A 288,358-nucleotide genomic window follows, 5' to 3' on the forward strand; every position below is an offset into this window, starting at 1 on the left:
TTTTCCCTTCTGAACTGTGCAGTTTCTTAAGTACTGCAACCAGTCGTGTTATGGCAGGACTTCAGTATGTCTCAGATAACAGATTTGTGTTCCATTCTCAGGTGAGACGCTGGATGTGATGTGATGTGGTTAGGCTCAAAGGGACTAACGCATACGCAGAATAAGAGATGAGTTAATTGTAGAGTTGAGAGGAATTTGAGATGGAATGTAGTTGGGCTGCTGATGACTATTGTGCAAATTTCTGTTGGGTGGATGAAGCAAAATTATGGCAGGGAGAGGCTTGCCTCTTGGAGCTTGGCATCAGGTGGAAAACATTTTTTCTTTCAATTTAACCTGTGAGAAAGTGATTGGGAAAGCCTATTGGCTTGTGAACAGGAGATTATAAATTGTGTCCTCAGAGGACTCAGTTTCTACAAAGTCATATTACAAGGGAACACGGAAGCCCTGAGGACTGTGCAGAAACTTCGAGGCATAATTTGTTACTCTCCCCTTCTTAATAAGTTCAGCCCAGGCATTTTTCTCTGTCCATCACACAGGAAGTAGACTATAAATGCTGTCAAGTTATAATTTCCTCTTCTCATAATTATACATTCATGTGGATCACACATACACAGAATAAAACTTTCTGTTCCAATTGTTGAGTTTAATAGTAAGTTTAAACTAACCTACTGGCAGCCAATAAGCAGTTTTCCTGTATAATATATTAAACAAGCCACAGCTGCTGGAAATCACTGCTAACCTGGAAAAAGAATGTTGCAGGATAAGACAGAGGTGATTGATGTGGGAAAGACAGAGTCCTTGGGCATGAGAATTTGCTAAGGGAGCATATTAGATTCATGTAAGTGAACGAAAGGAATCTCCTGAATATGTACTATGGGAGAAGGCTAGTGATTTCTGGGTCCATGAGTGTTTTTGATTCTCTTAATGCAAGAAAGTGTACTTGGGGAAGTCCGAGTAGGAGTTTTATTTTTTGTTTTTTCCTTTTGGAAAATAGAACTTTCAAGTATCTTCTCTGACATTTGTTCATTCATGTTAAAAAAAAAAAAAAGGCAATGCATAAGAATATTCACTCCAGGATGATATAAAACATAATATATACATATTATAGATTTTTACAATAGTTGAATGAATAGATAATATCTCAGATCATATAAACCACCACTGTGTGGCAGTTAAATGAAAAGACCTAAACATGCAAACATGGAAACATCCTTAAGACCTACTATTATGAGAATGTATTTTTTTCGGAAATATTTATATAATACTTATGCCATTTTATATTAATACAAAATTACATATTCTATAGTTCTAACTTTATCCATTTATGTATGTATTTATATAAATACAAAAAACTTTACAAGTTTACAGAGTGTGTTGCTTTCATTCTCTCTGGACAATGAAATGTCCAGAGGGACATGTCCAATGGTGGCAATAGTAAGGAATTTGTACTTTTACCCAATACACTGTCTGAATTTGTTATACATAAATATGTTACTGTATTACCAGTAGGTATGCAAATACGAAAAGCTTATTTAACTTAAATAGGTGAAGAAATTAATAGAAGAACATTTAACATTTTAAATATTTAAAATATTTAATATTTAAATGAGATGTCAGAGTGTTACCTCCTCTGAAAGATGCTTTCCCTCCCACAAAAGAAAGCAGAAAGAAAACGAGAAGAAAAATACTGAAGACCTAAGACATGTTCAAGGGTTTCTTTATAAGGATTTGCTTCTCAAAGAACTAGAACCAAGAATTATCTCTCTAGGATTATTTAGGTTAGGTTTGACTAAATAACTCTCATAGTGTTTCCGTGTTTTCAACTTGAGTCGAAAAGATTAGAGTTTTCATTAAGAACTCTGCTCAGTATATCCATGGTATGAATTTTCCCTAGAAAGTGTCATGATGACCATAGCTAATAAATTGCAACATAATGGTTATGTTGGAGTTTTCTTTCAAAGACTTTTAAGCATTTCAGGTTGACAAAGTCTTGCCTACATAGGTAAGATGGATTAGGCAATTATCCGATAAATCAGAGTGAAAACCTTATTAAGGAGAAAAGATAGGGGCAAGGGCTGTTTCTGTTTCTAGGATTAATGACTTAAATTAGTTAAACTTATTATCTTCCTAATTTTGCTCGCACAGGGATGACCAAACAAACACTTTCCCTAATGGGCCAATGACTCGAATATATAATGCCATCGATGACTATGGTAAAAAAAAAAAAAAAAAATTGGATTTGAATGTAGATGTTCTTTCAAAACACTTTGTATCCATCTCTAAACTCTATTCTTTTGCTGCATTGTCCAGAATATGTAAAGTTGAATGAAAGAGAATTTAAGAAACAACTAAGTAGAGAAATGCATAAAAATGTGAACAGGTAGCTTAATAGAGTAGAAAATCAATAGCTAAGACATCTATGAAAAAATGTTATGTATCTTGAGAAATAAAGGGAATGGAGGTAAAGAAAAATCACAATTAGTTGTTATTTCACACCAACAAAGTGGAAAAAATTTTAAAATCTGATTGTACAAGTGTTTACATATTGAACTCAGTGGGTCCACTCATGATCTCTGGAGATTAATTTGGCTTTACCTTGTAGAGATAAACATGCACATTACCTATAAATGCCAAAGTTTCACTCTTCAGATTATAATATAAATAAATTCTTACCTATATGCATTGGTTTGTGTACAATAATTTTCATATACATATTTTCACAAAAACAAAACCTGGAAGCAACTTGGCATCTTTTATGACTAGAATGAACAAATGAGAATCATACATTTAAATGTGTATGCATCTCAAAAATGCAATGCTGTGCAATAAAAGAAAATCAGTTGCGTACAATTATAGGTATATACATATACACATACGTGGGATGATTCAATATCAAAAGTGTCAAAATCAGGTACACTAATAATTACTGAGGAATATTCATATTTTTATACAATCTATTTAAATTCAACATAATATAATATGGAAGTTATTGATAATAAACAGTGGTAGCTACAAATGGGTATTTGTCATTATCATTCTTCATATATTAATGCACTTTTGGCATATATTTTAAAATAACTGAAAAAATATGACAAAAAATTTAGGAAACTAAAACGTAAATTCCTCTGTGCAAGTACAGGCATAGAGTTGGGAAGTTCCGCTTTCTCTGTCTGGAAGTGTCATCTCATCTATATTTAAGATATTAAATATGGACTCATGCTGTTTTGGTTAAATTACTGAAAAATTATTTTCAACAAGATTCCATCCTCCTTTGATTGCTCATTATTAAAAAATAAATCAGTTTTATGTCTTATTTCAACTTTCATAAACCAGCTTAGTCCAAAAAACAATGAATTACCATAGCATTTATACTTGGCTTCCTCTTTAAGAACTATTTTCTAATGAAAAAGACATCCCTAATCCAACATGGAGTCCTGGACACAGGAGGGGTGGGTGCAGGGGAGTTATTGGATATGAGAAGATCCAGGTGTCCTGTGTGGGGAAGTTTGTTGAGCCTTTCTCCTCTGGTTGCTCTTTGCAGAGGTGAGGAAGACCGCCAGGGGACGCCCCAGGAAACAGAGCAGAATGGCCAACAGACTGCTAGTTAGGTGGACACTATCCAGTATAAACTGCGCTATTGACACAGGCACATCAATGGACAGGCTGTTAGACTGCTTTGTGTTTCAGTTATTCCAGACCAAGGGAAAAGGACATTCTCCTTGAAAAATACACATGATATCTACATTGAGATTTCTGAAGATAAGTCCTTCTCAATGGTGAGAATTAATGGTTAGGCAAAGTCTGTGCTCCAAAGTCTGGGTCACTAAGCAAGAGCAAGTTTATGTTTGGATCATTACTTTTTCACTGTGACACCTCCGGCTGGCAATCACTGACTTGGCAGAGTAGTAAGTCACACGTTGAGCTATGAGTGAAATACGCTAATCATATTTATACCATTTTGTAAAGAGTTTCATGGCAGAAAAAGCTAATATCATTGATTGGGAGGAAGTATGATAGAGGAGACACATATGTTGTGAACTTACTAATTTTGACAGCTCTTTTTTTACAGCAGGCAGACGGGATTATTTCTGAGACAGCTTCAAGGAACTGTTTATCATTTGAAGAAAGTATGAAAACATCCAAAAGCAGTCAGACCAATGCTTGGGAGAACCAAGGAATTATCAGAGTAAAAAAAGAAAAAAACTGGTAAAAATTCTTTGCTATTTTATTTGAGAAGCTTGGTATAAAATGCTTTCTCTGAGATAATGGGTGAGAGCAGTTTGAGGCAGTCAGAAATGGTACTAAGTGCTCATTACTTTTAACTGTGCAATTTAAATACTCAAGTGTATCAATGGAAAGAAGATTTAAATAGCAAGCTTCATTGCTATTTGCTCCTAAAAGAAAACGATCCCTACAGATTATCACATTTCGTTAAAGTCAACATGGGGATGAATAGCAATTTTGCAGTTTGAGAAGAAGAAGGGCATGTGGGAAAACTGAAATGTGAACCAAACAACAGTTGGGCTTTCTTGCATTGTTTATTGGTGCTTTGGGAATTCGCTGCCGCTTTGTCTTTCATGGTTGCTTAATAAATAAAAATACAGTACATAGCCTACATGTTAGGGATGTGATTCACAGAATGGTACTAATTCACCTATGGGCCTTGCCTGGCTTAGTTCAAGAAGCACATCTAAGCATCTGCAACCGCACTGGCAATTTTCCCCAGAGTCAAAGTCTTTAGTTATTTCTCCAATCATTTACATAGATCGGCATAAATTATGCAGCCATCTGTATTCTTATGTACCTAGATTGAATAAAATAAATTTACAGTCTCCAAAGCATTCATCCTTGAGATCCCCTTCATGTTGATTTTTATTCTTTTCAAACAGCTATAGAATCTGGGAAGCAGTGAAACTGTTCACTCAGAACACCTATCCATGCTCATTTGCCTTGCTGCCCGCCACTTGGCTCTCTCCTCCCAGCACATCCCAAACTACCCTGGGCTGTTTGCAGTATTGTTAGAAGCAGGCTCTGGAGTCAGGCTGCATGGATTGATATCTCCACTCCACTGTTTTCTTCTTTGTAACACTGGGCAAATGCCTTAGTTTCTTTGTGCTTTAGTTCCTAACTTCTAAAATTTCTCAGGGTAATAATATTCTCATTAGGTCAAAACAAGCTTAGCACACTGCTTGGTATGCAGTAAGTACTCAATAAATGTGAGGTAAAATTGCCAATGTCCCATGTCGTTCTTGCTACTCTGTTTCATCCTAGATGAGGTCTCTCTCCTCTGTAGGGTCTGACTCCTTCAACTGTGATGTGTGTTGGTGATAAGTGACATGAGGAACTAACCCTGAAAGACCACAGCGTTTCTGAGAGAGCAGAGTTAATCCATGGGAGCGTTTCAAAATATGGAAACTCTTAAGACGGCAGTCATAGTATTGCAACCGTGGTAATGTCATATGAATGGCAGGTGATATTTTACTGAAACTGGAATGGGAGAAAAGCAAAGTGAGAAATTAAAGACAGATGACTTTGAAGTGTGCATTACCACAAAGGGTGATGTCAAGGAGAAGTTTCATTGCAGTTTTGGATGCCTGGGGTTTTGGGTAACAAGGGGCAGGTGAGAACATTTCACAGGGTAGAAAAACTTCTGGGTTTGACAGAAGGCAAGTCGGTATGATATGAAGAAAGACAGTCTGACCCCTGGGTTATCTTAGGTCATAAGGAAAAATGACTCAATGAAAGCATACATTGCCAATGAAATGTTTAAAAATTTCAAAGGTGTTCATGTGTGCACATACATTAATGGAATGGCTGAGGAGCGACAACTGGATTGCTTGATGATGTTCTGGTTTATTTGATTCCTGAAAAATCAAATTTATTTATAGAAGAGATTTAAGATCTATATGTCATTCTGTATTTAATTTAAAATACCTGAATGGTGTTTTGCATGCTTATAGTTATTTTAAATAAAAGAAAGAATCTTCAACAATGCTGCAGGAAGAGTTTTATAATCTATCTTGTTGTCTATCATTGTCATGATCCTCCTCCAAGTGTGTATATTTTTGTGCAAGTAAGAGTCCTAAAACAGGAGAGAAATCTCAAGGGAAGCAGGCCTTTCCTTCCATTTTGATGGAGTTAGAAGTGGCTTACATAATGTGATGTGGGAGAAAACCTGCTCCTCAATATGTGCATCTAGCCCCAAAGTATCCTGACAGAAAGTTATCTGATAGACTTAAGTCTTGCACTTCTATATATTTTGGTAGCTTCTTTAAAAATGCAATTCACTCAGTAGGTGTTATGGTTTAGATACAAGGAATCCCCCAAACGCTTGTGCAACAATGCAAGAACGTTAAGAGGTAAAATGATTAGATTGTGTGAATTATGACCCAATCAGTAAATTATTTCACGAATGTAACTATAGGCAGGTAGGGTGTTGCTGGAGGAAGTATGTCACTGGGGATGTGCCTTTGGGATTTATATTTTGTCTCTGGTGAGCAGAGCTCTCTCTCTCTTTCTCTCTCTCTCTCTCTCTCTCTCTCTCTCTCTCTCTCTCTCTCTCTCTCTCTCCTTCCTGGATGTAATGTCCTGAGTTACTTACCTTCTACCATGATGTTCTGCCTCACCTTGGGCCCAGAACTATGAATCAGCCAACAATGGACTGAATCTCTGAAACTGTGAGCCAAAATAAACTTTTCCTCCTCTAAGTTGTTCTTGTCAGGTCTTTTCATCACAGCAATGCAAGAGTTGACTAAAAAGTGGGCAATGAAAGTTGGCCAGCATATTCAGAAACCAGTATCATAGTGAAAATAGATTTATGAGAGCACTCCTTCTGATAAGAGGGGCTGGAGTCACATTGAAAATGAGAAGCTGACCCCCTGGGAGGAAAAAAGAAGAGCATTGGTGTTTTTGAACATGGGCCCTGAATTAGGAATACCTATGATGAATTACTGACTTTGACATTGTAGCCAGGTAAATCGCCCTGGACAAGTGAACTGAACAAGTGAAGCACCATGTTTCGTCATCTTAAAAATGAGGATAGAAACTGTGGTATATATATACAATGGAATATTACTCAGCCATAAAGAATGATAAAATTATGGCATTTGCAGGCAAATGGATGAAATTGGAGAATATCATGCTAAGTGAGATAAGCCAATCTCAAAAAGCCAAAGGAAGAATGATATCGCTAATAAGTGGAGGATGACACATAATGGGGGGAGGGAAGGGTTAGTGTTAGGGTTAGAGTTAGGGTTAGGGAGGGGGGAAAGTATGGAGGAAGGAACTACTGTATAGAGGGTAAAGAGGGGTGGGAGGGGTGGGGGGAAGGGAAAAAATAACAGAATGAATCAAACAACATTACTCTATGTAAATTTATGATTACACAAATGGTATGCCTTTACGCCATGTACAAACAGAGAAACAACATGTATCCCATTTGTTTACAATAAAAAAAAATGAGGATAATAGTTTTTGTTGTGATTATTACAAAATGCATATTAGCAATTATTATCACTGAATAATTAATTGATAAAACTGTTCATTACAAGGCTGACTTTGGATGAGTAAACACTATAATGGGTTAATAGTAAGTAGAGCATAAATAAATTGATAATGTGAAGACAGAGATTTTATAACTGCAGTCAAATGAGATCTGCCATCACCAGAAACATAGACCACCACCCAGGCTGTAGTTTTTCTTGACTTACTCTGTGTTGCTCAGTGGCCTTGATTGGCTGGCTATTGGCCCTGGTTGACCCATGCTCAGCTAGGGCTTTATTGTGGCTTCACAAGACTCAGAGGCCATCAATGTCTGACTAATTTGGTTTTTCTCTTAGTTGTTTCTGAATTGATAATTTGGTGTTAGATAATTAAAAATCAATTGGATTTCTGTTCCAGGCAAGATATATGCAGTTCTTTATTCATGTATTTGTTTCTGATAAGTTCATGAATGAGCACATTTTGAAAAACTTCTTTTAAAATTATCAATAACAAAGCAAAAAGAAAATTAAAGAAACTCAAGGACTCAAACTACTTTAGGTTTCTTCTATTCCTTTTCTTGAACTTCAGTAGTACTCTTCCACTATTTTCTCTCTCTTCCTTTCTTTACTTTTTTGGACAAATTATTTATCATCTCTTTCTGAATATTTTGAAACATTTTAAATGAACAAACATATTCTCTGAATAGGACTACTTAGTTATCTAAGTGTTTAAATTTCACATTATCCATTGCTTTGGATTTAATTATACTGGACAATTCTATCCCACTGAATTAAATATCACACTTCAATATCAACACTGCACTGAAAGCTCTGATATTGAATTGGTGTAATTTTAACCTTCTAAGAGAAATCGTTGGTGTGGAGTTTCTACTCAGCCAGCACATGCTTTGATTTTAAGAACCATTCTTTGAAGAGTGTCTGATTACTTTCAGGGGTGAGGTCTGTCCTTTTGTACTGACTAAGCTCACTTTTCCATTCTGCCTGCCAATTTTTTTTTTTTTGCCATTGTAGGATTTTACACACTTTTGCTTGGAAGTCAAATTAAAGATCTTAAGCAATTTCCCTTAAAAATGCCATGAAATGGACCAAATGGAGGTTGAGATTCAATTCTGCCAGTGAGCAAGTTAAGTCAGGTCTATACAGCCATGGGTGAATATGGATAAAACCAAAACATTTGGCTTTTTACTTTATTACTTTCCCAGACAGACTGCCAAGGAAACAACAAAGACAGAAAAAGGCAGAATCTACCTTCCTATTGCTGGAGGAAAAATTATTGTACAGTTTATTTTTTCAAACAGATTCACCAACCCTCAAAGCTTTCAGGAAATCAATAAATGCTTAATTAATTTATTCATCTAAAATGTAAACCACGTTATTTCCTTGTTTACATGCTGAGCAGAAGCAACTCTTCATGGAGTCAATCTAACCTTCTTTTATGCTTCCCGTTCCTCCAACATCTCATCTCAGCAGGTCTTTTCACAATTCTTCTCTCCCTGCCCAAGGTCTGACTTGGCAGATGAACAGAGCAAGGTAGGAAAGAGTGGATCCTGGTGTGGGCGGCTTAATTACTTTCCTCCTGCTCTGTCCCTACCACCCACAGTCCTACGTCGCTACTCATGAAGAAACTTGCTGGAGCTTTACTGTGAATTCTGACAATCTATACAAGTGTCCAGAACAGAGAAGAACTACAAGTGAGAAATTCCTACTGATGAATGGAGGGTGAGGGAAGGAAGATGAGAGGAGGGTTTTAGGAAATCTGCTAAGGTGTACATTCAAACCATTGCCAGACTCAAGAAAATGAAACCCGTTGACCATTGATTGTACCTCCTACATAGATGTTCCCAATCTCTCTTTCTACCCTTGATCCCTCTTGACCCAATCCTGTCAGGGTAGAAGTAGCTGTTATTGAAAAAGAACGAAATAAAGGAAGAAAAAATCTGGTGGTTCAGATTCATTTTATTTTCCCTGGTTATATGACTTAGGATAACTATATTTTAGTAAAGATCAAAGTGTTAATTAGTTCACAGAGCTAAGCATTCTTTTAAGAGTATATATTTAGTATTTTAAAAGTCACCATAGGACTTTGTACTACTTAAGAAAGCTCTGAAAATAGTGATTCTAGTCTGACTTTTTTTAAATCCAGAAATAGAATAAGTCCCAGGGAAACTTAAAGTGAGAATTCAAACAAGAGTACTTTTGATAAGTATCTCACAAACCAGGTTGATTCACTGTAGAATATCATGGAACTAGCCATGTCCAGAATCCTAAAAATCAAAGCTTTCTATGAAACTCTGAAAAAAATTCTAAAATCCTAAAATCCAAACTACCTGGAATAGTTTGCATTTAGGGGTAAATATTTGATTCCTTATAACACCTTTGTCAACAAAGAGCAGCAGATGAGGAAAGCTTGCAAAGATCTTGAAAAAGCACATTATAAATTATAGCTTCACTAGTTTTTGGTGCACATCAAATGCTCTCAAGTTTCATTTTTCATCATGAGCATTTGCAAATATTGGAGATATAAAAGGACTTTGTGGAATCTTACTATTGACCCTTGAGTATGACAGAACTTCCTGATGTTAGATTTAGCCAAACAATCATAATACTTAATGTACAAGGTTTTAGACTTCATTTCAGTTCTTGAATTTTTAAAAAAAAATTAGAATGCAAATTGTACAGAGAGAAAAATGTAAATATCTTTGTGCCATTTGGGGGAACTGAGTTGTGATAAATGCAACCACCTCCGTTACCACTACCTCCATCAAGACGTAGGATTATCTTGATATGAGACTAGTTTTGTCTAGCTCTAATTTTTATTATTTCCTTCCTTCTCCTAAACTTGAGTTTAGTTTGTTTTTGTTCTAGTCATTTCAGATATAACATTAGGCTGTTTCTTTGATATCTTTCTTCTTTTTTTGGTGTAGGTATGTGTTCATTGCTAAAGATTTCCCTCTTAGAACTGCTTTTGAAGTATCCCCTAAGTTTTGGTATGGAGTGTGTTCATATTTGTCTTTCAAGACATTTTTATTTTTTATTTTTAGATGGTGATATTTTATTTCTCTTTTTAGACTATAACTTCTTTTTTTAAAATTTATTTATTTATTTTTTATTTTTACAGACTGCATTTTGATTCGATGTATACAAATGGGGTACAACTTTTCATTTCTATGGTTGTACACGATGTGGGTTCACACCATTCGTGTAATCGTACATGTATATAGGTAATGATGTCTGTCTCAGCCCACCATCTTTCATACCCTGCCCCCTCATTTCCCTTTACATAATCTAAAGTTCCTCCATTTCTCAAGACATTTTTAATTTCTTCTATGACCCACTGGTGGTTCAGAACCATGTTGTTAATATCTTTTTTAAATTTTGTAAGACTTAATTTGTGGTCTAACATATAATCTATCCTGGAGAATGTTCTGTGTGCTTTTGAGATGAATGTGTATTCCCTGGTGTTGAATAGACAGTCCTGTATCTGTCTGTCAGATATGCTTGACTATAGTGTTGTTCAAGTCCACCGTCTCCAGCCTGGAGCTTGCTCTACAGATTCTTACCTTGTGGCAGGGGATCCTGGAAGAGGCTGTGTGCTAGACTGTAGGCAAAGTCAGGTGCTCACTTCATCTCCTTCTTCATGTGGAGGACATATCTTTTCATACTATGCTGCTGGGCTTGGAGGACACATTTGTGAGTATAATATGAAACTGTCCTTCCTACCCTTTTATTAAAGGCATATTTTCTTATTTCTTATATCTCTTTTCTCTACTCAGGCTCAGGTGCCATAATGTCTCACCTGGGTTCCTTGGCTCTTGTGAAGGCATTTTCCTTTGTGGATAGCTGTTCTAGTTGAGGTTTCTAAAAAGGGGTAAGTGTTGGAAACTTCTTTTCTGCTATCTTCCTGAAGTCATTCTCAAGTTTGTTTTCATTTGTGTGTGTGTGTGTGTTCTTGTTTGCTGAGGCCACATCTAAACTATCCTTAAAACAGGAAGCAGTGATGCATGGGTGAATACTTTCACACCTTAAAGCATCACAAGTTTGCCATTCTGTGAATTCTTTCACAAGAAAAGTCAAATACCAGCAGATTTAGAGAACAAGGTGGTCATTACCATGCAGAGAATAAGGAAAGTTAATAATTATTTAAGGCATGTGTCACTGAGAACATGGGTGGCAATGATCCTAGCAGAAAGTGAAGATGAAAAATTAAAGTGGAATTTGAGTTCAGTTTTAGGTAAAAATAATATTATCTTTTAATTGTAATGTTGCATAGCCAGTTGGAGATAGTTGGTATTTGGAGGAGACAAAAGTGTTTGAGATTAACTTTTAAAAGTAGTCAACATAAACCTGATTTAAACTCAAGCTAGGAAAGAAATGGTGACTTTGACAGTAACTACCAGATGCTATTTCCAAAGATGAAGTTACAAGAGAAGGCTGCAAAGCCTCAAAGTTAGGAGAAAGAAAATGCTCTTTATTTTAGTGTCCCAAAATCTTTAGTCAAAAAGAAAAAAAATGTCCTTGTGAAAATTTGTAATTGTTAAACAACTTGATTGTTGTTAGTAAAAACATTGGTGTTTATACAGTTTTTAACTCAAAATAGTACAAGTATTTGAAAATAGAGGTAGAAGGATTTATTTGACTAAAATAATGTTTATAAATATACTTAAATTATTCAGAGAACATCAAATGCCTTTGTAAAATGCAATTATGTACTGACTGCATAACAATATTTCAATCAATGACAGATCACATATCAGATGGTGGCCCCAAAAGATTGTATTGCCTAGTGACACCTTGGTTTGTGTGAGTACACTCTGGTGCTCAGACAACTATGAAATAGCCTCACAATGTAATTCTCAGAATGTATTCCTGTTGTTAAGTGATGCATGACTATATTACAAAGTTAAAACCAGAAAATAGTTCTATTAACTTACTGTATTCCCTAGAGTAAAGTAGTTACCTTCATAGTTCCAACCTCTTTTCAAAGTAAATTTTACCAAAAAGTGTGAAAATAATTTTAACTATTTCACTGCAAAAATCTGTGTGTTTTGTTCATGAGAAACTTTTCATGGTAGACTTGCCTAGTTATAATTAAACTTATATTTAACTTTATAAAAATGTTAAAAATAATAACAAAACTCCAAAAACTGTTCTCCCTCCTTCTCTCTGTAAATATGCATATATTCATGTTCACTGTCCTGTTCTAGGTACTTTGACTGATGACAGTAAGACAGAGTCTAGAGGTAATACAAAACATGTACAGAAATAATTATAATACAAGTGAGAATGTTTTCTAGTTCATTAAGTATGAATTATTGAATGGCAGTTATAAATGCTAAATGAACAAATTCTCATTCATTCCAGATTGATTATAGTTAGGCAGTACAAGGCAAATTTGGATGGAATGATGGCTAACTCCAAAAATCACAATGCTATAATTTTTTAAAAGTAAATAGGTTTATTATGAAGCAGATAAGCTTATTGTGCAGTTTTGAGATCATATTGATTTAGTTCCCTGAAAAATATTCATAGCAATATAATTAATTTTGAATTTCAAATACTGTTTTACTGTCAAGCCATGCAGACTTAACTCATAGCAAGTTCTTAGAAGGAAGAAATAGCTGAAAGTCAAGCTGTTGACTATTACTTTCAGTAAGTGTATTTAGGCAATTTTTAATAAATGCACTTTACATAACTCAGATTTTCAAAATTGATCATAAATGTTTCTAGAGCATTTCTATGTCAACTAAAATTTAAATATAGGCAGAAAAATTTGTAGGCTTATATGTCAGTAAAGTCTGAAAATTAGGAAAAAATAATCATTCATTGAAATTTTAAAAGTTAAAACATTGCTCATTCTACACTAGTCATAGGTGAAAGGAAATTTCTACAAATTTTGAACTCAGAAGAGTATATATACTTTAATTACATAATTACTTAAATTAACCACTCTAATCCAGTTTTTCCATTCTGCATTTTATAAAAGTAACAAAGATATTATGGTTCTACAAAGAGGAAAAATATAATCTGGCACCATGTTTACTGGTTTCATTTAGTCTTGTCCATCTTGCTCCTCAGACAGGCATAAAGTAGAGGGGCTGGAGAAATCTCCACAAAAGTGTGGTTGCTCCTCTACATGCTGTAGCAGTGTTCTTAAAAGACAAAATATCATCAAATCAACTTCACTAGAATGGAAGGAGTGCTGGTTTTTTCCTTCCTGGAAACTGGCAGTGATATGCTGATCATGAAGCTACGCTTAAGAAGAATAAGTTGAAATGGGCTAATTTGGATAAGGCGAAAAATGATGTGTAGTGATGGAAGAAGGAGAGGATTATTAGAATAAGGCATGTCAGAGTGATGACAAGTAACACATTAACATGAGCTAAAACACAGGCACACAGTGCAATATACAAACAAGGTGGGCAGCAGAGAAATTTGAATATCTGCTTGTGAAGACCTGCTCTAAAAGAGCACAGCTTTGCTTCTAGAAAGATCTTCAACTGAACTACAACTTGGTGTATCATCCCTTCATGTTTAGAAAGGATTAGATTGTTTGTGATCATCAAACAAAGGAAGCTGTTAGAATGTGGAGTACTTAAAGCTTTGGTAGCATAGTACTTCATAGATAATAGTACAAGATCTCAAGTGTCCCAAGGGGTTCACTCCAGTCTAAAATTTACCAGGTGGGATAATTGGTCAGTTTGATGCTGGATTACTGATTGGTATACCACTCAGAAGATTTCTATTACATTTGTGAACACAACTAGAGATGCCCCTCTTGTTTAGAGTTCTCTACGTAAGACACCAACTTAGAAAAGATGCAGCCCTGACACTACCAGGGCAGGCAGGGCTCAACCTGTCCCCTAAGTGAGAGGTGAGGTTCCTTCACAAGAAGAAATAAATGTGGAAGTGGGGTCATTTCCTGGGCAGAACTGTGAGCAAAGCTTTGGGATGTCACGTGCATGGGTAATGGCATTTTACAAACCTTACAGATGCATAGGCAAAATATTGGAGCTACTCCAATCACTTGATTAAATAGTACACTGTAGTATGTGTCAAATTTTATTCTAGTAAGCAATATCATACTTTTAAACTACTCCTTGATTATAGATGTAGATTACAAAATCTGAAGAGAGTTGTCCTTTTGGAGCATAAAAATATGATGTTTATGTTAGTCAATTATGTTTTTTATCTAAATAAAGATGGTTTTCAGACTCACACGTAAATTAATTTTTAAAAAATTTTTATACATTTGTCACAAAGATAAACAAGAGTCCAATATTATTGCACCGTCTTTTAGATGGCTGTGGCTGCCCCTCTATAAAATCCTTGGAATAAGACAGGAATAAAATGAAAATATTTCCTTTTGATACTTCCTCAATTTATACTTGGATACTACTTTTCTAAAAGTCACATGATAGTCATCAATCAATATTATACTAAGAAAATTCTCAATGAGAACATCTGTCCTGAAATGCGTTGATCACTATTAGTTTAATTGAATTTGAGTTGTTCTTATAGGAATCAATTTACATTTGCTAACACATAAGAAGTCATCCTACATATCTCTTAGGAGGTAATTCTCTATGCGTCTCTTGCATTTTCACATATCTTGTGCATAGAGGCACTGACTGCTGTTGTTCTGTATCATTTTCTAGTGACTTTTATAAAATTTGCCTCGGAAGATAGAGATAATGTCTCTCCAGGGCAAGTGGCAGGTTTGCTTAAATAATAGTAATAAGATAATATCTTCCCCTAAAACAAGTGGGCAGGCAGGCAGGCTTACTGCCCCTTATAAAATATTTGGTTCCCTACATTTATGATTCTTCTCCTATAATATAGGAATATTATTATTGCAGATACAAATGTCACCTGACTCTCTTTGAGTTGTTTTTTGGGAATTAGGCCTGTGGAACTGGGGCAAGAAAATGCCAGTATGCTGGCTACTGTTCTTTCTTTTTTCTATTTTTGGTACCGGGGATTGAACTCAGGGGCACTCGACCACTAAGCCCCATCCCCATCCCTATTTTGTATTTTATTTAGAGACAGGGTCTCACTGAGTTGCTTAGCAACTTGCCATTGCTGAAGCTAGCTTTGGACTTTCCATCCTCCTGTCTCAGCCTCTCAAGCTGCTGGGATTACAGGCATGCGCCACCGTGCCTGGCTACTGTTATTTCTTAATAGTTCTTTGCCTCCAACCCGTGAGCCTCCTGATTTTGACAGAATCCATAAAACTGTGGCAGGCTCTAGCTTTGAAGTAAGATAAAAGTTCAAACTCTTCTTGACAACACCATGGTTAAAAGAGTCAAGAAACAAGGGAACCACTTTAAGAGGTGGATGAGATGGTGACAAGATTTTGCCTCCATGTACACTAATTTCTGCCTGTGACTTAAATGTGTAGACACTTATTAAACTAAATTGACATTAACATGATTTCTTTAGTTTTGTCATACTCCTAGTGTATGTTTGAATTTATAAGAGAATAGACTTCTGACAGTTGTTGCAAAGATTGAGGAGTTTAGATTTTAGAAACAGCTGGTTGATTTTTACTCTGCCAAAAATTAATGAAAAAATTACACTAGGTGGAAAAATAGATATCATTTTTAACATCATGTCTATTTAATACTGAGGGATATTAAAATAAGATTTGATAGACTTCTGAACTGATTTATAAAGTGAACTAGGTGTAGTCTTTGCCTTTATATGTTATATTTTAATGACTCAGGTTAGGCTTTCTCAAATTCTCTTTGTCTACAGCAGGTTTGTGAGTGGAATATAGGCAGTGTGACTTCTGAAAAACATGGATTATTCCCAAACACATGGTGGTCTTTCAGGAATGCTGGGAGAAAGACTTCCTAAAATAACTTTTCCATTTGCCCTCAGATGCCTGGAATTCTTTATCACCAAAACAAAATCCTTTCATGCAATGTTTGTAGTAAAAGGATTAAAATGCACATGCACAGGGAAAGGTGACTCCTTGCTTAAACTGACATGATGGAATACGTGGAGATGAATTTTCCAGAGAACTGGCCTTTAAGCTTAAACTGGTGGTGGTGGAACTTCATGTAAGATAGAGAAAATGAGTCAGAATGGTTTTGTTACTTAAGACAATTCTCATTACCTCAAGCCAGCACTGCCAAGCAGATTTTATCCTGCATGCAAACTCTGCCTGACTGCCAGCGGTTTCCTAGAGGGTTGCTTAGGAAGAATTCTAGAGCATATTCAGGTTCACTGAAATAGCTCTATTATCAGTTCACCGTGGCTGTCAAGAGCATTGAGGGAAAGTTGTGGCACATTTTGCTAGATATTTGGTGTCTGTTCTACAAAATTTGCTGCAAATAACTTACTAAAAGTAAATGTGCCATATAATGGCCAGGAACTGATTAAAAAAAAAAAAAAAAAAAGAATATTTTCCATTTCTCTCCTTTGAAGTTTCCTCTCCTGCAGTGCATGCACGGTTATTTTTTTTTTTTCACTTCTGAGTTGACTATCCAGTTCTGGTAGACTTAATCAGATGGTATCAGATGAAATCGATAAAGTTTGGTATATCAAATAAGCCAGCAAGTATCTATGATTGTTTGGTTTAACTGGCTAACTCTACTACTGTTAGAAATATTTTGTGTTTGATAGATATCCAAATTTAACCAACCTGAACCAAAAAAGGAAATTAAATGGCTCATGTTACCAAATGACATGAAGGGTCAGAGTGTAGTCTCAGAGACTGCTAGAACTATGGTTTTGAATCTGAATCTCTTGGTTTTTACTCTGCTAGTGTTTTGCTTCTCTGTTTAATTTTTAAATTTCTGAGACAAACATTCTTTGTGATTCTAGTGTCAAAGTTTCTAGTAGCTTTTGGGTTAACTCACATGTCTTGTCCTATTGATAAACAGAAAGGGACTTCTTGTCTTAGTTCCAATTAGAGAGAAAAAAAATGATGATGAGAGGCCAAAAGCTTTGAACACTGTCATGGTAAACTATGGTTGGCCTTCCTTAGATCACTGTGGCCAGGAAAGTGTACTCATAAGTCTATATCAGCTTCCCTGGGATCCACAGTATTAAAAAGATCATTTTCCAAAAAAATGAGAAAGTTCTTCATATCAAGCAAAACAGAAACATAAAACAATGTTGGGCTGCCAAACCAGTAAGTGTCCCATTAATTAGATATTCCTAGATTTTCTAGATAACTTTTGGTCAGAAATATACATCTTATCTGAAGGAACTGAATTTTATTTATAAAATACAGGAATGATTTTGCCAATTTTCTTTTTAAAGAACTTAAAAGCTTTCTGCCAGATTCCAAAGATGGCAGAGTAAAGGGAGGGAGCAAGCATCACCTAGCTGCTCCTCAGCGTCAGACTTACCAAGTAGGAAGATGACTTCTTGCTGAGCTGGATAACCAAAGGAACACACTGAAACTTAATACTAAACTGTGGAAAAAAAAAAAAAAATCTTTAAACACAGAAAGTCAGATACCTGAACTAAGAAGTAACACACTGGAGAAGTGCCAGCTTGGGCGCCAACATGACCTCTAGTTGTGATCTCCAGGGGAAGGGGCAGTGCAGACAAAGGAAAGGTCAACACTGACAGATAAAGAAATGTTTAAAAATGAAGAAAAATTGACTTGGAGAAACCTGTGGATTAGAGAGGAAGACTGATTTGAATGGACTCTGAGTCGGTGGGGGAAGTAGCTTGGCTGAAAGAATTCCAAGATTGGCCCCTTCCTCCATTGAAAAATGTTCCCATGCAAGGAAATTGGCTGCTGGGGCTCCCCAGGAAAGCAGGTGTGAGGGCCGTCCTCCTCTCTCCTGAAGGAAAGTTGCTTCCACCTCAGGGCTCTGTGACCTAGGTAGCCCCCCATCACCTTAACTCCCCATTGGAAAGAGCAGTTAGAACACTTGGAGTGTCCCCTGACCCCAAGGCCCCATTCTTGGAGTGGAAAACAGTTGCTGCAGCTCTCTGAGGCAATGGGAGAACAGGATCCCCTTCAGCTGACTAAAAAAAAAAGAAAAAAAATTCCCAAAAAGGGTTTGGGAAATGGAATGGTCACAAAGAAAATTTTACTTGGGCCATTCATACTCTGGTTCCCAAGGCGGAAAGCCCACATTATTGCTGGTGCTACAGGAACCACACAAGAGCATCTATAACTCAGAGCAAATACTCTATACTTCATACTCTTAAAGGTGAAGCAAACCTGTGGACATTTTTTCCCTATGCCCCAAAAGTGAATTTTACCAGAGGCCCTAGAGATCCAGACATCTGGTAGAGACTGGCATCTCCCCAGCAATACAGGGTGAGGATTAATTCTCACTCACCCACAAAATTCCATACTTGGATGAAGTCTAAACCCTAATTACTGGAATCTCCAATTTAAAACTCTACATCACCCCTTGCCACAGAGATACACAATTTATCAGTGCCCACATTATGATAGCCCATTTTTTAATGGGGAGACTCAGACCCCAGGAACCAGATTCAGGATTCCAACAGGTGAAAGAAGATGAAAGATGCAGTTGGGAGAGTAGATATTCTTTATTCAGAGGTGGAAGCAGCCCCCTAACCTCCAGCTCCAGCCTCATTTTGCCCCTGGCCAGTTCCATTTAGCCTTCTGAGCCATTTTCACAGGTTTTTTGTTTTGTTTTGTTTTGTTGTTTTGCAGGCCAGACAAAGAAAGCACATTGCCAATAGGTTACAAAAGTGGGTGCATGCTCACAAGTAAATGTCTACGATCTTGAGTTCATATACTGATCTAGAGTGTTCATGACCTTGGCTACACACTAAAAACACAGCCTACTGGAAGCCTTTGTGAGGGAGGCTAACTATGGCCATTAATACCTACCATATATTGGATAACTGGAAACTGAAATCTACTACAACTAGCTATGCCACCTAGCCACAAAGGCTGGCAGCCAAAAGCAAATACAAAGAATGAAAAGTCGTCCCCGCCAAGAGTTTTGATCTCTGCAACAGAAATAAGCTTTTTTATTTCTCAGCAAGATTTTTTGTTTTTGTTTTTCTTTCTTTTCTTCTTTTGTTCCATTTTAAAACAAATTTTAATCAATATTTTATTCATTTTCCTTTAAATTTCAACTTTTTAAAGAGTTTCAAACATCATTTCATTGTGTTGTACTATTTTTTCCTTTTTTCCAGTATGCGTGATTTTGTACATATATGTGGGTGTACATGTGTAGGTGTGTGTGTATTCACTATGCAGATAGTTAAAAAACATATGTACACTCTTAAAATTTTACTTTCACATTAATTGCTTCCCTCTTCACTTTTTATTTATTTAGCCTTAAATTGTATTAAGTATGGTTCAATTACAGTTGGTAATTTTGATCTCACATTTATGAGTTGATTCATATTTTCATTCTTATTCCTCTTATTTACCCCTTTTCACTCTCTTTCCACCCAAAGTTTCTATCTTTCACTCTGCAAAAAAGTCAAATGAAAATAGATCAAAGACTTAGGAATTAGATCAGAAATTATGAAACTGTTAGAAGAAAGCACAGGGTCAATCTCCATCATATAGGTGTACAGGTACTGACTTCCTAAATCTCAAGAAACAAAACCAAGAATCAATAAGTGGGCTAAGATTTCATCTCACTCTAGTCAGAATGGCAATTATCTAGAACAAGAACAGTAGCAAATGCTGGTGAGGGTATGGGGAAAAAAGTGCAGTTGTACTTTGCTGGTGGGACTTCAGATTGGTACAACTTACTATGAAAAACAGTGTAGAGACTCTTCAAAAACTGAGGAATGGAACCACCAGATGACCCAGCTATGCCACTCTTTGGTTTTTATCCAAAAGAACTAAAATCAGCATACTACAGCAATACAACCACTTCAATATTTATAGCAGCACAATTCACAATAGCCAAATTAAGGAACCAACCAAGATACCCATCAACAGATGAATGTACCAAGAAAATATGATATGCATACACAATACAGTTTTACTCAGCCATAGAGAAGAATGAAATAATGGCATTTGCTGGTAAATGAATGGAAATGGAGAAAATCATGCAATGTGAAACAAACTAGACTCAGAAAATCAAGAGCTGAATGTTTTCTTTCATATGTGGAAGCCAGATCAAGTGAGAAAAATAAGGTGACAGGAGAAGATAGAATATCATAAAGATATAAGGTAGATTAGTGGAGGAGGAGAATGAGAAGGAGGAAGAAAGAAATGAAAGGGGTTGAGATGTGGAATGATTTTAACAATAGTTTGTTATATGCACATTTTAATGTACCAAAAAGAATTTCGCTGGATGCATATGTAGAAAATACCAATCATAAATAAATACATAGTCGGTGTGGTGATGCATATCCATAATCCCAGGGACTTGAGTGACTGAGACAGGAGAATTGCAAGTTTGAGGCCATCCTCAACAACTTCGTGAGCCCCTATGTCAAAAAAGACAAAAAAGAAAAAGTCTGCAGACTTGGTATAATGGTAATGTGCCCCTGTGTTCAATCCTCTGGTGCTAAAAGTAAATACTTACCTAAATACATAAATAAAGGAGTGAAAGGAATATCAATAGAGAAGAGGAGAAGAGAGAGAGTGGGGAGAGAAAGGAGGGAAAGGAAAGGAGAGATTGGGATTGAAATCAAATTCCTTGCATGTATTATTTTGTCAAAATGAACCCAAATACTATGCATGATCACAATGCTCTAAAAAAAGAAAAGCTTTCTGCCATCTATAAGGACGTGTAATTCCTTAGTGTGGCCCAAAGGGTTTTTCCAGGTCTTATTTTCTTCCTGTTTAGTAGTTTCCCAGGGTCCTCTACCATGCTAACTGCTGCTCTTCCCACAATCATTATCTTTGCCACTTAGTCATTCAGCCAGTAAGCTCCAGTAGTTCCTGTGTTCTTGCATTGGCCCTGTCTAGCATGACTTTTTGTGTTCTCAACGTAGAGGACTTCGACTTTAGATCCAGCATAGAAGTTTCCTTTTCCAGGTGAATTCAGTCTGTTCTCTCCTTAACCCCTCCACACAAGGAGTTACTCATTCTACTCTCCATCCTTTCGGAGCACTTTATTTTTTATTGTTATTTTTATATTATATCATCTTCAATTTTAATAGCTTCACTGATAATGTAATCTATATGCCATAAAGTTTACCTATTTAAATGTCAGATTCAATCATTTCAGGATATTCACAATGTTATTCAACTGTGTTATCTAGTTTTAGGATGATATCATTCTGAAGCCATTGTATCCAGTGATGGTTCCCAACTCCTCTCCTTGTCTCTAATAACTCCTCTGTCCTTAGCATGGGTAGGAAGACTGAGCTTTGCTATAACTGATCTATGCTCTTTAAGTAGATTTGCCTGTTCTTGGCATTTCATAGAAATAGATAAATATACTATGTGAACTATCGTGACTGGCTTCTTTTACTTAGAAGATTATTGAGGTTAACCATGTGGTCGCACATATCCATGCTTCGTTCCTTTCCTTGCTGAACAGTATCGTCATTTCAGTCTTATTTCTTAGCATTCACTTTCTTTCCACCCTTCAACATTCTTTTCACTGCTCAATCATTCAGCAACAAGCTAAGGTCTCCTAGTATGACTAGAAGGTATTTTGTCTATCCATTGATCAGTGGATGGATATTTGGGTTATTTTAGTCTTTGGTTATTTTGAATAAAGCTCTTGTGAATGTGCCTGTGCAAATTTTCACTTCTCTCAGGGAAACAGCTGGGAGTTCAATTGCTGAATAAAATGAAAATTCTGTGTTTAACATTTTAAGGAACTGCCGAGTGCTTTTCCAAAATGGCTGAACTGCTGGTTGTACATAAAGTAGAGTCATACCATTCCTGTGATCATACAAGTGCCTAGGGTAATGATGTCAATCACATTCCACCATCTTTCCCACTCCTCAGTCCCCTTCCCTTCCCCACTCCCCTCTGCCCAATCCAGAGTTCCTCCATTCTTCCCTTTCCCCCTGCCCCCTTTATGGATCAGCATCCATATATCAGAGAAAACATTTGGCTTTTGGTTTTTTGGATTGGCTTATTTTGCTTAGCATGATATTCTCCAATTCCATTCATTTACTTGCAAATGCCATAATTTTATTCTCCTTTAAAGCTGAGTAATATCTTGAAGGACATAAATTATATAAAGAAGAATTATATAAATTATAGAAAGAATTATATGGCTAAAATTTTTAATTATAGAAAAAGAAAACATAATTATAAAAACAAAAGTGATTCAAGGTTAGCATATCTACATTTCTATATATACATATATTATATATACCTTCTACAGTAAGACAAATTCTGATTCTGAAATTTTCTTATTATATCTTTATGTAATTTTCATTTTTTAAGCATAAATATTAGAATGAATTACATTTATTATTATCACTGGGGTTTAATCTGAAATAAAAATTTTCCCAAATAACAAAACCTCAGACGGAAAGGCACATAAGTTAAAAATTATATTTTTTATATACCTTTCCTACTAATGCAATATAGAATACATACAGAAGGTTTCATTCTATTCTAAATATAGTGAGAGTGCCTATTAGGAGATTATAACTGAATTTTTTTTTAGCTTTCAACTACTGCTTAAATTTCTGCTTTAAGGTAGACTTGACACAATATAGAGAAAAAGTATTTTGTGAAATTATTATTGAGGCATGATTTGATCAAAATTCTTTCAGTCATTTCCTTTGAGCATTCTGTTTTTGAACTATACAATAAATTTCACATTTTGAGAGCAGAAACATTAGTCATAAACAGTATTTTAAGGGCCATCCAACTCATATTTTTATTTTATGGAGAATAAAATACCATTTTTCTTCAGATGTTTCTAAAAATGAGAGTTCAAAATAAAATAATGCAACAGTTCTTAATACAGTTAGAACATATATTGAAATAAAGAATTCGTATTGCTTTGCATTTTATTATTTAATTGATTCTTGAAAGGTGACCTCTGTGGGATCTGGATTATGAATTTATTGCTACAATCTACTTTGATTAATTTATGTGCTATATTTCATGGGATTACAATGTTGATGTAATCAGTGTGTCTCAATCTGCAAAGTTCATAAAAAATACAACTTGATTTTAACTCAGTCATTTAGGAATTAAACTCTAGGCCAGTTATTATTTAAAGAAGTATGGGTTTTTCTTATTTCACTTCACTGTATACTTTCCATTTACTGTTGTTACTTAAGTAGTATTTTTTTTTTTTGCATATTCTCTACATCTATCTAAGATGACTATTAAACATAGAGCTTCAAGGAGATTGATAAACTGAGGTTGGAAAATTCAAGTGCTCAATAAGCATTGTCTGGTAAACTACAAGTACTTCCATTTGAAATTAGTCTTGAGCTTGATTTGTAATTGGTAATTCTTTTACTTTTATGCAATCCTTTTTTTCACAGTGGGAAAATGAGCATATCATTTATTCATTCATTCACTGATCTGATATTCATGAGAGACTACTGTATGTCAAGCATTATTCTAGGCATGAAAATACTAGGTGATTCAGGGATGCAAGCTCTCAGCTCTCATGCAGTTTACAAGCTAATGGGAGAGATAGTCAATTAACAGGAGAACAATAAATAAAGATCAAAGTGCTATAAAAATTAACCAAGGTAATATGGATAACAGAGTTTGGTGCACTTCATCCTGTAGGATAGTTAAGAATGGCTATTTTGGGTAGGTGCCATTTGCGCTGCAACTTCAATAATGAGAAATGAGAACTATAAAAAGATCTTGGAAAATTACCTTCCAAACACAGGAAATAGCCAGGTTAAGATTCTGTACCTGTGATTCAAGACCATTTGCATTTGCCACTTTGCTAGGAGTCCTTTACATGAACACTTCCCCAAGATAATAGGGTGTAATTTTGTCTATTCTAATCAATTCTACTCAGAGGGTTGTGTAATTTGTAGGAAAGATCAGTTGATGACCTTTCTCTATACTTATCGGTAGGAAACATGCACTGTTTTATTGGTGCTAAAAGGAGTTAGGGTTGAATGTTCCTGTATATACACAACTAGATCCCCTGTTGTGAATAGCGGAGCAGAGTCATTATGTAGTGAGCAAAAGAGGAAAATACTGGTTTTGTGGACAAGAAGAAGAAGGATACCTGCCTCTGTTCTAAAACAACAAAGCCTGTCATATATTTATTTGTGTTTGCTAAGGAAAATCAATGTGTTTTAAAATTTTTTTCTCATATGCCTAATTGTCATTTTCATTGCAGTCCTTAGAAGCTTTCAAATTCTTAGAGATTCCTGATTATTGTTCCAAGGATTCTCAAATTAACCTCCATGCTTGGAAAAAGTGTAATGAACAATGTATTCACTTTAAAGCATTGTTCATTGACTTATGAGGCTTATATAGTTGTATAAGCTTTATTATATTATATAAATATATATAAATTAGCTATCTATAGATTAGCTATATATATTTTATACACACATATGCTCACATAGATATGGACATGCATATGTTCTTTTGCAATTTTATCAGAATTACTGAAATCAGTACCACCACATCAAACAGCATAAAATTAGGGTGATAATTCCATCCCCCCAAATTGAGGTTGTTATTACCTATCTGATTAGCTCTATCCAGATGCTTGTACACACACACACACACACACATACACACACTCAACCAGCCTGCCTACTGGAGAGAGACCAGTTTGATCAAAAGACTTTACTGCGGTTGCACAGAATGGCAGTGGTAGGTCTGAGAAAAGAACCAAATCTCAGAGATTTAATTCAGTTCAGGTCTCCCTCCTAGGGAAAATGATAGACCTGCTAGATGATACCTACATCCACAATAAATAGCTTTATTCTTTCTTTGCCATCATAACTTAATTATTTCTCTTGCCACAGAAACTAAATTGGATATTTTAGCAGGCACTTAAAAAAAAAAAAAGGAGTGCCAGTTAAAAGTGAAATGGTCTGTGGGTGGTTCTGTTGCAGGACCGATGAGAAATAAGTTATTGACAAGTTTAATAGCAGAGAGGACATAGCTTAGTGAGTACCCAATGTTGCTGATAACTCTGATGTTCTTGTTGCTCTGTTGGAAAAAAAAGTATAGGGCCGAATTGCTCTTTAGTTATTTTTAAGGAGAAAAAGGGACAGTGTGTGAAGTATTGAACTTTTTATTTTTAAAATTTCTTATTGCTCCAGTACTCTGAAACATAGCTGTGGAAATTATTCCACAACTTCAGACTTTCCTGAATGTTTTCCTATCTTGAAAATAACAGTAAATAACAACAGAAATTTTTCCAGTTATTTTTCACTCTAACCAATGATACTTAATCTGAAGTCCCAATTGTTAATGCTTACTGCTTTTAGGTGGTTTTTAGTCTTAAACCAGCCATCTTATTCCACAACTGAAATTGTATGGATTATTTTCAAATAGTTATTGAAACACTGCTTGCAATTCAAATGAGGTCAGCCCCAGCACTGTCCCATCCAGTCTTCCAGATTCTGAGATGGCCTCGTCAGTCTCCTGAATGCTAATGTGACTAGTCACTGGCAAATATTAAGAAGGAAAGAAACGTGTATGTTTCATGTGAAGGACCTAGAGGGACTATATGAGCATTTTCAAATTAAGTATCCTTGCAGGGTTTTATTGTCACAAAACTCCTTACTGTAGGTGATCATTTGTGGTTTCAGACAGTGAAAACTCAACTATAAACTGCCAATCTTGGAGAAAGAAGCTAGAGTTTATTCATTTCTCTCTGCTCAGTGTTGGCTCAAGTGCTGATTCTCAATAAATGTTTGTTTGATTTTTAATCACATATGTTCTCTCTTCTAATGGAAAAACTACAGTCAAGTGAAATGAATGTCTTTGTAAATGAAGGATTTCAAAAGCTCATTTATCTGATATATACTTTTTGTGCTTAATCCTCTTTTAGTAGCTGAATCGTTGCAAATAACAAACACTAAGTTTACTAAACTGACATTAGGTAAAGATTTTCATGTTGTTGCAGTTACATAATTTCCAATGTATGCGGCTTTATTTATGATACTATCAATAGGTTTTAAAATCATTGGTTAAAGATCACAAATATGCCTCCCATTGCTCTGAATTATCTTCCAGAACTCACCTTGTCAGTGACTTCTCAATCCCTGGTACCCCTCTGCCTTACTTCACAGAGCCTTTTCAGTTCACCTGGACTAATTTTGCAAAGAAAATACCCAGAATCAATTGGCAAGTGATTACAGGTCATTAGCTTCTTGCTGGGCTAATTAGAAGTCATTAACTTTAAGCATTAGGACATACAGAATATCCTTGCCCTGAGTTTCTGACCACAGTTAAAAGCTGTACATGAAAGAGAACATCTAAATACCCTTAACCAAATATTTTAGAAAGTAATAAGAGTTTAAATCTAGAAAAACCCCAGTGGTGTTATGACATAAAGAAGTAAATATACAAGATTTGTGAAATGTGACCACCTCTTAAGGTGGATTCTGGCCAAAAAGCACTTTGGATAAATTTTGGTATCCAGTGTAATATTCTGAGGGGCAACCAAGTATAAAAGTCCCAATTGTCTTGTCCTTAGAAATGTCTTGGCTACGGAGCACTGGAACAGGAGCATGGCCATCCTGCAGAATATATACAGTCACACCACCCCACCACATGCACATACTCATGATCCCTCACACACGCAAACATACAAATATCTCATGTCTGTCACGTGGTATCATGAACAAAAGAGGCAGAGCAGAGCTGAAAGTGGAAATCTAAGCTTTAGAAAGAAGCTGCTTGATTGTAAATATTTAAGCCTGTGTTTAATGTTTGATAACTTGTACACTCATGCTGAGCATAGTAAAACCAACTTTGTTAGGGATTCCCTGAGCGTTTAAATCATTATATTTAATAGTTCTTTTAATATTGATGTTTGCATGCCAAGGAATTTACTCATTCAAAGAGAAAGTCTACATGAAAATGATAAATAGTTTAGAAAATGAAGTGATTTTAAACATTGAAACCATGTTATGGAAATTTCAAATTTTGGTTTGGAACTTTACCCACATTTAGAATTTTGAATCTCACTTTCAATCAATCTACATATCTCAAAAAATGTGTGTAATGAATACATGCTACATTCTCTTTGATTGAAAATAGAGACACTTTTGGTTTTTTTTTTTTTTTTTTTTTTTTTTTTTTTTTGCAGTGCTGGGGATCAAACCCAGGGTTTTGTGCTTGCAAAGCAAGCACTCTACCAACTGAGCTGTCTCCCCAGCCCTTGGGTTTTGATTCAAATAATAGGCTGGGGAATTTGACGAGTCTGCTTTTAAAGCATCTCTCCACCACTTACAGCTCTGTTATATTCAGAAGCTTAGTTCATTTTTCTAAATTCCAATTTTTCTTGTGTAAAAAACAAAAATAATAACTCATGAATGATAGTAAAAATTAATTAATGTGTAAAACACCTGTAACAGTGCCTTAATAAACATCGATAAATATTAGTACCAATATTTGTCCAAAGATTCTTTTTAAAACTACACTACTTTGTCTTCATAGAAATAGTTTTATAGCTGGCCATAGTTACATTTTTTATAACAGGCTTAATTTAACATTAATATATATGAAACTAGGGAATACAGATATTTCCTGTGACTATAATCTATACAGAGATATAAGATTTGCATTCTAATCTAACCTTATTAATAATGTTTTATGTTTTTTTCTTTATCCCTCATTTATTCTGTCACATTCTTTGTGACCACTGATTATTTATATACTTGATTGAATGCTACACAATTAGAATCTATTCTTGCTATTGTTTTTAAACTACTGTTTGAATGTAAATGAGTAACTTAACTAATCCTTATTTAGTATTGATGATAAAACCAACCTCACCTGCCACAAAATAAGTAGATTTGTATCTGATGAAAATGTGTATGCAAGAGTACTTCAAAATATAAATATTTTTAAAAACTGTGATAAAATTTCAACTACCTAAGAATAAATTATATAATAGATAAAAAGTCTCTACAGTCTCTACACTGAAAATTATATAACATTGCAAAGACTTAAAGATGATTCTAAACAAAATGTTGCTCAATTGAAAGTGATAAGAATGATAATTTTGCTCAATTGACTCTATCTTGAATGTAAATCCAATCAAAATTATGGAAGGATTCACAGAAACTGAAAAAATGATTTTAAAATTTGTATGGAAATTCCAAGTACTATTTATAACCAAGATAATTTATTTCTTTTTCATTTCTTTTTTTTTTCCCCCAGTACTGGGGATGGAACCTGGGGGCACTTTACCACTGAACTACATCATCCCCAGTCCTTTTTTTGTTTTTTATTTTGAAATAGGGTCTCACTAAGTTGCTTAGGACCTTGCTAAATTGCTGAGACTGAACTTGATCTTATAATCCTCCTGCCTCGGGCTCCAAAGCTGCTGGGATTATAGGTGTGTGTTACCTCACTGGGGTAAATATGAAATTTTAGGCATAAAATTCTGAAATCCTAAGTGTACAGTGTGATGGGTTTTTACACCTATATAAGCACACCATGTTTAGAATATAGGATATTTTCAGAATTCAAAATGGTTCTCTCATGCAGTTCCGACCCAGTCAAAACTTCCCTCTTCCCTGTGTCAGCACTAACACAAAGATAAACTGTTCTTCAAATGTCTAGTAACACAGCACAGCTTTGTTTTTTTCTTGCATCTCATGCAAAGGAAGTCATATAGAATATACTCTTTCATGTCTGGATACTTTTACTCAACATGGTGTCTGAGGGATTGACACTTGACTCTTCCAATCTCTCCTTTCTGTTTGATTCAATTATGTCTTCCTTATGTAGTAAAATTGTGGAGTTCTTTATACTTTTAATGAGATTATTCCCAAGATCTTTACTGCTTTTAATCATTGCCAATGATAGTATATTCATTGATTTTTCTAATTGTCAATTGCTAGGGTCCATAAATGTAATTTAATTGTATGTATTGGTTATGTATCTACTAACTTTATTGTATTCACAATAGTTCTAACACATTACAGATCCTTTTGGATCCACAATCCTACCATAGTTGAATATTCCTCCTTTTCAAATTTTATAAAGACTCTCCTTCATGTACAACCAGAGAAACAAGTTGTACCCCTTTTGTTTACAATCAATCAAAATAAATTATTTTAAAAAAGTGAAAAAAAATTTTCATGACATCATTTTTTTTTTTTGCTTAAGTAAACTGAAAGCCATCCCTGGTAAAATATTGACTGGCAGTGGCATCAAGGAACATCTTTTTCTTATTCCCAAATTCATGGAGAAAGTTTCAGATTTTGTCCAATAAATATGATGGTGTTTTTGTTTGTTTTTTTTTCAGATGCCCCTTTTCAGACTGAGGAAAGAGTCAAAAAAATCAGAATAGAATATAGCACAACATTCAGCATGCGTATAAAGCTTTTTTTTTCATTTTCTTAATCTATCTGAACAATCACGTGTGTGTGCACATACACACCCACAAGCAACACTCACACAGAAATTGTTGACTTCATGAAAATTTTGCAAGTCACTGCCTTAGAAACACTCAAGTGTGGAGATCAGCCAACCACAGCACAAAGGTTCATTGCCTGGTGCTGTAAGTAGGTATGCTTATTCACTGTAGTATTGTCTGTGGCTTCTTTTGAGCTATAATGGCAGGTTGAGTAATGCTTACAGAGACTCTAATAACCCACACAAGCAAAAATATTTACAATCTGGACCTTTAGAGAAGCAGTTAGCTTCTGATTTAATACATGTGTCCATGGTAAGATAAACAAGATTATTTGTTACAGCATTTCCAATTTTCACTATAATAGTTAAAAAAAAAAAAAGTAATTTGAAACTCCCATTAATACAGGAGTAGATAACTAGATCATGGAATATTCATTCTTACAGGGAAGTTCTGTATAGCAGTAACCTAAGTGATCAGCAGCTAATTTCTCAATATTAACAAATTTATAAAGCATTTTGTTGACTAAGTAAAAAATCCATAGGGATGAACTAATTATTACAAAATGTTTTAAGTAAAATTTTAAGCACACAAAAAAATGCAGTTTGGATTTTGGTGAGACGTATCTCTTCCACTGCTTTTAGTCTCTGCACAATGTCTTTTAAGCACTCACATTTATTATTATAGCTACCATACCCCCACTAAGTGAGCTATGCTTCCGTGGAAGGCCCATTCACACCTAAAATGCTCACCTCCTATCTTGCCCACATAGAGAGGCAGTGTGGTGTAGTGGTTAAGTGGATATATGCTAGAAATCAGCATATATATTGACTCTGCTACTTTGCAGCTCTGTGTGATCTTAGGCAAGTGACTCTCTGGGTCTCAATTTTTGAGTTTGGAATAGAAGTCATGATAAAATCTATCTCATGAGTTTACTTACTACATGTAAAACACACAGAAGAGTGCCTGATGTGTAGACACTGACTGTTTATGAGCTATTGCTATTGATGCTAATACAGAGGCCTCAGATAGCAATCCAACCCCCACCATCACCATCCCAAAACAGTTAACAACAAGCATTGTGGAAAACTTCCCTAAATATAGTTCAACCTCCAGGTGATTAAACATTGAAAAGTTTGGGAGAGGATGCTGTGAATTTTTAGAGGCATAGAGATTTTTCCTGGGAATCTAAAGATTCCTTGAAAGAACCTCAGAGGACCTTCTATGTGTAAATCAGGAGCCATAAAGAAGGGCTGTTTTTGTATAAGTAGTGTTTCAACTTACCATCAAGAAGAGAAGCAACAACATAAACCACTTTACATATTTGATTGCATATAAATTTATTTGAATACTTTAATAAAATACTTTAATAAATACTTTAATAAATCCCTTTGTAACCCAGCTGTGGTTTCTCTCTCTTTACATTTGCCATTGTGCCAATGGCCTGTATTCTATCAAACTACAATAAGCTTCTTCTTGTACCAAAGTATAGAATGTATGCTTAAAAGTGCAAAAAAACCATAAGGAAAGGCTGGAAGAATTTTCACTTTAAACATTCCCAGGAAACCATCATCCAGGTCAACACTAGATCTTCAAAAATCTCCTTTGTGCTCCTTCCTAAATTGATCCTCCCCCAAAACAATTACTACTCTGATTTCTAACATCATTGGTTATGGTGCCTGTTTTGGTCTTTATCTATATATATAAATGATTTGTATCATATACATATATGTATATTTATAATATATATACACACACATATGTATATATACATATATATAATACAAATAATTTATTTATATCTGTAAACATCTGCCCAGTGTTATGTTTATGAGATGCATCGTTTTCATTGTGGTGCTGTGTCCTTTGTGTGACCACATGTCATTTATCTGTTGCACAGTTGATATCCATTTGGGTTGTTGATGTGGTTGGCTCTTGTAAATCATACTACTGAATACATTCTTGTATATGTCTTTTAGTAATCTAGGTATAAATTTCTTTTACTATTATATTAGAAGTGGAGTTACCAAGTTTAAGATGTTTTGCTGCAAACTTCAACAGATCCCAGCACATTGTTTCTCAAAGAGTGGTGTTAACAGTACCCTACTGAAAAAAAAAAAAAAAAAAAAAAAAAGCACGAGGGTTTCTGTTATTGTATCATCTTGCCAACACTTGCTATTGTGATTTCTTTCAATTTTTTGCCATTCAATGTTATGCCATCCATAACTGGGATGACTCCACCCACGTAGAACTTCTACTCTGAAGCTTTCCTTTTTACTCTCTTATTCGTAGGCTGAACAGAGGCTTGTAATTTTAATTTTAACTTGTAAACAACTTATTTTTAGTGCTTTTAGTCTTCTATTTTAGAAGATTTTACCTGGATTAAGATCACTAAGTCATTCTTCTAGCTTAATTTCTAGATTTTTAATTCATAATTTTCATTGAGATCCATAATATATCTGAAATCAATTTTTTGCCCATGTCCTGTGAGACAGGCATAGAGATAATTTTCCAAAATACATATTTCTAATAGCTTCTGCATCCATTTTTAATTATCATTTTTTTCCCCTGAAATTTAGTGCCACCTATGTGTGCCTGTTTTTGTTTTGGTTAGCTTTTTCATCACTGTGACCAAAAGACCTGACAAGAGCAACTTAGAGGAAAAATTTATTTAAGCTCATGCTTTCAGAGATTCTGTCTAGGGATTGCCCACTTCATAGCTCTGGATTCAAGGTGAGGAAGAACATCATGGTGGAAGAATGTGGCAGAGGAAAATATCTCAGAACATGGCAACTAGGAACCAGAAAGTGCTCTGTTCATTAAAGACAAAATATGAACCCCAAAGTCATACCCCAAGTGACCTGCTTCCTCCAGCCATGCCCTACCTGCCTACAGTTACCACCCAGTTAATCTGCATTAATGGATTAACCCAACCTTCACTCTATGTACGTGTGTGTGTGTGTGTGTGTGTGTGTGTGTGTGTGTACTAACAATTCTGAATATCATGGAGAACAAACAATGCTAGAAAATATTTAAGAGAAAGAATTCACAGAAGTACCTTGACTTGTTCCCTCAGATTTTTCAGTTCCTCCATGGAAAAACAGTCCAAGCAGACAAGTTTCACTGTGCTGTGAAGGCAAAGGTATGTGCCCCAAATTGTTGAAATCTGAGAGGCAAAGACAGAGGAAACCACAGACATAAACCCCCAAATCCACATACAAATTTTTCTCACTATTTTAAATTTACTCACATACTTACAATCTCAGGTATTTGTCATTATTTTCAATATTTTGTTTGATATAATTTCCCTTCATTTTGAAGAATTCCTTTAATATTTCTCAGGGAAGAACCATTGGCAATGGATTCACTTAAGTTGTGTTTTTCTGAAATTATCATTTTATTCACTTTTTGAACACTTATTTTGCTTTTTAATTTTTTCTTAGAAAAGAATAATACAATTCTAGCAGATAAAAATTCTGACTGATAGATTTTTTTCTTCCTTAAAACACTTTAAAGATGCCATTCCATTGTTTTCTGGACAATGTTCAGATGATTGTTCTTGATTAAACAATTGATCTCACTTGGACTATGATCTACAAACAAAAAATCTTAGCTTCTAAGATATTTTGTTTATCTTTGATAGTCATTAGTATATTATGATGTGATTAGATGTTGCTATTTTTGCATTTATTTTGCTCTGGGTTTGCTGAAATTCTTATATCTGAGTGGATGATGTGAATTATTATTTTTTTAAAGTATTTTTTAAACCCTTATCTATGGCACAACAAATATATGTATATTAAAGTAATGCTGTTGCACAAGTGATTGAGTTTTTTAATTGTTTTTAAAATATCCTACCCTCTGTTCTTCAGATTGGATAATTTCTAACACTTGGATTTCATTGTCCTTTCATTTAGTCTCCAATCTATTATAAGGTCTATCTGATGAATTTTTATGTGATATCACATATTTTAAAGTTTAAGAAATTTTTATTTTTTTATACTAGATGTAATTGCTATACTGATGTTCCTCATCTGTTTACTTATTATGTCACCTTTTCCTTTAAATCTTTGGACATACTTATAACTGGTTAAAAATCAATGTCTGCTAACTACAGTATCTGGGTTATTTGGGAATATGTTCCCATTAACTAGTTCTTTTACTGAATTATGGGCATATTTTTCTATTTTTTAAACTAATTTTGCATTGTTAAGAAATTTTTGGATGGTATAAGAGTCTAGCTAATGTTATCTTCTTTAAAGAGTATCAAATTTTCTTTCTTCTAGTAGATCCTACTGATACTCTTTAGTGTAATTCTTTGTTAGAGTTGGTCTTTTTTGTCCTAAGTCATAGCACGTGGGCATTCTGACTTGTGTTGTTTTCCTAAATTGTGACATCTTTCTGAGTTTCAATTGAATGGCCAACAGTCTCATCCAGTCCTCCCCACTCTAAATGCACTGGAGCTCTGAAGTCTCACAGTACTGCTACATCTTCTTTCAACTCTTTCAACTCTTTCCACACAGCTTCTCTCTGGTAGAACTCACAGAGCTTTACCTGTGATCCAGACCCTGGTAGTCAGACAAGAACCTACATAGAATCCCCATTAGACATCCAAGGCTCTCCTGTGGCAAACTGTTTCCTCTCTGGAGTCTTCTGATGAATTCCATTTGTCCCTGTCTCTATGAACTACATTTTTACTTCCTCAGCTTAGCAGGATAACTATGCTGTTTGTCCATCATGCACTATCATTTAGAGACTGTGATCTGGGGATATGGCTCAGTGGTAGAGTGCTTGGCTAGTATGCATGAGGGTCTTGGTTTAATTCCTAATACCATCACAAAAATAAATTAACATAAATAAATAAATAAATAAAAAGTGCATTTACAGGTAGCTTGGGAAAGCACTGAATTAACTTTATGAATCTCCCTTTACTCAAGGATGAATCCTACATTGCTTGTGGTCCAATGCTTGAAAGAGCCCCTTTATATTTTTTACAGGTTTACAATTATTTATAATAAATAGACAAATACAGTACCATTTACTGAGTCATGATTAGAATTGGAAATTCTCATGGTTTGATAATAAGTTTTAGTAGCATGAGTAGAATTGACATGAACTTCTTTCCAGTTTTCTAACACAATTTTCAAATGTAAAAACCTTTTATTAGTTAAATATTAATACAAATCTTTCTCTAAAATGGTCTAGACCTGATAATTGCTAAGCAGATTTTGTTTACTTGATTAAGTTATGATATGTCATGGTTATTGGTCTCAACTAAGATTTCCATTTTCTCACAGGTCATTTTTGATAATTTACATTTTAAGAAAATTATTGATTTTTATCTAAGATAATTAATTTCTTGACATAGGATTTCATTATAAAAATAAAGCCATATTGCAAATCAATGAGAACTAAGTATATAAATGTCAAAGAATATGGGAAGATAAATAAATGACTATTAAATGTTCTGAAATTTTTATCTACATTCATGAAACAAAAGGGAGATGTTATTTTAAATTTATCAGATTGTTAAAATTAAACTTACATAAGCTACTAGTTAAGTAACATGTAGAACCAGGAGAGAAATGGCCTAAGAAGAGATACTGAGAGGAGAGAGGGAAAGTAACAGGTATAGACATGAATCTTGAAACATTTTATTCTGAAAGGTAGGTAGAGAAATGAGGTAGTAATTAGAGCAAGATTTGGCATAAAGAGAATTTTTAAGGGGGTGATACAGAGAAACCCAATGTTGAAGGGCTTATTTAATAGAATAGATAACCACCAAAAGGGAAAAACAGCTCTATCGTGTAAGTTTAATGGTTTCAGAGAGAGTTGCCCTGCCAATCTTAAAATGTGATGTGAAGGAAGGTGATTAATGCCACACAGTCCACAGAAGTAATTTTGCCCATAGAAATATTAGTGCTTTCCCTCTGAATAGTATTATACTGAGATTTCTTTCACAAATTATTGTCAAGCGCCTCAATTTTTGCTAATGAACTGAGCTGGACTGTTTAATCTTGGGAAATAGCCAAAGAAACAGTAAGTTCCAGGAGGATCATTAACAGTGAGGCTGGGTTTGAGCGGTGGAGAGGGTCATTCCATTCGGTCTAGTGCGGTGTATAGATGGCAGGGGAAGGCTGTCAACTTTGATCTTGGGAAGATCACAGGCTTCAGTAAATTTGGGGAAGATGGAAACCAAATTGCAGGGAAAAGTTGGTAGTGAGTCGGAAGAAACCATCTGTTCAAAGAAATGTCTTCACCACCATATACAGAAAAGAAAATACCATGGTGGAAGGGGGAAAAGGCGAAGCTGATCACTCATTATCACCAAAGAGTTCACATGAAAGTAAGCAGGTTAGACATTAAGAATCCTTGCTTCTCAATAAAAACATTAGTAAAGGCAATCATATCACTACATGCAAACAAAAGCAGGGTGATAGAATTATTTTCAAGAATTCTAAGTGCTTCCTCTTCATAAATAGTGATGATTTAGTCAGAAGGCAGACAAAGCAAAGAGTAATTTGGTGTTAACATAAATGGAGTTGAGGTGTGAGTCCAAGTTTTGAGTTTTGTTACAAAGAAATAATGACCACATAGGCTTGAGTTTTCTTATAAATAAAGCCAATGGATTAGACTGAACCTAATTTTTGCAGATCTAATTTAGATCTAAAATGCTGTGATTTTATATTACATTTCAAATTTTGAAGATGAGTCCCAAGATACAGGATAAATATGAAGCAGTCACCAGAAGCAAGCATGAAGATCCATGGTGAATATTATTCATCTTATTATTCATTTGTTATTGTCAAAAGGTATGTGGTATGTGGATGAATCAGAACAGGATCCCTTAATTCTTAATGTATGTTGGGTACAGGATCTATGAATGCAACTATATGCACTGATTTTTGTGTAATTCCTGTGGTTGCCTTTTGATTGGTAGCGTGTGTGGACTAGCATAAAGGGATTAATATTTTTTGAGAGCTAGGAGACATTATCTGATTATTTAATACTTCTTTGATTGATGCTGAAACCAGATAATGGTTAACCTGGTGTTTGCCACTATCCAAATCTCACTTCAAGTACTCAGCATAATCCTTATAATCTTAGCAAAGAGTTACAATAAAGATCAGGCTAACACCTGACAACTGTTCAACATTTCATTTGTTTTTTAAATACAAAGCAAACATTCAGATTGAATTATTGCCTTAATCCACGTGGATCACTTCAGTCATGGATAAACTAGATGAAAGTCAGCAATAGTCAATACTGTAGTGCTAAAATGAATGTGCCGTTCTAATATTTAAATGATACAACTTTGAGACTGCCTACAATTGTTCATGCATAAGCTTTGAAAAAGCAACTGCTTGCCTGTGAATCCTTTAGTTGCTCTGTAAAGGTAACCTGAAAGAAAGTGGCAGACAGAGAATAAGTGAATGTCCTGGAGTCTCTCATTAACTGAAAAGTGAAATTCCCAAGGAGTTATTTTGACTCCAAGATAGTTTGCTAGCAATTATCACAGAACCATCTGCTCTTAGCCCCAAGTAGGTCAATTAATTGTCATGACCCAGAAGGGAGTGTGGAAAGGGAAATATTAGAAAGCAAACCCTTTCATTTTCACATCCTAATCACAGCAGTCTGATTTCTAGAAAGATTTCTATAAAAGCGGTTTTGTGTTACTCTGGATCCTTTCAGGCAAATAACTCCAGGCCTCTGATTTCAGAACCCACATTTCTTAGACCATTGTGAACTGTACAGCACTTTCTCTAACAAGTCCAAGTTGAGTTGTGTTGTTTTTTATAACATTAACTTATTTTTGTAAAGCAGAATGTAAATCTTAGAACTACGGAATTTGCAGCACATCCTTCCATCTTTTCCCCACATAGTGGAGGTTTTTGGAGGTTCCTTCAGAGCAAAAAGTAACATTTCATTTAACTTTGTGGCACTGGCTGTGGAGTTGTAGTAATACGGGGGAAAGAAGTTAGAATTTGCTCTTTCTATACCCTCCTGTGGTTGACCTCATGGTTCGGGTGAATAGATCTTAAAGCACAGTAAAAAAAACTTAAGGAACAGAGACTCACGATATGTACAAACCACTTGTATGAAAATAGCATGTAGCAAAATGATTGTATCCAAAAGTGGGTGAAGTATTGTAGGAATTGAATCTCATTTCCAGAGTGAATTGCCTGCATTGATGTGTAAACCACATTTATGATTAAGTGTTATTAATGCATACATTTATGTATTAATAACCACATTATAAGCATTAATTTTATGTAAAAATTCTATACAATTATAATCCAGTTTAAACTTTTCAGAGAGACCTTTTTTTACAACTCTATTAATTCCTTTTCTTGTTGTTTTTGCTGGTACATTGCTCAATTTAGATTTCTCTCAAAACACAGATTTATAATGGTCAAATTTTAAGAAGCTTTAATTTTTTTATTACACAACTCATGATGAATTATTGATTAAGTTTATGGCAAAAAGAATCAGAGATTGATCATGCATATGTTGGTTCTCTTAATCAATTAAAAGTATAGTGTGCTATAAAGCAGAAATGACTCACATGTTTATGAAGTGGAAGGATTTAAAAATTCACCATCTCCCAGTAAATCCAGCCAGTCCTGAGCATATTATGTTTTCCTTTTAATTATCACTTAATAATAATCTGGGTTTTATTTTTAAAAAGCATTTGCAAGATAATTTGGCACAGAAATTGACATACTTTGTTTATTGGCAAGTTGCATTCAGTTTCTTTCCTGCATTGTTGTGTTTCCTTAAACAAATCTGTCAATATTCACAGAACTAGATATATTTGATCTGGAAAAGTCTTCCTGGATGATCAAGACTTTCCTCTGACTCTTGCCAAAATGACTGTCTACAGTTTTTTCCTTGTTGTTTAGCCACAACATTAAGAGGCATCACTTTTTTTCCCCCAATATTCATGTCTGTCCAGGATTCCCGAGGTAAGAATTGACTATTGTAAATGTTTTTGTGACTCATTACATATTTTTTAAAATTTGATTCTATTAAAATTACATCTAGTAACTTTGCTTGCTTTTGGCTTCTAGTTTCACACAGTCTACCATGGAGATCTGTGTATGGTGGTATTGTTGGGAAGCTCATTAAATTGCACAAAATCATTCTATTGCAGAGTATTAAGTTTCCCAAGTCCCTTTCTGGAGCAGAATGGCTTAGGGATGTATTGAGAGATGAAATCTGGTCACTTATGAGGTTGATCAAAGTTGTGGAATTCATCTCCCCAGTCTGTCATTCTCTGCTTCCTCATTGTCCTTCTCCAAATCTGATACTGATGCCACATTAAAATTTATGCTATTTTAAGACCCTGAATTCCTGTGTCAGGTTTCCATGGCTTTGCACCTTCTTTTCTCTCTTCCTGATGATCTTCCCATTATAGTCTTCAATTTCTTGTGTTAATTTACCCTTAGATATATTTTTCTTTTCTCTATTGAGCCCATATTTCTTCTGTTTTTATTCCTGTCCTATTATATGCATGGCACACATACATGTATATGGACATATTTAGGTGTGGATATATGTGGGTATATACATTAGTCATAGGTGGTTTCACTTTTTCCAGTTTCAGTTACCTGCAGTCAACTGTTGTCAAAAAAAAAAAAAAAAAGAAGAAAAAGAAAAAAAAGAAATAATTAAATGAAAAATTCCACAAATAAACAATTAAAAAATTGGAAACTGTATACCATTCAGAGTACTCTTTGGAATGTTTTCATTGTCCTACTTCATCCTGCCCAGGACATAAATCATTCCTTTGTCCAGCATATCCACATTGTATGTCCACCAACATGCTAGTCACTTCGTAGCCATGTCTTGGTTATCAGACTTACTGTCGTGGTATTCCAATTCTTGTGTTCAGGTAAACCTCACTTGGTGGCTCAATGCTACATCAAGATGCCTGAGTCATCTTCTCATCAAACAGGCCTTGCTATCATCTCACATCATCATAAGGGGAAGACTGAATTCAGCACAGTAAGATATTAAGAGAGACCACATTCAAGTAACTTTCATTATAGTGAGTTGTTAAACTATTTTATCATTAGTTATTGCTAATCTCTCTGTGTCTAGTTTATAAATTATCTTTATCATAGATATGTATGTATAAGTTTTGGTAGTATTTGTAGTTTCAGTGCTAGGGATCTTGGAATGTCCCTCCCATGGATAAGGAGGACTATCATACATACGTATAAACTACTTCATTTCTGAGGGAGCAGGGTATGAAAAATGGTAGAATGAGACAGACATCATTACCCTATGTACATGTGTGATTACATAAATGGTATGAATCTACATCATTCACAACTGTAGAAATGAAATGATGTACCCCATTTGTGTACAATGAATCAAAATGCAGTCTATAAAAATAAAAAAAAATTTAAAAGAAAGGATCATCTAAAATGGTGAATACCTTGTTAACATAAAAATCTATTGTTATTCCTTTTTATTTCTTTAAGATACATAAAACTGACCAAATAAACAATTTATATTATTGAAAGAAAAACTACTTCATTTTCTCTTTACAAGATAAATAAGTAATATTAAAATATACTAGCCATGATATTAAGTATTGGTGAACTGTTACCACCAAGTTGTTTATGGTCCCTTTGGAGAAAGTCTTATAAGATTCTTTCTATTAAAAATCATGCAAGACATGTTTAGAAGTGAAATATATTCAGGCCCAGAGGTAGCACAAAAGTAAGAGTAGTCATCTTTACACATGGACAGGGAGAAATGTGTCGTTGACACCTTACAGAAATGATGTTATTTGAATCTTCATTCTTCAGCAGTAAGAAAGCACATCAGAGGTAAATGAAACCTGTGTAACTTAGTTCTTTCTTAGAACACAATGGCAATAAGCTTGTTTTTCTTTTTGTTTTTATGTTGCAGAATGTTAGTTGTGTTTTACTCCCAGATTTATGTAGACCAATCTGACCAGAATAAAAGTAATTGCCATAAAAGTCAAGTATGAATACATGATTTGGGGCATATAGTCATTTCTCTGAAACAACACAGACTAAACAGGTTAAAGTAAATGATGAGGATTTGTTTGATGGAAAATACATGTAATAAATAATGTTATAAATACATGAATACATAGCGAAGAATAAAACTACCTCTGTATTTTCTCCTTTGTAATGAAGTATGGGGATTTAAGACTGATATTTCTATGTATGTTTATCAATCCTTTATCATATCAGTGGATCCATTTTTTCTCTTAGTATAATGGCAAACCAGCTATTATTCTAGGAGATTTTGAGTCAGTAAGTAAACTCTTAAAATGTAATATTCTCAACTTGTTGAACTGGAAAAAGAAAAAGAACTAGCCCTGTCTTTGGTTAATATATTGTAGTCTTCTTGTGGCATGGGTTTTTTCATTTTTCAGGTTATCATTAATTGTGCTTTACTCTCTCACTTCCTAGATTGGAAGCTTTCTGAGCAGGAGGGACTGCAGGATCTCTGATGTCAGTCACAGTGTGTAAATTTTGCAAGGATCAATAAACATAGAGCTGAATTAGAGGTAGGCCCCAGTGGAAAGCACACAGATTATGCTGTTTGTACTAGCTGAATGAAATAGAATTAAGGAAATTATACTAATTCTAGAATTAGAATGATCTCCTCTCACTTTAAAGAATAGCCAGGTCTTAAATCAAGAGTTGTTTTTGATGTTTTTAAAGAAACACTAGTTAGGCTTACTAGATAGTATTTTCTGTGGATTGGAATAATGTTTTCCATATTTTTTCTGTGCAAATATCTCTCAGTTGATTGGGCATAACTCAGCTAAAAACTGTTATTAAATGTCAGTCTATTGTTATTAACATTGTTAACCTTGCATTGTGTTATTTTTCTTGAGCATTTCAGGTAGTGTCAAGTGTGAGGTTACAACCAACATCATATTTCGAAAAAAAAGTATTTGTGATTGAATACATTATGTCCTTAAGAGCAGATTGTATAGTTAGCTGTCTTGGAACTACCCCATGGGCGCAGTGTTTCACAGAGGTGAGAATATTGTTACAAACCTGCAGGGAAGTACTGGTATTGATTGCCTTAGTTTCTGCTGATTTTTGATATCCTCATAGTGAAAAGGACAATTCACTTTCACCAAGTGTACTCTTTCTTTTTGACCCTATGGTAAAGCTACTGATTTTGTTGTTATAGGAACATATTTTTGCAATACCTTATTTGTTGTTTAGCCACCCATTCTATACACTGCATCCATCCTCTGGAAGGAGGCAAGAAAATGGACTTTGAGGAAGGGACGACATGATACGAGACATTCTTCTGAACTGAAAAAAAAAAAAAAAGTGTCCTTTATACTTTGGTGATGATGAGGAAGAAAAGAGAAAGGAATGAAAAAGAATAGAAAGAAAAAGAAAAGAAATATGGCAGACAAGTTTGAAGGGAAAACTAAGCTCAGCAGAGCTTATGTCCTTTTACAACTAAAATTCTGCGCAAAGTCTCACGGTCCCATAGTGACAAGGGAAATGCCACCACCATGATAAATTGCATATTGCACCAGGAACACGCTGGTCATGATAGAGTCTCAGCAGGACAACTGGGCTATTGGCTTCTCAGAAGTGATGTGGCGTAATCAGGCCTGAGAGAGAGCCTGAGTTATCATTCGCAAGAGACATAGAGAGGTCCCTGAGCTAAGGGCCAACAAGTCTGTCATAGAACCATTCTAGTGAGTGACCCAGCGCTGGGTGAATGGTCCTCAGGGTGCCATGCTGCTGACAAAGCTGAAGACTCAGGGGCATCTTCAGTTCAAACGCTCAGGAAAGGCCACAGTCCTTAATTGAGAAAATGAAAAGCAACAATGTCACCAGGTACTTTGGAGAACAGACAAGGGAAAATGGAAAAAAAAAAAAAAAAAAAAAAAAAGCTCATCAATTCTCCTTAATTAATAGGATATCAGATTTTCTCTATTTCCTCTTTATTTGCTTAAATACTATCTTATGGAGGGGTTGAGTGTTAAAGTTTGTGTGTGCATACAAGAAGGGTGCTATTTATGTGTCTGTGAGAAGGCGGGTGGCATGGGCTGCAATTCAAAAGACTGAGCCCTTATTTGGAAAGGGTGGAGTTAATGGACAACCACTGTTTAAATACTAGAAATGACCTACACTGTTAATGCATAGATTAGGCAGAGTTCTCCAGAGAAATAGAACCAAGAGGACATATAGAATATGTAAGATGGATTTATAATGAGAAGTGGCTCATATAATGATAGAGGCTGCAAAGTCCCATAATATGCTGTCTGCAAACTGGGGACCCAGAAAATCCAGTGGTGTAATTTGGTCGGAGTCCAGAGGCCTATAAACCCATGGTAGCACATGCTATCGCTGTCTCAGACTAAAGGCCTGAGAACCTGGAGAGTAGCTGGTGTAAGTTCTGGAGTTAGAAGGTTGAGATCCAAGAGTACTAATTTGCAAGGGTAGGAGGTGGATGTTCTCCAGAAGAGAGAAAATTCACCCTTCTTCCACCTTTGTGTCTATCTGAGCCCTTAGTGGTTTGTGTGCTGCCCACACTGAGGAGGGTAGATCTTCTTTATTGAATCTACCAATTCAAATGCCAATCTTTTTCATAAATACTCTCAAAGATACCCCCAGAAGTGATCTTTTAATGGCTTTTTTGGTATACCTTAACAGGGTTATTATTTAAAATTAACCATGATAATGAACCAACCAAAGTATTATTTTTGTCTCCTTTCAAGTTGTGTGCTGCTAGGATGAAGATTGGAACCCATTATAAAAAAATAAGAAACAACATTTTATTTGCAAGTATGCATAATTATGCTAAAGTTGGCACCTTGCTACTTTTAGGTTAAATATGCAATTTATTGTGGGAAAGAAGAGTAAAAATTATATTAAAATGTTAAAATGTGTCTTTTTAAAAAAGTAGAATCCATTATTATTGCCACTTTCATTCAATTTTCTGTCCCGGTATTCCATGTTCTCCCTGCATAAATAGTCATTAGTGTCTGCAAAGGAGAAGATGAAGGACGTTTCTCTGTGACAAAGTTTTGTTTTATGCTGGCTGTGCTTTCGTGGATCCAATTTATCTTACCAACTTTGGTTCTCCTTAAGGATCTATTGTCCTTTGAAGGAGGCAAGTTGAATAAGACAAGGTCCTTTTGTGAAGAATTTTATACCTTATTAAGGAAAATAAGACAGACACATGTAAGTCTATAAAATCAGGCAGTAAGGCAGTGTACGATAAATGCAAGTGAGGTATGTGACCCAGGCAAGGGAGACTGAGTCTTCTAGAATCTATTTTTACTTAAGTCACATCCCAAGTATTATACCTTGGGAGAAAAAAAATAATAATAGTAGGAGACAAAAATAAATAATAATGGGAGACTTCTAAGGTCAGATGACTTAACAGCTCCTTTAAAAGGAATTGATGAAACAGGTGTTTTGGTTTCACAGAGATAACTATAGAGAAACTAGGCTTCCCCAGTTTTTTAAACATTGAATCCTGTGTGTTGTAAAATGAATGGGTTTTCTTTTGACCTTTACTTTTATTTTATTCTCTGTTCTTTCTATTCCTACTGACCTTCTGAAATAATCCCTTAGTTCTAGCCACCATTTAGTGCCTCTGGGTCATCTCTGGACAAGACTAGTGTTTGCAGCAGCATCAAAGACATCAGCTTTATGAGAACAAGAGGGTATAATGTGGCATGTGACTGTATTCCCTGGTAGCTGTATTTTTGACCCAGGGATCCCCATAGTCAGATAATTCTTATTTTGGGTATACGACATGGCTATTTCAAGATTAGGCCCAATTCTTTCTAGGAGTTGTAAATACACAGCATTCTGTTTTACTCCTGAGAAAGTGAATTAAGCCCCTTGGGGTTGCTGCAGGGATAATAACTGCAGTGTTAAAACTAATCTACTTTAAAAGAATGATTCCAAAAAGATGCATTTTACAATTTTTAAAGCATATTATTGTCACAGTTGAAACGCTCAGGGCAAAGGGGCATTTTTAAGAGATTATGCAGTGTATTTTGTCAGAACATTTTTTCCCTGTGATTTCATAGCCTCTCCCTATAGAAAAGAAGAAAAAGATGTCTCTCTCTCTCTCTCTCTCTCTCTCTCTCTCTCTCTCTTTTCTTTTTTTCCTCTCTTCTCGCTTTTGTTGTGCTGAGAGTTCTGGAGAGGAGAAAGAGTTTAAAGATGATTCAAAAATTTCCTGATCAATTGTTAAATCTATTTTCCTCCATTTGAAATGTGTAGTATGTTTTAACTGAACCGACATCTTGGCTCAATGCCCAGTGGAAATTTCAGGAACAGGGGACAGTGTGTCTCGGTACATTGTTTCAAATAACTCTTGTTGACTTCTTTAGGGAGATCAAATAGGCATTCCCATTAGGCCAGAAGGTTATTAGATCTCCACAAGAGATTTCGTCCAGGTCCGGCTACATGCCATGAGTATTATTCTGTCAACACAAACGTCATTAGAATCTACTAAAATTGAATTACTCTTAGCAGCTTTACAGCTGTCTTACAACATTTGACATCTATAAGAAACGCTTCTTGGCACCAATGAGAATTCTTCACTTGGCCGATTTATATCTAAAAAGTGTGGGAAATGAGGTGGAATAACAGTATCACTGTTTCAATGTATAATGTTTACAAATAAGTGTTGAGGTTTTTCTCTCTAATGCTGGGATTGATTTTTCTATGCCACCCACACCCGCCCCCACTGCCTTTATAGCCCTGGCAACTATAAATAAGTTGCAGGAAAATTACTTCTCCACTGTTTCACAGTGCTTTTCTTATCTGACTGCCTCAGCTGTCACACATCCAAATGCTCTTATTTAGGATGTCTGCATCTGAAAATATTATTGCTTATGTTCTTCCGTGGCAGAGGAACATTATCATATTATTTTATGAGTTTAATTCATTTCTCCTTTTTGCATCAGTATGCTTTAAAGTCCAGTTATCTCTCAAATATTCTATAATAGATGACTGTTAGTCTCTTCTCCTGCTTACCATTAACATTTATCCAAAAGAAAAATTAAATTTAAGATTTTTAAGGGGTGGATTTGTGCTTCACAACTTACTCTATTTTAGTGTTCCTGATGTGAACATGCAAACTAATACTGATCCACTTCAATATTACTAATAAATGCTCCAAGGTCATTATTCAGGCTTCTAAAATATGAGACAGTAAATATTTCTGCTGGATCAACCTTATTGTTCTGTTTTCTTTAAAATTAGATGTTTCGCAATGAAGCTAATTTCATATGCACAATGAAATGTTACCCGGAACAAAACACAACGGTATCCATTTGAAAACTTACAGGAAAACTTTGCATGCGTTAAATTCTACATGCCTATATTTTCTTTAAAATTTACTATAATTTACTTTTTCCCTTGGTGAATACTATTTATCGCATCCAAGAGTGCTTGGTGTATAAAGTGTACATTTCGAGATGAATAAAACAGAGCAATCAAAATATTGGATAGGAGAGAGTACCTTAATATTTCACAATATATTTTCCAAGATCAAGAAGCACCTACACAAATTTCATTAGATGTTTTGGTCAAAAATATTTAATCACCTTTTTTTTTTTTTTTTAATGCAACTCTTGGTTACTCAGCATATTTGTTCTCAAGTAAACCAAAACCAATTTAAACATCTTGTCTTATAATTCAGTCTTAGTATTAGGTAAATTGTAATTCAGCCTTATCACAAGGATGAAGGAAGATTATTAGTGAGGGAATATTTAAGAAAGAAATGGCAGAATTTCATTTAGAGTGCCCCAATGTTTACCCTTCATTAAAAGTCTTTCAAAATTATTTGTCTGAGAAATATATCATCAAATAAATGGTAACGATCGGGGAAGAAGTAAATATTACTAGGCAAAAAAAAAAAAAAAAAAAAAACAACAACACTGAAAACCCCGGAGGAAAAAAACCCACAAATCTTCTAGTAGGTAAGTATGCTATGAAATTGTTTTCTACAATTCTCCAAAAAGTTGAAAAAAAATCCCTAGAATAAGGTAGAAAGAATTTTAAGCTCAGCAATTATTTTGAGGATTTGGTCAAACTGATGAAACTGGACAGTTTGGATAATTTTAGGGAAACTCCTCACTTTTCACTTTTTCCATAGCAGAGCCATTTAGCCCTTCTTTGGCTAAATTCCTTCCCCCCTATGGATTGTCAGAATAATTTTTTTCAGCTCAAGGCTTTTCCTTCTTCAGATCAACTGGATGATTTCAAATATCTAACATGTTCTGAATATCTTGGTATCACATTGTGATTGGTTTGGAATGATTTTTTCCTCTCTATTCCAAACAGATATGGAAAACAGCCTGAAAATATAGTCAAGCATCTTTCAAAAATATATAATTGCTGATATTACTATAGAAGCCTGTATTCAGATTGCAGGAAGACTTTGGGTTAGTACTGAAAGGTGAGGAAGGAGTCCAAGGAACGGCGCTGGAGATGGTGTCAGGATGAAATATTCCTTTCTTTACAGCAAGAGGTCTTTGCCTAAAAGTAGTGAGAGATTAGAGGTGTGGAATAAAAGGTTGGGAGAACTGAATTCAGCTAGATTTCATACTAAAGGTAACAAAACTACTGGAAGAAAAGCTGTGAAAAGGAAATTTGAAGAGACAGCTTTTTTTTTTTTTTTTCATGATAAATTATTATGAAAGACCAATGATAGAATGGACTGAAAGTACTGGAGCAATCCAAGCCCTGTCCAAATCCAGAGGCAGGGATGAATCTAAAAGACATTGAAAAACAAAAGCCATAATATGACATTATTCCTATCTTGGAGGAGCTCAATATGATGTGCCATACTATCAAGCCTATCAGAATATTAATAGTTATGTCTGAACAACTGGAGATCAATTGGGATAATCCAAGATGGCAGACTAGAGGGAGCCTGCATTTCTTGTCCCTTCATAACTCGGCTTTCAAGCAGAGGATATCTGTTTCTAGGTGAGGCAGTATTTGCTGCTTATCAATCCCCTGCTATTTACCCCATTTGTCCACTGCAATCACCTGCAGTCTGCCAGCATATTGTCTACTTTTAAAGTGCAGATTGCTCACAGACTGGAATTCCACTGTCACAGTACCTACAGGTTTGGTTACATGTGGCTGCCACCATTGTGAGACAACAGCCAGGACCTCTAGGACCCCCAGCTGGACTGACCAAGCCCTGTCTCCAGAACCCCCCAACCAGACTGATCACATCCTGCCTCAAGGACCACCAGCTGACCATGCCCACACTCCAAGCTGCAGCTCCCCATTTGCCAACACATTTGGAAGCCAGAGCAGCCATCTTGGATTGTCCTGGAAATGGTAACTCCCATCTTTTGGTGGGGCAGATTCCATCCTGAGATGCCTGCTGGAGACTGGCAACTCATTGTCAGGTACCTCTCATGCATCAGGCTACTGAAGGCTGGGAGGTTTGAATACTATGTGACTGTTATGGTGTAGATTTTTTTTTGTTTGTTTGTTTTTTCTCCTTTTTGAAAATTTATAAGTTTTTATTTCTTTACTTTTCTTGCTCTATTTTCCTTTTGTTTATCTGTTTCATCAGAGTCTCTTTTTTCCTTTTCTCATGCTAACAACCAAATGCTTTTTTTTGTTTTACAATTTCACTCTTTCTACAATTAAGAACTTCTATATACTCTTTCCTTATCCTATTAACAGTTACATCCTACACCCCTCCCCATTGTCTTTGTCCTCCATTAGAAATTGCAGAGCTTATTGCAAATCCGTTTGTTATATCGTAGATAATAATTGAACATATTCTCTCTGTTTATTATGACAATATTGTTAATGTCTTCATAGGGGTTATTTGGTTTAGTGCTACATATTGTCTATTCTGGGCACTGCTAATATTGATCTCTCCCTTAAAGAAGAGATTTGGAAATATATAGGTTCACTATAAGCCTATAGAGGGGAAACTGCAATACCCCAGATCTGCACTGCTAGAGGGGAGGATACATGAACAACATGAAAAAACAAGGCAAGAAAGTGTTACAAACAAACCAAGATTCCCTACTAATAGAATCCAATGACAGCATGGTAGAAGAAATGTCAGAAAAGGAGTTCAGAATATACATAATTAAAATGATTTGTGGAGCAAAGGATGAGATAAGAGAGCAAATGCAGGCAATGAATGATCACTCCAATAAACAGTTGAAAGAGCAACTGCAGGAAGCAGAAGATCACTTCAACAAAGAGATAGAGATTCTAAAAAACAAACAAACAAAAAAAAAAAAAAAAAAAAAAACCCAAACAGAAATCCTTGAAATGAAGGAAACAATAAACCAAATTAAAAACTCAATAGAAAGCATCACCAACAGACTAGGTCACTTGGAAGACATAACCTCAGATAATGAAGACAAAATATTTAATCTTGAAAATAAAGTTGACCAAACAGTGAAGATGGTAAGAACTTATGAACAAAACCTCCAAGAATGATGAGAAGTCATGAAAAGACCAAATTTAAGAATTATTGGAATTGAGGAAGGCACAGAAATACAAACCAAAGGAATGAACAACCTATTCAATGAAATAATATCAGAAAATTTCCCAAACCTGAGGAATGAAATGGAAAATCAAATATAAGAACAACTTGAGATTGTACTTTTCTGCTCATTCTTAAACATGAATGTCCTATGATTTTAAAAGGCAAGGGGAATCTTTATTTTAGGTGTTTTAACAGCAATAATTGTTTTTTTGAAGAAATGGGTTACAATAAAATAGAAAACAGATATAAGCATACAATAAAAATATCCACACTCTATATAATATTAACTTGAGTTAAAATACCAAAAAAAATTATGATTTTAAGAGATAAACTTTCCAGCCATTTTCATTGGAAAAGTCCAGAGGCAATAATGCTCTTGGTAGAAATCACTAGTCCTCAGACCCAGATTTTGTTTTTTATTATTATTTCCCACTTAAAGAACCAGGGTCTCTTAGGAAATGGCTGATTCTAGATGGAGAAGCAAGAAAATAGAGGTGGACGTGAGAACAGCTGAGTCTTATGGGAAATAGTCAAGGTCTCCTGGATAGTTATTAAAAAACTACAGAAACCAGTCTGAAGTATCTCCTTTAGACCAAATTGGGATAATTTAAGCATGAATAACAGTAATAACTAACTCTCATTACGATCCATTACAAAAATACATATTATTAAATCAATAATAAATATTAAGAGAAGACAAAACCAAACTCATTTAACATCATTGGAGATGAATAATAATAACATGTCCTTACTTTGGAAATTGATAACTATAAGAATTAATTATTTGATTTTTTTTAAATAACGACTGTAGTTTCAAAGTTAAAAATAGTGATCCTAATTTGTAAAGACAATTTTTATTTACAGAAGACAAATTAATAAGTAGACTATACTTTTGCTAATCACAATGAAACAACTAAGGAAAGAAACTGATAGAAGCTAACATATTTATATATATATATTTTTTTTTTTTTGGTAAAATGTTGTGAGACAGACTATTCACATAATGCTGATTCCTCCATCAATTACTTGGTATTTGCAAAGAAGGAAACATATATTTGAGGTAGAAAGTTCTTACTTACATAATGAATCCAGTAGTACCAGTTCAGTAGTGACCAAACCTAGTCTGTTAATACAAATGCAGTAAGGAATAGCAATTTTCATCATGAACTATTTTTGCCAAAATATTTAATCTATATCTAATAATTATCTTAGTCTTAACCTTCACTTTATAGAAAGTACAGGGATATAGAGACATATAGTTTTATGAAAATACAATCAGTCAAATGCAGAATATATGGCATTCTATACAACATCTGGTCTGAAGTATTTAAAAAACTTAGTATTTTAAGAAGAAAAAAAGAAGGTGGAAATTATACTTGACTTACGAGTCTTAAAAGATATAATATCAAAGTATATTGAATGTTTTTTAATTGAATCCTCATCCAGAAAAAAAGAGTTATAACATATATTTGGGAAAATCTGAATTTAGATGAGGTATCTGTTCATATGAGGAAATTACTGCCAAATTTGTTATGTAAGTAGGCTAATGCTATTGTTTAATCATATGGGAGTGCATTTCTTTTCATACTGAAGAATTTTGTATATAATAATAATATGATGATATCTGAATTATTTTAAATAATTTATTTAAAAATTTGTCATAGTGATATTGATATACATATAGGAAATAGACCTATATAACATAAAAAGCAAAATAGTAACAATTATTGAATGTGAATTGTGAATATATAGGACTTTTTTAGTATATTTTTTATTTATGCATTTTAAAAATACTATAACAAAATAGGTCTTTAAATAGAAATACATATTCATAAAACCCCAGAAAGCACTTGGGTGACAATAAGCAATACATTAGCTCCCTTCCCTCAAAATAGTCTTCTTCTGTGAATGAAGTACAAAGAAATAAAAACAACTTGGGAAAAATCAATGGTTCTAAGGAGAACTCCATCATTGTAAACAACAGAATAGATAGCTATAAAAAAATTGTGAATAATTGCTTCAACATGTGTCTTTAGGAGTTTAAACTGTTCAGACCCTGAAGGATACTTGACTCTGGAAATTCTCTGGGTGTGGTTTAAAAAATGACATCCCTCAAATTGGAACCGCAACCCTTTCCCTGAACCTTCCGGGGCCTGGTTCTGCTTGTCCAATCTCCTAGACCAGCATAGACTCAGGATCCTACTTCCTAACCTACGTATTCCTGGGCAAAAGTAAAAGCACAGACTGTCTTGGAACTTATTTCTGCTTCTGAGATAGCAGGGAAGAGCTTCTAAAGTTCTCTCGCGCCAGGTCACATCACAACTCCCTGGCAGGTCAGGCCATCGCAATAGGGACATGAGCTCAATAACACTTGGGTACTCTGTAAATGCCTCTCACTGGTCAAACATGCAATAAACAGTGCCTTGTCCATGAGTCCAAAGCTATAAGTTGTGCTTTCCACAGCCTTTGTTTAACCATTCCAGTCTCATGACCAAATCTTTGCTTCAACTCATTGAATATGAGAGTCAATTATTTCATAGGGAAAAATGATTTTTACTAAATAGGCCATTGTTTCCATCTTACTATAACTGGAACATAATAGTTGAGACATTTCCATTCTCTAAAGCATAAAAAATCTTGTACATGGACATTACCACTCCTAAATAAAAATGGCCTTTGTAGGTAGAATGTGATAATACTTAGGAAACTCATTAAGTCAGAAAGTACTCACTGAGCCCAGGCAGGCTGAAAAGTATAGTGTTGGTCACTTAAGGAAATAGTCAATATGATACTAATTCCATGTCCTTGGGGAGTTACAAATATTTATGAGAGAAAAGATAATAACCTAAGATAAGCAATTCTTGAATAAAGTCATAAAATATTTATTTTTTCTCATATAGATTTTATGTTTGCTTTCTTTAAACTCTAAATTCTGAAAGTTAAATCAATGAATATTATTTATAATAACAGTATATATTTGCTTTCTGAAATCTTATACTTCAAATATATGAATGAAATTTTATCAAGTATATTCAGTCTCTAAATTATGAATAAACTATTAGAGTTTCTAGCATGTGAATGCTAGCATTAAAAAGTAAATTGTGATTCTTCTAAACCAAAGAAGTTGAATTGAGGTTGTAGTTTCAGAAGTTAGATTGCCTAGAAAATATGTTATTTTGAAATTGCATTTGTCCCTTCTTATTCATGGGTTCTAAATCCATGGTGGATTCAACCAACACTGGATTGAAAATATTTGAAAGAATATTCCAGAAAGTTTCAAAAACAAACTGTAATTTCTCATTTGCTGAAAATGATGAGGAATCCATATATTGCTGTTTTCTCCTGCCACTGGGCAGATCTTCAGTCTTTCTCCAACTCCTTTTTGATTCTTGTCTGTGTATTATGTAGCTAGGCCTACAATGATTGCTTCTTTTTATGGTTTAGATATGAAGTATCCCTTGAAAGCTCATGAGTGAGATAATCCAAAAAAGTTTTAGAGGTTAAATGATTGGGTCATGAGAGCTTTAAGTTAATCTCTACATTAATCCAGGGATTAAATGGGTGGTAACTATAAATAGGTAAGTTGTGGCCAGAAGAGGTGGGTCACTAGGGATGTGAACTTTGAACTTTAAATTTTATTCCTGGAAAGTGTAGTTGTTGCTCCCACCCCACCCCCTTTCTCTCTCTCTGCTTCCTGGTGTGATGTTGTTTTATCTCCTCCACACCTTTCCACCATGATGTTCTGCCTCATCTAGGGCCCACAGCAATGGAGTCCGCCATCTTAAAAATCCCCATCTCAAATTAGCTAGGATAAGAAATGAGAGCAAGTGTGGATTGGGCTGTAGCAGAGTGGTAAAATGATGGGCTGTGTTAAAGAGCTTTATTTTGATCCTGCTTTCCAAACAAATCTATAAAAGCATTTTGAAAGAGGATAGACATAATCATGTGGTTTTATTTATAAGTTATTAACTAGTATAACAAAACACCACAGACCCAGTAGTTGCTTAAATCAACAAATTTATACCTTACAGTTGTGAATTCTGGGAAGTCCAAGATCAAGACACTTAACAGGTTCAGTGTCTGGGACCTACATCCTCATCGATAGCCTTTTTATCCACCTACTTAGTACCTACTCACTTTAGCACTCTACTGAGTTATACTTTCCTCATTTACTGATGGTCTGTTGTGTAGGTACTGCTTTCTCCTTATAGGCTTGTGGTCATCTTCCCAGGCCCTATGCACAATCAACTTGCAGTGATTTATAAAAGTTCATTTTGCACTTGAGGAAAGTAACATTAGGTCATTCCCAAGGACTTCAATCAGAGATAACTCTAGGGGAAAAGGGAAGCTCCTAGTGTCTATAACACACTTTCCTTCCTGAATCTGCTTCTGTTTTTTGTCAATTTCCATATTAATACATCTAGTTTCCATTTTTTCTCATAAAAGTTAAATTCATACAACTTATGCAATATACAACCTCTCAACTACTCAAGCTATTATAGTAAGCTCAGTAGCTTTGAGAGCTCAGCTGGAAATCCTCTAAAGAATTTTCTAAAAAAAGTTTTTTTCTAGTAGTTGGTACATGTTTTGTTACAAAACTTTTTGAGAAACTTTCCATTTCTAAAACATATGAAATATTTTTAATTCTTTTAGTGAAGACATTGTAAAAATTGTTTTATTTAAGAATTTTCCTCTCTCAATTTTAAATGAGAGTCCATGTAATGAACATAATTTTGCATACTAAAACTTTGTTTTGATATTATTTGTTTTGATGTTATTTGTTTTGTTAATTATTTACCTATGTGTGTATTGTCTATCTCCCAGAATTTTTTGTAAGAAATTTTAAAACTGATTTGTCACATGGTTGCTAAGCTCATTTTAGGTGCATCTTCAATTCAAATGTAAAAAGTGTTTTTTTTTTTCATGTTATAGGATAGAACATGAAATGTTATAGGATTAATGTTATGTTATAGGATTTTTTTCAAATGTAAAAAGTCTTTTTTTTTTCATGTTATAGGATATACATGAATCAGTAATGTTACTTTGGGAAATTTTCAAAGGAAACCTCATAATGTGGGGGGTTGGGAGCATAAAGTGAATACATTTTAAAGACATAATTCTGTTTTAGAAAAATTCATGCATTAGACGGGATGAGAACACTTTTAAGTCTCTATGGCAAGACAAAAGAACTTGTACCATCTGTAGCATCAGATTACTGCTACAGATGGTATTACTGGGATACTTCCCTGGATTCTTGAAGCAGCTATCATAGTAATTGTGGCCGCCGAGTGAGGGGTACTTTCTGCTTCTGGTGAAGGAATTAATATTGACCTTATGGATCAGGTTCTCTGGAGTTGTGCTGTTGTTCAAAGGTTTTTTTCGCCAACCCTCATCCTCCACCATGATAAAATGGGAAATTTCAAATTCAGTTTATGGATGCAATTAATGATAGGAATATCTACTCATTGTCTCAGTGAAGTATTTGATGAGAACCTAGTGAAAAACACAATTATAGTTGATTATACATATAATTAAAAGTATCTTCAGAGTAGCTAACAGGAAAAAGAATGAAAACTGGAAGAGAAGAAGAGGGAGAGAGAAGATTCCTTTTGATCCCTGAATGCTATGGAACTAATGATATGATTAAAATTTAACTTGAAAATCTACATGTGCTTTTTGTGAGATAAAAGGGAAATTTCAGTGCCCATTAGATAAACCTATCTAAAGAAAAGAATTTGATGAAAATATATGGGGTGAATGCTCTGGATTAATTGAGTTAAAATACACATGATATATGAATCCAAGCTATATATAAATATGTATTTATATATAATATATATGAATACACACATAAATATATATGTCTATATATGTCTATATATATATATGAATCTAAGCTCACAAGATTGAGTTAGTGATTAAAGAAGAAAAAAGGCCATGTGAAGGAATTACTGAATTAAATTTCATGTAATTATAGTAAAAAAGCACATACTGATTTGTTGACATTTATGCAGTAAATAATTTCTTTATTATATAAGAATGTTTGATTTTTATAGCACAAGATTTTATAAATTACAGTAATATTTCATATTTTGTGAATCCTTACAGGATTTTCTTATAATCTGATAACTTCAATCATTACAAAATCAACTAAAACCCCCAATTATATCAATGATTCCTAAATAATAGCAGAACCTATTTTTTCTTACTGTGCATTAACTGTTATTTTGTTCAAGGATTTGACTATTAATCTGAGTCCTTATTTGTTCTTTTCTAATTTGTTATTAAATCTTTGACTCTTCCTTTAGGGCACACAGTCATAAAAGAAAATTCCCCTTAAGTAAAAAAAAGGATTTCTAGAAGCTTTCCAATTGTCTATTGTGGGCTCTAATATATTTATTACACAACTCTAGACTATGGGAAAATCTAAACATTATCATGCTGATTGACATATCAGTATCTGCATATTAAAAAGTCTAGAAATGTCTGCTCATTTCCTTAGCCCATTGATTGACTGGGTTATTTCTAATCTTGGTATAAAGTGTTTTGAGTTCTTTATAAATTCTGGAGATTAGTGCTCTATCTGAAATGCATGTGGTGAAGATTTTCTTCAACTCTGTAGGCTCTCTCTTCACATTGTTGATTATTTCCTTTGCTGAGGAAAGGTTTTTTAGTTCGAATCTATCCCAATTATGGATTCCTGCTCTTATTTCTTGTACTTTTGGAGTCATGTTAAAGAAGTCTGGTCCTAAGCTGACATGATGAAGATTTGGATCTAATTTTTCTTCTATTAGGTGCAGGGTCTCTGGTCTAATTCCTAGGTCCTTGATCCATTTGGAATTGAGCAAACACTTCACAGAAGATCTGCAAGCAATCAACAGATATATGAAAAAATGTTCAACATCTCTAGTAATAAGAGAAATGCAAATCAAAACTACCCTAAGATTTCATCTCACCTCAATTAGAATGTCTATTATCAAAAATAGAAGCAACACTAGGTGTTGGCGAGGATGTGGGGGAGAAAGTTACACTCGTACATTGCTGGTGGGGTTGCAAATTCGTGTATCCACTCTGGAAAGCAGTATGGAGATTCCTCAGAAAACTTGGAATGGAACCACCATTTGACCGTTATCCCACTCCTTGGCCTATACCCAAAGGACTTAAAATCAGCATACTACAGTGACACAGCTACATCAATGTTTATAGCAGCTCAATTCACAATAGCTAGATTGTGGAACAAACCTAGATGCCCTTCAATACATGAATAGATAAAGAAAATGTGGTATATATGCACAATGGAATATTATTCAGCCATAAAGAAGAATAAAATTATAGCATTTGCAGGTGAATGGATGAAATTGAAGAACATCATGCTAAGTGAAATAAGCCAATCCCAAGAAACCAAAGGCTGAATGATTTCTCTGATAAGTGGATGATGATACATAATGGTAGGGGGGATGCAAGAATGGAGGAAGGATAGATTGTATAGAGAAAAATGAGGGGTTGGGGGAGGAAGGAAAGATAATAGAATGAGACAAGCATCATTATCCTATGTACACGTATGATTATACAAACAGTGTGACTCTACTTCGTGTACAACCAGAGAAATGAAAGTTGTACCCCATTTGTGTACAATGAATCAAAATTTACAAAAATTTACAAAAAGCCTAGAAGATTCTTTTGATGCAACAGATTCTGCTGTTATAGCAATATGCTAATCAAAAGTACCTTTTAAACATCATCAGCTATATTTGTTCTCATTTTCATATTCTTATGATTTATAGATATTCTAAGGAATAAAACTATTATTTTATAATATACATGCTACCACATATTTCTAAGTCACTATTTATTAAATGTGTGCCATATAGGTCTTATATTAACCATTTTGCATTAAATTCTATTTAAGTCATGCAAGAATCAGATAATTTGGGAATTTGCAGGTCCATATTACAAATATTAAAACAAAATTGAGAGGTATTTTAATTACCTGCATCTCCACACAACCCGAGTGATAACAGAACCAGAATTTAACCTGTTTCAATTTAACTTCAAAAATGGTATTCTTCAAAATAAAATAGTTAATAAAAATGGCACAAACAAGTGGCAAAGAAAAAGATACTTAAATAATTATCCCACTTATTTAGATAAAATAATTTACATAAAGTGCCCAGAACGGTATGTACTTAACATAATTATGTAATAGAAACAAAAAAATGGTCACGACTTTTGTTTAAACAGTTTGAAAAGCTAGGTTTTACAGCTTTATTAATCTGTATTGTACTGAACTGCTATAAAAACACACCCACAATCTCAATTATTTAACAAAATAAAACCTTCATTCTTGCACCCACCTTAGTCCAATAACAATCAGCAGAGTCAAGGTGAAAGACAGGCTCTGATGTCTTTGCAGTTACCTGTGAACTTAGGTTCCCTCCATGGGGTGAATGAAATCTCTGGAATTCTTCCCTGGCAGATTCCATCTTTTCCTGGCAGATTCCATCTTTTCCTAGCAGATAAAGAATCACAGGGGTCTGGCCTGGAAATAGTATATATCATTTCCACACACTTTACATTGGCCCAAATTCAGTCATGTGGCCTGACCCTGACTGTAAGCGAAGCTGGGAAAACATCTTGTGTGAACACATAGCTTTGTCTCTGTCCCAGCGAGCAAAGCACATCATCATCAGAGTGAGTGGGTCTGGAGTTTGGCAATGGACGTGAAACCCCAGAAAATGGGGACAATAGAAGAGGTCAGAAGAAAATTCCTCCTCTTGAGAAGAAACTTAGTTTTAGTTCCAAAATGATAAAAATCAGCTACTAAAGAGTCTCCATTTATTTTAATGTTCCAAATATGTCTTAATAGTTAGTCTTCCTTTGCAATGCCAGGGTAAGCGAAGTCTGAGTATTTTCATTACAATGGTGATTTTCTAGCAATTTTAATAAAACTGGAGTGTTTCATAAATTTCCAAATTATGACATAATTTGAAGGTGCTATTAATTTGTACCCTATTAAATCTGAGGATTATGAAATTAGAGCTCATTTTTAGGAATACAGAACTAATTTTCCTAAAATTGTAAATTGTGTCACTCTTGAAAGGAAGAAAAAGACTAATGATACTATCTAATGCCCAAATATAGTAGAAGCAACAGTTGAAAAATTGTCTTCCTCCAACTTTGCCAATGTATATGATTCCTGAGATATATTACCCTGCCCTATTAAGTGTCCTTGGCCTACCTTCAACTAGAGTCTGCCAGTTCCTTCTGAAATAGCCAGAAACCTGTGGCAACTTTACTACAAATGGTCTGCTTTTCTTTTCCCCCAGTGAAAATGTTTTATCCCCTGTATTTTTTTTTTTTTTTTCACTTTGGGAAGTATTTTGTTCCAAGATTGTGGCTAATTTGACAGTTCTACCATTGAACTCAACTACTAAGCTCTCAGTAAAGGACTATAGAGGGAACTTATAATTTTAGTACTGCTGACATTTTTTACTTAAATTCCAAATTTCATTCATCCATGTACTCTTTCACTTCAGATTATTTTTGGCTTATCTTCTCTGTGGTGGGCATGGGAAAATAACTTGAACAGATCTTGGCTTTCAATTAATTTTTTTGTGGGAGAAGACAAGTAATCAGATAAATAAAATAAAATCCAGAATGCAAAAAAAAGTGTTATAAACAACACAAATGGCATTTATAGGAGTTAATGTAGTGAAATTGGGTCTTTAGAGAAAAATCCAGAGAAGCTATTTTAACATACCTGCAGGTAGGGCTCCTCTGTAGAGATGACATTTAACTTAAGGCTCAAAGGATGAGAAAGATTCAGTTATAGGAAAAGACAAGAAAAGAGAAAATTTGAAGGCCCCAAAAATGTGAGTTTGGTGTGCGATTGGGACAATGAGCCAGCCACTGGGATATGGGTGACTAGAAGGAAAGCAAAGGCCATGAAAAGAGTAAAAGTAGAAATTGGGAAAGTAATGAGTGAATGGTTTCCATCAGGGTAGTGAGAATGGAGGTGGAAGAAAGGGAATATGAGATTTATATGACAGCATCAGAGAGAATCAGATGAGAGGATGTGAGGGATGATTTTGGGGAGGGCATCAAAGGTGAATGTTTCAGATACAGGATGTTCCCCAAAAGCTTGTGTGTGAGACTATGCAAGAATTTTAAGTGATGGAATGATTAGATTAGATTAAGAGAGCTATGCCTAATCAGTGATTAATCCACTGATATGGATTAACTGCAACATAATCTCAAGTACGTAGAGTGTGGCTGGAGAAGGTAAGTCATCTGTGGTTTATATTTTGTCCTTGGTGAGCAAAGCTCTATTTGCTTCCTGGTTGCCATTGTTCTTAGCTGCTTTCCTCCACCATAGCCTTCTACCATGATGTTCTGCCTCACCTCTGGCAGACCTACAGAGTCAGCTGACCATGGACTAAACTTCTGAAACTGTGCCTAAGATGAATTTTTCCACCTCTGCATTGTTCTTATTGAGTATTTTGGTCAGTGTTGAAAAGTTGACTAGAACAGAGGCATTCAGGTTCTTGTCTAGTAACTAAGCAGATAATGGTAGTATATGCTTGAAATATGGATGTTATTTCAGAAAAATGTTTGGGAGAGTTAAATTATGTCATTGGAGTCTATTGGGATGTCTTGAGCTATTTGAAATGCCTATAAAACATTCAATGTGGATTTCAAAGAGGCAATCAGCTATAAATCTGGATAGGAGGAAAGTTTGGGTTAAAGATAAAATTAAATTGATCAGATTATAGATGGTATCTACATTTAAAGGAACACATAAGATTCACTGCTAAACCATATATTTTAGTTACAAAAGAGTGTTCAGAACCTAGCTACGAAGAACTTCAGTATAAAAAGATGAGTGGAGGGGGATGTTCATGTATAATTTATAATCAAATAGGAATTAGAGATGACTGAAAAAAATCACATTAAAATTAGCCAAATTTTCTCTTTTCTGGAAATTGGCTTAATTGTGGATGCTTAAGAATACAGAGATATATTCATGTCTACCCACCAGATATTTGAATCAGGTTCTTCAATTAAAAAATCATATTTCTGATGCCATTTTAACATTGATAACAGACTTCCCACCTAATATATCTTATAATGTCCATATGTATTAAGATTTCCATAAAACCATTACCATTTTTATTTATTTTGTCTAGATGTAAAACAGACAGCATGTCACATTTCACATATTGCTAGAATTCCAACAGCCTAATGTATACAGATATGTGAATTTCAAACGATTTGAAGTTCATGAATATTTTGAGGTTGGTTTCGTTTTGTCTTGTTTAAACCATGGATATCATGTTTTTGCAATATAACATATTTCTGGAGAGGAAAGAAATGTTTAGATTTCTAGCTAGTTGTAAAATTGTCAGAGAGAATAGAAGTTAAAAATACAGAGAAACAAAGGTAACATGTCTTAGAAAATATTAGGAAAACCCTTAATAGTCTAGGCAAATGCACTACAAGTGCTTTATTTTTAATCAAAACTGTTAAGAAAGAAAGATTACCTTTGGGAATAATTAATGAATATTGTGTATTTAGACATAAAGTAATTGCTAATTGCTCCATTTTTTGAAAGTGTAGATCAAAAGTTTTTACATCAGTAATACAATAGTGATATGAATACAGATATTTTGATTCATTTGATGAATTTTATCTCCTATGTTCTTGTCATAATGACCTGATTTTTCACACCTTCTGCGTTGATGGTTCAGAAAGTCAACTTACCTTGAATGCCAAATACTATTTTCAAATCCTTGAGTTTCCCTAATAATTCAGTCCATTTTGTATGCTTATGAAATGCCTCTTAGAACACTGATTTGCTGAAATCCCTTTCTTAATGCATATTTATTAGAACATGTATTATTAGTTTGGCCTTCAAAGCCTTCTTAGTCTTGCTGAGTGAATTTGAAGTGTCTTGCTCCTGTGATACAACTTACATTTTTATGGGACCAGGGATTGTTTTGTCCTCAGTGGAAAAATAGATTGTATGGTCAATCTATTGATGAGAGTTTTTTTTCTTTCTGTATGCCGTGTGTATTAGTTGGATTCTCTGGAGAAATAGAACCAACAGTAATAATAATTATAATTATAAGGCATTTATTAGAATGGCTCACATGATTGTAGGGCTAAAAAGTTCCATGATGGCTTTCTCCAACTGGAGAGTCAAGAGAGCCAGTAGCTTCTCAGCCCAAGAAGTCAGAAGCCTCTGAATAAGAGGAACCAATGATGCAGGCTGTGTCCAATGTTTAAAGAGCTAAAACCCCTTGGAGAGCTGCTGGTACAAGTCTGTGTTTAAGGACTGAAGATCCTGGAGTCTGACTTCCAAAGAAAATATAGAGTCATGAAAGGAGACCAAAACCCAGAGAGTGAGTTTCCCATTTCTTCTACTTTTTCCTTGTACCTGGGCTCCAACCTGTTGGATGGTACCTCAACCCCATATTTAGAGAGATCTGTTTCACTGAATTTGTGGACCTCCACACCAGTCTCCTCTGGAAATACCCTCACAGACAGACTCAGGAATAAACTTCACCAATTTGCCAGGTATCCTCAATCCAACCAAATTGACACCTCAAATTAACCGTCATATCATGTATTTCCTATCTCAATATATTTCTTGTGTTTCTACCTCTGCATTGTGACCACCACATTGAGTCATATGTTCAGTGGCACATACCCTTTTGTATACAAGGGAAAGGAAAAATTGGGTCTATTGTGTCTTTTTCTTCTATATAATATCTAGACTAGGGGCATCTTATAAATAGTTATCAATAAATTATGGTAGGTAATCAATAAATGTTTCTTGGTTAATTAGATTATTAGCATACAGAAGATTTTTGAGAAGAAGGGTGAAGAAAATGATCACAGAAGTTTATGGAATTAGATTCAAACCTAGGTGAATGTATCTTCAAAGCTATGTCTTCTACACTATATGATGCTAACTCCAACAGAATAGTGTCAATAGTCACCTACCAGATTCCATTTATTTTTCTCAAATAATTTTCTGAGTAGAAACCTGGTTACTTGTCCCTAATGTTTTACAGAGTAATTTCTAATTTGTATAGTATGAGTAAAGAGAATATTTTTTGAGGATTTATGGAATTGGTAAGCATAAGGAGAAGATATTGTGTTCTCCATTTTTTTCATGTATTTTCATATATATATGAAAACATATTCATGAAAAAATATATATATACAACATAGATACAGTATTATAGTTTATGTGTTTTAGACTAGGTTAAAAGGGAATACACAAAACCTAGTGATGGAATGTGTAATGGATGCTGTGGTGTGCTACCAGGTTCCTGTGTAGGATTAGAGGAATCTCATTACCGCTGGTGCTGTTGGGACTGCTGGATGCTGACATCTCACAGCAGAGTCCTTATGTGGGAATTGCCTTTGGCATTGAGGGGTTTTGTATCCTCCCTGGGCAAGTCTTGCATCCACTGCTGTTCAGTGTGGAGGTACAAAGTCCTGACCTTGACTTAATTAGGGAAAACTCTAAGGAATCTCAGCTCCAGAGCACCCTGAAGATCAGTTGAGGTATGCATAGCAACCACATCGTGGTTTGATTTTGCTGTCCCATCATTCTTGCTTCTTGCACTCCTTCATACATGAAATTCTCAAGACCAATCACATCTACAGCTCTGGCACACAAACCTCCAATTTAGGAGACTGGCTCCAGGGAACTAACCTAGGACAGCACAAACTCATAACAAACATTAATAATAGCTTGTTCTCACGCTGGCTCCTACATAGTAGAGAGATTTCTATGTGAAATATTTGGAACTTTTCAGAGTTCAGTTTCTTTTTTGTACTAAAATAAATCATAGCATTTTATGTATGCATTTAGTATTTCTTTTAAAAGACATTTGTATTTCTTATTCCTTTGGAGATATAATATTTAAATCAGAAAATTTGGATCTTGAATTTGGACCTTATACTTTTTAGCCTTTTAATTTTTCAGTGTCTCAGTCTCTACACACTTAAAAGTCAGTTTAATGCATCTATCCTTTGGATAGATTAGACACACATTTAAATAAATTTTGAAAAATTGTATGTTTATACAATTAAAATAATCACTAGATTTTTCATAATCATATCCTCTCTCTGATTTTCTTCAATTTGAATTTTATAAATGATTTAAAATTACATACAGAGTCCCAGAAGACTTTAGACATTGTTTATTCTAATTTTCTTCTTCCCACAGGCCATGAAGGTATACTATTGAGGATTTTACCTAGCATTACATAATTAGTTAGAAAAAGACTCATGATGAGAATCCAAGGCTCTCGTTTCTCTAGTACTTGATGGTTATTTTTTAATTTATTGAGAATAATGTAATTTTGTCAAATTATTTTTGACTCGTAAACTGTATGTACTAATGTTCATTTTTTTAATAAAATAATTTACTTATTTCTACTTTGTATCTATAATTCAGCTTTTTTTTTCTTTTGTATTTCCTCTTTGATTTGTATCTAGCCTATCAAAATGAACTTACATAGAACTGTACTGAATATAAAAAGAGCATTCAAGACTCCCTTAATTTGAAATCTAGGTAGTACTAAATATAGACTTAATGCTGGAATCCGACAGCTCAGCTAAAGGTCTTTTTCCTTTTGTCAAAAATTAGTTAATGTGTGTGTGTGTGTGTGTGTGTGTGTGTGTGTGTGTGTGCACAGTTTAAATAATTGCATTTTCATATTACCATAAAAAACACTTCATATAAGAAAGTAATTCACATTTGGCATGTTGAGGAGAATACTGAAGGGCTGGTTATAACTGACTTCTGTCTCTGATTTCTCCAATCCCATTTTATGTTTGACATTTTGAAGAGAGTTTTACATTTTTGTAGAGCTATAATTAAGGACAGTAAGCTGGAAAGAAGTATACAGGATGGACAAAAGAGAAAAATAACACACACACACATCTATCTGTCTGTCTATCTATCTATCTATCTATCTATCTAATCATCTACCTATCTCTCTATCCATCTATCATCTATTTATCTATCTATATTCTTAGGTTGAAAGGGTAAGGGGGCACTAAATATTGAGTAAACCCAGTGCCAAGTAGAACTCAGAATACATAGAGTGACTGGAGAAAAATACAAGTGGGCCTCCAGATGGCTAATTCCAGGAGAGAAGAGTGCTTTTGGGGTGTTCTAGCAAGGCCTTTCCATTTATTTTCACTCAGGCATGTTTCAGGTGTGAGAATCTATCTCCTACCTACCTCCTCCTCCTTCCCCGTGTCCTGCCCCAAGGGTGAATTCATTGCGTGGGAAATCTTCAGGGAGTAAAATTCACATCATCATCTATTTCTATTTGAATAGCACCAATGCAGTTACAGACTGCACAGCTATAGGTGGACCCTGAGTAAGGTTATACAGAGATAATATTTATTTCAACTTTCATTCTTTTTATTTTCTATTTCTTGCTTAGTTTTGAGAAGCAGATATTTAAAATTTAGATTATTCTTTTCCATGACAATACAAAGCATATACAATTCATGCATGACTTATGAACTAGGAAAATGTAAATGCTACTGGGTCATGCCCAATACTTTTGCTTTTAAATATGGTTAATAAAATAACCATACATCAGCTTCTGTTTGGTTTAAAGAAAGCAGAGTCCTTCTGACCCCGAGCAGTGTAAAGATTTTGAGAATATTCAATGTTTTATTTCAAGAAGTGAGTGATTTTGGTATAAGTGGTTGTTTCTCCTTCAGAAATAACAACAAGCACAGATACAGCTAAAGAAAGGTAGGCTAGAGCCTTCATTTTCCTTGGGACCCAATCTCACCTAAAAACTATTTGCCAAGAGGCTGGATACTGGGTAAGGAGTCATGGCTCACATTCTAATCTAGTGGCCTGAAGAAGCATTGCTCTAGCTTAGTCTATTGGGGTTGCTGTAACAAAACAGACTAGCAGTTTATGAACAACAGATATCTATTATTCAGAGTTCTAGAAGGTGGAAGTCCAAAATGGAGGCACTGGCAGATTCTGTGGCCATAAAGACCCATTTTCTAGTTCATGGAAGGTGACTTCTCCCTGTGTCCTCACATAGTACTAGAGCCAAAGTAGCTATCTGGGTCCTCTTTTATTAGGACACTAATTCTGTTCTTTTTAATTTTTTTATTCTTTTATTTTATTTATTTATTTTATATGGTATTGAGAATCAAATCCAGTGCCTCACACATGCCAGGCAAGTGCTCTACCATTGAGCCACAAACCCAGCCCCAACTAATTCTATTCTTGAAGTCTCTGCTTTTATGACTTAATCCATTCCCAAAGGCCTTATCTCCCCATACTGTCATATTGCGATTTTTTTTTAAATTTTTACTTTTTAATTAATTATTTATTTTTGATTCATTGTACACAAATTGGGGTCAGGTTTTAAGGAATTTAGGGAAGGTGTGGGGCAGACAGAAATATTCAGACCATAGCAGCTACAGTGTAGCAGTCAGGAAAACTGAAGAAAAATCATTATCCGATATGGAGGGAGACCTTATTGGTAAATATGAGCATTGATTTCAGATTCTAGAGGTGATGAGATGGAAACAATTATAAAGATTATAGAAATCAAAGTGTAAATGCTTAGAAAAAAAAAGAGAAAGAAGAAGACTACTTTCCTGTTTCAGAGCTAGAATACTAAATCAGGAGCATCAGCCCATTGACATTTCTGTCCTGGTGTGAGGAAGAGGGCAGAGATTCAAGTTCGTGCTAAGCTCTCCAGTATATCTCCACTCCACTGGACTCTGAGATCAGATAATTATATTCCTTCTTTTCTTTCAAATTTATCTTTTATCACAAAGCTATATGACCTTTCCTGTCAGCGCAACCAACAAAGATTAGCTGGGTAGCAAGTGATCAGACATTGCAGACCTTCCCAAACCAAGGAAATTATATATTTCAAACACTCACACTGGTTTTTGGGTTTTTTTTTTTTTTTTTTTTTTTTTAATGCCAAGTTCTGCAGCTTGGCAGTCAGAGCAGTGAAGTGAAAATAAAATGAGAGACCAAATGCCTAAACCCTCAAGAAATGCCATAGACAAGAAAAAACAAGTACAAGGTTTTCCTTATTATTTTTTTTAATGTTTAAATATATGGATTTTGTTATCAGTGCACTGAAAATGGAATCCGTGACCCATCAGACCAAATGTTCATGTTCAAGAAATATGTTGAACTTTAAATAAACTCCGTATTCTTTTCTTGTGGATTAATTTACTTGTAGATGTGTGACATTGCTTGGGAATATATACCCTGCAAAAAAATACAGACAAGGGCAGGGCTGAACCTCATTTTCTGAGTATTCAGACTTTATTGAACAGATATCATAGCTTTCAAAAGAAACATGAACTTCTCTTTCTTATTCACTTCAGGGACAGAGAGATTGAATTGAAGGCAGAATTCAGAATTTCCTCCAGTGACCACAAAATAGCATTTTAAAACCTTGTAGTGTTTTGTTTTTGTTGTTGCATATTTCGATATTCTTTTTTTTTTTTTTTTTTTTTCTTTTCCTTTTCCTTGGCAGGCTTGTGAATTTCTAAGTAGTTTAGTCTTGCAGCTCCTTATTCTTGCAACATGAGCAGTAACAATTCATTAACTAGCTGAGCAGCTGTAGGGAATTCACATCACCTCTCTGGGCCGTACCTTTTTCTCTATAAACAGAGAGTTCTACTAAATAATTTCCTGTTGCAGCGTTTGGTCTATTTTCTAGGTCTATGTGGTTTAGTGGTTTAGTCCCCTTGTGGGGAGGTGGAATCTCTTAGTACAGCTCAGAATACTAGTGCATCATCTAGATAATGGGCTGTAGCCCAAGACAGCATTCACATCAGAGAAATACTGTGCCTGGTGACTGTGCTGACCCTCCTGAAGACATGATGCCTCTTTTCCTCTCTCCTACCCAATGGCTGTTTCCTATTTGTAGTTTAGTATTCTGTAGATTTAATTGCACTTTGTCTTATATACAAAAAAAAAAAAAAAAGGCAATTTTCATTATCATGGATGATGTTATGGTTTGGATCTTGGATGTCTCCTGAAGGCCAGGTGCTTATAGGCTTGGTCACCAGCCTGTGGCACTATTGGGAAGCCATGGACCTATAGTAGCTGGTGCCTAGTAGAAGAAAGTTAGGTTACTGGGAGTGCGTCCTTGAAGGAGATATTGAGACCTTGACACTACTTCCCTAACTCTTTGCTTTCTAGTTGCCATGAAGCGAGCTTCTTTCTCTACCACAGGCTCCCTGTCATAAGGCTGTGCTTCACCATGGGGCCAAAGACAACTGCATCAAGCGACCATGGACTGAAACCTCTGCAAACATGAGCCAAAGAAATTTTCTTCTTTTTTAATTTGCTTACCTCAGGTAGTTTTTCACAGTGATGGAACTCTCACAGATGGTTAGAAAGCAAAGCTTTAAAAGATTAAGTTTGTGCAAGCATATATACATTGTGAAATATTAGGGAAGATATTCATATTGGATGCTGATCTTATGTCAAATAGCCAAAAATATAATTATGGGAGGTTATTGTAGCAGTTATGTATTATCTCTTTCTTAGGGTTCAATATATTTTTAGAAATTGTTCACACTTTTTAAAATAATATTTTTAGTTTACAATAACAGTAATAATAATTTTTAAATTATTCTGGTGAAATACCTTTATTATTTATAAATGATCCTGTTTTAGTGCAATTACTTTCATTACAAAGAAAACTAAATGTTACTACCGTTTAAGCAGAATGAACTATAAGATTTAAGGGGAGGGTAGTTAGCAAATTACCACAAACCTGGTGGCCTAAAACAACAGAAAGTCCTTCTCTCACAGTTCTAGAGGTCAGAAGTCTGAATTCAAGGTGTCCAAAGGGCCATGCTACCTTCAGCAACTATAGAGGGTAATCCTGGCTTGATCTCTTCCAGTTCCTGGGGTGCCCAGCAATCCTGAAGTTCTTGCCATGTGTAAACATCATTCTACTCTTGCTTCTGTCTTCTGTGTCTCTTGTCTTTTCCTTTACAGTTAAAAATATTCATCATTGAATAACGGGCCTACCCTATTCCCTCATGAACTCATCTCCAGATCTTTGCTTTACTTATATCTGCAGAGAAACTGATCCAAATGGATCATCTTCTAAGTTTCCAAGTGGATATAATTTGGGAGAGGGGTTATTATGTAACGTACTACTCAGGTAAGGTCACGGAGCGCAAGAGAAGAAATAGTACTTAGTCCTCAGAAACCACCAGAATAGTAATTAGGAAGCTCTCAATCATTCTCCCTCTCCTTCTGGGCTGCATGGATCCTGATTTTGCCTCTCTTTGAATGTCAGGTCAGTCTCAAATCATTCTTCTCTATAGGTTGGATCACCATATAGCCAAAAAAAAAGCGACTACTCTTTCAGCCTTGAATGAATATATATATATATATATATTTTTCAGGTATGAGGGATTGAACCCAGGGACACTCTACTACTGAGCCACATCCCCAACCATTTTTATTTTTTGAGACAGGATCTTGTTCAGTTGCTGAGGCTAGTCTCAAACTTGGAATCCTCATGCCTCAGCCTTCCAAGTCACTGGAATTATAGGCATATGCCACTGCATCCAACTTTAATTCTAAATTCTTGAGGAAAGCAATTTCATTTACCAGTTCAGATGGGTGCATTCAACTATGCCTGGAGTTGTGATCAGTCAAATGAAGGTCTAGAAGGGAAAGGCATTCTCAGTTTTTTAATTACTTTAAATAGAGTACCAAAGAGCTGAAGGTTCATGATAGTTTTTTGTACTCTTTCCAATATTGTTGATTAAGCTACCAATTAATTTTTAAAAACCATTACCCAAATACCTCAGAGACATCTGAAATGGTTGCTGGGTTTAGACCGTCTGTACATCTATGATCTACATCATAATTTAACTATCAATTTTTATGTTCTAGTATCATAGTTAGGGCCTGTGAGAATAGTGAAAGTAGTTTGCAGTGACTTTTATTGAAAATCTTTAAGAAAACACTAAGTCACATTGCCTACAATTAGGATAACGCTCTCAGTTTAGTCTGAAGTTTACTTTTTGGTCTGTGAAATTTTCCGATCATCTGTTGGGGGGTGGTCTTTGGGCTCTGGGAGAAGTGATTTTTTTTTTTTTTTTTAAAGAGGTCACTGCATGGCATTAATTAAAAAATATCCTCAGGAAAAAAAACGGTCTATATGTGTTTGGAGATGACGTGGTAGTGGTGGAGGAGATGTTAATAGGCATGAGATGAAGAGAACTCTTCAGAAATCTTAATGCGAAGGGAGGGAAATTAGAAGTGATATATACTTGTTGGATACCTAAAAGTTCCAGGGAAAGAGAAAAAGGCAATGATCATAACTAAATGAAGTAAGCGCTCCTTTCCTTTGACAAACCAGACATCTTTCAGAAGGGTGTGAAGCTTGAGTTTTAGATGGAAAATATGTACACATATGGAATGTGAGGTGGCCAGCATCTATAGTACCACTTCCAGATCTCAGAAGGATGGAAGGGTGAACAACTGCAGGAATTTTAGTGTGAAATTCAGGCATTGGAAGAGCCCAAACAGCAAAATCACAACAGGTTCAAATCTTATAAAATAGCATTGTCATGTACAAGATAAGAAATTGATTGGCAAGGGAAAAGTAGGGTTGTTGAATTCATACATCAACAGGTGATAGAAAGCTATGTGCAAACAGAACTAACTTGAAGAAAAAATGTGATTAAAAATGCTCTTATGTTTTTGGAATAGGTGTAGAATTCAAAGAGAATGCCCAGTAAAGATAATAAAGTAGAATGACCTTATAATTGATTCTAATAATTTTATTAATTACCTGGATTAATTTACAGAAAAGTGAAATATTAATATTGTAAATTCTGTCGACTGAATTTTATTTCTCCAAAATTCATATGTTGAAGTGCTAAACTCCAGTGTGACTATTTGAGGATAGGGCTTTCAGCAGGTAATTAAGGTAAAATGTATTAATCTGATAGGACTGGAAGGCGTGTAAGAAGAGAGAGAGACACACACATCCCTCCCTCTCTTTATGCACGAATAGAGGAAAAAACACGTGAGGACACAGCAAGAGGGCATCCATCTATAAGCCAGGATGATAGCCCTCACTACAAATCCACCTGCTGGACATTGATCTGGAACTTGGAAGCTACCGAGAAAGTAAGTTCTGCTGTTTGAACAACCCAGTCATAAATACCATAGTATTCTTTATCTGGAAACCTGAGAAGGTTAATACATATAACCATTTCATGATTATGTACAGGTATAATATATGTATTATGTGTCATATAAATCATAATTTTTTAATATGAAAAAAATTATCCTATGTAGTGTTCATATTCAGAAGTGAGATACTACCTATCATAATTTTCTTTTTGGATGGATGTAGTATTTTGTGGGTAACTGAATTTTTTATCAGATATCATTGAGAATCAAACTGTCAATGAAAAGGAAGATTGGGGAAGAAAGGCTAAGGAGTAAAAGACAAGGATGCCATAAAAGTAGAGGTATTGAACGGGAATATCATGCTACAGATTTTGTTTTCCTCGTCAATGACAAGTAACCTTCTTGATCATTGATTTTGATCAAGAATCAAGGGAGACACTGATGTCTGCCCACAAATGTGTAAGTTTGTCTGTTTTTCCTGAATGACTGTGAAAAGGGTGTTAAGCAGTAAGATACTGAGATACACAGATCTAACAAGACCCCTTCTAATGCAAACCATTTCTACTCTACATCTTTGGCCATATAAATTGGGAAATTTATTTTATATTAGTTATTTGTATTTAGTACTTTGTTGATGCTGAATTCTAAGTTCATTTTAGGTAATACATTTTAATTTTATTTTTTGGCACAGGGGACCGAACCTAGGAGCATTTAAACACTGAACCACACCCCTAGTTCCACACTTTTTATGTTTTTATTTAGAGACAGGGTGTCATTAAGTAACCTAGGGCCTTGCTAAGTTGCTGAGGCTGGCTTTGAATTTGCCATCTGCCTGTCTCAGCCTTCAAAGAGGCTGGGATAACAGCCATTCACCACCACGTCTGGATAAACTTTTCAATTCTTTGGTCCATTCTGGATTCTGTGCCAGTTCAAGACCCATTTCTAATGTTCTTGATGTGGACAAACATGGTCTCATTTTAATATAGGTAAGACAGGCATTTTAATGAGGAAAATAAAATGTTTGTTTGGAATAATAAATTGGAGATATTAATTTCCACATCCCTCTTGTTAGTAAAGATCTAGGAAGAAAACTGGAACAGCACTGACAGATTAAAGAAGGGTCGGTAGGTACTGCAGACTTGGCACACGTGGGAAGGTGGAGAATGAGACACAAAAGAACAAGTTTGTAGAAGCAGTTTTAGAAATTTAGCAAGGAAGAAACTTACGACGGAATGTTTAAAACATTCAGACAACGGAAGCTGGGTAGAATGCAACTTGTTGAGTGATGCTGAAAAAGTTTATTTACAATTCATTGAATTTGCCTCTTCCATTTAAGATCTGTATAATGCACCTATTTGCCAGATTGTTTTATCTTTTGCAAAGATAGAGTGAATGTGTTCATCTTCCTATCAGGCATTTTGCTTGTCTTTAATTGAGAAATTATTTTTCTAGCAGCAATTCATGCTGTTGTGTCCAAGCTTTATTATTTGATCCAATAACAGTAACAGGCAAGGCTTCTTGAGTGTTTTTCCAAGCAAGTAATAATTCACTGAATCCTCAGAACCATTCTAGGAGAGAGTTAACAGTGTCGTTTCACAGCTGGGGAAACTGAGGCTTACAGAAGTTTAGGAGCTTGACCTATGTAGCACATACCTAGTCGAACAATAGAAATAGGATCTAAACCTGGGTATCCTGGTTGCAGGTTTCTTCCACTTAAGCATTTTATCAAACTGACTAGCACAGAACATTATTTTATTAGAAAATATTATCAGTATTCTGGATTGTAAGGCTTATATTCAGGATACCACGAGTTTTTCTTATAAAAATTTACATCTAATCCATTGCCAAAAATTTGTTTTTGTATCATAAGGTCAGTATAACATCTAGGTCTGAAGAATGATTGTGTTACCTTGAACCACCCAAATTTGGCCAGTGGGTTGAAGAGAAAGATGGCTGCTTTCTTTTCCTTTCTGACACTCTAGCACAATGCTTTAAGGTATAAGACAATGTTAGCATTGGCACATGTCCAACTCACAGATGTTTTACCTTTCTTGAATGCTCCCCAGGGCCTCAGCTTTGGCTAGACTGAATATAAGCAAAGCAATGCTGTGGGAAAACCATAAGGAGACAAGGGCTGAAAGCCCCAAAGGGGAGATGTTCACCAAGAGCAAGAAACCCAGAGTTGGAGTAGTCATCTGGGGCAGGAAGTTATTAGAACGGAAGTCTGCAGTACCTGCTATGTGCACTCCTGGTTTGCAAGCCAGCCATGCAGACCATCCTGGGCAGTACTAGCAAATCTTGGCACACTGATTTGGGAGTTTTCTTTCTTAGTCTAAATCTCATCTTCAGAGAACTGGAGGGAATCCCACTGAGAACTTCTATGATACTCATTAGAACCCTGAGTTCTCAGTAACAAAAACGAGATGTGATAATTCAGGGACCTGACTTTTGCCAGGCAATGAAATCTGTATCCACTAAGCTCATTCTTCTCTGATATGTTATAGTGAACTGTAGGTGGAACAGGGGTCTGAGTTTAGAGCAACTTCTTTTGGGCCTGAGCTTCAGATGACCTACCACTTCTGTTTTGAACCAAAAGTAACGTGTAGTATTCTAAGTGAAGTTGACATAGTGTGAAAAGAGGAATAGTGGAAATTTTGATGTGATACCATATAACGTGCCCTCACAGTTTTGTTTCCTAGTTGTTCATCTTCTCTAGGTTGCCACTGGAATGCCTGTGCAGGGGGGAAGAAAAAGGTGTTAAGGAAGAAGTGACAGAGGAAAGTTCTGACAAAAGTTTAAATTGACTGACAATCCAATAGGAGAAAAGATATTATCATTTGCATATATTAGCACATTATTAAAACACCCACTCAGGCTTTGAAATATCCATTTAAAATAACTTAATTAAAACCCAATTATAGAAACTTTCCATACTAACAATGAAACATCTATTTTATTATCCTTTTGTCTATCAGTGGTCTTCAATGTTTAAAGATGATCTACAATGCCTTTTAAAATGAGCACTAAAATACAAAATAATCATGACTGTTCCAAAGATATTTTTGCCTTAAATTGCGAACTGAATTCAAGTTTTGTCCTCTAATACAAGACTGACAGAAAGTGTAATAAATAGAGGATAACTATTAGAATTCATAGTTAATCTTCAGCACATTAAACAACCAAACTACACAACTTGAGCAGCGTAGGCATCTATATTAAAATGTTGATTAAAATATATATGCATACTATGCATGTCAATGCTTTTATGGTATACCATTTTTATAGCTTGTTTTAAGTATTCATTCAGAAAGACATTAATCTATTAAGCATTTTGTAAAACCTGAGAAAGGTGGTAATGTAAGCATAATACAAGTTTTCCAGAAAGTCACTTCTCATTTTGTATTTTTGGCTGGAATCCTTTTTTAGCAAACGGAGGGCTGAGCAGACCTCACAATGAGGTGATGATGTCTTGTTCCTGGATCACACAAGAATTTAGTGATTCATATCCCTTCATTTCTTATAGCACTGAACTCAGTCCAGCATTCCCATGCATGCTTTGCCAGGCATCTGCCACTCAGGAACCAGACCCTTGTCATGCCTTATGAACAGCGGCAAGTTTTCCTAAACTTCCTACTGGATTCCTTTAGATTGTACTCTGACAGATTTCATTATATCATGTGTCTCAGGACTTCAGAAATAAGGATGCCTTTGTTTGAGAAATGTCTCTTCAAATCCTTTGTTCGTTTTTCAGTTGGATTATTTGTTTTCCTACTAGTGAGTTGAGTACCTTATATAATTTGTACATTCATCCCTTATCAGATGCATGGTTTCAAAATATTTTCTCCCAGTCAGTAAACTGTCTTTCCACTCTGTTGACAGTTCCTTTGGTTCTGCGAAAGCTTTTTAATTTCATATAATCCTATTTGTCTATATTGACTTTTGTTGCTTGTGCTTTTAGGTTCATATCTAGAAAATCTTTGTCCAGATCATTGCCATTGAACTTTTTCCTGGTGCTTTCTTCCTATAGTTTTATGGCTTCAGATCTCACATTCAATAATTTAACCCATTTTGAGTTGACTTTTTGTACATGGTGTAAGATGAGGGTAAGACAGAGAGGGGAAACAGGTGTATGAAAAAATGCTCAAAATTAGGGAAATTCAAATTAAAACCACAGCGAGCTCTCCACTTTTACCTGTTAGAATGGCTTTTTTCAAAAAGATAAAAGATAAATATTGGAGAGGATGTGGGGAAAAAGGAAGCCGTCTACACTGTTGGTGGCAATATAAATTAGTATAGTTATTATAGAAAACAGCATGGAGGTTCCTCAGAAAATTAAAAATAGAACTACCATATGATCTAGCTGTCCTATTACTGGTACAAATCCAAAGAAAATGAAATAATTATGTGCAAGAGATATCTTTTCTCTAATGTTCATTGCCACATGATATTTTGATAACCAAGATAATAATATATAAATGGACTACTATTCAGATGAAAAAAAAAAATCATGTCATTTGTGACAACATGGATGAATCTTGAGGACATTGTGCTAAGGAAAATAAGTCCAGCACAGAGAGACAAATACCACATGATATCAGTTATGTCATTATATGTGGAATCTAAAAATGTTGAACTCACAGAAATTAACAATAGAATGTAGTTGCCAGAGGTTGAGGAGTTGTTGGTCAGAGAAAGGGAGAGGGAGAGAGAGAGAGAGAGAGAGAGAGAAATAAGGATATAATTTCAAATACAAAAGAAAGGAATACCTGTAAGCTCTGTTTACTTTGTCATTTTTGTTTTTATTGAGCCTATCATATGCATTGCTAGACTTAATAGAAAACTGGAATGATGATAAACAACTTTTAATTTTATTTCATGCCTGGGTCTCACTAAGTTACCCGGGTTGTCCTCAAACTTGTGAGCTTCCTACCTCAGTCTCCTCAGGAGCTTGGATTATAGGTGTGTGCCACTGTGTCTGGATTTAAAAGATTTTTAAAATATTGTATTTTCTTTCTGGAAATGAAAGAGAAAAATCTATAATAAAATGCTTATAGAACTTTAATATGCAAAATTTTAGGCAAATCTCATGCATATGAAAAAGATTTATCATTTCTTCTTACAATTTTGGAAGCTAAGTACATATAGATACATATATATATATAAATATATATTTATACAGACTTCTTTACCTAGATCTATTCAAACAGACACCACCTTTTATACTTTCATATATTTTTATCTTCAGTGAGAAACACCAAAGTGAAATAGGTCATTTCTTTCCATGGTGGAGCTGATGGCTGACTGCAAGCTGTTACCAAATGATCTCTCTCTGAGGCCAGATGAGAAATATGAACGCAGGCTTATTTTTCCGTATGTGTATTTTCAAGAGTCCATTAATAATTCTCCTTTCATTTTGATGAGAGTTAACTTTTAGAACCATTTATTTTTTACAAAAGGAAAAAAAGGGACTAAGAGAAGAACTCTTCATCTTTTCATGTTGACGTAACTTTTCCTGTGAAATTTCTAAAAATCTTAAAGTACAATTATTTGTTTAGAGAAAATGAGGGGACTCACTCAGAATCCTATATTGAAAACCGCTTATAAATTTATAAATTATAAATTTATAATTTACCTTTATAAATTCTATACTCTGAAGACAGGAAAATTTCAACTTTTAGAACTTTGTAAAAACTGGTTTATGTTTTTTGTTTGAAGCATTAATTTCTATTTTAGACCCAAATTCTTTTTTAATAGAGAGGAACATAAACAATTCAGACTTCCCTAAAAAAATTAAAAAGTGATAGGTAAGGTTCTTACACACAATTTCTAGCTATAATCAATGCCTTCTCACTGTGTAAAATTCTTTATGCATCAACTCATTTAATCTTCACTGCAATCATATGAGGTAAATACCATCATCACTGCCTTTTTCTGAGGAAAGGAATTAAATTTTAATTGCCAAATATCATAGTAATGGTAGATCCAAAACTTATACCAGTGCATTCTGATTACAAAGCTGGTGCCTTTAATGACATTTCTATTCTGCCTCTCAGACAAAACCAGTCTTATCTACTAGCTTGGTCTCTGCTGGAGATGAGAATCTCCCTTGAGCACATAGTTACTTAATGATAGCCCAGAACAAAGCCCCATGCTGTGTGCACAGGGACAGACTCTGCCCCTCAGAGAACATAAGATGCACCTGGTAGACCTCACCCCAACCCCCTCCCCAGCGCACAGTCCCAACCCTTACTTGTCTGTGGACTAGGTCTTCTTTTGGCGATGGATATGCCTGTCAAGAGTTAGCTGATTTTGGGAGTATTAATGTATAGATTAGGCTATTCATTTCTTCTTATCTTTAATTCCACAAAGGAAACCCAAGCAATTTTCCAAAATTTAACATTTTGCATCCCCAGTACCCTCAATCACTTAACAATAAATAGTGTGCTTCCTACAGTTGATGGAATGATGCGTTTGAAAATCTTTTATAAAAGGGAAATAAACAGAATCAAAATACTATCTAAATATTAGTTTTTTTATACATTCCATTAAATGTTGGCCCTGAAGACAAGAAGAAGACACAGACTATGAGAAATAGTTCTTAAAATGAGAAAATTTCATGGCTGCATGGTCTAGTCTTTGGCTTAAATATCCATTGTGGACAAACCCAATGTGTCCCTTGCTCCTGTGTAATACTTCCTTGGTTGATCTAAATGGGAATATTTTAGATAGAAAGTGATAATATACTGTCTAATAAAATTAATAGAAATTTTGGAGTTTGCCAATAGTGCCTGGAGTAGTATGTATGGATGGTGGAAGAGGTGATTTTGGGATAAAATACTGGAGAAAGGAGAGATTCAGCAGAATGCCTGGGCTTCTGGGAGACAGGGGCAATGACAGTTCCTTTAGCAGGAAATGGCCGATAAATTTCTATAAAGAGTAACCCTCTGCTCTTCTTTCTAAATATTCTCAGTAAAACTGTGATAAATGAACTCAGCTTGTGTTGCTGGTGCTTTGGGAATGCAGGAGGGAGACAGTGTGGAGGGATCTACAGCAAAGGAAGAAGAAGCCCAAGACAGAGCAGCCCAGAAAGGGAGGAAAAGCAGGCTGAAGATGAACTCACCAGCAGGGGCGAGAAGTCCATCTCCTTTAAGAGTGTTAGAGGAGCTGGGGTTGTGGCTCAGTGGTAGAGTTTCTGCCTACTATGTGTGAGGCCCTGGGTTTGCTCCTCAGCACCACAAAAAAAAATAAAATAAAGGTAGAAAAATAAATAGTGTGTTAGGAAAAGATGATCCACCAACGAGAGAAAAAAAAAAAAAATTCTGTTACTGTGGAGTTTGAAGCTCTAGTCACTTAATTTGGACATTAAAGGGAAGGAGTCATCTATCTCTAAGGGTATACATATGACTGCATATTTATTTCAATTTCTTTATCACATCTGCATGGCATTTTAGACCCCTCCATCTGAAAGGACACAAATTTAACCCTTTAGACACAGATACTCTATCAACTATGTCTCTATTACTGTTACTAGTGACCACTGCAAATCCACCCTGTAAAGTGTTATACTCCAATGTGCAAATATGGGTCATAGCTTCTGGTTCCCCTAAAAGTGACATCTTCCTCTTTCTTATGGTGGAATGGTCTGCTCTGAGCATCTTTGCTCTTCACTGTCACCAGGAGTGACTTTCGAAATAACCTCAGTTGACTGAGACTGAAAACCAAGATTTACAGGCTGAGTACAGCCCGAAAGCCGTTATTTATTTTTTTTAATTAAAAATCTTAAATTTACATAGGGCAATGTTGTTTGATTCATTCTGTTATTTTTTTTTCCTTTCCCCCTCCCACCCCTCTTTTCCCTCTATACAGTCCTTCCTTCCTCCATTCTTACCACCCTCCTTATCCCTAACCCTAAACCTAACCCTAACCCTAACGCTAACCCCTCCTACCCCCCATTTTATATGTCCTCATCCACTTATCAGCAAGATCATTCGTCCTTTAGTTTTTTGAGATTGGCTTATCTCACTTAGTATGATATCCTCCAATTTCATCCATCTGCCTTTTGCTGCCTGGGGTGGTACACTGCCAAGCCCTCCAATTGCCTCTTCACTGACCACACTCCTGGTTCACGCTGCTCATAGCAGCTAGCTAACTTGCTCAGGAGGAACCATGATCTTCTCCTCATTTCTCTGTATTTTTGTAGCTTTGATTGTTTGTCTTTCTGAAGTATTACCTTCTGTGGATTTGTCTTAATTCCGATATTTTTCCTACTACTTTTTATCTTAATTCCTGGTTTGCTTTATTTCTTTAGTAGTTATGACAAACCGTTAGTTCACTGTTTTAAAGTTTATCACCCATTAGAGGTTAGAGACTTTATTCTTCTTGTTTACTATTTTCCCTGGAAATTCAACAGTGCCCAGTACAAGGTAAATAACAAATACTTATTAAATTCATGAATGAACAAAACACAATGCAATGTCTCCTTTAACTTCCTTGGCTTTTCTGATTTGTGATTCTATTCCTAAAATATGTGAGCTGTGGTTAGGTTTCTAAACTTCTCAAAATGAGATGAATTATCAAAATGAAATATTATTGGCACAAGAATGAGTTACAAAATAAGGCAAGATAGATCATGCAATGAATAGATGAGGATTTCAAAATGAATGTTAAATCTAGTTCTGTCTTCTTATCTCTCTCTCTCTCTCTCTCTCTCTTTAAAGAATAGTTTGTTAACCAAAAAACAAAACCCCTGGAGTAGATAAAACTGGACTAGTAAATGTAGTTTTTCAAAACCTTGCAGTGTGACTTTGGAATTGATATTCTCAATAATTAATCAAAGGTTATTTAACAGGTCACTTCTTCCCAGTCCAGGAAGTTTTTTCTTATTTTCAGTTTTTTTTTTTTTTTTTTTTAATGTGTTTTGACTCCCAGTGATCACCAAGAATTCAGCTTGAATTTATACTGTAACAAAGATTCTATAGTTCCTCTTTCCTTCTTTTTTTTGGCCTTTCTTTTGACTAAATTAATTTGGCCTTTCTTTCTTCCTATGGATCCAATTACTCTATTGCAGAAAGATAAATGATTACATATAAAATGCATACTCTCTCTCACTCTTAAATGGTTCCTGAAACATAAAAAGTACAGACAAAAATGTGAAAATAATTTTGAAAGACTCAACGGATTTTCTTTTTTAGATTTAGCACATCAGTTTGCCTTGCTCCTTGGAATTTTGGTTTGTATAAAAACTGGGTAACCTCAAATATTAATGGCATAAATAAAGAGAATATATTTTTATAGTAAATCTCACATCTTTAAGCCATCATGAATCATTCATCATCATAGAAAGCCATGAATTTATATTCCACAGGTGAATTGTTGGAACATTCTATAACACTGAACACATAAGAGCAGATAGTAGAAAAGGCAGATTTCATACTTTGGGTACGATCTTATCTGCTGAAGGTCTCAGGAAGCATGGTCTTCCATTCTGTGATAACAAAGACCATGCCATTGGCAAGTCAACTCTTTTGCCTGACCCCAGACTTCAGAAGCTGCTCATATTTGTCAAATATCTTTAAAATAAGTCAGCAATATCTTAAAGTTAGAAATGTTTAATTCACTAAATTAATTAACAAATTACTCATTAAACATCACTAGTTTACTAAAATCAGTTCCTCAGAGATGTGAGAGATGCTTTGTGCTAAGAATAGTTTCTTAAAAATCAAAACACAATTTGTAATTCTGAAAAGGACAATAAAATTAAGCCTAGTATAAACAGTTTGTAAAAGACACATTATGAATGATTTGGACAATATAACATTTTTTTCCTGAAAAATAATTACCCTTTTGATATGCATATGAGTGGCCCTGTATAAATGCTCATTAGATGTATTAACACTTGGAATAATAAATGAGCAAAAGTAAATAAGATTAGTCTTAGAATAATTTCATTTCAATTGTTTAACATGTATACATTTTGATAAATCACAATAATATCCATAAACTTATTGATTTGAACTAAATGGTGATAATTTGAGAAATAAGAAAATTAAATTTTCCTGTTTTGTAAGGGTATTTAGAGCCCTTTTAACTACTTTTGTGAGCTGATGAGCCATGAGAGTCTTTCCTTAACCATTTTTAGAAGCATTAAATGAACGTAGGTGATGAGTTATTTTCAAGTAGTACAAAGAGTTCTAAGAGCTGAATGACTTTTTGATTATGTACTAATAAGACAGTAGAAATAAAATTAACATTCAGAGAGAATCATCTAGTCCTTGATTTTAAATATGTAATTGCTGTGTCCTGGTCAGGGTTACAACCCATCTAGGATTCTGTGATTTCCAATATGTTTAGGATTAGAGGATGATCAACTGTCCTGGATTTAGAACTGTAAATCCCGTGTTCAAGGAAGTCTTTAAATGCCAGAATAAGCTAGATGTTTGGTCATCCTAGCCTGGTTTTAAAGATATTTAGCTCCATGCCTCATCTGCTATAGTCTTAGCCAATTTATCTTACGGATGCCTTTCTGTCTCCTTTCTTCTTCTACCTCCTTGCTACCTTCTTTGTTCACCACCTCTCATATACTTCTGGTATTCTTTGATCAATAAAATCCCTCAGTTGGCATCCTACTTAAGATTCCTATTTCCAACAGTCCCATTAAAACTCCGCTCCTTTGCATAGGACCCAGATCTTTGTAACAGGACTACAAATTGACAAATTAAACCATGTTAATCAACAATAATGTATGGTAACCATTTGTATTTTTGGAAAAAATTGCTTAGCTCAAAGATATGCCAACACAACTTTATACTTGAATGTTGTAGAAAGCAAATGAAGTAAGTATGTATTAGGATTTGAAAACATAACATAAAAGGTCCAATATAGGAGCTATTTTGAATATAAGTAAAGATATACCCAGACATGTATTAATGATTTAGCACTTCTACAGAACTTGGAGATATTTACAAAGTGGAACATGAACACTTGATTGCATGATTATAGAGAAATTAAGGATTAATTTTATATCATGTTCACCAGCTAATTACCTGGGGTTAGGCTTTTTCATTATGATTTATATTTGGATCTTGAGAAGAATGTATTGTGCTGGTTATAAAATTTGAATTAATGGACCTGTTATGGTTTGAATCTGGAATGTCCCCCAAAAGATCATGTGTTGAAAGTACTGTCCCTAATGCAGCAAGGTTTAGAGGTAGGGTTTTTAGGCAATGAATAGGGCTCTGACTTCATTAGTAGATTAATCCAGCAAGTGGATTAATCCATCAATAGCTGACTAGACAACTGACAGGTGGGACCTAGTTGGAAGAATTAGGTTACTGGGGTTCTTCCCTGAAAGGGTTTATGTAGTCCGTGACCCCTTTCTCTTTCTCTCTCTCTCTCTCCTTCTCAGCTGGCTGCCATGAGCTAAGCAGTTTTCATCTGACATACTCTTCTACTGTGATGTTCTGCCTTGCCTTAGGCCCAGAGCAATGGTGTTGGCCAACCATGGACTGAGACCTCTGAAACTGCATGCCAAAATAAACTTTTCCTCCTTTAAGTTGTTCTCGTCAGGTATTTTGTTCACAGCCACACAAAGCTGACACAGTACCCACATCTTCCTTTCTTATTGTCATGGGTTAGGAAAAGTTTTGAGTATAAACTTTGTTCCCCAAAGGATTCATATGTGGTTTGCTCATATACAAAAGACTAAAAAAAAATGTTTATTGTAGTAGGGAGAGTTTCCGGTGTACAAGCCAGGTCCCAGAAGAGTAAGTCAATGTGAAAGAACTAACTTATGTGGTTTTCTTTCTCTGCTTTCTCCCTGCCTTACCCACATCAGAGAGTCAGCAACTAAATGTATGGAAAAACGATTTCATTAAAGCTCTGTGGGATTTGGGGATTCAAGACAGCTTTTACAAGTAACCAATATTGGGTTTATAATAAAATGTGGCCTAGAGATTGGGTCTAGTAAATTTATAACTTTGATCAAGGAAACCACAAAGCCAATATCTGAAATAGGAGACACATCAGTCACATCATAAACAAATTAGGAAAAATTATTATTTTTGCCACTATGCTACCTCTGAAGGAGATATCCTTGGCTATATTGTCCTCTTTCTCAGTTTTGCTACAGTCACCTGAGGTACAAGCACAGCTGAAAAATTTTGTTTTATAACTATGTATGTGAATATTTTTAATCTCCTTAGGCATCTGGTCTGTGAGAGCATAGGTGATATGTGTTTAAATAAACATAAATACATAAAATACATATACATGAATATTTATACACATACATTTAATCTGCCTGGTCTTCTAATGGGTTGTGGGGGGCTTTAACCTAGTTTATGGCATAGAAATTGTTGTTGACAACATAGTGCTGTCTAGAGAGTCTCAATAAAGCTGAGAAATAATGCTATGCTTAAAATATAAAAGTGCATCATGTAGGAAAAATAAGCAAACAAAAATCATCAAACACCAAAACTTCCAAGATATATTCTTTATACATTGTTTTGATAATTGTACTTTCATTGTTCAGTTTAATTAGGTTATGTAATACTTTTAAATTCTTAGATTATTGATATAGAAAAACTCTTCCAGAGAAATAGAATGAGTACAGAATTAAAATATAATCCTCAAATGAATCAACCTTCTAGCCCAATTTAGATTTCAGTAGATGTAGAGAAGATATCTCTATTTAAATCATATCAGAGAGAACCTAGAAATTCAGATATTCTGCATTAATATAAAAACTAGTACTAACATTTTACCTCTGACAACCCTTAAAAGAAAAAATTATATGGAGGATTATATTAGAGGTACATCATGTAATAACATGCAAATGCTATCAAATATAGTCTTTATCATATTCAAAACCACATTCGACTATCTTTCATCTGTTCCTTTGAACAAAGATTTCACTGAAATAGGGTGAGACAAGATTACAGCAATCTTTCAGGAACCAACTCTGCTCCACCGTCATAAAGCATTCTGCTTATTATCTAGTACTCGGTTCTCTTTGAAGTGTTTAACACACTGATTTTGTATTGACACCCTCCATACACACACTCCCAAGATTGCTTTTAGGTAGATAAGCTGAATTTGTGAGTCAGAAATTTCAAGGGTCACTCCTTCAGCCTACCCACCCACAAGCACAAAGGGCAGAACACAGGGAAGCATTGTGTTCATCTTGTGGATGACATTGTAAGTCCCATCAGATGCAAAGCTAATGGACTTTGAACTTTGCCATATTACCTTGCTTTGTTCTTTATCACCATCCACACATCCATCTTCCCTCATCCAACTTCTCCCAGCTCCCTCTCTTCTGAATGATAACAAGAGGAACAAATAAAGCAGAGGTATGTGAAGATACACCTGGAATAAATGCAGGGAGGGGAAGAGGAGGCTCTTGATGCTCATATAGCCCAGATTAAGATTTCTTGAGTTCCTTGACGCATCACCCTTCTATAGACGTTATGGTGAAACCAAAGATCTTACTGGTTTATTGTATTTTAGGCAAATGATCAATTTTATTCAATTGCTCCTGTTTTAAAGCACACTCTACCATATCAATGCTTTCCACTGCCGTGACAGAGAGAAGACAAAAATTGCAGAAATAATTTCTTATCACATACATCAGTCTGTATTGGTTTCCTTCTAGGCATGTTGTCTATAAAACTTCTATAAAATTAGTTTCTAATTATAAGTATGGTAAAAGATTATTTCTTTTTGAAGGGAATCATACAAGAGAGGTCATCTCATTCAATTTGATCTAACCTAGAGGTATCTCAGCTTTTAAAAGGTAGAAGTGATTTTTGCAAATCAGGAAAAATTGCGACGACATATGGCTCCAGATGCTTCACTATTTGAAAAACAAACACAATAAATGAGTTCAAATGTTAACTACTGAATTTAAATATAGGATAAGTATAGTAGTATGCTAGGTTTGAGCAACAAAATAACTAGCCAGAACTTCTAAACAGAGACAAACTTATAGTGTGGGAAAAGTCTGGGATTCCTGCAGAATTTATTTGCAACCATTTACCGGATTCTAACTCAAACTTTATGTTCAGAAATGTATTGAACATATCAGTTAAATATTTTCCTTGGTATGTGCATACAAGTCATCAGATGTTCCTTCCCTCTTTAAGAGTTTGTAACAGTTATTGCAAACAAGAGATCCTACATTGCCCTACAAACTTGGCATGTGTAACTTCTGGTTCCAGTTTTTTTAATCCTACACTCACGTCTTCCACCATCCCCCTGGATACATGCTCTTCTAGTACGTGCATGTTTGTGGCTCAGGAAGAAGACAGGAATGAGAGAGAAGGTGATGTTAGCTTTAAATCTAGCATTAATTCAACTCTATTAATTTCATCAAGTCTAAAGAAAATGAATTATTTCAAAGTTCCCGATAAACAAAAAAGATATACCACATCATTACCAAAATCATGACTGCATTGCTTAAATATTAAATCTAATTCAGAATAGAATTTGCAAAGAGATATGAATTTTAAATTAAATTTGTTTTAATTGATAGGTTAAAAACAAATTGTTCATATTCGAGGGGTAACATGGGATATTTCATCAGGTTAAACATATCTCCTTAAACATTTTTCATTTCTGTATGGTGCAAACTTTAAAAATCCTTTCTTCTCACTTTCTGGAGTGTACAGTACATTATTATTACCTAGAACCACACAACTGTATGATAGCACAGCAGGACTTCTTGCTCCTATCTGTGAGTACCCATTGGAAAATGCATACTAACCTTTCATTGATAATTAGCATTAGATAAACATTGATTGCTGTGGACATGGTTCTATGTGGGAGGCTGAACAATCAAGAGTGTGTGATAAAAAATTGGTAATTTCTCCCCTTTTCTGTCCTTCATTTCCTATCTCGTTACTCTCTTCCACCCACTCCTGTATCTCTGAGATTGTACTCCCTAACAAAATATAGCATATGCTACCACTGCCTTTACTTTATGGGAACCCAAATTAAGATAATAATAATAATGAGATTTATTTTGTATTTTGCTTGTTGGTCCACAGCCAGAGAAAATTAAAATAAGCACAGCAAAATTTTTCATAGCATGCTTGGTGTGATAATTAAACTCTTCCCATTCATATTGAAAAGTTTCCTATTTGGGTCATGTTAAAACTGAATATATCTTCCCACATAGAAGATATCCATTCATAGATGGATGTGTTTATGATATTTGCCTGGCACCATGCCATCCTTGATTGCAACAGGAAATAAAAACACCTTAGAGAAAAACAAAAGATGACACAAAAACATTTGAAAGAGAAAAAGACGCAGAATTGATTGAGAAATCATATTCTCATAAAAACTCAGTATCATTAAAAATATCAAATATTTTCATGAAACCTTTAAAACTATAAACTAATTTGCATATAAATCAACCATTTTGGATCAGAAGTGAGAAATTCTGGTGCAGATTAGTAACTCATAACTCCATAGTGCTACTCTGGTGTCTTGGAACACAGATATCCAAGAGATATTTCAGAAACACACATGCAGAAATATTTCAGAAATTTGCTAAATATGGAACACTGTATGTTCTTTGTCAACAGCCTCCTAGAAAGAAGAGACAGAAACAAGACAAGGAAAAGAATTCTAAGCTGGTTTCAGCCAGGCAGCCCACAAAAATCAGTTGCTTGGTTGACTTACAGTTTGTCTGTTGCAAGAGCCATCTATGAGTCCAGATTGGCTTTCTCAGCAATCAATGGCTAGAATTTAGAGACTTTAACTGCATCTTCATACAAGTAGATCCCTATGGTTTTTATATTGGGCAAAACAATATATATTTTTGTTGGCATCATGGCTACCTGATCAGAGTTAGAGAAGGTGACACCCCTGGTTTCTAAAACAGTTCTTGTGACCCATTGCTACTAGGAGTGCATTTAAAAGTGTTAAGAGTTTAGTAAGGTTTTGTTATTATGGTGATGTTCTGAATTTTCCAAATAAAAAAGAAAATGTTCAATGGTTCTGAGTTCTAGAAGTACAAGGTGAGCACAAATGAAAATTTTCAAATAGCTTCTTCCTTGATATGGTTAACAGAGGTACTGTGAGTGACAGTCTGTTAGGAAAGTGAAATAGAGGAGCCATCTGATGGGGTGATGAGACATGACGACCCCCTAAAGCAGTTGCCAACCTACGTTGGATATGGTGACTCCATGTGGTTCTGTTGCTTTCATGGTTAGATGTTGACTACCAGGAAATTTAAATGATGGTTGCTTTTTCTCTTCATATTTATGAAAAGAATAGACAGTTTCAATAGATGAGAGACAGAGAGATAGGGATGAATATGTTGAGACATGAAAAAAAATGGTTTGCTATCAAGGGTCAGGGTTAATAGAGAATGCTAAAAATTTAAGCAAAGTGTGAACTTCAGTGTCTTACAAACTGCCAAAGCCATTTTAGGTTTTTTTATCAGCATTACAAATATAAAAGACTATCTTCGCAAGTCAGATCAATATTGTGTCAAGAATTTATTTGGTAATGCTTAGCTGCCTTCAAAGAGTATTGAAAAAATAACTAAAATGATGGTTGTGAGTCAGTTTTATAAAAATATGAGTAGTATACTAATGTCAGTGATTGTTATTTGCTGTTACAATAGTTGTTCTGATTTTATGCTGATCTTAGGGGGGAATTTTAGAATGTGAATTGTAGTTATTCTTAGTAGTCTAACAACAACTTGGGTTAGTAGAATCCCTTTTCAATCATATTCTACTCAATCTTGCTATTAAATACTTGGTAAATTGAGTTGAGAGTATGCTAATTGGATTTGTGGACAATCCACAGCCAAGAATAAATGCTTTAGGAGAGGATTAAAATATAATAGGATTCTGATAAACTTTAGGAAATAGGCCAAGTGTCCACCAAATGAGATTTTCTAAAGGTTTCCACAAAGGCCCAAAGCATGAAATAAATGCCTAAATAAAAAATGCATTCATCTCTCAGCAGTATTATTGTATATAGATACATTAAATTTTTATTCTTTAACCTTTGCTTTTATACTAAATTCAAATTTTCTACTCTTCCACTACTCCTCTTTGTTTCCTGCATGTCTCTGGGTATTTCTCCTATATCATATTTTTGTTTCCATTGTTACTCTTTGAGTTAAAATTTGATTCTGCATAGATTGGATTATTTGCAGTGAAAGACTGAATTCACTATTTTCAGGAAAGCTTCTATGTATTTCTGGATTGAGGGACTTGAAAATATCTCATGAAAAACTTTATGAAACCTTTCTATGAATTGCATGGTCAGGAGAGGCCTGTACCATGTGACTTAGCACAGAGGGTCAGACAAAAAACATCTAGCCGTTTTCTTCATGAGCATCTTTAACATCGCTTACTAATGTCTATTGTGACTAATGTTCATGTGATTATTACTAATGTCACTTCTTGAATCATATCCAACTTTTTTCTAAGTTCAATATCACTATTTATGTTTAAATTGCTCACAATATAGAAATTTTTGAATCAGTATAAGATGCCACTACTGAATATTCCAGTCACAATCCTTGGTTGCCAATTCTTACAACATTGCGTTTGAGTTGTCTTTTATTTATTCATTCATTCGTTTATGTGTTTACTTTTGATCTTACAGTGTAAACACTTTCAGTTATGGCTTTTAATGGTGGTCTTTAAGGGGCTTTTGATAATGATATTTAACCCTTGCAATAGTGAGGCTATACCCTCAGAAATAATCACTAAGTCTGTGATCAATTTCTGTCTCCTTTTTCACTAAATCTTACAGGTGCCTCCTATAATTATCTAAAAGTAGTATTGACTGATGTTTTTGGACTTATTTTCCCTGAAGAGAAATTTCTTGTTGAAATAACCTAGAGAGTATGTAAGAGACATAACAATCCACCAAACATATTTCACTTTAAGAAAGGTCTTGGTTCCTCACCGACTGGGGTACTGATAGGAGATGTTCACCTCCTGGACATTTTTAGACATAAACCCCTTTGATTGAAGACAAACTGGGTTACTACGAGGAAAGATCCTGCAGCCCACCTAAAGCAATTGGTTACAATAGTGATTCTCTCAGTCATTATCCTTAAATACTTAAGGCCATTTATTCACTTCATACTCTAGAAAGGAGAATATTTAAACTAAAGAATGCTGGAATCAAGACTCAAATCAATGGTGATACTTAAAGACCTAAAGAGTCAGTATAGTTCCTTTGTTAGTGTAGGGCAATGTGATAGGTAGCTAGTAAACGAAGTTTTATCCAAGACCAGACTCACAATAGGTCTACGTGGTCAACGAATATGTCCAGGGGTAATTTTTCTGTTATTCCAATATATAAGTGGACTAGACATATTTGATATTTTGTATAGTTCATATATTGTACCTAACTTGCTTGGTAATAGATTTAGTTCTTTGTCTATAGATTATTAATAGCTGTTACAGAGGGAAGACTAGACAAATTCCCTGAAAGCAGTCCTCCATTCTGACAAAATAGTAAATTACATTTAGTATTGTACCACCCTTAATATGTAAAGGATGATTCACATCATAACTCCATTTAACTCAGTAGTCTGGCCCCTCCAGAAAATGGAAAGATCTCAAAGATCCAAAAGTAGCCTCATGTTTCATCTTGTATGTTTCTAGCACTGATTAATAAGATACATGGTATATAGCCTCAATTTTGGTGAAGGAATTTTTCCCTTTATTGGAAAAGAGTATCAGAAACACTTTCCATTCCCATGTAGCCTAGAGAAGTATACATTCACCATTTTTCCATAGGGCTGTTTACTAGACCTCCCTGAGCCAAGATAGAATCTGCAGCCATCTAACCTCTCTGGATACCTGTAGACTCACATTGAGGCTCTGTGTCACACTGGTCAAGCCAGATGTAGAAGATGTGAATAGTATGTTAGAGTCTTTGTTTGGGCATGTGAGCTCCAGAGGGTGAGGGACAAACCTCATGTATATTCAGAATTCTTTTGATATAATTAAAAAGATTAAGTGGTCAATGATTGAACCAAGATGGATATGCCAAGAAAAAATAAAAGGTGTATTATTGCACCTTGTACCTTTTACCACAAAGAAAATGTAATGCCAGATGAGCTACTTTGGGTTTTGGAAGCCACATAATCCGCACCTGGGGATACTGACCTGGCCCATGCATTAGTGACAAGAAGGACTGCCAAATAAGAGTGGGGCCCAGGGCAAGAATGAGCTCTGTATTATGTCCAGTTTCTGATATAAGCGGTCTTGCCACTTGGGTCATACAAACCAGCAAACTCAAAAACATTAGAGGCTTCTGTGGTAGAAAAGATGGTATATGTAATATAAAACAAGTTCCAGTGAAAAAATCATAATTCATGTTCCCAGAAGTCTGGAGTATAGCCAACCCACCTGCAATGGAGAACTACATACCTTTTGAAAAACAAACTTGTGGCTTATTACTGGGCCCTGGTACAAATAGAAAAGTTGATCATGGTCCATCAAATGCCCACATGTCTGAAACTGCATCAGATGAACCCAGAAAACAAATCTATCAAAGTATGGAAATGGTATATTCAAGATATAGTATGCACAGAAGCAGAGAACACAAGCAAACTGCACAACCAGGTAGCCCAAATTCCCAGATTATCCACCGTGATGCAGCAAAACTTCTCTTATGTCACACCTGTGATCCTATGGGTAATGATGGGGTCTTGTAAAATCTGATAAGAAGGGAAAGAAAATCTATGACTGATTCACAAATGGGTAGACTTGGAATGTGATTATAATCCAAAATTGGACAATAGCTATGTATCTTTAATTCAGAAGCAGACTTGGAGGACAACAGCACGGAAATATTCCCACAATTGGAAGAGCTTCCAGCAGGCAGATAAGTGAACTAAAGTTAGGATATATACAAAGGTGTGAGCTTTGAAAAATGGCTGGCCAAGTTGTTCACAAGTCTGGAATAAAGCTGAACTATCAGGGACAAGGCAGCCATAGGTAGAGACAAGAAGACAGTAATATAGGAGTGGACACAAAGTAAACATATCTTTGATGTACCTCGTGTCAGTACCTATAAGAGAATATCCACCATAAAAGAGATATTCTAACTTAGTATAAAAACTGGGATAGTTAACATAAGTCAGCTTCTGTTAATAATCACCACAGTCTTGTCACAAAATACAAGGTAGTCACAGAGGAAGAATGGAGGCTAGGTATTGGCTTCTACATACCAAGGCTGGTCAAGCTGTTTCACCAAATGTCTAACATGCCAGGAACAGAGATCAACACAAGGTCTCTACTACGGCACCATCTCTCAAGAAGACCAAATTGCACTTGAAAAAGAAAGTCCCTTTCAAACAATTTGTTTTCACAGATGTAAGCATATATTCCACATAAGTAATCAAACATTTATAAGTAAACATAATCCATATTCCATGAGATTTCATGGAGTGTCAGGTAAACAGATCCACTGCACAGCAAAGAAGACTTGAAAGCAGGATACCATAGGATCTACTGGTCATATTACATATTGTGCCACCCAGAAGCTACAGATATGACAGAGCGTTAGAAAGCCCACTAAAGGTACAGCCATGGCACAGTTTAGCAGTGACACATATGAGAATGTGTCACAGTCCTTTGGGATGCAGCATTCACCTTGCATTGAAGATTTTAATAGCATCATGTCTTAAATAGGAGAAATTCTTGGGGTGGAGGAGCAAGAGGTGGAATTACGGGTGGCCCTGCTTAACATCATTCTCAGTAACTTGCTGGGAGACTGGGCTTTACATACTGAACAATCTGTGCTTTACAGGTTAAGAGATCCTAGTCCTCACAGGGGAATACTTTTGAAGAAATAAGAGTCTTGTTCAACTATAAGCTATGACTGCTTCCTGGCCATGTTGGGTTCCTTGTCTCCAGGAAATAGCACGTGATAAGAAGAATCACAAACTTGGCAAAGGTAATTGATGTGATCAAGAGTAGGTGAGACTGCTGTTACATAACAGGTTAGGGGGCAACAAGTGTGAGAGACAGGTGATCCACTTGGGTTTTCTTTTATCCCTCAGAGATAAGAATACATTACACTTGGGTAAGACATTAAGACCAGCAGAGGTACCAACACAGATGAGTGGAATCTAGGATGTGCAATAGAGAAGGAAAGCAATGAGTATCAGCTGTAACAGCAGGGCACTGACCATTCCTTCTACAAGCAGTGAGGTCCACTTGCAACCTGGATGACCAGCATGATAAAGAAAGGGACCTGAGTGGCACTGGGGTTGACCATGATGGACAAGGAGTTCCACTGCAGACATATCCCTTCAAGATAGCACTTGTTGCCCCATATATTAATAGCCTTCAGAAGATAGTCTCCATTTGATGCTTCTTTCAGATGTTGACTCAGTTTCAAAGAGCCACCACGTTCAAGGTCACCTCCTTCCTAGTGTGAGCAATATCTAATGCATAATGAAGAAGAGAGTACAAATGACTGACCGCTGTGATCCAATATAAGACAATTCTGATGGATCGTTTTAGCTCTGAAGCTCAACTTCTTTCCCTCCCTTCCCTTTTCTTCCTTTCCATGGTATTGATATCAAGAATACTCACACATTAACAATCTGTGTCCTACACACCTACTTCAGAGTGTTCCTGAGACTTCTCAACCAGCAATTGAAGATTTGCAGCATAAGAGGTTCTTATTAGTCAATGAAAGATAGTAGAAATAAATATCACTAGTAGTCACTTAAGGGATTACAAAGTATATACGTTCTGATACCAAATGGCGAAGTCACTCCATGTATACCAGTTAGCTAAGTTTAGTGGCAGTAATGGTTCAGTAACAGCTGATTCTCTTATAAATGGAATCTGGTGGTCATAAATGGGTCTAGGTGTGAACAAAAGTGCATGAGTATGACTTAGACTAAGAATAAAACATTTAAGGGCAAATTCCTAAATCATACACTTTATTAATGATATGGCTATTTAATCAATCACAAACTATCCAGCCTAATGTAATATATCTTATTTTGGGGCTTCTACCTGATGTGGAAGATTGGTAATAATGTGGTGGAATCTCAGAACCCTAAGCCTGAATTCTGTGGCTGTATTTGAAGCCCTGAATGAACTTCTATGGAGTTTGGGTCATAAATGTCTTCCCAAAGCTCATATGTTCAAGACCTTGTCCCAGCTGATGGTACTATTGGGCGGTAATGGAGGCCTAGTCAGAGAAATTTAGGTCATTGGAGAATTGCCATTGAAGGGTGTATTGGGACCATGTCCTGTTCTCTCTCTGCTCAGCTCTCCTCTCTCCCAGCCATGATGAGGTGAGCAGTTTCCTCCACCTCATGCTTTCCATGATATAGTGCCTCACCACAGATCCAGAGGGATCAGGGACAAGTGACCAGGGCTGAAATCTCTGAAACCATGAGCAAAAAGTAAATCTTTCCCCCCTTTAAGTTTATTTTCTCAGGTATTTTTTACAAAGACAGAAAACTGACTAGACACCTCTTCTTTGAAACACTATAAACCTCTCTTTCGTGAAGTATTTGGAAAATGGGAGAACTTGTTTAATATAGAAGATGTTGTAAACCTCACAGGACTGGATAGGCAAAATGGCCTTAAGCAGGGATCTACAAGTTTCCTTAGTTTAGATGGGCAGTACTTTGGCAGCTGCCACATTATTACTGCCAAAATCTCTAGTGGACACAATGACCCAGATGTTAGAGAATTTCTCTGTATCTGATTTCAAACTTTAAGGCAACCTTGTAAATTTCATATGCAGCCCCTACATAGATCCTTAAGTGTGTGGATTGATAGGAAAAAATACAATGAACTTGGAGTTAGAGGTCATGGGTTTAAGTCTCAGTTTTGCCACTTAAGAGCTGGTGAAATTCAATATATTTCCTCATTGGCGAAATATTTCATTATCCAACCAAAGAATTTTAAACAAAAAGCTAACTTCTTAAAAAGTAAGTAAAACAATCTCTTGTAGTACTTGAGAGCACTTCCAGAGCTCAATTCCTACTAGTTTTGTAGGTGAATCTGGATTCTTTGCCTGAGAACTAACTTTCTCTCCCTCTCTCTTAGACACATGGAAAACATGCTAAAATTCTCTTTTAGTTCTCTTTAGTAAATAACCATGCAATTTTGTCTTGTTAACTGTGACCCCCTGATAATAAGGAGCTCTGCTCCTGTTGCTCTTTCCCTACCACTGGGCATTAGTGTTTAATACACTGTTTCTCTCTAGGTCATCTAACCATGTCTAATATTTGGAGGTACAAATATTTGTGGGTGGATTCACAATGTACACAGGTATCAAAACATCACATTAGTATGTTCAATTTTTATGTTTTATGTATTAGTTAAAAACGAATTTAATGATCCAAATAAAGGGTGAGTGGATTAGGAGAGTTGTGAAAATATTTGATGAACTTTTCTGTAATAAATATTTTGTTTCTTATTGTGTAGTAGTATAATCTGATTAAAAAATGAAAAATATACAGTAATATCCAAGAAGGCAAAAGAAAGATATCTGTAATTCTAGTCTCGAAAGGCATCATAGATAACCTATTAAGTGATTGGTGTGCATTTTTACATTTTTTGTACATTGAGGTATACATTTTAAACAGAAGCTGTATCATTTAACAAACATCTTTTCAATTTTTTTTCTGTATTTCTCAATACACCTTGATAAAGAAGACATTTATAAAGCACTCAGTTACCCTAGTTAAAAAGACTATGGTTAACAGAGAAAAGGAAAATACTGGAAAGAAATTGGGTAGTTCATAGAAGAAGTGAAGTGTGAAAACAGTTCAGAAAAGGAGCCAAGCTTAAGTTGGAACCAGCCTTAAGAGTCCTGCCCAAGACTTCCCCGACCTGAGATGGCATTGCTGCCCTTGGACTCTGATGACTTCGTCAGGACCCTTGACTGCACTTGGAAGCAGGAGTTAAGGAGTGGACAGTCAGTGCTTATTGCATTCTCTCACATAGTTAAAGGAATTATGTCCTGGATATTAGAGGTGAATTATCTTTTCAACTGTCTCTCAAGGCATTTAAGGACCTAGTACCTTGAGTGCTTCTCAGTTTGTGGCAGTCTGGGGGCAACATGACCTTCCTGCAAAATGACTCTAAGTATGTGTGACCCTTCCAGAATTACGGTTAGTTTTCCAGTTTTTTCAGTGAAGTTGATCATGTAATCTGTGTCCTATTTTTAGTCATCCCTGGGCCTCACCTTGGGGAGGTTCAAGGTAAGTGAAAGTGGCTCTTTACCAGAAGACAGCTCACCCTGATGAGCTAAGGAAGATACTACTCAGCAACTAAAAAGGAAGCCCTTGACTCCCAGAGTCAGATATTTTTCTCTCAGGACCCATTTGATTCTGTGCTGTGAAACCCTATATTCATTATCAAGTAGTTCTGATTAAATGTTCACATGTGCATAGTGCTGTTCTAGGAACCATACAAAAAGAATTATCCTGCCCTGTAGGACCTTAAAATCAAACTCAGAAATTTATTAACTGAAAGGTGTCATTTGGCACCCTGGATATGATAAGAAGTAAACACTCCAATCATTTAAGAAGGCTTTTGACTCCTAAGCACACTGTTTCAAGTTGTGGGACTCTTGTGAATTTTTCTTTTCAATGCTATTAAACCCCATAACTTGGGGTCAGCACTGAGTGTACAGAGAAAAAAAATTAAAAGTACACTATTGTTTTATTTTATTTTCATAGACTAAAATACAAAAGTATCTTTGTTTCACTGATTTTGAACCTGATTTTGTTTTCTTGAGCAAATCACAACAGGTAATTTTACACAGCATGAGTATAAAAGAATTTCCATAGGCCTTTTCCATTGTAACAATCATAGCAAAGTCTTACATAGTCTTCGACTCCCTGCTCTTTGTAAGCCATAAAGGGAGTATTCCAAAGTTATTCTCTAATAAAATGTTGTGCTATATACTATATCCATTGTGACTATGATACTCTGAATATTCTGACATGATCCTGGATTTTTTGAAGCACTTTCTTATGTCTTTGGCCCCCCAAATTATGATGTAAACATGGAAATCCCAATATTTTGATGCTCAAGCCTCATCATAAAAAAACTCATTTTTGTATTTTGGAATGGTGTAAAAATGTTTCATTAAATGATATGTCTTGATTTTGGTTTAAAAATATGGATTAAACTGTATCTTTACTATTATTAGTATTCCACCAATAGCCTTCGTCTATCCCCAAAGCACCACAATAAAACCCCAACCTTCAGAAAAATCAATGCAACCAAAGCACAAAAGAATAGATCTGACAGATTGTGGCTATCCAAGGAGATTTCAGGATGAGTCAGGTAAAAATAACATGATAAGATTTCAATAATTTTATTCCAGGAGTGGAGCACTCTGCTCTGTTTTTGACTGTCCTTCACGGGGAGATATTTTATTTCATTTTTGTCATTGTGAAAGCTCTTTTTATTATTCCTAGACTCAGGTGTCTGTGTCTCTGTCTTGTATAAGCAGTGACAAATAACCTGAGGGTTGAGATCAGAAGCACTTAGAATTATCTTTGGCTGTTATATCACCCTAGGAAAGGTGCCCCTGCCCTTTTATCTTTCCAGAGCAGAATTGCTTTAATGATCTTTGAGTCAGGCAAAACTGTCCTGAAGAGGAAGACCTATGCTATTTTATAAAGTGAACTTGCAGAAGTCATCTGGCATCTAGGGTGGCACATTTATTTTGTAGTGTCTGAGAAGACACTACTATAATTTAGGTTTCAGGTAGGACTTCCATATTCCTAGGTACAATTTCAGACTAAGAATTATAAAGCTCAACATAAGGACTGCATTGGTCAGCTTTGGGTTGCTGTGTTCAAAATATCTGACAAGAACAACTTAGAGAAGGAAACGTTTATTTTGGTTCATAGTTTCAGAAGTTCAGTCTAGGGCGGGCTGACTCCATTGCTCTGGGCCCACCATGAAGCAGAATAGCATGGCAAAAAGGCGTGGTGGAGTGCTGCTTTGTTCATGGAAACCAGGAAGCAGAGAGAGAAAAAGGAAGGGGTTGCTGGGCTTCCAGGGTATACCCCCAGTGATCACCAGCTCCCGCCATCCCCCACTTGCCTACATTTACCATCCAGTTAGTCCATTCAAACAAGGATGGATGGATTAGGTTATAGCTCTCCTGAACTGATCACTTGACCTCTGACCATTCCTGTATTAATACGGTAGCTTTGGTGGGACACCTCATATCCCAACACAACAAGGGCTATGGTTCCTCATGAGACTAGCTCAAAAATCTGTTTTCTAAGTTTTGATACTTCCACCCAAGTCATCCAATACTTTATGAATGGAACAACAATTTTATTTTATTTATTTATTGAATTTTTCATTGTAGATGAACACAATACCTTTATTTTATTTATTTAGCACAACAATTTTAATACTGTGACATCCTCAGCACCACTCTCTGATCTATACAATACCAAAATCATTTGTCATCGTTAAGAGAGAAATAAATATTTTTATTCAGTCTTGGGGTTAAAAAAGTAAATCATAAGAAATTCAGTGTTTGGGTGAACAGATGTAAAGATGACACAAATTATATACAGAAAACAGGGGTTATAAATAGAAGCTATAAATAAATTTAATAATCTAAAATCATAAACAATTTCAAAATGAAATCAAACTCCTACTAGTGAATATCAAACTAATTTTTATTAAAATTATCCATTCTATTATACTTCACTTTATTTCATGAGGATGTATTTCTTGTACTTAATCATCAGTTGTTAGGGGAACTAACTTGCTCCCTCACTTTTCATCAAATTCTCTTCTTCTCTTTGAACAGAATTTTAAGTGCATCTAGAATGCCAGTTATTTCTCAACACTATGAACTCTTTATTACCTGATTATTTACCTAAGCAAGCAAAGCTGCTTTTCTATTAAAATCTAATTCAGATTTAAAGTTTTCCAAAAATATGATTCTACTTTGACTTCTAGGACTATTTTAATCTATGATCTTATCCTAAAATTCAAAATGACAATCATGCGTCATATGTAAGAAGTAGTGAAGGTGGCTGGCAATATGTAATTCTATATTCTAAACTGCTTAAACACTCACGTATCTATTAATTGATTTATCAGTTTTGAGCACCTAATATGTGTCCACAATCAGAAGAGTAGAACAATGGAAAAACAGCTGTTATTGGAATAACTTCCCATAAAAATATTTTGAAAATATTTAAAGTAATTTAAAAGTATTTTAAGTTATTGAAGAGTGAATCATATTGGTTAGATAATGGAAGGAAACAATCTTTGAAATATAACAGTATTGAGTGGTGTTTGCATTCATGCATTTTTTGTTTTATTTTGTTTCTAAAAACACTACTTTGTGTATTTAGAATGGGACAATCAAAATTGAAGTAAATAGCCACAATTTACAAACTTGAAAAATCAGAGAGCAATTTTGAGATCTAGCCTTGAGGTTGAGGAGCCCCAAAGGTGAGATCCATCTGCATCTATATGAATTCCACCCATATTTCTGACTGATCTATAGGCTTTGTATATGAGCAGAAATTCCAGGAGATCCAGAGGAGGATGAAACAGCTGAGCAGAGATTTCTGTTGCAGTGTAGAACAGGGGAGCGAGTCTTGTCTGCCTACTTAACCATCTTCTGTAACAAAAATCAACATGTCAAAAAGATAAAAGGATACAGAATCACTAAATCTACTATTTGCAATGTTCAGTCCACAATCAAAATTAGTAACATTTGAACAAGAATATGAGAGCCACAATCAAGAGAAAAATCAACTATACAAACAGGCCTCAAGATATTGAAATTGGCGGCTAAAAATAGTACACCATCTACTAGATTTCTTAAAGGACTTGAAGGAAAACTGTGACTTGAAAATAAGCAGATAACTTAGTAGAAGAACATAAACTGTAATGAGATAGAAATTCTGGAACTGAAAAGTACAATATTTGGAGAGAATACCTACTGGTTTAATGTTTTCATGATTGCAGAAGAAAGATGCAATAAATTTGAAGATAGGTAAAAAATTACATTCAATTTGAAAGAGAGAGAAAAAAGAAAAAAAAAAATGAACCATCTTAGTGATCTTTAGAACAGTATCAAGTTTTCCTTTGCAATCTGTGTCCCAGAAGGAACAAAGAGAGAATAGAGAAATTAATGGGCAAAATTGTCCAAAATTTGGTGGAAAACAAATATGTGGATCCAAAAAGCTCAGCAAACTCCAAGCAAGATCAGAAAAACAAATGAATGAACAACACCAAAAAAAGAGACATCATGATCAAATTGCTCAAAACCAAGGATAAAGAATGTCCCTATATGTCAACACCACACATAACCCAAATATGTAAATGTCCTCAGTTTTGGTGGTACCTCTCACAGTAAAAGGAAACTATCAGCATCATACTTGAGAAATTCCTAAAACCAATTTACTTATTGACTTCCTTTTTTAAAGTTTAATAAATTAAACACACCATGTGCTGTAACAGTAAGAGATCTGTCATATAGGTTGCTATGCTTACATTTTAATTTATACCAGGTAATTTCAAGCAGGTTCTTAATGCTGCTCAGAAATTATACCAAATTTTCTTGGTAATTCCTTTTCATACTTAACTAGATGATTTTTTTGATGCTCTCCCTTCACTCATCAGACCTCACAGTAGCCTGCTCTCACCCTAACATTTATCCCATGACTTGGCTTCCTGTTCAGCTGATAATACTGAAAGTCATCAGGGAGACCTTCAAACTCTTTCCATTAAACATATCACTTCTAGCACCAGTTCTGCTACACTCTGCCCTTCCATCTATTTCCAAAATACTCAGGCTAATTTTTATGGCCAACACCTTCACTGGAGCACCAAAATATGACTAAATCAATTCTCCCCAAGGTCATCCTTTTCTCCTGGATCATTCCTATTAGCATGCAAACATGTTACTATTCCTTCCATCTAACAACAAAACCCCTCTCTTGATGCCACTTTCTTCTGTTGCTTCCCATTGGTCTGTCTTCCTAGCAACAATCCTTGAGAGGTGTCATCCTGTACTTTCCAACTTCCCGACTCCCTTTCCTTTTCAGCCTAATCCAGCCAGGCATTTATTCCTACGATTTCATAAAAACTGTTTCATCAAGCTCATCAATGACCACACCATTGATACATCTTAAGGTTTGCAGTCTCCATATTATCAGTAGCATTTGACAGTGCTATTTGACAGCATATTTTCCACCTTAAAAATATATATTTTTTCCTCCTTCAGCTTGCGGGACTCCACCTTCTTCCAAATCTTAATACCTCACTGGCCACTCTCTTCCTCAACTTCCTTTGCTGGTTCCTCTAAATTTATCAGGTCTTTTAGAATATCTCCAGTTTGAGTCCTTGAATTTCTTTATTATCCATTTTTCCCTTGTGAAAATTTTGTTGAGATTTATAGCTTTGAAGTCTTGTGCATACTAACTACTCCCAAATACATACCTTCCAACTTATCCTCTCCTAATACTCCAAATGTACTAATATGACTGTTTTTCTTGAGTATCCACTAACAGACCTCTCACATTCAACATGTCCACAACCGTGCTTTAATGTTATCCTAACCTCACTATTTCCTTTTTTTTCCAAGAAAAAATATACTGGTATAACCACAATTTTTCCCATCTCATTTGATAGCAATTCCATCCTTCTAGTTGTTTGGGGACAAAATTGTGGTGTTCTGGTCACACATTTAATCCATTAGCAAATTTCTTGTTCTGTTTCCAAAATACATCCAGAGTACGACCACTTCTCATCACCTTTACTGGTAGTACCATGACTTAAAGGCAATGGGATCTTTTATCTATGCTATTTTACTATGTTACTACTTCTACCCATCCTTGCTTTCCTCTGGTCTATTTCCAACACCAACAGCTGGAGCAATTGTTAAAACAACAGATTATATCTCTTCTCTGTTCAAAGCCCAACAGTGATTTCTCATCTTTCAGTAAAGTAGGACTATTGTCTAATTGCAGGTTAGGTTGCCTCTTGGGTGTCCTCCACTAATGCCAGTCCCAATTGTACCAGACCAATTCCTGGATCATGCAGGGAACATTCCTTGGTGCCTTGGCACTGTACTCTCTTAAATTCTTTTCAATATATTCGCATCCATAAGACTGGATATACCACCTTTATACTGGTATCAAAATCTCAACTTCTTAGGTCTTCCATGACCACAAAAATTAAAGTTCCCACTCCCTCCCAGCTTCATTTCCTTTATTACCCATAACATTTATTACAACACTAAATGATTTCCATATGACAATTATTTTATTGTTTGCTCTGCTTTTCCCTCAACCTCTTCCCTCCCTCTCAAAAAATAATATGAATAATTTTATGAGAGCAGAGGACTTTATTTTTATATTCCAGAGTCTAATTTAATGCCTGACTATGGTTGGTGCTTAGTAAATATTTATTGAATGTGGTATTATTTAACCAAATAATACACATAATTGACTAGTAGTATCATCATGAAGGCTTATTGCACATACAAATACAAATCGAAACAGAACAAAAACAATTTTCAGAAAACAGGTAATAAATATTAATTTCTAAATTTTTACATCTAAATTTAATAAAGTTGAAAAATATTCTCTATCATCTATCTTTCAACTCACATTTTCATATAAAAGTAGTTTTAGATACAATTATTTCAGCTTGTATGCAGACATTCCAATACTCATGCAATGAAATAAATTGTTGCTTAAGTGTTTATAATATTCCTATGAGAAAATTCTGTTTCATTAGATAACATACAGTTCTCATCTTTATAAGCATTTTAAAAAATGTTAACATTTATCTGAAATAAAGATAGGCAGTTAATTCTTATCTTCAATTTGTTGTCTTATTACAATATATCTTACATGATATTATAATGCATCTAAAAAAATCTATGAATTAAATATTCATTTTATCTCAGATGAGAATAAATCTTTATATGAACATTTTGTAACTTGAAAATGTACCCCAAAGTAATACCAAATTTGGCACAGAATCTAATGGAACAATAGAGGGAAAATTAGGAGATACTTATAATTAAAAGTATACATCATATTTGTATAATCAAGGAATTAAATTTCAAGGAATTAACACTTTCAGAATTGAATTTTAAGACATTCATTATTGCCAAAGATATTAGAAAATAAACTATAATTAATGGAAGATGATAATTTTACAGTATTTTTAAAAAAATCTCCTAAGTTTTTTTTAGGAGTCAAAGGTTAGTTCAATGTAATCAATACAATTTTATTTAACTAATGAACAGAAGATAATTTTTATTTCAATTTTTTCTTTTGTACCTTTACTTCTTTATTGCTAACATTTATTTGCCTATTCACTGAGTCATCTAAACATAATCCACTAAAGTAAATATAAATATTTCACAGTGGCTTTTTGAAAAAACTTTATTACTCTTAATTATTTCACAAGTATCTCATGAAAGCAGCAGTTGAAAGAAAGAAGAAAGTAAATTAATTAAGACAGAATCTCACTATTTCTTCTCTCTCTCTAAATAATGAAAAACAGTACACGTGTTTCTTAATAACAGCAGGTGACAATTCAGGATTTGTAATAAATTGTAATTCTTCCAAATTTGTTTTCCTGGAAATTTTGGGTGACGGAACTTTTTTGAGTACAAAAATATTTTTAGAGTTCAGTTAATATTAGTTGGGAAAAGAGGTTATTCCCATGGTTAAAAAAAATTAGCAGCAACATTTATTTACTTCACTTTATTTTTATCTTAAAGAAATTTATGTTAAACTTTTCTAGCAAAAAATATTATAAATATAATAATATGGGGCATAAACTGAAAGACATTTTGAAAAATATTGATCACATAAAAAAACTGAGATGCATTTGATTTTAGAGGACTCATTTTTTAAAAAAAATATGATACAATTTGATACATATTTATTTGAAAACTTATTGGTGCATGGCATTATATTCAGTGCAAAAGAGATGAAGTTGATGTTGTCTCTTCCCTCAACAGGAATGTAAAACTACTCCTTTTTATTATCACAAGTTTACTTCTTGAATTATGACATTAATCCCAATGAAAAAATTGTTACACAACATTTACTTGAGCCTCTGGATCATGAATGTTTGGAACAGTTTATCCTTGGCTCTGAACCATGGATGTCACTTTAAGACTAAATTCTTTGGTCAGAAAATTATATTTGAGCTGTGAGACATATTTAGCCTAAAGTATCAGAAATACCTTAATCTTCCCAACAAATCGAGTAAATATTTGGGTAAATCTTTTGCTCAAAAGTCTAAGAGTTTTCATTTACCAGGAAAATTTAGGTGAAGTTGCTTCCAAATTTCTTTGGTTAGAAATGCAGGAAATGGAAAAGATTTTATCATCAAGTGATAAAATAACTTACATGTTGAAAACTATTTTTCAAACATGGTATATTGGTGGTAAAGGAGTTTGGTAAACTTGTTTATTAGTAAGTTCCTTTTATTTTGCAAAATGATTAAATGTGAATTCAGAAAGAAAGAAACAATATAGAACTTGATTCCGATATGTTAGAGTAAGAAGTTTGAAATTAGTAAAGAAATTTTATTAAGTATGGACATAACAATAGTGAAATATGCATAAAGAACACACACAGAAGGTAACCAGATCTAAATGGGCTCATGTAATTGAGAAAATTTATATTCAGACACTCAAATATAAGGACTGTGGGTTTGAATCTGTTGATTGGATTGTCATTTAAGCAGTGACAACACCTCTCTGGATATCCAGTTCATGACTGGAGTACTAATTAGATCCTTCAAGTTCAAAATGTTATTTCTTTATTTAGTCTTTGATGATTTCTGAACAACATTTTCAGCCTCTCTAGAATCCCCCTCCACACACACATTGGGGATTTATATACTATTAAACATGTCTACCCCAAAGCCAATGACCTAAATTAAATTCCTGACTATGCCAACTGTATGAAGATGAACAGATAAAATCGACCCTTTGGGCACTACTTCTCCATCTGTAAAGTACGTGTTCTGGACAAATTCCTGGTAGTATTAACTCTGGACTTGTTTACACATGGTTTTGTGCGTATTGTCATGTCTAGAGTGGAGACTACTCTGTCAATACAGTTCCTCTGGTGATACTAATGGGAAAATTCATGAGTGATTTATATGACTTTTGAAATGGATAAAACCTAAATACAAATGGGAGAAAATTTTGGTTATACTGTATTCATTAATATTTTTCCGATTAACTATAGATAACTATAGATACATAATACATTAATTGCTAATCCTATGTAGATATTGTATATTATATGTAACTATACATTGAATAAGATATTATATAAATTTGATATTATTACCATAATAAATATGTACTATAATAAATATAGTGACTATGAACTTATATATCATGATATATAAGTCCATAGTCACTATATTATAATAAATATACATTTATGATAAAATATCAACAAATTATTCAATATATAAATATTCTTAAAACTCTTTGGAGAAACAGCAATTATTTTTCAGAAAAAAATCTCTTATTTGTTTTAAATTAGCTTAATTTTTTTCTTTCTGAACAAAAATTTTGCCATATGAGTGCTGCCAGTTTCCAGCAGTGATACTATATGAGTGGATAAAAATAGGCCACCCTTAGGATACAGAAATATACTTCATGGTTTTTCATGTGGAAATTTGCTTAATAACAATTTAATGAGGATTGACTACATGCCAGATACTGTGATGTATAATGACATAAAGATAAATAAGACAATATCCCTGTTCTTGAGCCACATATCACCTGGCCCTTCTAATAATTCTATCTTATAATAAAATCTCCAAGTACTTATAAACTTACAAAATCCATACGCTGTTATTGCTATCTGCTTATAATTCAAATTATAGCAACATACGAAATTTTGCCATTGTTCCTATAGTTAGCTTTGTTCCATTTAAGCCCAAATAATTTTCAGTTCATTGAAACAACACTAATTATTCAAGCAATGTTTTTGAATACTTATGGACTTTGTGAGACTGTGGAAATTATATTGGCTATGCTTATAAACCACCTCTTTGTAGCCCACAATCTCTGTATATGGTGTGTGTTAATTTTGTTGCATAAATACTGCCACTGAAGTTAATTTCAAGTTACTAGCAATTTTACAACCAGCTTGCACAATTCTTGAATAATTAATGATTGCGTCCCCAAAGCTGGTAATTAGCTAGCTTTAGCAGACCATTGGATAAAACATAAATGAGTTCTAGTCTTCTAGCTCTCATAGGAAGAAACAGGAAAATGTCCTAGGGGATCACTACCCTAGTAATGTTCTATGGCTACCCAAGAGGAAGGAATGGTAAATGGTCAGGTAGTATTAACTCTGGGCTTGTTTACACGTGGTTTTGTGTGTGTTGTCGTGTCTAGAGTGGAGACCACTCTGTCTATACAGTTCCTCTGGTGATACTAATGGGAAAATTCCTGAGTGATTTATATGACTTTTGAAATGAATAAAACCTAAATACAAATGGGAACTGCATGTTGAGGTTTGAGGACTTTCCCAGGTAACAAAATTCCTCTGGGTTGAGGTATTGTGGAGACACAGAGGATGGGATATCTTGAGAGAAAAAACAAGGCAATCCAGGGAAATGAAAATGTGTAAAAATGACATGACCACATTCTGGTGCAACCAGAGAAATGGCAGGGCCGCGAGGTAAGGGGAACATTGGTAGCAACTGGAAGGCGGGAGGGAGTCTGACAATAAGGACCCTGTTTGCTATTTGCAGAAGGTAAATTGGATTTGACGACTTCCTGGATTTCCACAGTGGAGTGATAGGACTGGCTTTCTGTGTCAGGAGGAACACTTGGAGGTAGTATAAAGTGTATTCTGAAGGTGATAATGAAAGTGACAAGACCTTAGTAAACACATAGGAGGTCCCCACCATATTCTAAGAGCAAAATAAGAAAAACATGGGGAGAACTGTTAAGGTTGAGGTACTTATGGAGGTCCTTTATTATTTACAGTAATTTTTTTAAGAAAGAAAGAAAAGTTGCTTTAGTACTCATAATAATTATTTTTCCGAACATAGGCATATTTTCTTCAATCTACTCTTCCTTTTTATTCTGGGACATTCTTGTTGGGAAAAAAAAAAACCCTTATTTTCTTCTCTCTATGAAATTAAGTTAGCAAATTGTGTGAATATTTCCTTTCTTCTTACCTTCTATATAATCTTGCTTCAGTCACCTAAAATTGTATTTGATTCTAGATGTAGTAACAAATCAAATGTGGGTGGATAATATGAACAAAGAGCATAACTGATTCAAGTGTAAGTTTTTGACTAGTTTAGCATTTACCAAGTTTGGCATTTATGGAAATTTAATAATCTTGCCAAACATATGTAAAGAAGGTGTTAATCCCACTTTAAAAGACATATTTTGTCTCAAGAACAATTATTCTTCAAAAACTGATTCAGGGTGAAAAAAAAATCTGTGCACTTTTCTTCTCATATATTTATCTTTCCATTCCAGTCTTTCCCCCCGCCCCCCTTGATTTTGAACTAACATTCATGTATTTCTAAAACACTCACAATTTTTATCCTCTATTTGGAGCCTACATAGTGTCCCAGGGTAATGACTATGTCAGCACACATATGAGGTTTTACACTTGGATACCTAGTATACTCTGTGGTGACTTCTAGATCTTTGTGGTGGTTGTAATAAAGGTTCCATGTAGAAATTTTAAACTTAAGGCATTTGATATTTTATTTCCTCATGGAGTCCTGCCAAACTCAAATGTAGCCACTGTTTCTTATGACATATTAACAAGGACATTAGTGGGGAAAGACTCTGAGCACCATTGATATGCATGCCTGCTTGTAAAGCTGCTTTTCTATTAAGGATAAAAACATTTATTTTGATTATAGAAAGCAGGTAAACATAGACTTTTATTTGATGAGCAAATCTTAAACCCATGTGGAAATTATTTCAAGGTCATGTCTATATTAGAGCAGCTAGACTAATGAAGTAATAGATTATAATTCCATCAAAAGCTGGTGACCTTCAGGGCAAATACTTTTTAGGTAAATACAAGATTTTTTAAAAAGTGGTACTGTTATTAGATAAAGTACGAGAAAGTTCAACTCCCTCCCAAGTGGACATTTTTGAGCTTCTCATGTTTTGTGGCTGAGCCCTGCAGGCCTTTGAGTTAGTCACCTTTTGGAAGAGGAACTCTTGGATTCTAATCTTGACTCTTTCAATTACTATCTGTGTAACTTCTCACAGACTCATTTCTTCATTTATCCTACGAGAATAATATTGTTCAAACTATGTAGGTTATCATAAAATGTCAGAATTACCAGTGGAAAATGTTCGTTATTTAGTGAGATGCAAAGTTGTGCAGTGGTACTGGTACTTTACTTAGCAAGTTTAATTGCTAATTAATTTTATGTTGCACTTGATGAATTTAGTTCATCTCTCTTTGTATTTTCAATTAGCTCACTTCTCCTTTGGTCTTGATCACAAATTCTGTTTTTTCTCCTTGGGTATCCCTAATTCTATTCTTTTATGAAGTTATATGAGTTCATTTAAACCTTAGAGATTCAGCCTCAGGGGGGAATAAGCTTGTGAATTTCCTATGCTTTGTGCTTGTTGTAGAACTATCTCCAACTCCATATGCAACAATTCAAAGACCCACCCTGACACAGCAGCATGTGTGATTTCATGAGATACTATAATCTCCAATATTTTCAAAGCACAGCTAAGAAAACAAAGTTAATGAATAGTAAAGCTTGCCAAAATAGCTAAACTTTAATCTAGAATATTTATGTATAGGTAACTGTTAGAAGCATGGGAAGCTGAGGCAAGAGAATGATGAGTTCAAAGCCAGCCTCAGCAACAGCGAGGTGCTAAGCAACTCGTTAAGACCCTGTCTCTAAATAAAATACAAAATAGGGCTGGTGGTCTAGTGCCCCTGAATTCAACCTCCGGTACCCGCCCAAAAATAGAAGCAATCCTGGGGACTAACGTAGAAGCTGATTGGTGTGTTTTGAAGAGCACACACACTAGTAAAAAAAAACAAACTCCTTTCACACTCACACATGGAAACTCCTCCTACTATCCCAGGTTGCCAACTTTCTCTTTTTTTTTTTTTTTTCAGAAGGAGTTCAGTTTCCACTTTCTTCCCCCAGGGCACATATTCCTTTCTAGACTAATTTCTCTCACTTTTCCACTTGGGTTGTTTTCCTGTCCTGTGTTATTTTTCCTTATGCTTTAGGGATTGCTTTCAGCACACCTTGGAAGGGCCAGGTAGTCCAAGGACAAAGCTCACTTTTGTTTCCCTAAACTTCATTCGCTATCCAAAGACTTAGTTTTAAAATGTGTCGAAGTTCAGGTTTGAGCGTGGCTGAAGCGTGGGGAGAAGAGAGAATTGGTCAGGGAGCTTTCAGAAGCACCCAGGGCTTGAAGGCAGGGAGAGAGGGGCAGGGCGCTGCTCCTCACCCCCCGGGGCACTCTCAACCCTAAGGGGCTCCTGTTTCTTCAGTTCTAATGACTTAGTACTTTGTTCAACTGCCCCACACTCTCCACATTCTTTTCTTTGTTTGTCCTAACTTTTTAACCTTGTCTTTGGGCCGCGAAGGCTGCACCACACAAAACATACTTGCAAAGAAAACAAACGAAACGCGAAAGAGTTCTGTTTCGTTAAGCAATGTTGGAGAAGCAAGGAAAGTCAAGTGGGCAACTCACCTCCCCTCCACCTTAGCTTCTGTCCCACTTATCTCTCTCAGGCATGGTGTCTCCTTCGTTTGGACGTGGAATTTTATTTATTTATTTTTTTGCTATTTGTTCCCAGTCCCATAGCTTTTCATGTTTCTCTACTGAGAATCACACAAGACAAGATTCTGTGCTTCAGATCTTCAAGTAGTTTAAATTTAGTTGCTTTTCCATATTAGATATAGATTATTTGAACACAGGAACTGAATCTTTTCATCTGTGTGTAACTTTTAGCACTAAACATATAGCCCTGAGCCTAGGAAATGCCCTATAAATTCTAATTGGATTATTTTGAGTCGAACTGACATTTTTGTTTTTGTGGTTGTATTAGTCAGGGTTCTCTAGGGGAAAAGAATCAACAGGAAGTATGATCATAAAAAGGGAATTTATTACACTGGCTTACACAACCAAAAGCTGGATAGCCTACAATGGCCTTCTGCAGCTGGAGAGCTGGAAGAACCAGCAGCAGTCCAAGACAAAGAAGCCCCAGAACAAGAAGGATCAACAGTGCTACTCTAGTCCCAGACCAAGGCTTCTGGAAACTACCTGGAGAATCACTGGCAGAGTCTGCTTTGGAAGAGTGAAGAAGCAAGAGTCCAATATCCTCAGATGATCAAAGCAGTGATCAAGAACCCGTTCAAGAGGAGCCGAGCTTGCATCTGGATCTGCTTCCTTGTTCTTCCAGCTTTTATTCCATCCTTTTGAGCGGCACTGCCCACACTTAGGGAGGGGCTCCACTTCAGTTCCTACCTGACATGCCAATCATTGCTAGACACACCCTCACTGACACACCCAGGAGCCTCTTGATCATTGGCATCTCTTAATCCAATCAAGTTGACAATTCCAATTAACCATTATAGTGGTAGATGAGGATAACAAAAAACTCAAGTTCATCATGTCATCAGTCTCTTTAAATGTCATCATTCCCATCTCTTTAAATAATTCTCATCATGACATCAAGGCAGGTTTGTTTTGTCCAAGTCCAGTCTTATGAGTCAGAAGATAAGCACATAAATGTGGGCACTCAATAGAAATATAGAACTGCCCATCTCTGAAGTGATACAAGGACTTCTTCATAGAAACGCTGTGCAGAATAAAAGGGTTTCATGTAATAATACCTCCCAATTCAAGAAGGATTTGAAGCAGTCTGATGCACTTACACCAGGGGAATAATTCAGAGGATGAGGTCTTGTTGTAGAAACCCAACTAGATCCCTGTCTTATTCTACATCTAAACACACTAGATTTCCCTCTAAATTAGATTTTTCTTATGTAACTTGAAATATTCACTATAAAAGGCAATATACAATTTATTGGAATATTTTCTACCAAGTAGGTCTAAAAACTGTTTAATGAAAAGGAATCCAAAATTTATTTTACATGAATTTTTTCTTAGACAAAAGAACCAACAAAGTCAGATTAAATAAAAGAAAATCAGACAAATCCCTGTACTACTGCCTGCCTGTCTTAATTTTTATATAACCCCAACAGTTTGACGAAAGTGATTCTACCATAGGAGTAGAGAATTATTCAAGTAACTCAACACCACTCAGTGAAGTCATGATATTCTAAAAGATAATCTTGCATGCTGGATTGAGCTATGCTGGCAAATGGGGTACAAGCAGAATTTATTCCTGACAAAAATCCTTTTCCAAAACTACAGAGATACTGTGTGATCATTTTTGTTTTCATGACTTTGTGTTTCAATTCCTGTTAGTTACTTACCATGTGCTTAGATTTCCTGAAGATGACAGTTCAAATTCTCTGAATTATATAAAAAAGATAACAAAGACCTCCTGTTTTAGAGTTTAGAGTGAATACCCACCCCAAATTTTCCATTCATGAGTTCCCATCATTTATTATTAGATCTTTCATATTTTTGTAAATCATATGAGAGATAGGTTAAATATATTAGTTCTTTACTTTTGTAAATATCTCACTAAAAATACTTAAGAAAATTAAGAGAGACTTTCACACTTAAAGTGTACTTAATAAGATTAAGAATTCAAAGTAAATTGATTCGGAAGTTCCTTTATGTGGAGACAGTTGGAGTTCTAATGCAGATACTGAAAAGACATCTAAGCTAGCTGTAATCATATACTATATTTTGACTGTTGGTAATTTATACCAAAGGTACTTTGATGTATAAGTAATCCCATTTACTATTCACTCACAGTTCAATAGGGAAGCATTCACTATTTCAGACCATTCAGGTAAATTATTGCTGCATCGCTTCAAAGAACAATTTATTCTTTGAGAAAATCTGGTTGAGTGTTTTTGAATTTATGTTTTTAAAAAATCTCTCTGCATGTAGTTTAAAATTTGTGTATCTCTCTACTTTTCTAGAATAAATGACATTGAGGCCACCAATTCAAACCCTCATGACCCAAAATGCTCTTGCAATTGCACCTACCCACAAAGCTTTTCTCTGCTAACTGTAGAAGGAGTAGTTTCCTCTTCTCTTTCCCTGATTGTTTCTGAATTGCTCATGAGTATTTATTTTTACCTAAAAGAGAATTTTTTTTTTAAAGAGTACACTTTGGACTGCTTGTATTTTAGCTATTGATTTGAAGTTCCCTTATCTAAGGATAAAATATTTCTTTTTTGTTTGAGACAATGATTTTTAAAATTATATATATTTAACAAACTAATCTTAAACATAGCATTTAACTGAATCCCTTCAGAGCTTACTGGTGAGAATCTATATACCTGAGTGCTAAATGGAAATTTCAGGTCATTCAGTTTCTGAAAGGCACATAGGTTGATATCAAGTCCCCATCCTTTTAGACATTTCTTTTAATTACTTTAAAAGTAAACAATTTGCTTTTGAGTTGTGTTTTTTTCAATTAATGAGATAACAGAGCAGTGTTTACAGGACATTAGCTGCTCCTCAGTGATAGCAAGGAAACTGCAGAACTTACATCTGTAATTGGTTTTCTGATACAGCCTTACCAAACACACATGAGTGAAGTTCATGGAAGGGATAAATGGATTTAGTTACCTTCACAAGCTACCTTCAAAGAGTGGTTTAATTTTGCTTCCTTATAGCAGCTTCTCTTCCCTCAACCCATTAGAGCTTCTTGATTTATATACAGTAGTTGTAGCATTCCCAGTAAAGACAGGATTTTCTCTTGTCAGAAAATGTGGCTCCCTAGTGATTTTACCCTGGGAAAGTAAATGAGATTCTAAATTGTTTTGGGTTATTACTAAAGGCAGTGTCGAAGAACTAACTTTTTTTTCCCTATTAACCACACATTCCAATGGACATTCTCAATTAATGGATTAATTTGTACAACTTATAGTTCAATATGCAGACTATTAATCATAAGACATCAAAAGAAATGCTTCCTGTAAAATCACTTTTCTGTAGCAGCCAAATGGCTTGAAAGCTATATGATTTGTTATAATTAAGCATGCATATTACTTATGGGGGTCAAAATTATACTTAAAGGTCCAAAGGCCATTGGTTTTTACTAATGATGCACAGCTTTCTCTTCGTCCGTGCCTGGTGTTTGCTTTGTTGGTCTCACAAAGTCAAATTCATTCACAGTGAAACCTGTGGCAATTTTCTGAACAGATTCTATGTCAGTCTCCTCGTAAGTAGTTTGTCACCAATAGATGATTAAGTAAATACATGAGAAAGGTCCGTACCCTCAGAAAACTTCAAAGGTTTTGAAATGTGCTTCAGATTTTGAATATTGTTGTTATTAATACAAATTATGGCTAAATTGCAGTAAGATTACATGTGGGATACATAGTTGAATGAAGGACAGATTCTATTCCTGAGGAGGGTGTTGTCTAACTTCTGGCCTCTGGAGGAAAGAAGTCACCAGAACAATCCTGTATATGTGCCTCAGTAATATGCATTTCCCTTTTTAATTGCCAGAGTAGTCCTGATACAGGTAGGTGAAGTCCAAGAAAAACACATTTTTGATTTATAAATTTTTAATATAATAAGTATGCACCCTACATTACAAGTTACAAGGCAGGGTACTTAATACTAAATATTTTACCCTACCATGTGTTAGAGAAATTGAGAACATACACCCTAGATGCAGTTCAGATGATTTAACATTTTGAAGTGCTATCATAGGAGGTGTTCTTTACAGGAGATAATCAATCTAGGTGCTTTTGTGGTCATAACAACACCGTTCTTAAAGGACAAGAGTTGGAAGCAACCCAAGTGTCCATTGGTGGGTAAATCAGTAAATAAAATGTGGTACATACCTACAATGAAATACTACTCAACCTTAAAAAGGAAAGAAATTTCTCACATTCTCACATACTGCCATATGAATGAAATTCAAGATTATTATGCTAAGTGAAATAAACCAGTCATGAAAAGACAAATATGATTTCACTTATATGAGATTTCCATAAAAACAGGAAGCAGAAGAGTGGGTATAGAGCCTGGGAAAGGGGAAAGGGGAATTGTTTAGTGGGTCAGAACTTCAGATTATTGAGATGAAAATATTCTGGTGCAGGGGAATCTGTTTTAGGACAATATAAATATACTTAACACTACTAAACTATATACCCTTAAAATAGTTAAGATAGTAAATTTTATGGTATGTGTTTTTCCCCCAATAAAAAGCGTAAAATGGTAGAGCTAGTCGATCTATTGTTTTTACATTTTAAAACATCATTATATCAGAAATCTTAACTAAAGAAATCCATAATCTATGTAGATTTACTCTGTAAGAATTATACTATCAAATAAGCAGTGCAGGGTAAACATTTTGTCATGCAATTTTGAGATGAAATGCATAAAACACATGCAAACAGACAGAAAATGATAATTTCATTCTGACCCGGAAAATGACAAAAGAATTCTCAAGTTCCCCTCTTTCTCATTCATTCCATGATAACAAATTTGAAATCCACTTATAAACAAAATACAGGTTTAACAAGGCATATAATGAATCCATTGTTTTAGTAAATCACATTTCATAATTATATTTAAAAGAGAAATAAAGAAAGAAAGAGGTGGGAGAAAGAGGTAGAGAAAAAAGCCTCAATATAAAACTTAGTGCTTGAAGAGAGCCTTGTGACATTCTCAGTATTCCTGCAAAACCACACTGCAAATGACACAGAACTTAAAATGATAAAGAAAGAAACAAACTTTCTGAGATCTAAAGTATAGTCCCAGAAGCCCATGTATTTCATTCTCTACAAATGAGAACCAGACGGTTCTTATTCATGCCACATTTTCCCCCAGAGATTTATTTGGCTCCAGAGAAGAACTATACTATATCTTTAAAATGATTGGTATTAGTGTTGACTTTCAGACAGGAGAGAAGTTTGAGATGCCGTGGGGAAGAACTGGTAGGCTACACGTACTGTAGGCGTTATATTTGCAGTTATATTTGTGTGAGATATGCTTGTTGCAGAATGCAAATCACCAAAATGGAATGTGGGGAATGTTTCCAGTCAATCTTGAACATATACTTATGATACCTGTAGAAAACATTTTAGATTGAGAATGGGGGTAAATTTACGAGAGCTACTGTAAGAATAGTGTTTGCAAGAATAGGATGACAGATTTAGACACCTTAACTTCTACGGTGACCAATCTAGTCTATAGGAACTGCTTAGAAACCTGAAACTATTATTCTTTACATAGCCATTTTACTGAGAAAGAGATGAAGGCAAAATGACTAAGGAAAAGCGGGTTGATAGTAAGTAGAATATAATGTCGGCATTACGACAGAAAGCAAATTTTTAATGTGAAGTCTGTAATATGCACACTTTATATTGGAGTGCATGAAGTCGTAGTGGTATAAACACCTTCTTAGTGTTTGGGATCTACAGAAGCATCACTTCAGTTCTATATGATTTTTCTTTTTTTCATACTACAGTAAATCATTTCTTTATGGCTTCTTCTTTTTCAGAACTGAGAGTGTTTGTTTTTTTTCTGATGAAAGAAAACTGTCAAATGATCGGGTGGCTGTGTTCTTCGTTTTGACGTAAAGACGTGTCATGTCTACAAAACAAAGCATTCATTTCACATTCTCATAGTAAAGACTTAAAACTTTGTTTTCTGTTGCCAAAAACGCCCACAGGATCATAAAAGCAGACCGTGACTTCTGTCACTACCGGCTTTAATAATGGAAGAAGGATGAACATATCTGAGGAAAAGATTTTGTTTTAATCTGCTCTCTGTAAAGCAAGTGAGACTTTAGTGAAATTTGCCCCAATGTACTATGTTTTTTTTTTAACTTGATTACACTGTATTTGCCTATATAATTTGTATTTCAAATGGTATTCAGCACACAAATGCCCAAATTTTAGTTCTAGAATATTTTTTGAAAACTTGTATTATAAGGAGTGATGGCTTGTGTGTTAGTCATCTTTTCATCATTATAAAAAATGCCTGAGATAACCCACTTATAAAGAAAAAAGTTCTATTTTGGAGTTTGGAGCTATTAGTCAGTGACTGGACAGATCTATTGCTTTTAGGTCTCAGGTTGGGGAGAGGTATATGACAGTTATAGCAGGTGGCAGAGGAAATCTGCTCCCTCTCAGGCAGAGAAGAGAAAAGGAGAAAGAGGATGAGACCTGAGCCCCAGCATGCCCTTGAGACACACACCCTCAATGACCTGATGAATATCCTACCTCTTGAAGTTTCCACCACCTTCCAACAGTGCCAAGGTGGGGACGAACTCTACTACATGGACCTCTGGGAACACTTAAGAGCTAAACCATAGCATTTTGTTTTTCAAAATCTCTCTCTCTCTCTTTCTCTTTTATGTTAGAAAATTAGCTGACATAAAGAACATTTTCGAGTATTTTATTCTTAGAGTTTGAAAAAATTATAGAATTGATTTATTTCCGCTTAACACTAGCTAAGACAAATCATGTCATGACTATTCAGGGAGTAAGTTCTAGGTTCTAGGTTTGATAAGCAAAATAGTGGTAAAACTCGTATTAATAAGACATTGATAGAGCACATGTTACTTTACGTGGTCACAAGTGAATCAAGCGAGGCATATGGCTAACATAGAAATGTTTAAGGTGTGGTTTCACACTTAGGTAGTCACTGGCAAAGCCAGCACGTCGACGTCTAACAGTGAACATGGACTCAACTACAAACAGGAGATACAGAGGGAAGACAAAAGATACCAGGTAAACACACACGTAGCCTCAGGCACACAGATAACTGAGACATCTCCCAGGTGATGTGCATCCTCTGTTTCTCCTCAACCTGAAGTTTGCACATGTTCATCCCTGCTTGTATTCCTCTGGTAGATTGCATTGATGTTCCGTTACTCTTCTCAATTCTTTATCCCTCTTCCATCTGTTCTCTGTGCTATTTGCCTGCCATTGTGAGACTAGGCTTTGGGACTTATTTTGAATAGTCAGTAGTTGGAAGCCGGTGTGCTAGTTCTGAGCATCAGCCTTAGGAAGTGCTGTGTGTCATAGCTTGCCCCTACTTTGCTGAGCCAGAGTGACCAACAGGTAGAGCATAACTGAGTCTAATATGAAGCCTGGAGCCAGCCCAACAGAGCTCACTCTAGATCTGCTGACCCCTGGTAACCTCAGATGTGCATGAGAGAGTACCAATTACTTACTGTTTCAGGACCTTCTGTTGTGGACTGGTTGCTTTATAACACTATTGTTTCATTAGCTGATACCTTAAGAACCATCAGCTCTCCTGAAACAATTTCTAATCTGGCTTGGATTTTCAATCCAGATGTAAAAAGAGTCTTTTCTCTCTATTCTTGGGGTCGAGTGAATTTAAGTAGCCTCTTGGACTCAAGTAAAATGAGCTCAATAATGTTCAATATGTGCTATGCTCAGAACTTGCTGCCGTAATTTGATCACACTGTGCTGATCGTCCCTATTCTTTATAAAATGCAGAAGATAATACTTCTTCATTATTCCTCCTGGAACTCATTTGTTCATTTATTGGCATATTCAATTAATAGCTATTGAGAATCTTCTATTTTTCTAGAACGTACAACGATGAATAATATAAAGTCCCTGGTGACAAAGGCTTCTAATCTAATAGATATAAAAAGAATAGTTACTTTTCAATACAATGAATAGTATAATGAAGTTAAGTGAGTTCTTAGTGGTATAAGCATACAGTGGAAAATATGTTAGAGGAAAAAGTATCTGATGGAGTCTTAAGAGGCTAGAGGAAGGGAAAGATAGACAAACTTATATTCTCATAAGCTAATAAATACAAAGAGTTTTAAAACAATAAGTTTACAGTTGCTAATCTGTCTAAACAATCTTAATCCAGAGATCAAAGTTAATATAACCAATAATTGGGGTAAATGGACTTCTTCCGTTTCTTGATAGGAAGCACTAAAAATGCAGTATTACTTATGTAAGTAAAAATCTTTTGCTAAAAAGGCACAACCTGAATATAACCATCTGAAAGTAGCAGACAAACTTAAAATTGACAGAATTTCTACAAAATAACTGACCTATACGCTTTAAAATTGTCAATGTCACAGGAGACAAAGGAATACTGAAGAATTGTTTCAGATAAAGGAGATTTAAAAACAAGAAACCAAATGAACTTGCTATATAGGATACCCTTGGGACAATTGGCAATCTGAATAAAGTCTGTGGAATATGTGATAGTGTTGTATAAATGTTGATTTCCTGATTTTTTGAAATTTGTACTATAGAAAAAAAAACAATATTCTCGTGTTGAAATAGACACTAAAGCTTTGGGAAAAAGGGGGTAAAATGTGTATCCAAAAAATAGTTTTTCTTTTCTTACATGGACAATACAACATAGAACATTTCTGTGTCCAAAATGTGGCAAGAATTCTGTCTACCTACAACCAATACGCAAGCCAACGCCGACTGGGTGTCCTGTGATTTAACTCAGTTCTGGCTCATAACTGGAATCACTATTTGTTTCAAAAGTCAGGAACTCAGTCCTAGAAGACTGCTGCCCCCACTTACACACAAATCCTAACCGAGGTTATGACCTGGGCTTCAGACTGACCCGTTACTAATCTGGGTTCCCATATCCCTCTATAAATTTGATAATTTGCTAGGACAGTTCATAGAAGTCAAAAAAGTATTTGTTTCTGTGTACCTGTTTTTCATAAAGGATACGGATGAGCAGCTGGAAGGAAGAAGTACAGAGGTGAGGAATACATAAAACATCACGGAATTTCCATCCCCTCTCCAGGTTCATTAAGCTACAGGCATCTAGATACGGTTGGTCAGCAATTCCAAAGCTCTCTGAACCCCGTGGTTCAGGGTTTCTATGAAGGCTTAACATGTAGGTACTATTAATTATTAATTCAATCTCCCAGCCCTTCCCCTTCCTAGAGGATGGGGGTGGAGTTGAAGTTGAAAGTTCCAAACTTCTAATCACGACTTATTCTTCCTGATAGCCATCCCCTCCTGCTTCCTCCATCTAGGAGACCCACTAAGAGTTGCTACATTAGAATAAAAGACATTCCTATCACTTAGGAAATTCCAAGGTCTTAGGAGCTCTGATTCAGGCAACAGAGTCAAAAATCAAATATTAAAACAAAGTTGCACCTGATGTCCTACTGAAAGAATGAACATTTTTTTAAAGCTGTTTTAAAGAATGAACATTTTTTTAAGCTGTTTTATCTCAACTCCCTAAGGTCTCCCTCCCATTGTCTTAACTCCCTAAGGTCACCCTCCCAGTTATCTTAACTCCCTAAGGTCACCCTCCCAGTAATGGGAAAAAAGCCCCTAAAGCTCTTCCAAGAAATAGCCCCAAACAGAGAGTAAAAGAGTAAATTGAGCCAGATAGCTAGATAGTGCTCAAACAGTAGGATTACCAGAAACTATTGACCAGAATCTACGCCCTGTTGTAAAACATTGTAAAACATGTTGTATGTTATCAGACAACTCAGACCCCCTTTGGAATTTCCCGGCAGCTTTGTTCCCCCATTTTTTTCTTTTTTTTTTTTTCTTTCCCTTTTTCTCCCTTTCATGTGCGACCCCTCCCGATGTGTGGTTTTCTGCCTTTATAAACTTGTAAGATTTTCTGCTAGGGACTCGACCCTTGGACTCCTGCGTGAGTCACGAGTCGGGTCCCAGCGCGCTGGAATAAACACCTCTTGCGGTTTGCATCAAGTGACACCTCCTGTGGTTGATTGGGGTGGTCGTCGACCCAAGGGATAGAGTTGGGGTCTCCTTTTTGGAGGTCCTTCATTTGGGGGCTTGCCAGGGATAACATGGCCCCCCTCATCCACAGAGTCGACCTTGGAGGTAAGAAGGGGTACCCCGAAGTTGTCTGTCTTTGTCTTGTGTTTTGTTAGTTGGTCTGGTTCTGCGAGCACGCTTTCGGTTTCGGTGGCAGCTGTTCGGTGACTCATGAGAGTGGCCGAACAGTGGTCGGTAGACGTGCCCGGAGGGCCACAGGTTGCAGCCCTGGGGGACGCCCTAAGGGTGGAAGGAGAGCCAGGGACGCCTGGTAGTCTCCATCGGTAAGGGCGCTGATGGGGTTCAACTGGTGGATCAGAGATTGGCGCCCATCTGGTTCTGGTTCTGTTGTATGTTGGTGGCAGACAAGGTGGAGTAGGTGGGTCCTCGTGTCTGTAGCATTTTTGTTGTTGTTATTTTTGTTGTTTGTGTTTCTAATGACGGATGAACTGACGATGGGACAGACTGTGACAACCCCTCTTAGTCTGACATTTGACCATTGGGCTGAAGTTAAGGGAAGAGGTCGCGACCTATCAGCTGAGATCAAGAAAGGCCCATGGTGGACCTTCTGCTCCTCAGAATGGCCTGCTTTTAATGTAGGATGGCCAGCAGAAAGTACCTTTAATCTATCTGTCATTCTTGCTGTTAAAGAGATTGTTTTTCAGAAGGAACCTGGAGCCCATCCGAATCAGCAGCCTTACATCGTGGTCTGGCAGGATCTGGTGCAAAATCCACCTCCCTGGATTCGACCTTGGGTGGCAAAACCCAAGCCCCGGCCAGCTGCACAGATCCTAGCCGCCCAGTCTCCCAGTTCTGGGGAGAAATCCAGTCACTTAGAACCTCCCAAGAAGATTTATCCCGAAATCCAGGCTGACCACCTTCTCCTTGACTCACCTCCCCCATACCCTCCCGCCTCAGTCCCCGTAGGGGGTCAGGAAGAGCCAGAAGAACCGCCGGCCCCAGAGTCGCCCCCTCTGCTCCCCTTAACGAGTCTCTGCCAGGGCCCACTCAGGGTGCCATGGGACCTACACGGGGTACCAGGAGCCGCCGCGGAGTAACTCCCGACACCACCGTTGCCCTTCCCTTAAGGGCTTATGGGCCCCCGTCGGTGGCAACGGATGGTGGACTGGCTCCTCTTCAGCCCCTCCAGTACTGGCCTTTTTCCTCCGCAGACTTGTATAACTGGAAAACTAATCATCCTCCCTTTTCAGAGGACCCCAGCACTTAACCGGGCTGGTGGAGTCGTTAATGTTCTCTCATCAGCCCACATGGGATGATTGCCAGCAGCTACTGCAGACCCTTTTCACTACTGAGGAGAGGGAGAGGATTTTATTGGAGGCAAGGAAGAATGTACCAGGAGCAGATAGATGACCCACCCAGCTCCCCAACATCATTGAGACTGCCTTCCCCCTCTCCAGGCCTGACTGGGATTTCAACACGGCAGAAGGTAGGGAGCGACTGACAGTCTATCGCCAGACTCTAGTGGCTGGCCTCCGTGGGGCAGCGAGATGCCCCACTAATTTGGCTAAGGTAAGAGAGGTTATCCAGGAGGCCACGGAACCCCCGTCAGTATTTCTTGAGCGCCTAATGGAAGCTTTCAGGCGCTACACCCCGTTTGACCCTACCTCTGAGGGGCAAAGGGCTTCCGTGGCCATGGCTTTTATAGGGCAGTCAGCAATAGATATTAAGAGAAAGTTGCAGAGAATAGAAGGGTTACAAGATTATACCCTACAGGATTTAGTTAAGGAAGCAGAGAAAGTGTATCATAAGAGGGAAACTGAGGAAGAGAAGGAGCAAAGGAAGGAAACGGAGAGAGAGGTAAGAGAAAACCAAAGGGATCGTAAGCAGGAGAAGAACCTAACACGGATTTTGGCCGCAGTAGTAGGTGAGAGAGGACAGGAACAAACACAAGGCAGGGCTAAAAAAGGGTCAGGCGACCTGGGCAACCGCACTCCATTAGACAAGGATCAGCGTGCCTACTGCAAGGAGAGAGGTCACTGGGCTAGAGAGTGTCCTAAGAAGAAGACCAGGCCCTCCAAGAAAGTATTAGCCCTAGAAGAAGAAGATTAGCGGGGACGGGGCTCGGAACCCCTCCCCGAGCCTAGGGTAATACTAGAGGTGGAGGGGAAGCCAGTTGAGTTCTTAGTGGATACTGGGGCTCAACACTCGGTCCTGCTCGAACCATCTGGGCCCATCTCCCACAAGAAATCGTGGGTCATGGGAGCTACAGGGCACCAGCAGTACTCATGGACTACCCGAAGAACAGTAGACTTAGGAATGGGACGGGTAACCCACTCATTTCTAGTCATCCCCGAGTGCCCTGCACCTCTACTTGGGAGAGACCTCCTAACCAAAATGGGAGCTCAGATTACCTTCATCCCTGATGGCCCAGAAGTGACCTGAAGCAAGAGAATATAACTACTGCCCTGACTATGCGCCTGGATGATGAACACAGACTTTTTGAGAGACAGGGAGCAAAAATATGTCACATAAGTAACTGGTTGAACAGGTATCCAGGGGCGTGGGCCGAAACGGCTGGAACAGGACTAGCAGCAGGAAGACCACCCATAGTCATAGAGCTTAAGGCCACATCTACTCCTGTGGCTGTACGTCAATACCCTATGACTGAAGAGGCCCGGGAAGGAATTAGGCCCCATATCCAGCACCTCCTTCAGCAAGGTATCCTAGTGAAGTGTCAGTCACCATGGAACACTCCCTTGTTATCTGTTAAAAAGCCTGGCACAGGAGACTATCGCCCGGTACAGGACTTAAGAGAAGTAAACAAGTGAGTACAGGACATCCGCCCCACTGTACCTAACCCTTACAGCTTGCTGAGCTCTCTTCCCCCGGATCATATTTGGTACACTGTCTTGGACTTAAAGGATGCTTTCTTCTGCCTGCGACTACACCCTTCCAGCCAAAACATCTTTGCATTCAAGTGGAGGGACTGTGACTCTGGGACAACAGGACAATTGACTTGGACCTGACTACCCCAGGGGCTCAAGAATTCCCCGACCCTCTTCGATGAAGCTCTCCACCAAGATTTAGCCCACTTCCGTGCCAGCCATCCCCAGGTAACACTTCTGCAGTATGTAAATGACTTACTACTGGCCGGGGCCACAGAGGAGGAATGCCAATGGGGCACGGGACTACTGCTAGAAGAACTTGCCCGCTTAGGATATCGGGCCTCCGCCAAGAAGGCCCTGATCTGCCAAAAGGAGGTAACGTATCTGGGGTACGCCCTCAAAGGAGGGCAGAGATGGCTGACGGAGGCCAGAAAACAAACTGTGACTCAGATACCCGTTCCTCGCTCACCCGGCCAGGTGCGAGAATTTTTAGGGACTGCGGGGTTTTGCCGCCTGTAGATCCCCGGGTTTGCTACCCTGGCAGCTCCCCTCTAACCTCTGACTAGAGAAGGTGCCTCATTTGAGTGGGGTAACGACCAGTAGCAGGCCTTTGATGACATCAAGAAGGCACTACTGTCTGCCCCAGCCGTGGCATTGCCAGACGTAGCAAAGCCCTTTGTCCTATTTGTGGATGAGAGGAAGGGGGTAGCCCGAGGGGTGCTAACCCAGCCTCTAGGGCCATGGAAGAGGCCGGTAGCCTACCTCTCCAAGAAGCTTGACCCTGTTGCTAGTGGCTGGCCTGCCTGTCTGAGGTCCGTGGCAGCAGTGGCAGTATTGGTGAAAGATGCTGACAAATTAACTATGGGACAAAAGCTAACGGTCATTGCCCCTCACTCCCTGGAGAGCATCATCAGACAGCCCCCTGACCGGTGGCTGTCCAACGCCCGCATGATGCATTACCAGAGTCTCCTACTGAATGGAGACAGGATCCAGTTCGGGCCGCCTGCCATCCTCAACCCAGCTACCCTACTACCTGACACGTCCACCCAGGAGAGTGTGCTACATACCTGCCAAGAGATACTAGCAGAAGAAATGGGGACCCGAAGGGACCTCCAAGACCAGCCCTTACCAGACGCTCAGCTGACCTGGTTCACTGATGAAAGCAGCTACATAATAGAAGGTAAAATGGTAGCCGGGGCGGCGGTAGTGGATGATGAACAAACTAGCTGGGCAAGCAGCCTACCCGAGGGGACGTCGGCTCAGAAGGCCGAGTTACTAGCTCTGACTCAGGCTCTGCGGTTGGCAGAAGGGAGAAAAATTAACATCTACACTGACAGCAGGTATGCCTTCGCTACTGCCCATGTCCACTGGGCCATCTACCGGCAGCGGGGGCTGCTGACCTCGGCAGGGAAGGAAATCAAAAATAAAGAAGAAATTCTAAGCCTGTTAGAGGCCATTCACCTTCCTAAGAAAGTAGAGATTATTCACTGCCCCGGACACCAAAACGTGGGGTCAAAAGTTGCCAGAGGGAACCAAAGGGCTGACAGGAAAGCCAAGCGGGCGGCTCAAGGACTTAATATCCTATCCTTGTCGGGGGGAAAAACTGATGTCTCACCCTAAGGAGGCGGTATACCCCTCTATTAGGAACTTTGAATATTCAGAACTAGACCTTGAGGAAATGGACAGATTAGGATTTCGCCTAGAGACTCCAGAGGGGATCCGGGAAACTTCAGAAGGAAAGAGAATTCTCCCTGAAAAACAGGCGATCATATTTCTCAGACACCTTCACAAGTTAACTCATCTGGGCCCAAAACATTTAAAAACTCTTGTCCAGTCTTCACCGTATTACATCATGAAGCTCGGGGAGCTTGCAGATACAACTGTAAAAGAATGCAAGTCTTGCCAGATGGTGAATGCCCAGCCCAGCAAGCTACCTCACGGCAAACGGCTCCGAGGAGACCGTCCTGGGAGTTACTGGGAAGTGGACTTTACTGAGGTAAAACCAGCCAGGTATGGATATAGATACTTATTAGTATTCATAGATACATTTTCAGGATGAGTTGAAGCCTTTCCTACCAAGAAGGAGACTGCTCAGGTGGTGGCCAAAACAATACTAGAAGACATCTTCCCGAGGTTCGGGGTGCCCAAGGTAATCGGGTCAGACAATGGCCCTGCGTTTGTTGCCCAGGTAAGTCAGGGACTGGCCAAAATCCTGGGGCTTAATTGGAAATTACATTGTGCTTATAGGCCCCAAAGCTCAGGGCAGGTAAAAAGAATGAATAGAACTTTAAAAGAGGTCATGACTAAATTATCCTTAGAGACTGACATAACAGACTGGACAGTCCTCCTTCCATTTGCTTTGTTTCGGGTGCGCAATACCCCTGGCTCCCTCAAGCTAACTCCTTTTGAAATCCTTTATGGAACTCACCCCCCACTCATTACCATACAACACCTTCCTTCCCCAGAATCTTACCCCTCTCAATCTCTGTACACCAGATTAAAAGCCCTTGAGACTGTGCAGAGGGAGGTGTGGAATCGGTTGGCTGAGGCCTACAAGCCTGGAGACCTTCAGGTACCTCATCAGTTCCAGGTCGGAGACTCAGTGTACATCCAGCGTCACCGTGTGGCCAGTCTGGAACCAAGGTGGAAAGGACCATACATAGTGCTGCTTACTACTCCAACTGCAGTAAAGGTCGGTGGCATTGCTGCCTGGATTCACGCTTCGCATGTCAAGCCTGCACCACTACCAGACCCAACGTGGAAAGTGGAAAAATTGGACAACCCCCTCAAGCTCCGCATCCACCGTGTTCCTGCTCCTGTTGATGCACCTCCTGCCGATAAGTAGCCCCAACCCTCATGCCCCCCAACGACTAACATGGCAAGTCCTCTCCCAGACTGGAGATATAATATGGAGCACCACCAGGGAGAAACCCCTTTGGGCTTGGTGGCCGTCCCTAACCCCAGACACCTGCGCCTTGGTAGCTGGGATAGATAATTGGGACATCCCTACCCTGACTTCTGAGGAGGCCCATAGACATTGGCCAACATCACCCAGGCCTTTCGGGGGAGCAGAATACTGCCTAGTTGAAGGGTACGACCCAGGATGTAGCTACCCACACTCCTGTGACAATCTAAAACAGATCCCTTTCTATGTCTGCCCCCGGGATGGGAGGTCACGGAATATGGCAAGGACGTGCGGAGGCATAGACCATTATTATTGTGCCGCATGGGGGTGTGAGACTACTGGCAACACTTATTGGCACCCCACCTCCTCCTGGGATTTAATAACCGTACAGCAAAATCTCACGGCAGCCAAATGTTACAACCAAGGGTGGTGTAACCCTCTGAACATCTCCTTCACAGAAAAAGGAAGGTTATCGCATGAATGGATAAAAGGGAGAACTTGGGGATTCCGTTTCTATATGTCAGGGAGGGACAATGGATTTACCTTCTCTATCAAGCTTAAGATTGAAATCCCAACTACCGTCCAGGTAGGACCTAACCTAGTATTATCTGAACAACGATCATCACCCGCCCATATCAGGCTGCCTGTTTTCCGAGCCCCAACAAATAAGCCAGTTACAACCCCCTTGGCCCCCAACCTAACAAATACACCCAAGGTACTGAACACAGGGCAGAGACTCCTTAATTTGATACAGGGAGCTTTCAGCGCCCTCAACGCTTCCAACCCTTAATCTGACTAAGTCTTGCTGGCTATGTCTGGTGTCAAGTCCTCCGTATTATGAAGGCATCGCCTTCTCGGGGACCTTTAATAACACCACCTCCCATGACTCCAGTAGCTGGGGGTCAAACAGAAAGCTCACTCTTACAGAAGTCTCTGGGCAAGGTTCTTGCTTAGGTACAGTTCCTGCAAACCGTAGACATCTGTGCAACCGGACAATAGAAAGCCCTCAAACAACTAACAACTATTATCTGGTTCCCCCTGTAGGCAGATGGTGGGCCTGCAGTACAGGACTGACCCCATGTGTATCCTCATCAGTGTTCAACACCACCAAAGACTACTGTGTCCTCGTACAACTGGTACCTAGAGTTATCTACCATGAGGCAGGCTCTTTTGAGGCTGAGTTCAACCTACAGCCCCGTAGACAGAAGAGGGAACCGGTCTCACTCACTTTAGCTGTCCTGCTGGGCCTAGGAGTAGCGGCCGGAGTAGGGACAGGGACCACTGCACTTGTTCAGACTCCCCAGTACATTGAAGAATTACGGGCAGCTGTAGATGAGGATCTGAAGGCTATAGAGCAATCAATCACAAAACTAGAGGAGTCACTGACCTCTCTATCCGAGGTGGTACTACAGAATAGGCGAGGCTTAGATCTCCTATTCCTTAAGGATGGTGGATTATGTGCTTCACTGAAAGAAGAATGTTGTTTTTACATAGATCACTCTGGTGTAATAAAAGATTCCATGTCCAAACTTAGAGAAAGACTGGAAACAAGACAACGAACTTGAGAAGCACATCAAGGGTGGTTTGAAAGTTGGTACAACCGGTCCCCCTGGTTCACCACCCTCATGTCCACCCTGATGGGTCCCCTTGTTATACTGCTTTTACTCCTCACTTTTGGGCCCTGCATCCTAAATCGCCTAGTCACCTTCATCAGGGAAAGAGTAAGTGCTGTACAGGTACTAATGCTCAGGCAACAATATCAGTCCCTCCGCCAAGGAAATAATTTGGGAGAAGAGTATATAGAGACAGAAGTTCCATGATTAGAACTTTCCGAAAAGAAAATGGGGAAATGAAAGAATAAACATTTTTTTAAAGCTGTTTTAAAGAATGAACATTTGTTTAAGCTGTTTTATCTCAACTCCCTAAGGTCTCCCTCCCATTGTCTTAACTCCCTAAGGTCACCCTCCCAGTTATCTTAACTCCCTAAGGTCACCCTCCCAGTAATGGGAAAAAAGCCCCTAAAGCTCTTCCAAGAAATAGCCCCAAACAGAGAGTAAAAGAGTAAATTGAGCCAGATAGCTAGATAGTGCTCAAACAGTAGGATTACCAGAAACTATTGACCAGAATCTACGCCCTGTTGTAAAACATTGTAAAACATGTTGTATGTTATCAGACAACTCAGACCCCCTTTGGAATTTCCTGGCAGCTTTGTTCCCCCATTTTTTTCTTTTTTTTTCCCCCTTTTTATCCCTTTCATGTGCGACCCCTCCTGATGTGTGGTTTTCTGCCTTTATAAATTTGTAAGATTTTCTGCTAGGGACTCGACCCTTGGACTCCTGCGTGAGTCACGAGTCGGGTCCCAGCGCGGGAATAAACACCTCTTGCGGTTTGCATCAAGTGACACCTCCTGTGGTTGATTGGGGTGGCTGTCGATCCAAGGGATAAAGTTGGGGTCTCCTTTTTGGAGGTCCTTCACTACAGCTTTGGCAATTATAAGAATTCTAGGAGTTCTGTGCCAGAAAACAGGAATGAAAACAAAACATATATTATTATTGTATTATACTATCATTCGGTGTATGTGCGTGTGTGTATGTGTGTGTGTCTGTGTGTACACATGCATATATGTAGATAGATAAAGAGAGAAGAGAGAATTGGTAAGGCAAATGTGTGAACAGTGTGGGTTATTATGGGAATTATTTGTATAATTCTTGCAACTTCTATGTGAGTCTGAAATTATGTCAAAGTAAAAATTAAAGCAAAGTATAACCAAGTGTGGGAAAGGGTTTGAACCTGGGATGCAATGATGGCAGAACCAAAGACTCCAGAGAGTGTGTCTTATGTTGTGGGTACATGTCCAAGTTTGACATGGGTTTTTCTTTTATGCGTTTTGATGTAGAATATGACTGTACAATTAGAAAACTAACTTTCCTATATAACAATGAAACTCCTAAAATTGGCCTAAGCTGTGTTGATTGTACCAATGTTAATTTCCTGGTTTTGATATTACTGTGTAATTAGGTCACAGGTCACCCTTGTGGGAGGTTGTGTGAGTGGTACATAGGTTCTCCTCTAAACAAGATCAAGACTGTTTATATTTATGTTGGTAAACAACCTTAGCAATTTTAAAATTTAAATTTAGTGTAAAAGTCCTAAGAACCATCTCTCTAATGTTCCTTTTTAGGGTGACAAAGATTCTTTCCTGGAGCAAGCTGAAGCCATGTTCCTGTGAACTTTCTTCTTAGCTAGGCTCCAACCTTGACCTGAAAAGACTCCAACAAGCACTAACAGTTTCTAACAGCTCACAGTCACATCTTTAGCATGACCTTATACTCCTTAAACTGTCTTCCTGAGAAAACCCAAAGCCACCAAAAGAATTTACTATTTGTTTCAGCCAATATCTGAAGACAGGGCCCCTGATTCTCAGTCTCTCTGAGGATGGAAGCCTAAGTTCAATAAGTGCCAGTTACTAAACAGTCTGTGTTTCAGCTTTTTGTAAATTTTCACTTCACTGACTGCACAAATCCCCATCACTGCCATCCCATACTTCCTCATTTTACCTTTAAAAATACCCACTTGCTTCTGTACAAATCAGGGTTCAGTTCATTTAACTTTTTCCCCTTCTGTAGCAATACTTATTATTGACTAAAATATATTTGTGCCCCTTTATGAGGGTCTAGCTTTGTTTATTTGTGATAAAGTTTTTGTAAGAAATCCCACGAAAACCACGCCGGACACGGGAAATCATATAAGGGAGTTTATTAAGCAAACAGAGTGTCTCCCTGCAGGGTAAGAGAGAAAATGAGAGGAAAAGAGAAAAGAGAAAGGGCGCGTGCTAGAGAGAGTGTAAAAGTGAGGAGGAGAAAGAAAGTGAGTCGGGGGAGAGAAAGCTTGAGAAAAGATGGCGGGGTAGCTACCCTTAAGCAGTTGATTTCTGCAGGGCTAACAGGGGACCAATAATGAAGAAGGATATTTGCAAGCTGACTGATGAACCAATAGCTAGCTAGGATGTTCACAGATTGACAAGTGGTTGGGAGGCGGGGAAAATGGCTGCAGCAGAAAGGGCGGGGAGAGCAGCTTACAGACTGACAAGCTAGGTTATGATGCAACAGAAAGTGGGGGGAGCAGCTTTGTACAGTTTTAATTTTATTTTCATATGCTCTCACTGTGTATCCAAATGTGCCCCAAGTGTCACAGGATTTAACATGTAAGAAAAATCTTAATTAAAGTGGAATAATAGTTGCTATTTGTTGACCATCTGTTAAGTATCAGGCATTTTGCCTCAGTTTCTCTCACTCATTCTTTATCAGAGACCTGTATAAACAAACAAATAAGCAAGCAAGCAAACAACAACAACAACAACAAAAAAAAAACCCAAGCAACAACAACTGAAAGAGACCTGGGTGTCTTTGTAGGAGGGGCCTAGTGAATGATGAGTTGGAATGTGAACCCAGCAAGGTACAGCATGATGTGTTCTATTGAAGCCAGAAATGGGAACAGGTTAGTGTAGAAATTGAGGAAATGGAGGCCATAAAAAGCCATCTGCATCTGGAAGTTGGAGACTGCCCCTGGGAGAATGGAATGTCAAGGATCTCCGGAGACCATTGATTACCAAATTTACCTGCCTTTGTCAAAGACTACAGGCAGGGAGCTGCTAATTAATGCCCCCAGGGCCCTTACCTGCATGAATCACTTTGACCCTCCCCCTGCCATCTGCTGCTCACCTTTTTGCTAGTCACCAGCAACTCCTGGACTTAGTCAGTTAGGCAGGAAGGAGAGATAAGCAGGGAGAGAACAGAACAAAGAAGACCCTCATCTATAATAGTTGCAGGGCACACTCACTTCTTGGGACTCTAGAACATCAGCCATGGCCCCCTTCTCCCTCCTGGGAGAAGTCTGTATTATTACCTTTAAATAAAACCTGCTTCATATGCTTGTCTTGGCACGCTTCTCTGATGTTCAAACTTCAACATTTAAGGAAGCAGAACTCATCACCGGTAGTGGTATCACTATCAGTTTACTGTGCTCGTTGGGATGACCTTAAGTGAGTGCTTTGTATGATATGACCCATTATTAGTTCCAGAAGGAGCTCAGTAAGGAAGTAAATGGAGAAAATTCCAAGGCTGATTACAAGAGAATTTGACTTAATTTTTGATATCTGGCTGCCGACAGCTTTTAAACCTACCTCATTGTCCTCCCCTTTTGCTCAACATTTGGGCTAACTGATCAGAAGTCTGGATGCCTACTCTGTTGACACCAATGGTAATTTCCTACCACATCAGGGAAACCTCTCCCTGGCCCCACCTTCTAAGTACCATTAAAAACCTCTTATCTATCTCCTTTCCCTGTTTTCTCACCTCAGTTTTGGATCTGCTTGGAGAGATCTCCTCACTCTCCGTGCTCACCACAGAATGTCTCATTATGAAAGGGGAGCTCTTCCTTTTTTAAAAATCATTTTTATTTTTTATTCTACTTACTTGTACGTGACAATAGAATGCATTTATACACTTGGATAGGTCATACATCAATGGAGTGTAATCTCTCATTTTTCTGATTACACATATTATAGCATTAATGCAAGTCATTTTAGAGTCATTTAGAGCAAAATGAGATGCTAAACATTGGCCTTTTACTGTCTTTACTAAACTATTGAGATGGTGGAAGAAACCAGTGCAGACTTCTGAAGATACAGCACAAGAGCAGTAGGAATCAAGGCCTACTGTGGAGGGTCCACAGATAGGAAATCTTCATGCCAACATGGGAATCAATAGAAATTTTATGCTAAGAGAAATACCTATCTCACAATCTTCACATAAGAGCTTAACTTAAAGCAATATATATATTTATATATATATACACACACACACATATACATATACACATATATGTATAAAATTTTGGTTAGTTTTTAGGTTTTTTCCCCTTTGGGTTTCTGATTTCTGATAGAATTTATTTTCTAAAAATTTGGTGAAATACCATGTTTCATTGACATACATGCTAAATAAAGATCACAATGATCTGCGAAGAAAGAAGACACAGAAATGTCACTGTTTTTAAGAGTCCCTGTGATCTCCTTTAAGAGTTGTTTACTTGTTATATTTAAAAATACATCAGTTTAGTTACATCTTAGCTTTCTTTAAAATCTCAATTTCAATTAGATTTGTCAAAATGAATATTCTTGCCTATAACTTTGGCTTACATTCTAAGTGACTTTACCTTGACTGTGCTTCAAAATACTTTGTTTTCTTGCAACATCCCCAAAATCCCATCTCTACTCAGAATGATTGATTACCAAATATTTCATAACATGTGTATGTGTATAATTTAAAGAAGTCTGAGATAAATTCATTTATGAATTTAAAAATTATAATACTATAAAAGAACAATTACTTTTAAAAATATTTTTAAGTTAAAAATTTTTTAAAGAATATATCCTTAATTGTTGCTTCATTATAGCATCTTTCTCAATTTTTGTAAAATAAATTACTATTACAATAGTTTTAAAAATTTAGCAAATATTTGAAATGTTAAAATAAATTTCATTTGTCTGTCTTTGAATGATTGATGACTAAAATGGAAGAAATATCAAAAGTCTTCAAATAGCTAATACCATCAAACATTATAGTCTTATCAAAAATCTCATGCAAAGATGTATACTGTCCTTTTCCCTGAATATTCAATAGGAACTTTCCAATCCAACCTTATGATTTCATTCTTAGTAAGAATCCATTTCTGGGGATTTAAAATGGTTCAACCAATGACAAGCTATATCAGTTGTAGAGATGGTAAGAGAAGAAAAAATGTTCAACTATGCTACACCCAATTAAAATATTTGTCTAACATTTGACCATTTTTTCCCTAGGGGAGAAATTACAAATACCAAATATTTGTTGGACCAAAGGGAAGAGTACCTAGTTTTCATTATGTGTTATTGTTATTGAAATATCCACTTCAACCACTGCACTTTGGCTTATATATATGTGTATATATATATATATTTTTTGAAAGATCTCCCATGTTCTTGAATAGGCAGAATTAATATTGTCAAAATGGCCATACTACCAAAAGTGCTATACAGATTCAATGCAATTCCAATTAAAATCCCAATGATGCACCTTACAGAAATAAAGCAAGCAATCATGAAATTCATCTGGAGGAATAAGAAGCCCAGAATAGCTAAAGCAATCCTTAGCAGGAAGAGTGAAGCAGGGGGTATTGCAATACCAGAACTTCAACTATATTACAAAGCAATAGTAACAAAAACGGCATGGTATTGGTACCAAAATAGACATGTAGATCAATGGTACAGAATAGAGGACATGGACACAAACCCAAATAAATACAATTTTCTCATAGTAGACAAAGGTGCCAAAAATGTGCAATGGAGAAAAGATAACCTCTGCAACAAATGGTGCTGGGAAAACTGGAAAACCATATGCAACAGAAAGAAATTAAACCCCTATCTCTCACCCTGCACAAAACTAAACTCAAAATGGATCAAGGACCTCAGAATCAGACCAGAGACCCTGCATCTTATAGAAGAAAAAGTAGATCCAAACCTTCAACTTGTTGGCTTAGGATCAGACTTCCTTAACAGGACTCCCATAGCACTAGAAATAAAAGCAAGAATCAACAACTGGGATAGATTCAAACTAAAAATCTTTCTCTCAGCAAAGGAAACCATCAGCAATGAGAAGAGAGAGCCTACAAGAGTGGGAGAAAATCTTTGTTACTCATACTTCAGATAGAGCACTAATTTCCAGAATCTATAAAGAACTCAAAAAACTCTACACCAAGAATACAAATAATCCAATCAACAAATGGGCTAAGGATATGAACAAATCCTTCACAGAAGATCTACAAGCAATCAACAGATATATGAAAAAATATTCAACATCTCTAGTAATAAGAGAAATGCAAATCAAAACTACCCTAAGATTCCATCTCACCCCAATTAGAATGGTGATTATCAAGAATACAAGCAACAATAGGTATTGACGAGGATATGGGGAAAAAGGTACACTCATGCATTGCTGGTGGGGTTGCAAATTAGTTCAGCCACTCTGGAAAGCAGTGTGGAGACTCCTTAGAAAACTTGGAATGGACCCTCCATTTGACCCAGCTATCCCACTCCTTGGCCTATACCCAAAGGACTTAAAAGCAGCATACTACAGAGATGCAGCCACATCAATGTTCATAGCTGCTCAATTCACAACAGCCAGATTGTGGAACCAACCTAGATGCCCTTCAATGGATGAATGGATAAAGAAACTATGGTATATATATACAATGGGATATTACTCAGCCATAAAGAATAATAAAATTATGGCATTTGCAGGCAAAATGGATGCAGTTGGAGAATATCCTGCTAAGTGAGATAAGCCAATCTCAAAAAACCAAAGGACGAATGATCTCACTGATAAGTGGATTATGACACATAATGGTGGGTGGGGGGGCAAGAATGGAGGAAGGAGGGACTATATAGAGGAAAAAGAGGGGTGGAAGGGGTGGGGAGAAGGAAAAAATAACAAAATGAGTCAAAAACTATTACCCTATATGAATTTATGATTACACAAATGGTATGCCTCTACTTCATGTACAGAGAAACAAGATGTATCCCATTTGTTTACAATAAAAATAAATTTAAAAAAAATCTTCCTAACCTTTTGATGTATGTCTATGGTATTGTCAGTGTTGACATCCAAACTAAATTTTGCATGGGTGTCCCCTGTATTTCTCCTTGGTGACAACAACAATAGTGAACCATTGAAATGTTTCAATATAAATAAATATATTTAGAAAGTATTTTCAACTGATTTAATACTAAAATCATAGAAAACAACTTACATCTCAAATGGAACCCAAAGTTAATAAACATTTATTTAACATAAATATACCAAAATTTACTGTGTGCATTGACACATATTATCCAGGAACAAGGCAAATTTCAGCTTTCCTTCTCAAACATGCAAAGATTTCTGGTTTGTAAAAATGGCTTGGAATGTTCTTCTTGTGAAAAACACATTTACAAAAACACATTTGGTGTGTGTTTCTCCTGGAGAGAACATATATTTCTTTAGGGAACTTAGAAATGCTTATGAAAACAATATAAAGTCCGTCAGTATTCTATTATGGCCCCATTTTATACCTTCATTCCTAATAAATATTTTGCATTCATTACTGACTTTTAACTTTGAGTGTGAAATAAAGAAAACATAAAAGCATGCAATGGTGGTTATGATTTTTAGTTTTAAAAAAGTTACTTTAATGTTATTTTGGAATAACATCTTTCCTAGTGAAAAAAAATTGCCAAGAGTTCATATTTTTTTAAAAAAGAAGTATATACTTTTAGAAAAACAAAATTCTCTCAAATTCTATTAAGCAAAGACAAACAAACTTTTATACATTCCTTGGTTTGACATTTCCGTAAATACATACTTGATTTAAAAAAAAAAAATGATCAGACAGAATGAGAAGCTTAATATGAAGTAAAATTTTATACATAAATGTAGCACATTTCAGTATTTAACAGAAGTCTTATAATAAAATTTACTATGCCATATTTGAATATTAATCCCAAATTTCAAAAGCAGTACAATAGGCATCTGCTGTAGCTTTGGTCCTCAAAGTGGGGGACATATTAGACTGTCTGTTGTTTATACATGTGAAAGAATAAATATAGTGACTTCTCTGTTCAAGCACATAGGCCTCTGATGAGAAAGTCCCATTTGGGTATTTTAATTATTGCCCTCCAGTTATATTTTTGAAGGGCCCATATGCACAATATCTACATCAAATAAGCTAACCAGATTCAATTTCTCCCCTCTGAGGATTTATGCTAGAAATCAGACCCTATTCAAATGTATATGCTTTAAGTGGGGGTACTTCAGCATGAAAACAGCCAGAAAACATGTAAATATGTTTATGAGTGTGGAAAGTTTTAATGCTTTACTTCATTCATTTCTGGACAACATTTCCATTCAACAGGCCACTATTATTTATGAGTAGACACAAAGTAAGTCAAATATAAAGAAGACAAATAATATAACAGGCAGCAATGAATCATTTCCATGTACTCATTGAAATTTTATTAACTAATTATCATTAATTTTTTTAGATATATGAGAGTAAATGGTATATAGGGCTTCTGAGCTCAATGAACTAAGAGTCTAGAAAAGGAGATAGAGATCTGAATGCAGTCTTGCAATGTGGTGTGACATGTTCATCAGTAGAACAGTGTAAGAGACACAGCAGAAGTAACTAGTTTTGCTTTAAATACTTGAGGCTGAAGATATTTAAATTGGGTGCAGAAGAAGGTAAAGGAGGAGATAAGAAGGGGGTGCAATGCATTAACACGTGAATGACATATCCAAGGTACAGAAATATGGAAGAGCTTGATGTATTCTGGATGGTGTCATGAGAAAAAGCTGACTGCAAGAATACTGAGACATGAGATTGCAGAAACTGGTGGCATGCTGGCAAGAGAGATATGTCATAGAAGTTCCTATAATTCATATTTTATACATACGGATTGAGAGAAAACATCCATCAGCATTTGTATAGGAACCTGAAACACTTCCAGGTATTTAAAGCAGAAAGGCATTTCAAATGGTAAAATAGATATTTTCAAGATCTGTATCCGTTCTAAGAAGTAGGTCTAAGTTTGATCTCTTAGAATGATACTCAAAACAATACTGGATCTATATTGTGCACAACTATAGAAATGAAATGATGTACCCCATTTGTGTACAATGAATCAAAATGCAGTCTGTAAAAAAAAAAAAAAAAAAAAGGAAAGGAAAACATTTAAAAAAAAAAATACTGAACATAATAATAGAACTTCAATCTCTGAGTCCATCATATTGGAGCTAAATTAGGAAATAGGAAGCTAAAATTAGACCTTCTGTCAACACTGCCCAACCAGACCCAGGAGTCTTCACATTGGACTCCAACTGACCACTGGAGAATTTCCTATTTCCATGAGCTTGCTTGTTAGCAGCACCATCCAAAATTTTCAGGAAGACATATTCTGCTCACTTCTGCCTTCCAAATTTTTCAAGAGGCATCAATCCAGAATTCTAACATTAGAGGAGTATGCAGAGTGTAACTCTGAGCTTTCTAACATTCCCAAATGGAGAAAAGGTGTTAGGGAGGTTGAACTTACAGAGTCTCCAGCAGAAATACTACCAAGAATTTTGTGCAAAGAAATATGTGTTTGAAAATGTTTACTACCTCTTATCCAGTCCATATAGAAGTATGGACATCCCAATAAGGCATACATTAGTTAGAAAAGTTTTGTATGTGTATTTCCAAATTGGGTGGTTATTTGCAATATGAGAAGTGGTTGCTAGGACAAGGAAGAAAAGATAAATTGCTCTTTTATTTAATTGGGAAAAGCTCATGAAAGACAGGAGATTCTGAGAGCTCTCCAAAGAGAAAAATGATGGTTCCCACTGCACAAAGGATAATAATTAATTTCAGCTCTGCAGACATATATGAAGGAAAGGAGGAAAGGAGTTGAAATTTAAAATAAAAAATGAAGAGTCATAAAAATAGACTCGCCTGTCTCTGCCATTTAGAAAGGCAGAAGAATGAGAGAGAACTGGACAATCCTCTGTGGGTGAAATTTATAGTATGCAGGAGCTAGTGTTCTTGTCATGAAGGATAGATTATTTAAAGCAGTCCATTAGGGGAAGACAGGACAACTCCTAGGTCCTTAGGATCTGAGACATGGAAATATTGTCAACACTTCCTGAAAGAGTATGTCAGCTGGAGAACAGCTGGCCTAGAAAATCAGAAATAAAGTTTGTCACAGTCCAGCACAGACCAAGTAGAAGTGAATCCAGAGGCAGTGCTAAAGAAGTAAATTTTTCTGTGCAGCAGGAATGTCATAGTGAATTTCCCCAACCCCTTGGTGACACTTACAAGTTTCACTTGTCCCTTGCTATCAAGAGCCAACGAGCAGTTTCAAAAAAAGTGTGGGCCTTATAGGCACCTTAATATTAGGAAACGTGTTTTGGATGGAGTGAGGACATTCCCTATAATACATGCACATATTTATATTCTGATTGTTGCATATCCTTACATGATGCCAGTGCCAAAAGAGCGGTAATCTATGGTTGTACAATGTTCAGGTGTCCAGAAAAAGGGAGCTGAGATCCAGATCCTGGAGGATGACAATCACTGGAAATTGGTATCCTAAGCAATGGTTAAGGAATCCAATGAAGATGTAGAGGTACTGTGATACTTCTTGAGTAATAGGGAAATTATCCCACCACATGCTACCTAAGTAGGATTTACCTATACCCTTGAGAAGAGAGGAAGTCTGGCAATTAACTATTGAAACAGAAAGTAAGGTATGTGGGAAATATCATTGCTCAGCAGTAGTTTTCCTTGTGTGGTCCCCCAAATATATCAACATATGAAGACAACTCTTTTATCCCAGGTACTTCATGAGACTTTGTTCTCTTTTATTAGACCCATTTCCATATACTTCCATTGAAACAATTCTTTGTGGGTGGGTCTCCAGAAGGATCCCTTGGAAGAGTTTCACACACACTTGGCAAAGCTGTGTGAAAATAAGCATCATGCTTTCTGAGTACAGAAGCAATTCCAAATTCTTCAGTGGCTTTCTATTTCCTCAGACTGGCAATCTTTTCCTGAAAACTTGCTGCTGTTGCTCTGAATTATGTTACCCCCAGCATAGCTTATCCCCCTTTCCTTCATTTATTTAAAAAAAAAAATGTTTACTGAATTCCTACTGTGGACAATGTGCTGCAGGAGACAAGAGTTTGGTATGAAACGTGGCCTCAACTGCCAAGAGAAATAAGGGATTAATAATATGGCTCTTGGATGAGAAGGATAATGAATGACATGTGTCACAAGAAATATACAGAAGGTGCTATTGTTTCACTTGAAAAGACAATCTTTTCTTATTTTTAAACCCACGAATGATTGGTAAAATTTAGACAAGCACAGATATGGGTCTTTATAGAAAGCATGATTCTTTTGTGGGAGCCAAGGAATTATATGTCCCATGAATACAATGCTGGAAAAGTAATAATGAAGTCTTTTGAGATGTTTGCAGGTGAAAGCTTTGTTGCTGTTAGGAGTGGAGTGTATGACTATGTGGCGTCATTTCTCATAAAAGTATATTTATATTTTAATTGACACATAATTATACATATTTATTGGGAACAATGTAACACTTCAATACACGAATTGAAGGTGTGATGACCAGATTGTGGTGATTGCACATTTATCACCTCAAATATTTGTCATTTCTTTGTGTTAGGGACATTCAAAACCCTGAGTATTAGCGGTTTTGAAATATATAATAATTGCCTTCAAGCATAGTTATGCTCTTGTGCAACAGAACATTAGAAGATGCTCCTCCTATCCAACTCCCCCTTCCACTGTTAACCATCTGCTATTCATCTCTCTCTTCCCCATCTACTTCTCAAGTTGTAAAAATCACTATTCTACTCTTGACCTCCATGAGATCAACTTTTTGTGTGGCATTATTAATGATAAAACATTTCAAAATAGGCTAACACAAAACCATTTAATATAAGCCAGAAATCCTACCTAGTTTGAGACGATTTTCCAAGCTAAATCGTGTTGTAGGTCTCTACATTGCCAGACTGTGCTGGGTTAGGATCTGGGCCAATATGGATTCAGCTTTGTTTAAAGGACAGTCAGCTTTGCATAATGTTTGTTGCATCCTGGGCTGAAACTGAGCCTTCGAGAGAGCCTGAAGATAGTAAACAAAAGCAAGGTCTCTAGAGTCAGATTGCTTAGATTTCAGTTCTGGCTCAATCCTTCCAAGCTGTGTTGTTCTGAATAAGCCACCTACTTTTCCTAAATCTCACTTGTAAAAAGAGAGCAATAACAGCTCTTATCTCTTGGAGTTTTGAGAAATAAGTAAATTATCAAATATAAAGCAACTGATCAGAAGAAAAACCCAATGCATGCTACTGATGATGATGGTGGTGATGGTTGTAGTGGTGGAGGGGAAGGAGGAGATGTTCAAGGGGTATGAAGCTGGTGGTACTGTAGACATTTCAAACAAAAATGGTCTAGTCTCCAGGCTTGTAGAATCAGCTGGGCCTACCTGGCAACTTGCAATAGTGGATCAAACACAAATCTATTTTTCTTCCCTAAGCTATACGTGAATAGATTTCAACTCCTAAAACTCTGAATATCCCTATTCTGGTGATTGTTCTGCTCCAGATAGCTCTACAGACAAGTTTAGAAGACAGAGGTAAAGAATTTCTAGGAGATGGAAATGTTGATGCTAATGAAGGGCATTGGGTCAGAGTGGAAGTGTTTGTCTTGTGTTATGACATCTGTAAAGCATTTTCTTTGTTCATATCATAGCAAATGTGTTGCACATTCTTTAAATTTAAACTCAAAACCTGCCTTGACAACACACTCCCACACATACAGTCATACATACATACTAATAAGAAGATTCATTCTTAATTTTTAGTCAGTTGCATAGAATTGTACTATATGGGTTAGCCTAATTCAATAACTGTCTTGTTATTAACATTTGAGTTATTTTCAGTCTTCTATCAATATCATGGAGAATAAATTGCATATATGTAAAATAAGTTGATCTCTAGTCTTTGTTAAAAAAATCAGTGTTTCATTTGTATGAGTAGGATTGCAACACAGGCAAACAAAGCAATAAAGCTAATACTTTATTCCTTTTGCAATGTCTCTGGAAAAGACTTGGAATATTTTGGTTATAGATGAAAAATACTGTTATTTACTGTTATTTCTCTTCATCTCTAAGTGGAGTTCTAATGAACCATGTGTGGAATAAATAAATCATCGGAAGGTCAAGAAGCTTCAGAGACAAAGTTTGGACAAGTTCCTGGTATTGTTGCAGCGTGTTAAATATTGCATTTATCCTTTGCTCTTCTAACTGCAGCTTTTGCCCAGAGAGGAGAAGAGGAGGCGATTCATCCTGCACCCCACTCCTCCCTCCTTTTTTATTCTTGAATTCAATACTTAGCCATTTAGACAGAAGAAAATTTGGGAACAGCAGTTCTTTTGTGCTCTTTTGTCCCTGAATTAGGAGGAGATTTAGTGAAATCTCTTTCACCATTTCTCTACCTGTCAGGTTAAATCACTGTAATATTTTCTATCAATGGTTACAAAACTGAGTATTATGGAGTATGGTTTCAGGCTTGTTAATTTTTAAACTGAGAATTTTATAAGTGTCTATTACATGGACAAAGCAATATGAAGTTGCTTCATCTAAAAAGCCAAGAAACCACACATGAGAGAGTCCAAGGACATCCAGTATTTCTGTTGTCCTATTCAGTAACTTAAGAACTTCTCATTTTTAAAAATGTGGGCATATAATAGAATGTTGGCTTTTCATGTTAAAATGTTTTGAGTGATAACCAACTTTGTTTTTTCTTTCTTTTCTTTTTTCTTTTTTTCTTTCAGTCAGTTCCCCATGCTGGGAATTCTTTCCTTTTTCCTTAACATACCTTGTTATTTCTATGATTCTAGTCCTTGAGAATCAAAGAATGTTAAAACCAAAAGCATTATATCATTCAGTCATATAGGCAAACTTCTTGTTTTGAGACACGGAGTTCTGGCCAAATTAAGAGACAGTGAAATTCATCATTTTAATTTCTATTTTATAGGGTTGACTCTTTTTATTGTAAGCTCCTTGAGGGTAGGAATTTGTTTTATTGATTAATAAAGCCCCAGTGATACAATGAGGACAATAGAATAGATGCTCGAACAACATTTGAAAAATGTTGGTAGCACTGTTCAAAGTCACACAGTGGCAAGACCCGCTGGCCAGCCAGGACAAGCCCTGTATCACTGGTCAAGGGGAATGTGCCTGACTTCTTCCTATCCAGTTACTTATTTTTTTTAATTTGAATGAAAAACCAAATATCTATTTTTACTTGTTATGTAAAAAAAAAATTAAATATTTTTTTACAAATATTAGCAAAAATGTTCTACTTTAAAATTTCTCTCAAATTTCAGGTAGATGTCATCTTGATAGGATGCACAGTATGTCTCAGTGACAATACAAACTCAATTACCAAAATTTTAAAAGTGGGAAAATACCACTAGCAATAATTAAACAATCAAAATGAAACAACTCCAGACCAAATTTCAGAGAGAGAAGGATGAGTTAAAAATGAAAGGGAAAAAAAAAAAAAAAAAAAAGGAAGAAGAAGAAGAAGAAAGAAAGAAACAGAAAGGAAGTAGAAGTTTGAAGTTCAGAGCTTCTTCTAACCTTGACTCCATCCCTTGATAGATGCTTCTGGGACATCAACAGCAAAGGAAAATTACCAGGATTCACACTGCATTAGTATTCAAGTTGCAGATAAATTATTTCCAGGGAAAAGAATAACTTATGGCAGAAAATGTTTAACAAAATCTGAGAGTCGAGGGAACATCAGGTTGACCAAAATTCTCCTATCTTAGTTTATCTTTCTTCTGTTCTTCCAAGCCTCAGTATACAAAAAACAATGGCTCGAAAGGAAAGACAAACAGGTCTCAGATATGAAAAGGGTATTGGTACTGCCAGTTTCACCTCACCTGTGTAAGTACCTTGGAAGTTGTCATCCTTGTCCTTACAACAAATTAAAGCAAAATAAACTGAAAATAAATGACTTCATTTAATTCTCAGAAAATTGAGGTTGCAAGGCGAAATTCTCCTCCAAAATCTAGGGACAGGTAAATACAGAAACCCATATTTAAGGCCAGTTTGGCTAGAGTAGAATCCACTGGAGCCATAAGCTGGTTTGCACACTGAAATGGTAATTTGAGATGTTGCTGGAGGCTAAGTGTGGACTAACGAAAAAGTGAGAAACTCTGGAGGTCCCAGTTTCAGGGAACCTCCATTCAACTTTGTGATTATACTTCTGAGAACACCGCCCCCACCCCCACACACAAACAGCTTCTCAGAGTAAAAAACCAAAGACAGCCAGCCAGAAAAATATATATTTCGAAATGTCTGAAGCCTTCTTCATAACAAAATTGGACTCTGTAGGGAAAGACTTAACCACAGTGTTATCTGAATTTGAAGGAAGAAAAATTAAGAAACTCTGGTCCCTATATACTTTTTGTCTTACCTAAGAGGAAATTAAGTTAAAAAGCTAAGAAACTCTTCTAAAGGTGCAGAGGTTACTAGAAGACTGTGGTCTATTGATGGATTATAGGTTGCTTCGCCTGTCCCATCCCTTATCAACATTTCAACAGGACTTCAGCATACTAGTAGTTTATTGTAATTGAAAAAGATGCAAGATGCAGATTCCATTTTAAGGAGTTCTAAGAGAAAACCAAGGTATAAGGAGAGACAAAAACACAACTAGATGTATTTGAAGCTTTTGGCAAATACACTACATTAAATATTAAACACAGCTAAATTCCTAGTCAGAATGACATAAAACCTCACACTAAAGTTCTATTTATCTCAATTCCTATAACCTAATATCACAAAAAAAAAAAAAAAAAAAAAAAAAATTATGGTCAGACAAAAGGCAGGAAAAAACATGTCCTAAAAAGGCAAAATAAACATCAGAACTATATTCAGATATGGCAGATTGTGGAGGTAACAATTCCACAAATTGTAGAATCGATAGGAAATCAAAACAACTATAATTAGTATGTTAACTCTAATAAAAAAAAGTGGACAAAATTTTAAAAGCATATGAGAAATGTAAGCAAGAGATGGAAACTTTAAAAAAAAAGTATCAAAAGAAACTTAGGAATCAAAGCTATAAAATGAAGTATTCAATTAAAGGGATTACAAATAAATTGTACTTAGCCAAAGAAGACTTATTGAGCTTAGAGATATGTCAATATAAGCTTGACAAATTAAAATACAAAGAGAAAAAAGTATCTGTGAGACAATTTCAAATATACATACAAATATAACATATACACAATTGGCATACCAGGGGGAGAAACAAGAGAAATTAGATCAAAAGAAATATTTGAAGTAATAGTGGCTGAGAATCTCCCAAAATTAATGACAGAAAAAAAACAAGTCACAATATAAGAAGCTCAGGGCACACCAAAGACTTATTTATTTATTTTTATCTAGTAGACATATTAGATTATATTTAAACTCTTCAAAATCAAAGACAAAATTAAAAAAAAAAATTAGAGTCCATAGACAACTTACCTAGAGAGGAACCAGGATGAAAATTGCAATCGAGGCATCTTCCAAAACCATGAAGACCAGAAGAGAACTGATTAAAATACTGAAATTATTAAAGGCAAAACAGAAACACGACATTAAATGTAGAGTCCTTTAGTCAGGAAAATAATCAACAAAAGAGAAGAAAAAAAGTTTCTCAAACAAAATTTGAGAAATTTGTCACCAATGCATCTGCCTCATAAGAAATATTAAAAGAAGTTCTTCAGAGATAAGTAATGTTAGAAAGTCAGATGAACCAAAATAATATATAAAATAAAGGAATGCAGAAAGGAAAGAAGGAAATTTTAAAATGTGCAAGTGGAAGTAATGTGGAATCTTTTACTCTTACTATTCATTAATCTAACAGATAAAAGTCTGTTCTAAATAATACTAGCCATGATGTACTTAGTGATTTTAACTATGGATAATTGAACAGTATCATCAGTGTTAGAAAGGATAGGAAGGAGGCATTTAAATATTCAGTAACAAAGTACCTGTATTATTCATGAAGTAGTAAAGTGTTGTTTGAAAGAGGACTTAGATTAGTTATAAATGTATAATGCAAACTCCAGGGAAATTGCTAATATTATTTTGAAAAGAAGAATAATTGGTATGCTAAGAGAGAAGAGAAAATGGATATAGACAAAATACTCAATTCAAACCAAATAAGTCAGTAAAGGGGGAAAGAACAAAAAAGGTAAGAAATTTAAAACTGTTCCAAATATGAGGAGTAATATAGTAACTGTTTCAATAATCACCTTAAATGTGAATCATCTAAATACACCAATGAAACTAAGAGATTGTCCAAATGGATAAATAAAGAAGATTCTATGTTGTCTAGAAGAAACCCACTTTGAATATAAAGACACAGATGAATCATATAGAAAGTGAAGAAGTTATACTATCTTACCATTTATCAGAAGGAAGATTGAGTAGCTATACTGATATTAAATGAAGTGTAATTCATACCAAGGAAAATTATGAGGGATAAAGAAGGGAGTTACATACTGATAAGTGTCAGTTCTTCAGGAAGACATAATAACTGTTAATGTACCTGTGCCTTATCATGGAGCATCAAAATATAAGAGGCAAGAACTGATAGAACTTCAAAGAGAAATAAACAAATTCCTATTATGATTGGGGACTCTGACATCCCCTTGACTTCAATAACTGTCAGATTTGGGAGGCAGAAAATCAGTAAGACTGTAGTTGTAATGATAATGCATTAGCTTTTTGTGGCTGGGACAAAATATCTGAGAAAAATAACTTAGAGGAAGAAAGATTTATTTTTGCTCATGGTTTCAGAGGTTGTTAGTCCATCATCATCTGACTGCACTGCTTTGGACTTCAGAGAAAGCAGAGCATCATGATGGGAGGACATGGAGGAGGAAAGTTGCTCACCTTATGGTAGCCAGGGCTCAGAAAGAAAGAGAAGGAGAAAGGGCCAGGGACAAGATATACCCTTTCAGGTCACACCCTCATTGACCTGCTTCCTCCATTAGACCCCATTTCTTACATTTTCTACCATATGCCAATAATGCTATCAAATTATTAATAGACCAATGGATTAATTCATTGATGCAGTTATTAGTCCTCGTGATACAATCATTTTCCCAAGAGTCCCATTTTTGAATACTCCTGCATTGGGAACCAAGCTTTCAACACATTTGCTTTTGGGGGACAGTTCAGATTCAAACCACAGCAAGCATGATTAAATAACTTGATCTAAAGGACATGTATAGAGTGCCCCTCCATCAGCAGAAGAACACATTCTTCTCAAGTTCACATGAAACATTTACCAAGTCAGATCAGCTTCATTTCCACAAAGCACACTCTAATGAATTTAAGAGAATAAAAGTCAGGCAAAGTATGTTCACAGATCATAATGAAATTAAACTATAAGTAAATGGTGAGGGTAATTGAAATCCCCCACTTCCCAAATGTTTGGATATTGAAAAATAAATAGGCTGAAACTTATTTTTTACTGATTTATGTTAAAAATAAACTTCAAAAACAACAAATAATGGAGCAATAACTATTGTACTGAGTTAAAGAATGTCTAAGGATGCACTCTTAACAATCATACATAGTCTAGCTGTATTTCAGACTTTCTCAAGTCTGAAAGAACTTAGAAATGAAGAAGCCAGAGGATGAGGGAAGACTAAGGAAAAGAGAAATAATCAATTATGACAATTTAAAAATTAAGTGATGCTTCTTTTAAAAAACAGAAGCAGGACTAGATAATAAAGAAAATTGTGTTTACCAAACAACACAACAAATTTATGATACTAATATAAATAACAAAATTGAACAATTAGATATAAATATTTTCTCATTTTCTATGACATGCTATCTATCAATCAGAACTGATTATATGCAAATATATTTCTAAATAATGAAATTATATTTTCATAAGCATACATAGAAATTTAGAAGCATCTTTAATGGCTTATATTCTTATAATTAAGATTTTTTTTTAAAAAAACCCTTTTGTATTTCTTCAAATTTGGTCATGTGGTTTATGCTTTCAAAATAATATTGAGTTTTAATTGATAGAAACCATATATAGTACAGTCATCTAACAATGACCCACCATAACATTAATCACTGTAACGAACAGCTGCAAAATCTTAGTGGCAGCCTAGAAAAAATTATTTACCTAGCTTGTGAGCTTATGGGTTCAGCTGATACAGGGTAAGCTTAGCTGGCTTTACTATCTCTCTCTGCAGTCAGCCGAAGGCTAAGAGCTCTGATGATTTTGGCTGGGCTTCATATGTCAGGGGACTGGCTTACTGTTGCTAATATAGAATGGCCTCAACTAACAGGAGTGGGGAACATTTTTCTATTCCATGCACCCCATTCACATGCAGCCTGTCCCTCTGTGCTCTGGTGGTGATTGTGAGGTGCAAGGGCAAGCCAGCTGAATCAATGAACACTTCAAGTCTTTTCTATGTCATGTATGCTTACATTAAACTGGCTTCAGCAAACCACAAAGTTGAGTCCAGAATCAGAGTGGGAAGAATTCCTAAAATTAGCTGGTAAAATCACCTGGATATAGGGAAAGGTAGAACAATGAGGCCACTTAAAACTGTCCATATTTTCTTTTTTGTATTCTATCCACTCAATCAAGCGGGCTTCTCTCTAAATATAAATAAATGAATGTTGACATGAATAATATATTCCAAATGCTAGCTTTTAATTATTATTAACTAATAATTCCTAAACAAATAAATTTACATATTAAGTTGCTTGAAATCCTAATTTGATATCAAGGCCATCATTATTTAAGATCAGTGTTAAAATCAAATTGGAGATGCAATTCCAGAATGGTGTCATGAGGAACTCCATGGATGCACAAATTTCACTGTTACTGGTGAAAGCTATTAAAGCATGAAATCCAACAATTTAAAATTCTTGGAAATTGACCTAAAGACATACAGAAAAGGAAGAAATATTTATTCAAGAGTGTTTACTGATTTCAGAAAGAACAGCAGCTGTATGACACTGGATACAGTACTCTCACCCCCACCCCTAGCTTATCATGATTGATGCTCCACGATACAAGGCCAAGAAGGCAGGACTGACCCTCCACCTTCCAATGTCTATAAAAGGACTATAGTACCTCATGGGAGAGTCAGGAGTGAGCATTTGTCAGCTCTACTCCATCCTCAGCTCTATCTTCTAGGGCTAAATTCCAGGTAAGTATGCCCTAGAGTTTGGGGCTACCTTATTCCATTCAGTCATTATTCATAGGATGAAGACTCCAAACTTGGTGTGGCATCTCCAGAATATTGGTGTCCTAATTGATTTCTTCCTAGTTCAATTGTAGAGTAGAGATTTCATTCTGGGAACAAAGAAATCAAGACGACCAGAGGCTTCCACCACTACCTAGTACCAGACTGTAAAGTAGGACTATAACTCTAAATTCTGCCTCTACTGGAGCTCAGGAGCAATGGTGTACAGATTTTTGCCTAAAGGGAGAGGTAATTTATAAGAAAAGAAAGCTCTGAAGTTCTTGTCAAAGATGATAACTTTATTGAGGAGACAATAGTGACGTTCAAGCTTAAGGGCACTCTCCAAAATAATAGAGATTTTGTTGGTAAGGAATTAAGAAGACAATAGTAGATCCCTAAGGGTAAGAAGTTAACCCTTTGGGCAGATAGATTACTAGAAATAACCACAGAAGGAGATAGCTCAGAAGAGTCCACCTATGGTAAACTAAAAACGCCAAAGACCAACTTCAGAATATACCCCTGCAAAGAGCCTGAATTTAATTGGATCCATCTGCGGAGTAATTTATGCCACAGAGCATTGTCAGAAACAAGAAATCAATCAGCCAACAGTTAGTGAAGCCTAATAAGTAGTTTTGATACAAACATAGACAGGCAGTATAACAGAGATCAGAAAGTGATAGAGAACCCTACTAAATATACCGTTATCATAGGATGATGGTACACATACATGTCCAAGGCTGTGCATCTAAGGAATGACATCAGAGGCTCACACTTCAGGGAAAATATATACTACAGTAATATAGCCATGTTGCTAATTAAAAACTTAAACAAACGTCACAACAAGAAGCCCCAAGGGAAGGAATTTATATCCAAAACTCTTATATTATCTAGAAGTATGAGACATAAAAATAAATAGGAAAATGAGACCCAAACTCAGAAATAAAAGCAGTTAATAAATTGCTTATACATTCATTAGAGGGGATTAACAATAGATTTAGTTTCTGGGGGGAAAAACGTCTCTGGACATTTGAAAATAACTTGACAGAGACTGAGCGATCTGTAGAACAGAGAGAAAAAAATAACAAAGAAAAATAAACAGAGTCTCAGAGAAAAGTGAGACACCATTATGCATAGTGGGCATGCCAGAAGGAAAGGAGGACAAATGATAGTTGAAGAAATAATGGCTAAAAATCTCACAAATTTGATGGAAAAATTGAATATACACATACAAGATTCTCAGCAAATGCCAAGAAAAGTATTAACACAGAGATTTACTCATAGGTGTATCATAGTAAAAATGCTGAAAAACCAAAGAATAAAATCTTAAAGGTAGAGAAAAGGAATTTATCATGTTCGAAGATAGTTTGGTAAGATTAATGTTAAGAACGATGAAAACTAAAAGGTAGTTGGATGATATATTCAGGGTACTAAAAGAAAGAAACACCTCTCAGCTCAAAATTTTATATCCAGCAAAATCAAATTTCAAAAATAAAGGAAAAGTAAGGATATTTCAAGCTAAATAAAAAACAAGGGAGTTTATTACTCAAAATAAGTTGCTAGCCTCGTAAGAATCAGGTTGAAAGCAAGTGACCCAATAAATAACCTGACTTCATGTGAAAAACAGTAAATACTGGTAAGTGTAATTATATGAATACAAAAAAAGTATAAGTATGTATTTCTTCTCATTTCTTAACTCTTAAAAATTACATAAAATAAATATATTAATTATATATTATACATTTATATATTATATATTTATGAAAGTAAATATGTGAATCTACATTAAATTAATTATATAAAATAAATTAATTAATATATTAATATATTTATATATAAATGAATGTATAAATTTTATTGTTAGACATATAGAAATGTGATATATTCAATGATAACAGCATGAAGTCATTGGTTGATGGAAAACAATATTGGTATAAGACAATGAAGACAGATAATTACTTGAATCCTCAGGAACAAATGACGAGAAGCAATAATGGCAAATAAGAAGAAGATACATTATCTGTAAATTTTAACTTGCTTTCATTTCTTTCATAAGGTTCTTTAAAAGACATAAAATTACATAAAATAGTTAAAAATTGTTGGATATGATGTGATATGTTTAAAAGGAATAACAAAAAGAGAAAAGAAGAAATCAAGCTATATGAATACTACATATATAATACACACATAAGTGTATGCTCATAAATGTGTGATGTGTGTTTTTATGTATATTACACTTCTGTATCTCAATAGAATTAAGTTGATATACATCTAAAAATGTTTCTGGCAAATTAAGATGTCTATGGAAGATCCTAGAGGAACTATTAAGAAAATAGGAAGCTAATTGGGAAAATAAAGTGAAATTAGAATTAGCTATTAAATAAATTAAAATATTATACTAGAAATATTCACTTAATGCAAAAGAAAACTGTAAAGGAGGTACAGAAGAACATAAATTATATAAGCAAACACAAAAATCAAAAAGGAAAATGGCATGCAAATTAAAATAGATCAATAACAGTATTAATTGTGACTGCATTATCAGTCCAATCAAAGACCAACATTGTCCACCGGTTTAAAAACAAGATCCAACAACTATATGCTGTCAAGAGGAATTACACTTTTGAATTAAAGATACAAATAGGTGTGCAAAAGAGATACTTTTTATGGAATGCTTATTAAAAGGCAAGATAAATTTTATTTGACTACTGCAGTAGGGGAGAGAGACTGAAGGATAGAATTGAGTTGAACTCTAAATACTGCACCAACAGATGGGGATTTATAACCTATGAGAAGAGTAAGGACTGTCAGTGGAACTTTATTAGACACCAAGGGAAGAAAGATTCTTGATAAACTTGCTTAGCAGGATTCTTTACTAAAATTGGACTCAACAAGTGCTGTAGTTTAAACATTTCAGTAAAAACTCATGTTGATTTCAGTTCAAGCTCCAAATACATGCGTTACTGATATTTGGACATAAAACCTTTGGGAAATGATTGGGTCATGAGAAATATTGTGTATTAATCCATTCATGGACCAAAGGGTAAATGGTTTATTGAAATATTGCTTTACTATAAAAGCAAACTCTCTCTAGCGTTCTTGCTCTGTCTTGCCGTGTGTTATGCTATTCCACGTTATGGTGCGGCAAGATAACCCCTACCAAATTGCTGAGCAAATAGCATTACCATGATTTTGGACTTCATAGTCACTAGAGGATCAATGAGTTGAACAAACCTCTTTTTGTTATGAACTTACTGGTCTCAGGCATTTTGTTATAGAAGCAGGAAAAATAGACTAAAATAGAAATTCAAAGGCAGGAGTAAGTCAAAGTTAGACCTAATCGAGAAAGTGACACAGAGGAAAATTTTTCTGTTTTGGTCAAGAAAGAAGTTTGTTTTAGTAGGAAGTAAAACATGATTCCAACTATTCCAAAAAGAAAAAGTGATCATGAAAAAAAATTTAGTTTATTATTGTTTGATTTGTATTTGAAATATTCCTACATTTAGTATTTTAGCAATCATTGTTCCAGTAAACATTTAAAGAATCTGAGGACTATAACTTACTACCTTCTGAAAAGTTTTCATTTAAGGTGTGATTATGATGTAAAATAAATATAAGGTAAGTCCTGAAAAAAAAAGAAACGAAGAAAGTAAAGCATGAAAGATATATACTATGTAAATTGCACTCACACAAAAACTGGAATGACTATACAAACATTACGCATTAAAAAACAAAACAAAAAATGCTACTAGAGATACAAAGTAATATTTAATAATGATAAAGCTGTCAAACTTTTAAGAAAACAGAATACTTCTAAACATATGCTTACCTAAGAAGAAAACCTCAAAATACATAAAATAAAAAAAAGAAACAAAGGGTAAAATAGAAAACTTAATAATAGTACCTTAGATATAAATACATCACTTTCAAAAATGAATAGAAAAATAAGGCAAGAGAAACAAAAAGGAAATAGCAATGCTTGAGCAACATTGTAAACCAATCATACCTGACAAACATGCATGGAAATTCTACTCAATGGTAGAAAATTCATTCTTCAGTCCATTTGGAGAATTTACCAGGACAGCCTGTGCTAGACCATAAAAGAAGTCTGAATGCATTTCAAAGGTGTTTAAATATACATAGATTATTATCTAACCTAGATGCAATAAAATTAGAAATTGAACATAAAAATTTGGGAAATCCTCAAAGAGTAGAAATTAACAAATTCCTAAATAACCAGTTTGTCATAAAATAAAAATCACCGAGAAAATTAACATAAATATGGGAATGTATGAAAATAAATATACAATATATCAATATTTATGAGTACAGCCAAAGTCTTGCTGAAAGTGAAACTTTTGGGTATAAGTACCTGTGTTTATAAAGAAATATCAAAAATCTGAATCTTGGATATTGGGGATTGGCAATGGTCAGTGTAGGTTCATCAATCATCATAAATGCACCACTTGGTGGGAGATATTAATGGGAGAGATGATGCCTATTTGAGGGCAGAGGCCTTTGTGCCTTCTTCTCAACTTTTCTCTGAATCTAAAACTGATCCAAAAAATAAGATCATAAGAAAAAGAGGAAGAAAACTACATTATTATGAAGAGTGACATAGAATCCTCCTCAACAAAATGCTAGGAAAGCAAGTGCAGCAATATGTAAAAAGAATTATACATCATAGCTAAGATGGATTTGCCACAAGAATGCAGTCTTTTTAACAGATAGTTCTGGGACATCCGGATAGCCACATGCAAAATAATAAAGTTCGATTCTTCCTTCATGCCATACTCAAAAATTAACCCAAAATTGATCATAACCTAAATGTAGGAAGCAAAATTAAAAAACCTCAAGAGGACAGCATAGGAGTGAATCTTCTTTGGGTTAGGAAAAGTTTTCTTGAAGCATAAATGATAAAAGAAACAAATACACAAATTGGATTTTATCAAAGTTAAAAACATTTTGGCTTGAAACGATTCCATTAAGAAAATGAAAGGACCACTCAGAGAACGGGAGAAAATGTTTGCAAATTATATAGGCAATCTTAACAATAAGAGATATTTTAGTCAACTATGTGTAGCTATAACCAAAATATCCGAGAACAACTTAGAGGAGAGAAGGCGTATTAGGGACTCAGAGGTCTAGAGTTTCAGCTAATGATCTGCCCCTGGTTCCCGAAAGTTTATGTCCATCTCAAAATGAAAATTGCATTTTGTTATAATGTAGATATGAGGTGTGCCCCAAAAGTTCATCTGTGAGAGACAATGCAAGAATTTTTAGAGGTGAAATGATTAGATTATGAGAAAGGAAACCAAATTGATGAATTGATTCATTTATATAGATTAACAGGGTGATGACTGTAGGTAGGCAAAGTGTGGCTGGAGGAATTAGGTCACTGGGGGTGTAACTTTGGGGTTGAAAGTTCATCCTGGATGACCGGAGTTCTCCCTGCTTTCTGGCGGTCACACCCTGAGCTATTCTCCTCTACCATCCTCTCCCACCATTAAGTTCTGCCTCACCTCTGGCCCAGAGTTATGGTGTCAGTCAACTAAATCTCTGAAACCATGAATAAAAATAAATGTTTTCTCCTCTAATTGTTCTTGTCAGGTCTTTGGGTCACAGTGACTCAAATGCTGACTAAAACACATTAAGTTTATCTCCAAGAGTTCTATTATCTTAGCAGTTGGAGTACTTCCCAAAAGTCCAAGTTCAAAATCTCCTATGAGACACAAGGCAAACTATTGACTGTGAGCCCCTACAAAAACCAAAAGCCAATAGTCATGTGCGCGCGCGCACGCACACATACACACACACACACACACACACACACACACACACCATACACAGTGGCGCAGAGTAAACATTCCCATTACAAAAGGGAAATATAGGGGCATAAAAAAGAAGGGATGGAATCAAAGCAAGATTAAAACCTAGGCAGGCAAAGAGGCCCAGTAATTCTAACTTTAATAACGTCTAGTACACAAGTCTACAGGATATTATTTCCAAAGGACTTGGGCAGCCCATCCCTTTGTCCTGGCTGGTTGCAGTTTACATAGCCTCTCTTTTGGCCTGGCTCTCTCTTTAACCAACAGCTTTCTCAGCAGGCAGTCTATGTCACTGACATCTCTTAATTCTTGGGTCTCCCTTCCAGCTTCAACCTCAACCTCACAGCTTCATGCATCACTGTCTCGGGGCAGCACACAGGGACTCCCTTCCTTCTACAATTTGCCTGGTCTCTTAGGTCTTCCTTTGATATTTCAGTGGAAGTTCTCCATGACCTCTTAACTTGAGCATCCTGCATTCCTGCAAAACCGTCATCATGTGGATGATATTAAGATCTGCTGCCAGAGGATGGACCCCTGGAATCACAGCTGAGTAGCTCTGAGTGCCTAAGTGACTGAAGATGTGAAACAACTCCCAAGTCCCCTCCGCCCATGCCACCAGGGTGCTTCCATGATGCCTTCTCAAAGAAATTTTCCCTTCTACATCCTTGAAACTGCAATGGATGTGATCTTACAAATTACGGACACGCTCTTAAGTTATCTTTCCTATTTTCTCTGAGCCAAGTACTCAGCATCTCTTTAGGAGCAGTAATTTCTTTAACAAGATCACCTTCCTTGGCTCCAGTTTTACAAGCAATTTTCTGGTCAAACTGCAAGTTTTTGAAACCCTTTAGTTCTGCTTTTTGCAGCTGACTCTCACGGTAAACCTTTTTTAAAGCTGACAACAATATACATGACACAGACCGAATGTCGTGCTGACTTGAAATTTCTTCCACCAGATCAATTAAGCAATCACTTTTGAATTAAGCCACACACAAACTCTCAGGACATAGGCAAAATATAGACATGTTTATTTTTTTCTCCCAGAATATAACATTTGTGAGCTCTATTCCAAATCCCGATGAGTTCTCATTTAACTCTGAAAACTCATGATTACAGTATGCATTCCTTTTACTGTTGTGGTCTTCTGAGCTTTCACCAGAATTGCCCAGTAAGGTTTTCTTACAATATTCTAAAGCTTTTCCAACTCACTTCTCTAAACTTTTTCCAATTCTTCCTGCAAACCAGTTCCAAAGTCCTCTGAGTCACGTGGTCACGTTAGTCATAACAACAACCATATTTCCTGGTACTAATTTCCGTTTTTGTCAGGTTTTGCATCACTGCAACCAAAATATTCATCAGAAACAACCAGAGGAAGAAAAATTGATTTGGAGTTCATGATTCCAGATGTCTTGTCTATGGCCAGTTAAGTTTACTGCTTTGGTCCTCCGGTGAGAAGGAACATCATAGCCAAAGGGTCCTGCAGAGGAAAACTATTCAGACCATGGCAGGGTCAGGAAGCAGATGTGTGGGGAAAGGGTCAAATGGAAGAACAAACCTTCTAGGGCATATTGTCAGTGAACCACCCCCTCTAGCTATGACCCATCTGCCTACAGTTACCACTGAGACAGTCAAATTCAAACTAGAATGAACTGATTGGTTACAGCTCTCATAATGTAATCTTTTAGCCTCTGAATATTTTTGCATTAATTCAGGAACTTTGGGGAGATACCTCATATTCAAATCATATTGGAGGTCATTCACACATGTGAGGGGTAGACTTAGGGGAACAGAATGGAAGTTTCTCAAAATGCTAAATGTGGTGTCACCATATGATCCAGAATCCTCACTCTTTGGTATACAGGAATATGTCCAAACAAAAATTTGAGTGTAAGGGTTCACAGGAGCATTATCCACCATAGTAACAAGTAGAAACAACACAAAATATTTTAACTGATGAATGAAAAAACAAAATGTAGTATATACATATGATGGAATAGCATTTGGCAATACAAAAATATAATTCTTTTAAAAAATCTTTTTGTAGTTGTAGATGAACAGAATGTCTTTATTTTACGTATTTGTTTTTATGTGGTGCTAAGGGTTGAACCCAGTGCCTCGCATGTACTAGGCAAGTGCTCTGCCACTGAACTACAGCCCCAGCCCAAAATAATATAAACCTAATATGTATCATAACATAGTTGAACCCCAAAGACATGCTAAATGAAAAATCAATCACAAAAGACAACATGTTCTGTGATTTAATTTATACAAAATGCCCATAATCAGCAAATCTAGAGGTAGAAAGTAGATAAGTGGTTGTACAGAATGGGATGACTAGATATGATATCTAAAGGCTATGGGGTTTCTTTTAGGGCTAATGAAAATGTTAAAGAATTTATTGTGATTGTGGATCTGTCATTGTAAGTATACTAAAAACCACCAAGTTATATACTTTCATGAGTATATGTTCTGGCATGTAAACTTTATCTTAATAAGACTGTTTTAAAGATAGATCAAAGCAATACTTGAATAACATAATTCCTTCATCAGAAATCTCAAAATTCTGAAAATTCATGGATTATCCAGTTTTAGTTTAAGTTTGAATTAATGAATATAAATTCTCAAAAATCATACATTTAAAAAATGAGGCTTGTTTTGCTAGTTTTGAAAAGTATAAATAACATCAAAATAACATTTTTAAAATTTGCATTATTTTACTTATTTATTCTTGTTCAGTTTTAATTGATTCCTTCACTTTTTACTGATGATCACTAAAATTCATTTTGAAGAATAATTTTACATAGAGATTTTTTGGGTTTTTTTTGGGATCATCAATACCTTGGGAAAAAATTTAGCCCTTCACTATTAACTTCAGAGCAAGCAACATTGGGATTTACATTTAAATCATTGCAAGTAAAGTCCAAGAACTATATTCCAGGTTGAGCCAGATTGTCAGCCTGGAGGTCTTTGAACTGCAGCCAGTGTTCCACATCCTGTTGCTTTGGTGTCTTGAAGAATCCCACTCATATTTTCACATTCGTTTGGAGTCCTCCTTATTGATAGTTCACAATGGTGAGAGTAAATTATAGATTTATTTAATTTAAAATTTTTATTCCCAGGGATTGTCTTCACAACTTTGTGAAGGCAGCTAGGTTTCTTCTTATTTCAACCTTATTTCCATTGTACATAACAAGAATTTTTCTCTCCTGGGAATTCCTGCTTTGTGTGTGTGCATTTTAATTTTCATGGAAGATTCAACAACCAGTGATTGATCTCCTTAGATCCACTAATGAAGAGCTTTGCTTTTACATCTGCAATTTATTATGTCTGATGATAAGTTAAGCCAAAGTTTTTGGTAAGGAACAGCTGAATGTGTCATAAAAGTTGAAAATAGTTTATTTTAGGTATATGAATTCTTAGATTGAATATTAAAAACAGTTACTATGCACATTATTATTAAACTGCACTCCATGCATTATGAGAATTGCATTTTTGGAAAATGATACCACTTAATTGAAAAAGGTATTCAAATCTAACCTCCTGCTTAAATTAGTGCATTTTTTTTTTTTTTTCTTTGCACAGTGGATACCCACACAGGCTTTGTGGACATGAAATCCTGTCTAATTCCTTGTTAGAGCATTTTCTTGGAGCAAATGACTAATTCTTCTTATCTTAGTTTCCTTACATATAAAATGTGTATTCTTTTACCTGCTTGATAAAATTGTTGAGTTAACAAATAGAAATAGCATAAATAAATTACCCAGCACAGAAATGACAAACGCTAAATGAATTTAATAGTGAAGTTAAGGTTGAATATAGATGCTAGATAATCTGTTTGAAAAAAAATTCTGCTTTGGTAATATTCTAATGCTATGGATCATATATGTTATTTGCACAAATTCAAGTATATATAGCACCACATTGATCAATATTATAGACAGATACCTTACATTTTCTTCTGAGTAGGGCAATTATATGCTTTGTGATAAAGAGGACAGCTTAGTTCAATTTTCTGTGTAACTTTAAGATAGAAATTCTAAAATAAAACCAGAATTTCCAGACTATCAGAAGAAAATGTCATGCCATAATAATAATATTCTTCTTGTCCAAAATTAAAATATTTGAATATGAGAATTTTTAGTTTCATAAATTGAATAATTGAAATTATAATATTAATTTAAACTCATTCATATTGTGTGATCAAAATTTTAAACCACTTAAGCAACTCTGAGTTAATTTTAGCAATATAATAAATACTTAGCAACTACTGTGTGCCAGGATTAGAATACAGCAGGGAATAAAACAAGAGATCTCATTTTTGGGGCATTCAAATTTCAGAAGAGGGAAACAGATGATAAATGATACACATAAAAATCAGTGAACTGTGCAGTATGTTGGAAGGTAGTAAATTCTTTGGGAAATATAAAGTCAAATACAACAGGGTAGAGAGAACTCAGATTTTAATAGTGGCACAATTTTAAATAGGGTAGTCAGGGTATGCCTCATTGAGAAAGGTTTTAAGTGAAACCAGTTAAAGGAGGCGAGGCATTTAGCCATTCAGATAATTAAGGAGAACTACTCTTGGAGAGCCTGGAGGGTAAGGTCCCCAGGGTAAGAGCATGCCCGGTATGTTTGAAGAAATGTAAGAGGCCTTTGTGGTTGGAAGAATTTGTGAAGAATTACTGGAAGAATTTGTGTACTATTACTTTTGGTGTAAAGTTTTGTCAAAGAGGTGACAGAGGGCTTCACCGTGTAAGAACCTGCAGACCATTGGAAGGTTCTGGAATTTTACTGAAAGTGAAATTAGGAGGGTGTTAGGCAGGATGATCTGATGACACTCAAAGGCAACACACGGGCTCATGAGTTGAGAATACACAGTGTGGAGAAGTACAGGAAGAGAATTGTCAGTGGACTACTGACATAAAGGAGATGATGATGGCTTAAGGCAGGAAGTAAGGAAGCAGTGAGGGGTCCAGTTTCAAGGCATAGCATAAAGATGAGGTCAAAAGGATTTTCTGATGCAATAGAAATAGATATGAGCTATGAAAGAATGAGAGACATCAAAGATGATTCCAATGTTTTGTTTTTTATATTTTTTATTTCTAATTTCTTTTATCATTTTTTTAATTAAAAATCATAAATTTACATAGGGCAGTGTTGTTTGATTCATTCTGTTATTTTTCCCTTCCCCCACCCCTCCCACCCCTCTTTTCCCTCTATACAGTCCTTCCTTCCTCCATTCTTACCACCCTCCTTATCCCTAACCCTAAACCTAACCCTAACCCTAACGCTAACCCCTCCTACCCCCCATTATATGTCCTCATCTGCTTATCAGCGAGATCATTCGTCCTTTAGTTTTTTGAGATTGGCTTATCTCACTTAGCATGATATTCTCCAATTTCATCCATTGCATTTTGATTTATTATACACAAATGGGTTACTACTTTTGATTTCTATGGTTGTGCATGACGTAGATTCATACCATTCATGTAATCATACATGTACATAGGGTAATGATGTCTGTCTCATTCCACTATCTTTCCTACTCCCCACCCCTTCCTCCCCTCATTTTCCTCTGCACAATCCAAAGTTCCTCCATTCTTCCCTTACCCCCACCCCTGCACCATCATGTATCCGCATCCACTTATCAGAGAAAACATTTGGTATTTGATTTTTTGGGATTGGCTTATTTCACTTAGCATGATATTCTCCAATTCCATCCATTTACCTGCAAATGCCATAATTTTATTCTTCTTCATGGCTGAATAGTATTCCATTGTGTGTGTGTGTGTGTATATATATATAATATATAAATATATATAATATATATATATCACAATTTCTTTATCCATTCATCTATTGAAGGACATCTAAGTTGGTTCCACAATCTAGCTATTGTGAATTGAGCTGCTATAAACATTGTTGTAGCTGCATCACTGTCGTATGTTGATTTTAAGTCCCTTGGGTATAAACTGAGGAGTGGGAAAACTGGGTCAAATGGTGGTTCCATTCCAGATTTTCTGAGGAATCTACATACTGCTTTCCAGAGTGACTGCACCAATTTGCAACTCTACCAGCAATGTACAAGTGTGCCTTTTCACTCACCTGCGTGCCAACACCTATTATTGCTTGTGTTCTTTATAATAGTTATTCTAATTGGAGTGAGATGAAATCTGAGGGTTTTAATTTGCATTTCTAATTACTAGAGATGTTGAACACTTTTTCATATATTTGTTAATTGCTTGTGTATCTTTTTCTGTGAAGCATCTGCCCAGTTCCTTAGGCCATTCATTGATTGGGTTCTTTGTATTTTTGGAAAGTTTTGTAAGTTCTTTATAAGTTTTGGAGATTAGCGCTCTGACTGAAGTGCACGTGGAAAAGATTTTCTCCCACTCTGTAGGCTCTCTCTTCACATTATTGATTGTTTCCTTTGCTAAGAAAAAACTTTTTAGTTTGAATCCATTCCATTTACTTATCCTTGCTTTCATTTCTTACACTTTAGGAGTCTTGTTAAGGAAGTCTGGTCCTAAGAAAACATGATGAAGATTTGGGCCTACATTTTCTCCAATTTGGTGCAGGGTCTCTGGTCTAATTCCTAGGTCCTTGATCCATTTTGAGTTTAGTTTTGTGCAGGGTGAGAGAGGTTTAATTTTCTTTTTATTGCATATGGATTTCCAGTTTTGCCAGTACCATTTGTTGAAGAGGTCATCTTTTCTCCATTGTATGTTTTTGGCACCTTTTCTAGTATGAGGTAACCATATTTATGTGGGTTTGTTTTTGTGTCTTCTATTCTGTACCATTGATCTACCTGTCTATTTTGGTGCCAATACCATGCTGTTTTTGTTACTATTATTCTGTACTATAGTTTAGGGTCTGGTATTGTGATACCCCCTGCATCACTCCTTCTGTTCAAGATTGCTTTTGCTATTCTGGGTCTCTTATTCTTCCAGATGAATTTCATGATTGCTCTCTCTATTTCTATGAGGAATGTCATTGGGATTTTAATTGGAATTGCATTGAATCTGTATAGCATCTTTGATACTATGACCATTGTGACAATATTGATTCTGCCTATCCAAGAACATGGGAGATCTTTCCATCTTCTAAGATTTTCTTTAATTTCTTTCTTTAGTGTTCTGTCATTTTCACTGTAGCGATCTTTCAGTTCTTTTCCGACATAATTCAAAATGGAGAAAAACTGAAAGCATTCTCTCTAAAAACTGGAACAAGGCAGGGATGCCCTCTTTCACCATTTCTATTCAACATCATCCTTGAATCCTAGCCAGAGCAATCAGATGGTCCAAAGAAATTAAAGGGATACGAATAGGAAAAGAAGAACTCAAGCTATCACTATTTTCTGATGAAATGATTCTATAGTTAGAGGATCCAAAAAAAAAAAAAAAAACTACCAGAAAACTTCTAGAACTAATAAATGAATTCAGCAAAGTAGCAGGATATAAAATCAACACACATAAATCTAGGTATTTCTATTCATAAGTGATGAATCCACTTAATGAGAAATTAGGAAAACTACTCCATTCATAAGAGCCTAAAAAAAATACTTGGGAATAAATCTAACAAAAGATTCCAATGTTTTTGACTTGAACAAGAAGATAGATGAAGTTTTCATCAATTACATTAGGAAGAATGCAATGAGATCAACTGTCAGGGAGGTGGAGTGCAGGAATTCAGTTTTGTGTGTGTGTACATATTTGAGAGCGGTGAGCTTCTGAAGAAACTTTCTTCTAGTTGCTTGCATTTTCTCAGTGAATAAAGATGTGAGATCATCAGCTGGAAGTATAGATTTAGGGAGGAATTATGGAAGAGAAAGGAGAGAAGAGAAGATGTGCAACAGTCATTGAAATGTTTGGTTAGATTAGCAGATATAGCAGGACTGCTGAGAAGATTAAGATCCCACCTGGAAAGTGTAGTCATGAATTGAATATGTGTTAGTTTAAAGCATGACCAGTCACTGTGGTGACTGTTTTCACTCAATGATGTTTGGTTTTATAGATGCAGGTGCGAAGTAAGCAGAGGTTGAAATTAATCAAGGTTTTGATTTCATATTAGGTATTGAAAAGTGAGTGCATTAATTTCCTATGGTTTCAACAAATTATTAACAAAGATGGTGATTTAAAACAATAGAAATGTATTCTCTCACAGTTATGGTGGCCAGATGTCCCAATCAATATCACTGGACTGTGGACTAGCAGTTAACAGGGCAGAGCTTTCTGTAGACACTCTAGAGGAGATTTCATTTCTAGACTCTTCCAGCTTTTGATGAGTTCTGGGCATTCCTTGGCTTGTGGTTACATTGCCCCTAGCTCTGCTATCATCCTCACATTGGCCTTCTCTTCTGTGTGCCAAATCTCTCCTTCTTCCTTTTTATAAGAATACATGTGATTACAACAATGTTCACGTGGAAAATCCAGCATAATCCTCCATCACAAGATTCTTAATCCAATCACACATCCAGATTCCTCCTTTGCCATAGAAGGTAACATTCACAAATCCAGGCATTAGATTACAAATAACTTTAGTGGGTATCCTTCTCAGTTCACTATACTGAAAATAAGAAAAGGGAGTTGAGTATGTATTCAAGAGAGAGATTATGACCATGGAATTTAAGCTTTTTTAGAATTGTCATAGATTCAGTGTGCTGGAAGGATAGGAAAAAAGATGGTGAGGAAATGAAATAAAAATAATGGTTGTTTGTATTGATAATAACAGGGTCTAGTCCATGGCTAAGGTGAGGTGGAAGGCAAGATTATTGGGAAAAAGGAAGTTAAGAAATTAAGAAACCATTAAGAAATTAAGATCACCTTCAGGTGCATTGAAATTGTCAGAAATTAAGACTGAAGTCAGTAGAGAAAATAAATAGATAGAAGAAGTAGGAAGAGGAATAAGTAAAAAGTAACAGTTAACTGGATGTTATTCACTATGTGATGTTTGTCTACATGTGTATGAAGTTCCCACTGTATATTCATATCATCCCCCAGATAACTAAATAAGGTCACTCAAAGTTAAATTTGTTTTAGTCAAGATTAAACTATCACTGGCAGGGTTTTTCAAATATATTTTAAGCTTGCTTGTGTTTTTAGGCAGGGCACAGGTAGCCTGAGATCACAAATGTGGACATGAGTTTATCTTTTGGGTTAGAGTGTAATGATGCTCCAGGGGTCTATCAAGGTGTCTGGAAATGTTTATTTTTCCTTTTTCTCTAGACAGCTGTGTTTGTTAAGATTTGTGTCTTCTATTTATATTTTCTGTCACCTTTCTTGCTGTTTGGCTGTCATCTGTCACTTAATTTTGCTGTTAGTGCGCTTTTAGGCTCTTACATTCCAATTTGTAGTTATAAGATGTCTTAGGTAGGGCAAACAGAGAAACAAGCTAATTATAATTGTGTTCTAAAATGAGAAATGTGACTCTGCAAGAGATGCGGTGTTTCTGAATAAAGTTTGTAGAATATGTAGTGTATGCATAGCTAGTCCATCTTGTACAGCTATTTCTCATTTATACTTGTGTTATGGATGTTGGCAAATTTCTATTAGGTGTCTATTTAGATGCCAGATGCATGAACACTAATAAATCTCCATAAAAATTAAAGGACTTTATATCAATGTTTATGGACAATATGCATAAAGAGTGCATGTATCAGGGTCCTGTCTGGAAACAGATGGCTCACTCAAATTGGTTGTTTCTAAAAGAGTTTCATAGATGACTGTTTGCAAAGGTGAAGACAGGATTTGGGAAAAACAAAAAGATAGTGCCAGAGTCTGGGATTGGTAACAAGGAATGGTTTCCAGGACTAAGCCTGAAGGTAGTTTTGCTAAATTCCAGAGGAATCCTTAGATATAGGGGGCTGTCTGAGGGGTGCTCTGGTCTTCTCTGGACTGACAGTCAGCCCAAGTATACCCAGCAAGGAGAAAGCAAGAGGAATAAAATCCTAACCTTTCACCATGACTTCCTGCTGATGTCTCTTATTGCTACACTCACCAGTCAGGCAGAGTGGAAGGGAGTCCACTGACTTAGTTTGTATTAACTGAACTCTTAGGGGCAGAAAGCAAGTGGAACTTGGTGTATGCAGAGGAGCCAATGGAAGGTACCCACTGTAGTGTTTAAGTATAATTGAACCAACCTCAGCAAAGGAACTGCTTGTATTAATTTAAATAATATGGAATAAAATATTCCATGTATTAATTTAAATAATATTTTGAATTAATGATACTACAAATATACATCTATTAGAATTACGATTGGCTTTTCATCTCTTTAGGAAGTTCCTGCAAACAAATTGCCTCTAAATCTAGAAACTCTCAAGAAGGTTCTTATAAAATATCTTGAAGATGCTAATAATTCATTCAAGGTGAAAAGTTAGGATTATTCTTTTCTAATTCTAAAGGCAAAGAAAACACAGCAGATTCAACAGATTGACTTTTCCCAATATCCAAGAATTCCAATTTTAATTAGTTATTTATGATAAAAAAAAATTATAGAGAGTACAATACCAAATGGGATAGGGTTTTTTAGGGAGGGGAGGGAGGAAATATTATCTTGGTCATTTTTTTGACAAATTACTTACCCTAAATTCGGTTCTTCTCGAAAGAAATATATAGCTCACTTCCATCATTAAGTTATATGTAAAGCATTATACTTTCTTACATAGTAGGTCTGTGATTTGAGTTCATTTTAAAATAGAAAGTGTTGCTGGGCATGATTGGTGCGTGCTTATAATCCCAGTTACCTGGGAGTCTGAGCCAGTATAATCACAATTTTAAGGCCAGCCTTGGCAATGTGAACCTGTCTCTAAAATTAAAATGGGTCTCAGAATGTAGTTCAGTGGTACAGTGCCATTGGGTTCAGTCCCAGTGAATATGCTATTACCCTCTGCCTCCAATAGTTTCTTCCCATTGTTTAATTTGCCCTTTAAGACTTTACTCACAACCTTCTCTGAAAAACTGTTAGTCTATTCTCTCACAGGCAAGACTGGGGGTTTCCCTTCTATGCCCTAAAAACCTTGTATGCTATCTCATTTTTAGTTATCACTCACAAAGAAAGTACACACACACACACAAAGAAAAAAGAATGTGAGAATACTATAAACTTCATGAGAGCATTTCACTGTGAGTAATATAATATTTAGGAAAAAAAGTAACAGTTTTTCAAAAATGACCAAAAAATGTCATATTAAATATATTGAAAATCCAGAAGTTTTTGTAAACTAAAAATCGTTTCTCAGCATTATTGATTTTTTAAATATTTAAGAGCACAGTTAACCTCCTATAATATCAACTCTTTTAGATAATTTTTTCTTTCTTATACTCTAAGGGACAGTTCTCCATTGTATTCAACCCCATAAGAGATAATACTCCAGAATGTGTGAAAGAAAGACCTACAAAGAATACTGTAACTTCCGACTAGGAAAGAGAGAGAAATGAAATCTCATGATCTCTGGGTAATGTGTCCTTGTAGTTCCAAACTCACAGACTCCATTTCATATCCATTTTCTATAATTGAACAATTTTGGTAAGGTCTCTTTTTATAGCATTAAGTAAACATAGAAACATTGATGCTAAGTGAACTTAAAAGAGTTGCTGGTGTCCCTATTTAGTGATTAAACCATGTGGTTCAAGAAAAGATGACTGTGTTGAGGCATGGTGTGGGGCACATCATTGTGATGCAATTCTCTGCCTATATCTACAACAACACCCAAAGCATGTACTGTGCTGGGTACTCTGCTAAGTATTAAAGGTGTTGAAGAGAAGTGACATAGTCCTGTCCTAGAGGAACTTCAATTAGGTGGGATCAAAACTGAAATTTCATAACACAAAGTGATAACTAAGAGTGATCAATGCATACAATATTTTCAGGGTATAAGGGAGAATCCCCCAATCTTACCTGTGAGAGGGTAGATTAACATAGTTTTTTTTTTGAGAAAGTTGTAAGTAAAATATTAAAGGGTGAATTAAACAATGGGAAGAAACTATTGGAGGCAGAAGGTAATAGCATGTTCTGGGAACAACAGATGGTTTTATGCAATAAAAAGAAACCAGGAAGTTGAACATTAATACATCATATTCTTAAGTAAAATCACAAGTTGTGAACTAACTATCGCTGTCAGCAAGGTTTCTGATTTCTAAAAAGGAAAACAGGGCTTAATTTCTGTTAAGCAGAGATATCAGCACTAATTAATGGGGAAAATCTTTGCTGGTGTGAGAAAGGGAAAACTCCCCACATAGTTTCATATCCTGTTGGAATTGACTAGAAATGCCATAGGAGAGAATTGTTAAAACCAGTTATCCAACCAAGCAACCGACCAAGTAACCAACAGAACTTAATAACACTGAGAGCAATTGAGTAGAAATGTTCTCCAACTATGAACACACATAGAATTATTCTGGGCTCAAAGGAATATCATTAGTGAGGCTAATTTAATTAAAAGAAAGTGACCTGGGTAGATAAATCATCATTACAAAATAAGGACCTACACAGTATTATATACTATATATATTACAAATTTATAATATACTTTATATATATAGTTCACATATATATACAAGAATATATATAAATGTATATGTACAAATGTTTGCATATATGTGTGTATATGTATCACTTGTATTTCTAAAATGAAACCATTATTACCTAAATAACATAAGGAACTTAAATAATTCTTAGTAGTAGACCAAAGCCGATTTTGAATAATCAGTATACACATACAAATGTAATAATATATCTATATTTCTCTTGTTATATATATTTATATATGTCTATCAGTAACCAGGTGGAACCATTTAATCTGTGCTCACCTGAGATAATTTCATAGCAAGATAGTTTAGATGTACCAGTCCCTGAAGTTCATTTTCAGTACAAGTCATTTTCAGTTGGAATTCTGTCATTAAAATAACCTTAAATAATTCATTGAAGAATAGTGGAATCTAAGTGGGGCTTAGATATAAATGCTGATAATAATGGAAAAAATAGAATCAATTAAGAGAGAGAAAATAGGAAGGAATAGAAACTAAATTCAATCATAGGATATTAGGGACCAGTAGTCCTCCCCTATAAGTAGTCCTTACTTAGAGTCTTTAACTACAAGTGGTACTGAAGAAGAGTTGGGATAAAATTCTTCTAAACTATATAATTATCAAATTTTCAGAAGTAGCATAATGCATAAAGAGATTGCAATATACAATGGGGTATTAAACTATGCGTTGGCTTATCAGTGTCAATGATAATGATGAACCTAAACTAACTTAGTGTTGGAATTAGATGGGTAAGGTACATTTTATTGAGGATGTAAGTTACAGATTGTAAACAGCATTGTAAAATGTTGGAAGTTTGGGAGATAAAAGTAACATGACTCTTTAGGGGAAAGATTGTAATGATTGAAATTAAGAGATAATTTTTAACAAAAATTCTAGAAATTTGAGACAAGAAAATTGAGACTCAGTGTCTTACCTCTGTTCTCTCTGTATATTGGTACACACACACACACACACACACACACACACCCAGAGTTCCTGCAACTCACTAACTAAAAACAGCAACTCAAAATAGAGGGGATCTTTTCCAAATAAGTCTGATGACTGCAGGGCTATGTACCCAAATAAGTAAAGTAAAGCAAAACAGAACAAAATGACAGAATTTGTATAAAATTCAAAGTCATTATATGATCATATGTTCTCTCCCTACTTCACTGCTTCCCCATCCCTGGCTTATGTACAGTGGGCTTAAAAATTGCAGTGAATCTCTTATCTTGAAAAGCGTATTCATGCAATGTAATCATGGCTTCCACACAATCTTTGGGTACTATCCAATATTAACTTGTTTTTAGAAATAAATAGAAGAAACAGCAATGAAAGGGATACTCAATAGAAAAAGTCTCTTAGGATTCAATTTGGATGAGTCTGGGGAAAATGCCCAGAAGGTTGCAAACAATGAGCAATATAGACAGTATTCAGAATAATACAGCAGATTTGAAAAAGGGATGGAGTATATAAAAAGACTTTGTATTTAGAATGCCAAAATCCTTACTTAAGGACCTCAAGAATAATCGAAAAGAAATCTTTACATTGAGACTATAACAAATTTTATTTAATAAGAGAAAATTTGGTACATGGAAGATGAATGGCAAACATATCTGACCAGGGATATCCATTATCTGCTTCCTTTCATGTGGCCATTTCTTGAAAGACAGTGATAGGAATTCAACTGAAAAAAATTATTACAGTGGTTCTGGTTTATTCTAATGTGCAGTCTTTTTTTTCTTCAGTAAAATCCTTTACAAGAATAAAGATTTTGCTGTCATTTTCTGGACAAATAAGTGGATTGCTTTACAACTTCACAAGCAAGAAAGACAAACTCGAAAAAATGATTATAGTATCATTTTATGGGTGTATAGAAATTATGTCTTTTATATTTTATAAAAGATACCTTAATAAGTGGTTTGGAAAATCATATTACAAGGCATTCTGTATTGATTTATTATCTCCTAATGCTCATTTCTGCCATGCACACAACTCTCCAAAAGATTAAAATTGGTAACCATTGTAGTTTAATGCCAGCTCAGAAGTTTAAATAGCAAATACATTTTTATATTAATGGTAATGGTGTGAAACTGAGAATTTATTGGATTTATTTGTAAAACTTCAGTATATACTTATAACCAGTTTTCATATTAAAAAAAAAAAAAACTAGTAGAGAAAACAGCATTAAGTGTTTGTCTAATACACTCATGAATTTAGTTATCTTGGTCCTTCTGCCATTTCGATGATTTTTGTTAACATGGAGATCTGTTCAAGGAAATTACACATAAAGAATAATGAAACATACTCTTGAGTACAAGCCAGAATGGAGATTTTTTTCTATTGTGAAATGCAAAAAAGGATACAATCAGGAATGTAATAAAACAACCCGACTCCAATATGGACATATGCAGGTGTTCTAGGCAGATTTAATCAAAAGGAACAATATTTTATACACACTTTTAAAAACATGTTTTGAAGTATTTCTTCACACCCATTTGGAGAAAGTGACTATTATTATTATCATTATTATTTGTACTGGGGATGAATGTAGGGGCTCTCTACCCATGAGCTACACTCACTGCCCTTTTTGTGTTATTTTGAGTCAGGGTCTCACTAAATTGCAGAGATTGGCCTGGAACTTGTCATCCTCCTGCCTCAGCCTCCTGAGTTTCTGGGATCACAGGTCTGTGCCACCACCTCTACCTGAAAGTGACTTGTTTAAAAGAAGAAAAGAGTTTGACATTTATCCTGAATTAGGACCCAAAGAATACTGTATTAAACTAATTTAAATGTCAAAACGTTGTTTCTCACAATGTGCATCCACCCACTGTCTCCTTCTTAAAGTTTCTCTTTGTGAAGGATCTGTAGCAGTCACCTTTATCAATTACTTTCTGCAGGCTGCAAGGCAGTATCAGAATACTATAACTGGTTGCCCTAAGCGCTGGTCAGTATTTCCATCATAAACCTATATAATTTGGAGTTTATAGGTTGACTATAAAGCTCAGACAGGAGAGCTAGGCATTGAAATCGTCTTGAAAAAGTGATGTATTTTTAGTCCCTGTGGACTACGGTGGTGGTAAGAACACAGGATATTCAGACCTAAATATAGCTCTACTTTATTACACAATTTAAACACATTAAAGTAAACAAAGTGTCCTGACTATTTCTAAATTCACAGAACATGAAAAGAACACATAGTTTTAGGCCACCATCCAAATCTCATAGTCTGATTTTGCCCAAAATCTGTCTTCTGTCATGATTTTGCTGAGAGTATTGAAAGCATTTGGAAGTTTTCAGAAACAGATGACCAAATCTAAAAGAGTCAAGGGTTTATAAACTACTCATCTTTGCATTGTTGCTTATGTTCTAAGGCATCTATGTGAAAGAACCAAAGCTTTTTGCTTTACCTTTGATGGTCTTTTGCTTTTCACTTTCTCAACCTTATTTTTTACAGAACCCTTTACTTTATATAAAACCATGCAATCTGCAGTATTTAAATTTAACTCTAAAACGAAACAAACTCTAATATTAACCTCATTTTGCAAAGGAAACAGTTGAGGTCCATTGGGTACATGGTTCACTCCAGGTCATGTGAACAAAATTCAAGTTCAAGCCCAGGTTTTCTGATTCCAAGTTGTGTCTGGTGCTGCTGACGGCATTTCAACTTTTCTGACTCATACTAAATCTGCTCCCCATCACTGTGACCTCCCCGCCCTTGATTCCTCTCTCTTTCTATTTCACTCCAACCTTCCTCTGCCTCCCACAACTTTACAACTTGACCATTTTCAGTCATATGCATCATGTGCCTACCTAGCCCAGTGCTTCTCACTTGTGCTGATTTTGCTCACCCCCACCTGAGGATATTTGGCAATATCGGGAAAGATTTTGGGTGATCATAATTTGGTGGGGAAGGATAGGATGCCATTGGCAGTGCACAGTAGGTAGACGAAAAGAATGCTGCTAACATACCACAGTGCTTGTGGAAGTCAGAATACTCCATCCGAAAATGTTCACAGTGCTGAGGTTAAGAAACCCTGCCCCAGCTGATCTCATGATTAACAGCTCAAGATCACTTAACTTTCTGCTTCATTAATTCTTGAACCCTAGGCAACGCCACCTTCAACTTTCTTCAGTTTCTAAGCAGTGCTATTATATGTCAACTGCTAATTAAGCATTCTATTAAGTAGATCTAATTCACAGGAAAACCAGAATGTGAGCTCCAAGAAGGGTTTTTTTTTTTTTTTTTTAATTTGTTCTGTTTTTCGTTTTTGTTTTTGTATTTTGGTCTGCTTTTCTGCTTAGTGCCTACATTATAGTAGGTGCCCAATAAATACCTGTTAAAGAAATAAGAAGGTCAGGAATATGCTTTACTGGATCATATAAATATTTGTATTTTTAATTTGTGACCCTTCAACATTGTCCCAAGTGGCGTCTCCAAATTATTTCTAGTCCTGAGGCCTTTGTCACGTCCTAGCAGTCTCTTCCCTCCTACCATCCCTTAGGACTTAAGGACACTTATGGTCCCTCTCTTTTTATCTTTTTCATTAATTGCTAGCTTCATCTTCATCATCTTCAAGTACATTTAAGTCTTCCTTCTAAAATAAGTCCTGTTACTAATGTCTTCAATGCATTCCTATGACTGTTAAATTTCTTGAATAATTATCAACTCCAATTCCTTAACAAGTACAATGGGCAGCATTCTGTAATCTTGGTGGGTTTCCCAAATCTCTACAAATACTGCTCATCTAAAATCCAGTAATGGTTTCCTAATTTCAAACTAAGGATCAGGCTATTGTCTTTGGAAGTATCCTGACTGCTCAAGCATATGACCTGGTTTGTGGATCTCCTTCATGAAATTCCTTGCCCTAATTTCTAAGAGATGACATATTTCTGTCTTTTTCTTTATCTTTAAATGCCTGACCCTATTTTTCTCAGTGGCAACTCTTTCTGTTCAATTCTTCTCAGTTGGATATTTCCTAAGATGTTGTTTTCTGAGGTTATTTTTCTCTTTCTAAGATTCTCCACTTGGTTCTCCCATTGATTCCTCTGTGAATATCTAACAAATGTTCCTTCCCAAGCTCTCAGAGTACTTTTCAGATCACTGGCCTAACATGCTCTTCAAACTCAACGTAAATACATGCTTTCTCCCCAGCTCTTTCATGGTTTGTCTTCTTCTGCTCTATAACCCCAAAGGTCAAAAGTGTTTATCTAGGGATAGAGCTGAGTCCACTCTGTGCTTTAACCATCCCTCCATTTAATAAGGTTATTGACGTTAGAGCCTGAAATTCATCTCTTTCATCTAAATGCAACTCTGAAGAATAAGCAATCCTATTGAGTGTTCTTATATGACTGAACTTCAAAATCATGCCTCCTGCTAAAGAAAACAATTCTCAGAAGTTCCATAGTGGCAATTGAAGGGCAATTTCTTAGTGGTATTTGGTAAAACTCATATGTATTTATTTATGCATATTTACTTATTTAATATAAAAATTCTATGGGGAATATACTATTATTATAAGCAATTGTTACAGATGAGGAAACGAAGGCAAAGTAATTCACCTAGCATTCACTATTAGCAAAATAGCAGAGAGAAGATTTGAACAAAGCTCAGGGCTCAGGAAGCCGTACTAATCCTCTACATTTCATTGCTTATAGGCTAGACACATAGAATTGCTCATGAATGCTTGAAAGTATGGTATAGAACAAAGAGTCAGTATTAAGGATGAGTTTAATGGCATGGATGGCATGGAGAGTGGTGAAGTCCTTAATCCTCAGAACCTGTGAAGGTGACATTATTTGAAAAAAGGGTCTTGACAGATATAATTAGGTTAAGAATCTCAGGATGAGTTCCTAAATCCAATGACAGGTGTTCTAATAATAAGAAAACATATGGAGATGCAGAAAAGGGGATATGAAAATGGAGGCAGAGATGGGGTTGATGTGTCAATGAACCAAGGCATTATGAAAGGTTGCTGAAAATCACCAAAATGTGATGGAGGCATGAAACAGATTCATCCTCAGAAGGAAGCAATTCTGCTGAAGCAAACCTTGATTTGAGACATCTGGCCTCAAAGCTGTTATAGAGCAGAAAAGATGAAATGAATACTGGGGATCTCTTAATAAAATGCATCTCAACAAAATGCTATCTTAAGCCCTGCTTATCATTGAATGCATACTTTACCGGCAGGTTTTAGTGTTCAGAAGTGATTTTTGGAATGAATGAATAAAGACAAACACTCTTTTTTACATATGTGTAAAAGTTATATCATAAACAAATAACCCAATCAATAAATGAGCTAAGGAACTGAACAGACACTTCACAGAGGAAGATATACAATTGATCAACAAATATATTTTAAAAAGTTTATCTTCTCTAGCAATTAGAGAACGCAAATCAGAATTACTCTCAGATTTCATCTCACTGCAGTCAGAATGGCAATTATCAAAAGTACAAGTAACAATAAGTGTTGGCGAGGATGTGGGGGAAAAGAAATACTCATGTTGCTGGTGGAACTGTAAACTGGTACAACCACCCTGGAAAGCAGTATGGAGATCCTCAGAAGACTTGGAACGGAGCCACCATTTGACCCAGTTACCCCACTCTTCAGTTTATAACCAAAGACTTAAAATAGGCATATTACAGTGACACAGCCACATCAATGTTTATAGCAGCTCAATTCAAAATTGCTACATGTAAGATAACACAAATAGTGTAACTCTGCATCATATATAAGCAGAGAAATGAAAAGTTATATTCCATTTGTGTACAATAAGTCAAAATGCATTCTCCTGTCATGTATAACTAAATTGAACAAATAAAAAAAATTACATGCATTAAAATGCTGGATAAAATATTTTATTCCATTTAAATATGTAAACTATTAAACATTACTATATTTATTTTATGAAATATTATAGAGTACTCTGGGTGTGGTGGTGGGTACCTATAACCACAACAACTCAAGAAACTGAGGCAGGAGGATCACAAGTTCAAGGTCAGCATCAGCAACTTAGTGAGACCATGTCTCAAATTTAAAATCAAAAGATCTGAGTTGTGGCTCAGTGGTAGAACACCCCCTGAGTTCAATCCCCAATACTGCAAAAAGAAATATTTTGGAATATTAGTATGGTTATATATATACTATAGGATCATCTACATATTACATCTATTATGATTTCACTTTAAAATAATTGGAATTTATAGTATTGACAGGAATAAAAATGTTTCAAAATCTTAGTCATTTAGAAATAAAATAATACTTGACTTCTTGAAATCCAGATTCACATATGTGTTAAAGAGGATGATTATTTTCTCAAATCATCACACCACTGAGAGGTGAAGTTGAATTGAATGCAGTGTTGTTAAGTATACTTTGGGTTCTGTGTGTCTATCTATTCTTGTCATAATCCACTGACACTCTACAAAAACATTTTTTTCAAAAACATAACTTTGAAAGAACTGGTCACATGAATTGATATAAAATGAGCAAACACAATAATTGAATTATTGGTCATTGGAAATCCTGGCTTCCAAGACATTGAAAATATCAATTTACTTAGGTAAATACTCTGGGGACAACTATGTATATGCATTCTCCTCCTCATTAGTTTAGGGCCTATCTACTAAAGATGGAGTAAAAATATTCGGAGAATGTAAATTGACAGAGAACTTAACTTTTGAAACTCAAATATTTCTTTTTTGGGGTGGCAGTACCAGGGATTGAACTCAGGAGCACTTGACCACTGGGCCACACCCCCAGCCCTATTTTGCATTTTATTTAGAGACAGGGTCTCACTGAGTTGCTTAGCACCTTGCTTTTGCTGAGGCTGGCTTTGAACTCTCAATCCTCTTGCCTCAGTCTCTTGAGCTACTGGAATCTCAGACATGAGCCACCATGCCCAGCCTGAAACTCACATATTTCTTATATCACTCTTTCACATGTTTTTATATATAGGAAATGAATATATTTTGACATGTATTTGAAAAACTATGAAATGAATGTGCAGCCCTGATATATATGTATATAATGTATATATATGTAAATCTATATATTTTAAGATGTATACTTTTCATATCTTTTCAGGTATCTTTTTTAGAAATGTATTTCATGTTATGTGCATATATAATATATACCTATACACACAGTTGAAAGTTCATGCCAGTACACACATTGATTATTCTCTTAATTTGGAAATAAATGCACCAGGATTTTTTATTTGGGGACACAGTCACATATTTTGTGAAAATAATCATCAGCTCAAGTAGGACTTAGCTAAAAGCAAAAGGTAGTCAAAACATTTCTAAGGAAAACATTAAGTATCAGCAATTTTGCTCATTTCCAAATAATAAAAGAAAAATATGATGTATACAGTTACTTTGGGGCTAATTAATGTTTTTTTCCCTGGTGGAGATCTGAAGTAATTTCAGGATAGAATCTTTAAAAGTGGGAGAAACCATGGAAAGTTGAAATGCATATATGGAGAATCTTGCAAATGTTAGACACCTTTCTATCTAGATCTGTGCTCCCTTACAAGATAACCAACCTTGCAAATCCTGGATTTCCGCATTTAGGAAATGTTCCTGGAGATGTCTATCATATTTCACAGGGAATTCAATCAGAAAATCAGTGTAAAATGCATTCAGTAGAGGCTGCTGTGGTCTTCTCTTTTTCATTATCCCCAGCATAGGTAGCTGTAAGCTTGTCTTTACCTAATTCTCCTTGTTCCATACAAGCCAATTATAACTCTACACTAGATAAAATTGCATTTGTTTCTTTCTTACTCTAAATATCTTTTAGCCTTGGGTAAACACCAATTCTGACATATGGATAGTATCTCTAAGGCATCTTGCAGCTCTTTGCTAAGTAATTAGCCTGCATACAATCAATTGTTTACTTAAACAATATATTTATAACATTCTCTGTGTACAGGGAGAAGAAGCACAAGAAGTAAAGTGAATTTATTAAGCCACAGTTATTCAGAGTGGATATAATTTTTTAGTTTGAAGTAAAATGTTAATTGGGTTAGGAGTGGTTTGAGTAGTAGTAAATAAGATCTGTTCTGAATGAACATTATAAAATAGAATTGATTCATTGAGCTGGGTCTCTTGAGTACCCATTTCAATGCTTTCAGCTTTTAAAAAATAAATCATAACATTGATAAAAACATTTTAGTTCATACTCTCATTCTTACAATTAATACCTGCATATATGTAGCTAACAAAGATGCGGGTGTTTAGCTGTACTATTATGTGAAAGGCCTTTAAGTGTAATGGACACATTCATGAATGATTTCTGTAGCTTTGGAAGTCTAAGACATAAGTGTAAATGGACATGCCTATATATCACGCTCAGTCCTTTCTCGGCCTAGTTTCCTTATCTGAAAAATGGAGATGATAATACTAGTATACTCTGGCGTGTTTATAAAGAATAAGTTATCAATATACTTTCATTATTATTATTATTATTATTATTAGTCCTTTTAATCAGAACACTGTGTCATGTGCTGTAAAAGTGTAGGATGGACAAGATGCAATAATAAACCTTCTGTAAGTTTTCCGTTGCTGCTGTAAAAAATTGTCACACATTTAGGAGCTTAAATCAATGGTAATTTATCGTACAGTTCTGTGGGTCCAGAGTCTTCCTTGTTTCATGGTCAAAGTCAAGGTCTGCATGGCAGAGCTTCTATCTGGTGTATCTTGTGGAGACTCTGTTTTCTTGCTCATTGAGATCATTGGCGATTCATTTCCTTACACTTTTAGGACTCAGGTTCCTGGTTACTTGCTGGCTGTAGATGGGGGGAGTCATTTTCAGCTTCAAAAGACCCTCACATTCCTTGTCTTCTGGCACTTCTTCTATCAAAAGAGCCAGCAATGACATCAAATCTCTCTGACCCCAGTAAAGTACTAAGGATTGAACCCAGGGGGTCTTTGACCACTTAACTACATCCTCAGCTTCTTTATTTTGAGACAGGGTCTTGCTAAATTGCTTAGAGCCTCAGAAATTGCTGAAGCCGGCCTTTAACTTACAATCCTCCTGTCCCAACCTCCAAACCACTGGAATTATAGGCTTTTGCCACTTTGCCCACCTTGCAAAATTCCAGTGGGACTTACTGTAGCATATTTACAGGTTCCAGGCATTAGGGTATGGGCATTGTCATTCCGCTTACATAAACCTTAACCACATTTTTTATGGGAAAGTCAATAAAACAAGCATGTAAGTAACAACCACCTAAAAAAGAATGTGCATCTTTATTTAAAATGATGAATTCAATGTCGAATGTCTAATTAGAAGAAAGTTCTACAACTTCCTTTTCTTGTGACTATAGTTTTTACGAAAGCATTTTTTTTTCTCCTTTTAAGGGACTGTTTTCACTCACCTTGACCTCCATTTACTTCACTTTTTCTTGTCCCTGTAGCAGTAATAGAGCAGCAAACATGGAATGAAAGTGCCATTTTAGAGAAACAAACCACTTCCCATACTCAAACACTTCTTGAGGACTCTGCCAGTGTTAGACCACAGTGCTTTTCTATTACATTTTTTAAAATTTTCATATCTCCATCATTATTATCTGCCGTCCTTCATCGCAGCCTAATTTTATTTTTCAACTCACTCATTTCAGAATTGTGGACTGTTTTACTTGACCTTTATCCAGCTTTGCAAAATATTTAGCCATAAAAACATTTCTTTCCACTATGTAACTATTCTACTTCTAGGTCTTCACAATTTAAGCAATATATGCGTCTCCATCTCTTCTTTTCTGATAGGGTTTTACACTAAAGGCAATTAAAAACATTCTGACCTAGATTAGACTGGTTAATATCTCATTGGTTGCATTTATACAAAGTAATTTTAACACTTGTGAAGTGCTAACCTCACAACCTAAAGATACGAAGCACTTTCTTTAGCATGAGATAATCCCAACACTTCTAAGCTCAAGATAAAATAAAACATTATAGAGCAGGATTTAATTAGTATGCAGAAAAAAACTAAATCATCCAAATAGAAAAAAACGAAGAAAGGCATGTTCAAGTGCCTGGGCTTAGAAATCAGATAGCCTAGGTTGGGACCCCAGTTCTACCACTATTCCCTCTTTGATCTTAGATTGATAATATAAACAGTGTAAAACATAAGTTTTCTTGTAGGTTGAAAACTTATTATAATATCCATCTTAGTAGTTATGAATTGATAACATGTTAAATACTTGACATGAACTCGTAATGTAATAACTGAGAGTTTAATATTTGCTTGGATGTGGTTCAGGTAAGATTAGACCTAGGATCCAATTAACTGAGCAGTGGAGTAGAGACCTCTGGTGTTACCTCTCGGGTACCGTAGAGACAAATCTCCAGTGTGCTCTGTTCAGTGCATCTCCTAACAGGTAACATTTAATCAGAAAGTTCTTTGTGCTTCAAATTGTGTTAATAGCCTAAATATATCATCCCTTAAACTTCAGCCTATCATATATTTGACCAAGGAGGAAAAACTCCTAGTCAATAAGAGGAAAAGTAACTTCCCCTACTTCACACTGCTATTTGGGAATAAAGTAAAACCATGATCCTAGGTTTTGAACCCAGAACCTGTGCTGTGCATTCATATTTAAAATAACATCTTTCCTAGAAAGTAACATCTTCTCCAGACATCTCTCTTCAAAGGAATGAAACTATTGATGATTCCTCTCTTAAATTTAACATGAAAAATTATGTGTGCCATAATCCAATTAAAGTAGAATGTTGTTAATTTTATCCATCGAAGCACATGTTCCCAAAACATGGAGGCTGATACAGCAATTTCATTAGATCCTGGCTGGGGCTCAGCTGGTGCTTCTTCTGTTGCTCTCTTGGTGAGTTTTCACACAGTTGCAGTCAAAGGCTGGCTGGGAGTTACTGCGGTTTCACTTCTTTCAGTCCTTAGTTCTCCTCTCAGTAGGCTTATTTTTAAATTTATTTTCCAGTAGGCTTTAGTTTTTGGATTTGAAGAAAACTTGAGAATACAGGGAGATTATACACATTTCACACTCAGTTTCTCCTAGTGCCTTATATTTGTATTGTACATTTGTTATAATTCATGGAGCTATATGGATTCGTTATTATCCACTCAAGTTCATAGTATTTTTCAGATTTTCTTAATCTTTATTGAATGTCTTCTTCTGTTCTGGGCGCTCATCCAGGGCATCATGTTATATTTAGTTGACATATGTTCTTAGACTCTTCTTGGCTGTGACAGTTGGGGCCTCACTTTTTATGTGATGTCTTATTTTGAAGGACCTCTCCACATGATATCTCTCTCTCTCTCTCTCTCTCTCTCTCTCTCTCTCTCTCTCTCTCTCTCTCTCCGTTTCCTTTCTCCCTCTCATGACAAGAGAGCCCCTGCTGCACATGAGCATAAATCGTAGTTTGGATTTCTTCTATAGTGGTCAAAGCTCTAAAATAGAGGAAAGAGAAGATGTTACACTCTAGGCCTGGGCTCAGAAGTTCCAGGATAACACTTCCTCTTAATTAAAGCAGCCACAAGCCCAGCCCAGAGTCACAGAAGAAAACTTAGGCTCCATCTCTTGATGGACAGAGATGTATGCCTGCTTAGGCATCATCAGAGGAATTGCTCAGTAGTGAAGAGTAATCTTTAAAGTTGAAAAATATGCCAGGAAAATACCATCAATTGTTCGCTTGATTTTTGGCAGATAATGATAAAATCATTATAATAAAGTAAGAGCAAAATGATAAATTTTTGAATTCAAACTCTTACTTCAACTATACATCTCAAAATAATTGTTGTCAAAGGACATCACCTCTTAACACAAATGTATATTTATCATGGAATTAAGTTATTCATAAAAATATTTAATATGCCAAGTAATAAATGAGCTAATATTTCCTTTGGTAAATATAAAAAAAGTGTATATTTTAAATACAATTAGTGTTTACTCTTCATCCTACAATTAAGAGCTGTACCTCTCATTTAGAAGTCTAGGTTGTCTCTAAGCATAAAAATGGAAATACTGATTCTATGACAACACAGCCTGAATTTTCTGCTTTGCAGACACCAGATTTATTTTTAAATGGTGTGAATCAAATCTGTGCTGAGAGGCCAACTTCAAAATATAAAAGAAAAATTGGCAATGGAAGGATTTTGCTGGTTTGGCTGAAGTGAAGCGCTCTATAGCATTTCATTCTAGTGGAGCGTCTGACTGTGAAAATCTTTCCAATTGTAATTCTCTTTGGCTTGCCAAAAGGGGATTATAAACTAAAGTCAATGTTGCAGGAAATGTCACCTGTCCTTTGAAAGAAAATAATCAAAATGGCTTTGTTCGTCATGTTTAAAAGAAAAAAAAATGTTGATACACTTTGGGGTCTTCTCTCATTCCTTGACAAAGCAGACAAATGAATTTGTAATTTCATTGTAACTTCTGTTAAGTCCTTGTTCATCTCCAAAGAGAGGAAGAGAAATCTCCTTTCTATATATATATATAAATATATATATTTATATTTTCAATAAAAGAAAATATAAAGACACAGAAAGACAAGTGAGATAAATAACGTATCATGACCCTTGAAAGTAGAATTCTTCAAGTAAGTTATCATCAAGGAAAATGTTTTAAAATTATATTTTATTTCTTCCACAGATATTATGGTGCCAATTCAAAAATACAAAGAAATAAAACAAAGTCTGGATACTGATTCCTCAAAAATTCTAGATGTTTGTATATCATGCTTTAAGCAAATAACAAGCACAACAGAGCTTGAAATTTTCTGTGTTTTTTGGCTTTGATGATGTTTTCCCAGTGATGTTAGCAATAAACATTAGCCATGATGAGTATTCACCACTTCAGAGAAAGTAATGTTCCTGGCCTATTGTATGAACAACAAGCGGAGGCTGACACCACTTCTTCTTTAGAAAAAATTGACAATGCTTCTTTGTATGTACTCATCTAAAACAAGTGGCAGAGCATTTTAGCAGTTAGTACCACTACCATGAACTCTATTTGTTGTTGTTGTTGTTTTAATCACCTACTGATGATAACAGAATGTTAATGTAGTGACAAATTTAGAAATAGCATTTGGCTGTAGAGACGGAAGATCATGTGTTATGACCTGTACTAATGTTGCTATAAAGTGATCTAAGAAGTCGTGTAAGCCAGTAAGTCAAAAAGGGTGTTCAACCCATTATGAACCCATTAGAATTTTGGTAATGTGTTATTTCTTTACTGTGCATTTCCTAGTGTGTTTTGGTATAATACAAATACATTTTTAAATACAGTTTTAAAATAAGAATATTGCATTTTTATTAACTTTTATGATCAATTTTAACCGCATAAAATAAAAAAGTCAAATACAATTATGAAAATTTTAATTTAAGCAATGCACAAAAAGAAAATAAGCATACTGTTTTAAATCAAGCCATGTTTAATGTGATGACTTGCAAATGCCAACATTAGAGTGTGGTGATATATCGCCTTATAATATTGTTCTGTCCTTTGATACTAAAAAATAGAATATCTTCTTTATGATTATACTGTTATCATATTGAGATAAACCACTAAGTAGTTGTCATTCTGTTTAATTTTGATTTTTGAATCAAAGAAAATTAGTAGATAGATGAATAGTAGATATATAGAAGAATATATATATTCATATAAGATACATGATATATATATATACTTATAAGAATATATAGATAAACCCTCAGCAAAATTTGCATGATGTCATGTGTCTAATATGTCTTTATTTCTTCCTTGATTCTGATTTCCTGATAGAGAGCAAAGTCTATTTTCAATTTTTAGTTTTTTAAATTTTTCATTTGTAAAAAATTTTCAGCATTCTCCATTTACATTTTTTTCTTAGCAGTTGATTTTGTGTCAGTTTCTCACCTGTCATCCATCTGCAATTTTGATGACACCCAAAAGACTCTCTGCTTTGCAGAAGCATTAGTAAACTATCTTTTCTAGGCCTGAAGTATGTACCAGCATTTTTCAACACTTCTCCATACAATCTACTCCCAACATTCAGGAAAAGCTTCATAAATGTTGTTGACTGACTGCTTCCTACGTAGTTTGAAAATGGGAAGAAAATTGAAGATGTTTTGGGTACATTTCTACCTTCAATATTTTCACGACTCAAAGGAGATAAATGTCACTGGAACCAGTAGAAGACATACCAATTATGTTACCAGAAGAGTCTGAGAACTGTAAACTTATTTAGAGAGAGAGAATGTAAGAAAAGAGGCACTGATCTAAAGTCAGATTATTTGATTTTTTTCTGCTAGCACATTGGCCCAAGTTAACTCTAGTTTTTTAAATGAGATTACAGACAGAAAGTCCCAGTACCTGATGATAGCAGGTGTAGACTGAAGGACACATCATTCTTTGGAGGAAATGTGGAAGCTAATTGTAAAGTGTAAGTGAATAAAAAGACATAAAATATGAAGGTTTTGAAATAAGACAATATTGAAGTTTATTTTGGTACTCTTCAAAAATGTAATCATTTTGAAATCTCTTGAGCATTATTCAGGTAATTAAAAAATGCTTTATCAATAGTTGCAAAATATTATGCCTTAAGAAATAGTTAGACTCATACTACATAATTTATTCTGCTACAGCTGTAGGAGACTTGAAAATATATAGAAGAATTATAGCTTCATGTGACGTGATTTCTGTTGTCTTCCTTGTTTGAAACTAAACCTATAATGTATATAGCTTTGCTAAATTGAGGGGGAACATGCATACAAGTTGAAAGACTGCATTAAATTAGTAATTTCATCACACTTGAGAAGAATATGCAGATGACTTATTTTCTAATCCAATGTAATTGATTTGTGTATATAGATATAGTGAGCACCTACTTGCTAACAAGTTATTGATCTTGACTCACAAAGAACTACAAACAGCTGTTATAATTAAATAGTGTATTTTGAGGTTAAAACACCAGGTAAATAGTGACATTTTGAGGTTACTTTCTTCCAGTTCTCTTCATTCCCTTTTCCTTGTTCCTTTGGGTTCTATCCAATCCACTTTCCATCCATACTCAGGAGTCTAATGAAGTGGAATCACAACTCTGAGCCCAAAGAGAGTTCTGAGATCGGATGCCTGTACTTCATTTTCTCATACTGAGCTTGAAAAAAAATGTTTTCTTTAGCATCCAAAATTGACATTCTAACAAGGAAAAAAATTGCTGAATACTTAATTAGATACTTAAAACCCTGTTTGTAGCCCTTTGAAGCCGTGCCTGTGTACCAGTCTTTCATGAAATGGTTCACTTTCACCATGGATCAACAGTTTCCATCAGCTTTAAAACCCACGTCTGCAGCTCAACTTACTGTTCACATACATTTCTGCTGCAACCATGGAACACTCAGATCATCTGGGAACTTGTTAGAAATGCAGAATTGTTTCAATGGAGTCTGCATGGGGAAGGAATGAAGTAGGTTCACCCACCATCCTCAAAAATAAAGCAACGGGGCCCCAACCCTTGACTCTCATTCTAGTGCTTGTGAAGGTCTTGTCTGGCTTTGCCTAGTTTCCTGTTTTCTCAGTTCCTTTCCCCTCTCACACCCATCCCTTATCTGGGCAAGGCAAAGAGGCCAGTTACATACCCCGTGACATGGACACACACTCAGCTCAGTCCTGTGTTCCTGATGGAAGGGTGCCACACTCACAAGACTCAAGTCTATCAATCATTGCTTTAAAGATCTATAAAGATAAATAGATACTATTTCTCTTCCCATTTGGAAATAACCGAAATAGTTTAAGTTCACTATTTAATGTGGGTTTTCCCAATGTTACAATGGTTTTATGATTGTGAAAGACATGGTTTTTTTATCCTTGCTTACAGATTTGGAGTGTACCATCAATTTGAAGGCATCATCAATTATCTTTTTCATAGTGAAATTATCATCATGTCCTAAGATCTATTGGAATTATAACTTTGAAAAAAAGTGTCATTGAGGATTTGGGAAGTTCTGACAAACTATTAAATAATGCATGTTTTAGTACAGAGTTCAGTTCCTGTGCAGACACATTGTTGACTCTGGAAGAAAACAAACAAAGCAAACAAACAAAACCAAACAAAAAATAGACTAAAAAAACTTGCTAAGACAAAAATGCTACTTCTACTATGTGAACCCTTCTCATTCGAACTTAAACATAATAACTAGTAAAAGTCAGAGTGATGCCTTGAATTATATAATTAGTGTTAAGTGGATCTTAAAATATGGAAAATTTCATTGACTTTCTTGGCTTTAACTAAAAATAATTTGAATGTGATGAGGATTTTCATATGTGTATATTACTAGGTACAGCGGTTCTGACTCTGATTACATTCAATATTCTATCCAGATTTAAACCATGTTTACTCATTTCTTCCCCAACTATGTACTTTTCTTGAAATGTCCTCTCAATTCTCCTACTAGGAGCTTTTAAAATGCTCATAATTTATCACAGAGATAAATCTCCAGGGACTTTTATTGTGACAAATCTAGAAATAACCTATCAGTAAGAAATGATTAAATTGAAAAATTATACACTCCTATAATGGCATATTTTGCAAATAGGAAAAAAAGTGAGGTAGAATATATTTTCTCATTTTGAAAAATGCCCAGACATGTTAACTTTTGAAACAAAAATGAGTTTCAGGACTGAGTGTGCAATAATTTCATTTATGTTAAAACTCTACTCCTTGCTGGGCACAGTGGCACATGCCTGTAATCCCATCAACTCGGGAGGCTGAGGCGGCCAGCCTCAGCAGATCAGTGAGGCATTTAGCAACTCAGCGAGACCCTGTCTCTAAGTAAAATATGAAAAAGGGCTAGGGGTGTGACTTAGTGGTTAAACAGTCCTGGGTTCAATCCCCTGCAACAAAAATGAAACAGCAACAACAAAAACTCTACCCATAAAAATAAATGGATCTATATTTATAATTACAGATAAAAGATAGATAGGTGGAAGGACAGATGAATGGATAGATAGACAAGACAGATACATATGGAAGTAGAGATAGAGATGCCTCTGGGAATTTTTGAAAAGAAAATACAGACCAATAATCAATGTCATTTCTGGGAAAAGCAACTGAGATATAGGAAATTAAACCCATACTTTCTTCTAAATGCCTTCATATAGTATTTGCAATTTTTACTAAGATATGTTACACTTATAAATTTAAAGTTATGTCTTTTCACTGTGGTAGAGCATTTACTTTGCATTACAAATATTCTGCCTATCTCATCTCTTCGATATTTGTGTTTACTCGTTCATTCTCCTTTTGGACATATTGCATGTATCTACTCATCGCTCTTTGTCTGAAATAGCCTCCTACTTTGATTCTGCCTTTGCTCACTTTTTCAAACTTTCAAGTTCACTTCTTCCAGAAGAAAAGCTGATTAAATAGATTTGGGCAATCATTCCTAGCTCCTGAGCATGACTTAAAGCATTTTCATTCTTAAGCCAGAGACCAATTAACATTACTTTAAAATTAATTAAATGAAATGTGTCCAAACATGAGGCATATAATCTTAAGTAATGTTCTTTTTCTCTAACAAGAATGAATACATGCTAAAGATTCAAAAGTTAGAAAAATCTGTCCTGGAAGATTCATGCTATCATAAAAAACAGAAATAATTACAAGTAAATATAATTCAGAATACATCTCTCAAAAGAATTGATCCTATACTTACTAACACAGCAGACATCAGGAGATGTTCTATCCTGGTTACTTTAGAATAATCATTCAACGTTTAAAGTCTTACACTTTCCATTGCATTGGTCTTCACTGATTTGTACAGGATCTTCAGGTTCCTTAAAACCTCCTCTATTCTAGAAGTTTCCTCTTTAGTAATCACCTCCCTGCTGGTGTGTGGAACCCACCCCATCCACCCACCTGCTCCACCATGTCTATGGCTTTAATGGAGCTGCCTGTTTCAGTGTAATCTGCCTCATACTGTGATTGCTTCACTTCCATTCCATTAGTTTAGCATCTAACACTGTTTCATATAGAGGTGAGCACTTAATAAATGCTGCCAACCATGTAAAGGTAATGAGTGCACTTAAATGAGCAGCTGAACTCCATTTATTCAACAAGCGCTTGTTGCATATTTACTGCGAATGTTGTGTTATACATTAATGGGAGGCTATAAAATGATTCCGTTTGTTCATCATTACAGTGAGGCCACTGAACTGGATGATCTCTAAGGTGAGTTGTGGATCTAATATTTTGATTCTAAATGTAAATTTCTAAATGAAAGAATAAAATCTCTTTCCTCAATTTAACCTTATGCATGGGAAGATACAGGATTTGTATGAAAAACAGAAAATCTAAGTAAATATTTAACTAGTATGGAGAAATGCTAAGGGAAGCTTAATTTGAGAGGGCTCAGTGAAGAACTCTTTTGGCACAAGGTAAATCTTCAGATGTACCTTTAAGGAGGTGATAAGTAGGATTAATGGAGTAAATTTTTAATGAATTTCAAGTTGAGATTGGAGGGGTACTTCAGTGTTCATGCTGTACTCCCTCTCACACTCATAAGGGAAACCATCTCCCCTTTACTAACAGGCAGAATGAAAAGGTAGAGTAATTTGCATTTATAATTAGTGATAGCATGCGCAACAAAAATATCAGGGTAGAGTCATGACCTTGTGGCTTCAGAGAAGTACTGCCACGTATGTGGCACATAATGGAAGAATGAAATTTCAGAGGAGCAAAAACAACTAGGGATAAATAGGAAACTCTGTGTAGAAGACAGAGAGGAGGTTGATGTGAAGGCTTGAGACTGTCCAGGAAAGTCTAAGCACTGAAACTTTAAAATTTGTGTTTTGCATGATGCGGAAAGACTTCTAGAAAGAGGAAGATCAAAATTTACACCCTCAAATTCAACTTGACAATTGAAATTCACAAAATATAGCTTGAGTTAAAAGTTGCTTGCCAATTCTTGACCTGTATGGTGCGTGTAGTAAGAATTTAGACACGGATGTAGGAAACTGATAGCCAGGGAAATAACTGGTTCAGGGTGACTAATAAAGATTCTAATTAAAATGGGATATACTCTACATATGTTTGATATGCCAAAATACACTCTACTGTCATGTGCATCTAAAATCAACAACAACCAAAAGTATAGTGGTAATTAGAAAAAAAATAACTGAACAAGTTTGCTTTGAGATGCATAAGTTTCAAAGTTTAATTATATATTAATTTAATTAAATTTTATAAAGCTGTCTCAAAAACAAATTTAAAAAAAAGGTTCTATTTTCTGGCCAAGAGGTTGAGGGCACAGGAAGCATTCCATCTGATTTCCCCCAAAAGGAGCATCCTAGCAGCCCTACATAGGGCATGGGCTAACTCCAGGAACAGAAAATCCAGTGAAATAGAAAGTTCTGTTCAAAAAATGTGTAACATCTTTTTTAAAAAAATACTAAATTTGTTGACTCATTGTATTTTTATTTTAATGGACTAATAAAGTTATTTATTGGGTATCAGGGATTAAACTCAGGTGCACTGGACTACTGAACCACATCCCCAGCCCTATTTTGTATTTTATTTAGAGATAGGTCTCACTGATGCTTAGCACCTCTCCTTTGCTGAGGCTGGCTTTGAACTCGCAATCGTGCCTCAGCCTCCTGAGTCGCTGGGATTATAGGCATGCGCCATTGCACCCGGCTTGTTGATCCATTTTAAAGACTTTCTCCAATTATTGTTCATAAAACTTTAGAAGTTGATCCAGACTAATCAAAATATGCTCAACTCCACAAAATCCTATTTCTTATTATCACCAGCTGAAAATTTTAATGAGTTAGACTCTCTTTCTTACATTGGATTAAATAGACTTGTTATTTCCAGAGGCAACTCAGAATTTAACATAAACTGCAAAAACTTGAATTTCCAACTGAGTGCAGTTTTCTTTTGTGTTAAATTTGCTAGATAAAGATTTATTCCCCAGCTTGATTTGTTCACAAGGTTGCCTAGAAAATTTATTAAGAAGTATCTTTATCCAGGTTACTCAATGTAATTAGTAAACTAGGTATGTGATATAGCTGATATCACAAAGCTTCTAAAGATCATGTTATAAAACAACTAAAGTTCATGGACAATTATGAATAGGGCTGCAGTGTGAACAGAGTCACAGGACACAATTTAGTCCCCCAAACCCTGTGATATTGGACAAATTATGAATTCTGAGATTTCTTAGCGTCATACCACAATAAAATTGGAGGGGCCCATAAAGATTCAAACCCTTATATTAATATTACAGATGTGGATGCAGTTGGATTGCTTTGTGAGTGAAAGTGCCTCCCCTTAATATTGATCTTGAAATTATACTTTATGTATCTCTCCTGCCAAATGAGTAAGAGTGATTATGGCAAAAATATATCATAGCAAACCAGAATGTTTTTTCTACACAGCCACGATGGGTATAATATTTCCATGTCTGCTAATCTAGCAGACATGTGACATTGTTCTGGGCTAAGTTAAGACTTTGGTTATTTATTTTTTGTCTCTGTACTTCTCATGGAAACTCATATAGTGATCATGATTTCAAAATGTTTCTTTCAGTTGTGTAATTTAATCAACCTGAACTCGTAAGCCTCTCAAGACTTGAAGAACAGGCTGATGTAATTCCCTCCTAGTCAAGCTTTTAAGTTGAAGAAGTACTTGATACAGTCCATTTGTGGCTGTTCTTTGTCCCTTAATTGTAACAGACTTAGATGAAGTTGGTTTGGTGGATTATAAAACTACTGCAAGGATAGAGTCCTGTGGGGTTTTTCTCGCTGAATAAAACCCAAAAATACAGTTCATAGGATTCTAACATAGAAATATTTCTATGTATATGTGTGTGAATGCATACATGTGAATAAAATATGTAAATATAATCATGTATATGCGTATGTATACAGACACATTCACTGTCACTTATTCTACAGCTATATGACGAATGCAATTTTAAATCTTCCTTATGATTAAATAATTTTGAATTGCCAAAATGAAATGACAGTGTAAGCTGTGAATTTATTCTTTCTATCTTAAAGGTCAGGTATAAATGTCTATTCTTCAAACTGTATAGTTTCACAACTATTTTAAACATGTTCACTTTCTGACCCATCTACATCATAATACAGCATTTTAAAATTGAAAGCATCATTCATTCTTTCAATCGTTCATCCGCCAAAATGAAGAGTGTTACTCTCTGCAGTGCACTGGTCTAGGTTTAGAGAATTCAGCAATGGAGCAAAACAGATATTTTACTCAGATAATAAATATAGAAGCACAAAACAAATGAGTAAAAACTATACGTGCCCTACGAGAAAGTGGCAAGTACAATGGAGAAAATATTGTAAGTGGTAAGGGGGATAGAAAATGTTGGAGGGTCAAATAGATTGCCAGTCATAGATCATCTTTCATTGGGAAAAGTAGGGTCCAAGAGAAGGGCCAATATATAGAGAAATCTTGAGGCAGGAGCTTGATAGAAGGTCTAAGCAGAGATGTGACATGGTTTGACAACTTTAGTAGAATAACTGTAACTCTACTGTATTGTGCACAGACTTTTCAGGGACAAGGGCAGACTAGGTCAGACTAGTTAGAGCATTAATGAGCACCAGGATGTGTATAACTTTTTTAAAGACAGGAAGAGAGGAAGGAAGAAGCCAGATTAAAGAGTCAGAAGACCCTTAAAAATAAGAATGATGTAGAAAATATTCAGTCAAACATTTCAAATGAATTTTGATCATTTAACTTAGAAATTTGTGTGGACATTAGAAGGTAAAAGTAATATCTTTAGGGAAAGAGTGATAAAAAAATCAACCAAGACTGAGAAATCTATAAAGTCTAGTACATGGATCAAAAAATATGGAGATTTAAAAACAAAACAATCAGACCATAGTAACAATGGACTAATGATCAAAAGATAAGGCGTAGGATCAAAGGTATTTGAACTTTAGTATACACATTTGCCTATTCCCTTTGAGACCCTTAATAAGTTACTTTACATTTTGACCTCAGCTTTCTCATTTGTTAATGCTGATAATAATTTCTAATTCATCAGGCTGTTAAAAGGATTAGATAGCATAATTTGTTAAAAACGTTTAGCACAGTGCCTGTTATAAACTCTTGATAATTGTAATAATTATTAGTTCTCAGCTGCAACTTAGTTTGTTATTAAATGTGCCAGTTGTTTAAAGGCAAAAGAAATGTTATTTTTGAAAATAACACAGGGTTGATATATCTCATAGATATTATATGTCCTTAAAATCTGTGGCTTCTGGGCTGGGGATATAGCTCAGTTGCTAGAGTGCTTGCCTCGCATGCACAAGGCCCTGGGTTCAATTTCCAGCACCAAAAAAGAAAAAAAAAAAAAATCTGTGGCTTCTGCCATGCGCAGAGGCATACACCTATAATCTCAGCAGCTTGGGAGGCTGAGGCAGGAGGATTTTGGGTTCAAAGTCAGCCTCAGCAAAAGCGAGGAGCTAAGCAACTCAATGAGACTCTGTCTCTAAATAAAATACAAAATAGGGCTGTGGATGTGGCTCAGTGGTCAAGTGCCCCTGAGTTCAATACCTGGTACCCCCACAAAAATATATGTGGCTCCTTTAGAGATTCAGGAAGAACTGCTGACAAAGGTGGGGAGGAATAAGTTTATTTAATCAACCTCCTATTAACTAACTCAATAATTAACTGATGGTCTTCATTTCCTCTGTCACACTCTGCTGGCACAGCAGACTGAAATCTTAAGACTGGCCAGATACACTCCACTGTCAAGGTGTAATGTTATTCCCATTACTTGAGTCTTATGCACCTTGAGTTCTGCTTATTTTTTTTTTCATCAAGACTGTTTATTCCAGTTTCACTTATTCTAATAACTAACTGTTCTAATTAGCAGCTCAATAAAGTGATGAAATATGGGGCCCAAATGGAAGAGTTTTTCCATTGAAACCAATAAAAATTCTTTGGAAGATTTACTAACATAAAATGTAAAAACACATTGTTGATTATATGGGCTCAAGACAATTAAAACAGACTGGTGCTGGGGAGAAAGTTCAGTAGGATTCTACATTCACGTTGCTATGTGAGAGTTTGTCAAGTTGTAATTCCTTCAAAGAAATCATAATTCAAAATAGGAAAGATGCATTATGAGAGTGATTTACGGAAAAAAAAAGTGTATCCCCAATCTGTGAACCCACAGTCAAAACTAAATCTGGCTTGGATCAAAAATTGACAGTTAAATAGATGGCTAATAAAATATTCAGTTTGGAAGTAACAATTCTTGTGACTTTTTGAATGCACTCACTTCTTCAATCAGCAAGAAGACTTCACTGAACTAGGTAAGGGGTCATGACCTTCTTGTACTTTTACTGGGGTCTTCCAGGTCCCTAGGTGAGTGTCATGGTCACAGAACAAAGTTGGCAAGCTATTCAAGACCAAAAGCAACTGTCCTTAATCTACCCTATACAAGACATCCCCCAGCGACCACTTATGTAATTATCCTTTCTTTATTATTATTATTATTTTTTTGCCCAAAGGCTAAGGATAAAGATAAAAGGCAGGTAAAAATGGGACAGTTGAGGCATTCTCTAAGAGAAGTCATGCCTCTTTGGTGGTAAGGGAGGTGCTGGGCACATTTCTCCCCTTTTTTCCAAGAAAGTTGGTCTTATAACAAAAGATAAGGAATTACTAAGAAAACTAAAGTAGAGAAAAAAAGTATAATAACAATCAATTACAAAACAGCTGATGATTTTGAAAGTGTAGTATAAGCTTGAAAATTGTCATTTCCTAAGATCCCCGAAGGAGGAAAAAAATATGTTTTACTCATGTTGAAAATACCAAAACAAGCACTTAAGAAGAAGAGACCTGTCAAATGTTTTCCTTTATGGAACCTTTATTTTCAGGGTATTTATAGCCATCAATGAAGATCTGGGCTAATTGATGCTTAAATGATTTATCAGATAATATTTTAAAATTTAGTTCCTACACACACACACACACACACACTCATACACAACTGAACTGAAGCAAAAAAGAAATTTTGCAGAAATACTTGCCAATTGATTTTATAATAGATTGTGGAGGAAACTTTTTCTGTGAATGATTTTTATGTAAAATTTTCAAGGCTGTGTTATTATAGTATTATTTGGCCAGACTATCATATTTCATAGCACAAGCTTGGATGTAAAATATATTACAGTCTTGATTGCATATATGGAAATAAGCAAAAATAAAATATTAAACAGGCCCTTTCTGCAAATAACATGGACATTTTAATGTATTGGATTATATTTGTGATCAAGTAGACAAAAACATTCCTGTTCCTTAATTTATTTTCTATATTGCAATTATATTTTGGTCAGGATTACTCTAATTCATGTCAACTCAAGTGTATTGAATTTTATTATGAGTCAACCAATCATTTTACTATTTCTTCAGACTTAAACTATTATTTATTATTTTAATAAGTATATTATAGGTGAGCAAAGGACTGAGCCACATCCCCAAAGTGGAGACACAGATTGGTCTATTCAGTGACTTGAGTACCAGTTGGCTGGCCTTTTTCTTTTCTCCTACCAAATCATCTGTTGTTATATTTTCCTGCTAAAAATATAGCTCTGGGTTATCAGCCTCTCTTTAAAACCTTCAGTAGTTACCTATTGTCTCTCTCCAGGCTACTAATAAGAACTTAGCCTGGCCCTAAAGTCCCTGTAGAAAAACTGAATCCCATCTTCTACATTTCCTTTCACATCCTCTGCACACTGATAAAGCTGTTGAGTTCCTGTAAATATTTCATGTTCTGTAAACTCTATCACAGTATCTCTGTTCTCCTGAATTTTTGCATATTCAAATTCTAGACTCTACTCAAACCCTACATTTTCCATGGTTCTCCTGAATCCCCAATTAGGAGTAATGTTTGAATTTCAGTAGCATTTCACTTATATCTTCAAAAAAGAAATCATGGCGTTCTACTTTGTATTGAAAGTTTTGTGTACATGTCTTGCTCTTAATAAAAGGTGGCATTCTTGCAAGCAGGATTAGTACTGATTTATCTTGTTAACTCTTTTAATAGTTTGCCATAGTTTATATGCCTAGAAAGGAAAATAAATATTTGCTCACGTATATGGTAGCAAGGAGCAAGGATTCATCGAAAATGCAAAAGAGAGAAACTTAAATCAGAAAAAAAGCTAATGCCAATTTTATATAGCTAGTTAAAGATTTAAATAACGGAGCTAAAGGATGATTTTACTTACAGATTAGAATGTTAAGACACAGAGTATTGAGAAAGTTGTTGGCAATCCTATAACACAAACCCTAAGATAGGATGAAATTTTGAATAGCTTCCAAAATGGGCCCACTTTCATTTCACTTTCCTAACTCATTCCCACAATCATATCCTACATCAAGTTATCAACTCAAATGACCGTGTAGCAGTTTTAAACTCACCATTCCGAAAGAACCAGATCTTCATCACTTCCCTAGCCAAAACAATAGCCTGATTGTTTTTCTTTTATTTTGACCTACACACCAGGCTATAATATGATGTTGATGTAGAAAAGAATAAACACTTTGTGATTCAGTAGATCTGGATTTTATTTTCTCTCTTCCACTTTCTAGCCCATAATTTGTAGCATTTACATTGGCACTCTGATCTTAAGTTTGCTTATTTTCACACTTAGAATATTAAAAGACAATAACAACTAATATTATCAAGATCTTGCTAAGTGCATACTGTTCAAAATACTTTATACTTATTATCTAAACTCTCAAAACAACCTCATCAGGTAGCAGTTACTATTACCCACATACATATAGATGAAGTTGCTGCAATAATTATCTTTGAATTACAGATGAGGAAAGAAGGCCTAGACGGGTGAATTGAGGTGTAGAGTCACACGTTCCTGAAGAGTGGGGCTAGAATTGAAACTGAGCTCTTGTGATTTCAGAGCCCTTGCACAAAATGATACTGTGAGCTTTACCTGCAAAAGGCAGTCCTGCTATTTGTTATGAAGTGTGCTTCCTGGGACTCTAGTTGAATGCAGTTAATGTAAGTATACCATCAATTAATTGTCCCCTGATTAAAAAAACCATCTTGGTTGTGGGGTTTAAGCAACAAATGCCACAGTCTATACCATGTTGACACACCACTTATTAGCAATAAGAGCCTTTAACTATTTTTTTCTTTTAATGTTGCAATGTCTTAAATTCTGGTATCTGTCCTGCGTTTCACAAAAATTGGCTGTATCTCTTGATTTTGCTGGCTGAAGACTCGTGACCGCTGAATAGCCTTGGGCACTATCAGCAGGTTTCCAGCAAAGTCTTCTCCTATACTCCTCTCCAACTGACTACCAGAAAAGGAAAGAATTTCCTAACAGAAATGATTACCTGATAGCTCAATAGGTTTTGTGAAACATATTCTTCTAAACTATTTAGTGTGAGTTTCTATTCATGTCCCTAGGATATTCTATCTTCTCCATTAATTTTCTTTATTTAAGCTTTTATGATAAGTATTATAGTTTAAGTAAATTATATTCCTTAATATTATTAAAAATAAGATCTTCATGATAAGTCACTTGTAAAAGTACAAAACATCTTCAGAAATTAGCAGAGAGAACAGAGAATTAACCAAATGCACTAATTCACTAACATCTGCCCCATCTCTTCTAAAACAAAAGCTAACGAGGACAATGACATCAAATGCTTTTATGGGATTATACAAGCCACGATTTTACTATGAGAGTCCTATAACAAATTGGATGTAACATTGTTGATTCTGTATTGTTGGTACATTGGGAATGGGTTTTTATAGATTTGAATTTTCCAGAAAGATTACCAGGACTATACGACCATATATCCAGCAGCTATGCTATTTGCCCTTTTGTCTATAAATTTGTCTTTCATCTATAAAAGAGGTGATTGCTTGTGTTAGGAGTCCAGCAGAGCTTACAACCATAAAACATCATGAATCTATGACCCAGAGAAGTAGATGGATAGGACAGACCAATGACTCACCTAAATAGCCTCCAGGCATCTTTGTATGTACTGAAATGTATCATAAAGGAAAGTGATCATTCTCTTCTCTTCCTCCTACTTGTCTGCAAAGTAAGCTCTGTAGTGAAGGCTTCAGGTCTCCTGGCTGTGCATAGGAATTTCAGATATCAGCTGTTTCCCTGGAGTCCAGAGGAGATGGATTCAAGCCCTATCCCAAATCCTGGGGTTGATCAAGGCCTCCATAAGTTTTGTAAATTTAGGGGTGGAATGGGAATTTGAGCAAGGAGGCAAAGATTACATTTTCTCACTCCTTTTTGTGTTAGTTTATTCTGTGAGGAGTTTCTGTGTCCTGTCTGTGACATATCAAGCCTGAAGCATTCCTGGTTCCTCAGTTTCTATAAGAACACCATGAACTTGTGATGACAGAGTCAGAGTCATGCAGCCAGTCAAGCAAAAAAGACTGAGGTTTTGGTGTAGAAGCAGCATAAACAACATGTGAAAAGACCCTGAAATAAGATACAACTAGACATAGTTGTGTCCGGCAAGAATATTCAATTGGACTTGATATTTTTCCCCATTCAGGGGTAGAGGTTAAGAGTTTCTTTACTCATTTTCAATATACTCCAACAAGTTAGCAGTTCCTCAGATAAGACCATAATGCAATCCTTTATTGCTGTTTATTCTATTAACATATCAAAATCATACTGTAACTATATATAGTACTTAACAGTTTTCCAAGCCATTTTCACTCTCTCATTCAAACTTCTCAATGACCCATCACCATCAAAAATATCCGTGAAGCATCTTTACAAAGAACCATTTATGGGTTTCAGCAGCAAACGAACAATAAAAATGACTGAATCATCAAATGTTTTAAAAATAATTGAAAATTTTGGCAAATATTTTTACTGAAAAGTAAAAGAATATTTTTTAAAAAGATGTACATACTGTCACATACAACAAAGTACCCCATTTTGGTGGACAGGTTGGAAGGCACAATATTTTTCTTTTGTAACCAAGGGCTGGAGAAACAGTATTTGCAATAATTGTTTACGAATTTATAAATCTTTAAAAAGAGTAGAGTTCATAACACTTTGAAAATGAATCATTGTTACATTTTTATTAAAAAAACTTTTCATCTTTTTTATGATTAATTTTAGAGACAGGGTCTGACTGAGTAGCTGAGTTGCTTAGGGCCTTGCTAAATTGCTGAGGCAGACTTTGAACTCATGATCCTCCTGCCTCAGCCTTCCAAGCTGCTGAGATTACAGGCATGCACCACTGTACCTGGGATCAATTTTCATCTTTATGACCTTCACTTCACTTCAGTCTGATGATGATAGTGGAGGGAGCAAGCCCCCTGTGATCATTTATACTGCAAAGGATTAAGACAGTGGGTTCTGGGCCTGCCCACACCTTGCCTGGAAGCAGTTCCCAGGTTGGCATACCTGAAGGTGTACAATTGAATCTAGGCTCTCTTGACTACCTGTGATGGGTCCGGTTAGAGACGGTCTTACTGAAAGCAAATATGAATGCATGTGTCAGAACTATTAGAAAAGTAGACTTTTGTCCTCTATGCAGGCTTCAGAAGCAATCTGTTCTCCCTGTCTGACTCTCCTGATGATTCTGGGCCAAGCGTCTCTCTGGAAAGACTGGTTTCTCTCAACGCCCACTTTCCGTCTGTGTTTCTTGGTTACCAGACTTGCTTACTTTGCAATACCCTCAGAGCCCATGGCTTCTTCCCCTGTGCTTTTGCTCCATAGAGCCTTCCTTTTCTCAAAAGTGGTCAGACTCCTCTGGGTCTTAACTATCACAAGACTGAGCACATTTCCTCTTGGCCAAAAAGCTCTATTCAAAACAAAATAAGGAGGAATAAGCACATTGCTTTAGCAGCATGAATGCTCATTAAAACTCTGAACAATACTCAGGAGCACAGACTTGTTCCCTCAGAAAAAACAATTTCATCAACAGGTTATTGAAATCTTTGAGTGTGGAGTGTCTGCTCTGTGTGGAAGTGTCACATTGACATCGTTAACCATGAATTTCACTTTTCCACACTTTTGATAATTTTACTTCACACTTCCATTAAAATGATTATTTAATACATTTAACACAGACCTTCCTCTTTCTCTGACAAGCAGCAGACCAAATTTGATATGCAATAGAAAGGAAACAGTTATTAGAGTGCAATGTAGTGGAAAGATCCCCACTGCTTTGCATGTTAAGAATTGGGAGTAAAGCAGTTCCATGGGAATGTATGCTATTTCTTTTCTCTCTTTATAAAGAGAGTAATTTACAAAAAAGTATTGATTTCTGCCACAGGAATCAATGACTTGGCCTTGAAGAAGATCATGCTCTTGAGCACTGTAGATAAGACTTGATGGCAAAAACATGGGTTACATGATCTAAGAGCTGGCTCAGCAATAGAAATGGGAATCTCTTTAAACCCCAGTTTCCTTTTCTGTAAAGTAGGTTTCATAAAATAACTTCCTTCTATATTATTGCAAGGGCTGAAAGTAAATATACCTGTATAATGGCCTATTGGATAGGTCACATAAAAAGCACTCAATATATATGTAAAGGAAAAAATCAAAATGGAGTAGCATTGGTTTGGGACACTTAAAATGGAATTTGGATGCCATTGTTAATCAGATCCCAAAAATGCCCACTACTGAACTTTTGATCTGGGCCAAACCTTTGGACTAAGCTAAACTATGGTTTCCTAAAACTTTGTGTTAACTGTGCTGACCTTCTACACAATGCCCCCAAATTATCCAGAGACTGAGATCACACCCAACCCCTTTCTTAGAAAGCAGTTTAATTTTATCAGGACCAATCATAACTCCTCACTTAATGAGTGATGTAATTTCCAACACCCCCTTCAACTTAAAACTATAAATACAGCCACAATTTTGTAAAGCCTTAGAGCACATTTTCATGATTGCTAGAATTTGTGTTTTTTCAGACTAGAATCCTAATTAGGACAAATAAAGGCAATTTTCTTTGTTCTCAGCTCAGTTGATTTTATTCTCTGTCAACAAATGTATTCTTTGTTTGAATATATTTGAATCTCTTCTGTACCTCCACAGATATTTTGGTTAGTTCACTGGAGTACAGGTGAGTCAACAGCTCTGTTAGTGGTGAACAGCTAGTTTAACAGAATGTTTGAACTAATATTCCCAATTTCATCAGTCAATTTATCCCTTACTGAAATGTTATTAAGCTCAGAGCCTGGTTGTCTTCATTGTGATAATTCTAGAACCTTGCATAAGGTTAGAAACAGCAGAGTCCAGTGGACTTTACCAACTTCAACTTAATAAGGAAATTTTCAAAACAAAATCTAGGGTTCAATTTCTGCACACAAACATTATTATATTTTATCATGTAGAAATATAATTAATTCTGAATGAAAACTGAAAGTAAGTAACCAAGCGTGACAGAAGATCTATTTTGTTGCCCACATATATTCAATTATTTGCCAAATAGCTATAAGTTAGCCTTTATGAATCAGAACAATGTCTTTGCTCTGTTATTAATAGGACATAAATTCTGTGAGGTTTCTCCTAGTGTCATTCATGGTACTTAATGTGCCTGATATATATAACTTCTAATGCTGAAATTACACTCAGAAATGATACAAATGGAACAGAATTTATAAAGAGTTCATAGGGTTGAGAAGTGTAGAACAATGATTCTTGCTGTTCTTGATTTTTCTGGTGTTTTATTCACAACTAACTGGTATTCTTTATATTTAAGCTCTATTCTGTAGTTTTTTGGGGGATAAATTTTAAATTTATCAAAGAGAAATTGTGATTGACTTAATATTGAATAAATTTAATTTGGAAGTTTCATTAAGTAATTAAGATAAATTATAATGTGTATTTAATATACATCATACTCATCTTTAATAATTTTAAGTTGATTAGCATTTTATTCTATCAGGTAGTGTGACCTTCAACTAGCTGATTTAGCTTTTGCTTTTCCTGTGTTAATTTATGAATAATTTACATTTGACTCATGGGCATTTTACAATACACAGTGACATGGATATTTTGATAAGCTTCTAATTAACAATTTTATCAACCACCTCTCCCCAATACAGAACAGAGATCATGCCTTAGCAACTTTGTGCCTTAAAATATGTCTAATACTGTAGAGTACTTTGCAAGGGGTAGCAAAGGATTAAAATACATAAAAAAAAAAAATAGTTTCCTTCCATAAACTGCTTGATGAATGTTTTTAAGGTCATTTCAAATTTTTTTCTCAGAAAACTTATACCCCATTCCCTTCTTCTTTAAGGGACTTATTCATTGTGTTCTCTTCCATACATGTGTGCTATGTGATTTTCGATAATTTCCTGTTCTGAAAACTTAACAACTAAAGACAATTTTTCTTATAAGAATAAACATGTAAAAATATGTATACACAAAAATAAATTCAATCACAAACCTTCATAGTTTCTAGCTTCTTATAAAATAAGTAATTTTTTTTTGAAATTGAAATGTGGTTTCTATTACCCAGTTAGAAAATATTTGAAATTGAGAAAGTCCAGTCTTAGGAAGAGATCAAAGGATGGGTCCTAACAGGCAATAGCATTATCTTTTAGTTAGAAATTTGGCAGTATGCAGTAACTACTCCAAAATCATGCCTATTTTGGCCCATAATTACATAATTAGGAAATATGATCTGAGAAGATTACCTGAACAGAAAAATGCTTTGTGGGAAAAGGTGTTCATCAAAAATAGAATATAATAGAAAAGCATCACAATTTAATTTTTCATCAGAAAGGGAATAGTTATGGTACCTCCATATGAAAGAATATCATGGGCATAAAAATGTGAAAAATACTTAAAATACTTGGTATTACAAAACAGTACTCACACTGCTAATACTTTCTTTTAGAAGATTTGATTATGGATTTTTTTCTCTTTTCTACTTCTATATATTTATTGGATAGCTTTTAATCACTGCATATTAGTTTTGCAATTCAAGAAAAATTAGTTCCAGAGTTTATTTTAATAATGCTTTGGATATTTACTGTTCATTCTATTTCACATCCTGTAAAATTAAAATTTTAAACTAAGATAGCAACGTCTGCTCTCAGAAGTAGAGGAACTCTATTAAAGATTGTCTAACCAGTCAAAGGGAGAGAAGAGAGAACTTACAAAACACCCAGTCCTGGTTGAGGTCTGTATATCTGAAGACAAATCAGTAAGTATAATAAAAACACTGAATATTGAATTAGAGACTCCAAATGGTTAATTATATGAATGTCAAGTATAAAAACTCAGGGTACTAAGAATGTTACACCAAAAAAGCAATGAAAATTGTATTAAAGTTTAAACGCACGATACATTGGAATTTTATAATAAAATATTTCAATTATGTAACATTTAGTTTTATTTATGTTTTTTTAATGTACATGAATTCTTCTTACCTAAAATTTCACTTTCATAGTTTCAGTCCACCTGTGGTGAAACACAGTCTACAATATCAAGGGGAAATTACAGAAATAAGCAATTCATAGATTTAAATGAGTTTTATTACACTATATTGTTATAATTGCTCTATTTTATTACTAGGTATTATTCTCTTATTGTGCTTAATTTGTAAATTAAATTTTATTGTAGGTATATGTGTATATATATATATGTATATATATGTGAAAAACATAGTATATACAGGGTTCAGTACTTCTTCTACTTTTAGGCATCTAATAGGGGTTTTAGAACATTCCCCATGAATAGGGATATACTATGGTATTACTAATGTAAACATACAATCACAAGCCTTGCAGTCACTTACCAATCTAATGTCTGTATTTCTGTCAATATCAATTAAATTTGGGGGGAACATAATATGAGATTGGAGGAGCAAGTCATCCACATTTTTTTGCCCCAAGTCATGTTAAATCCAGTGAAAGATGGTTTCTTTCACAGCTGACGGGAAATCCCAATCTACTTAGAAAAATCTTTCACTAACATTACAAGGTCATATTCCCTCAAATATAGTAATTTAGGGTAACCACTCATTCTCTAGCACAATTTTTTTTTTAAACACTCTGTTCTGAGAAGTACTTGATATCTTTCATTTCTACTTGGCGAGTCATGATTTTTCTCAGGAAGTTCAAACTCTTTCTTGCATCCAGTATGCATTTAGCAATATAAGGCTAGAGACACAAAGCTCAGTAATGAAAAATAAATGGTGTCGCTCCTGTAGCTTTAGAACTGAACCCAAAGAATGAAAGGTTTAGTTAACATTCACAATGTGTGGTATCATTTAAGCCAAGAATATGAACTATATTCAGAATAATTATATTAAAATTTATAGTTTGAGTAGTTATATGTGGCAAACACTATATGTCACTGTGTATAATCCTCAAAAGAATTCTGCAAAGGTACAATGAGTAAAAATAAAATCAGAAATATGGAAGTGTTCCTTAAAGCTGTACAATTAATATGCAATCCTAGAGCCTGAATAAAACAAGATAAATTTTCCCTGGCTCATAATATATGCAAATGAATATATATATATACACATATATATCATATGTATGCATATATAACCCCTTGATGGAGTTTCACAATAAAAGCAATATATTTCATATCACTTACAATTTTTATAGTGTATTTTTCCAAGACTTTATCCCAAGTAAATCAGCTAGTTAATTGGCACAGGGATAGACTGAAGATTTTGGTAAAAAAAAATTATTAAAATATGTCAAATGATTTCTATGATTTAATTCTTACCTTTGATAAATACTGAGATCCAGGTCAAGGAGCTGCCGGTTGAGTTAACTATTCTTCTTCCTATAGCTCCCAGCTCTGTCTTACTGCACTCTAGGTGTTGAAAACTGTGAATTCTTTCATAGACATCCACTTTGATTTTCCTCTCTCTACAAAGTCCTTTCTTATAATCTAGAAGTTGATCATGAAGAGATAAGTGTGTATATTCTAGTAAGCTGGGAAGTCAAAAGTGATACAGTGGAATTAGAACATCATTTCTTTGGGGAGAGTGATAATAGCTTAACCCTACCAACCAATTTTTCTTTTTAAATATCCACAAAGCAATGCTGTTCAACTCTGTATTACTTAAGTGACAGAGATTTGGAATAAGTCACAATTGCCTATTTTAAAAAATACTTCTTCTCAACTTACTAGCTCCATGATATAAAAAGAACTACCTTTGAAGAATATGTCTACAATAATAAGCTCTTCCAATTTAAAAGTAAGAGAGCATTACAGAGTGCATGAATGAGAAAAAAGAAATAATAAAAAAAATTCTTAAGATTTACAGATTTAGTTTGGAGATTTTAAATTTTCTTCGTGTGTTGATTCATTCCTTTCTTTCTTTTCTGTCCCAAAGCTGCCAAAACCATAATGATGTATTTTTAACAGTTTGGTGATATTTTTTTACATCCATTATAGTACAGCAAGCTACATTATTTTACATCTTTTCTTGAAAAAGAAGCCCTTTTGTGTTCCAGTCACTACTCTGACCTGTTTTAATTTTATTCTTTTTTCTTTCTTTTAAAGGCTTTACTATTTAATTCTTTCAAGAGAAATATGGTACTAGTGATATCAATTTCAATACCTTACCCTCTCAGACATAATAACTGGCCAGGAATAGATGTGTGACCTAACTTAAGCCAATTTAAAATTCCTTTTGGGGACTTTTCTAAATGGAGCTGGTAGAAAGTTATTTTCTTATTGTTGTGTTAAATTTTGGCTCTCTCTCCATCTGTAGCTATTTTGAGTGGTGGTTGCTTTTCCCCTTCAACTGCTATGTCAATAGGCCTCATGGTAAGGACACTCTGCTCTTCCTGCCATTTCTGAAGAATGTTCTCCCTCTCCTCCCTAGCACCTCCTGGTTTGGAATCTCCTCTCATGGATCACCTGCTACCACTCGATTTATAGGCATCTACTGACCTTAGTTCATTTCTCCTCATTCTGGGAGATTTTCATTTCTGGTTTACTGACCTTCTAAATAACATAATATATTCATCATTCTTAGTAATTTCAATAGACATATAGATAATCTTCTAAAATGAGCAACTTGGTTCTTTGACATTTTCTCATGAATTTTGGCCTCTCTTCCATTGTCATATCCTAGACTCTGTCAGTACCAGTAACTACAAACACTTCATAATTCTAAATTCAAGCATCACTGCTGTCCTCCACTACCTCCTGTTATTCTAGAATGCTCCCTCTAATACACAGTTCTTCCACCCCATCAGAAATGTATTCCATTAAAGGAATCGCGTTTCCCCCATCTCTGTTGTTTCTTTTAACTACTTCAATTTCCCAGCTATGATAGTTGGAACACATGGTGATTCCATTCCTAGTTTTTTTTTTTTTTTTTTTTTTGACGAATCTTCGTATTATTTTCTAGAGTGGTTGAGCCAATTTTCAGACCCACCAGCATTATATGAATGGACCTTTTCCCCTACATCCTTGCCAAGATTTATTGTTACTTGTATTCCTGATAATTGTCATTCTGAGATTTCATCTCATTCCAGCCAGAATGGTAATTATCAGGAATACAAGTAACAATAAATGGAACCTAAGTTCTTTACATTGCCTTTACTCTCTACCTGGAGCACAATTCCCCACATAGTTCCATAACCAATGCTCTCTGGCTTTCAGTTCTTCACTGAAATGTCATACAACTAAACATTCAGTCTGGGGTTGGAGGACTGCTATAACAAAGTAACACAAAATGAATGGCTTAAGCAACACAGATATGTTTTATCACAGTTCTGAAGGCTTGGGGTCTACACTCTGTGTTGGCAGATTAGATTCTGAAGGTTATGAGAGAAAGATGTGCTAGGCCTCACTCCTTGGCTTCTAGATGGCTGTCTTCAAGTTCACATGGTGTCTTCCCTGTTACCTCACATTGTCTTCCTTTTCTTGTCCAAATTTCCCCTTTATAGTAAAGGCATATTGGATTAGGGCCCACCACTCTGCTCATTTTAACTTGATTACCTCTGTAAAGACCTTATCTCCAAATATGGTCCATCTAAGGTACAGGGAATTTTGAGAACGCCCAATTCATCATAAAACACCTTCTCTGACCACTATTTTAAATTAGAACACAATGTACTCCCCATTCTTCTTACAGTACTTATCATCTCTTTGCACACTGTAAAAAATGTTATCTTCTCCTCCAACAGGAACCTCGGTATCCTAGAACACAGAAAAGTGTGGGAAGTCTTCCTTATTTAGCAGAATCAGATTAGGTTGAGCCATGTGACGCAGAGGCCTGGCTTCTAGGAACTGCTGGGAAGTATATGGCGCTGTGTGAGAGTTGTTCCCTGTCTCCTTCTGGAATTTTCCCCCTAAGAGGATGGCTCCCCTAACTCCACCCTATTCTGTTCAAAGAAGCTTCTCCCAGTCCTCGCCCCCTTTACCTGTGTATCTATAAATAAAAGAGTGTTGGGCTACTTGAGGTTGAACGTTGAAAAAAGGCCAGAGCCAATATCACCAGACCCATCACACACACCCTCTCTCATAAAGAGCATTGGCTCTTATTGTTTATTGAGTAGCTAGGTTTTTTGGGGTAATAGATAGAAAAACAGCCAACATCCTCCTCTGGCAGTTACACCCTTTCCTCCTCCATGTGGACATGGCAGAGAGGACCCCGACAGAAAAGTTTCAGGGAACAAAGCAAATGCTTACTAATTATTAACTGATAAAATTCATCTCCCCAAATCCATCACAACCTTTTCCCTCCAAAGAACAGTAACTAATAGTCTTTCACTTAATGAGAACCAGAGGTCAAAATGCCTGTTTAGAGTGCTCAGCCCTGTCTGATGGCTGTACCTCCTCAGAAACCACCAGGAAAACACAGGATCTGTTCTTCTAGGAACACACTCAGTATAGCTTTTCCATTTGACAATTGCCAAGTACTAGATAATTTATTTTAAAACCATCTTGAAAATATAAAATTAATTTTTGCATCAAAGTTACTTTTTTTTTTTGCTAAGTTTGACACATCCAGTTTATTTTGAATAGTCTTACAAAATGATGTCCTAGGAGCTGGGGAATAGCTCAGTTGGTAGAGTGCTTGCCTCACATGCACAAGGCCCTGGGTTCAATCCCTAGCACCACACACACCCCCAAGAAGACATCCTATTCTTTTCTTCATAATCTAAGCACAGTGCAGTCACATATAAGCTGGTTTGTTTATTCATGGAAGCACCAGTCAAAGTCATTTGTCCCGAAATCAAGTCCAGGTTCATTTTTACAACCTCGGATGACTTCTGTGTATTAACCTCTCTGCATTCACTTGAATCGTCTATAAAATGAACAACATCCTCAAAGTGCCTTTTCTCATTTACTTTTCTCTGATTATGGATGGATACCATCAAGTTTCTGGAATTACATGGATATCCTTGGTTTTAGTTTGCTTACTCTTCAGAGAGAATAAAAGGTTCAGATGATGCAAAAGAATACACACACACACACACACACACAAATAAACTTAAAAATACCAAAAAGAAGTATCCTTTTCTAAAATAGACTAAATTACATTACAAATCCCAAGCACCCTCAATTCTGCCTTCTATTTGTCTACAATAGAGGGGAAGTGGTTTATTAGTTAAAAAAAAAAAAAGAAAGAAAAGAAAAATAAACAGTTAACAAGTCAGTAAGAAAAATGTAGTATTCCTTGGCAGAGTACAAAATTGATGATCTTTAAATAGTTGCTTTTGTGGGTAATATTTAAAACATCTTGATATTTAGAGATGACAGTTATTATACTGTGTACAACTACACGTGTGTTTATGACTGAATACGAACAATATGAACCTGAAACTCCCATTTCCTCATTTGTGACTGTAACATTTATTGAAGATCTTAGAGCAGTGGATTTAACGGCTTTTGTTCACCTTTGTCCTAAATTATTCCATCTCATTTAAAAACTTCTATTTTTAAAAAAGACATGAAACACACCTTGCATTTTCTTAAACTTACAAGTAATTAACACATAGTACAAAACCTGGGCATAAAGGTATAGAAAAGTCTTCACAGAATGCATCCATATGCTAAGAAAGTGGTAAAAATAATATGTATTTACTTCTGCATATAGGAAACATTGAAGTATACAAAATAACAACTTAGAAATGTGACTATTTCCTACATGCAAACTTTGTATGCCATTTGGACTTTCAAACCATGTGAATGTATTAACAATATTGCAAAAGGAAGTATTTTTATCTCAGATAAAAACAAGAGCACTATTTTTAAAGTAAACTTGGTTTACATTTAAAAACAAAACAGTTTGATCCCCAGCACTACAAAACACACACACACACACACACACACACACACAGGAGAGCTTTCTGTCTCCTCACTTCTTCTGAAACAGATAAAGATAGAAAGTAAGAACCCGGGCTTATTACTTCATATTTTCCAATTACTGTCTTCATCTGTATGAGAATGAGAGTATAAAAAGAGTGATGTTATTTCTGCCAGGCTACTATGTATTGTAAAGTGAATTTTTTAGAAGAGTCCTTTTTTGTGTTCACTCTGAATGAGAATTTTTTCCATCCACAGCTGCTTTTGGAAGCTGGGTAACTATAATCAGAGAGCTGCAGACGCCCGAGTGTCTGCCAGGAGTCCCCAGAACAAAGCAACAGAAGCTGGTGCCCTCTGCTTGTTTGTGTCCCTGCTCTGTTCTGGTTGCTGTTGTTTTGGGAAGGGGTGACATTAATGGAGTGAAATAAATCCACTTTGCATGACTCTAAATATTTTCATTTGCTGTGTAATTATACAGATGCAGTAATAACTCTTTTTTATGTAGGTATATATAGAGTTCCTATTGATGATGAATCCTGAAATATGCTCCTGAGGATGTCCACATGTAGTATAGAGCAAGAAGGCAGAGCACAATCACTGACATAAAAAGCCAGAGGAAAGAAGCAAGTTTATATATACTGATCTGTAATTTCCTTAGTCTATTTTTCATCTATTTCACTTTCATCTTGGTGATAGATTTGTCCATAATACATGTGACTAATGCATATATCTAAAAATAAAATATGCATAATTCATAATTCATACATCAAAAAATGTAAAACAAGGTTTCAACTTAATGTTTCATGAATTCTTGACTTTAAATATTACTGTGTGTTATGATTTGATTATGGTTAGCATCCCTCAAAAGTACATTGTGATTAAGGACTTGGTACCTAGGGTGGTGGAATCTGTAGAAGAATGACCTACTGGGCCTACTGGGGAGGTCCTTAGGTCCCTCGAGGTCTGTTCCCAGAAGGTAGTTCTCCTGGGGCTCTGTGGTAGTTCTTGGCAGAGGGTCATTATCAAGTCTCAACTGGGCCCACTCAACTTTCTCTGCTCCTAGTGTAAGATATAATAACTTGATGTTTCCACCAATTCTCCTGCCATTGCTGTCTCTGTCAGAAGGTGATGCGACCAAGTAGCCAAGTTATCACTGAGCCTGTACCTTGCCATCGGGACTTTCAGCTTCTAAAACTATAAACTAACTAAACCTCTTGTCTTCATAAGAGGTATTTTATGTGTCTTGGGTATTTTGTTATAATGATGAAAAAAATGATTAATAAGCCAATTATATAAATATAAATAAAGGAGTTGTAGACTAAGAATTTTCATTTGCTTAATCTGCTTCATTTGCTTAATCTGCTTCCCTTTTTAGGAAAAGAATATGTGCTCCAAGATAAGATAATTTATAAAATTTTGTTGAAAGGAATCAAGAGACCAGAAAAAAATCCTCAGAAAAATAATTCAGAATTAAGTTTTCTCCATCTACAAATGACATTTCAATATGAAAGCATTCTCACAAAATTACTAATCCAGTCAGAGTTACACTAGTGGATTGAAGTGCCATCCTTAGTGGATACTTTCATTCCAGTTTATCCAACAACTGTGCTTAATTTGAACTCTTTCAGTCATCCAGTGTCAGCTCAATAAAACAATTTTTTAAAGAACTTGATAAAATTTAACAAAATAGTCATCTAATTTTTTTCAAAAATTCCTCATGTCTATTCATGTACTCCTATAAAGTTGTAGTTTTAAATTTGGAGTAAAGGAAGACAGAGGGGAAAGAATATGTTTTTATGCTACTTATAACAGCAAATGGCCTTTTGAGTACTGTGCAGTCCTGTACAGTGGGTGGTGAAATTCTAAATATTTCAGTAAATGCTTACTCATAGATAATTCAAACAATAGAATACTCCAATAACCATGTTCTTTTATGTATTATGACTTAATTTCACACTGACCTTGAGTCACTGCAGCATTACAAAGTGCCTTCTGAGGTATTCAAGATTCAGTTATGCTCAGTTTAATTTTAGTGCTAGGAATATGTTATTAATATGAATTATTTGAAATTGTTACACAGAACTAATATTCTATATATGGTTGCTTATGTTAACCTGAATATTAAGTTTATAGGCAACTCACTGATCTTGTTTGCAATCTGATATACTTGAAAATAAAGATGATGATATTCTAGAGAGGTTTTTTTTGAAGCACAAGTTTTAACTGTCAGATGCCTTTTATGGGTGTGTGGGGTACTAAGGATTGAACCCGTGGCCTTGCATAGTCTAGGCAAATGCTCTGTCACTGAGCCATATACCCACCCCTAACATTTTTATATTGAAATCAATGATCCTCCCCTAGGCTTCCACAAGAGCCCCTTGTACTATAGGTTATATTGCAGTTGTCTATCTACATGTTTATCTTTCTTGTAAGACATTAAGTGTTCAGCAGGTAGGGATTGCCTTTTTAGTGCATTAAGTATGAATATACATTTCACTTAGTTGAGTAATGTGACCATTTCCCATTTTCATTTCATAGGTGCCTGGATCTTTATTTAACGAACCTTTATAGAACTCCTGAAATATGATTGTCAGTGCATCAGGATGAAAACTGGAAGAAAAAAAAAAAACGCTTGTCATAGATCTACACTCAGTGTCATAGAGTAGAAGAGATGAACATGTAGGTAGTAATTATAATTCAAAGAAAAGCTTGGAAACTACTTATGAAAACAGCTACCTTCCATACCATTGGGAAATTTGTGAGCTATGTTACCTTTTATTCATCACTTTCACCAAAACACCTGACAAAGACAACTCAGAGGAGGGATAAACTATTCCTCAGACTGTCAGAGGTTTTGTTCATGGTGGGCTGACTCTATTGCTCTGGGTCCAAAGTGAGCCAGAACATCATGGCAAAGGGCATGAGTGAGTGGCAGTGCTCACCTCTCCATGGTCAGGAAACGGAAAGAATGGGCAAGCAGCTGCAGAAGGTTGCATCCTTCCAGGGCCCACCACGAGTCACCTACCTTCTCCATCCCTGTGCCACCTGCCTGCACTGACCACCCAGTCAGTCCATTCAAACTAAGATGCCCTGATTAGGTTATGGTTCTTGTAATCTAATCATTTCATCTGAACATTCTTGCATGAACACCGGAGCTTTTGGAGCTGACACCTAAAATCCAAACCATAATAGTAGGCTCTCTGCATGTATCATTTAAACTAACCCCTCTAACAGACCTGTGGAGTAGGTGCCATTACCACCGTTTTCTATTTATAGGTGGTAAAGAAAGATGTAGTGGTTTTCAGTCACTCACCCAAAGAAGAGGTGAGCAAATGCTACGTCGGTTTTCAAATCCAGATGTATATGACTTTCAAATATATGCATATAATCTTGAATCTATGCCTTATGTCTAATATTTTAAAATCCACATTATTGAGAACATGATTTGGGAGGATTAAAGAACAAAAAAATAACAAAAAATTAAGATGATGCCAAAGTCACTCACATTAGACATTTTCCATACCCCTATTCCTAAGGTACTGTTAGGAACTCCTGTCATGGAGGGGTGCGGACCCTGATCCACAGAATTTGACAATGGTTTCAATGAGTACAAGACATTGAGATGATTAATTGTAACACTTGTTATGCTAATGCAATTTTTAAATGAAGGCATGTGGTAGAAGACTTTCCATAAAGTGCACAGGTCAGAACAAAATTCACTAAAAGTGGGACCCTAAAATCACTGAAGAATAAGACAAAACACTCCGAGAGTTGCAAGGTGTCCTATGCAAATAGACTTTCGGTCACCCAGAAAAAGTACTTTTTTGGCAAATTGCCTGACATCCTTGCTATTTTATGTTCACTACTGTTTGAATACCCATATTATGAGTTTGCTCTCCTTTGGCCTGTGAAATTGATCCTACAAATTTTCTTTTCAATCCATTTCAGTAGGTGTTCTAATTTACATTTAAAATATATGGTGGGTGAAGAAATGGCTTTGCCCCCAGTGACTCTCTATTATACTGGTACTGGTGAGTGTGAACATGTGCACACAGTGTTTACCAATCTTTCAGTAAACGAAGAGAGAAGAGCCCCGAATAGACCCTCAACGGTGACATGTTTAGTTATGTTTTCTTTCATCTGACTTGTCATTTCCATCTTTGAAAAGTAAGGCATCAGGTAAATATTAAGGGCAGGGATTTGTTTAGTTAGTTTTTGTCAGCTGAAAATATAAAATGGATTAAACATGTAGTTTTAGAGCTAGAAATCTACTTACATCTATCATCACATAGGTTTGATTTTGTGGTTGGGAGGTCTCTATCCACATCAAATTAAACTCCTTTCTCTTTTTCAAATGAAAGTTGAGCAACACACAGAAAAGTCTTTGCATTTAGGTCAAATGTTTCTGTGGCTGCCAGAATTGGACTGATTTTCTTGTATCCTGTCTGATCTGTCTCAATAGGAAAAATCTAATTGACTCCATTTCTGCCTGTGCCTTCTCACTTTGAGAAGAATTTGGAATTTGAATTGTTTGAACACTTTTGAAGGTTCAGAGATCTCATTCAGTATGAATATAATTTGTAAAATTATAACAGTAATAGAATTGTGAATAGAGTTTTGACCCAGAATCTTTTATTGTGTAAGGGATATTTGCCCAATACATAGGAAATAATGTCAATATTGATGTCTTTCATGAAACTTAAAAAAAAAAAAGTAAAGAAGATAGACAGGAAAGACTCCAATAAGTAAACTACATTCATCTCATATCCCCTACATCCAAGTAAACATAAGTTATATTGTGACCTAATTCAGATGAAATAAGAATGTGGTTAATTATTATGAAGAAATAGAACAATAACATTTTATAATCAGGCATCAGAGATTTTCAATTAATTTCCATTTCAATAGCACTGTTCTGAAGATCTCAAGATCCTTTATATTATTTCATAAGCCAAATTGGCCTACTGAAATTAAATTGTTGTTACACTATGCTCTGCCTTGAAACAAAAAAGTTTATATATGTGAATTTTATCATAAAGATAAGGGCCAACTTTTTACTATTTTGATGAACACTAATACTTTTTAAATGAATGTGTCTAAATATCTGCCCTTTTCAACTCCAGTTCAGTTCTTATTACTAGTCTATTATAAAATAAAATAACCTATTTTGCCATGACTAAGAAACATTACAATTAAATTGCATACTTGAAAATAAAAAAATTGAAAAAGTAATATACATAAAATTTGGAAATGAGAAATATTAGTATAATTTTATTTGAATTATGACCTACTTAGCTGGTATAGTGAAAAATTAAGTTAGCCAAAGTTTATGATTGTCATGAGAATCATGTTAGACTCATATTTTGTTAGTTCAGAGGACACTGTTTCAATATTATTTTTATTCATATTAATGAAACAGACTTTTTTGCAAGATGAAAAACTGATCATATGAATCATTTCTTGATGTCAGCTGAGACCATAGTTTATAAGAGTTACATGATGATTCAGTCCAGTATAAAAAAAAGGCTTTGTTCAAGTTCACCTAGAAATAAAGAAAATATTATTGGACAGCTGAATTATGAAAAGAGTAAATAAACGTATTATCCAGTTCATTACATATTTGCCAAACTTTTTCAACTTATTTAAATTATTCAAGGACTTTTTTCTAGACTCAACAAACATTAAAATTTGTTAACCACACACAAAACAGTCAAGTTGCCAGACTTATACTATGATGTATCTTGTGAGGACCAAGTGGCTGGGTTAATACTCGAGGAACAATATGGCAACACAACTTTAAGGAACAGGACTAATTACACTAAGCTCTGAATCGCAGCACATAGAAGCAATGCTTTCATCATGGTTTGTTCTATGGTTTGGATGTGAGGTGTTCCCCAAAAGCTCACATGTGAGACAATGTCAGAAGGTTTAGAGGAGAAATGATTGGGTTATGAGAGGCTTAACCCAATCAGTGAATTAATCATCTAATGGGATTAACTGAGTGGTAGCGAGGGTCGGTGGGGTGTGGCTGGAGGAGATGAGACATTGGGGGCATGACTTTGGCGTATATATTTGTATTTGGCAAGTGGAGATCGCTCTCTCTCTGCTTCTGGATCCTTGTGCTAGCGACTTCCCTCTGCCACACTCTTCCACCATGATGTTCTGCCTCACCTCGAGCCCCGAGGAATGGAGTCAGACTGAGACCTCTGAAACTGTGAGCCCTTGAATAAACTTTCCCTCCTCTATAATTGTTCTTGTGGGATCTTTTTAGTCACCGTGGCAAAAATGCTAACTAAAACAGTTTGTATTTTAGCATTGCATAAGATGTGGCTTGGTCCAACTCTATAGTACTCATCTTCTCTTTGCCTATTTATTAAGGGTCCTGGAGGACAGTTTATAAGAGTCTATTCACAGAGGCGTGGGCCGGGCCATGAGAACCAGTGAGGGATGCTGAAGCACTTTGGTAACTGCAGGAAGCCATCACCACTTCTGGGCTCCGCGTAGCCCCATTAAGGAACAGTATCTGCAGGAGAGGAGGGGATTGAAGAGGAGCCATAGTTTTGGATAGGTGCCAAAACAGTTTCTGTCCCATTACTTAGGAAGGGAAACTAGGATAAATATTCCATTCATAATTCTTGTTTCCTCTGAAAATTTGTCTACATTTTCCATTGACTGAGCCCAATCAGAAAGTCTAAAAGAAAGAGAGTCCATTAAGACGAGCCCATAGAAGTCATCCTTCCAGGGCACAAAGTAAGTTGGAAAAGGGTGGAGACTGAATTAGTTTGGAGAAATAGATATTAGTCGCCTACCAGGTCTAATGAAAGGTAATTATCAGTGTTGCGCTGAGTCATGTTGGAGCCTATGGCAAAAGGAAATGCCTATAACCACACTGTCTTTGTTTAAAATTTTAATACTTTGTTTATCATAGATTTTTTAGCATTTATTTTATTTTGAAAATATGGGGCATTACAATATTATTTAGCTTAATTATCCAGTTTTGGGTAACCTCTTAAATTTTGTACTCAAGCTGAATGCCTCTCTAAACCTTAACCTCAGCCCACATAATTATAATCAACATACTACATTTTGCTTTCTGTCGATTAACCAGAATTTTACAGTGTACTTTGTTATGTTTGCTTCTTTCATGAATCTATTGTGAATGATTATTTGAAAACCTAAGTACTGAAAAAATTTGTGTAGACCTGATACATTTCATGGTATAAGATCTGAGTAGTTCCCCTGTTTTGAAACAAGCAAGGTTATGTATATTAATAAGTTTTCTCTGCCAGAAAGCTACTTGTGTTTGATCCTGTGTATGATCTGACTTAGAGATAAGCTGATACTTGAATGAGAGCTACTATAATTAAATTACTGGTTGTGGTTTATTTTCTGTCTTACCCAATCGACTTATCATTTAATTTTGAGATTAATATCTGCCTCTCCTCTCCACTGAACTAAAAGATTTATGAGGGCAGGGACAATGGATCGTTGTTGTTGCTGTTTTCCTTACCATTGTAGTCTCAGAACCTTCCATATAAAAATCAATCAATCAATAATGGGAGGATCAAATGAATTAATTAATCAATAATCATACAGCATAAGAATTATGTACAGATTATACATTTCCTACTAAAAGGACTAAAATAAAAATAGGATAATAGCCTCACTGATGCAGGCAAAGCATCCTGCTTGGGGTTTGTCATGAATTAGAATAAAAAAAATTCAGCTTCAGAAAATGTTGAATGTCTGTCACAAGTAGCCAGAGGAGCTTTTCTGCTGGACGAGAACCTTCCTCCCAGCTGTACTCCCAGAGTCTGTGCGAAGTGCATCCTAGAGAATCGAAAGGACATGAATAGGAAGTCACTTCATGGGTGTTGGTGAAACTTCTTAAATGAGCAGAGAAAGCAAAGGAGGAACTCCTGACGCTGCCACTTGAAATGGGATGATTTAAAATTTGGTCTCCTAATTATACATAGCGCTGAGTTTTCAAATGGCAAATACTTTTATTATTGAGAAAATCGCATGCTTTTTATTACCCTTTGTGGAGCATGTTCACAACAAATATGATGTGAATCCTAATAAGTTTAAATTTGAGGGCTTAAAAATTATGTTTCACATTTATTGTTTGAGTGTATCCTAAGGAAGTACCTCTATGAACAGCAGTGTCAAACAGTTACCTAATGATCTAATTAGCTCACATTAGAATATCTAAAATGTGCTTTTGTGAGATGTTAAATAACATTTGGTGTGAGTTTGTATGTGGGGGTGGTGTGCAAATGATTATAAGGTCAAATATTTTTGCTGACTGCTGGGATAAGCAGGCTTTGTACTTTAAACCTTCTTAGAACCTCCTATGTTGATTTGCACTTTGAAACTGTAAGAGGATGTGTTAATCTTTCAACAAAAGAAAACAAAAATAACAACAAAAAACAACTTAGAGGAAGAATTTGGAATTTGGGGCTCACTGTTTCAGAGGTTCAGACCATGACCAGCTGACTCTATTGATGCAGGTCTGAAGCAGGACAGAACATCACGGTAAAGGGCTGGTGGAGGAAAGCTGCTCAGTTCACTGCAGCTGGGAAACTGGGAAACACGGGGTGTGGGGGGCATGTGAGGTGGGTATACCAGGGACAAGATATAGTTCCCAAGGGCATGCCCCCAGTGACCTTGACCTATTTCTTACAGCCATGTCACCTGCCTACAATTACCACCTGGTAATCCATTCAAATTATAAATTTATCGAAGTGGATTAATCCACTAATGAGGTTACAGCTCTCTTCTTTGCCTAAGCACCCCCCTGAACTTTACTGAATTAGACATCAAATGCTTTCAAAACATTAGTTTTGGGGGGACATTCCAGATCCCAACCATAACAAAGGTACATGCCATATTTTTAAATTAATTTTTTATTTATGTTCTAATTGATTATACATGACAGTAGAATGCATTTTGACACATTGTACACAAATGGAGCATAACTTCTCATTCTTCTGGCTGTATATGGTGCTGAGTCACACTAGTAGTGTACATCATACATTATATAGGGTAATAATGTCTGTCTCATTCTACTGTCTTTCTAATCCCACCCCCTCACCCCTCCCCTCACTCCCCTCTGCACAATCCAAAGTTTCTTCATTCTTTCCTACCCACCCCCACTATGGATCAGCATCTGCTTATCAGAGAAAACATTTGGCCTTTGGTTTTTTTGGGATTGGCTCATTTTACTTAGCATGATATTCCTCTAGTTCCATCCATTTACCTGCAAATGCCATAATTTCATTCTTCTTTAAGGCTGAGTAATATTCCATTGAGTATATGTACCAGAGTTTCTTATTCATTCTCTGTTGAAGGGCAGATAGGTTGGTTCCATAGTTTAGCTATTGTGAATTGGCTGCTAAACATTGATGAGGCTGCATCACTGTGATATGCTGATTTTAAGTCCTTTGGGTATAAACCCAGGAGTGGGATAGCTGGGTCAAATGGTGGTTCCATTCCAAGTTTTCTGAGGAATCTCCATACTGCTTTCCACAGTGGTTGTACCAATTTGGCAGCCCCACCAGCAATATACAAGTATACTCTTTTCCCCACATTCCTTGCCAACACATACTATTATTTGTATTCTTGATAATTGCCATTCTGACTGGAGTGAGATGAAATCTTAGAGTAGTTTTGATTTGCATTCTCTAATTATTAGAGAAAATGAACACTTTTCATGTTTGCTGATCGATTGTATATCTTCTTCTATGAAGTGTCTGTTAGTTCCTTAGCCCATTTATTGATTGGGTTATTTGTTTCTTGTGTCAAGATTTTCAAGTTCTTTATATATCCCAGAGATCAGTGCTCTATCTGTGGTACGAGTGGTAAAGATTTTCTCCCATTCTGTAGGCTTTCTCTTCACATTATTGATTGTTTCCTTTCCTGAGTAGAATATTTTTAGATTGGAATCCATCCCATTTATTGATTCTTAACTTTTACCCTCTTGCTCTTTAGGAGTCTTGGTAAGGAAGTCAGGTCCTAATGAGATACGATGGAGATTTGGGGCCTACTTTTTCTTCTATTAGTGCCTAAGTCTAGTGCCTTCTGTTCTAGTGCCTAAGTTGATGATTCACTTAGAGATAATTTTATGCAGGGTGAAAGACAGAGGTTTTATTTTGTTTGTCATTCATGGATTTCCAGTTTTCCCAGCACCATTTGTTAAAGAGGCTATCTTTTCTCCAATGTATGTTTTGGCACCTTTGTCTAGCATGACATAATTGTATTTAATGTGGGTTTGTCATCTGTGGCTTCTATTCTGTACCATTGGTCTACATGTCTATTTTGGTACCAATATCATGCTGTTTTTGTCATTATGGCTCTGTAGTATAGCTTAAGGTCTGGTATTGTGATGCCTCCTGCTTCATTCTTCTTGCTAAGGATTGCTTTTGGCTATATATTTGGTCTCTTATTTTTCCAAATTAATTTCATGATTGCTTTTTCTAGCTCTATGAAGAATGTCATTGGGATTTTAGTAGGAATTGCATTAAATCTGTTTTAATGCTTTTGGTAGTATGACCATTTTGGCAATATTAATTCTGCTTGATCCAAGAGCACTGGAGATCTTTCCATCTTCTAAAGTCTTCTGCAATTTCTTTCTTTAGTGTTCTGTAGTTTTCATTTTACAGGTCTTTCAAACCCTTTTGTTAGATGATTCCCAAGTATTTTTTTTTAGGGTATTGTGAATGGGGTAAGTTTTCCTAATTTCTCTTGCAGTAATTCATTGCTTATGTATAGAAATGCATTTAATTATTGGGTATTGATTTTATATTCTGCTACTTTGCTGAATTCATTTATTTGTTCTAGAAGTTTTCTAGTGGAATATTTTGATCTTCTAATAGAGAATCATGTCATTAGCAAATAGTGATAATGTTGAGTTCTTTCCTATTTGTATCTCTTTTATTTCTTTTCATCTGTTCTGATTGCTCTGTACATGCCATATTTCAAAAAGTAATTTAAGTGCAATACCCTTTCCCTATAACATTTCACAAGATTTCTTTTCCCAAGAAAACATTTTGAAAAATGCTGGCATATCTTCTAATAGTAGTTCTTTTAGTTCTGACACTAGTTTCTGACTGCTGCTTTAGCAAATTACCATAATTCTAGATGCTAAAAACAACACAAATTAAATTTACTATAATTTTGGAAACCACAACTCTGAATGAAGTTTTTGGAACTGAAATCAAGGTGAGAGCAGAGCTGTGATCATCCTGGAGACTTTATGGGAGAGTCTTTTCCCTTCCATTTCCCAGCTTCACCAGACTGCTGGAGAATTCTCCAACTTCTGCCTCTGTCATCAGATCTCCTTATATTTTCTGTAAATTGGCAAAGATTCTCCAAGAATCACATTTGGCTATTTCTCAATTTTGCAGTACTTTAACTTAAATCTACTCTGTTTATTACTTTCACACACACTACATGAGGTACTCAGTCAAAAGAAACACAATCCCAGTCCTCAAATAATCATTAAATTTGAGACATAAAATTAGTTTCCAGATATCTGTATTTCAAAGAAGAACATAGATGTCCTAAAACAACTCACAGAAGTATGTGTGGGTGGCATGATGGGCCTCAATCAATTGGTAGGGTTTGTGAAGAGTTGAATTTGAAGGCTAGGTTGGCAAAGGATTGGAGAATAGTGTTATAAATGAATAAAACAGGGCCTGTCACAGAGGAAAGAAAATGTTTTTGCTTAAATGCATGAACTCAGTGTTTTAAATGTGTAGCTAAGAGCCAGTTGATTATAATGCATGATACATGTAAGAGATGGGAATAAATAAGACTGAGGAAAGCAGATTGAGTCCAGATGGCATTTTTTCCTTAATGCTTTGAATGAGGTAATTTGTCTTAGCATGATAGGTAATTAGCTTGGTCATTTATATTTTTTTCAACAAACAGTTATGAGCACCTACCTGTGTTGACACTAGTCTAGGCATGCTTGGGAGTGTAGAGTCATCAAAGGCTTCTTACTGGGGAAGGGGAAAACCACATAGAGCTTCGGAAAGATAATGTTGGAAGCAAATGGAATGAGTGCAAAGACTCTATATTGGTTTGCTAAGGCCACTGTAACAAAGTACCATGAAGCTACTAAGTGGCTTGAACAACAGCAATTACTGTCACAGTTATAGAAGATAGAAGACCAAGATGAAGTTGTTGGCAGGGCTGTGTTCTTTCTGAGGTGCTGGGGAAGGATCTGTCCCAGGCCTCTCTCTAGCTTCTCATAAGCTCTCAGTTTGTGTCAGCATAACAACAGTCATCACATAGAATTATCTCTGTGTGTATGTCTCTGTGTCCAATTTTGCCTTTTTATAAGAACATAGACATTGGATTAGGGTCCATCCGTAACTTGATCTCATCTGAGCTTGATCTTCTGCCAAGACCCCCATTAAATTATGAATGTTTGTGTCCACCAAAGTTTATAGATTGAAATCTCACCCCCGAGGTGAGTAGTATTAAGAGGCGAGACATTTGGGAGGTGATGAAGTCACGGAGCGTCTCCAACTCATGAAAGAGATTAGAGTCCTAAGAGAAGAGGCCCAAGGAGTTTGTTCACACTCTCCATTATGTGAGGACACATAGAAGGTGCCATTTGTAATGAACAGGTCTCAAGCAGACATGTAATTTCCTTGTACCTTGATCCTGGACTTACCAACCTCCAGAACTATAAACCAATTTTTGTTATTCATAATTTTTCCAGTGTAGGATATTTTATTATAGCATCAGGAAGAGACTAAGACAGATCCTATTTTCAAATAAGCTCATATTCATAGGTACTAAAGGTTAGAACTTTTGGGACGGACACAAATTAACCCATAAGGGACTGCAAGTAGGAAATGAGAAAGTGAAGAATTCGGTTAATGTTCAATGTTCAAGGAAGACTGTGCAGAACTGGGGAATTTGCAACATCCTTCAGGAAATAGCAAAAGTCTAATTTAGGGCACTGGCTGTGGAATGGGAAGACACTCTGGGTGCAATATGGAGCTTACATGCCACAGCATTATTTATAATGATGTTTGATAAAAACACTTCAGATGTAAGCAAACATAACTTCGTCATTTAAGGTGGTTGGTCTGTTGAGATCGACAGCCTGACGAACTATAAATGTGCTAAAATTTTGCTAACTCTTCCATTCATTTCTCATAATGATTCTCTTTTCTACTACGGACCATAAAAATGGAACATAGCACTTACTATACTACACAGATATTTTTATTTATATAAATTGGGTATACTTTTTTTCCTTTGAAATAATAAACATTGCATTTCAAAGTGGTTTTTTCTTCTATCTATAGACTCTACATTTCTGAATTTTTGTCTCAGCAAGTTGAAGAGTTCAACATTGTTTTAAATTTGAATCAAATGCAAATCTTTTTTTTTCAAATATAGGCAAATTGCAATCATCTGGTGGTAAATGTTTTTAAGAATCATGCTGTACTTAAAAGTCTTCTTCAAGAAACTTGTCATGCATAAAATCCTTGATAAATCTTATAGGCCCTGCCCTTTCAAATGAAGTCTGAGAAGATTTCAAAAGACAAATTAAAATAGTTGTCCCTGACATGAATATTTAAGTATATCAAAAATTTCTTAATAATTTCATTTATGGATGAATAGGGGTCAAAATATTTTTATTTCAATTTCTAGAACTGACAGATAATCGTATTCTCTAACGTGAGTGGAAATAACACTAAATTGCAAACTCATCAATGCAAAATAAAAATTAAGTTGAGATCTCACATGTAATACTATGAACAATTGCGCCAATCCTGCATATTAAAATAGTATTCAACTAATCTTTTTGTTTCCGAAGAGCATTCACAACTTAGCCTGAGGAATGCAAAACTACTTCCCTTTTCCTGTTTCCTTCACCACCTTTTGGCTTAAATCTCATTTTCTTTATTCTTAAACTGCCCAAGGTCATACCCTAGGCAGTCGGCCAGTTGTAAAGAATCAAAGTAGCTGTTTTACAAGGCTTTGCTCATTATTATTTTAGCTAACTCCTTCCATTTTCTGTGTTTCCCTCTGACGCATATCTTAGAAGAATGAAATGAATCAGAGTTGTGAATTCGTGTTCTCAGAAATTGCTGTTCATGCACAGTTGCCTTATATTCGAAGCTATCTGACAAGAATCTTCTCACTCTTATAATTAGGAGTAGTAAAATGTATTTTGCCGTTCCGATGCCAAGAACAAAACTCAAGTCTCTCAAGATTCAAGATTCATTGAGAGCTGGCAAGCTATGAATTCTTACTGCAAATGAAAGAGATTCAAGCTTTAGAAGAGAAGTTGTAAGGAACTGGGACTCTAATATTCCTTGCCCAAATTTTGCTGTGTTATAATTATTTTAATTAGAAATGTTACATTTTTCTTAAAATACATACAGATCTCAAATTCAAAGGGACAGTACTTTTTGTGCATGCTTGCTCTCTCTTTTTTTCCTTCCTCCTATTAGCAAATTTTGTGGGAACTAAGAAGCAACTTTCCCTGCTTCAGAAATTTGTCTGTGTTCAAGCCCCAGACTACAGCTCTTAGTAGCTCCTTCTTGAGAAGGTGATAACAAGGCAGCTTTGACATTTAATGCAAATTCATCCCCAGTGCTGAGAAACCACTAAAAGCTAGAGCCTGTTAATGGTTCATCGATAATCTTTGTGTCATAGGTGAAGACTGATAAAATTAGCACTTAATGTGGATAATTCTTTCTAACCTCCTAAGAAAATTTATGGAAAGAAGCGGGTTACTCTTTCTTTACTCAGTTCTTCCTTGAAGATGCTATTCATTTCGTGGTTTGCATATCAACCTGTTTGTAGCTGTCTTCTATCTATTTCATCAGAAAGGCTTACAAGGCTTAAAGACCTCTCTCCCCACCTCCCATCTTAGTCTTGGCACTAAAAATTCCTGTTTTCTAACTTGATGTTTTCTCACATGTCTGTGTTTGTTACTCTGATACTCTGTTTCAGTTTTTTTCTATCAAAAAATGCATTAAACTTGGTAGTTTCCTCTATTATGGAGACTTCTGCAAACCTCTATTCTGAAGAGAAAATTTTTTTTGTTTTAAAACTGCCAAAGCACTTTATCTATTCTAGCACTTAAACACATTTCATTGAAATTATGCAAGAGTTGATCCAGAGTAAATCCTCCATAGGTATTTCTTTAACTAGTAAATTTCTTACATTTTATTCTGGTACTGTACCATATTGCTAAGGTTTTGAAACTCCCTTCCCTCTAACCTATAAAAGTTGTTTACTTCTGTAGCCTGGTCTTTATCACAGTGCCTTGCAACCACCTATTTCTGTTGTTTCTCCTCTGATGAACAATAGATTGCAAAACTCCTTGAGTTTACAGCCTTGTGGTATGTTCATTTGTAGGTTCTCAGAGTATAGACTATAATTGGCACAAGCAGTTACACACTAAGTACTGAATTGATGAATGAATAGACTCAAAGGCAGCATCGTCTTCCGGCTTTTGGACTGTAATGACCTTACTCTCCCATTGATATTAGATCATACTTCTGTCCTGTGCCTCATGTGGCTTATTTCCCATTCTCCTTTCGTTTTCTTCTGGTTTCTAAATATTATTCGCCACTGAGCCATTGAGGTATTGTGTAGTCAACATTCTCCAAAGAAACAGAGCCATAGGGTATAAGAGGAGGTTTATTATGGGAATTGGCTTACATGATTACAAAGATTGAGAAGTTCATGAGATGTCTTCTGCAAGCTGAAGCATTGGGAATGTGGTGTTATACATCATTTAGAAGTCAAAAGTCTAAGAACTTCAGTTTCTGATGATGGATGTCTTAGCTTCAGAAGGAAGAAAGAATTTGCCTTTCTTCTGCTTTTTTATTCTGTTAGGCCCCCAATGGATTGAATGATGCCCACCACATTGGTGAGAGCAGCTCTTACACTTTCATAAGCACATTCAAAAATAATGTTTTACTAGCAACATGGGCACACCTAACCCAATCAAGCTGACCCAAGAAGTTAACTATACATCACTGAGGTCTCACAGCTCAGTGTTCTAACTGAGAAGAATGAACTGCTATAGGGAAAGGAGTCTTAGAGAGTCAGGATTTCCCCCCATGCAGACTTACTTCTAATTCGATCACAACTGTAGCTGATGGAGCATCCATAAAACATTTTCTGTATTTAGCCAAATTTAATCTCATTATGGGAAACATAAAAATCCACTGACAGTGGCAGAATGCCTTTCAAAGGGACTGCTGGAGATTCTTGTAGCATATTTAAAACAAATTATTGGTTGAGATTTAATTCACAGTCTTTGGATGTTCCAGAGTTTTTGCTCTAAATTATGAACTTTGGGGGATTTTTTATTTTGGCTCTCATCCAAAACACTGAACAATGGATAAAGAATCTGAACTTATTATCTAATAGGTATCATAAAGTTACTCAACTTTATTGTGGTTGATAACTATTTCATCAGTTACCTAGTATTTATGATAGAATGAAGATATCTTTTTATATCTTGAAGTATATTAACAGTTGACTTCAAATGCTACTTTACTGAGTTGAGCAGATACAACTAGATTTATATGACCTTTTTAAAAATTGTTTTTGTTAGTGGTAATTTGAGTAATGTATTATTTTGCCTTATTATCATATCATATTATCTTTTTATCCATGAAGTCCCTATTTTATCATGCTTCCCTTGGTTTTCTGGGGTTAACAACGAAAAAAATCAATCCATAGAGAATTCTTATGAGAATTCTTAGAGAATAAAGAATAAGAAATCATGAGTTACCTGGAAGACATACAGGTTTATAACATTTGGAACCTGTTTCCTTTTTGCAGAAGGAAAGCAAGTCTAGCAGTTGATAGCAGTTGATTCTATTTAAATGGGGATGGTGTTAAAGTGTTAAAATTATTCCACACAGCTTTTCTTTTTTTTTTTTTTTTTTTTTTTTTTTTTTTAGTTTGGGCCGATAGTTATACCTGGAATAAGACCAGGTTTAAAAGCAGAGCAAAAACAGAACCAATTCTAAAATTAATTCTCTGTGAAATGACTAAATTAACACTTTCAGAATTGCACAACTTTAAGTTATTCTCTGTCTGGATTACATACAGATCATGCATGTAACATGTTTTGCTATGATTTTAGTATGCTATATCTGGGAAAGAACACAAGGCTGTTGGTCAACTGTCTCAAGTTATAAAGCAATACACTGACTTCCAGAGCTGTACTTCTCGTGGTCTGTTATGTGGTGTGACAGATGAACAAAACATGATCATTGGCATCACAGGGATGTCCACCTTTTACTGTGTGACAATAGCAAAAACAGTTAACCTCTCAACTTGCTTTTGTGTCTATACAAATACAGATGCCTATGAACTCCCCATACAAGTGTGACAATAAAATAGAATAACTTATTTATAGAGTTTAGAATGCTGCTAGATTATGTAAATCACTTTTAGAAAGTTATGCTTTTATGTATTGAAATACTCCCTTACACCAAAATCGCTGTAAAAATGTCTGATCAAATACTGTGATTGAATTGGTCACTCAATCAACTATATTTTTAAACATTTTGTGATGCTATTTTAGGGAGGGATTATTTAAGCATAAGCAACAGAAAATTTAAAACTAATGAATTAAATAAATTGGAGGTTTCTAGTTCTCATTTAGAAGCATGGAGTTGCCCCCAGGAGAGTCAGTTCCTTAACAATGTTATCAGGGACACATGAGGATGTGGGTTTCATCCTCATGATCACAAGATAGCTACTACACAGTCAGTAACTTATCTGCATTCCAGGCATAGAAAAGGCAAAGGAATAAAGATCCACAAATCCTTTTTTAATATAAAGATTTTTTTCTTTTTATTTGGAAAGGTAATAATTTTCCAGGAGATTTTCAGTTATATCTCATTAGTGAGAAGAAACACCATTCTATACAAGATGACTGGAGGTTTTAGATCTCAACAGGAACATGACTGTGCATATGAGTATGAGAGAGAGAGGGAGAGGGATGTGCGGGAGAGAGACACAGAAAGATTAAAGGAAGGAAAGGAAATGCATATTCAATAGTTCACCAGCAGTGTGCTCACAGTATATTTAGACAATTCATTTGCATCTTATAAGAAAGTATTCCTGAATATAATCTCAAAGACAAGTATCGTTAAAACATTTCTATTTGATTTTGAAGTTCATGGTTTCATGGTGCTATAACACATACTATAGTCCAGTTTAACAACAAACATTAAAGGGGTCTAGAGTCCTGAGTTGTAGTTTTGTATTTGTTACTAGTTTACTCCAAAACTTTATGGAAATTACCTAATTATTCTATTTATATTTCCTTCTGCCATTAAACGTGAAGGCTAGATGAGATGATATCTGATATCACCCTCAGGTTTTCCATTCAGTTGTTTCATGATTGTAATATTTATTCCTGTCCCTTTTTTAAAACAAACAAACAAACAAACAAACAAACAAGTTTTGTACTACCCAAAGCTCAATAATTTCTTGGAAAAAATTGAATTTTGTGAAGACAGACATCCAAAGGTAATTTATTGCTCTTAGCGCTGTACTAGGTCACTTGTGGGACATAAAATCAATTAAAAATGCTCAATATCCTTACTTATGAAACTAAGCATATGGTATCTCCATTACTCACTGCTAGTGCAGAGAGATAGGTTAGAATGACAAAAGAAGTTGAAGATGACTTCAGAGGTGAGACAGAATTGGAACTCAATTTTTAGAAATAAAATACAAAGTAGAAAAAGATGATTTGATTAGATGGAGAAAATGTAAAGGAGCATCTCAAATAAAGAATTATTGCATTAACAGAAATACAGACTAAAAAGTGTAAGCTTAATATTTTGGGAGCCAAGAAGAAACTGACCCCAGTATTGAGAAGTCATATCTTGATGACTGATAAAAATGAAGTTCCCCAGAGACCTTGTACATCTAATTTCTGTAACTTGTATTCTTATATCAATGCACAGTGAAGACCAGGATGTTGCTTCACCTTCAAATGTCTCTACTAATTGCACACACTTGTACATGTAAAATCAACACACATTGTATCTGGATACAAGCTCCTATGACCCAGAAAGTACATCACATTTTTAATATTTGCATCAGACTCAAACTTGCTCTGAGTACACATTGCTAATATTACATTGAAGAGTGGAATCCTAAATTCTGGATCTAAATTAAAAAAAAAAAAAAAACAATCTAAAACTAGCTCTTCCAAACCTTTCCTAACACAGAAGAGTGTGAACACAAGAAGTCACTACTGGAGAAAAGGTACTGCCTTACCAAATTTTGTTTCTTAGCAGAACTCGAATAAATAAATATATAAATAAAGTAACAGTATCAGGAAGATGAGGTAAAATATTGCTGTTTTTTTTTAACTTGTAGTAGAAACATAATGGGAATTTAGATTAAGTCAGTGAACTCTGAATACAGGGGAGAAATAGGTAAGATTTGAGCTTCCGTTTGGAAGCCCAGAACAAATCAGAACGTGGAGTCTGCAAGAGTGTTTGCTTCAGATTTGCATTTGTCCAATATTTTCCCATTTCTCATCTGGGCAATATGACCCAGAAAGAGCTGAAATCTGAAGTTCAAGCTGAGAAGATGGGGTTACCACATCTATGTGACTGGAAAGAAGTAAAGGATGATCCTTGTGAATTAGCTTTCTATCATTACAACAATTACCTGAGATAATTGACTTATAAACTGAAAAGATTGATTTTTGGCTCACAGTTTTAGCAGTACCAGTCTATGATTTATTGGCCTTGTTGCTTTGGGGTCTGAGGTGAGGCAACATATCCTGGCAGGAGTATGTAGCAGAGTAAACTGAAAATAAAGGAAGGGAACAAAGAAGGAGCCAGGAGTCCCACAATTCCTTCCAAAGCTTGCTCCCAATGACCGAGACCCCACTAGACTGCACCATCTTAAAGTTCCCAGTATCTCCTTGGGAAACACTCAAGACCCAAACAACAGCACCATGCAATATGTTGCTCATTTGATATAAATGCAAACATTGAGAGAGGGCTCTGGGTTGGACTGAGATTAAGCCATTAACCTTCTTTAGACTGTTTGAATTTTAACCACTTTAATAAAAGAGACCTGTAGGTAGTTATGCTAAAAATAAGGAAATAGACGAGCAACTAAAATTTTAAAAGCCCTTTCCATTTTAACATTTTAGGCATATCTTATCTATAGATTTTATGTTTATAGATGTAACCAACCTACTGTCTTCATAACTTGCTCAATATATAAAGCATTCAATTTTAAAAATTGAATATTTTAAAAAATATATTGGATTTGAGTGATACATAGTTTTGAACAGAATGAATCAGAATATAGAGTTTGTAAGGGTGTCTATTTCAGAATTGTATTGCCTAATATTATAGGAGTGTGTGTGTATGACAACGATAAAAGTTTTTAAAAGTCTTCCCACTTTTGATAAGGAATTTAATAGAAGAGGAGGAAGAAAAGTATATGAAAGTATTTTCAAACAATGGAGTTATGAATTTCATTCAAGTTCAATTGTTAATATATACTTAGGATATCTTTTTAAAGAGAGACTATATGGTAATCATCAGGGGCTTTTAAGAACTAATTGCAAAATATACCATTATATAATTTAAAACTCCAAAATGACTTTTTTTATTTTATTTGAATGGTTTTTTACCATGATGCCAGATAGGGCTCCTTTTTGTAGCTGAAATAACTTTCATATAAGTAAGTCTCCAAGGGTTCATGTGCCACTAGCCACTTATACTTGGATCAATAGTGCTACTATTAATCAAACATAATAGCTTTTAAGGAATCATTAGGTTATTACATCAATTTGCTTGCTACTTATGCGCATTTAGTTAATGTTAGAAATGCCTTTATTCTCATTTCAGGTAATTTTTTTCCTTTGTTTTATTTGAAAAAACAGCTTTCATGTTAAAAAATTGAGTCAAAATATAATTTATTTTGACTAGTACCAAAACCAGTCTATGAAATGCAAGTGATGACACCTTAAAACTTTACGATTAATTAGTAACTTGTCAGATGCACTGATTTAACTGAAGGAGTGCTTCCAATTTGAATAAACAAATACATACACAAATATTCTGGAGTATTCCCTGATCACTGCAGGTGAAATCTAGCCTTAACCTGCCTCACTGGGCTATTGTTACTGATGCAAAGTGCTGGAACTCTCATACATGAGCAGGGAACCATTACCCTGTAGTCTTTGGACACCCCCCATCTTCCTGAGTCACAAACCACAGGTATGTTATGCCCATATTATCCACTCCTCATTCTATTAGCTCTCATGCATTTAAGAAATATATATTAAGTGTCTACTCTATATCAGACCCTTGGGGGTGCAGGAAACAAACTGAAACCAAACCAAACGAACTCCCTGATCCACATTCTAGTGGGATGACAGAAAATAAATAAATCTGTTGGAAAATGGTTAGCACTAAAAAAAAAAAAAAAAAAAAAAAAAAAAAAAAAAAAAAAAAAAAAAAAAAAAGGAAGAAGGAAGCTAGCACCACTTCCATTAGGAAGTGGAATACAGGTCCCTCCTCTTGGAACTATGTGGACTCTTGCTGCTTTGACCAATAGATGATGGTATAAGTGATGCTGTGTTGGTTCTGGTGCCAGGATTGTTCTCCCTGAGTCACCATGTTAGAAGTGTGTATACTTGGATGGAAGGTCCATGTGAAAGTTTTCAAGAGTATAAGAAGAGGGAAAAGCACTTCTATAGTTTGAATCTTGAATGTTCCTCTTGGGCTAAAAGTGTGATCCTTAATTTGATGTTTTTGGGAGGTGGTACAACCTTGAAGATGTGCGATCTAGTGGGAGGAAGTTAGGTCATTGGGAGTATGTTCTTAGGAGAGCGATTGAGACCCCCGTTCCTTCATTTTTCCCTCTTTGCTTCACAGCTGTCATAAGGTGAGCAACGTCCCTACCATAATATTTTGTTTTCCCACAGGACTGAAAGAACAAGGCTAAGCAATCATGGACTTAAATCTGTGGAATTATGGGCCAAGAAAAAAGGCTGTCCTCGTAATTTGATTACCTCAGATATTTTGTCATCATGATGGAAAGCAGACTAATACAGAGACCTAGGCATCTGACTCTTCCAGCCACCCCAGCCTAGGCACTAGTAATGAGAGTAAAATCATATTGGACCCTCCAAGACCCCCCTGATACCATCAGAATACCATGGTGTGACTCTAGGCACTATCACATAGAAGAGAATAACCCAGAAATGCCCTGCCCTAATGTCTGACCCATTGATCATGAGCATAATAAAATGATTTCTGTTTTAAGTCACTAAATGTGGAGTAGGTAACTAGAACCATTTTAGTTGTTGCCACAAGAAAAACAACCAAAGTTCATGTTGCAATATTTTGGGCATGACCTCAGTAGTCTTCTGAGTTCTTCCCTGCACCCTGGCTGGCTGTCCCTTTTATTTCCTACAGCACTGTTCTAGATCTTCTCCACTCTATTCAACCCCAAATCACATCCTTCGCTCTCCTTACAATCATTATAAGACCTTCCCTGGTCTTAAGTAAGAATTCAAAAAATATTCTAAATGAATTTATTAATATCAATCTTCTTCACCATGCTTTACCTCAGAGAAGTCCTAAATCTCTGACCATTTTCTCCTCTTACTCCTCTTATGTCTTTTGCAGGAATAGACACTACAGTATTTCCAAGACTAGCTGTCTCCCTTCACTTGCAATCTCAGCTCTTTGCTCTCTTCAGTTATCCGTGACAAGCATATTATTCCTCCCCTTCACCCTTCCACTCTCCCTAAGTCAACAAGGGGCCTTTTCTCAGTCTCAATCAAATTCACAATGGACCATTCTTCTAGTGGTAGTTTCTTCCTTGGATTTCTAAGACTGAATTTAAACATCTTTCTCATTGCTGTGATAATTAAGTTTCTAAAGCAAGCATTGTACTACTGAATTCTCCTTCCTGTGAGCTGTCAGGGGCTCCCTATTGCCTTCTAAATAAAGTCCACAATTTTTATGATAGTTTTAATATTCCATAACTTACCTTGCACTGCATTTCCAGCCTATGTTGAATCTTCATCCTAAAACAATTTTCTTCATTTCGAAATCTGACCCATCCTTCAGGGTTCTGCTGAGAGTCCACCTGTGCAACTCTGGCTTCATTGATTGACAGCATATTAGCAACTCACCCTTCCTCCCAACATTCAAACCTTCTCTAGCATTTGTCTTATAGCATTTTCTCTATTCTCTCAAATATTTACATCATCTTTTTTTTTCATTTATTAAACAATATACAACATTGTTAAGGGCAACGTGATAAAAGGCACTGGGATCTATGCTATAAAACAGAGACATTGTGTACAACCATACAAATGAAAAGTTGTACCCCATTTGTGTACAATGAATCAGAATGCAGTCTATAAAAATAATAATTTAAATTAAAAAAAGACAGAGACATTAGAACCTCTCATCCTCAAGAAGTATATATGCTAGTGTTAACAAAAGTGACTTACAATATGTTTCCTGCAAATCCCTGACAGAAGTAATGGTTTGATGGGAATTTTGAAAAATGTTCAAGATTATGTGAGAAACTCAGGAAAGACTTCCAGAAGGATGCTGAAACTGAGTCTTAAAAAACACCTAGAAAAACAAGATAAATACAAAAGGGCACTCCAGATAAGGAGGCCAGAGAGATGGAAAACACTGTGATGGCTGAAGGGAATGTGGGCAGATGGCTGAAGCTGGAGCGCCGGATGCCAGATAGAACAAAGAGAGATGCCGTTGAGAGGCAGGCTGGACTGGACAGAATATAAATGACTTTGCTTACCCAGGACAAAAGCTTGAATTCTTCCAGAAGAAATTATGGGTATGTGAAGAACTCTCACAGACATGAATGAGAAATGACATACTTGGATGAGAGATCGTTCTGGTAATTCTCATTTCTACATCTGTCTTCTCTACAATAAATTAAAGCTTTTGAAGGAGAAGGAACTGTGTTAATTCCACATTTGTATTGCTCCTGGAATTTTATGCAATGACCCACACATAGGAGGAATTTAATCATGTTTTTATTTTTTGACTCAAGATAAAAAGTTTAGCCAGGTATGGTGGGACACTCCTGAAATCCCGGTGACTCAGGAGACTGAGGCAGGAGGATCTCAAGTTCAAAGCCAGCATGAGCCACTTGGTCAGGCCCTAAGCAACTTAGTGAGGCCCTAAATACCTAAGCAAGCAACACAGTGAGACTTTGTCTCAAAAAAAAAAAAAAAAGAAAAAAAAAAAAAAGGATTGAGAAGTAGAAGTGGCTCAGTGATTAAGCATCCCAGGGTTCAATCCCTGGAACCAAAAAAAAAAAAAAAAGAAAAAAAAGAAAAAAGAAAAAAAGAAGTTTTAAATTGTCCATTCACTGAATCTTTTATCATCATCATCATCATCTCATTATTATTATTATTACTATTTTTATTTCTGATCTTTCAGTGAAGGAAGGAATATTTTATTTGGAAAGATGGTCTTTGATTATATCTTATTCCTCTGACCTGGCATTGGAAAAATTTGTGATGACTTTGCTTAGTGATAAAACTTTGGGGTTCTGAAGCAAGATTATGGTCCACTGCATAGCTTTGGAGATGGCAATGGTCATTTAGGCAACAGGACTTCTGAGCACCTTCCTCTACATCTTCTGCTTAGATAAGAAGAAATTGAATGAATCTGTAGTGGTAACCATTGTGTTTTTGTATTGGATGCTTCCAAACCAAATCAAGATCTGAGACTGAAATCCTACAAGGGAGTTGGTCTTATTTTGCTTTTGCTGCATCTATATACAAATAACTGCAACGCATTTTTCTACAAACCCTGCAAGTGTACCAACTTCCATCTGGACTCTTTTTGGAAAATAACATAGAACTAATCCTTGTCATTACTAAGATGAGAACCTGGGATGCCTGTCAGGAAGAAATTCAAGTCTTTTTAAGATCTGATACTTTTATGTCTGCTGAAAGAGATGAAGAAAGTGCAGCAGCTGTTCTAAGAACCTGCTCATCCTTCATAACTGTTGATAGGGAAGGGCCCTCCAAAGGCAATGCTGCAGACATTGTGTTAGAAATTGTACCTTGGAGTGGCCTTTGCTGAGTGTTAATTTTTTTGTACTTCCTTCTCATCCATTTTATTTCTGTTTGTAAGTGGTGCTGAAGGAAGTACATGATGTTTGAACATGTGAGCCAGGAAAGAGAGTTTTCCAAATACTACAGAAATGACCTCCATACAAGTACAGACCACATACATTTAAACTAAGTGTAGGAGAGTGAGACCATGATCATGCTGTGCATTAGAGACTCAAGATCTGGTGGGTGTCTAATGGCTTCCTAAAGTTCAGATTTCTGAAGCCATGACTGACATTAGGCAACTAAACACAGGAAAAGCTGCAAGAATAGCTCTGCAAAGGGCCCATGTCACAGTACTTGCCTGTTTTCTGTCCCTTCCCAATAATATCTGTCTGGCTTATGGGCAACCTTTCTTCTTCCTCTCGGCAACCCCTGGGAAAAAATTGATTCTGTAAGAGTTTTAGAATTCAGACAAAGTCTGAAGAGCAAGTTTGTAATTTATCTGACCTAACAAAATTGCCATCCAGAGAAAAATGCAATCTTTCTTTCACACATCTCTCTCATTTGGATTGTAAAATTCTATGTTGAGGGGGTGAGGAATATGATAGAAACATAACTTTTAGATGTAAAGAATGCTGACGGCCCCAAAAACATCACTTTGCCTCATTCTCTTGGCAAATCTGATTTGAAGAAAGCAGGAAGTAAAATATACCAAGGTGTCCTTTTGGTGGCCCCGTCTCTAAGCAGGGCTGTCTTGTCTGCAGTTATACACATTAGAGGACTCCTGATCAGCTGTATCACAAAAGTCCTACTAGAATTTGAAATTCCCCAACTATGCATTGACTACACTAGGAAGTTTCAAAAGAGGAAGAATTATTGTATATTACTTGTGAGAAAATGCTGAAAAGTGAAAGGAGTTTTAGTGGACACAGTTTTGAACTCTGATCCTTTCAGGCAATGGTCCTTAACAAATGACTAGTGTCCTGTGAGCCTCTACTTCTATAAAAATGAGATGCACAATCAAACATACTTTACAGGAATGTTATGGTGCTTAATGACAAAATATATGTTAAGCAGTTATCCCATTACTTAGTATTTGGTGTTATGTCGTTGTCATTACTATTTCATAAACTCTTTCCCTCACATTGCTAAATAACACCAGCCTGCACTTAAAAGTACATATGAAGTTCTTTTATTTAGAGAAGCTCAAAATTCTTTGCATAATTAATTTTATCTTTGTAAGAAGGATCAAACAAACATGACTTTCTCAGTTGTTTCTATCAGTCATTTTTTTTAAAAAAAAAACTTTGCCAATGAAGTATATGAATAATTTATAACCACTTTGCTTTGGATTCCTTCGTTTACTCAGCAAATGTTTATTGAGCACATACCAACAGAAAGTGTTTTAGTGCCACTTTCTGTTTAAAGCAGTAAGCATACCCCAATAAATAAATATGCCAGAGCCTGTTCCTGCATAGCGCTTATAGACCAGTGCATGTCATTGGAGAGATGGAGAGAGCCTGAGAATAACAACTAGGAAATCATGTGGTATGTCCTATGGTGACGAGGGCCTGGGACACATGAAACAGAGCAAGGGACAGTCAGGCAGAGGCAGTGGTGCTACTATTTCTGTAGGGTAGTCAGAGATGACCACTTGAGGAAGATGTAACTTAAGCAGAGATTAAAGGAGAGTTGGATTGATATAAACACATTCTAAGCTACACTGGGAACTGAAGCTAAGGCGGTCTTCCAACTTGTGATATGGTTTTTGGTGGTAAGAAACTGGCATGAAAAAAATCAGCCCTTGCTACCTCTCTCTCTGTTTCTCAGGCCCTAACTTCACCTATGTCAATAGCCAAAACCATGTGGCTGTTAGCAGATGGGAAACCTCTGCAATTTTTATGAGTCACTGTGGTAGAATTCCAAGTGTCTATATTTGTCTGGGTTGGAATAAATTCTCTTTTCTAAATATATGCCTTTCCACTTCCCATTACCCAAATTCCACCACACATATTTCTGCTGGGAAAACAGAACACAAACCATTTTGTCAATGTAAAGACCAGTTGATTTCCCTGTTGCTATCAAACTTCGAGGTGAACCAAAGCTTAGAAAAGAAAACTAACATACTTGATGACAGGATAAAATTTTTAAAGCACTTGCTATGCTGGAGTAATAACAAAATCAAGATGATGAAATCAGAAAAGATATGTATGCAATCCAACACTGACACTTTTAAAAATCAGCAGCACAGCTTTAGAATTAGAATGTTCTTGATGAATATCAAGTAATCTGAAATAAACAGATCTTCAATTGTCTAAAAGCTTAAAATATTAGTCACTTGATGATCATATTTTGCTTATATCGTAATTATAGGGCTTAGATAATACTTTATTGAGAGGGTATTTTTAATTTGAGACAAGTTTACTCACCTTTCTATCGCAGCCCAAGAACAATTCCTAGCATCTAGTATTCTGATCCTTTTATTCGCTGGGTATAATACAATATTTGATTTTAATAAAAAAGTATATTGCGGACATACAGTGAGAAATTTTTCCTTGTCAGCTTCTGTCCTTATGTACCTTGCAGCAAGCACTGATATTTGGGTATCACACTGGAGTCTATCTATTGGAATATGACTAGAGAGACCAGAAAGGTTTAAAACCAACATCACATAAGGAATTATTATATGAAATAGAGTGTTTCTGACCTTGGGGAAAGGAAGCTTTGGGGAAAAAATGATCGCTGTATTCAAATACATGAAAAGTTTTCATACAGAAAAACAGTTAGATACATTCTGCATAGCTCCAGGAAAAAGAACCAGTGAGTGAACAAAGACAGATTTCAGCTCAACACAAATACTCCAAAATTAAATGGGTTTCCTCCAAAAATGAAGATTCTCATTCTTAGAAGTATCCAAGTCAAATCTGAATCAGCATCTTTCTAGAAACCCTGTTCTCAGTGGAGAGTTGGGATCAGGGGTTCTGGGATCCCTAATGTTCTCGAATCCCTAATGTTCCATCTGTCAATTCTAGATGTTGGTGGATATAGAGCAATTACCCTTCTGAAACAATTTATCATAAAAGAGTCATTACTTCCCAGGCCATTATTTTTTGGATTTTTTTCCATCTGAACTCTGTTCTCTTGACCTAAACCATACCATTCCATAGAGCAATATTCATGCTTGGGGTTTCAATGCTGATTTTAGGACAATGTGGTGGTAGTCTGTGGTGCATATCTAGGAAGTTAAGAGGCTAATATCTCACCCCTGTTGGAATTTCCCAAGATACTCGTGTCACACTGCTAACCATAGCATGTCAAGAGGCACGGTGTTCTGTGAATTCATGCTGTCTGTTAGATAAACTTCTTGTCACAGATTATAACCTCTAATAGGGGAAATAATGTTCTTTTGGCACTTGTTAGTCCTCTTGTCACTCAAGCATATATTATCCACCTATTTTTTCAACAAAAATTTATTTAAATAAATTTATTAAGCTTAAGGGTATGTGTTCTAAAGATATAGGAGCCAAATGGGACATTCCTCTCTCCAGAAACTTTTCCACTATTAGTAGGAAACGAATTAATGGTCCAAGTTGTTATAATGCACTGTGCAATTCACTTAAATACATATTTATTCAAGATCCAATGTTAGCAAACAGAAGAGAGTGTTCATTCTGGGTAGATTCAAAACAATTCCACAGAGGAATTCCATAGAGGAAACCTTGAAATGAATCTTGAAAGATAAGTCAGATTTGTTTTTCCAGGTACAGAAGGTCATTTCAACAAAGAGGAAAAGGGCTATTGTTATAAGAGGATGTCATAGAATTTGCATTGGGTGTTCAGGGAACACTAAATGGCTTTGTAAACCAATTATAAAGTTTGCAATGGTAATCTGAGGAGATAATGAAGGAGTAAGCAGGGGATGAATCATATGGGGGCTATATTGAAGGTTAAATATAAGAGACATGAAAACTACTTTGTAGATTATTGAAATTGTCCACATGAGGCAATGACCTAATGCATCAAAAGCAGAGATTGAAAAGAGCAGAGGGAATAGTAAGAAAATATATTCGAAAGGTAAAATTAACAGAATTTATTGAGAATTCACCAGGCGCACATGCACAATCCTTTGTCTTCTAGAAATCAAGATGATCTTGGTAAAGACATAAGAGCTCAGCCTCCGCAGAGAGTCCCCCATTCAAATATGCTTTCTTTTTTTCCCCTCTTTCGATTGCAGTTTCCTCATCTGTGGCTTTTCTTCACTTTTCTTCATCTGGGAAATCACGTACAAGATTGCCACTGTTGCTTCCCTTGTGGAACCTCTCCTTTAAGACCCTCTTCCTGGGGCTAGGGAGATAGCTCAGTTGGTAAAGTGCTTGCCTTACAAGCACAGGGCTCTGGGTTCAATCCCCAGCACCGCAAAAAAAGACCCTCTTCCCTTAAAGGAAAAGGAATGTCTAATAAAGTACAATAAACTGGAGACCAGGTCTGAAGAAGCCCTGAGCACAACAAAAACTGGTTAGGCCTCATAACTGACCTTAAATCTTGATTTCATTTGCAAAACCATAAGCAGAAACAACCTGAGCCAGATTTTGCCAGGGGAACTTATTAAAGAAAAAACAAAAAACAATTTAAAACCAATTAATTTATAATTATAGAACTAGTGATTTGTCCAAAGGATAGACAAAATAAGGCAATTATATAAATAAAATATTTTCTTTGCTTTAGTTCCTTGTTCATTCCATAAAAACCTCCCACTTTCCTTTCTCTTGTTGGAGTTTTCACATTTTGTTTGAAGCTTCCCAATTTCAGAATTCTACTTAAGAAAATAAACTCTTTAAAAATGTATTGAACCTCAATTAACATTTTAGCATGCCTAAAAGAAGATAATATAACTTAACCAAGGCAATGGAAGAAATGCACATAGCAGCAATGTGGCACACAGTAAATGCTTAATAAAATACACACAGAAAATTAATAGATATTTGTTTAAAATAACAAATGTTTAATATAGGATAACCATGGATATTTTCTGAATAAATCATAATGTATATTTTCTTATATGTCATCTCTCTACAAAATTTAGTTCTTTAAATTTTAGGATATATATCAGAATACTGATTTTTGAACATTTGAAGTTAGTTTTTTAGACTATCAGTATTCTGGAAGAGAAAGGAAAAAGAACAAAACTCAGAAGGAAGAAAGGATAATGGACAAATGTGAGCAAAATCAATATATATTCAATTTCTAAGGCATAAACTTGCTATATTTATATCCATAAATTATTAATAATTCTCATATACTTGTCTCCTGGTGTGTACATTCCTTGTCTTTTACTGTCATGACTATCTTGTTTCTTCAGGTGACCTTACAAAATTACTATATTAGTTATGAATACATAAAACGTTTTTTTAGACTCACACCTCTGTTCTGGAATTTATTGGTGTTTGCTAGAATTAATCCTTTCAGAAAATTTTACCTCATTATACAATCAAAGACAAAGCAGTTTATTATGAATAAACTTAAGAATATTAAGTTAGTATCGCCTCAAATATTGTCAGTCTTTGGTTACTATAATCATCTAAATTTGCTCCTAGGATACCTTCACACCAGCATCACCACATAACTGACGTAGCATCCAGGAGCACAACAAGAAGAGAAAATGACACAAGTTGACCAGACACACACTTATCAAGCTCTTGACATTTGGCCTTTCTGATTTTTGAGTTGTTTTGGTAGAGGGAGTCTAAACACATGCTCCTGATACTTCATTCATACTAATGGTGAGAAAACAGAACCAGCACTATCATTTTCATTCTATAATTTAGTCCCAATTAATAGAGAAATAAATTATAATGCAGAAAAATAAGCTTCTCCTGTGCTGTGTTCTTTCCCAGCAACAGAGCAATTAAGGTTAAATCTAACAAAAGTCAGAAGTAGCAGCAGCAGAAAAGAAATATTTTTGCTGGTTTCAAATGAAAGAGCTCAGAATGTTTATTTATGTGGGATAAAATATACCTTAATGTAACCTTCACTAATCAGGAGCTTAAGTCTGTATACAAAGATTTCCCTAATCGCAAATTCCTCCTAGAAGCTGAAGCAGGGAGTCTTTAAAAAACTAATTATTCTTAAAATGATTTCCACCAGATGCTTTAACACCTCTATTTGATGCATGGTCCTTGAGATCTCTATGTGAAGGCAGGTCAGCTATGCTCTTGCACACCCCTCTCCGTGCTTAGCAGCATAACCCACACTCTGATTAATGGGGAAGTCAAATGTGCAATGTATAATCTGACACACTGATACTCACAATGATGACTACTGTGCTCCTGAACCATTAGGAGCTCAGCCTTTATAAAGTTAACTGGCCCTCTATTAGTAATTTTCTCCTTAGTGAAAGCTTTTTTCTTTGTATTGAAATAAGAATATAATACATCCCAATGATAACAATTTGAATTATAAGGTGAAATTTGCTTTACCCTTTGTGCAGAATCTGTTCCTTAACAGTGAGAATCCCTATTTTGGGATGATAGGAGAGAAAAAATGAACAGGAGGTGGGCAAAAACTGGGTTGTGAAATGGATAGGCAGCCTAGTCTGGGGAAGCATGAAGCTGAGAGTCAGTCCTCAATGTCCATGACTAATAAAATCAACCAAACTCTACAGATTAGGTTGATAGCTGATGAACTGGGGGCCAACACCCAACATCTCTGCTGCCCTGGGAACCACAGTGAGCACAGTGTGTTCATACGATTTAAACGGCAAAGAATGACCATCACCAGGTTAAGTCATGTGGGACCAAACTGGAATAGATCTGGGGTGGAGAGTTTGATCATACCATAAGGTGACCCCATATTTTACTTGGATGAAGCTTTTGGATTTCCAATTGTGTTATATTATGGAGAAAAACAATAAAGTTACTACTGAGTTGATTTTATTAGTCCACTTTGATCTTTGGAAACATATCAGTATAAATAGTTCTCTCTTATCCTTCTCCCTTATCCATGATTCCACTTTGTGTGGTTCAGTTACACAGGGTCATCCATGGGTTCAAAAAAATTAAAATGGAAATTTCCAGAAACAGTAAGTTTTACATTGTGGTGTCAGTTCTGGGTGATGTCTTGCTCTTACATATACACATCGTGTACACCAAAGAGGCCCTTGAATCACATGGAGCTGGCCTTGGTCATCAGTCAACCTTCATGGTGGTAGCACTGTGCTTGGTCGCAAAGAAGCCTTATCTTACTTAGATTATGGCCCTGAAAGTGCAAGAGTAATGATACCTGGAGTTGGCCAGAGAGCTGGTGAGAAGCAGAGCAAGGCCTGCTCCCAGGTCCTCAAAGTCCCAGCCAGGTTTGCCAGCTGGGCAAAGGACAGGCCATGTGCCCCTCTGCTTGGCACTGGGCCCCACGGAGGCGCACACTGGCTAGGACCAAGGGCCTCCCCTGCCAGGGTGACCCGATAGCTGTGTGTCAGAGCCCATACCCCCAGGCTGCCGGTCTCCCAGCTCAGTCCTGTCCAGCCCGGGTATGTCGTCGGGTGAGGATATGTCACCTTGGGAAACGGTTGGTCAGGCCTGGTGAGGAGATCCGAGTCAAGGGCCCGAGAGGTGAGTGCAAGCTGAAGTTGGCCCCCGTTATACAGTAAGCTGGCGGATGGCCCCTGTGTGCGGCTCTCTGTGGTTCGGGGGGTCTCCTCTAGACCCCAAGGACAGACAAAGGCATTGACCATCTTGGAACAAGAGCGCGCTTGGACAACAGTGGGTTGGAGCCCTGGCGTGGTGCATAATGTGCAAAACCTGCGCTCAGCCTTCCCTCAATCCCTTGAAAACTGCTGCTAATGTTGGACGTGCTAGATGTGAAGAGGTTGCCACGTGTGATAGAGTTAGAAAATAACACCTCTTGTAAATGCTCCTCTGTTTTAAAAAATCAGAACTATCTTCTGGAAGTGATTTTGAATTGGAGTTGTTTAGGAGAGACACTCGTACAGGGTTGTTCAGAGGGTTAGAAAACATGGAAGGGACTTTGACCTTGAAAAGAAAGAGGTCCAGTGCCGGACTGGTTACATGTAAAAGGCATTTTTCGCATTATAACCATTGTTCTGTGTGTGCATGTTATTCCTCTTTACCGTATATATACAGTTGAAAATGCTAAGTACTTTTTTTTGAAATATCTAGTCTTTCTAGATGTTCTAAAGTGCCTCATATGTTTTAGAAATAGAAGTAGTAAAACATAACACATTTTGTAAATTTCTTTTTGTTAAAATTCTTATGAAATAATTTGGGGGGCGATAGCCAAACCCCCTGTCGAATAATAAACATTGTGCACTAGTTCTCTGAAGAGTCATGCCAGTGTGCTTATAGTGAGGCAAGAGTAACCATCATTCCTTAGTCTGTGCCCTTTATTTTTCTTTGCTATGTACACATTGTAGATAAAGGATAAATGAGTTCTAATCAACACCTAGTGTTTCTAGATGTTAAAGAGGTTGCCAGTGTATGACAAAAGTAGAACTAGTATGCAAATTTTGCATGTTTTGTGTTAAAATTCCTAAGAAAGATTGTCTTCTGAAAATTTGAGCATTATAGCCTACTAGGTCGGTAAAGGGCCAGAATGCTCATATTTTGAAGACACCTTCAAATTAGAACTATTGTTACAATGTGTGCAGTTTATTCAAGACTGTCCTATACATAGTGAATAAACGGAGTCCTTACTTGAAACATCTAGTCTAGATGTTTAGAAGTTTGTGATGTATGTTAAATGTAGAGATAGTAAAAGTAAATATCTTTTTGCTAAAATTTCATATGAAATACTGTCTTTTGGAAATAGTACTATTAAACCCACATCTGTGAGCAGTATAATACTGTCTGTACTTGTTCAGTGATGTGGAAGAAGTGGGAGGGGAGTAACTGCAAAAAGTAAAATGTGTGTTCATGCTTTGACATTTTCAGACATCGGTTTTCTGCAATTTGTGCATTTTATTTTGATATATATATATAATGAACAATTTGTGCATTTTATTTTGACATATATATGATGATATATAATATATATATTTGGTATTATATATATATAATAAACAAATGAGTCCCAATTTTGCAAGATCTAGTCTCTAGATGTCAAAGAGGTTACTAGTGTATGACCAAGTAGTTAGTAAAATTATCACATTTTGTACAATTTGCATTGAAAGTCATCTTGTCCTCTGTAAATGACTTCCGATATGAATTTGTTCAACCATCTCTAAGCATTATATATGCCTGTCCTTGTCCACTGGACTGAAAATAGAAGGAAGTGAGGAGGGAAAGGTTCAAGGACAAAATAATATCAGAAGATACCTCAGATTATAACTGTTGCTACATGTGCAATTTTATTACCTGGGTTGTGCAGATAGAGAACAAGTTCTTATATGGAATATCTAGTCCTTCTATAGAAGTGTTTGACATATTTAAATTAAATGTAGTAGAATAAAACTTTTTATAAATAGCTTTTAAAAACTGATGGGAACTATTGTGCTTAGAATTGCTAAACCACCTCTGAAGGGTACTCTGTCGGGTACTTGATTATTGGGCTGAGGGAAGTGGCAAGGAATAAGTTGTAAAAGGTGTTTTTTTAGAGTGTGCTATAGAAAAATTCAGGCTTACCCATTGCCCTGTAACATGCATTTCATTTAACTTTGCTGTTCTGGATATATTGTGTACATAGTGGATGAAGGAGTTCTAATTTTATATTAGTCTCTAGATATTAAAGAGATTGCAAAATTACGACAAAAGTAGAGTTAGTAAACTAACACGTTTTGTACACTTTGTGTTAAAATTCATAGAAAGGCAGTCTTCTGAAAAGAACTTTGGAAGTGAAATTGTAACATCACATCTAGGTGACACAAGGGCCTATATCGCATGTGACATAGAGAGAAGGAAATGGAAGAATAAAGGATTTCAGGCCAGAACGATCCCTCTTAGAAGACATTTTCAGATATAACCACTGTTACATGTATGTAGTTTGTTCAACACTACCATGTACACAATGGACAAACTTAACTTCTTATTTGAAACATCTATTTTTCCTGGTTGTTTAGAAGTACACAAATTAGAAAAAGGTACACTCATACACTGCTGGTAGGGTTGCAAATTAGTGCAGCCACTCTGGAAGGCAGTGTGGAGATTCCTCAGAAAGCTTGGAATGGAACCACCATTTGACCCAGTTATCCCACTCCTCGGCCTACACCCAAAGGACTTAAAATCAGCATACTACAGAGATACAGCCACATCAATGTTCATAGCTGCTCAATTTACCATAGACAGACTGTGGATCCAACCTAGATGTCCTTCAATTGATGGTATATATATATATACAATGGAATATTACTCAGCTATAAAGAATAATAAAATTATGGCATTTGTAAGCACATGGATGAAATTAGAAAATATCATGCTAAGTGAGATAAGCCAATCTCAAAAAACTATAAAGGACGAATGATCTCGCCGATAAGCAGATGATGACACATTAATGGGGGGGGGGGGGGGGGTTAGTGTTAGGGTTGGGGTTAAGGTTAAGTTTAGGGTTAGGGTTAGGGAGGGTGGCAAGAATGGAGGAAGGAAGGACTGTATAGAGGGAAAAGGGGGGTGGGAGGGGAGGGGGGGGGAGGGAAAAAACAAAAATGAATCAACAACATTACCCTATGTAACTTTATGATTACACAAATGGTATGCCTTTACTCCATGTACAGAGAAATAACATGTATCCCATTTGTTTACAATAAATATATCTATATTATATTATATACATTATTATATATTATAATATATATTATATATTATATTATATATTTATATATAATATAAAAATATAATAAAATATATTAAAAAAATATATATATATAAAAGAAGTACACAAATTATGTTAGAAGTAGAGGTAAGCTGCGTTTGGTGGCACACACCTGTATGTAATCTTAGTGTCTTGGAGACTGAGGCAGGAGGATCACAGGTTTAAAACCGGTCTCAAGAACATAGCAAGGCTCTAAGCAACTTGGCAAGACCCTGTTTCAAAATTAAAAAAAAATAGGGCTGGGGAGATAGCTCAGTCAGTAGAGTGCTTGCCTTGCAAGCACAAAGCCCTGGGTTTAATCCCCCGCACCGCAAAAAAAAAAAAAAAAAAAAAAAAAATTTAAAAAATATGTAAAATGAAAAGGGCCAGGGAACTGGGTGCAGTGATGCACACCTACAATCCCAGCAGCTCCAGAGGCTGAGACGGGAGGATAGCAAGTTCAAAGTCAGCCTCAGCAAAAATTAGGTGCTAAGCAATTCAGTGAGACCCAGTCTGTAAATAAAATTCACAATAGGGTTGGTGATGTGGCTCACTTCACTGGTGAGTTCCCCTGAGTTCAATCCTTGGTACCAAAAAAAGGAAAGGGTGGGAATGTGGCTTAGTAGTTAAGCACCTCTGGGTTAAATCTCTGTTACAAAAAAAAAAAAAAAAAAAAACCAGGAAGGAAAAGAAAAGAAAAAAAGAAAGGAAGTAGAGGGAGTAAATAAAACATTTTGTAGATATCTAATATCATAACAAAATGCTGTCTTTTGGAAATGGAATGATCAAAACATTTCTCTGGGCAGTACACTTTATATTTGTTCTGGTTCAGGGAGAAAGGAAGAAAAGAAAATGCAAAGGGCTTTATACCAATGTTTTCTGTGACGCAAGATTGACCACTGTCTTTTATGTCTGTGAGTTTTGTTTCACTGTGTTATGTCAATAGTGTATATAAAAGGTAAAGTCCTAATTTACATCTAGTCTATGTAGATATTAAAGAGGTTGCCAGGGTATGATGAAAGTAGTGAGTGAACTAACACACTGAGTACACTTCGTGTTAAAATTCATAGGGCCGGGCGAGGTGGCACAGGCCTCTAATCCCAGCAATCAGGAGGCTGAGGCAGGAGGATCTTGAGTTCAAAGCCAACCTCAGCAAAATGAGGTGTTAAGCAACTCAGTGAGACCCTGTCTCTAAAGCAAGTACAAAACAGGTCTGGAGATGTGGCTCAGTGGTCGAGTGCCCCTGAATTCAAGCCCTGGTAACCCCCAGCCCCCCAAAAATTCATAGGAAAGACTATTCTTAAAACCACTTAGGAAGTGAAATTGTTAGTCATCTCTAAACATTAGGGATGCATATATATGACCCCTGGGTTGGTAAGAGAAGAGAAGGAAAAGGGTTATAGGACAGAATGTTCCTGTTTGGAAGACACTTTAAAATTCTAGCCTTTAAAAAAAGTTTTTCTTTGTTTTGTTGTACTTCAAAGTCTAGCCTTTGTTAAATAAGTGTATACAGTTTATTCGGTGCTACCATATGCACAATGGGAAACTTAAGTCCTTGTTAGAAACATAGTTTTTCTAGATGTTTAAAAGTGCACGACACATGGTAAAAGTAGAGGGTTAAAGTAATGCTCTTTAAATTTTTTTTTGATTCATTCTGTTATTTTTTCCTTCCCCCCTATGTATTTTTTGATACTACATAGGAATAGTTGCCATTTATGGAAATTGAATAGTTATGCTTGATCTCTTGGAGAGTTTGTTAGGGGGTCACTGGTTGGGGGGAAAGGAGGAGATAGCATGTTGAGAGAAGTGTTCTGTGCTCCTTAGATTAGTTCTGATTATGTAGCCATTGTTATATGTACGCTTTAGTTGATATTGCTCGTTATTAAAAGGATAAGTCCTAAAGTCCAAAGTTTGTTAGAAATAGCAAAATAATCCCTATACAAATATTCTTTTGTTAGTTTTTAGAAAGAACTGTCTGGTGGGTATGACCTTTGTTAATTCACCTCTTGGAACTAGGGGTTTTCCTTAACTTAGACACCTGAGTTGTGAAGACAGATAAGAGGAAGAGGCTCTTTGCTAGTATCTTCATATCTGGAAGATAGTTTAGACTATAACCGTGGATCCATACGTAGATTTTTAGTACAGTACTTGGGTTTATTGTGCAGAAAGTTCATACTTCATTTCATGACATCTAAGCTTTCTAGAGGTACTGAGGTGATAGTGTATCATCAAAGATGAGAGCTAGTGAATTAGCCAACTTGAAAATATAGTTTTGTTATAATTGATAGAAAAGATGCATCTTGGATATGGAATTATTTTACCTCTGCGCAATGTGTATCAGGGCTTTCCATTAGGCTGGCAGCAGCAGAGGGGCAGAAGGAAGAACACAGGGAAAGAAGGAAACAAGTGCTCAAGGATTTGCATTTTGATGTGAGCCACTGATGTGTGTGCATCTTCTGGCTGTACTGTAGGAATGCTTTAATTCACTGGGAACCTGCATTCTTCTAATATTTTACTAGTACAAATCTGATAATGAACCCTCTTAGAAACATGCTTGGTGTATTCTGTTGCTTTGTCTCATTTTAAATTGAGCATTAAGGAATGCATTATTTTAGTTGTAACTCTGCCAATATGTCTATCTAGAGGCCTGTTGCCATTACTGTTTTCAGTAAAATTTCTGTCCCCAAGAAAGGATTACAGTTTTTTGTAACAGGTCGAGATGGTATAATGTATTCTTGGTTATCAAAAATACTCATGTAGCTTTGGGATTTTGAGTTGGTGAATATCCAAGATGTGAGGGAAAGAACGATACACACACCATGATATCAATCACACAAAATGGGATGTTGTGTATGTATACACACGACCTGGAGGGAAGATCACGCAAGATTCTTATGACTGAATAACTTTGTTCTTTTCTTGTGTTCTTCTGTTTCCTGTAATGCACATATTACCTTTTAAAAAACAAAAAAACCCTATTTTAAAAACCTGAAAAAAAAAGAGTAGTGATACCAGTAATTCAGATATGACAAAGAAATTGTAAAGTGCTTCTTTCAAGGGAAAAGATGAAAGTAGAAGTTATTTTGAGAGAAAAAAATAGAAACCACAATTATTTAACTTTCATTATAGTATGCTGTTATAATTATTTAATTATTAGTTATTGTTACTAATCTAACCGCACCTAATTTATAAAGTAAACTTTACCATACTTATGTATGCACAGGAAAAATCACAGTTTATACAGGATTAGGTAGCATATGTATTTGCAGGTATACACTAGGGTTTTGGAATTCTCCCCCTTAGATAGGGAAAGGGGACTAGTATTAGATATTCCTGGATTATATAATATGAATTGCTTCCAAAAATCCACCCCCACTTATTGGAGAATTACTTGACATTATGCAATTAACTTATAAAAAGAAATGTTGTACAATTTTATAGTGCTTAATATATTTATTCTACATATGCTCTTGAAGATAATTACCATATTAAACAGTCTTTTGTATAGACAGCTCTTAAATTTTAATATCTCAAACAAAACCAAACAAAAATACCTGGGAACCTTTTTGAAGTGTACATTTTGATTTATTAGGTCTGAATGGGACCTAGGATTCTGTACTTATGGCAAATTTCCAATGATGTCAATATTGCTGCTCTGTGGACCCCACTTTGTGTATCATACCCATAGATAACCATGAAAGAAATTTACTCAGAAAAGCTGTGATTACTGAGCAAATGGTTTGTTTTTGTTATAGAGTTGTGTGATTTGCCTTGTGTTAGACTGCATGAAATTACAAAGTTTTGATAAAATTTCATACAGTGGGCAATAGTCTTTAGTATATTTTTAATGAAGTAATAATACAGCATACTAATAATATGTTTTTTCACCTTGACTTGATAGCTAGGGAGCTAAAGGTTTGACTACCTTTATCAAAGAATTCAAAACCATTTACATGGTGAATAGTTTAGGTAGTAACTTCTCCTTTATTAGTTAAAAGTAATAGAAACCTAGAATGACTGGCTTAAGAAAACAAACAGATTTACATATTTAGGAGTTCAAGGTTAGGATGTTTTCCTGCTGGTGTTGTTGGATATAAGGTCCTAAATAGTGACATCAGGCCTTGGTTTATTTGCTCAATTTCTGGTTTTTTCGCCTCTACAATAATTTCATTTTTAAGCAAACTCTCTTTCCACCTAGTTGCTCCTGTAATTTCAGGATTAAGGCTATCTTCTTAGCAATCCCAACAGAAAAAGTATTTCTCCTTTCAGGAATTGAATTTCATTGGACTTGCTTTCGACAGAGGAATGGAAATCTCTGGTTAGTTAACCATAGCTCTCATGCCCTCTATGGACCTATGTCAATTCTGGCAAATTAACTTTGGCTAAGAGTTAGCTAGGAATTGTTCTTCAAGATAAAAAGGAAAAATATTCAGCATCCTTCTCTGGAATGCCTTTCCTCCCAGGAAGATGGCCCATCCCCATCTCACACGGACAGGACAGCATTGGCTCATGCCTTGTGTTGGCAGAGGATGCATAGAAGATATATGTGACATTTCTAAGTGAAAATTTTAACAACTTGAGCATGCTTTGTCATGCTCCCTTATCCCACTGCCATGCCCTAGATAAGGGCAGCTTCATCCTGGGGCAAAATCAGAGCCAACGTATATGACAGGTAATGCAAGCCAGAAACAAGCTTTTGCTATCTAAGCTGCTGACTACTGGGTTTGTTACTAAAGCAATTTTTAGCTTAAAAAGACTGATAAAATAGTCAAAAACCACAGATGCTTACAATAGTCTACTAATCTATCAACATGCACATCAACCTTTTTCCAACAAAACAGTTCTAAAATTTCCCCATTTAATTTAATGCATGTACTGATTATACATATAACTCCACTTACTCCCCAAACAAGGAGATCATAAAATCCTGTCTAGTTACTACCTCCATATCCAAGTTCAGGATCTTTGGTTGATGGGAATTTCTTCCAGGTCAAGTCCAGATTAGCTTCTACTGCCAGAGTAACCTATGGCTAAATGATCTATCCAAACATTTAAACGATCTATTTAACCATCCTCGATACACATAACATGCAGTGGTGGAAGCAAAAAAAAAGTAGTTATTTTTTGAAACCCACAAAAAAATCCCACCTCTTTGAAAATGAATAAAAGGAAAACAGCAGAAAGGTAGCATGTTCATGGCAAATAAGTATTGGAGCCCTCCCAGGAGAATGAGTGCCTTGTTTAACCAAACTGTCTTTTCTGATTTGTCCATCTGTGCAGGTTTTCTGTATTTATTGGCCTTCATTGGCACATCTCAGGGAGCATTAGATAGGATTCCCCATCTGGGATTGGCCCATAGCTACTAGTAGGCTTCATCCAGGCTTCTATCAAAGCCTCAGGTAAGAGTCCAATGTTACTTGTTCTTCATTCTTATACTTCTTTTCATCTTGGATTTTTTGTTCTTAAACAATAAGGGCTTTACCAGAGAGCACTTGGGTGGATTTGCTAAGCCTATCTTCCTGAGGTTCCATCTTGGCCACTCTATTTCTACCTAACTGCTTTGTTAACCCTGATCTACCCCAGTCCAGCAGGCCTGTCTTTATAACCTCCAAGATGCCAATCTCAGTTCTTACTCAGTTCCAATTACAGGTCAGAAAGGGGACCTTTAGAGGCAAAATGAAAGAAAACAGAAGTATTTTTACTTCTTGTCACTTTATGTTTTCATGCAATACAGTTTTAACTAAAGTATAATTTGTCTCTTTTTACAGAACCTCTGAGTACTATTTAATACATTCCAAAATCTGGGTATTTTTCTGCCAAGGTACCAAACTCCAGCCTAGCAAGTATATGGACTAATTTCCAAGGCACAAAACTTGAAATTATCCACCTGTTTTGCTGCTGTACCGCAAAAATTTCCACCTGCCCAGCCAGGGAGAACATTCTCATGGTGCTTTACATTTCTTCAGCTCAGCTGGTTGTATAATTGAAATTCCATGGTTTGCAATACCTTACTTCTAAGAAATTTTAAGAAATTAAATTAGGATTCATTGGCTGAGAACAAGAAAAACCTACTCCAGCTGACTTAAAGAAAAACAAAAAATTTCTCAAGAAGTGAAGAAAATGTCTAACAACCAAAACTTGAATGGGATGAGATCCATAAAGCTCCAGGAATATATGCAGTAGGAACTAATAGCTTTTATATTGGGGGAGAGATTTCATAAGCAAGGCATATCCACTATGGCCCTAATGTCCTAATGTTTGTACTTTTACTCTGCATAGTATTTTAAGCTACCAAAGATCCTTTGGGAACAAGAATTTGCATCAGAAATAAAAAATATCTAGCATGTGTTTTCTTGAGATTAGAGAGGCTCATAGCCTCACATTTGAGTCTAAATGACATGAATGGGTAAATCATCTTAAATTCAGAGTGTCTCAAACCAAACTCAGTACTTTCCTTATCTTCATAGCCTACAGATATTATTGTTTTCTTCCTCCTAAACCTGTCCTCCACCTGCTTCTCCTCCTCTACCTTCAAATTTTATTTACTACAACCAGTAATCCTCCCAAATATGGTAGAAATGTTTAAAAAATATAAGTCTTCCCCACAGCAATATCTACCCTCACCCCTGCAAATTATCAGGTGTTGATTCTGCTTCCAAACTGTCTTTGAAGATTCCTCCTGCCCCCGCTTTTTGGTTTTTGCTATCATTGTACTGGTCCAGACTCTCTATGCATTTTTCTTAGAACTATTTCTTGTTTCTTTTGGAATATGCCAGGAACCCTCTTCAAAAACTGCCATCAATATGACATGTGTTAATTAAACAGGTGAGTAAATAAATGTGTTGATTTATAAAGTCTTTAAGAGTGGTAGTCATATCTGTCTTGCTCACTGTTACCCCAATAATCACTAACATAACCTCTGACACGTGATGTGCTGGAAATAAATATTTGAGAATGAATAAACATGCAAATGAATTGCCAGTGCAGGATTTCATAGCATCTACAAAATCACATAATATCTATATATAGCACCACTTCGGGCTAGATATGAATTTGAGTGGCAAAAAAAGAAGTTATAAAAGACTCTTCTCAAGATGGGAATATCCTTTAAATTACAAAGTGACATTCCCGTATACACATTTAGACAAGAAAGATGGACTGAGAGTTTACCCCAAAGGGAAAATAAAGATTGGAAGGTTCATTCGCTGCCATTTTCTTCTCTGCGTGTTTTATGGAACCTTTACCTGGGCCACAGGGTGTTTCTGCAAGAGGGTTACTGCAGTAGAATGGGTATAGACAGAGATGAGAGCAGGACCGTGGCTCAGAAGGAGGACCGAGGTGACAGACACTTCCACCCCTGGCTCTACTGCCTAGGTGGGACTTCTTTTTCACATCCATACTCCTGGTAATTATGAGTCCAACAAATCTATCATAAAGTTTTAGGGAAGATGTAGGAACATTCGGTACCAAGTGCTTTCACTCGTTATCCTTTGGGATGAATCTCTTCTGAGTTAATTAAATTCAAATAAGTATCTTTCCATTCCCTGGGACTTGGGAGGAGGAGTCCAACGCACTTGAGAAGTCACAAAACAGCCATTAGATGTTAATAACTAAGAACTGTTCCAACCTCTGCTGGTTTCAAATGAGAGGACCAGAGGCATAAAGCTCCATAGGGCATTACTAACTTCCTGAGGCAGTCAGCTGCTGAAAATGAATTCCTCAAATAATAGTTTCCTCTTCCAAAATTTAGCTGGATCAGATATTTTTAGTTGAAAGGTCCTAATGAGACTTCGCAGGAACATGCACAGCAAGGGGGAATCCTGCACAATAAATCACTGGAGGTGTGCCACCTTACTGCTGGAAATTTGAATAAATACTTTGTTGATTTATAGCAGATGTTTTTCCACTTAGCTGTAGCCCACCAAAACCCATACTAGGCAGGATACTGAGTGAGAATGAAAATTAGAGCCATTTCTCTCTCTTTCACCTAGCAGTGCCTAGAAGATAGTAGGCACTCAACAAAGTGTTTGAGTAGACAAATTAAAGCACTGTCTAAATACAACGCAACCTTCTCTGGTCAGTCCTAAGAGGTCAATAAATAGTTTTAGTTGCCAAGTACAAAGAATAGAAAGGATCTATTTAGAAGTAAAAGGCCTTTTCCTTGGAAAATTACTTGATAGGTCCAGAAATAATAGACCAGAAGTTTGATGAATGACATGGTTCTTCTGAAAAATCTTGTGCATAAAGTGCTTATTTGAAGATAGATTTCTTTCCGCATATAAGGTGTTTTTTCATGTATTTCTTGATTATTATTTATACTGTCTATCCTCAGTCCTTTACCAGGGCCTCTAAGCTTGGGTTTAATAAATGTTCATGGAATGAATACTTATTTTGTTTAAACTGAATAAATTCAGTAGAGTATATGCTCAGAATTTATTCCCACTTCTATAGATGTGATTTTTATAAGTCCACCTATCCTTACCTATAGTTCCCTTCTAACCAAAGACCTATTACAAAGAAGATGAGATAGAGTAGCAGCATCAATACATGTAATGTGTGGGAGTTTCTCCAGTCCTAAAATTAAAATTAAAATTAGATTATAAAATGACTAGTTCGCAGAGTTATTTTATAACATAAATGACAATATACACAAAGTAAAAAGAACATTGTCTGGCACACAAACTTTCAATGGGTACAGTTTCAGCACCTATATTATGTATTGTGTATAGTATCACTGAATTGGTATGTGATAACCAAAATATCAAAATTAGTTTACAATGTTACCATTTCCCTACTGGGATTAAAATAATTCTTGGGGTTGTCTTGGGACTGTATAAATACTTAGACTGAGAAACACAAAGGGTTAAACACTGAAACAAACCAAAGTTTATAGAAAATAAAAATTAAAGAGAATATATATTTTCCATTGGAAGGTGGAAACGAGGCAGAGCTATCAAAGGTGAAATTTAGAAGTCTACATCCCATCAACAAATCATATTAAGTATATGTTAGGATTTGTTATGCTTTATCAATGCAAAAAACAAATAATATTTGGCCATTGCCCTCAAAGGTTGGGCAATGAAAAGTAAGACAGTCACTTTTTATGTGGCACTTAACCCTTAATTGTTGAAATAGGAATGTGAAAAATACAATTAAGACTGCAGTAGTCAGCTTTGAGTTAATAATAAAAAAAAAAAAAAATACCAGAGGCAATTAACTTAGGAAGAGAAAGAATATTTAGCTTACAGTTTTAGGGGCTCCAGTCCAAGATGAAGAAGCCCCGTTGCTTTGGGCTTTTGGTGAGGAGGATACTACATGGCAATAGTGGGGAGTTTACAGAGGACCAAAACTCTCACATCATGAGCTAGGAAACAAAGAGAGACTGAGAGATGGAGGTCCTACGATTCCTTTGGAAGTATGCCAATTAAATGAGGACCCTCCGCTAGGGCCCCTTATTAAAGGCCTGTAGTGCCTCCCAATACTGCCACATTGGGGACCAAGTCTTTAACATATACCTTTGGGGGATGTCACCCATATTCAAACCACAGCATAAACAGAAAGAAAATGATACAGAAATCTAATTCAAGGAGTTGGAAAAAGAAATGGTGGCATTTGGGTTGGGCCTTTAGGCTGTATAGACATTTATGTGGCTTAGAAGAGGGGGCAGAAGAAATGGAGAAGAAGAGGACACGTTAGCAAAGGAAATAGCAAAAATAACAGAGAGGAGAATAGACCTGGTGTTAGGAGTTAATAGGCATTAGCATGGTAGAAGTTTCAGTTTAGTGAAAGAAGGGCCAGGACTGTGACTATTGGATCCAAGGGTTAGCATCTATGCAGCCATTTAAAATTCTTATGATAAGTTGCTTTCCCGCCCTAGAGAGGTACTTAGAGAGAGAACAAGAGTTAAAATGTAACCTCCCCTTCCCACCTCTCACTAACCACCCCACCGGAACATCCCCTTACTTGTCCTGTAAGCCCATCAGAAGTTCTTACGCAAGCAGCTCATAGAGCTCATGCAACCTTACAGGAGTCATCCAAACCACCCCATGAAATATCCCAGAGCTAAGTTTTTCCTGCCTCTCTTGCTTTTCCCGAGTGATGGTCTTTGTCAGACACTGAGTGGCAAATAAAACTTTCTACGTGTGGATCTCCTCGCCTGGTTTCTGCATTTTTCTTTCAGTGACTGAGAGCCACACTGGTATTTCCTGTTCCCAGTTAAGCAGCTTGACATCTATCCTATTGGCAATAGAAAGCAGACAAAGGTATTAAAGCAGCCTGAGACGTAGCTTTATCTAGAAAACAACAGTCTGTCAGTAGAGGTGACTATTAGTTAGAAGGGAGGAAGGGACAGCTAGAAAGTAGTGACAATATCCAAGTATTGATCAAGCCAATGAGAACTTTGATTCAGGTCTCATGATAGAGTTGGAACAGAGAGAGATGGAGAACTAATTGTATGTGGATGTAAAATGGAAGAAGACTCTGTAGATTCCACTGTAGGGCCTGGGTGGATATTGGTGGGATTGAGAGAGAGAGAGGAGAGAGAGGAATTTAAGGACAATGACCACTAAATATTGAGTGGCTAATTGGATATGATGGGGAGGAAATAAGAGGTTTATTTTGAAAATGTGGAGCTTGGATTGCTTTGATTAGGTGTGACATATGCTGCTTTTTCCTTCAGCTATGGTCCTTTCCTCCCATTTCATTCAAACTCCAAGTCATTTGATTTTGGTGTAAGCCCCCAAGTCCCCAATTAATCAGTGTTCTCGAAGTCCAGCAAAGTAATCCAATCATCAAACCAGTGTTCTCTATTCAGACCTTACCCTCCTTGCCTTTTGTGTAAGTTGAAGATTTGTGTAGATCTGTAGCTAAGGTGGCCACATAATGTATTTTCCAAGCAGGGACATTTTTTAAGCTAGAAAGTACACTATTTATAATTATGTTGTGGCATAATTATGTTAGAATGGTCCTGGTTGAACTTAAATATTTGGTCTTCAAGAGTTACAAATAGCTCAGTTCTAGTTTCAAATTGTCCCCGAACTGGACATACTGAGAAATGGTAGGGTTGCTGCAAGTGCATATTGAGTAGTAATGGAATTAAGAGTGCAATAAATCAGCCTGGCAAGGTGGCACATACTTGTAATCACAGAGACTTGGGAGGCTGAGGCAGGAGGATCTCTTAAACCCAGGGGTTTGAGACCAGCCCACACAACATAGTGAGATCTCATCTCAAGGGTCTAATAATATTAGAGCCTAATAATTCAAAACAGCAATTTTTTTCAGTCCCCATCAGCGCTGGGCATGTGCTAAGACAGTAGCTTGTCCTAAAAAGTCAGGGAAATGGCATGGTGCCCAGGCATCCTGGTTAAAACTGCTTAGCAAATGAAATTCAAAACCATGAAGACAGCCAGGCACAATGGTGCACACCTATAATCCCAGTGGCTCCTGAGTTGAGGCAAGAGGATGGCAGGTTCAAAGATAGCCTCAGCAACTTAGCGAGGCCCTTAGCAACTCAGTGAGACCCTGTCTCTAAATAATATAAAACAGGGCTGGGGATGTGGCCCAGTGGTTAAGCAACCCTGGGTTCAATCCACAATACCAGAAAAAACAAACAAACAAACAAACAAACAAAAAAACCTCACTAAAGACAACTGTCTCCCAATTCTATTTAGGAGTTACTGTGAAAAAGAAGCAGCTAAGTAACAGCTCTACCTTTCAAAAATTGTTGAAATAGAACATAGATGTAGTTTGAAAGGAATACAGGAGAGATTTTGGACACATTATTTCACTGTTGTTGTTGTTAGTAGGCATTGAACACAGGGGCACCTAACCACTGAGCCACATCCTTAGCCCTTTTTATATTTTACATTGAGACAGGATCTCGCTAAGTTGTTTAGGACCTCGCTAAAGTGCTGAGGCTGGCATTGAACTTGCAATCTTTCTGCTTCAGCCTCCCAAACTGCTAGGATTACAGGCATGTGCCACCATGCCCAACCATTTCACTCTTTTTTGATTCTTTTGTTTTGTGTTTTAGAGATACTTCAGAAATGAGGAGAAAAGAAATAATAACAGGATTGTTTTGTTAAATGACTTTTGATGTCTGAGACCAAGTAACAGGTTTAGCCCAGTGCCAGACTGAGATTGTGAATATTTTTATTATTTTCACAAAGCTTCCCATGTGGAAGAGATAAATGTACCTCTTAACATTATTTTTAAAATTAAAATGTATCTTTTTTATTTTAAAATGAGGTGTGTGTGAAGAGCACATGATTAAAAATATCTAATAGAGAATTTGTGCTCTGTAATATGTTTACATAAAAATTTCATTTTCCTTAAGTTTGACCATCAAGATGTATTCTATATTTCCAATTTGCAGCTTTCAAATACCAAACTTTCACAGAGAATATTAATGTTTTCAACATTTCTAAAGTTATGGACCATCTGAAGAAGTTTTCTTAGTGGTCCTAAAAGCCACTAAGAACTTTTTCTGTCTTAAGCAATGAAAAAAACACAGCATGAACTTTAGACTTGAAAACAGTGCATTTGCTAAAATACTGATAATGTGGCCAAACGTTTTTATGTCTTTAATTTGCAATAGAAAATGCTGTGTTAAGAAGTAATAAGAAGTTCACAGGAAGCTGTTTTTCCTTCCAGCCCCAAATTTTTCTATTTTAGCAGTTTGTAGAATGTGAAAGCCAAAGGCATTGTTTGAAATAATCTGTATATTACATTTTGTATATCTCCCTGTAATTTATAATTCTATATGGCTATTATTTAACCTATAAAGGTGCCAGAAGTAGTTACTAAACCACAAAGAAGTTGGCTACTCGATCTGCTCAATGAGGGGAAATGATAAAATAGGCCTATGAGTTGAGTCTCTGAGAGAGACTGAGAGAGTAGAGGAAATGTTCCAAGTATAAAGTTTACAACTGGTTCTGTTTGATTAAACTTTACAACGTCCAGAGAAGGAATAATGCAAAGCCCCATTAAGAACCGTGTTCAAATTTGTGTTATGAACCTCCTAGGCTAATTGTTCTATCATCTGAATTATTCAAGTATAGCATATGAAGCACCTAAGCTTTTAATTATGCTAAATGATATGGTAGTTTGGGCAGCGGAAACAAAATCTGCTGATTATGGTAAAAACAAAAAACTCACAAAGGACAGTGTTTTAGGGACATGCTTGAACAGTAGGTTCCCCACCCCCATCCAATTTTGCTTTAAAATTAATGGAAGTGGCTGATGATCTTTCTGGTAGGATGTAGCTGGAAGTATCAATTAGGAAAACCAAAATCATCTTTCAGGTAATTTCTTAGACTTAGGCCTTTACATGTCATTAAATTGCTGTGGAAACTCATAATATGAATAAGTCATCCTGAAGTTTATGATAGGTTTCTAGATTGTCTGTGCTTGAAGAGAGGGAAAATGTCAAATGTTTAACTATTATGGCAAATAAGGGTTAGATTAAACAGTGATAGAAATCAGTTGACATTCACTACAGAAGATACAATGAACTTATAGCTAGATATTTGCTTACCTTTATTCTATGTTATATCCTTTTGTTTATGGCAAGTAATTTGAGATTTATTAGCATTTTATATTTATGACTCTTATGAATAGTGATATTTCATAGAAAAGTCTTAAATTAATTCATTACAAGATAAGGGGTCTTGAATCTAGCTATGTCATCCAGGGGAAACCTGAAGAGTAGACTCACATCACTATAACCCAAGACTCATATTTGTAGGGTAAATTGTAGACATAGAATCAGGAAGGAAGAAATGAAACTCCATCAATCTAATTCTGCTAATGCAAATCCCAAATTCACGTGGTTAAAACAGTAGGTAGAACATGCTGTGAGAAATACTACTCTCCCGGCCTCAATATCTCTGTGGTTTTGGGTTATTTTGAGATTTTTTTTTTTTTAAATTGGTTTCCTATAGAAATACAATTTTGAAGATTGACTAGCATCAATAAATATTTTTTATTCACCTAATATGCACAGGTGAAATGAATTTTTCTCAAGTTATATTCCCAACTTTCTTTTAGAAAGGGATCTCTGGCCCTGAGATCTTAGTTCTCTTCAAATTTTTCCCACACTTACAAGAACAGATACTTCAGTTGAGTTTACAAGTAATTTTTCCTAGTTTTGTGTTCTGACTAAGGCCATTTCTATGTAGGAAAACACAAAGCATGCTATGAGCGCAGTTGGAGTTTGAAATTGGTGATGGGTCTGACATTTGTGCCCACAATGGGGCCACATAAGACTAAACCATTGATTCAGGTTTCACTGGACATCCTGAGGATTGGTGTGACTCAGTCACCAGAGCAATGAGACCCAAAATGATGAAATTGTGTCACATTCTTTGAAGCCCTTAATTCTCTGAAGTCACCAGGTATTCCATGCTACAGGGGTGTTTTATACACTCTCCATCACAAAGATACTTTTATGGACAAACGAGCCTCCATTTTGTTTGCTTTGTTTTACGTTTCATTTTTATCAGTAGCTTCACTTTCTCTGTAGGCTTTGTGAACACTAACCACAGGATAAATCTGAGGCTGAACCTCTGATACTATCCTTTCCCTTTTGGATAGATGATATTATTTCGAACCACAATTTCGTTTGCCATAACCTCACCTCCCTGACAATGCATTAGTTCACAGAAGACGCCCAGACCTGCATGTGGATTTCTGTGCACGGGGACTCTGGAGACTGCTGTGACTTTTGACCACAATTTGTCACAAGATGTAGACACGTTTTATATGTAGGGGGAAAAACAAAGAGATCTGAGGCAGAAATCATGTCCTTGGAGAACGTTCTGATTACTAGAGAAGACAAGACACATAACAAATAATTAGGGCATGAACTGAAAGTAATTTCTGCCCCATGAGTAGCCAAGAGAAGAATTGATATGAATACAGACTAGCAAATACGGTCATGGTTCTAGAGTTGTAGATTTGGCCTCAGCCTCAGACTAAGTAAAAAAAGAATCTCGGGCCACTCTAAGATGCGAGATTATAAGAGGGAATTTGCAGGGAGAGAACTTACACCCTATTCTCTTTCCACATCCTTTCTCTTTGCTGATGATCAGAACTCAGTTCTTATCAGGACTCATTTCAATTGCAGGAGCAGTTACTTTCCCTCAAGAGAGGCTTAAAACCCTTCAGAATCTTCTTTTCCAACTCTTGAGTCTCTCTGCGGTGAGCTGACTTGTATTTCTTGTCCTATGGATCAGGAAAAGAACTAGGCCTTTTTCCAATGTGTGAGAAGAAGCCCAACCTATTGATCTTTCCCGCCTTTACCTCAGCAGGGACCTCTTCTGTGCAACCTACTCAACCAAGCTGCCCATATCCCCTGGACCCACTTCTCACCCAGGGCTGGATAGAGAAGTCTGGTGGACCCGTGTTTTAGTCAGCTTTTTCACTGCTGTGACTAAATGATCTGAGCAGCCCAATCATAGAGAAAGGTTTATTTGGGGGCTCATGTTCAGAAGACTTAGTCCATAGAAGGCCAGCTCCATTCCTCAGGGCTTGAGGAAAGACAGAACATTATGGTGGAAAAACATGGCAGAGGGAAGCAGCTTGCATCATCAGGAGGCAGAGAGACTCCACACTCCAGGTACAAAATATATACCCCAAAGCCACACCCCAATTCCAATCTCCTCCAGCCACACCCTACCACTTCAATTAATCCCATCAGGGATTAATTCACTTATTGGGTTAAGTCTCTTACAACCCAATCATTTCTCCCCTGAACCTTCCTGCACTGTCTCACATGTGAGCTATTGGGGGACACCTCACATCCAAACCATAAAACCAGCTCTGTGGTAGCCAAGTGCAACACCCAGGCCAGGAAAGCTACCTTCTATGTATGGAGAGGGAATAGGAAACTTCACACAGATAACACATGAATGATCAAAAGAAGTTTGGACACATTTTGTAAGTGAATGTTGAGTCCCAGAAGAAAAAAAAAAACTTCTGAAATTTAGACCCTTTTAAGTTCTGTTGCTTATTAATCTTGTGAGAAGAATGAATAAAATCAGAAATTCATAAATAAAGAAATTTTTGTAGGAGACTGTTACTCAAAATATACCTATTTTTCAAAAAATATAGTATTTTTAAAAAACAAGTAATTCTATACAGAAATTACAACAAAAATTAAAAGATATTAAATATCTAGCAGCCTATAGAAATAGAATTGATATTATTTTAGTATCGATGAACTCAGAGAAGATTCAGTAAATTCCCCAAAATGTCAATACCAGATTTTCCTTTTGTAACTTTGAATTTTACATGGCAAGTGCTTCACAGACTGTGTCTCTGTTTTGTGCATGACCCCATTGTCTTCATGAATAGAAAAGGGCTTCAAATTTATATAAACATTAACCCTGTCATGGTTATGAAGTTCTGGTTCAGATATAAATTACTTTAAAAAAAATCGTGCTGATTGATCTAAGAAAATTCTATCCCATTAGACTATACTCTAACCATACTCTAAGGACTCAAAATCAGACAAATGTCCATTTTCCCCAAGTGTATTCAATAGTTAGTGCAATTCCAATCAAAAACTCAAGAGAGTTTTTCTATATAATTTGACAAGCTAATTCTAAAGTTGTATGGAAGAGTAAAGGGCCAGCTAGAATGAGAGCTTATCACAGAAGTCATCAAAACTTGTTGTAAAGCAAAAGTAATTAAGTTAGAAAAGGATTTTTCTGGAGAGAAAACAAATAGGCCAGGAAAACAGAATACAAACTCCAGAAATAAACCCACATATATAGAAATTTAATAATTAATGAGGCAGGATTTTCAGCTCAGTGGTAAAAGAGAGACTGTGTATTAGTGATGCTGGCACATTTAATTATAGATAGATACAAAATAATGGAAATTGAATTCCTGCTTCACATTTTTTACAAGTATCACTTTAAGGTAGATTAAAGACTTAGCATTTAATATAGAACTACAAACTTTAAAGGACACTATATGGAATATCTTAATTACCACAGGGTAGGACATTGGGAAAAAAAGACATGAAAGAACTACCCATAAAAGAAAGATTGATAAAGACATCTACATTAAAATAAGGAACTTCTAATCATCAAAAGAACCCATTAAAAAGTTAATGGACAATCCACAAGTAGGAAGGATGTGTTTGCAAAACATAGACCAACAAAGATTAGGTTGGAAGAGCATATTAAAAACAAAACAAAACAAACAAAAACTCTTACAAGTGAATTTTAAAATGAAAAACAATGTACTGACAAAAGGCATGACTAGAAATTTCTGAAGAAGCACAGTTGATGCAAAGCCATGAAAAATGTTCAACCTCATTAGCAATTGGAGAAAGTCAAAATAAAACTACAATCTGAGAACATTTCAGATTCGCCTGAGAGGCGTACATTATTAAGTAACAGAGCACATACATAGGATTTGACTTTTTGTGCCTGAGCTTTTCCATTCTGAAGATGAAACTAATTCTTCTCACCCATGTTTTCCACCGTCTGGTCTGTTATTCTACATTCTTTTCAATTCTAATACCTTACCTTTCCATTACTTCCTTTCTTCTTGCCCTTCTATCGGTTTCTAATGGATTTAGCAGAAAACAGACATTCCTATTCAACTTGTACAAACTTGTGAAAACATAAAAGGAATGGAAATGGAAATGAAAATTTCAGGCCACCAGATGTCTTTATGCATACACATAAATAATACTGCCATAAAATTGACCCCAGCCTACCTTAAGTAGGAAAACACTCTCATATAATCCAACATGGGTAATTATGGATGATTCATTTGCTACTAATTTGCTGAAAACTCTGTTCAGAAAATGCTAACAATACATATATTAAGCCTTAAGTTAACACATGACATTCAACAGAGATCGGTTCACTCTGATATTTCTCTTCTGAGGAATTCTTTAAACTGTGTTTCGTAATCAGTATAATGAGCTTGTAGGAATTCATGAAATCTAAGTCTCCTTTAAGCCCTAAGGTTTCAGCTCTATGTTTTCACTATTAAGGATTGTTTACTTCTATAAAAACAGACTGAAGAGCTATTATAGGTCTGTCTCTCCACATAGCCCCTCTGCTTCTGTGTCTGTTGGAAACTTTTTCTTTTCCTCTCTGTTTCTTTCCTTCTGTTTTTTCTCTGAGTCCTTCACTCTTCTCTGACCCTTCTTCACACTCTATTGCTCTCTCTCTCTCTCTCTCTCTCACTCCATAATATAAAGAAACTAAGCAAACTGTAAATTTTCTACCAACTTGCTAAACAAATTCTCTGCAATACTAAATTGCATAGCTGGTATTCTCTATGATATAATAGCCTCATATTTAATAAAATTAGGTAACCCATATTTCTGTTTCTCATAGTGCTATTGAAAAATTAGGTATATCCTCTTTTAATGAGCAAATGATCAATCTTGTCTCATTTGAGAAATTAGTGTACTCAATATTTTTGGTATTTTTCAGAGTTTTCAAAGCAATAGCTCTCAAACCTACACTGTCAACAGGAGGTCTTGTGTCTGGCTAATACTTTGCTTGAACTTCTTCTTGGGTTTCCCAGGAAGCAATCTGGGGCAAGTTTACCTCTCATTTGCCCTCTTTGAACAGGTCACTGACCCCAAGTGTCTCCAAAGCCCCATCCTTGTGGTGAAAGAGAATCTCAGGGCTATAGCTAGATGAACGGAGAATGGCCTCTTCTAACATATCTTGTAGTTATCTGGGAAATGAGGAAGTTCTGCATCTATAAGCACCTCAACTCTTCAAAAAGACTACTGCCAGGTTTTAGCTGGATCTGGTGGAACCTAAAGCTTACTTTCAACTCATGGGGCATATGTGAAACAGATTCTTTCCTGTGATGAAGAGAACATCATATTATCCTCCTAAATTCTAGCCCCACTCAGAACTTCAAATTATCCTCCCATGCTATTCTGCCATAATCCATTTCCCTTGTGATTTATCTCATAAAATCAATTCCCAATTTAGAATTTAGAATTCTCCCTTCCTCCCAGCTCTCAAAACTGCCCCTCCTTCCTCTTCAACGTTCTAGTTAAAAACAATGTTTTCCATGTGTGAGGAAGATATAGGCAGATCCTGAAAGAAGATAGTGTCCCAGCAAGCCCAGTCATCCCTAAGGGCCTTGTTAAATAATTAATTAGATTGGTCCACCAGACCTGGAATTTGAACCTGATGAGTGATCTTGGGGGAGGATACTGGCTGCTTGTTTATCATCCCTAAATGGAAGAGAAATCTGCTTTTGCCTCACTTCAAAGTCTAGTCCACACTTAGAATTCCTTAGCTAGAATTCCTTCTAGCTATTGGACTTTAATCTTTCCTTTACCTATCCTGCTATTTTATCATCACATATAAGTGTACTGTCAAACATTTGAAGACTGCACAAAACACTTAAAGAGTATAAATTATTTTGAAACTTTTTATCATTTAAGCAATTAATGTTGAGATTCTGGCATCTTTATCTCATGTCTGTCTTACAAAAGCATGTGAGTATAAATACTTTTACTTACATGGGATCATATGCCTGCTATTTATAACTTTAAGATTTAAGTTGTAGTTTTTTAAGCTTTCCTTCCTCTATAAGGACTCATATAATTTTCTTTATTTCTCATTTTGTTCACTTAGAATTGTTTATTGTGGATACATTTTTCTTTTTCTCACTCTGGTGGCAGAATAGTCTGAAAAGCCAGCAGCAAGATTCTATGCACCAACCACTACCTCATTAAAAATGAAACATGACCAATGCAGCTTATATTTCCTCCTTATCCATCCCCACTCACATCTTTGTACACACATATTAACTACTGTTCTCATTTAGTGTTTGTGATTCCCATGGGTACCTTCCTATTATGTCACATTAATCTTCATCATGAAATATACAGCACTATGTTTCAACCATCATAAAAATAGTCATACACAGATTTCTCTGGAATTTTATTCACTAGCTCTGGATTAATATGAATAAGTCTAGTTCATTTTTTTTTTTTTTTTTTTTTTTGCTCTTATGTAGCACTCTTGTATGAATGTACTTCAGGTTATTAGTCCTCTGTTAACAAGCATTTATATTGTTTCCAACATTCTTCTCTCTTGGTGAATGTGGCTGTGAACCTTTTCTTCTGGTGAAGATCAGTAACGCAAGCAGTTTAGCATGTGAACTCCAGCATTAGACTGCAAGGATTTGCTGTCTGTCGGTGCTACTTGTGTAAACAATGCTAGCAAGTTATTGAACCATTCTGTGCCTCAGATTCCCATTTAAAATGGACATAATAACATTATGATATTACTGATAAAAGAATTAGCTTGAAGCATGTGGAAATGAGATTTTTTGTAATACCCAAACAGTAAAATATCAGCAGTTTCATACAGTGTAACCTAATACATGAGGTAATTCATATAAAATGTTTATAATCATGATTGTATGTATGGTAAGTAAACAATAGCCTTAATGGTAATTAAGATGGTGATAATGATGATGTCTCATTGTCTATATGTATCTCAGAGTTTCTCTGTTCTATGTACTAGGAAAAGAACTGCTAGATCACAGGATCTATATGAATTCAATCTTCACTTTCAGAATGTTCTCCAGAGTCTTCCTATCAAAGGTATGCTTTGTCGTTCCATATATTTGTGTCTTCTTTAATATCTTTCCATAAAGTTCATAATATTGTTCATGAATGTTACCAAGTTTTTCTCCTCTCCCTCTTCTTTGTCTTTTTTCTCTCCCAGATTAAAAAAATAACAGGAGTAGAAAGGTCTGCGACCTCCACATGTTTCTATAAGATTATCATCAATCCTTCAAATGGTCAGATGCTGTCTTTTCTTCCATAGCTCTGAGAATCTCTTTGCTAAGCACTCTCTAGGGTATCACCCTGAGCTCTTGGACTCCATTCCTCTGACCTTCCTTTGGCTCACAGAGGAGAATGCTCTGCTCTACTCTGTCCTAGAGGCCTAAATGAGCTCTTGGCTTTCCCTGCTTGCAGCTCCCAACCCTGCATTTCTGCTGCTCCCAGCAACCATAGCTGCTAATTGGATGGAGCTGCCATCGTTCTTGAATATTCCTCCTTGACACATCATTCTCCGTTCTTCCTTTCAGAAGGTCTAGACATTTATTCTGTTGTGTAACTCGAGTTTCAGTAATCCCAAGACAAGTTTTGCTTAACAGGTATATCGGTATTGAAAACAGCCAATTAAACCAAGCTTTTATTAGTTATATAAGCCATGATAGGGACCAGAAATTTGTTAATAATAAGAGCCAGGTGTGGTGGCTCACACCTGTAATCCTATCAGTTTGGGAGACTGAGTCAGGAGGATCATGAGTTCAAAGTCAGCCTCAGCAAAAGCAAGGCCCTAAGCAACGCAGTGAGACTCTATCTCTAAATAAAATACAAAATAGGACTGGGGATGTGGCTCAGTGGTCTCATGCCCCTGAGTTCAATCCCCAGTACCCAGCAACAACAACAACACAAAAATAAGAATGCTAATATAAGTAATTATTGTTAACAACTATCACAAATAGTTTGAGAACAATGCACAGTGAACCATTTAATGCCCAGTGATATATTAAAATAACCACAAAGAGAATTAGCATAAGAGTAGAGAAAAGAATATTTTTCTGGATTTATATGTACAATGTTTGAGAGTAACAAACTACTCAAAATTCAGTCCTGTCTGTCATCTCCTTACAATGATGATCTCCTTTTCTATTCAGGTTTCCTATCTTTATTTTTCCCTTTCAAACTTTTCCATCAGAGTTTAAATCTAATTTAGTACTTGAATTCTTAGAAATAAAAATGAAACTACTCTCTGCAAATATTTTGTTTTCACTTTTCAAAACCAACTTTTGAAAGGCATTCTTTATACTTTTCATCTCCTCTTCTCATTTCCTCCCAACCCATTTCATCATGGTTTACCACAGTCATCCACTGCACCAAAATGGCACTCACCAAGGTCGTCTGCCATCTTGCACCGGATGCCTTTGAGCCTTAATCTTCCTGAACCTCTCTGTGCTCCACAATGGGTAGCACCTACTCCTCTGGCCTCTCTTTCTCAACTTTCACCCCAGTCTACATTTTAGCACTTTTCTTTTGTTCCAGGTACATACCCTTTCAGTTCCTAGAACATGCTAGAATCTGTTTACCATAGGAGTTACTCTTTCCTCTTCCTGGATTTTCACATAGAAATACCTAACTAGCTTAAATGTTGCTTTCTCTGGAGGCCTTCTGTGGTCATCCAGCCTAGTGAAATCCACTTCTTATACATTCTCATTGCATTCAGTTATGTTCTTCATTGTAATATATACATACACAGGTCCATATATATAAAATCAGAAACTATGTAACTTTCTGATTCACTGCTACATCTCCATAATTAGCATATAGATGGCATAGCATTAATTGAATGTGACACAAAAAGTTCTGACAGATAACCCATAAAAAAAAGAACATCCATGGGAGCTAACATAAAATTTGCCTATTTACAAAATAGTGTGGAGTTTTCCTTGAAAGTGGAGAGTCTGCCACTGTTCCACATCTGGTTGTTGCTGTTTACATTCCTTTGTTGAGCCTACATCTTCATAAGCCTACCACTTCATTTTGGTAGGTGAATGTTGAACACTTGCTTCATGGTCAAGACAGAATCAGAGGCCATTGATATGGGCAACTTGTCTGGTTTCTTTTTCCATGACTATACTGCCTCGTCTTGATTTATAAGCAAAACCAGGAAAACCTACAAAATAAATGTTTTGCAGTTTATCTAGAAATAATTTAGAAAATATTGCTATGATTTTTGATGAAGAAAGTCAATTTTGTATAATTTATTTCAATCTAAATAAAATGTGAATTTTGTTTAAAAAAAAAAAAGGTTCATTTAGAGATGAACCTTGAATCTGGATAGTACTCAACAGATAATGGTACAAATTGCCTTGTAGATCATATTACAGATTTTTAAAAAGATTTCAGTACTATGTCATATCTAAATGGAAACTTTGATTCTGAAATTGGCTATATTTTCTTGTGAGTACCAACATTTCTGAAGAAAAGATAAGATGCATTCCCATTATAATGATTTATGCTCTAAATAACAATAAAATTTATAAGATCAAAGAAAAAAGTCAATATAGATTTAGTAGAAAATTCAGTAAAAGCTTTTTTATGTGTTATGGCTTATAGGTAATAGATGCTCTTTTTTATGATCTAATGGAAAAATCCTACTCTGCCACCACAGGAATCTGTGATGATTCTGAACTTGAATTCCAGATACCACAGCTTCCTGAGGAGCAGATAGTCATACCATTCTGGGAGGCATTTGCAATGAGGCTGACGAAAAGACATTGAGACAATTCTTTGGAAAAATATTCAGCTCAGGGAAAAGATTATTCACCAAATAGGTTCATTTTTAAAACTTCTTTTTATATATTTCTAAAAAATAAAAAATAATTCCTGCATATAACCATTAGACAAGGATCATAATCCTTATTGCTAATATTTGATCCTTAATAACAAGGACATATTGGCTCTGGCAAATGGCTTAGAAGATGTTAAGTTTAATTGTATGGATAATCTAAGAAGATGATTTTAAAATAAGTAGAAATTGACAGAAAGATAAGAGCAATGAAGATTCAACATATAATCTTCAAGGAAAAGTTGTAAATATGGGTTTAAGCCACAGATATACAGACATTTTTATTCATTTTTGTATCCCTATGACACTAATAGAGCTGTCAGAGACTCCAGATCCTAAATTATCATTGCTACTGTTTTGTCTCCTTTTTTTACTGAATAATTTGAAAGCCCCTATTTTTCACTCTGTTTCAAAGAACCTACCTCACGGTAGAGATGCTGTGTTAATTGAGATGAAGAGGTACCTGCGATAAGTCATGGCTCCTTTGCACTGTGAACTAAGGATTAGATCCACATTTTATAAGACTTGGAAAAGTGTTATTGAACCAACTTCTTACTCAGTTGCCCAATGGCAGAATAAATCTAAAATAGAATATTTTTAGATAACTCTCCTCTCCTTTCCCCCCCTCCATTTATCCTTCCCTTGCCTCTTTCCTTCCTTTTTATCTATATCAATCTATTCATCATTTATTTATTAATTATTTTTCTCCATCTCTCCCTCCTTAAAACTTGCTAATATATATTTTTCTGTTTTTATTAGTCATGGGTGGAAATACTGTCTAATAGAAATACTGATACTGGTGAAGCACTCAAGCTTTTGAGATATTTCAAAATGATGAGCACTTGAAATTCAGCTAGTGCAACTGAGAAAGTAAAGTTTAACCATTTAATTTAAATCAAATTAAATTTATATTTTAAGAGCAACATATGGTTAATGGCTACCATATGCATATACAGAAAATGCAACCCTGACCTTTGGAATATCACATTCTAGGACCCTTGAACTGACAAAATTCTGGATATAGAGGTTTGTTGAATGGACAAGTATAATATTTCTAAACAAGCATGAGTTCAACTAATAATAGAGTAGAAAGTCAGGTTAAATAAAGCAAATTTATTTATGCATAACTTGCTCATGAGACTCAAAAACGAAAACAAAAAAATGCATTGACCAAACATATTAAACAATTCCACAAAATGAAGTAAATGGGTTTTTGATCAAGTAATTTATCTTCCCAATGTGTTATATTTTCAAAATAATTTTATCGGTAAAATTGGGATTTGTATTCTAAGCTGGACTTTTCTACCATAGTATTGAGCAACTCAAATTGATTGCTTTCTAAAAGCTGTGCGTTCTCCACCTGTGCACAGAGAAGTGTTAGTGATCCGTAATCTAGATTCACAAGTCAAGATCTTAGACATTTTCCCCACATATTTAATACTGTTTGCTTGTCTTTCAAATAGCAATCTAGAAATGTAGAAAAAAATATTTATATCACTTCCATGCCTTAGTCTTTGCAGATTTTTTTAATACAGATGCTAGATGCAACCCTAGATTGTTAAGGAGTGAGAGAGAACTGAGATTATAATTAATTTTTCATTTTATTTTACTCTTTTTTTTCCCAGAAGGGTAGTGTTTAAATACAAGTATTTATGCTGACAGAGTACAGACTTTCATCACACTGCTAAAGTGCCCCTAAAGGATTGTTTTGCTTTTCTTGGTTCATGGAAGTTCTGCTTATAGCTCCCACTTAAAAATGCCCTTTCAGAAATGTGCTATGACTGTTTTCTAGGGAAGAATCCTTTTTAAAGACTTTTTGTGCATATATTCTTGTAGACTATCTTGCTTTCTTATAAAACTTTTTATAAATATTTGGGACTAAAGTCTGGTATAGTGAAATGGCTATTGTTTAGAAAACTTTAACTTTGTTTAATAATGCAAGCCTGTGGCTCTTAGCATTGGAGTATCACATGCATTTCTTTTCTTATAATTTCAACTTTGAATAGTTAGGGCATTTAATTTTCCTTTCCCCAGTCATTAAATACTTCAAGGAGTTATTATTTATTCTCTATCTATGTTCGGCAAGGATTTATGGTGAGCATTGAACACATTCAGTAATTATGACAGTCACTTTTGCAGATGGAAAGCCTAATTCGATCGTTCCTGAATAGAAAAGGTGTTCAGTCAATTCTCTATTATCCACATTAATGGATGGAAGCAATCGGCAGGTAATTTGAGTCACTGAATGGACCCAAATCCATTTTATATTTTACTTTGGAATATGCTTTAATATTTACATTTGAATGTAGGCATGATTGATGTTTAGCCATTCGATCTAAACGATGAAAGCAAACGTGGAAAGTTCTTCAGAGGAATTGGGAAGGATACCTGGCTTTAGACCATCTTCCTCTCCTCAGTATGCTAACCTTCTTCAAATTCACCTTTGAAAATGGAACGCATCACTTAACATACTGATGAGAAACAAGAGCCCAGAGCAGAATTTCCTTATCTCTCTGAGTTTCTGGCTCAGACCTTTCCTGGGACAGAGAAGCAATTTAGTTTTTTGGTTTAAACCATTTTTATTCCAGTTACTGCTGGAAGAGAAAGGTTTAATTAGTCATGGCAGATGATAATGCTAGTAAGATTCTGCATATACACCACCTTGGAAGGCAATTGAAGAATCCCTTATGCCATAGTTAGTTTCCACTTGTTAAATATTTCTGTCACTGTGCTTCACCATGTAGAAGCTTATTTTCTTTCTTTTTCAACCTATTGTACTAGGGTAACCACTGTTGTAGGAATTCACAAACTTTTCTGAGGCTGATGCCAGTGCAGTAAAGCAATTCACATTTAACAGCAGAAAAGCATGAAATAAAATTTAAAAATATTATACTGCTGAAAATCAGCATTGGATGTATCATATCACAAAAAGCATATAAACCCAAGAGGCAGGAAAAATTGAGATCAGATATGTGTTTATATATGTGCATATATGTACATATTTGTACTCATATGTAGTTACATTGCTAATGATAATTTTGTTTTTATTTTCCCTATAGCAATAAAAATTGTATTAAGATTTTGTGATAACATTTTAACATAAACAAAATTTCTCTTTTCAAGAGGAAATGAATTCCAGGAGTGACACAGATCTTACTGTGTAATGTATATTAAAAAGTAAATTGTTACTGTGATAATACGGACACATCCATATGCAATATTTTTAGAGGATAATTTCCTGCCTAGAAAACAAAACATTTTTTCATCAAAAATAACTTTTCAGTGACCATTCATTTTTAACGATATTTTTCCTCAAATTTTCTCCTTGAGAAAGTCAATAATCAATATCCTCCAATAACCTAGAATTATTGCAATTTAACATATGACTTTCAGTGAAAGCCAGAGACAAAACATTACGGTCTGTGTTTAAGTAATCCATAAGTCAAATTTCCTTTTTCTCTTTTACAAGACAGTTGATCTTCAATAAATTTTCAATTAGACTTTGCCTAGGGTGATGCTAAAATGAATACATTTCTTTTATCATTAGAAAATGTTCCAGAGAAAATATGCAAGTCTGTCACTTGTGTCCTGTATGTTAAATTCAATTATGTTCATAATGTCCCTGCGTCTCTTTATTTCGTTGTCTTCATTGTGTCATTTAATACTGACAGTGCTATTTGGAATTATTTAAAAAATGAGGAGAGCTAAATGTCAATTTACACAAGGAAGATCTAATGATCACTTATTGTAATGGTTAATATTAATTATCAATTTGACTGGATGGAGACACCTAGAAATTAGTAAAGCACAATTTTGTGTGCATACATGAGGGTGTTTCCAGAGATAACTGGCATGTGGGTGAGCAAACCAAAGGGGTGAGACCTGCCCTGAATGTGGGTGACACAGTCCAATACGCTGGGGTTCCAGATGGAACAAAACACGAAAGAAAAAGGAAGTCCTCCAATGAGTTCAAGCTCAATTCTTCTTGAGTAGGTGCATTTTTTCCTGTTGGTATTGCCTGTAGGCATCATACTCAAGCTTCCTCGGCCTTTAAACGTGGACTCCTACAGACATGCCCCATGGGACTGCCAGGTCTTCAGTCTCAGACTGGGGCTGGATCATTGTTTCCTTTCTACATGTGTTTTCCCTCCTAAGAGGGAATCTATACACTAATTTGTAAGAGGGATTTTATACACAGACTAATATAGTGATTTTCTGCTATTAGAGTAGAACCAGACCTGAGTGCACAAAGTTTAAGATGCCATATTTAAAAATGGAGGATGAAAGAACCTATATTGAATAAAGATCATATTGTATTTATATAGTTAAGCATTTAAAAATAAGTATGTCTGGCAAGTATAACCAAATATCTAACAGATTTATTATCAAAATCATGAATAGTTGACATATGTTCATTATGAAACTGGGGAGAAATGAACATGGGAGAGCCATATTTTGTGTTTACTTTAGATGCAAGTAGAAAAGAATAATAATTCACAAAAATGCCTACTTTTTAATGAGTATTAAATATATTGCTTTTCTCTTTAAAACGTACTGAGAACCATGCTGGAATGAGAAGGAAATTGACCTCTAAGTAATTTATAGAATTTTTAATGCCTCCCAAAATCATTAAAAGTGAATTGAAGAACCCTTTTTTAAGCATACTGCATGCAAAATGATACTGGTTTCAATTTTCAATTGGCAAATTTATTCTATATGAACAGAGAGGAAGAGTAACAGTACTTAATGGCATCTGAAAAGAATAACATAAGGTTAAATCATCTGATTAAAAATTTGGTATTTTAGTTTTGACCTTGATATGATTAAATTCTAAGACTATTAGAAAAAAAAATTGATCTCAATTCTGTATGACTATTAAATCAAAAACAAATCTGATTCAGAAGGAAACTTGATCATTAGAATATTAGATACCTTCTAAGTATTATTTAAAGTTTTTAAATGTTAGTTACTGAGGTTTTCTCATTACAAAGTATAATGGGAAAATTATATATAGCAAAGATGTTTCTAATACTCTGTAAACATAGGATATTTAAATTATGAAACTGCAGTGAAGAATAAATGTAATAACATTGTTAATGTCATATTATATGATAATTATATTTGTATTTTTCTAATCTTTTTAGTCCCAGCCTAACTCATTATTGGCTTTTAATAAATATTTGCCAATTAAGTAAAGAAATTCTTACCTATGGCAGAATGCAAAATGAATAGGAATTAAAATATTTCAGGAAACAACTTTCGAGGGGGGTTATAAAGACTTCTTGGTGGGAAAGGAATTGGACATTGAAGGAAAAATAAATAACAACAAGAAAAAGGAATAAAATATAGTTTTAAAAAGTCTTTATTTTCAATTCTAGAAAATTGTTTATTTCCAGAAGAATATATAGCCAAAAACTTCTTTAACTATTTACATAACTTTAAGCAAATTAAGTCATTTGAATTTTTAAAAGGAAATGAACAGAATTTTGAGATGAGTTGAGTTGAGAACATATTTCTGACAGCCTCAGAGAAAGAGTGGAGCTAAATAATATATAATGTCAACTAAAAATAAACAAGTTCCTATTCAGGATACTATGAGGCCAGTACTTGCCTGTTAGTCAATTCTCTCAAAATTCAGAAGGAAAAGGGGAAAATAAATGATATTTACATGTCATCTCAGTGCTCCCTCATACAATCTGACAATAATAATTCTAGATTAATTTATACCCATATAAAGGCTCAGAAAGATTAATTACTTTGCCCACATAATGTAGTAAGTGGTAGATCACAAATTTAAGTTCAGAAATATGAAGCCAAGTCAACGCCTTTCTGCTACAATAGTACTAAAGGAAAGAAGTAAATAATTGTTTAAAACATATTTTTGTTAGACTAATTAAAATTATATTTATTTTTAATTACCACTTTCAAAGTATGATAAATTTACCACATGGAAGAAATGAGCTGAAACTCAGGAAAAATTACGAATTGAAAGAATTCTCAGACTAAATTTTAAATGTCATTATCATTGAAACTAAATTTTAATGTTTACATAACATATAATTACTTTATTAATATGTTTACCATGTATACTTATTTACTAACCATATATTGAAATTCCCCATTTGCCACACATTGTATTAGGAGTTGTATATACAATTATGAATGACGTCATTTTGCTCTTAAGAAATTCATAATTTAAAGTTTTTGCATTTTCAAATTTTGTTTAATGGGGAATTTGTTGCTATGGGAATCAGCATGAGACAAATGTTTGCAGATTGAATAGCATAGCGTGCCCTGAGGTAAGAGAGTATTTCCATAAGCCACACTGGAATAGTTATCTGATTACTTTATGATCACTCTGGGTGCCTAATGATTTGCTTTAATTTGTCCCTGCTAATGGGCTTTCTCACAAACTGTTCCCTATTTTCACCTCATTTTTCTTTCCATTTATTCATCAACCAGGCTTCACCTTTCACTCACTTTTTGTGCACCTGTCCTGCTTTGGGAAACATTTTCCGTTCCATTTCCTGAGGTCAGTGCCACTGTCCCTTGCAAACATCAATGCATCCTTTTGGAAAAACTTGTCAGTATTAAGAATTCCTCCCCAATATGCATATGATTTTACAACTTGCAATAAATATAAGATTGATTTTACTTGGATGCCTGTGTATGGACAGAAACGGGCATCTATCATAAAGATATGTTAATTAAGAAGTATTTTAACTTGATTGAAAAACTGTTTTCTTTTTTATCTGCTAGCATGATGGATTGCATGACTTCATAATAATACTCTTCATTATTCTTAAACTTGTATATGTAATAACTAATCTTTTAATTTTAAATGCAAAATACAGAAATTGAAGGAAGAGAAGAGAACAGTGGGTACTCGCTATTCACATCAGACATGGACAATGTCTTTTTGGAAGAGACTGCTTTGCTGAGGAATGTCTCATTATATTTGCATGCACTTCTCTATAGTTGCATCCAAAAGAAAGCACAGATCAAGAGGTGCCCACATATTAGATTATCTTTTCTCAGTAAGACAATTTTGATGTGGTTTGAGGTTACTTGTTTTAGAGCTTTCTTCTACTTTTACTGTTCTAAAACATAAAAACATACTTAGTGGTTTGGGACCAATGGGTAAAAAACTATTGTTATTTAGCACAACTACATTCGTATGACTGGGTGAACACTTTACACATATTTTCTGAATTTGAGTTTTTCACAATCTATCATAGATGGCTGTTTGTTATTATCATACAAACATCTAATACCATACATAAAATATACCTTAAATTCTTGAAAATGCGTTCTATCTTTTAACATTTCCCCATGCATCTTTGTAATAGAGATTAGTCATAAAAATGAATAAACAGGAAATAGTTGGTTTTATTCCTCAGATATTTAGACTCGTGCATTCATAAAATGGTTCCTTTTTCTGACCTGAGTTACACAAAATCCACACACACAAACACACAAACACACGAGCACACTGCAGCCTCAGTTCTAATTTTCTTCCAGTTTTGTATTTACCTAAACCAGCATTAGCTACCTCTAAAGCAGAGAAGCTACTTTTTTCCACTCAAGTAATATTTTATTGAAATGGATGAATTAGAGACCACTTATCTTACCCATCCTTGGTTTCACTGAGAAAAGAAAAAACATCTGAATTATGTGTATATTAGAGTTACCTCGGATAAGGAAGAAAGCTTCCTTTGATGACATATAATAAGGTAATTTGTTCTTTTCTAAGTATCATAAAGTAAGTATACGTGATTGAGATGTAAGAGCAAAGTTTCATAGCATCAGTAAAATATGTGATCAGTTTCTAGAACCTGGTAGGAGACTCTCATGGACCCCACAGAGCATTGCATTCTTGGAGTTTCTATTAATAATTTTGTTTCCTGCTTATTTGTCATTGTTTCTTCTTTTGTCTCAGGTACAAATTTTTAGATCTACTCTTTTATCAAAACTTTTTTATAGAATACTTCTCCAAAAAAGCACAAACTAAAAAATTTCATATTTTAATTATACACTGAAATTTTAGATTTTGGAAAACCAGAAACTGTTTAAAGAAGATTTCAAGGGAGTTGTAAAATAGGGTCAATTTATGAAAGAATATGTTTTATTTCATGAGCAATCAAAAGGGACTATTACCTCTAATCTAGGCAGCAATAGCTATTAAAATGGCTGTTTTTATTTTCTATTTAAGAGATTCCCATATTCTTAGTTTCAAATACTGATTTCCTCCATCATATAAATTTATTTTTACTGTACCTTATGTCTTTCATTTTTTAAAAGACAAATCATACCTTTCATGAGTTATTTGATTTCCTCTTAGGTATACTATATTTTCTATTGAAGCATTTCTAAATGAGGAGTAAGGAGAAATCATCTATATAAGATGTTAAGTAATAAATGACTAATATTAACAAGAAATATCCAATTACTTGAAAGAAACATCAAAAGTAAGGAGAACAATTAAAACCTTAAAATGATATGAGGTATCTCTTTGAAAGAACTGAAATTTTGGTATTTGATGAGAAAATGGCTGATCTTGAACTTAAATGGTAAAAGAGCTATGATTTGAAATTGTGTTTTTTTCTTTAAAGCAATGGAAAAAGAAATAGGAATTTTCTGTCAAGAAATGTTGCTATTAGATAAACCAGAGAAGATATAATCTTTAGGCAAGAAAATAAGTGGTATTGTACTTTTGAACTTTTTGATATTTTATGTAATAAAATATGAAGAGTATAAACCCCCCAAGAAAATATTTTCAGAAAGAAAATGAACAGAATCTTTCTTTCTATGAGAGTGCATTTGTTAGGAATCCCTTGAATGTAATGATAAGCTCAAATTGTGTTTAACGATGAAGAGATATTACTAGCTCAGAAGACTTCTGTAAAGTAAGACCATGATGTTACCAAAGACAGATTTCTTCCATCTCTTCTTTCTCTGTCCACTACAGTAGTTCTTCAATTCAAAACTGGCTTTAGCTTTAATTGAAAGTTCTTTTTCTGGTCCTAAGACAGAGGACAGCTGCTAGCAGAAAAGACATACTTACTTAATTATACTCAGTAGGAAGAAAGATTGTTTCTTCCAGTACATTTCTTGGAAAAGCAATCCAACTTCTTTCTAAAATGTCTGCAGATTGTGTCTCTACAATTCACATTGGCTAAGATTGCCTTATGATTTCAGTGGTGGAGGGGGACAGGGCAAGTTCCACCTTCCACAAAATACAGCATCTTCATTGATAAGAGTGTATGCACAATTGAGTGTAATTAAGATAACGATATTGTGATCCTAAGCACCCCAGTTGGCACATATCTGCTAGTGGAAAATTGTTTGATTTTGCAAGTGGTGATGAGATCCACCCTGGGTTTTGCTACCATCTTTGTGAACCCAAAACAGGGAAAATTCAGCTACTGAGGTCATTCAGAGCAATGAATGCTACCTTAAGAGAGGGCATGACCTTATCTACTTACAATCAAGAAGTATATACAATATTTTCATAGTTGAATTCATTTTCCTCTCTTTTATTGCTTCTTTCACTTTCGTCTCATTCATTCTTGCCCTTAGCACATACATAAATGCACATAATTTGAAAACAAGCCCAAATACGACCATCTCATGAATTGAGATGAATCCATGAAATTGTTCATTTTTAATATATATATAATGCATATAGGTATAATATTACATTTTATATATATATAGAGAGAGAGAAACAATAGATTGTAGCAATGTAGTTTTGAGATTTTTTTTTTATTATGCATGCTTATAGAGTATATGGTTCATTATTTCCTTATGGTAAGATAACAATGCTAAATGGAAACTTCCACAGGGACATTAATTGTTTTCTTCTATCTATGATTCTATTTTCAAATCCCTTCCCCAATGTTAAAGCACAGGCATAAGTTTTCTGGTACCCAATATCTATAATCTTTTCTATTTGAAAGAATTTCCAATTATAAGTTTAAAAGATTGAGATATTTCTTTTCTTTGAGTCAAGGAACTAGAAAAACTCATGGACTAGATTGTGCTAACTGCATGGTTTTGTTTCAGACTTCTGAATCTTAAGGGAGTGATTAAAATATAAGATAGTTATTATGCAAATATTTCTTACTATATTATAGACCATTTGACTTGTTTAATCCTTACAACAAACCTGTCATGCAAAAACTCTTTTGTATCTCTTTTTACAGATGCAGAAACTGAAGTTCACAGATGAATGACCAATACACAGTTTCATTAATGGCCATTGGCTTTAAAAATCCAATGAGAAAATGAGCATTCTGACTCAAGATTCAGCAAGTCCATTTTAGTTTTCACCATGCTGGAGTAGCTGTCTCTATAAAAAACTATAAAATTGAACAAAACACACAAGGGAATGTTTTTTATCTATTGACTAACAGACATCAAAAGAATTGATACGTGAGAGATGGAAAATCCAGGAGATAAGATCCATAGCTCTCCCAAGCTCTCAGCCTGGGGCACTTTCCTGACTGGAATACAAGGAACTTGGACCCATGAGATTAACGAGGTCCCACGGAGGTGAGATGCGGGATTTAGAGACTGAGACTACTAAAGGGACTGTTACCTTCAGGGCAAAGTTTTGTAGAGATTAAGTATTAACATAGTGTCCATTTTTTATTAAGTGTAGTTTCAATGCAATTTCAATCAAAAGCCCTGCATACTTTTTCTTTGTAATTGGCAAATTGATGCTAAATTTTGTATAAAATAAAAGAACATAGAAAAACATTTCTGCAAAAGAAAAGGGAATAATAACTATAAAGTTGAAAGATTTAATCTACCTGATTTCATGACTTTACATAAGGCTACAGTAAACAAGAGAGTTTAGTGTTGGTATAGGATCAGTTACGCATACTGGAGAATTCAAAGAATACCTGTATATATGGACAATCGATTTTTTTCAAAAAATGTTGGTAGAAAAATTTGACATCCGTATGGTCAAAACAAAAAAAACAAAACAAAACAAAAACGACCTGGAAGAAACAGTGTGTTGTCTCATCCCAAAAATTGATTCGAATTGGATCATAGAGTTAAATGTAAACATCAAAGTAACAAATCTGTAAGATGGTTTAAAAAAAAAAAAGAAGAAAATGTTTATGATCGTCATGAGCAAAGGTTTCAGAAAGTAACTAAAAAGTATTAAGCATTTTAAAATAATACAATGGAATTTAACAAAATTGCTCTTCAAAAATCATCATAAAGAAAATAAAAACTCCAGTCCATCTGGGAGAGAAATCTGCAAACATATAATTGGCAAAGTATTTGTCTCTAGAATATACAGTAAATCCTTATAACTCAATAAGGAAACAAACAACCCAATCAAAATAATGAAGAGACTTAAAACAGACAACCCAAAATAGAAGATAAAGATCAATAAACACATGAAATTCTGCTCAATATCATTAGTTTCTAATGAAATATAAATTGAAATCCTTCTTAGTACTGACTAGAGAAAATAAAATTTTAGATAGTTGTAGTATGAAATATTGGTGAGAATGTGAAATACCAGTAACTGGAGATTTCATACATTGCTAGTAGAACTGTGAAATGAAGCAGCAACTTTGTGAAAGCTTTTTGTCTGTTTCTTATAAAATGAAACTTATGCTTACAATAAAATGTCGTGATTACATTTTTATATGTTTAGCAAAGGTAAATGAAAATGGGTGAGGCCTGTTCAAGAATGTTGATAGGAGCATTATTAGTAATGGTACAAACTAATACAAGTGTCCATCAACCTACGAGTATATAAACAAATTGTGACATATTGATAGAACAGTATTCAGTGCATAAAAAGAACAGATGAAAGATATACAAAATATGGATGAATCTCAAAACGTTATCTTACAAGAAAATAGCTAAACACAAATACTACATTAGTGTATTCTTTCATTGATAGGATGTTTGAGACTAAGCCAAGTTAATATGAAGTGATAAAATAGACAAGGACAGGGGTAGGAAATTAAAGACCGACTGAAGGGAACATGCAGGGGATGAAATATTTTGTGTTTTTACCATCTTACAAAGGTTTATGTACTTATAAAAACTTATTTAATTGCTCTTTAAAAATAAGTATATTATTCTGTATAAATTGTACTTTAATAAAATTGAGTTTTAAAGAATCATAGCACTAGTCCCGGAGTCCTGAGTCCACTGGCAAAAGTATCAAATATCTCAAAGAACCATTTTAACCACAATTTTCTTAATCTGGGCTGAATTTGCAACTCTTTTGGTTCTATTCTGGTTCCAGACCCTAAATTTCCAGACTTTATCTTGATTCTGTGAACTCACCAATATCTTTCACTTTATTATTTCTGCTTAGATTGATCAAAGTTAATTTGTGTTTTCTGCAGGTATGTAAGAACAGTGTTTTATAGGTTCTGAATAATTTGCATATAAACTTAGTATATGCTGTTTATAAACCTGGATCTTTAAGTAACATGTGTCTTATCATTAATGAGGTGTTTTCTCCTCTTTGTGTCTTTTCTCTAGTTTGTTTAGTATGCCTAATTTCTTCTGCAAGTCTTCATTAGTATACAGTCCTCTGAATATTGGTTGACTGAGAACTTTGTTCATTATAAAGTCTCAATTACATTTATAATAAGTGACCTGGGAAAAAATAAATTGATTATTTATAGTAATTTATATTTCAGTTTATCTCAATATAATGCTGGATATATGACTCAGTGGTAGAGTGCTAGTCTAGCATGCGTCAGGCCCTGGGTTCAATCCCTACTAAAAATAAAAGATAAAAAATATTTATTTCATGGTATGAAAATATACTATAGTAAGCACTATTCTAAAATAGGCTGACTTTATGTCAGGAACATTCTTAGATATCTCCCTGTATTGATCAACTTTTCATTTTTGTGACCAAAATACTTTACATAAACAACTGAGAGGAAGAAAGATTTATTTTGGTTCATGATTTTGGAGGTTTCAATTTATGGTCAGCTGGTTCCTTTACTATGGGCCTGTGGTGAGGCAGAATATCATGGCAGAGAGGATGTGGTAGAACAGAACTGTTCATCTCATGGCAGCTGAGAAGCAGAGAGAAAAGAGAAAAAGAGCCAGGGACAAGATGTAGTCCCCAAGAATACGTTCCATTTCACTATGTTCCACCTGCTACACTTTCCACTAATTCCCAATAGTTTCTTCAGTCATAAATAGGTTAATGCACTGATGAAGTCAGAGTCCTCATAAGTCAGTCATTCCCAAAAGTCCCATCCTGGCCCTCAAGACATAAGCCTTTGGGTAACAAACTATAATACTTCTACTAAATGTTTTCAAAGTGTTCATTGTCTTTAGATGCCCACTGAAAAGGATGTGGGATGTATATTATCACACAACTTCAGTAAAATTTTAAGATCATGTCACATCATGAGTATATTATTTCTCAGTTTTCCTTGGTTGCATTCAATACAAAATTATAATAGTCACTTAATGAGTTCCAAATGCAGGAAATTGTATTGGTTTTATTTTTTTATTTAATTGTCTAGATAAAATTCATAATATTACCAAATTACATGCTTAAAATAAAAGCATTCTTATAATACTTGATTGCTGTATATTTACAGTCATCATATTGGCCCTTAATAACTTGACAATCTGTCAAAAAAATGTAAACAGTCATTAGAATATTTCCTTTCCTTTAGAACTTGCAACAATTTCAATCCCATGAAAGTAAGACATTCAATTCCAGAAGACAGCATGAATGCACAATTTCGAATAATAGACTCTACCGCATGGTTTGGTCTAGTTAATGTGGAAAGTAGCATATAACAATGACTGGATTCACAAGAATAATTTTAAGTGATTATAGAGATTTAAGGCATCATAAAATGATAAGAGGGACATTTGGAATTGGGACAGCTGCGAGGGATGTGAAAGAAAATTGGAAATGGGTGTTGCAAACTTATCAGATTATACATAGTAAGTTAAACACATAAAATACATTTTTGTAAGTTATACATCTGTCCATGACTTTCCAAACCCACATGGTTGGCTAAACATGGTGTCTAATGTGACAAGTGCTTTGGACTTCAGTTAAAAAACTTAAAAAGAGGGAAAACAGTGAACACAGTGAATGGCCTAATCAATTTGTCCTTTAGAACTTCATTTTAGGCTGTATACATATTGCTTTAAAGATTTTGTTTCTTTTCAGTATTGATTTTAATTAATCATTTTTAACAGTGTGAATTTAGATCCATAATATTTTATTCACAAATATTAATCATCTCTATCATAGACTCTGTGTGCCATTGAAAGTGATTTCAGCCACCTTTATCAGACCAGACCTTCATGGTTACTATTTTTCACCTAACATTCCTTAATTGTAACCAATAGAATATTAATACATATTTCAATTATAATTCAATTAAACATTTTGTTCCTCTTAATATAGTATTTGGTAAATAACATTAAGTCAATGACTAAATCAAGATTTGGAAGGAACTGCCAAATTGTGCTGAAGTAGTCTTGATTGCAGACAGAAGAAAAAGTCATATAAAATCATTACTAAATGCCTCATCGAGGTCAAAATGATGATGGCAGATGTTTCAAAAGCACATGCTAGTCAAATTATAAAGTTTCTTCACAGCAAAAGAAACAATTAGGAATGTGAAGAGACAACCTGCAGAATGGGAGAAAATCTTTGCGAGCTACTTTCTGACAGAGGAATAATATCTAGAATAAAAAATTTTTAAAAATTTACACCAAAAACATCAAATAGACCAATTAATGAATGGGCAAACTATGTTAGAACATTCCAATCTATTCAGAGGAACAAATACATCTAGAAGACTGGGCTGCCTGGTTGACATTTTATTGCAACTAACTTGGATGTCCATCATATCTTCTTTCAGTTGGAACGCATTCAAATGGAGGTTATTTTCTAGATGAAGTCCCAGTGAAGAATTTCTTTGTTTCCACTATTTCCACATTGCCTCTCCATGGATGCTTTAAAGGGTCTCTCACTTTCTGGGAAGCATAATCTTTCCCTGCTCCTCCATGTGGCCTTTTACCCCAGCTCTGCAAATCCTATCAGTGATGCTCAATGAACAAGGAGGTTATCAGAAGGAACCAGAGGACAGATCTCCATGGTCTGGGCTCACAGGACCATGGACATTTCTGCAACACTAGACTATAAAAGCAAAACAACACCACAGTGAGGGCCACTGATGTTGGGGGAAACAAAATGAAGAACTTTAAGCAATTCCAATTGCTTAAGAGGTTTGAGAATGCTCATAACCATGAGATAAGAAGCATTGCTATGAGAAAGGAATCATCAATAGAGACTAAGATACAGTGTGCGGAAATTAAAGTTAAGACTGTCAGGAAACTATGTACTGTGTTGAAGATCACATTAGTCAGCTGAAAAAATAAACAGTACAGGTCACTTCCCAGATTACAGAATAAAAAGGCAAAGAGGGAATAAGGAAGAAGTGGAGGCCAAATCCCAATGGTCACATACAGATCTCATAGATTTTTGTTTTTCTTTTTTCAATGCTGGGGATTGAACCCAGGGCCTTGTTCTTATAAGGCAAGCACTCTACCAACTGAGCTATGTCCCCAGCCCCTCATAGACCTTTTTGAAGGAGAGATCTTTGACTTTTTTTTCCAATAGTAAAAACAGAAGTTCTGGAATTGAATCTTGGAGAAACTAACTTTTGTTGCTAAACCTACCCTTAGAGCAATCACTGCACCAAGGACATAGAAAAAAGTAAAAGGGATAGATTCATTTTGAAATATTAACAGTGGCTTTAAAAACCACCACAAAAATATGAAACATTCACAGATCTGAAAACAAAAGTTACCAGTCTTGCCTATATACAAGGTACAACTGACATAGATAAGAGAAAGATTTGTGGAGAGATGTGCAGGGAAGAATGGGTGACTGAACAGTTTGAAGTTTCAGAAGATGCTCAAGGCTGTCAGAAAAAGAATTAACCATGTATCTATATTATTTAAAGGGACAATAATACCAATAGAACAACTAAGTTAACCTTTAATTTAGGAAGACAGAGAGCGAGAGAGAGGAGTCAGTGGTAAGTGAGATACTTCTTGTGTAAAAGGGAATTGAGAGTTTATATCTGTATCGGATAAATTGTGAAGGCGCATGTTATTCAGAATTATGTTTTGCATGCCAGCAAAACGTAAAAGAGAAATCTTTAAAATTTACCTCTGGAGAGTTGGATCGAGTTTTAAAAAGGATTGGAGTCTTTCAGTTCTCATGACAAACCTTTATCTTTTCTTAAAAAAAAAAATTAAATGTATTATTTTAAGATAAATAAGGAAATAAATGTATAATATTTATATCATATATGAAAATATATTCATTTTTATATATTGGCCATATAAATTTATATATTATATATATATATATATATATATATATATGCATGAGTAAATGCTTAAAGTTATAAATTTAGGGCTAGGAATGTAACCCTGTGGTAGAATACTTACTTAAGATGTAAGAAGCCCTGGGTTCAATCCTCAGCACTGCAAATATAAATAAATAAGAAAGAAAGTTACAAATTTAGAAAACTTTAATTTAGGTGGGTTTACAGTAATACCTGCAAGCAGTTGAATGATATTACTACGTGTATATGTAAAATATTATTGTATGAACTTGGAAAGCATTCATTTTTTTTTATCTATAAGAACACTCAAAATTTGGAAAACATTTGTCTTTCATAGTGGTTGGCACATTCCCTCTGTAAAGGGGCAGATAGTAAAGGCTTTTTGACCCATGAGGAAAAATTGAGGTTATTATGTATGCATATATATAACATGGGAGAAAATTTCTACAAATTGGCTGAATTTTTTGGTAATACAAATCTGCTAATAAGAACAGTATTCTTGAGGTTTCAAGATGGCGGCCTAGAGGGTGGCTGCATTTCATGTTGCTCCAGGACTCAGGATTCAAAAGAGGAGATATTGAGACACTTGGGACCAACTCAAAGCAGCCGGGTGACTCTCACCTGTTGGGAAGGCGTCCCGGATGGGATGGTGGTCCCTGTACGCAGGAAACTTTGTGAAGTAGAGCTGCCAGCGAGACACCCCTCCCCCCGCTGGAGCAGTGAACTCGGACAACTGGGAGCACCGTAAGGGAGGCCGCTCGGCACAGCGCTGGGACTCGGAGCAACCACTGGGGCTCCGGAGGTTGCCCAGGGGAGGAGTGGCGAGGAGAGCTGTGTGGACTCAGGACACCGGGGCCTGCCCTGAGGAGGAGGAGGAGGAGCGTGGCCACTTGGATTCGGAGGGACTGCACCAGAGCTACAGGCGGTTGTCAGAGGAGAGGCTCCGCGGCGAGCTGTTTGGACTCAGAACGGCTGCTTCTGAACACGGGGCTTCCCTGAGGACGAGGAGGAGGAAGAGGAGCGCGGCCGCTTGGATTCAGAGTGACTACACCAGAGCTACAGGCAGTTGCCAGAGGAGGGGCTGCGTGGCGAGCTGTTTGGACTCAGACCACTTCTGAACCCCGGGGCCTGCCCAGAGGAGTAGGAGGAGGAGGAGGAGGAGCGCAGCGGGTCGTTTGGACTCGCAGTGACTGCATTAGCGCTCCAGGCGGCTGCTCAGAGGAGAAGGCGAGTGGTGAGTTGTTTGGACTTAAAGTGACAGCTCCTGAACACAGGGGGGCTGCCGGAAGGAGAAGCGTGGTGGGTCGCTTGGTCTTGAGTGGCCGCACCAGAGCTCCCAGCGGTAGCCCAGAGGACCCATGCAGCAGGTCACGTGGATTCAGAGCCACTCAGAGCGACCGCTCCTGAACACCCGGGGGGTTACCAGGAGGAGGAGGAGGAACGGGGAGGGTCACTTCGACTCGGAGTGATTGATTGCCCAGGGTTACGGGTGGTTGGTGGGAGGTGGAGGCACGCAGTGAGTTTCTTAGACTCCTAGTGACCGCACCGGAATACTGGGTGGCTGTCTGGAGGAAAGGCGTGTGGCGGTTCTCTGGGTCTCAGAGCGATTGTCCGGGGCCCCAGGTGGCTGCTCAGAGGAGGGGCCGCATAGCCAGGCGATTAGGTGCAGAGCAGGGTCCCAGGATCTAGGAGGCTTCTTGGTGGAAGAGCCGCACAGAGACAGGCTTAGGGCGGAGTGAAGGTTCCAGGCCTGCGGGCAGATTCTCTGAGGAGGGGCAGCCTAAGGAGATTTATCTGCAAAGGGTGAGGCTCCCAGGCCCAGGAGGTAGGGCCAGGCCCCTGGGAACTTTGCAGAGGAAGGCAGCCCAGCCGAGGTGGTAGATGTAAATTGAGGGGAACCTCTAGGAGGGAACTGACCAGCGAGACCTCCCCACCGGGTGAGTCTTCCCTGCCGGGTGAGGTTTCCCCACAAGGACGGTAAAACCAGAGATTCAGGCCCAAACAGGCCTTGCTTCAGCCCGCAGCCTAGGTCCCCTTTGGATGACCATTGGTCAACAAGTGGAGGCACCTCTGCCCACTAGCAGGGATTATACCCCACCTGAAGGCCACCACTCCTAGAGAGGCAGCTTCCTTGTGGAGCACCGCATTATCAACTTCCTCCAAGACTTCAGCCTACTGAAGGCTAAGAGGGGATATATATAGATCTTCAGGGACATTGTAAGTCAATAGAGGAAATCTGCAATATCTCAGCGGTCCACTGATACCTGCACAATATGAGAAAACAAGGAAAGAAAATGCTGCAAACAAATCTAGATGGTACATCAATAAAACCCAATGACAGCATGGCAGAAGAAATGACAGAAAAAGAGTTCAGAATGTACATAATTAAAATGATCAGGGAAGCAAACGATGAGATGAAAGAGCAAATGCAAGCATTGAATGATCGCACCAATCGACAGTTAAAAGAGCAAATACAGGAAGCAAAAGATCATTTCAATAAAGAGTTAGAGATATTGAAAAAAAACCAAACAGAAATCCTTGACATGAAGGAAACAATAAACCAAATTAAGAACTCCATAGAAAGCATATCCAATAGGATAGAACACCTGGAAGACAGAACCTCAGACATTGAAGACAAAATATTTAACCTTGAAAACAAAGTTGAGCAAACAGAGGAGATGGTAAGAAATCATGAACAGAATCTACAAAAACTATGGGATATCATGAAAAGGCCAAATTTAAGAATTATTGGGATTGAGGAAGGCCTAGAGAAACAAGCCAAAGGAATGACCAATTTATTCAATGAAATAATATCAGAAAATTTCCCAATCTGAAGAATGAAATGGAAAATCAAGTTCAAGAGGCTTATAGGACTCCAAATACACAAAATTACAACAGACCCACACCAAGGCACATTATAATGAAAATACCTAACGTACAAAATAAAGACAGAATTTTAAAGGCTGTGAGAGAAAAGAACCAAATTACATTCAGGGGGAAACCAATACGGATATCAGCAGATTTTTCAATACAGACCCTAAAAGCTAGGAGGGCCTGGAACAACATTTTTCAAGCCCTGAAAGAAAATGGATGCCAACCAAGAATCGTATACCCAGCAAAACTTACCTACAAATTTGACAATGAAATAAAATCCTTCCATGATAAACAAAAGCTAAAAGAATTTACAAAAAGGAAGCCAGAATTACAGAACATTCTCAGCAAAATATTCCATGAGGAAGAGATGAAAAACAAAGAAGCAAATCAGCAAAGGGAGGAATTATCCTAAAGTAATTGTCAAATAAAGGAGGAAACAAGTTGTGTCAAACAAATAAATAAATAAAATTTTAAAAATGAACCAAATGACCGGGAAACCAAATCATATCTCAATAATAACCCTGAACGTTAATGGCCTGAATTCATCAATCAAAAGACATAGACTGGCAGATTGGATTAAAAAGAAAGATCCAACAATATGTTGCCTGCAAGGGACTCACCTCATAGAAAAAGATACCCATAGACTAAAGGTGAAAGGATGGGGAAAAATATACCATGCACATGGACTCAGCAAAAAAGCTGGAGTATCCATCCTCATTTCCGATAATGTGGACCTCAAGCCAAAGTTAGTCAGAAGGGATAAAGAAGGTCATTTCATACTGCTTAAGGGAAGCATAAATCAGCAAGATATAACAATCATAAACATCTATGCCCCAAACAGTGGCTCATCCATGTATGTCAAGCAAATCCTTCTCAATTTCAGAAACCAAATAGACCATAACACAATAATACTAGGTGATTTTAACACGCCTCTCTCACCACTGGACAGATCTTCCAGACAAAAATTGAACAAAGAAACCATACATCTCAATAACACAATCAATAATTTAGACTTAACAGACATTTATACAATATACCATCCAACCAAGAGCGAATACACTTTCTTCTCAGCAGCACATGGATCCTTCTCTAAAATAGACCATATATTATGCCACAAAGCTAATGTTAGCAAATACAAGAAGATAGAGACACTACCATGTATTCTATCAGATCATAATGGATTGAAGTTAGAAATAAATGAAAGAGTAAAACACAGAAACTATTCCAACATCTGGAGATTAAACAATATGCCATTATATGATGAATGGATAACAGAAGATATTAGGAAGGAAATTAAAAAATTCTTAGAGGTAAATGAGAACAAAGAAACATCATATCAAAATCTCTGGGACACTATGAAAGCAGTACTTAGAGGGAAATTTATTTCATGGAGCGCATTTAATAAAAGAAGTAAAACTCAACAAATAAACGACCTAACACTGCAGCTCAAAGCCCTAGAAAAAGAAGAACAGAACAGCACCAAAAGTAGTAGAAGACAGGAAATAGTTAAACTCAGAGCTGAAATCAATGATTTGAAACAAAAGAAACAATACAAAAAATTGACAAAATAAATGGTTGGTTCTTCAAGAAAATAAACAAAATTGATAAACCTTTAGCCACACTAACAAAGAGAAGACGAGAGAAAACCCAAATCACTAAAATTCGGAATGAACAAGGAAATATCACAACAAATACGAGTGAAATACAAAACATAATTAGAAGCTATTTTGAAAATCTATACTCCAAAAAAATAGAAAATTTCGAAGACATCAACAGGTTTCTAGAAACATATGAATTGCCTAAACTGAACGAGGAGGACATACACAATTTAAATAGACCAATTTCAAGTACTGAAATAGAAGAAGTCATCAAAAGCCTACCAACAAAGAAAGGTCCGGGACCAGATGGGTTCTCAGCCGAGTTCCACAAAACCTTTAAAGAAGAGCTCATTCCAATACTTCTCAAAGTATTCCATAAAATAGAAGAGGAGGGAACCCTCCCAAACTCATTCTATGAAGCCAATATCACACTGATACCTAAACCAGAAAGAGACTCATCAAGGAAAGAAAATTTCAGACCAATATCCTTAATGAACATCAACGCAAAAATTGTCAACAAAATTTTAGCAAATCACATACAAAAACATATTAAAAAGATAGTGCACCATGATCAAGTGGGTTTCATCCCAGGGATGCAGGGTTGGTTCAACATCAGGAAATCAATAAACGTAATTCACCATACTAATAGACTTAAAGTCAAGAAACACATGATTATTTCAATAGATGCAGAAAAAGCATTTGATAAAATACAGCACCCCTTCATGCTCAAAACACTAGAAAAAATAGGGATAGTAGGAACATTCCTTAACATTGTAAAGGCCATTTATGCTAAGCCCATGGCTAATATCCTTCTAAATGGTGAAAAACTGAAAGCATTCCCCCTAAAAACTGGAACAAGGCAGGGATGCCCTCTTTCACCACTTCTATTCAACATCGTTCTTGAGACTCTGGCCAGAGAAATTAGACAAACCAAAGAAATTAAAGGGATACGAATTGGAAAAGAAGAACTCAAACTATCCCTGTTCGCTGATGACATGATTATATATTTAGAGGAACCTGGAAATTCCACCAGAAAACTCTTAGAACTCATAAGTGAATTCAGTAAAGTAACAGGTTACAAGATCAATGCCCATAAATCCAACACATTTTTATACATAAGTGATGAATCCTCAGAAAGAGAAATTATGAAAACTACCTCATTCACCATAGCATCGAAAAAAATAAAATACTTGGGAATCAATCTCACAAAAGAGGTGAAAGACCTCTACAATGAGAACTATACAACACTAAAGAAAGAAATTAAAGAACACCTTAGAAGATGGAAAGATCTTCCATGTTCTTGGATAGGCAGAATTAATATTGTCAAAAAGGCCATACTACCTAAAGTGCTATACAAATTCAATGCAATTCCAATTAAAATCCCAATGACGTACCTTACAGAAATAGAGCAAGCAATTATGAAATTCATCTGGAAGAATAAGAAACCCAGAATAGCTAAAGCAATCCTTAGCAGGAAGAGTGAAACAGGGGGTATTGCAATACCAGATCTTCAACTCTACTACAAAGCAATAGTAACAAAAACAGCATGGTATTGGTACCAAAATAGAAAGGTAGATCAATGGTACAGAATAGAGGACACGGACACAAACCCAAATAAATAGAATTTTCTCATACTAGACAAAGGTGCCAAAAATATGCAATGGAGAAAAGATAGCCTCTTCAACAAATGGTGCTGGGAGAATTGGAAATCCATATGCAACAGAATGAAACTAAACCCATATCTCTCACCATGCACGAAACTAAACTCAAAATGGATTAAGGACCTCGGAATCAGACCAGAGACCCTGCAGATTATAGAAGAAAAAGTAAGTCCAAATCTTCACCTTGTTGGTCTAGGATCAGACTTCCTTAACAGGACTCCCATAGCACAAGAAATAAAAGCTAGAATCAACCACTGGGATAGATTCAAACTAAAAACCTTTCTCTCAGCAAAGGAAACTATCAGCAATGCGAAGAAAGAGCCTACAGAGTGGGAGAATATCTTTGCCAATCATACTTCAGATAGAGCACTAATCTCCAGAATCTATAAAGAACTCAAAAAACTCTACTCCAAGAATTCAAATAATCCAGTGGACAAATGGGCTAAGGAAATGAATAGACACTTCACAGAAGAAGATCTACAAGCAATCAACAAACATATGGAAAAATGCTCAACATCTCTAGTAATAAGTGAAATGCAAATCAAAACCACCCTAAGATTCCATCTCACCCCAATTAGAATGGCGATTATCAAGAATACGAGCAACAACAGGTGTTGGCGAAGATGTGGGGAGAAAGGTACACTCATACATTGCTGGTGGGGCTGCAAATTAGTGCAGCCACTCTGGAAAGCAGTGTGGAGATTCCTTAGAAAACTTGGAATGGACCCTCCATTTGACCCAGCTATCCCACTCCTTGGCCTATACCCAAAGGACTTAAAATCAGCATACTACAGAGATACAGCCACATCAATGTTCATAGCTGCTCAATTCACAATAGCCAGACTGTGGAACCAACCTAGATGCCCTTCAATTGATGAGTGGATAAAGAAACTGTGGTATATATATACAATGGAATATTACTCAGCCATAAATAATGATAAAATGATGGCATTTGCAGGCAAATGGATGAAATTGGAGAATATCATGCTAAGTGAGATAAGCCAATCTCAAAAAGCCAAAGGACGAATGATATCACTAATAAGTGGAGGATGACCCATAATGGGGGGGAGGGAAGGGTTAGTGTTAGGGTTAGAGTTAGGGTTAGGGAGGGGGGCAAGTATGGAGGAAGGAAGTACTGTATAGAGGGTAAAGAGGGGTGGGAGGGGTGGGGGAAGGAAAAAAATAACAGAATGAATCAAACAACATTACTCTATGTACATTTATGATTACACAAATGGTATGCCTTTACGCCATGTACAAACAGAGAAACAACATGTATCCCATTTGTTTACAATAAAAAAAGAAGAACAGTATTCTTATACCATAGTTTCTTTATCCATTCATCTGTTGAAGGGCATCTAGGTTGGTTCCACACAATGGAATATTATTCACCCATAAAGAATAATAATATTATGGCATTCACAAATATATGGATGGAACCAGAGAATATCATGCTAAGTGAAATAAGTCAATCTCAAATAAACAAAGGCAGAATATTTTCCCTGATAAGTGGAGGATAATATATAATGGGAGTTGGAGGGGGGAGTGAGAGAAGAATGGAGGAACTTCAGATTATGTAGAAGTAAATGGGGGGTATGAAAAATGGTGGAATGAGACAGACATGATTACCCTATGTACATGTATGATTACAGGAATGGTATGACTCTACATTGTGTAAACCATAGAAACGAAATGGTGTACCCCATTTGTGTACAATGAATCAAAATGTGGTCTGTAAAAAATAAAAAAAATTAAAAATAATTTTTAAAAAAAGAGACAATGAGGGATGTCCATTAGGTTATCTCTGTTTTCTCAGAATCATTCTCTTCTCTCAGTAATATGCTAAGCCATCAAGTTTAATAAAAGTTTTAAATATAACAAAAAAAGGAACAGAATCATTCTTTAACTTTTTGGAAGGCGGATATAATATATTTTGTTCAGTTAGGGTTCAAATTCAGTGTTTTCTATCATCAAATCAATTGCAAATGTTCATTTGTGTACCATTAGAAAAGATAGATAGATACATTTGTGCACCATTAGAAAAAGTTGGTGAACTGGATTTGGCCACATGTAGTTTCCTGGCTGCTTTATCCAATCTACCTGCACTTAACTAGAATCCAAACTTAGATTTTCCCACCCTCTATGGTGAATTGCCAGACTTTTTTCTTTTTATTTCCCCAGTTGGTTGCAGAATCACTATTTTGTTAATTAAAATAAAAACCAGGCTACTATAAAAACAAAACTGAAAAAGAACATGCAAAATACAGCCCCTAATTTTTTATTATTAGAATCAATAAGCATAAAATTATCCTGCTAAATTATTATAAATGTTTCTAAATACTCACTTTCTATTTCCATATTGGCAAATGGTAATAAAGAGTTTGCAGCTGGATACCAAATAGCTCATTTGCTAACTATTCTGAATTTTTAAAATATGTATATGTTTGTTCTAAGTCATTAGTGACTTCTGACTCCTCTAATTAGACCACACATATGTTTGTTTCCTTTGCAGACATAGTTGGCAGGACTACAGATATTCTGGAGGAATTGAGGAAAAAGATCAATGAACAGATTGTTTCTTGCAGGACCCTTTCGTGTATGTCTTCTGTGAATTTGTTTCTTTCGTGGTCATCCTTGGAATGAGCACTAATAACCCGACTGAGTTTATCAACTCTTTGCATAAAGACAAACCA

The sequence above is a fragment of the Sciurus vulgaris genome (assembly GCF_902686455.1).
Source record: "Sciurus vulgaris genome assembly, chromosome: 5".
In the NCBI taxonomy this organism is placed as follows: domain Eukaryota; kingdom Metazoa; phylum Chordata; class Mammalia; order Rodentia; family Sciuridae; genus Sciurus; species Sciurus vulgaris.